The following is a 261600-nucleotide window of genomic DNA, read 5'->3' on the forward strand; positions in this document are numbered from 1 at the left end:
ATGACGTGGACTGTTCAGATCAAACTGAAGCGCCAAAGAAAAGAGAAAAAAGGAGTTTTTGTTTTTAATTAATTTGTGGGTAAATATCTTAGATATAAGATTAAAATGTGTTTATGAAGGGTTTTTGTTTTGACATAACAACTTGGTTTCCCCTCTCTCGGTTTGTCTCAGTGGTAGGAAACAGTTTGTAAATATCTTTCTATGTCTATTATTAATATTTCTTTATTAAAATGTAAATTAAATCATATCTATCTATTTCGTTTATGCGACAATTGACAAGTCTATGAGACAAAAATATATAATAATTTCATCATTTCAAAAGATAAATTCAAATAAAATTGCCAAAAAATGTCATAGTCTAATTATTGTACGACAGATTATGATTATTATATCATATATTTGTGATTTCTAGTATTAGTTTAATAAAAAAAAGTACTTTAACATGTAAGTAATAATGGTTTAATAAGTCTTAGACCATGATTATCGATGGTTGCTTAGCCAAAAAGAAGGAGACTCTTGTGATTTTTGGAATTAAAATTAAATGGTTAATAATGCTTTATGGTAAGAGACGTCTTTTAAGCAAGAGTTAATTTTGGTGTTAAGAGACGACATGTGTCATGTTCTGAATGGTTGAAGAGGAAATGGAAAAAGGAAAAAAAACAATTCACGTGCTTTCTCTCTTTTCTTCCCCTCTTTCTCTTTCACACGATTGTTTGTGTTTTGTGCCAATGAAGATGGCGATTGATGATCGATCAATTGCATGTGAGAGATGTAGTTTCGTGGACTGGTATTATAACTGGTTTCACGAAGACTATGTTGTAGAAGGAAGCTTTAGATACGTTTTCAAGGATGGATGTTGAGCCTAATTTGGCTACGTATGTTTGTGCGTTGGATCAAGTTTAGGGCAAGGATCAAGTGCTATAAAGAAGTTCATGGCATAGAACAATGATGATGAAATTATGATGTATGTATAAAATGATCACCATATATGATGAGAATGACTTATAAATTGTATATCATGTATATTTTAAAAATTTTAATTTGCAATAATTAATAAGTTTTATAAAATTACAAATTTCAATCTAATTTCATTTTTTAAATAATTTTTTTTTCTAAAAGACTCAAGTTAAAAACCTACCATTAAAAACACATAAAAACTAAAAACAAAAATATAACTTTTAACTCTAAACTTTTCAATTTTATTACTAAATTATTCTTAAGAGGTAAGTTTAAGAGCTCATCAATAATCATGCTCTTAGATCCGATGTTTAGTAAGATTAAACTAAAACTACGGTGTTTTTTTTATATGGTAAAAAAAAAAAAATTTATCTGATGTCAGATATGAGTTATCCTCGTAGAGAGATTTGAGTGGGTGTGAGAAGATTCAAGGTATCACCGAGAGACATGTTGTCGTGTCTGTTGTTGTTTCCTTCCACTTACGTAAAACAAAGCCCATTCATCATGTGAAGAACCAAACCATTGAATCCTATATTCTTCTTATTATTAACCCTACCCATATTTGTGTCTCCACTCATAAAAACATCGATCCTTGACCATAAAAGATTAACAATGTACTGCTACTACTTGTACCTTTTTCATATTGAATAAGAAGATAACAATAATAAACATTTATCTACGTTTTGCATTCTGTCCAAACTGTGGTCGATCGAGGTCTACGTATAGAAGAAAGACAATAGAGTTTGGTATACATCATTTTTTTAAAGGACAAATTAAAGTATCTTGTCTTCTAATTAAATGGCTGTTTTCTGTTTTGTACCATGGTCCAATCCGGTTGGTTGCACAAGTGTCTAGAGTTCTATGGTTCATTGCCGTTTTTATCATTTTTTTTTTACTTCGATAAGAACCATTATTACAAGTTTTGTGTAGAGGTAATAAGGCCAATTCATACACTACTTCAAATCGAAATCGAGATCCAAATTTTGTTTCTCATCATAAGATCTTGCACACATACCATCTTACTAGACTAAAATCGGCCATTACCTCTCTTATTACATATACATGAGCCAAGAGTGACATGATTTGCCCTCTCTGAAAAAGCAACAACTATGGTATGACTGGAAAGACTGGAATATCTAATAAATGTACATACATACACGTGAGAATCTTCCAAATAAATTTGAAGTGTCCTCCGATCCTCACGACCTTTATATCTCGTTGATCTTACTCATTGTCTTCACGCTATTTCCCTTTAAAACACTTTTGCTCCCCCACTAATTAGCAAATAATACTATTACTTGGAATAAGATTTTTTTCTTAATAATGCTATAATATTATCAACATATGTACAGTTTGGTCTTTTCAAGGTCAATATTTTGACCAATTCATTTTTTTTTCAAATTTTTTGCAGCATTTGGAAAATTGGACCCAATCAATAGTTTGGCTTGTTGAGTGGGAAACAACTCTCATTCAGAAGCTTCCTGCAGGTAACATTCATGTTTCTTTCATACATTTATGCATACATATGGTGTGAGAAGAGAAACCAAGAAAGAGATATGTGTATTTTCTTGGGAAATTTAGCTTCCCTACCATCATTTTGAAAAACGTTTTTCAAAATACCATTTTTGAGGAGGTCTTCTACCAAATAACATTTTCTAATTTTTTTAGACCATTATGCCCTCCTTCTCACTTATGCCAAAATCGATGGGACACATGCACATCTATTGAGATTTATGACACAAAAAAAGGAAAAGATAATACCATGAAATTATAACAAAACTTTTATTTCTTTCTTTTTACTAACCAAATAAACACCAACTTTCTTTATACTATGAAAAATAAGAGCGACGAACATCACTTTGATCGAGAAGGTGTCCACGAATAAGATTTTGTCCAACGTATATATAACTAGTTATGTCCATAGACTAACTACCCATATGTCCATATGTCCATCGTCAACAAACATTATTTCTGCATTTTATTGGTTGGTTTGGGTTTTTAAATTACTGTTTAGGGTTTATATTTGATAACTAAGCAAAAATGATCTTGGTTTGGGTTTTTAAATATGTTATTAGGGTTTAGATTTAATAACTAAACAGAAAAATAGACAACACCGTGGACAACAAGACCAATATCATGGACAACAAGGAAAATGCCATGGACAACAAGAACAATACTGTGGACAAAACCATAGACAAACGAAACATCATTTCAGCATTTAATTGGTTGGTTTGGGTTTTCAAATTACTATTTAGGGTTTAGATTTGATAACTAAACAAAGATGATTTTGGTTTGGGTTTTTAAATATGTTGTTAGGCTTTAGATTTGATGACTAAACAAGAAAGATAGACAACACCGTGGACAACAAGAACAATGCCATGAACAACAAGAACAAAACCGTGGACAAAACCATAGACAAACGAAACATCAAGAAGTTAGACAACACCGTAGACAATGAAGACAATCCTCTGTCCACGGATTTCTTACAATAAATCACTACGATTTGTTCCGAATAAATGCCCACATGAATACCTTTTAAAAATTCAAGTCCACCGTCTTCTATCCTTTGTCCATGGATTCCTTAACGTTTTAACGCAAAAAAATCTAAGAACATCTCTATCCTTCAATAACAACTTCTCTTTATCTGTCTCTTTCTCTTTGCAATGTTCGTACAAGTTTTTAATTTATTTTTTTTCCTTTCTAACTGGAGAAGTTTACATAGCTAGTTAATTAAAATGTCTGTCCACAATTAATGCACTTGTACTGTGTTTTCCAATCAACCAAAAAGTTATCAGTACCTTTTATTTGTATTTTCTTTTTTCCTCCTTTTGTCAGTTCGACAAAGAAGATACACAGGGTTAATATAGTATATTCAGGTGCCAAAAATGGTATATGGGATAAGGTTTGGAAATCGTGGTATTTCCAAAAACATAAAGTATAAATCGTGGTATAATTGAAAAAATTCCCTATTTTCTTATGATATAAAATGATGACGTCAAGAGTTACTCTGTGTTTTTCAATAGCTCATGTATAAACATATTTTCAAAAAAATATTTTTTTTTTTTAAAGAAAAGACTTACTTGTGTTCCCAAATATATAAATGCACAAAGACAAAACCTAGAGATTCACACATATACTGAGAACCACTTGACACACACACACAGATGTAAAAAGCATCTGAACATTTAATGCCTGCATCTTGCCTTGGACCGACCATATATGAAAGAAGAAGAAAAAGGAACATGATTCAAGAAACTTTCAAATTTCAGCCAATTATGTTTCTGCATTTCAATTTAAACCTGGTGGCTAAATAATATATTTTTTCCCCAGATCGTTTTACAGTTTTTTCGAACTTCGTAAGAGTTTGAATGAAAGAATTGACTAAAAAAGAAAGAAACCTATGATTAAATAATCTTCAGTCTTCATTATTCTTATTTTTTGTTAATGTTTCTTTCAGTTTAAACTTCAGAGTAGCTGGAGAAAACTATATATGCCAAACCATTAAAACTGAAAGGTTTTATTATTAGTTTTGTTAAATCAGATTAAAACTCTAAAAAATGTATAAAAACCCTCTGGAATGGAACAAAATGTTAGAGGAGTAATCTATACTATTAATTGGGGATCATTATTTGTCTTTGTAGCCAAACAAACTTGTAAAAAAAATATTACAAAATATACAATCTCAAACTTATAGCCAAACACACTAAAAGACAGCAAAAAAGATAAATAAATAAATAAAAAATAAAAAACAAAAATTATCTATATTTATGGAAATCATTTTAATTTTGTTACCATAAAAAATGGACAAAATTAAATTCAAAATTAAACATATGCAAACATATTTAATATTAGTTATATATTTTAGAGTATTTTTTGAAACTTATAATTTATATTTAAGAAAATTTTAAATGAAAAAGTATGTTTGATTATAAAATACATATCATAAAATGTGGAGAAATATACGATATAATTAATTATATCATCAAATTTTAAAAATATAATCTTAAAAAATGGTTAAAAATCTTAATTAAATCAATAATTAAAAATTTGTTGGCTAAAATCATGCAAAAATTATATATCACATAAAATCTCTTATTTTCATATAAATCTCTTATTTTCACATAAAATCTTCATATTGAAAAAAGCAATCTCAAAAATATAGCACAAAAATAAAATAATATAAATATATTGATTATATATGAGATATTTCCGGTTTTCCTTTTAAAAATCAATAATCCAATTTTTTTTTTGAAATCATTCAGAAATACAGAATTAATTCAATCACCCTAATAACTAGCACTTAACATAACCAATCGACAAGTAGAAAAATATTTAATTCGATTATTATTTTTCCTAACCATAATGCAATTTCAAATCTACAAACTATCCAAAAATAAAAAATAAAAGTTTAATTACATCGTAATAGTTTGATCGTTATAAATTCAAGATTTCATATATTTTGGTACCTCATTAACTACTAAATTAAAACTAAATAATAAGTGGATATATCAAATTTAAATAATTGTTATGTCTTATTAGCAATTTCTAAATAATAAATGGATTATATTTTTATGATTTAATTTCTACGTCTTTTAAGTAAGTTTCGAAAAGAAAAAACAATCAAGTAGTTAAGAACAAAACTATCTAACTGAAACCAAACTAAATGTCAAACAGGTATGAATCCAAACTATATATGATATACTATAGATTTTGTTTACATCATCTAGCATAAAAATGTTCAAAGTGAAAATTAAAAAATCTTAACGTATGTTAGATAATAGTTAAAATATTTAAAACAAAGAAACATAACCAATATGGATGAACTAAATATATAATAATAAGAATAAAGAAGTCAATTATTTTTGTAATTCATTACTATATTATATCGTATATAAAGATACTCACATACATTTCAAGTGAAACAAACAAAACCCTGAGAGCTAAGTCAGCAAAACTACAATAAACTCATGAATTAAAAAAAATAGAAATACCTAAATATGTAGGAAACAAAAAAGGCTAAACTTGAATCTTTAAATTGAAGAAAGTAATGGGAAATAAAGATAAAATTGAACGATCAATAACATTAAAAATTGAACAAGAATTGTGTATGCTCGGATTAGAGGTAGTGTCTTGTGAATGAAAATGGTGGGAGCACGTGACTTAGATTTATAATTAGAGTTTTATTAATGTGGAAAAATAAATATTTAAACGAAGAATACGAGTATTCCGTCTAGATCTCTTACCAAGTTTCTTATAATAAACATTAGCAAATGATTATGTTTTTAAAAGGAAATGATTGTGGGACAGAAATATATGATGGATAGAGGACGATACGGACAGGACGGGTCCGAATGGGATATGACGAGACGGGTCGGGACGGGACGGGTTTCTCATTCCAAACTATATGTAAAATAATTCAAACTAAAACCAAATACAAATCCGATTTAACATCTCTAAGCAAACAATTAGAAATATTTTGATTATTTTAAAAAATAAACACGTAATATCATTTAACATTTTCATTTTCATTATTTTAAAACTATATTAAGTAAACAGTATCTATATTTTACAACTGTATGCCTATGTATAGTTTTTCAAATAAACTTATGTAACAAACTTTTACCAAAATCGTATCTACATAAGAAATTGTAGTTTTGCAAAAATAACCCCGCACGTACGTGCGGGTCCATCACTAGTATTATAATAAATAATAAAAAGATTGGGAAAGTGGGTCTACTACTATTAAAGCCCATATATATATAAATAGTGCACACGAATAGGTCCAAAATGGGCCACAAGAGAGGGTGAAGCAAAGCAAGTTGGCCACTGGCTACAAATATAATATACTACGTGGCCCCAACAAGATCTTTCAAGACGCCCTTTACAAAGTTAGTTCATCATATCCTTGTTTTTTTCTTTCTTTCTCTTTTAGGTCAAAAAGAAAGAATAAATTAAAATGCAATAAAGCATGTGTCACTCTCGCTCTCTATTTATGTTTGAAAATGGGTCAAATAATAAAAGACTTACATAAAAGAATGAAAAATGTTGATAGGTTGGTCTCAAACCCCTTTTGAAAGCACGAGTATTCTTCTTAATAGTTAGTCAAGTCAGGCTTGTAAATGGGCTCATTTTAACAACAGAAAGTCAGAAAAAGGCTCGGCCATATGAGGCCCATATCATGAACAACGCGGCATCAAAAAGCAATCATATATTTTCTTTTTGGTCCAACTCTGAAGTCTGAAGGAACCTCGTAAAGAAGCCAAAGAAAAAGCAAATTATATTATACGCAGAATCTAATAATATTCGACGGGGGCATGCGCGTGTCACCGGCATGCCTTTGCTTCTTCTTTTTTTAAGTGGAAGCAACGCATTATAGCAATATTTGAGCGGTACGTATATACGAGAGACAACTTTTACTAACCACGCGCATGCTTGGCGAGTTTTTTCTTTGTCTAGTTTAGTGTAAAAGAACAATGTAATAACAGAGACCCACGATTCCATGAAACGTATAATTGAAACGAAATTTGAAGTGTTCATAATTGAACAAAAGAGTGCTTTGTGATAATCAATAAGAATTTGGAACGTTACATAACTAAATTGGGGGGGGGGGGGGGGGGTACGACGACTACTACAAATAAAGAGAGTTTACATAGGAACCATGAATTTTAATAAACAAATGTTATAAAGGCAAAATCTAAAAACAACAATTAAGAAGAATAGAAGACGTTTATCTCTAATATGGATGGATTGGGGTTTTGTTTCTTCTTCTCTCTTGAGTGAAAAGTAGTAAAGAAGATGATGAAACTAAACTAAAGAAGAAAGGAATGAGAAGAAACTCTCATCTCAATCAACAAACACTCAAATATTGGATTATACAGAAGAAGATCAGAAGAAGCTGGTGTAGGAGGAGGAAGAAGAAGCATCAAGAGGATGAATGAGATACGTCAGCACAAGGGCGAGCACCATTAGCAAATACGCTATCCCTTGATCTATCGATGTTCCTGTTTTGTTCATCACCAATCAAATACACACACGTGTCAAGATTTATTCAATTCAGTCTTTGGATTATTAACTAATTGATACGAAATCGAAATCCGATTCTGAAAACAAACCAATGTGAATAGACACAAAATATCGACATTCAGATCTGGGGAGAGATAAGATACCCCAAAGAGACAGAGACTGCTGAATCAGAAAAAGCCAAGGGGGAGCTTACCGTCGCTAGTGGGAGAAGGAGCAGGAGCTAAGGATTGAGCGCCGGCCAAGGGAGAGATGACGGCCAAAACGATAGCCAAGCCAGCCAAAACCACAACGGAGTTCTTCAACGCCATTTTCCGATTGACAGATTATATTAACAATCAACACAAGAGAGAGCAGAGAGAGAGAGACACGAATCTGAAGAATGAATGAAATATCAGCGAGAAGAACTCCGGCGAGCGAGAGAGACGACGAGGAACGAGAGATATGGAACTACCAACACGCTTTTATAGGACTGGTACCAGTTGGTGTGTTACCGGGTATTGCCGGTATTTCACTCCCCCATTATTTTTTTCCTTGTTGTTCAAATTATTTTACCGACACGTGTCTTTTTTTACTGGCTGAATTTTCAAAAAAATTGACCTTTCTTTCGTTTCGTCGTGGATGCTTCCTTTCATGACATATCTTCTTTTTATTCTTTTTTCTGTAGTCCGTCAACTTTGGAATTGGAATTTTTATGTTATAAACATAGAAAATGACATGCATATGTAATTTATTCGTTTACATTATCTAAGTTTTTATATTTCGTGTATCAGAATATTAAGATGGTGGTGTCTATAATCTGATCCTTATTAAGAATATTCTTTTGTGATTTGTTTAAAGCTCAAACGTATAAATTGACAAACAAATCACTAGTTTTTTACAGTATAAACTAAGTTATGTATGTGGCTTTACTATCCATATGAATTAATTAATTAAAACGCACACGTCTTTCCTAATGATTTTGATAATCAACAAGGTTAAAAAGTCTTCCTAGATTTTTGACACAACCATTACGCGTTGGGTACGGCTGATTCTTTCGCTTTTACTAAATACAGGTAGATTTCGCTTAACATGTGTGTTGAAACTATTGGTCTAAGAATAGAGGATTCATATACTCTTTTGACAATGCACAATAGATATCGACGTTCAAGTGTTGCCATATGCGTATTTGAACTTCTTTTTGGCTTTATAGATAACAAGCCAATTTTACTACATACGTAAATAATTAATTAGTGTAAATTTTGAAACTAATTAAACTCTGCTGTTTCACTCTCTCTTCGCATATTTCACTTGATTATTTATTGTGTTGGTAGTTGGTACTAGCGTCAGTATATTATAATTAAATAATAAAGTATCATAAACTATATATAAGAAGGTTTTACAATTAGTTAAACGAGTAGAGAAAAAAACATGGGAGGGGGAATAATTTAGATAAGCAGCAGTGAAGAGAGAATCATCATTCATCGGCCATGTGATGAGATTCCCCCTTTTCTCTTCTTTACTTTATACTTTCTTTTCTTCTAATTTCGAAGATATAAAACTGGACAAAATCACATAGTTTTTATTTTTTTATTTCCTTTCAGTGGAGAGTGCCCTTTACAGACTATCACTAAGCCAAATTGTGTTGTGTCCTTTCTTTTGTGAATATATATATATATATATATATATATAGAGAGAGAGAGAGAGAGAGTCACATGCATGTCGAGGTCAGTCAGAGAACAATCACAGTCACAGTGGATGTCGGATAGCTTAGGTGCCGTTTTAAACGAGCTTGTTTTGTCAAAACATTACATTATTGCTTATTAATCTACATATTAGCGTCTAATATAATCACACTAGTGTTACAAGTTTACAACATGATTTTAAACTGCCTCCGTGGGTCTGCATATTTTAAAACTGATATAAATATAAATATTCAATTTGCATAGGATTCAAGAATTTGTTTTTTCTAAAAGTTGGTCAAGTTTGATTTGCTTCAAGAACGGCGTCGTAAAAGAGTCAAAGGGAGAGAGTAGACCAATCATCATAACAACGAGTTATAACACATAAATGAGATTTAGATTAGCATATATATACAAAAGAAAACAATAATCCATTGAAACCCATTCCTTCATCTAACACAACACAAGATGCTTCTTGCCCTATCTAAGTTTCTGAATCTTTTGACCTTAGATAGCATCATCACACATGACCAACATGAGTTCATCGAATGAAAGCTTTTATTTTACACACCCATAAATAAAAGATACAATTCTAGATTCTAGATTCCTGCTCAACTTTCTTTATGTGTGCTCTCCATCTAGAAAATACCCAGAAGAAACACTCCATCATCCCATCCCATTGATTGAAAACTCAACCACGTCATAACACTATTCAAAGTTTACGTGCAAACACTTACTACTGCTCCTACCAAAACCCATTATAAAGCAAACCTACGATGACCTGAAATATCTCAGTCAACAGTAAAACACCATATCACTTACTCTTGTTTTCATTTTATTTCTAATCACAAGTTTCAGAACGCTAACTTAGGATCAACAACTCCTGAAGCATTGCCTTCACCAGTCATAAGCTGCTCAGGGTCCTGACAAAGACACAGACACAGTTATCATTTCGAATTCATCCACAAGTGTGACTATAGATAGATGGAAACGCTTATATACCTCCATTCCCCATTTGATGTAATCTGGAGACTCACAGGCCTTATATTCATCTACCAAACTCTCGATTATGTCCCTTGATTCATCAAACTCTGAAAGATCATTGTCCTGTCCATATCAACATGTAGAACTGTCAAAGTTGGGTGGGTTGCGCTAAAAACATTGGCCAAACAAAAGCAATGCTGTCAACTTACAGCAAACATGGGAAACTTTCGGTAATTGTCCAGAAAAGCTTGCTTCTTCCTCAGTTTATCATATTGACTCAAACATTTGCTGAATAGGTGCCTGATACTAGTGTGGCTTGCTAACATAAGACCACTGACCTGAAATATGAAATACATCACCAAAATAAGAGTCTTTTTTTTGTATCTTCTAAAGCAGGAACCAGTAGCCTATGACCTCAATTGTAAGGAGTATCAACTCTCATCATGATAGATATATATAGAGTGAATATAAGATTTTACCCTATGGGCAGTTTGAACATATGGGGACTTCTTGGAAAGTGCAACCTGTTGAAAGTAAGATATGAAAAAAAATGAAATCCAACTCCATGGTCAAGCCAAAAGCGATAACTATTCTGCAGAAGTAATTCGGTTGGAACCTGTATGCTTGCAGGTCCCCACTCAATGAAATTAACAAGCTTTCTTTCTCGTATCCTTTGCAAACTCTCATGCACCTAGTATCAAGTAGTGAAATAACAAAGCCGATCACTTCAAAAAGAAAAATTAAACCAATTCATCCTCAATAAGTCAACCAAAAAACAGCCACAAGTACCTGAGTGGGATCAACTTCTCCTTGAATTATATTCAATATTGATATATACTTTGCCTGGCTGGCTTCTTTGTTTCTAGCATAAGACGAAACCATGATATTTTTTGTCTGCAAGAACTATAATGTTAGAAGAACATCTGATTCAAAAGTATTCAAAAAAATATAGGAGAAAGCAAACATCTCACCTGTAGAAGTCTTCTCATAACATCGAGCACAGTAGTTTTACGAATGACATTTGCCTGCCAAGAACAATTCAGTTAAGACAGCCAGAAAATCAATAAAATGGAGTATTGCACACTTCAGCTTTAAAAATGCCAAACATAACAGGTAGAATTCAAAGTTCAACAACAACGATAGCTTCACATAACAATATTTGTGACTGATGGTCTCAGCTATTACACTCATTGAGAAATCTAACCTGGCGTTCAACAGTCAATGGTGTATATCCTGTCATGAGGAAGTGACACCTTGGTGTTGGGATCAAAGATGCAAGCAAGCCAACCAAGTCATTATTCATGTATCCTGGATAGCGCAATGTTGTTGTGCTAGCAGACATCACAGTTGAGACTAGAGAATTCGTTTGAGCAAAGGTAGGATTTGTCAAATGTAGACGCTCCACAGCTATTCTTCCCAATGCAGTGTTGTCAAGGACAACAACACAATCAGCATTTAACGTAAGCCGCTTCAGAGTCAACAATGAGTTGTACGGCTGGACAACTACGTCACTCGTTTCCATCTGATTGGGAAATACACTGTATGTCTGAACCAACTTCTTGCTATAGCGATCATTCAGAGTCTCCAATAAATAGGAGCCCATACCTTCATGTGGAAAAAAGAAGAAACATTGTCACCACAAGAAGCAGTGAAGGAACATCAGAGTGTTAACTCAGTAAGGCTGCATCCCGAATTCCGCAACATCACTTATCATTGAGAAAACTACGCATTGCAGAATAGGGACCATGGATGAAGCAAGCAAAGCTAGGATAAGGATTGCCAAAGAAAGAAAAAAAGAACCTGAGCCAGTGCCGCCAGCAATAGAGTGGCAAAGAACAAAACCCTCAAGGCTGTCACTTCCATCAGCTTCTCGATCAATCATGTCCATGATTTCCTCTTCAACACCCTTCCCCTGGTGATATCCACTGGCCCAGTTGTTTCCAGCACCACCACCATGGTCGGCAACGAAGATATTCTCGTGATTGTAAAGATTGCGGTAATCACCATTCTGGATGCCGTTGATGACTCTAGGCTCCAGATCAATGAGTAGAGCTCGTGGGATATAGTGCTGGTCATCTGCTTGGTAAAAGAACACATCTTTTCTATCACCTCCCTACACACAAAACAAAAAAAAACTTAGATTTGCAGCAAGAAAAATCCACAGCCCAAAGGCAAATCTAGTCTTATCAGTCATCTTAATAGCTTTTCTCAGCACAATACGTCATATACTATGAGGGGAATCCGAATTAAAAAGGATAAAACCAATCACAATGGTATTCAATTCTCTCAATTAATAGGATTTCGAAGCAATCAGACTTGTAAAATACCTAAAACTCTTAAATACACGATTCAAAAAAAAAAAAAAAAATTGGTTAAGAAGAAGAAGAAGAGGGACCTGAGTAGCGAAGTCCTCGAGAATACCATCTTTACTGATGCCGTGCTCGAGGCAGAGCTGTTTCCAAAACTCCATCCCGATCTGGTTCCCACATTGTCCAACCTGAAGCGTAATAATCTCCCTCGGCATCTCTCCTTCCTTAGTCTTAGTCCAGATAGTTGTTGCGGTAACTAGGGTTTCGAGAGGAAGAAGATGAAGCAATGAAAATGATTAAAATTAGCTCTCTCCCTCTCTCTCTCTCTCTCTCTGGCGCGGATACCTTTTTAAAAGTCGATCAATGGATTTTTTACAAAACAGCTAATTTTATTTATTTTGTTTTTGCGCAGCGGAGAAGATAAAATTTTACTAACTACTACAGTACTACTACCCCGACTCTGACTAAACTCGGCATAGGCTAAGCGTGTTATCACTAAAATAAACCATGCTAATTAAAGCCACACTCTCTCAGCTAGTTGCTAACGTGTGCTGCTTACTCTTATTGGGCCTATCATCATTGTTTGTATTTGTTTGGCCCATTAAATTTTCGAGAAAAGAAGAATTTTTATAAACAGGTGAGAAGGGAATTCGAATAATTATCATAGCCTTCACCTAAATTGTACTCTATTTCTTTTCCTTTGATCTTGAAATATATGCATGAATGATAGATTGAGAAAATAAACCAAATTCAGCCACCATCTTTTTTTTTTTAATTTATCAAATCTCTTTCTTTCTTTTTTTTGTCTAAACCAGTCTCACTAGAATTGTAACAAATCTAAGCTCTATCTACTAGTCTAGGGTCAATCAAAATAAATAGTATTGGATTTTCAATTGGTTCACTAAAACCTTTGTTTGTAACACCGGTTTAGTCGAATGTGTCTTTGGTGTATTTTTGTTCTTTGCTTTTTAGTTAATTTTTTATGCCACCTCTATCAGTCTCCTATGCCATTTCAAATGTTTTGACTTTGAGATACGATTTTTTGTATATGTTAATCATTTCGTAATGTAAAAAAAACAACAATATATCCATTAATCGTCAGAAACAGAAACAAATCTCGCCAGCTAGGATGTTATAAAACCATACGACCAAGAAAAACAAAAAACTAGAGGAAGAAAACAAAAAACCTTAAAACACTTAAAAATAAAAAGACACACACTCGCTGTCAGAAATCTACATCGAGAAACACACACTGCTTAGTGCTTACACACACATAATTCCTGAAAAACACCACAGAGAAAACGAAGAATACTATGGTGGCCGAGGATGATGATCGTATACTGTGGGATTGTGGAAGTCCACTCTACGATTCCTACGAGCTCGTCTCTCTTACTCACATCATCGAACGCCATTTCATGTCTCTCCCTTCTCTCGCCGGCACCGGCAAAATGTATTGTTCTCGAACGCCGTCCGATCTGGGGGAAAAGTCGAATCGCACCGCCAGCGCCGTGGTGGATCTCTGCTGCTCCTCTGATTCCACGGCTCGTAAATTAATGTGGGGTGTCTTCCGGACCAAGTGGTGGAAGAGAGCCAAAAACGCCGAAGAAGTCGTCGATGATTACAATAAGAAGAAGAAGAAGAGGATGTTTTGTCGGATCCTCTCTGGCATAAGGGTTCCTACTCCTACAACAAGATCTCCTTCTTCGAAGATGTGATTTTCCTTTCTCCTTTTTTTTTGTTTTTTATATACTTTGCTCGCTCTTCATTCACAAGATATAGTAATAATTACTTGTTCATGTCATGTGTAATATTTTGAAATTAAATCGAATAAACTGTACTGAAAACGGGATATACATTTTAATTGATTCACTGATTATAAATGCACAGTAAATTGGTGTACATCATATATTGGAAAAGTTCTGAAACGTATATTTAGAGTGAAACGTGGATCAACATGCAAATCAACCTTTACATTGGGAAACATAAAAAGATAGAAATGAATAATAGAGGAGTCGTTTTGGCAATTGCCATTATTCTTAACAGTTCAAGAAGTGTCAGAAGAAATGGGTGGAAAACACAAGTAAAACAACACAAGGACAAAACATGTGAAGCGATTGTGTATAATTGTGCATGAGTCTTCTGACATTATTCTAACATGCAAATGATTATTGTTGACTCTTAGTCAATGATTTTTATTATGTCGTCTATTAAGAAGTAGTAAGAACTTGGTAAATTTGTAATTTGTTTTTTTTTTTTTTTTTAAGGAATGAGTAAGGCCGCAGATGGGCTTCATGATCAAAATCTCTTATTGGCCCATATGTATGATGAAAATTTGAACAGAGTTTAGAAAAGGCTGTATACTGTAGTTTGTTTTCCCGTTATAATATTACTTTAGCCGTTACAACATAAAATGCTTCATCTATAAAGTGTAATCTTTTAAAGCATAAGATCTGAGCGAGCATCTTCAAAAGATTGATACTTCTTTATATCTTATCGTTACAAACTTGTGAATTCCATCTGTTCATCTAATAGTATACTTAAAACAGCGAAAAGTTATATAAATTATTACACTTCAATTTATCATCATCATAACTACAATAAGGCAGCTGAAGAAAGAAAGAAAGAAAGAAAGAAGAATTTTACCAAAAAAAAAAAAAAAAAAAATTTGGAAGACATCACAGTAATAATGAAGTTCACAAGAAAGTGTAGAGATAAATGAGAAATAGACCACCAGATGTAGGCTATTATTGCATAATCCATTACCAATTGTTGTCTCAAAAAAGCAGTAAAGTCTCTCGTTTCCAGCATCCACTTCATAGTTAATTGAGGCTCCACATTATTCAATTTGACCATAGATGGTACTGTATAATACTAATAGTCTATTATTAATAACCAAAAGAAGCAATTTTGTTGAGATCAAACAAATTAAATGGGGGATTAAGAAAATCAAAATATATATATATATATGTAAAAAGTGTTCCACCAAAACTGCATTTTTTTAAAAATCGGCTGTGGTTAGTACTCACTAGTAAGTAAGATAAGATCCAGTTTCTTCTTAAAGTAAAAAGTCATAAAACTAAAGAAAAAAGAGAGTTAGAGAAAACAGTCAAAAAAGAAACACAAGAAGAGAAAATGTGGTGAAGCTTCTGCGCTTCGATGGATGAGTGGGTGGGTCTCTCTCTCTGTACGTTTGGTATGGCATTGGGTTCCACTATATATGTTTGTTTGTTGTACACACACACACTTTGGACCACTTTTAATTTAACGTTCCTCTTCTTTGACCCTTTTTTTTTCCTTCTAACATCTCAGTTTATATTTTAAAATCTAATTGGCTGATTTTGTTTTCTTGTAAGTTATGAATGATATATACTTGTAATCTTTTTAGTCTGTCACATCTTTTAACAAAGGCCAAAACCCTGCTTTTTTTTTTTTTTTTTTACATCAGTGGTCGCTCGCTGACATAGAGAAGCTATAAAGAAAAGCTATATTATGTATTTATGTATATATGGTTGTTATAAAAAGCAAAAGGGAAAAGCAAAAGTTTTTTATTTTATTTTTGGGCCGGTCATTTATTTTTCTTTGTAATTACCATTTTGGTTGGTAACTCTTGATTGTGTTTCATAAATCCTCACTGAAAAAAAAAAGATAATACACGTCAGCATAAACACTAGTAACTACCGGCAGAGAATCAGACGGAACTAAGAGAGTGTCGCCGTTAGTAAAAAAAGAAATCGGAGTTTTGATATACGGCGTACGAATCTGACCAGTGTGTGTGTGTATGTGGTCTGTGGTTGCGTCACAGCTCACTCCTCTGATCAGTGAGAGGGAATAATGAAGGCAACCCAACCAACTACAACTACTACTTGTAGTAAACGCTCACTGTGAAAACGCCGGCGTTTCAATTAATGTAATTGGGTAAAAAAAATAAAAAATACGGCGTCGTTTCTTTTCCGAGAGATGTTTTGTTGGTTTTTTTTTTATTGTATAATTCATCTGTGCCGTGTGAAAAGGAGCGAAATTTAGCAGAAACAAAGCATAAAACACCACTCTTTTTCTCCCAACAAGACCAAAAACTTCGAACTCAACGAGAGAGAGAACGAACTATTAACCAAAACGAGATAGAGACAGAGAGAGATTCCATAGTTTTTATTTTTATTTTCTTTTTCTTTGAGAAACAGAACACCATTTTTCTCTCCTCTGTCTTTCTCTCTTCTTCCGGTTTGGTTTTCCCGAGAAATTCTAGGCAGAAAAGAAGGGATCGAGTAGCAGAAGCTAAACCTCAACAATCAAGAAGATAGCTCTGAGCTCAAAGGTTTCATTTTTTTATTTTCTCTCTTTCTTCTAAATCTGTTTCCTTTTTCTTTCTTTTTTCTCCACTGTTGTTGTAAAGTCATATTCTTCGTTCTGGGTTTCTTCTTCTTTCTGATTCCTGTATGATTTTCTAGTTATCAGACGTATTCTGGGTTCGTTTAATTGGATATTAAATGACCGAGTCGACCAAAGTAAGGCTTGTTCGTTGCCCCAAGTGTGAGAATCTCTTATCAGAGCCTGAAGATTCCCCCTTTTTCCAGTGCGGTGGCTGCTTCACCGTTCTTCGTGGTATGTATGCTCTCTCTTCTTCACACCTTTTTTTTTTTTTTGGTTGTTCTTGTTTTCATGTTTATTAAGATCGAAGCTTATTAGCTTATGCTCTGGTTTTGGTTTGATTCGAATTAAGTAGTTCTCTTATTGCTTTGGCCTAAAAGAGACTTGGTTTACATACAGCCAAAATCAAGGAGCGTGAAGCAGATTCTGTTTCAGACAAGTCCGTAGAAGATGGAGCCAAACCTGTTTCAGTTAACTCTGCTAGTTCCCCAGAGAAAGCAATTGTGGATTCTAGTGAAACTTCCTCTGACTCTGATGTTCCATCGATTTCTGCTTCTATGAGACACCAGCAAAATGTTCCAGTTGCTGTTGAAAGTGATGATCCTTGTTCTAAAGCTGAACAAGGTAACAGATCTATATTATTAGGGGATAAGGATGACCCGAATTCTCAATCGGGGAGACAAGACTCGGGTTTGGATCGGTTTAGGAAAAGAACAACCAAGAGATGTGATTCTGATAGTGTCACCAACAGATTATCTACTTCTAAGTACCCTTGTGATGAGGGCACTTCGTCTTCTACTAACTATTTTCCAGATTCACTTCATGAGTTCCAGAAACATTTGAAAGATCAGAGCAATGAAGCAATCGAGCAAGATCGAGCTGGACTTCTGAGACAGTTGGAAAAGCTCAAAGAACAGCTTGTTCAGTCTTGCAATGTGGCTGGTGACAAACCTAGAGAACATGTTCCTAGTTCTTCGGCTACCACGGGGTTGAACAAGGGGCCTCCTATGCGGTTTCATAGTTCGGGAAATCATGCTGTTGGAGGTCTTTCTTACTACCATCAACAAACCCAACCACAATTTCCTTACAACAACAACAGTAATGAAGTCCCTATGCACCATAGTCTGATGCATCCTTCTTATGGAGACCCTCACAGGTTCCCAATGCATGGAAGAGGTCCTCATCCGCTGCAACTATCTCATCCCTACTTCTCTGGACAATTTGTTGGTAATAATAACAATGGTCAGGATCTCTTTGACGCATACCCGCAGCAGAACGGGAATTTTCATCACTCATCTTGCTCTTGTTACCATTGTTTTGACAACAAATACTGGCGAGGTTCAGCACCAGCGATCCCTGATGCACCCTACAACGCCGGTTTTTATCCTCATGAGAGCGTTATGGGTTTTGCTCCACAGCATAATCCTAGAACTTACGCTTCTCGTGGTGGTTTACAGCCTCATGGCAGATGGCCTAGTAACTTCAGCGATGCTCAAATGGACGCTCTTTCACGGATACGTCCACCTAGAGTTGTTTTATCAGGCGGCTCTCGTCATATCCGCCCTTTGGCAGGTGGTGCTCCATTTATAACTTGTCAAAACTGCCTTGAGCTTCTGCAGTTGCCAAAGAAACCAGAGGCTGGCACAAAGAAACAGCAAAAAGTGAGATGCGGAGCATGTTCATGTTTGATAGATTTATCTGTTGTTGATAACAAATTTGTTCTATCGACAAACACAGCTTCAACAAGACAAGGAGAACCCCGTGGAGCTGCTGATTACGCTTCTAATGACTATGATCTTCTCGGTTATGTGTTTCATTCGCTGGATGATGAACCAAGAGATCTTCCGGGATTGATTTCAGACAAGTCTCAAGATATGCAACACGTTCATTCTCATTCCGCTAGCCTTTCCGAGGGCGAGCTAAGCTCAGACAGCCTGACAGCTAAGCCACTAGCTCAAGCTCAAGAGTCTCCTGTTCACGATAACTTTGTTGATTACTCTTCGATCAATCACGACCGGTCTGGAGCAGGCAGCCGTAGCTCTCGTTCAGAACATGACAAGGTCGCACTGAGCAAGACGACAGCAATGAGACAGAACTCAATGAAAGAGGTTTCACTTGCAAGTGAGATGGAAGTTAACTTCAACGATTACCCTCACCATAACAGTGGAGCATCGAAAGATCAGCAGCAAAGAGCCAAGAAGATCGGATTTGCGAGCATTGTGAAGAAAAGCTTCAAGGATCTGACAAAATCTATTCAGAATGATGAAGGGAACAAAAGCAATGTTTCGATAAATGGACACCTTTTAACCGAACGTCTGCTGAGAAAAGCAGAGAAGCAAGCCGGAGCCATTCAGCCAGGAAACTACTGGTAATTATTGTTCAGGCCTTTTATGATCATCTTCTTCATGACTCCTTTTGTTAATGAGTTTTGGGGACTTTTCATTCTAGGTATGATTACAGAGCTGGATTTTGGGGAGTAATGGGAGGTCCAGGCCTTGGAATATTACCGGTAATTACATTTTTTTTTTTGAATATATTGCTTCATGTCACAATATGTTTCTTAAGAAGTTATGAAAAGTAAGAATCATTTGTTTCACTTTTTGTTGCAGCCATTCATAGAAGAGCTCAATTATCCAATGCCAGAGAACTGCTCAGGTGGAACTACGGGAGTGCTTGTGAACGGAAGAGAGCTTCATCGTAAAGATTTGGACTTGCTTGCGGGTAGAGGACTTCCTCCAGACAGAGATAGATCCTACATTGTTGACATTACTGGTAGAGTCATTGATGAAGACACTGGTGAAGAGCTCGATTGCCTCGGGAAACTAGCTCCAACGTAAGCCATTTTACATCACTCTTTTGTTGCTTTGGCTCTTTCTTCACAGGAAAGAAAGATATGTGATCTGGCTGGTTTGTTGATGATGCAGGATTGAGAAATTAAAGCGTGGGTTTGGGATGAGACTTCCAAAGAGAGCAACGTGAAGGAAGACAAGACGAGAGATGTATTTAGCTGAATATATCTTTGTTTAACATCTCCTGAAAATTTAGAGAGCTTTATGTATTTATTTATTTAGAAATTGGTATCATTTTTTCCGAGTTTAATTCTTAAGACTCCTTCAATCAAAATTTGCTATATAGAACAATTGAAGATATGTCTTACTCTTTTAAATAAACTAGAAAAGGAGATTAACAGCACAATTTTTCCTCTGCTGCTTAATCATACATTCATTCATACACACATATAACTTGATAAGCCCTACTATATATATGGCCAGGGGACTATTACAGCCCGATCACTTTTTAAGCCCAAAAACTAGAAGATAAGAGACTTGTTGGGCAAAGTTTATCTCTATGTAAGTTTACATGAAGAAGAATAAGATAGTAATAAAGTATCAATTAATACCAATTAGGCAATTTTTATTTTTTGTCTTTTGCAAAATCTTTTTCTTTCCATGGTCTGTTATTTAGAAGTTCGCAAACCCCTCCCCCAAGGATTAGGTTTTTTAAAAAGAAATTTGAGGGAAAGAAACACATGTGAACAAAAGAAAACTTCCAAGAGGCAACCAGCCATGTCTCTGCTTCTCAGCCACCTCTCGAAGCTCTCTTCCCGGAAAACACCTGCACTCGTCGTAAGATTCTCTTCTCTTCTCTCCAATGGCTTGGTACGTGTTCAGTGTTCTGTAATATCTCCTTGTAATAATTGTGATTGTTACTACGCAGAGACACCTCTCAGCTCGTTCTTGCTCCACTTCCATTTTAGGAAACACCTTTCCATTTGTTATCGCCGGTGCTCAACATTGTGGATCTACTTTGAGGGACGGAGATATCGGAAATCTCAAGATATGTAAAAATATTAATCTCGATTCGTTTACTCTTACAGAAAAGAAGGTACCTATGAAGTTGGTGGAGGAAATGGGAACGGTAGGAGCATCCAATGGATGGGTTGCTACACTGAAGGAAGGAGTAGTGTGTCTCCAAGATGATCTAAACCCAATTGCGTCTGATATTGATCCAAAGCGCATTTCGTTGCCTCCTCTTGTTACTCTGCCTCATTGCCAAACGCAAGTGGTAACCAATGTGGCCATGTCATCCTCTTCTCCCGAGGATGAAGACTGTGTTGTAGCTATCAAGTTCTTGGGACCTCAGCTAAGCTTATGTAGGCCTGCTCGAAGCTCTGAGTGGACCAACATAAGAATCACAGACCCGGGTTTCTTCAGTTCACGTGTCATGTATTCCAAGAGAGATGAGATGTTCTCCATGCCAGCTTCAAGAGGCGCATACATAGGGTCATGGAATATTGGAGAAGCCCCAATGATTCAGCAGTTGCGGTATCTAGATTTTCTCGAGTTGGTGCAGTCAAAGTGGGAGTTGTTGGATTCGTGTAGCAGGAGCGAACACTTGGTGGAATCAAGACCCACCGGTGAAACTTTTCTTGTTAAATGGTACACCAAGAGAAACCTCCGTTTTGAAGGGAGAGTGCTAATAAACCGTTTCGTGGTATTCAAAATAGACGAGGAAGGAAACGCTGAGTTCACTAGTGACATTGGAGATCTCTGCATCTTCCTCTCCGAGGCTGAACCTTTCTGTGTCCGGGCTAGCGAGTGTCAAAAACCCCCAAACTCCCTCTTTTTCTTGTGTCCCGAATACCACGGAAATGTCAAACTCGACTACTACGATTGTTATCCGCATGCTGTTTATCGCACTTATCCTGTGCCTTACTATATTTAGGGCTATTGTTATCATCCTAAAAATACCTCACTATATGTTTTATTGCTTTCTTCTTGAATGTGAATCAGATTTGATCCAACTATTTTTCTAAGTGTTTATTCTTCATCTGCTTTATTTGTTTACTTCTTTCGTGCATGTAAACCTCTGTTTCTTATAGTCTCATATGTATATGTTTTGTTATCCAAGACCAAGACAAATTTCACAATTTTCCTAAGAAATTCTACCACCTCTCATCCACACACACACACAACAACAAAAAAAACTATGAAACTTAATTATACAACATAGCTTCAAATAATTAATATTCTGCACTGTGGCAGCAATCAAAAATCAAAGGCTATATTTATCATGCATCAAAACATAAAAACAGCAGCCTAAATTGTCAGAAGAACAACAAACAAGTAACAACCATAGTAAACAATAATACATAGAAACCTATCAATTCAAAAATTTCAAGGTCCAGTCACATCAAATGTAAAGAAAGAAAAAATACATAACTTAATCAACCCAATTACAAGTAAGTGAAGCAAAGGCGATATTGATTAAGAGCATATACTATAATTTTTTAAAAAAGCCAAGAAGACTCAAAATTGCAGAGATGGGCTATTCCGGAGTCGTGGAGACCCTTGAAAAATATGATGTTTGGAGAACGATCATGCAAGCTAGACTCGACACATATAGCTTCAGCCTTGGAGTGGAGAGAGATACAGAGATTTCCAATGTAACTAGTGTGCACCGCGTTTCCTTCCTCGTCTATTTTGAATACGATGAAACGCTGCGTCTCCTTTCTACGAAAGTGGCTCCTCGTGTACCACTTAACCAGAAAAGTTTCACCGGTGCGTCCACATTCCACCAAGTGTTCGCTCGTGCAATACGAATTCAAGCGCTCCCAATCTGATTGCTCCAGCTCGGGAAACTCTTTAAACCACAACTGCTTCACCTTGTGTTTGTGTAACTCATCATCTTCTCCAAGATTCCATGATCCAATGTAGGAGCCTCCGGAAGCAGGCATGGAGAACATATCATCTCTCTCGGAATAAATGACACGGGAATTGAAGAAACTCGGGTCTGTGATTCTTATGTTGGTCCACTCAGAGCTTCGAGCAGGCCTACATAAGCTGAGTTGAGGTCCCAAGAACTTGATAGCCACAACAAAGTCTTCCTCGTCCGGGAAAAAGGAGGACAAGGCTACGTTTGTTACAATTTGGGTTTGACAATGAGGTAGAGTTACAAGGGGAGGCAGTGAGATGCGTTTTCGATCTGAATCTGGCTCATTTCCCTTTGGAGTACTCTCTTGCAGACACACTACTCCTTCCTTCAATGTAGCAACAGCTCCTTGGGATGATCCTATCGTTCCTGGATCCTCCATCAGCCTGTTACGAGGATATTCAAAAAACTCGAGGTGTCCGACACCCCCATTACGCAAAGTAGATCTGGAGGTCTTTTTCGAATAGGAAGTTGAGAAAGAACGAGCCGTGAGGTATCTCTGCGTATGTAGTAACAACAGTCACAGATATTAGAAGGAGTATTAATTACAGAACACAAAGCCATTGGAGAGAGGAGAAGAGAAGCTTACGACGAGTGCAGGTGTTTTCAGGGAAGAGAGCTTCGAGAGGCGGCTGAGAAGCAGAGACATGGCTGTCGGGAGTTTTTTTCTTGGTCCACACGTGTTTTCTTTTTCAGTGACCTTTCTCTTATTTATACAAGATAATATACAATCTTCTCACATCTCCATAATTAGATAGAGAGATGGCCTTGCTCAGCAAGTCTTTCATCTTCCAGTTTTAGGGTTTAAAAAGCTATTGGGCTCTAAATAGTCCCATAGAGCCTATTAAATAGTCTCATCTTCCAGTTTTCTAGGATCGTTTCCTACCATGAGGCACCGTACGAAGAGCCAATCTGTTTTGAACATATTTCTTAATAACTTGTTTAATGTATGAATCTATATAGTATTTGTTTTAGATAATAATGGTAACTAGTTTCTCGTGATGGAAGAAATGGATTTTTAGAAAGAAACAAAAAACATAGGAAAATAACTTAAATCAAAGACCAGTCATCATAACTTAAATCGAGAATATTTTCCAAAGAAGTGAAACACGAATCATCTGCCGGCGAATTCACGACAGAAGCAGAGGATGCAGATAACAACTCGTTGGTGATTCCAGATTCTGATGTTGTTGTAGGAGACAAATTCTCCATCAGGTTTCTCCGACCAGTTATATTCTCTGTCTCGAGATTTGAAAACGAGAACGTTCTGAAAATCTCATTCTTGTTTTCCAAGTCATCGAGACTTAACATCGTTTCTTCGAATTTCATATGTTTGATTATATCAACGGATTGCTCAGCAACATGCAGCTCATGTACGTTGTTTGGTTCTTCTTTGGGCACAGAAACAACTGAGCTTTTGGTTGTTGATAGATTGACGTTACATGTGTGACTCTTTAAATACTTGACTTCGTAACACGACGGATCTGCATCTGATTTCTGTACTTGCTTCACCGCTAAACAACCTCGTGTGAATCGATGCGTACATCTATAATATCCTCTGTATTAAGAAAACAGAGTAAATTAGTTTTCAAAATTTGGCAATGTCCACACAAAAGCAAAAACAAAAAATGGAAAGTTTATATATATATATATATATATGTATATTGTATTTACCTAGGGTTTTCGGATCCGTGAATATCTTTCTGACCATATTTTCTCCAGCAATAACCATCATCAAGTTGAAGTTCCTTCTTGTCTTGTTCCAACACATATGTTAACTTTCTCGGACCATTTTTTCTCCAATGTTCTTCTGCAAATCAAGAATCAAACAAGAAAAGAGAATTTAGAAAAATGTCTTTAAAACACAAATAACTAATGATCTCTCTATAATTTTACCTTTTCTTGTAACGCTGATCCATTCTCTCGGGGCTTCTTCTCTTAAGAGTTTGCTGATCAAGACCCAACATAACTATTGCGTTTTCGTAAGAACGGAGGATTCCAGAGATCAGACTCTTGTTTGATTCTTTAGAGGAGAAAGGGTTTTTCAAATCCTTCATCAACCGATTGGCTAACTCCTTCCCATGCTCCAGATCATCTTTCATCCCAAGCTTTTCTTCCACCAACGTTGTCTCTTCCTTCATTTCCATATCAGAGAAGAGAGAAGCTTTGGAGACTTTGATTAGATATCAACTTTTGTCTCTGGCTAGTGTTTATGTGTAAATGTATATATCACATATGATGTGTGTGTGTCTCTTGATTTTATTGTGTTTGTTTATTTATTTATTTTTAAAAATGGTAAAAGCTTAGGCAAGAAGGTGAGGGGAAAAGAATATGAAGTTGGAAAGAAATTGACAAAAGTTTTATGGGTTTTTCTTTCTTTCTTTTCTTTCTTTTCTTTTTTTGGGTTCTTTCTAGTTTGACTCCTTCAAACCTATTATTATCATTATTCGTGAACGGTTATATATCTATAACTATTAATTAATTCAAAGTACTACTCGATAAAAATTACAATAAATTGTATAAGATAGGCCAAGAATATTGTAAATTCTTTTAATCCGCATTATAAGATATATAGATCCCCGTCGAATGTGTGTTTTCCATGACGTAAGGGATTCGTGATGTCATTTACATATTAAATAATTTTGATATTGATCTAGTGTTAGATCGTAAAATCTCATAACAAAGTATATAGATTGGCGTTCATATACGATGAATTGATAGTGACGTGTCCATCATATGTTATTGGCGATAATGTGACATAATTAACGTTATGATGATGTTTAAACCTATAGTCTCTAGAATCTTTTTAGTATTTTAACTTTAATATCTGACTAATGTTATACCATAAATATATAAATACCTATACATGTACATACAATACTTGTGTAGATGCAATGATTCAATTACGTTATATTTCTACAACATGTGATGGGGATAAAGTGGAGGGGAAAACGATTTGTGAAAAATATGGAAGTTTCGGGGAAGAAGGACTTATTCAAAAACAAAACTTGGTGCGCGTAGAAAATGACATGATCGATCAACTTTGCTTGATCTCTTTAGATCGGTTAATTTGTTATGCGTCGTCCTATTGGCTATTCCCACGTAATGCCAATTTCGTATTATAATTTATACCATATATATATAGTTTGATTAAGATATTATTGTTTTAGAATTGTTATGCACGATCACAAGTAGATCCATCCCGGCCCTATATTAGCTTTGAGCCGAAAGAGCACGTACATATTAATTAAATCCATCATAATGTATTAATGTGGCCTAATGTGATATTTAGACCTAAATCGTAATAACTCGGAAGATTCACCAATCATGAAATTCATAACCAGTTTTAATGTAGCTATACCTGACTCTGATAAATTTGTACATCGATCAGCTTCGTAATCGTGATTTGTAATAATATCGTCATATGATATGATATTCAAAGGTGCTCAGATCCCAGTGACATGTACGTGGAAGTAGGGAAACATCATCGTATGGTTCATTAATTAGTTTCATCTTGTTTTTTTTTTTCTTTCTAATAAACACTACAAAGTTGTCAGGCTTTTCAGTGTCGTTTAATTTTGGTGAATGAGTTCTGTCGTATCGTTTGTTAAAATGAATTTTATATATAATATGTTAGTCTGATTGTATTATTAATTAATTACGTAGAAAAAGACACTACTGGTCAGTGTACTTATCGGAATCTATATATATATGATTGTATATGCCTTGCTACATTTGCATTCGTCGTTATGGAATCTTTTCTACTCTTCGAAAAATACAATTGAAAACAGTTGGACTAATTAAGTTTATAGTTTATTAACATACATGTATATAGTTTATCGATAAGATAAGACACACAAATACAACCAAAAAAATTATCAAAAAGCAGCATTTAATTTTACTTGTTCAGAATAAGACTCACGTTAATTAACCCTAAAAACTTCAGACAGAGAGCTAAATATTATTAATACAACATGCAAACAGTGTATAAACTAGCTACTTCGCTGATTACTGGGGGTGAGAAATAGCAATTTTTTAAACAACTCGATATTTTTTTCGTTTTCTTTTGCAGTCTCTGTTCCACAAAACCTAGTAGTTTTTTTTTTTTTTGGGTAATCTGTATTTGTTTTAAGAAAGCTTTCTCTAATTTGGTTTTTAAGGAAAAATATGAAAAACTATATAGAAATCTTTTTCTTTCATTATTACCAGTAAATCATGTTTTTTTTACCACACAAAGTCAGAAACCCTGAAATTCCAAGATATCTGAGAAAGTTCAAATGAACTATAGGATTTGTTTCTAAACCTAATTAAACACAACATCACGTAAAGTCGTAAAGTCATAATAAACAATGTCCTACACTATTTTAATTAGATATCTTCGAAACACGGTTGGTGATTATTAAACAAGACTGTTTTTTTATTTGTCTTCCACATGGGGTTAAAATATAGAAATACAAACTTCACCACAGTGATATTTATATATTAACTAAACAACAAAAGCATATCCTTCGATTCATCAGTACTTTGTAAAAAAGCAGCCGTGTTTCATAAGCCAGTACCTCTCTATCACCTCCGGCGTACGCCCCGGGATCCTACCGGCTATCAACGACCACCTACTCGCCACGTGTTATATCACAATATTATTATATATGAAATTATCCTTTGAAAATGAGTAGAGACAATGGAGATCAACACACATATACTTTTGAAAATATCATAATCGTAAATCAATCGAACCTGTCACCGACAAGTTTATACATCCGTAAAATGAGATCTTCTTCTTCTTCTGACATAGTCACAGCTTTCCACTCAATGCTAGTCACCTCTGCTAACACACAGATGAAAAATTAAGCTTCGAATATAAAGCAAAGGAATTACTAAAAAATAATAAAAAATAATAAAAAATAGAGAAAACGTACGTAAACCTTCGGAACATGACACATAGCTCGTCGTCTTTCTCGTATTCCACCGGCGTTTATCCATTTCCGGCTTGTCGTTGCTCGTTGTCAAGTTGTCCGAGACTTGTATATAAAGAAGAAATATAACGAAACTGGAAACAAAATAAGTGATAACTTCCTTTGTGCGTGTTACAAAAAGGTAGAGGGAAGGTGGGAAATTTAATCCATTGGACATGGACCATTATGCCACAGTTGTCGACTCTATTTTACTAGTATGTTTTTTTTTTGTTCGTATGAAATTTTGAATATTCTTTACAACAAGGTTATAAAATATTTAAATTTATGTATAGAGACTAGAGTGAAGATTATTATTAAGTAACAACAAGATTAGTACGTCGTATCATGTAACAATTACCTTGATTCAATAGGATTATAACGAAGCTTTTATACACTACAATAAAAAAATGTGGATTATGGAAAGCCACAAAAAGTATAATTTTAAAAAATATATATATATATGTACTACAGACAAGCCACATGATTAAAATCTCATAGCTTTCTATATTATAATTATAATTTTATGGGGAAATTTATTTCCTACTATATTTTTCTAATCATGTTTTCCTTATACGAAATGTCTTGCCTTAAAAAAAACAAAAATTATTGTTCGTAATAGGACTATGTTTGTTGTCGATACATTATTTTATGATGAATCAGATGATGATAGTACCGGGTTAGGTACATTCGTCATTTTCAAATTATTTTACAATGATCATTTAAGTATAGATATGTTACTACTTACCAGCGGTATTTAGTACTATGTTAGATTATTTACTTCGACTACGTAATGTCTACAAATAAAAAGGACATATTGTCACAAATTAAATACTCAATAATCTGATTATATATACTGTATATCTTTTTTATATATGGTGGTGTCATCAATACGGAGTTTGGGGTGGGGCTACAATAAAGGTGGAGAACTGGAGATTATATGTTATTTTTTTTTTATTTTTTTTTTTAACAGCTGATTATCATTATACGTTATTTTCATTTCTTTAAAAGGGATGCTAAAAATGAAGTTATGAAAACATTTGCAAACTAGTCACTCATACAAACATTTGCAGATGCTAAAAATTAACCTGCTTTTGCGTAGAGTAGAGAACTAGAATTTAGTTTTAAAACGGCGCTTCAAACGAGTCCGGCCTTCTTTCCAAAACCTAGAATTTGTGGTTTCAAAATATAAGTTTGATTTTTAAATTATTTTTCGTAATCATCGGATCTACTAACACGTCTCACAACATTATGTTATTACGTTACGTACACGAAGGATATGTATCTGTTTCGTCCAAAACCCTAGCCGTCGTTTCAATAATTTAGTTTCTACTTTTTTCTCAAGAGCTAGCCTTCGTTGTGCCCATCCAATGATAACGTCTCTGATCCGCGGCCTCGTTATTGGTCGGCGCTTCTGCACCGCCGTGCCAAGAAGAGCGGAGGACATAATGTCAAACCCAGATTTGCGTCCTACGCAGCTATGCTTGAGAGTCTCGTACTTGATCAGATTCGTTGGAGATCTCGACACGGCGGCGAAGTACGCTCGTTTGGCTGCTTTCACCGAAATCGAATCGGAGTCGACAATAATAACATGTCAACACATCATCGGAGCCATGATGCGGGATAAAAGGTACAAGGAAGTTCACGATCTCTACTATTTCTTCTTCAGTCAGAAGCTAAAACCCAACAGCCATTGCTGCAACTACGTCATCGAATCTATTTTCCAGCAAGGTCATGTTGACGCAGCTCTCCTTTTCCACAGATGTATTGCCAATTCTGAAACGGTACACGACTACCCAAGCAACGATACTTTCAGGGTGTTGACTAAAGGGTTAGTCCACTTCGGTCGATTGGACAAAGCCCAAACCTTTCTTAGAGACAGGACATCCGATAAGATCCGCGACTACCCAGATCACGTGGCGTTCAACTATCTCATTCGCGGGTTTTTGGATCTTGGGAATTTAGACATGGCGAATCTAGTCTTGAACGAATTCAAACAGTTGTGTTATGATGCCATGTCCTATACCAAAGATATTTATCTCGATTCAATTTCAGACTTTGATAACAGAGTGGCGTTTCTGAGGGCGACATTCATGGAGTACTGGTTTAAGCAAGGTAAAAAGGTGGAAGCTATGGATTGTTACAACCGCTCTGTTCTATCAAGCATGTTAGTGCCTTGTGCCGAAACAGGTAACGCCCTTTTGGTAGTCCTGCTTAAATACGGTGAAAAAAAACTTGCTTGGGAATTGTACAATGAAATGTTGAAGAAAAGTGAACCCGACTCTGATACCATTAAGATAATGGTCGACGAGTGTTTTGATATGGGTAGATTTAAGGAGGCTGTTGACACCTACGTCGACGCTAGTGACGCATATATATATATAAAGTGTTGCCAAGGAGCAGACTCTTTCTCCTTTCCTGTATTTAGTGGCGGATACGTTATTGCAAGGTGTTGTGAAAGCGGGATCGCCGAGATGTGGGATACAGCAGAGTGTCTCTTTGTTGAAAATATCGTTAGAGATGATTTCGGATACGTTGAGGTTAGCCACCTTAAAACATTGATCGATACTTACGTGAAGGCTGGGAGAATCGACGATGCCCTAAATGTTTCCAATACGTTGTTCGATTTAGTTGTAAAGGAGGTCTTCAATCTCTTCTGAGCATTGTTCGTCGCTTTTTTTTTTTATTTACTTGTTTTAGTTAAGACTTTATAATACAGTTTTTTATTTTACTAAAATTTTTATTAAAAAAATTACTCCATTATGTAAAAAGCTTAACACTTGAGTTTACAGATTTTATTTATAGGTTTGAGTTTACAAGTCAGACCCATTATTAGAGTTTCAATGGTATGCAATGCAAAATTTGAAAACATGATTCTACGGGAAACATAATATATGATAAAGCATAAATGCAACACTTATGGCTTATGGGTCTCGATGAATAGCAAGCTTTCGGATATTTGAAATGCGCAACTTGTTCAAGGTCTTGATAGCATCATCGACTCTCCCTACTTGAACATACCCATTCATCATTGCTCTGAATGTTGGAAGGTCAGGCCCTGCCAAGAAGTCCTCTCCGTCAACGTCCGTTAACATCTCGGCGAAGAGTTTCTCTGCCTCTGACACTTTTCCATGCTCGCAGAGACACGCGATCATCGTCCTATAACATGCTTTCCGAAGCCGCTCGAGTGGCACAGTCTTTTCACTAAAATACTCGGACATTATGTTAACCGTCTCGGGATCACAGGTTTCTATCATCTCTCCAAACAATTCCCAGGCCTCTGTCTTCTTACCGTGCTCCACAAGAACTTTTAAAACCCTGTTTCCGACAATGGGTTTCAGCATTTGAGCATCTTCCAGAGTTGCGAGAATCTCCATAGCTTCCTCATCTTTGCCTTGCTTGAAACAATAGTTCATAAACGAAACGTTGAAGATGGCAAGTGCCTCGTGATAATCTCTCCGTGCAAGTTTGCTATCCAATCCTTTCCATTCCTCCAAGATTTGGCTAGCCTTTACGGAATCCCCTATATCTAAGAACCCCCGAATCAGAATGTCGTAGACCATAAAACTACTACTAGTACAGCGCATGCTCATTGATCTAACTAAACCACAAGCTTCATCGAGTCTTTTAGCATCAACCAAGCCTTTGGTGAGCATCATATATGTCTCGGTCCCTGGAACTAAACGTCCGTCGAGCAAAATGTGGCGGTAGAGCTCAAGAGCTTCGTCGACGAGACGGATGTCGCAGTTTACTTTGATAATGAAATTGCAGGAGAGCACGTTTGGGAGAATCTGAGACTCGTTGAAAAAGTAATTGAACAGAGAGAAGGCTTCGGAGTACCGTCTCCCTCTGGCGTTGCACATGGCGCTGATTACGGAATTGCAGATGAAGAGGGTGTCACTGTCGACCCGAAATTCGTCCAAGACAGCGAGGCGCGAGAGCTTCGAGGCTTTGTCGAGATTAGCCATCTCGATCATAGTCGTGACTCTGTGGCGCAGAGAAATTGGGCGGTCATCCATATCCGTGATGGAGACCGGAGCAAGCTTGAGGAGTTTGGAAGGGTCTCTTCCGAGTGGGTAAGGCTTGAACGCCTTCGCAACCGGAGCAGCCTTCGTCGAATTACGGACAATGCGGCGGAGGAGGGACATGACTTGTAAGTTAGGGTTCAATTTTGCAGGTGCGTTAAAATATCGATAATGGTAAGACATTCCTATTATATTAATCAATGTTCAAAAAATCGCTAGGCGGTAGCTAGACGCTACATAGGGGCCTAGCGCCTAAGCGGATTAGTCGGGTACTAGACGGGGAATAGGCGTTGATAAATTATTTATATATTTTAACATTTTTAAAATATATAATTATGTGACATACTCAAAAATCTTGTTTTGATGGTGAAATGCCTTCTCCCCAATCTAACTCTCGTAGGTTTATTTATAAATAATTTTGAAGGTAGAAAAAAATGAAAGAAACCTAAAAACATCTTATTCTAAATCTGGAAAAAATGACAGAAGTTGAAACTTGATTAAATATATAAGTATAGTCATAATTGATTAAAACATAAATTAAGAACAAAGGTTGGGAAGGATCATAACTGTGAGAGATGAGGGGAGTTGACTATGTCTTGGTATTAGGTATTAGTGTCGCCGCCGTTTAGAAGAAACATACAGAAGCAAGAGTGCAAGACCAAACATAATTGTGTGATTCGTGAAAATATTGTCTTTTGTGTTATAGTTTTTTTATTTAAACTTAAACATGGTCGTATTCATATATTTACCAGGGAAATAATTAAAATAAACCAAGTGTTAAACCAGAAATTAGGGCGCCTATACCGATTTTGACCGAAATAGACCGCCTGAACCAGATGTCCGATTTGTTTTTGCCGATTATGAGAAAATCGTTTCGGCTGGGTTAATATGAGCGCCTAGTCCTCCGCCTAGGCGGCGCCTATAGCGATTTTTTGAACACTGATATTAATAATATTTTATCATAAAAAATAGTTTGGACATTTTTATTGAGTTTCACCAATGGTCTTGCTACGCATTTCCAAATCGGTCCATTTATAAATAAATAAAAAGAGCTCCTAATAGTATGGTTGGGCTTCAAGTTGCAGAGGGATTGAGCGTCAGCTTCATATTCCATCGAATTTTTATTTTTAAATCAATATGATAAATATCTACATTCATTCCGACTTCCGAGTCCGAGTAAGTTAAATCTACTGTTTATGGCATACACAACCACATTCACATGGAGGAATCAGACATGATGAAGTTGTCCTAAATGAGTACTATAGAGGTTTAAGACTTGTCCCACCACACTCGACAACTGTAATATGCACGATTCTACGACTATATGATATACAAAGGAAGCCAAGGACCAACAAAGACAAAAAGCCCCAAAAAAAGTTGGCACGTCGTAATTGAGCCAATGTTGCTTTATGATCCTACAATTTGGGGAAGAAGAAAACTTAGTAGCTACTTCTAATTAACTCATATCCTGTTCTGAGTAGCCATTCTCTCACAAAACATTGGACAAAGATTTGAGATTGCATCGTATAAGAGATCCACGAAGTAACAAGTCTCGTCGTTTTTGCTTATTTTTCAAGTCCATGGTGACTGGTAAGTTAGGTAAAGTGTGTTCTTTACATATGTTGTTTGCCCATTATCTTTTTTTTTTTTTTCTTTTTCTTTTCTGTGTACATATCACATGCAATTATGAATATTTATTGATAAATCAAACCATTACTTATCAAACTCGTCTAACAAAAAAAAATAAAAATAGCATCAATATCAGAAAGCTGTCTAAGGTTTAACCTAACCTTCTTTCAAATTAATTATCTTACGATTGTTGACTGTTTTAAGTTTGAAGCTTTTATATAAAAATCTGGTCACTATCATAGAAAAGTTCCAATCTAGAGTCTTCATCTTTTATAAATAGAGTACCATTATCAATGATATCTTAAGATTATCAATGGTATAAGAGAGCCAATAATGGAAACTATTAAGTGTGACACAATTTGACTATCTTAGATAACACAATTTAATCGAGTGTGACATATCATGATGTACTTACAAAAATTTTACCGACCATTTTTGACCTATACCCAAAAAAAGGTTTAACGAGGCTACATCTCATATCAATAATGGGCCTTGTTTACAGCAATCCAAAACATAATAAGTCCAGTTAGCTAATAGCCCATGAATACAAAATGAAACGGAGGTTTTTAAACGATATAACAAGTGGCAAGTCTCCTTGGCAGAACACTAAACCCAAAATATGGAAATATTATTGTTGAAAACCGGCGGAAAGAAAAAGGCGGCTGCCCACCACCTGGGGGACGCTATGTGGAGATTACTGACTCTCTTTGCTTCATGCAACCGAACATTTGGCTCGTCCTGGTCGCTTTACTCTCTTTGCAATGACCTTGTTACCCCTTCCTTCCTCCGTGGTCAAATAGATATCTTCATCTCTCTCACGCACGTTTCCGGTCTTTGTTAATAATACCCTCACCTTTTTCGTTATTTAATCAATTATTTATTATTACACGAACAAAACGCTCGCATCTTGTCGCATGGAGAAAATTCATTTCATTTTGGTTATTTCTTTCGACACTCCAGCGAATCGATTATGTTAGTCTTTTTTGGGGTTTGACTATAACCAAAAAAAGATCTGTGAAGAAATAAATCTTCTAGCAAACTTGTGGATACAAATACGAAATTATAACGACAATTTTTATTTTTTTTCGTAACGACATTTACCAAAACTTCTCTCGCTAATCAAGCAAAAGAATGCCTAACCACTCTCCAACCACCATTATGGTTTTGCCAATCTGTATAATCAAAGACCACGATGAGGAGGACATTTACGTCTTTACATAGCTTCTCTTCCTCTCTCTCTCTCCGTCCACGTGACCTAGTTCTCTCTCTCTCTCTTCTTTCATTTTACGTATATATATTAATCGGACTTCCATCTACATCTGTACGAAAGAGAAAGAGAGAGAGAGAGACATTCATGAATCTTTTTTTTTTGTACAGAAACAAGAACAAGTTTCAGAATCTGGTCTGACTCTTTGTTAACCTTTCCCCATTTAAGTTTCATCGTATTCGTACGTATTTAAATCTTCCATTTCGTTGCCAGTGTTGGAATCTCCGCTCTCGCTTGATTATTATTATCAAAGGGATCTAGCTAGTAATGTTCGATCGACGTTTGTTATCTCGTTCAAAGAAGCTGTGATCTGATAATGATGATGATGATCCTAAAGCAGATCTCCGGCTGATCATCCTCTGTTTTTGTTTTACATTGAGCAACACCCAGAAGAAATAAGGTAACGCATCTCAGTTGTTTAATCCAATCTCTGTTTTGTTTCTTCCATGATATTATTATTCTCGTGAATATCCGTAAATTCTCCGTTTTTTAATGAACAACACATATCATATGCTTTTGTCTCTGTTTTGTTTTTTCTACTAGGATTTACCCCGTGGTACACCACGGGTCCATAATTTAATATATTTGTTTGATTTATCATTTTCGTAGTTGGTTTATATATTCTAGTTTTATACGTGTTTATATCATTTTAATTTTATATAATTTTATGAATTTGTATAATAAGTAGACTCATAGATATATGTGGTCAATCCACGATACACTTTCCACCAAAAAAAATATGTGGTACACCGCAGGACGATTTGTTGTAAATAAAATTTTATATTTTAACTTAACCCGTAAAACCCGTAAAACATTTTCAATATAGACAACTCGTAAGAAACATATAATCATGTTTATATAAACTCAAAACCGTTCAATCATATTAATAATATTTTAAATTTTTGTAGAGTTTAAATATTTTAAATATTCTATAAAACTTTAAAATTTTAATTTGGATACATGAGAAATCAAAGTTCCTGTTCCTTTGTAGTTGTGAACATATTAGTACTATTTATAATGGTTTTGAACTATTATCTAAAATTTTTTACCTTATAGACGTTGTACATATATTTTTTCCTTTATCGTTTGAGTTATATGCGTCCGCTTTCAAAAATTTAAATTGCAAAATGTGTGGAAAAAAATTTGTATTTTTATTATAAATATATTTTATGTAATAATATAAATTAAAAACAAATAAGATTACATAAATATATTGGAAAGATATTCAATTTATTAACGAGACATTTTAGGAAATCGGTTTGATGAAATAAATATTTGTTTCCAATTCTACGATTTGCTTGTGATTTAATTACAAATTTTACTTTTAAGTTTTGTTATTTATTCAATTGGCAATGGTTTGATTATGCAAATATTATAAAATTAAAGGTCATAAACCTAAATAGATTTTAGTACCAAATGTACTTCAAAAATGTATATATAGATTTTCTCTTTAAAATTTATATAATTTTGTCTCTTTTATTCGATTCTAAATCAATGGTCGTTTTAGTTCATAATAACGAGTAACCAAAATTATGACAAAAAAAAAAAACGAGTAACCAAAAAAACGAAAAAAAATCCAATAGAAGAAGAAATTAAAGAAATGCATATTTTTGAGCTGGGAAAAACTTTCTTTGCTTTTTTTCTATAGGATTAGTAGTATTTTTATTTGTAATACGATGAGCACATCTATATCGTACGTGGCGCACGTGGAAGCACTTCTGTATGACGGACCCAGTCCAACTGGTATTAAGATTCGAACCCCACAATTTAGACCAACATTATCAGCAGGATTTAAGTGGTATCTTAGTATTAATAGTATTTAAATTTTAATCAAAAAATATAATAAATATTAAGATACCTATGTTGGAGTATGTTGGAGAAGATACCATTGCTGGGTTAAGAGACGCCTACGTGGCAGACTTTGATTGATTGATATTTCTTTTTTTTTTTTTTTTTTAGAAATTCTGATTGACTAAGATGATAAATATTTAATGGGAGAAACAAATTTTACTCAGATAAAGATGAACGAGATATGTATACTCAGTTTGATATCACTGAATTTCAACAAGCGGAAACTGCCAAAAGTACACGAATAGATTTCTTGTATGATACAAATACAGTAAAACCTCTATAAATTAATATTCGATAAATTAATAATCGTATATAAATTAATAATATCTATAAATTAATAATTTAACCCTAAAATTTTTTTTCAAATCTATTTTTAATATCAAATTTTATTTTTCGAATTTATAATTTTAATTATTAGTTTTGATGTTTTTTTTTTTGTTTTCAAACTGAATATTCAGCGTAAAATATTTCTTATATTATATTTACTAAATCACTAAGAGTATACTTTATTAGTTTTTTTAATTAAAAGTTTAGTTAAGTAAATCAATATTACAATTGTTATCATAGTAAATTTTGAATTTATGTTGTCACATCTATTTCAAATTCAAAAGCTATGTTATACTCCTATATTATAAGGATTTAACTTTTCTCATTTTTCAAATATATTCATTTTTATGTCATGATTCAATTATATTTATTTAATTATACTTTTATTTGTTTATTACTCATTTCTCATAATTATTTTTAAAATACACGGGTTTTTACGGGTTGGTTCTTTTATTTATTTTATATAATTGTTGTATCTTAAATCTTAATACACACTTTTCCCAAAGAACTGAAACCAAATATATGCCTTCAAATCTCGTCAATCTGATGGCCGCTATAACTCGATTTCGAGATCGAGATAAGCATGAACAATTGAAGAACGATTTGGTCGAGCACTCTAAATTTTCTCGCAATCAAGTTTAAATTTTTACTGTAATTTATGTTATAATTTCTATCTTATAATTTATCTCTTTTGTATGTTTTCAAATTCTAAATTTGCAATAATTATAAGATTTTCTTAAATTACAAATTATAAATTTATTTAATTTATTTAAAAATAATTTTTTTCTAAGATACCCAACTTAAGATCATACCTATAAACACTTCTCAAAACTAAAAACAAAATTAAAACTCTTAAATTCTACTTTTTCAAATTTAATACTAAATTAATGTAAGATACCCTAATTAACATACTACCTATAATGTTGCTCTTATGAGAGAGACATGAAGCAAAGGTTGTTTTTAGTTGGCTCGTAGGTATATTGATTTTTGTGACGTGTCTTTTTTTTTATATTCTTTTTAATAGCTGGCTAATCACCTAATTTAAATCGCTTCATAATAACAACATCCTAATTCCAACTATATATATACCAACACTTGACCTTGGTCAATCTAATTTAAAACGTTTCTTATTACCTTTTTAGCCTATTTAATTAAACGTCTCTCATTATTATGTTCCGCTTTTATGTTAAGTGTGAAATAGTCAAATATTGTTACTACTTGCTACTTTTTGTTAAGATTCTTAAGAACGGTTAGAAAAATTATTTAAGTTTTTTTCCTTCTTCTTCTATTTGTGTTTAATAATCGGGATTATATGCGTCTTCTCTTGGTTGCTAGAGTTGGAGTTTTGTTCATAAAGAATGGCGTTCAATGCGGCTATGGCGTCTACATCTCCAGCGGCAGCGAATGACGTTTTGAAAGAGCATATCGGCCTCCGTAGATCTTTATCGGGTCAAGATCTCGTCGTGAAAGGTGGTGGAATACGGCGATCGAGTTCGGACAATCATTTGTGTTGTCGCTCCGGTAATAAGAACCGAATTCTTGCTGTGTCTGTACGTCCTTCTGGTCCAGGGATGAAAACTAGTCGATCTGTTGGAGTGTTCTCGTTTCAGATATCGAGTGCCATAATCCCGAATCCGATTAAGACGTTGCTATTTGAAACGGACACGAGTCAAGACGAGAATGAGAGTGATGAGATTGAGCTTGAGGCTGAGCCTAATATAGATGGAGTCAAGAAGGCGAATTGGGTCGAGAGGCTGCTTGAGATAAGACGACAGTGGAAGAAGGAGCAAAGATCCGAGAGTGGTGGAAATGGTGAAGTTGCAGAGGAAAGTGTCGATGTTATGTGTGGTTGTAAAGACGAAGACGCCGGTTGCGTTGCAGATTACGGATCTGAAAACGGTGATTGGGAACGTGAATCGTTCTCTAGATTGCTTGTAAAGGTTTCTTGGTCTGAGGCTAAAAAGCTTTCTCAGTTGGTGTATCTGTGTAACTTGGCTTACACGATACCAGAGATCAAGGGAGAGGATTTGAGGAGAAACTATGGGTTGAAGTTTGTGACATCTTCCTTGGAAAAGAAAGCCAAAGCAGCTATACTTAGAGAGAAACTCGAGCAGGATTCGACACGTGTCCCTGTTATTACATCTTTAGAATCAGAATCCAAGAAGCAACCTCAACGATCGTCTTCATCTTCTGCTTCTGCTTACAATATCGCTGCTTCAGCTGCGTCTTACATTCACTCATGCAAAGACTATGATTTTTCAGAACCGAACAATCTGGTTTATAAATCAGCTGCTGCGGCTCAGGCTGCAGCGTCTACAATGACCGCGGTGGTTGCTGCCGGTGAGGAGGAGAAGCTAGAAGCGGCAAGGGAATTGCAGTCGCTACAGTCATCTCCTTGTGAGTGGTTTGTTTGTGACGATCCAAACACATACACTAGGTGCTTTGTGATTCAGGTATGAATTTCAAAGACGTAACTACGAGAGCATCTCCTCTGTTTCTCTAATATCATGACCCTTCAATATGCTAATTAGTGTTGTGTCACTGCAGGGATCTGATTCTTTAGCTTCTTGGAAAGCAAACCTCTTCTTCGAGCCAACTAAGTTTGAGGTAAAGATCTTGATCTCTCTACTAGTAATGGATATATGGTGTTTGGTTTTGTTATTAATTTCAGTTTCTCGATTACTTATGTTTCATGAAAATTTGTTTATCTATGGTTTTCATCTTATTGAGTAGAGACCTTAGGATATTGATATGTCTACTGTAGGATACAGATGTATTAGTCCACAGAGGAATCTATGAGGCAGCGAAAGGAATATACGAACAGTTCTTACCCGAAATAACAGAGCATTTGTCTCTACACGGAGAGAGAGCTAAGTTTCAGTTTACAGGTCATTCTCTTGGAGGCAGTCTCTCATTAATAGTGAATCTGATGCTTATCTCTAGAGGACTTGTTAGCTCCGAAGCTATGAAACCGGTTGTCACGTTCGGTTCACCATTTGTGTTTTGTGGTGGGGAGAAGATTCTAGCGGAGCTTGGTCTTGACGAGAGTCATGTTCACTGTGTGATGATGCATAGAGATATTGTCCCACGAGCCTTCTCGTGTAATTATCCTGACCATGTTGCTCTTGTTCTCAAGCGTTTGAATGGGTCATTCCGTACACATCCTTGTCTGAACAAAAATGTACGTACGTCTTACTTGGTTGAACGTTTTAAACATCTTTCTCTATATATATATTAGAAGACGGATGCTGAAGTAGTTGGTTGTGTTTTGCTTTATGCAGAAACTGTTGTATTCCCCGATGGGGAAAGTATTTATTCTACAGCCGAGTGAGAGCGTGTCGCCGACGCACCCTTGGCTACCACCGGGAAATGCTCTCTACGTTATAGAAAAGAGCAACGAAGGTTATTCGCCTACGGCAATACGTGCGTTTCTGAACCGTCCTCACCCGCTGGAAACACTGAGCCAACGGGCAGCTTATGGTTCGGAAGGATCAGTCTTGAGGGACCACGACTCCAAAAACTACGTCAAGGCCGTGAACGGAGTTCTCCGACAGCACTCGAAGCTCATAGTTAGAAGAGCCAGGATACAGAGGAGGAGTGTTTGGCCGGTGCTTACGTCAGCAGGACGTGGATTGGACAGGAGCTTGACGACTACTGAGGAGATCATGACACGTGTCTAATGAGGGAAAAAAGTAAATAAATCTACGGTTGTATATAAAGCGGAATCTAACTTCCGATTATGCGTTTGTTTACATTTAATTGTGTTAAGCCAAAACGAGTTAATAAAAAATGTTGTAAAGACGTAAACTAATTTTTTTTTTGTCGATAGGTTAAACAAAATATATAAAACGGGAGCTATAAGTTTTCACGAAGTTGATGACTTGATGTGTTCATATAATCAAAATATAGGTTAGTGGTGAACATAGTGCTTAAATTGTTGTTTTTTTCTCCTAATCCATGGGATGATAAACTCCTATTTGTGGGCTTCTAAACATTCGATAAAGCAGGCCGATTTCTAAGGCTTATGTAAGTGATATTTATTTATCGGAAGGCCCATTATAAAAATTCTAATTTCCATTGTAGGTGTACAGTTTGTTAGAGAAAAAAAGGGGAAAAGATAAATAAGTAAATCTTCATAAATTTCGTAATTTTCATAAATCCGGACATAATGAACGATTGAACATTCGCTTTCACTAAAAACGTAAAAAAATTTGGTTTGAAGAGGCGAAAATGACACATGGACTCTCTATCTCTCATAAGTCATAAACATAAAAATTAAATAAACGAAGACGTCAGATAAAAAAGTCATGATGGTCATTTATGGAATGGTTTCGTTTCCATCCATATATATAAGAAAACTAGTGAGATAGAGCTCGTGGAATATTTGCAGACTCAAAATAGAAAACACGAACATTTTTCATTTAAATTGTTTATTATGATTTGATGATATAAACACGTACATTTTATCTATAATAAGGATAATTAAAAATTTTAAGCCAGATTACATTTACGAAAACAGCCCTGAGAGAGAGAGAGGCTGAGATTCCCCGGAATTGGCTATCCTCGTCACCAAACACTCCCACTTTTTGCTCCTCCTCGAGCAAAAAAAAATAAAAAAAAGAAAGAAGAATAAAAATAAAAATATCAACAGAAGATAAAAAAGAAGAAGAAAAAACCTAATCAATCAATCAATATATACATCTTTGGTCTATGTCTTCTTCATCATCTTCTTCCGCACGATTTCAGTCCGCCAGTGTAACCTTTGATCAATCTCGCATTTGCCTCTCGATTCCTCGATACTGCTAGATTTTCTCTCGATTCATCCTAGGGTTCCTATTGATTTCCGCCCTCCTCCCCTATCTGTTTTTAGAATCTTACTCTCTTCGTTTTGCTCCTCCTAGGGTTTTCTTCTGATTCCTCCTTCTTCTTCAATTCGATTTCCCCCTCTGCAAATTTCTCCTTTTCTTGCCCAATTTTATCGGTGCCTGGATTTTATATTCTTACCAATTTTTTTTATAATATGTTTGGGGGTTAATTTGTTAGATTAGCTAATTAGCAGATCGAAGCTTCTTCAGGTTCCCAGGCTATTAGATTTTTTTCCCCATTTCCTGTGACTTTTTGAAGCCGCGATAGATAGATAACCACGGAGGTTGCTTAATAGCAACCATTAAAAGCAAACGTTACGGTTGGTGGAAGGTCTTTGTTTCGATTTGAGGGAGAGAGGCTTCGACTGTGACGGGAGAGATTTGCATGGGTGAGCATGAATCATGGGCGGCTTCTCCGCCGTCACCCACTGTCTTATTTCCCAACGGTTTATTGCCTGGCAAAGCTGCATCTGTGACTAGGCCGCTTGATGCTGACCGATGGGCCAAGGCCGAGGATAGAACTGCCAAGCTCATTGCTTGCATCCAGCCTAATCCGCCTTCCGAAGATCGCCGCAATGCTGTTGCCAGTTATGTTAGGAGGCTTATCACCGAATGCTTCCCTCAGGTTCATGTGAGTTTGCTTTGGACTTTTTTTCTTTTTCTTTCTTGGTTGTTTGGGGATTCTTGGTTTCGTTTATCTGTTGTCTAGTTCTTATTTCCGAAGATAGAAGCTCCGGTTAATTTTCTTGTTTTTGGAAGATTAAATTTCATATTTTACCCTGAGAATATGTTTTCGTAATCCATATCTGATCCTTTACTTTAATGCAACTTTTCGTCTCCTACCAGATCTTTATGTTTGGATCTGTACCTCTGAAGACTTATTTGCCTGATGGAGATATCGACTTAACGGCTTTTAGTCCAAACCAAAATCTGAAAGATTCTTGGGCGAATTTGGTCCGCGATATGCTGGAAAAGGAAGAGAAGAATGAGAATGCTGAATTCCATGTCAAAGAAGTCCAGTATATTCAGGCTGAAGTAGGCAAATTAGAATGCTTCTTTTATCTCCCGCTTCTAATTTTGGTGTATGAACCATTTATATTAGGAGAAGTAAGGGCGAGTCTCTTGACTTACTGGATTGTCTAATTATTTTTCACTGGTAAAATGTTTCAGGTAAAGCTGATTAAGTGTCTGGTGGAGAATATTGTGGTAGATATATCATTCAATCAGATTGGAGGCCTGTGTACATTATGCTTCCTTGAGGAGGTTAGCTGTCCACCAAAGACAACATGTCACTTGCTTTCTCTTCCTTAGTGATGTAGATTTTTTTATTTCTTTACCTCTATGTTTTTTTCTATATCAGGTTGATCACTATATAAACCAGAACCATTTATTCAAGCGTAGTATTATATTGATTAAAGCCTGGTGTTACTACGAGAGCCGTATATTGGGAGCTCACCATGGGCTTATTTCAACGTATGCCCTGGAAACCTTGGTTCTTTACATATTCTATCTTTTCAACAACTCATTTGCTGGACCCCTTGAGGTAATGTCATTTTTGAGCTATCTTTATTCTGTCAAGATTGCTTCTTCAACCTTCCTGACTGGACTGCTTGCATTTGTAGGTCCTCTATCGTTTTCTTGAGTTCTTTAGTAAGTTTGACTGGCAGAATTTTTGTCTTAGCCTCTGGGGTCCTGTTCCAGTTAGCTCACTACCAGATGTAACAGGTATATACGAACTGCTGTCCATCGTAATTTTGCATTAGTTGTGTATAGTAAGTTCGTAACTGTCTCTAGTACTGATTGTCTTGCTATGCAATTTTTGGCAGCTGAGCCTCCTCGAAGGGATGTTGGAGAGTTAAGAGTTAGTGAAGCATTTTATAGAGCTTGTAGTAGAGTTTATGCAGTTAATATAGCTGCTCAAGAGACACAGGGGCAGCCTTTTGTTTCCAAACATTTCAATGTTATAGACCCTTTGCGTGAAAATAACAACCTTGGACGCAGTGTCAGTAAAGGTACTTTCTTGGCTTGAATGCTGCTGCCTATTCTTTATAAATGAGTATCATTGAATGCTAATTTGTGATTCTGCAATATGCATTCTGTGCAACTTGTGCCTTAGAAGCTTACTGGACCTTTTCTTTCCTTTATATAGTATGAAGTAGAAGATGCACGAACATGTTGGCGTTGTTGGCTTCCTTACATACTTTAATTTTGTTTTTGTTGTGTCAGGTAACTTCTTTAGGATACGAAGTGCATTTACCCTTGGTGCCAAGAAGTTGGCTAGGTTACTTGAGTGCCCAAAGGAGAATTTGATCCATGAGGTTAACCTATTTTTTATGAATACATGGGAAAGACATGGCAGTGGTCGACGTCCTGATGCTCCTGGAAATGACTTATGGCTATCAAGATTGGGAGATCCTGAGCCATATCATCAAGCTGAAAATGTTAGTAATTTCCAAAGCAACAAAAGAAACCAAAATGCCGCCCGTCTTGGTGGGATTCATGGAGCTCGAAGTATGCCCGCTCAACAGAATAACTGTGCAACGGAAGTTATATCTGGAGCAACATATCAAACGCAAAAGAGTCGAGGCAACTCTTACCAATCTGCCAAGGAAGTAAACTCCAATCAAAGTGCTTCAAATGATAAGCTTCAGCAAACTGCTAAGCCAGAAATTCTAGTGAATAATTTTCATGGTAGGCATCTTTTTGCCAGAACCCGGTCTAGCCCTGAGCTTACTGAGACGTATGGTGAAGCTCTTTTACAATCACGTCGTAGTAGAGCCCCAGAACCTGGGAAACGCCAAACTAATTCTACCAGGGTTGATAACATCAGGAAAAAGAATCTGGAGTCTGAAACTTTGTCAAGCAATGTCAGATATTCGGCCGACTCATCATCAGTTAGGCATACTCCATCTCCTCGAAGTCCTGATAGTACTGCTGACATGAGCAGTGCAGTGAACAGTTACTATGATGAACTAGGGTCAGTTTCTGTGAATGAAGACTTCTCTGTTGCAGGGGAACAGGAAGACCAAGATATTGTTAATTCGATGTCATCTGTTACTGGGCAAGGTTTTAATGGACACTTTCCTTTCCCTTTTAATATTTCAGCGGGTCACTTACCGTTTCCAATTTCACCTTCTACCTTAGCTTCAATAGGATATGGTCAGAGGAATGTGCCTGGTATGGTTCCTTCTAACCTTCCTTTCATCGAGACACCTTGGAGTACAAATGTGCAATTTCCGCAAAACTTTGTTTCTTCACCTTTTACCCATTATTTTCCCAGTGGATCTCACCCAATTTCAGAAAAGCCAAACAAAACTGGTATTGATTACATGGGATCTGCAGAAGTAAATGTCGACGAGTCTGACAATGATCTCTGGCACGAGCAAGAAAGGGGAACTCATAGTTTTGGACTTGAAAATGGTGGTTATGGAATGCATCAGGCAGATGATAAACATCTGTCATCTTCTGCAGAACGCAGTTTTGTACCCTCAAGTAGGAAAAACCGGCTGACAAGGGGAGATGATTTAGAAAATTCACACTCTCCAGTCAGAGGAAGCAGTCAGATTCAGAGTGAGGAGAGAACTGCAGGCTCTAGATCTGTGTCTGGTGCTAGTTCCGTTCGAAGCAGGACTTCATCTGAAAGCTCTTGGGATGGGTCAACTACAAGGGGGTCAAAGCCAGCTAAGGATAGACGGAACAGGAAAGTGGTGTCTGGGTCTGCATCTGTTCTGTATGGAAAAGGAAAGAGTGTTCCTGAGCATTCAATCCAGATTGATGATGATAACAGAGAATGGATTCCTGTATCTAGCAATGAAATAACAGATAGAGATGTGGGGCCTCGTCCTACTGTCCCTTCATTTCAAGTTCAGAGGCATCAAATACATGGGCATGAACTAGCTCAGGCCAGTGGATCAGAGTCCTCATTGTCTCTTGCTCCTTTTCTCCTTGGCCATGGTATGCAACAAAATGAGGTTGATAGTTCTGGATACACGTTTTATCCCACAGGGCCACCTGTCCCGATCGTTGCAATGCTTCCAATGTACAATTATCAAACTGGTGGTAATGCGACATCAGATGCTCTGGCAAGCCACCACAGTGTGGATGAAGGAGTAGAGAATCATGATCCCTGTAAAAGTTTTGACTCGTTCAGGGGACTTGACCAGTCTGATATAGTAGTTTCTTCGCACTCCACAAGAATTGGCTCTTCTGCAGAACAAACAGAGTACAAAAATGATATCCTCAATGGTGATTTTATAAGCCATTGGCAAAATTTGCAATATGGCCGCTCTTGCCAGAATTCTCAACATCCGCCTGTGTTGTACCCTGCTCCTGTTGTAGTGCCACCTGGTTATCTTCAGGGGCGTTTACCATGGGATGGTCCTGGAAGACCTCTTGGTTACACCAATGTTGTAAATCAACTCATGACCTACGGACCTCGTCTTGTACCTGTTACTCCTGTACAACCTGTTTCAACCAGGCCACCCAACATTTACCCTCGTTACGCTAATGAAACACCCAGATATCGAAGTGGGACGGGGACTTATTTTCCAAATCCTGTAAGATATTAATACCTTCCTTGAGCTTCTATTATACTTGTGTGCATTCTTTGAATTGAGGTACAACTTACATTTTGTTGTCTGATCTTGTGATGTATTGATTTCTGTCCAACAATGGTCTTTTGAATTTCACCAAACCTGAGATATTTTCTAATGCTAAAACGAAGAGCTTTTACCTTCGCCTAAATATCTTTAATGAATATTCAGCATGATCTATCAGCTTCCCCTACTCGCTTCCAGGTCTTCAACTAATTTGGTCATGTTGCAGGCTATATGGTTATGTATCTTTTCTATTCCATCTATACCTGCCGTGTTTGTTATGCTATCCTCATATTGATGCGCATTGTTGTCTCCGTTACTGTTTCTGTCTTGTCTTTTCTATTTTTTTTCTTCTGATATAAAACTCATGATGGTTTTGGTTTGCCACACTGACTTGTGCTGAATTTGTTGCAGAAGATTTCTCCGAGGGAGCAGCGGCCTACATCTGGCATGAGGCGTGGTAATTATGGGCATGACAGAAACGACCATCACAGTGAGAGAGAAGGGAATTGGGTTGCTGGTACAAAGACACGAGGTTCCGGACGTAACCACAACAGTCGTAACCAAGCTGATAATAAGCCAAATACAAGGCAAGACCGATCTGATAGGCATTGGGGGTCGTCGTATAGGCATGAATCGTCCTCATACTCTTCTCATCATTCTCAAAACGGTCCAGTTCGTTCAAACACATCACAAGATGCTTCTGGAAATATTGCTTATGGCGTGTATCGATTGCCACCGGGCATGAAGCAAAACAGTGTGATGTCTTCAGAGGGACACAACGTCATGATGGTTTATCCATATGATCAACACCATGAGTTTGGGTCTCTTGGACAAGCGGGCGAAGCGCCCCATTTACATGACGAGGATCAGCCAAGGTTTCGTAGTGGTGCTGCTTCTGCTCATATGTCTTCACCTGATGATCCTTCCTCGCCTCACTTCCCCAGGTAATTTTAGTTATAAAGAATTCCGATTGCAGACGAGTGATAGGGTTACAGCGAGGAACAACATTCTTATTTAAAGAAGTATTTTGGACCTCAGATTTTTTCCTCTTGATTTTACTGAACAGGGGAAAGTAACATTAATGCTTGGTCAAGTTTAGCTACAATAAACTCAAGAACTTAGAAGAAACTGGGCGATCACATCACTAGGGTCTTGGAAGTCAAAAGAAGGCAAAAAGTTGTGAAGCCGTGAAAGAAGATGTCTAGACAGGAGAGACTTCTGTTCAAGTCTGCTCTTGAGAGCAACAAAGAAGGGAACCAAGTCAAGAGGAATCGGTAAGCGACGCAAGCCTGGTTTGTTCTTTGTATGTACACTACCATCAAGTCATTACCGTCCATGATCATCGGTTTAATCATCAATTCAAGGAGACTGCTGCTTGTTTTAGTAGCCCAGATGGATGAAGAAACGCAGGAATTCTATCTCAGACATACGGTTAGGTAACTTTGTCTCTTTTTGTTTTTTTTCTTTTGTCTTCCTTAGAATTTCTTTTTCATAGAAAATGTAACCTTTTCGCCCACATAGAAACGATTAGAATTCAGGGCTTATCGTCAGTGTTTCAAAAAAATTCAAGAAATAATTTCTCTAGTATTTTTAGAAAAAGCAAACAGTACATTTTTTAAGCTGTACGTGTAGCTTTATTTTTAAAATTATCGATATGGCAGAAAATATAAGAAATAATTTCTTGTCTATTCTTCTCACTTAAACTTTGCTCTTCATGATCTTCCAAGTTAAGGTAGAGTAATGGCTATGAGCAGAAATAAGAAATATGTCCTATATACGAATACGACACAGTTTTTATGGAGGTTTGTTTTTTCGAGGTCGGGGACGTGGTCTAAATCAGGGTGGGTATGTTGCTTTCCTTATGTTTAGGGCCGTTACTGGGCTTTGAGTAGATATATGAAATATTTTAGTAAAAAAACAGAAAAGCCCGTTATTATCGTTTCGCCGTCACCTGCAATTTTCATATTGAAATAAATGGAGATAATGCCAAAAACAATAAGTGTATGTCGCTTTAACGTCTAATTTAATTACACTAATACGAAGTAATAAATAATTTAAATTTCCATTGTAAAATTAATACAAAATTAATAATAATAATAAAACGAACAAAATAAAGTTCATATACATGACTTATGAGTTTGTGGAAGTGGTTTGGAATGGAAATAGTAGTTGACTAAACACATTGTAAAGATTTAAAGTGTATGATATTATAAAAGAAAAAGTTGGGGAAAAGCAAGTCAACATAGCATAACTCTGCTACATACTGTATATATAAAGCTCGCAATCAGAAGATCTTGTTTGGTGCCTATTGCCTAATGACACAAGCTCTTTTTTTTTGTTTTGTTTTAATGATTTTGTTGTTTCACATAAAGAGTTCGAAGTCGGACCACTCGTTATTTAGAAAATCAAAATTTGATATCAATTAATGTACAGAGATTTCTCCATTAGTTAAAAAAGAAAAAAGAAGGTGGTCCTGAAGAAACTGCATAATGGTAATACCCAGAAAGTTCCACAGAGCAGGCCATGCCCATGCCTTGTCGTAACGCAACAATCAAAACAACTTGACGACCACTACGTCGTCTACGCTTGTATTTGGTTTATTCCGATTTAGTTTTTTTGGTTCGGTTTGGTTTTGACGATTACGGATTTTACCGCAACGTAGTATTTCTATTTCTATTTTCATTAAAAGGGAACAATAATAATATATACATATTTTAGAAAGCATTTTTTTTTTTACCTTGTCTTGTCCAGTCAAGTCTACAACTTGTAATGTATTTGATTTTTTAAAATTTACTGCAGATAATTATAAATAAAAGAAAACGATATATATTTTAGAAAGCGTTTTATTTTGTTTTTCTTTGGTTCTGTCTTCTCCAGTCTACTCTACTGTTTGGTCTTGCTCTCTCTCTCCCTCTCTCTCTTTTTTTTTTTTCTTCTTCTAAAACTCTTATCTCTGCAACTTCGATACTTCTTATAATGACGTACCGATATCTTCTCTCAGTCTCCGTCATCGGAAGATTTGTTTGACTTCAAAGAACCATCGGATCTTATTTTACACTATCTTCGCGATTTCAATTCTTTTGCTTGGTTTCATAAGAGTTGTTGTCTCTCGTTTAATCATATCTCTATAATAGCTTCTCAGTGTCTTCGGCGTTTATAAGAATTGTTGAGACTCGCTACGTGATTTGTGGCTTTAGAAGAAATCAAAAAATTCGTCGATATAACTTTGTTTTTGTTTGCAAGTGTGTGAGTTTTAGGGTTCGCTTAATCGCTACAGGCTTCGAGTTCGCGGGAAGGTGAGATTAGATTGGATCTTTTTCTTTTTGTTGGTTTGTTTATTTGATTTTTGATTTCGTATCGTGCTCATTATATATAAACACTTTTCTGCTTTTTTGATTTTATTACAATATTATATTTCTGAGTTTCTGTTCATGTGGGGAGGTCTTTTGTTCTTCTTTTGTTTTTTTTTTACTAAGTTTTTTTTTTTTATTAAATTATTGTTGTCTCTGTTCATCGTCTCCGGCAATTTTCCTGAAGCAGGTGATGATGAGTAACTCACTGAATCTGTTCTCTTAAGATTTCATTTTTGAAAATTAGAATTTGTTCTTTTAGCAGGATGCTGCTCTCTAGTTCCATAACTGGCAAAAACATAGTTTAATGAATTAGGTTTTTCAATTATACTGCAGGTTGTTCTTTGTTTGGGATACTCTAATAATTCTATGTGTTTTGATGATCACAATGTCAAGTTTTCACCTTTTTGTTTGTAGTTTAGATTTAGTGTTTTAGAAGTGGGGGGAACCTTTTTATGAAACAGTTTTTATTTTAATGAGATAGAGATTCTGTTTGTAAGAGTGTGCTTAATTGGGATCTGAAACCTTATTAAACAACTGTTTGAGAGGGACTCACTTTTCTATGCTTGTTGGATATTAATTTAACACAATTACTGTGCCAAATGCTTTCCCTTTTTTATAATTTGTATTGCGTTGGTTGTTTAGTGGACTGTTTCCCTTACTATTATCCAAGTTGTTTACTAACTGTTGTGAAGATAAACTATGGCTAAAGTGTTCTTTTTTTCTTTTCTTTGTTATTTAGGTTTATATATTTGGTTTAAATTTTTAATCAAACTGACAAAGTTGTTGAACTCTATGGACTGCATTGTTGTATATGGTGCTAAAGAGAACAATTCTTATTGAAGGATGCAGCTACTTTACATTCAGCAGTAATGAAGAACGGACAGGTACGCTTCTTCTATAATACACTCTTCTCTACTACCTTTTGTCATTTTTGTTGTGTTGCCTTAGTGCTCTTCAAAACCTGTGTAACTTCTGCTATGTTTTTTGCCATTCCTTGCTTTTGAGATGCAAGTAAGGTTACAAGTAGTAGTTCCCTAGTCTCTTATCAATTACTAAGATTGGTGGATTAGGTCAATGTTTTCATATAAGTGTTTGGAAAATGTTTAAGATTCTTTACTAGCTTTCTAGCAATAATTAAGGCGGTGTCAGTACTTGTAGATTTTGATTATGAAAAACTGAAGTATTAGAAATAACTATTATCTAATAACAGTGCGTAAAGGAGCTACAATCTTCCACTCAAGCTTCACATGAGTCTCAAGGTGAACAGAAAACCAACCAATCAATAGATGCACCTATACAAGATTCTGGTTCTGTATCTGCTTCAAGCAATGATAGTAGGAAAGTTTCAAGACAAGATATTGAACTTGTAAGAGATCCTCCTTGTCATTTTAACTAAAGAATTAGGCTTTACCTCTCTATCACTATTTATGTGCATGTATATACATGTGTGTGTGTGTGTTTCCTCTCGTCGTATATGTGAAACATACTACTAACATCTGATGATATACACTTTGGAACTAATTGATGTAGGTCCAAAATTTGATAGAAAGATGTCTTCAGTTGTACATGAACAGAGATGAGGTCGTGAAGACCCTTTTAACTCGTGCAAGGATAGACCCTGGCTTTACAACCTTGGGTAAGCTTTTGAAGGTTCTTGACTATTTCTTCACCTTCTTTCATTATTACAGTCTTAGGAGTTTTGTTTTCAGATTCTTATTAGCTTAGAAGAGCTTCATAGGATACTAGGTTGTTGAAGAGTGACACAGTTTTGCATGTTCGCTATAGTTAAATTATATATAGCAGTAGCAACATGAATCATCCGATGAAATTTGTATTTCTGACTCCCACTATCTCTTTTTCTTTTTTCTTTGTTTTGTTCTGGTGATAAACCAGTTTGGCAGAAATTGGAAGAAGAAAACGCAGAGTTTTTCAGAGCTTATTATATCAGGTTGAAACTGAAGAAGCAAATAATTTTGTTCAATCATTTGCTTGAGCACCAGTATCATCTCATGAAGTATCCTCCTGGACCTCCAAAAATTCCTCTGGCACCGATACAAAACGGAATGCATCCAATGGCACCTGGTAATAAGTCTGAAACCCTATATCACCTGAAAACTTGTTTATATTATATAAGCAATCACAAGTAGAAGTGTTTAATATTTAACTTCACTGTTATTTAACACTGTTGTTTCGCAGTGCAGTTAACATGCCAATGGGATACCCAGTACTACAACACCCTCAAATGCATGTTCCAGGCCATCCCCATCTTGATCCAATGGGAGTATCGAGCTGCCATGTTGTTAATGGAGTCCCTGCCCCTGCTAATTTCCATCCTTTGAGGATGAATACAGCTAATGAGTAAGAACTAACTCGCAGTACAAGTCAAAACTTATTTTGGGTAGAATGAGTTGATGGCATGTCCTAACCTAAATCTCCAATTTTTCTTAGTATGGTGATCGATACAAGTGCGAATGATGCAACTCCTCAAGTGATTCCACCAAACAGTGGTGGGATGCCTGAGATGGCAGCGAGTCCAGCTTCTGTGGCATCAAGTGGACACTTTCCATTTGCTGCTTCAGACATTTCGGGTATGGTAATGGACACTTCAGTGCTTGATACCGCATTCACATCTGACGTTGGTCCGGATGAAGGAGGAGCTGGGAATTCCAGAGATTCCCTCAGGTCATTTGATCAGATTCCTTGGAACTTTAGCCTCTCTGATCTCACCGCAGATTTGTCAAATCTTGGAGGTAAGTTTAAATTACATCCATTATATTTTTCAGGGTATGGAATTCTCACATTTATAAGGAGCTGATTATCAGATAAAGATATGTATGTTGCAGATTTAGGTGCCTTAGGAAACTATCCAGGCTCTCCATTTCTCCCATCTGATTCAGAGATTTTCTTGGATTCTCCTGAACAAGAGGACATAGGTAACTCTCATCTTCTTCTTCTCCTAGTTTCACCAAGTCTTGATACATTTCAGTAGAAAACCAAACTGGAACATAAATAGATATCTTACAGAATCAGATTGAACTAGATTTGGAACACTGAAAAACTCTACAAATCGAATAAAAAACCCGATCTGAACGTCAACTTTGGTTCTTCATGATATTAATGCTATGTTCTATGATCATTATCCTTCTACTTTGATTGTGATTAATATTAATAATTTTCTGCATGAACAGAGGAGTTTTTCGTGGATTCCGTGCCTGGACCCCGTTCTAATTCAGACGAAGAGAAGCCTTGAATTGAAGGTAGAGGCCATAATCATCTTCAGACTTCAGATAGACACCAAGCGTTATTAAAATAACATATATATATATATATATATATACATATATATATAGCTTTTGTTATCCCTTATATATAAATTAAACTCTTATGAATAAAATTGAGGCTGCGGTTGTAGTCTCCTTGTACCCCTTTGTCAATTTAGTTGCATGAAGAAAATAGGCATAGACTTAGCTTTTTGTATTTGTTTCAATTCTATGCTGTAGTCGTATTTTTATTATTCTAAATGGTTGAATGTTTTATTTTAACTTTAGGAATGTGTGTTTTTCCTACCATGAAAGATTTGTTAAGAGAGAACAATAGTTAAAACTTGTACGTGAATAAATAAATGGGCCCTAGGGGCCGAGATAAAAAGGCCGCGAAGCAATAAACTAGCCACAATTACAGATATCACGGAGCTAAAAAGTAAAACCTGTAGGTTAGCCAACCCATTCGGAAATAAGCGGTTTTTTTTTTTTAAGTGTTAAAAATTAAGCGTGTGAGGCTTTCCCCTAAAGTCCTATCCTTTTTCATTTTTTTTTCTCATGCATATGTTTTGTTTTGTTACCCGGCAGCTAACGATGTTCATCATGTTCCAAATTATGATCTACTATATATTTTGCGACGACTAACCACATTACTTTCTACAATTTAGTCAAAAAATCTCACTTTCAAAAGTTTAAATTAGCCTCTAATTAATGTGTCTCGTAAACATACCCTTAAAAATACAACTGCACAATCTCTTAATACGATAGACATGGTCCACATATAGATTTTGTTTCAATTTCTATAATTTTTACGACGATAAAGAACTAACTACAATAACACCAAATCATTATATATATATATGTACAATAGGTTATAAGCATCAGTGTTATTATTATTTGACATGTATCATAACATAAATGCGTAAAACTATTCACACAAGTCAGCTGATTTTAGTTCAATTTCTCACAAGTTTCTTTGGTTTTTACCAGACGGCTTATTATTAGAATCAGGACCTCGCTTGGTGTACAAGGAACCAGCCGCTGATACATCAGAAGGCAAAGAGACCGTAGCAGAGAGAGGTTGGAAATTAGTGTTTCCAACAAACCAGTAGAGAGCCCATTTGAGGTTGCAGAGAGTATACTTCAGTGCTTTGGTCCAACTCTCTTTCTTGTTGAAGCTCTGTGTTATTGAATATGCCTCCACTTTGTCATTATCGATCCTGCAAAAGGATTTCACATGAGAAACTTTCAAGGTTTTGGATTGCACGGATTAGCCAAAACAAAGTCGAGCGACAATAAATATTTTGGTTTTGAAAATAGTGGGAACTTGCTTGAATGGAAGTTTGAGGCATTTCTCTGGTGGAATATTGTTTTCTTGGTCCTTCGAGTTTGCGAAATCAGCAAAGTCTTTCAGACACATCAGATACAGTGTCATGGCTTTATCATACCGAGTACTCCAAAACAGATTTACTGGGCCAAACCTGACGAAGATCATTAAACAGGTCATACTTTTTAGTTACAAAAGCTGAAGAAACAAAGACAAAACTCACTAAAAGACTCGTGTAAAATCAACACAAGACATGTTTTAAGTTCAACTCCACGAACAAACCGGTACAAAAATATGACAGTTAAACAATGAAAAATACTTACAGCTCATAAGTTTCGTTGTTGCTGTCTACAATTCTAGGATAACTCCCCATTGGCTGTATTTTAACTCGACATCTAAAAAAGGGTTACTAGTTAAGGATAACCTTAAACAGTAAATAGTATCACACACCAAAATTAAAATAAGGAAAAGAGTTGTGAGAAAATAGTAACAAGGATACTGAAATTTTGGCCGGAAATAGTTACACATTGTGTGGAGGAGAAGACAGGCTTGGCCCCAAGCAGCATTGATCTCATCCCACTCAACCTAATAATGTTTCATATGACCTAAGTTTATACTTTATATGAGCAGGAAGAGGTTATAACTTCCAAACATGCTACTTAACTTGCAAGCTTACCTTTATGTCAGGGAGTATTCCAAGTCGAAAATTGTTAATTGTACCAAAATCTCCATCATACCGTATGGGGAAGGCATCAATCAGTACATTTGTCTTATTTAATAACTCTAAATGTGCTTGTGAAACTTCAATCTTTGCCAATATTGCATCTCTCTCTTCCTGTTAACAAAGACATATTTAAACACTAGATCTAAGAAACAAGTGTAACGCTGATCAAGCATAACCTTTCACAGATACAACAGTGACTACATAAAACCTATTCAAGTGCTATTAACAATAATACAAAAAAAATAGAGAGAAACTGTGAAGCAAACGAATGAAAGTTCTGGACTCTCCAAAACATCATATATTGAAGTGAGGAGAACCCTAAGAGCACAGCAACGCACCTGATGGGCTATTAGTTGAAATTGGAAATTATTGAACTCTTGCCAATACCTATATACCAGAAATTTTTTTTAAAAAAAAACATGTGAGAAAATAAGAGATAGCATTACAAATGTATCATTTTCCAATGAGGGAACAGTGAGAGTGCTTAACCGATCTTCGAGTTCGTTAAAGCGATTTCCCTTTGATTCTAGCTCCTTCAGTTGATAGTTCACCTCAGCATTTTGTTTCTCTGTTTCTTCTATAGCAGCAACAAGTTTTTTTTCTTCTTCCTCAATCTAAGCAGAACAGTAAACAACAAAATGCTTATCACTAAACAGTATCCGCAATTCATCTCATAGTCAAACAATATGATGAAACCTTAACGCTACCTTCTTTTTTTCCTTCAGGAAATCAGATTCACTAAGAACATCTTGTGTCTCCCCTTCTAACCGCTGAACGCATGCTTCGTATGCCTCGACGTCCCTTGTCACATCCTCGACTTCCTTTTCAAGTTTGTCAGACAATACTCTCATGCATTCTAAGCACAATGGCTGTTCAACCTAAGAACTCAAGAAAAGGGGAAGGCAAAACATATTATCAGGTCCACGTGACTTCTATGTATCCAATCCAACTAAATTTAATGCGACTATTAATGATTCCAATTTATCCAGCAGATAAACTCTTTAATAAAGAACCATAACTAGACTGTATCATACCTGTGTCTGAGTTCTGGCAATATCGAAAGCTCGTGTTAAGACATTGATGGTTGCATTGAAGCCGGAATTATTTGAATGCAATGGACCATTTTGGCCCACTTCAAGTGATAGATTATGAGAACCACCTGAATCAGAAGCTGGCTCAGACTTGTACACGACTACAAACGATTCTTCCATCGCCTTTCCAGATTGAGTTGCATCAGGCTGAGCTGACGCCCCACGGGGACGTGGAGGAATGCCCTGAGCTGGAGGCTTCTGACGAGGTAAGACAACAAAAGAGTTGTCCATCCGTGTTGAACCAAGCACACTGTTAGCTCCATGGATGGAGGAGCCCTGCATTGCTGGAAGTAACAATCACATTCATTCATTATGAGAGACTTTACTAAGAACCATTTTAACACATCATGAGAAAAAGCACATGGACAATTCATTACATATAGGTCTGTTACTGATTCTCATAGTAATAACTTCTAATAAAAACAATTGCAGGAAGAAAATAAATCACTACATACAATCTGACCAAATAGAGAAAGTTATAGTGAACAAACTTAGTTAGATAGGTAAACAAGAACCTAAGGCAATCATTGTGTATATTAAAAAAATGTTGATATCTATAAGGAACAAGAATCAGATTACCAAACATGAATTTCCTGAACTCTTGATCCCCTCTGAACGATAGCAACAGTTTTTTTTTTGTTTTTTTTTCCAAGTTGTATGTAAAAGGGAACGAGAGAGGGAAGAAGAAGGCCTAACCGGAATGAGGGGAATCATTGAAAAACTTGCCGGCGTAGGAATCGACGCCGACGATGGTAAGGGAGTGGTGACAGTTTTGGCAGACCCATTTCGGCAGATTCGGATCGACCGGGATTGTCCGAGTTTTATCCAGAACCTCCTCTTTCCTCATCACTTCACTATTTGGGGGGGTTTAAAGTTTTAACACAAGAGGAATCAATCTAGGGTTGGGTTTGGGTTTGAATTTCTCTACCAGGCGATATAAATCCGATTACTTCCGATACCAAATATGATGAATTGAAGACTTTGATGATGGATGTTGATAGACAAAACTCACAAGGAAGCTATAATATTGGTTAGAAGTTACCTTGACCCGAATCTGGGTGTGAAATACAAGTCCGTATCCTTAACTTGATAAAAACTGGACTTGAGGCCCAAATTAGTTGAAGCCCGTTAGTATTGGCCTCGAACTCTGGCTTCGTTTAGGTGACGCTGATAAACTACACTCACTCGCTAAGAAAACGCGTGTTTCGCACGTAAGTCTTGGAGATTTGACAAGAGGAGGAGAGATTGAGCCGGCAAGATCTGAAGGTGTGCGAAGAAGAAGGTCGTCGTGTTACCAAGGCAATGGAGGTCGAATCCTGGATAGCCACAGGACGAAGATTGCTTGGGAAATATCCAGAAAGGGAAGCTGACATCATCAGAGGAACTGTAGCAACGTTTTGGTTCTGAGTCATTTACGAGAGGGAAGAGCGAATTGTTTTGAGGAAGTCATAATGTGGCTAGGCACTCAGGGAATTTTAACTTTGTAACTACTTATAAAATAATAGAAAAAAGTTAGAGAACAGGAGTAAATATCTAATTTTGCAACAGAATTGTCGACTTAAAATCTTCTTACATTCATTGGTATGTGTTTCGTATAGAGAAGAAGTTCAGTAATCTTTCATCTTTTTCTTGGAACATATTGTAAAGCTGTAAGCTTATAATGAGCTAATGTTTATCTTTATTTTACTGAAGTGGTAAAGGATTTGATTACCAGATATACTTAAAGCTTTGTGCGACTTTGAGACAAAGCACTGTGAAGGAATCAGAGAAGCTGCTGGGAGATTCTGATGGAAACAATGTCACCGTCTGTTCCTGCTTTCATTGTATGGTACTTCACAAGGATTCCTGCAATTTTTAGATTTGTAAAATAATTGTAATTGTATTTCTTTCTTCCTAGATAAAGATGGTTGATTATGTAATGTGATTTGGACATATACCTTCATTTTCTTGCAGCCTTGTGTGAACAGCGACAGCATGGGGTGCGATAACTGCTTTAGGTTGGGAATCATTTGGCTCTCCGGTCCAAGACTTGAGGTTGAGAATACCTATAGAGGTTTCATGTGAAAGGTATGAGATGGAGAATGATTTGAGGATGAAGAACCATAAGAGTTTATCTAGGATTTCAGTTACCTGAGGATGAAGATTCTTTAAGGTGTTTGAGATCAAATATGGCTCCACAAGCTGCACCTGCGTCTTTCTGTAACTTATGAGATCCAATAAGATTGTATTCCCAGCTTCCATCTTTGTAGCCTTCACTAAGGAACAGTTCAAAGTGCCTAGCATCAAGTGTTTGCATTGTTCCTACACAGTAAATAGAAACACTCTTAGTTATAATTTCGTCATTGCAGAGACTAAAAGACTAGCATCAATACTAAAGTTTCAGCAACAGATTTGAGTTGATTAGTGTCTTTTACCATCACAGGTACTGAGGTCACAAACAGGGCAACGCACAAGCTGTAAATCTGGAATTAGGATAAGCCATGTTATAGTTTTTCCTGTTGTTGATAAGTTTTTGAAGATCATGAATAAATGAAATTTCTTACCTGCAATCCAAATACCGCTTTTGATCTCGTTGATAACACATGAACCACTGGAATGTAACATTTGTTCTATGGTTCCTTCCCTTGGGACTTTCAGACGACCACTCAAACTCTCAGTCAGGAGTGAGGTTCGAGAGTCAAGAACAAAGGCACCAATCCGCATCCAATCTATAATTACAGTGTCAAAACCAGATAAAAGTGAGGCTGTGATCAGCAAATGAGTACTTCAAAGTCAAAGATTTTGACTGTGATGATGTTTATATCACTTCCATAGAGAATCAACATATATCCTGGTATCTTATATTAACATGACTTTTTGACAATTAGTAGACTAAGAGAGTATGATGAACCCAATTCAGGGACTAACCAATATGCTTCTCCTTCTGACGGGACAAGTAAGAGTGACTCCCATCTGCAGTTTTCCATATTGTTTCTAAGTTTACAATTGTATAAGAATGTATAAGTTGGAAGTTGATGTGAATGTCATTCTTACCAAAAGCTGAAGCATATATCTTAATCCAGCTGGAAGAAACTGGAAACGTCTCAGGGACCTGAAGATCACGCAAGCAGACAAACCTCCAAACTGTATCCTCCATTACGATCTTGTTGAACCATTTGTTTGTTGCTCCCAGCATCACCAATGATTTACCATCCAAAAACCTTGTAATGTATGTCCATATATCTTGCTCAAACCTGTTTCAGCAAAGAAAATTATAAAATAACGCTGAAAATGGAGACTTAGATCTACGAAACCTGATTCGTAATTGGAGAGACTAGCGATTGATTTTCAAATTCTTCCTCGTTAGTATCTGGATTCAGTTTTTGATAATTGAAAGCGAAGAAATATGAAGAATAACTCAAATCCCAGTTTCCATCAACCACACAATCATGGACAGAGATCGATATACACAACTAATTCTCATACAAATCAAATTGATTCCGAGATTTCTTTTCCAGAAGGTGACGAAGATGATTGATCGAACTCCATATCCTAGATCCATCAAATACAGTAAGATTAAACACCGTACAAGCATTTCAAATTCAAATTGGAGCTCAACCCAAGCTCAGACACAAAAACTATTCAAACTCAGATCTATTTCGCTCATCAATTCGAAATTTCGAGTAGTCTAGAGAGAGGGGAAGAAAAAATACCATGAGAAGCGAGACTGGTAAGTATGAGCAGAGCACCGAGGAGATACACAGCCATGGATTCCTCTGAGGATCTTCCCGTTCTTCAGTTCATTGCTCTGAACGATTCTTCTCTTCGCTCTACCATCGTCTTCTCTCTGAAGATCGTTGCTCTGCGCCAATTTTCTCTTCCGTCCACCATTTTCGTCTCCCTCTGGAGCTTTCCTCTTCCCTCCACTCTCTCCTTCAACATCACTAGATCTCAACTTCATTCTTCGTCTCTCTCTCTCTGCTCACTGAGTATCTCACTCGTCACTAGTTTGTTAAGAATTTGTTTCAAAATTTGGTTTTAGCTCTGAACCGTGTAGCTGTGATATATACCCGCGAGGGAGACACAGCGAATTTTTGAAAAAATTTCATGTCAAAAATGACGTCTATACCCCTGTAACAAACTTTGTGGGGCCGCCTCTTTACAATTCGAAATCGGCTTGAACTTCGAATCCGGTTCAGCATCACCAGATGAAACCTAAACCAAGCCATAATTTTTCTTTTCTACCCAGTGTGATTTGCCGTTTTCATGAAAAAAATAAGATCGGCATAGTAAATTCGACATAGCTTATAGAAACTTTGGGTACCGAAACTATATAAATGCAAGATACTAAAAAGCTATAGACACTTGAACATTCTGTGGACCTTTAGGGTCGAATCAAAATTAATGTCTTCTTTCTCTATGGAGGTTTTTTCCTAGAGTTGGTTAATTCTACAAATTTACAAAATTGCCACGCCGGCTAATGTACGCAGCGAGCACACACTTTAACCGGTGTAACTAATGAATCAATCGGGAAGAAGTCAGCATGAGCTAGCCACCGAGTAAAAAAACGGTTAACTTCCCACCGTCGTTACTGTTCAAATTTGCAGCAAGTTTGAACGTTTGCAAGAATGGTTTAGACTTCAGACTTAAAAAGCTCTATCTAGTTCATGAATTTGCGGCAGTTCGGAGCTTTACAAAGGCAAGGCACTTTGATTTCTTCAGATTCATCAACCTCAAAGAGATAATCATACCTGTAGAAAAACGGGTTTTCATTGTTAAGGTAATCAATGTGTAAAAATCGGAATTCTATGAAAAGAGAAGCTTATTTTTTGTATTTACGTAAGCTCTTCGCCAGCTGAGACATTGGTCTTTGCAATGAGGACGATTCTGTTGTCTTCGCCATCACCCATACTCACTATACGGGCATAGCAATTGGGCATACACTGCACAAGACATGACCATCGTTAATATTAGATACCAGGCTTCGGTATCATGTGTCCATTCACAGAACTTACTGAATGATTGATCAAGCGTGCTATGTTTCCAGAGTCTGTGGCATCAATCACTATCTCTTCGCTTATCTTAAATAGCTGCGTTGTTAAACAATAAGTTTTAACCATTAGATGCAGCTGATAATGTTGAATGTAAGCAAGCAATCAGAACTTACGTAACAATCTTTGCCTTGAGAACGGTACTTTGCCTCTCTCAGATCTGCAACACTTCTCCTAACTTTCACCCCTAGATACTCGATAATCTACACAGGAATTTCAGTATCAGTAGTTTGTTTAAGATGCACATTCAGTTTGGCCATCGAAATCATGCGTTATACGAAGTAAACTAAATACCATTTCTCCCTCTTGAATACTTGTCCTTGCAAACAGACCCCATCCATGTATGCCAGATTTACCAAAGCAGACCCGCAAACTTTCCGTCCTCTGAAGAAGATATATTGTTTATAATGTTCTAGGATAAATAGATGGATATTAACTCTTCTTGAATCAATGATTACCTGCAAATGTTTTAGCCGGTCTCTGAATGAGAGAAAATCTGCTTCCTGTTGTAACAAGGTAAAAGGAAATTAAGATCTTACTGAGATATCCAAAAAAAGATGCCCCAAGAAAGAGTTGAAATAGTTTAGATGAATCTAGTTCTGAATGAGAAAGTTGCCTTAAAAGAATTTAGATTCTCGATTTCAACCAAAGAATGATGGCTTGGTCCCTTGAGCCTGTGGTATATCGCCTCCAGATCAATCTTCTGAAACATCAGAGCAGTAACAGAGATGAAATAGTTTCTTTGCCGAGACATACTTAAGAATGAAAGACTATCCAATGTCCAAGAATAAACAAGATCCCCAAAAGCATACCTTTGTGTTTGATCTACGATATATACGGCATCTTGCTGCAGACTGAGAATCAAATACATGACTCTGTTCAGCTTGTGTTTGGATTTCGGAACCTGGAACCTTTATCTTCTTAGTCATAACAAGTCTTGAACCTTTGGTGCGCCCATTTTGATTCTGAAGCAAATTTCTAGAGCCAAATACTCCTGAGGGTGTGTGCACAACTACAACACTATTTGGATCTGGCTTCCTACATAGTGGTAAAATGATACAGGCAATTAGTAAGTCCTCGTATCGCATAACAGATCAATTATAGAATATGTCGAAAAAACAAAAAACAAACCTGTGAAAAGAACAGTAAACTGATTTCCTGGTTCTCTGCACACCATTTTTCTCCAGGCAGTGCAACTAAATTTCAATAGACAACAGTATCAGTTACATATCCCTAAAAAGATTTTCTCACAGAACACCGTTGAAAGGGAACTAAGGTGAAATATGAAGAGTATCATCAGCACATAGAGATCAAGTAGTTTAAGGACTAACCTCCATGTTGTAACCTGCCCGTGATGCACACATTGCGTGGAAGTGAGTGGCACACTTGCAGCAATGCACGCAGGAACCATGTGTCTGCTTACAAATTGTGCAAACCTAAAAGGAAAAATATCAGATGTGTATTATTAGAAAAAATTTCATTATTGTTTCTACTTCTACCATTTCATTATACCTTAAGAAATGAATTTGCTGGAATTTTAAAAAGTCCAACAGCAGGCTCCATAGTTTCATGATTCAGAAACCCAACTTCCGGTCGGAACCAAGCACATGTTACATGAACCCAAAAACCCTCGACATCGCTTGGTTTTAAAGCACCGCCTGCATATATGGAAGAGAAATTGTGTTTAACTATCATGACGGAAACAGAGATATGAAAATGAGTTCAAATTATAACACCTTTGTACCCAAAACGACAATTCTACGACTGAGTTTACTTAACTTGACCTTGTGAAAGGACAGTCAATAATAAACCATTACTATAGCAAGATTGTGGGAAAGGGGGGGAATCATAAAGATAGCTACTTCTGCAGTAATACCTTTTACAGGACAAAGACAACACTCTCTCTCAATATCTGGTGTTTCACATGCTCTACATACCCAGGAGGTGAGGTCTTGTGATTTGCTTACCCCATAGCATTCTTGGTGCACAGCCACCTGACATCTAAAGACATATTCATAATACTTGTCAGATTTACATATTTATGACATCAAGTTAGTTATAAGACCGCTGTAGAATTCAGTATAACCAAAAATGCCAAAAATTTACCTGTTACAGATGATCATTTTATTTTCTTCCCAGTCTTCTACCCATCTGCATACAGCACACCTTTCAGTTGTCCACTTAGCACTGACTGGCTCATACTTTTCTGTGCATACAAAATAAGTAGTAAGCAAGTTTCAAACCAAATTTGAATTCCAAAAGAAGGGACCCAAGAGTTGAGCTATAATCTACCTTCCAGCAAAGAGAGCATCTTCTGCTTATCTAACATCTGGGTTTCTATAGTGTAGGTACTAAACTCTGCAATCTGTAATATATTGTTGTCAGTATTAAATCTCTTACATGCAAATTTCAGGGGTATATAAGGGCAATTTTATGAGAGATTGTAGCATAAGGGCTGTACCCATTTTTCTAGAGGTAGCATTGTGCCTTTCACTCTTACGCTATACTTCCACTTTTTTGCTCTGCAGCCCGTATGCCGTTCCCATTCACTTGGTGACTGCTTCCTTGACCCACATGAACCACACTTGCACTCAATTCTGAAAACAATAGTAATGTGTTGGTCTAATCTCTAAAACAACAAGAGAATAACAGGAGCGTAGGATTGATCATGGAATTATTGTGTTGCATAGTTATAAACATACAAGATCCTTTCTAAATGAAGAAATTGAAACAAGGCTGAGACATCTAATACGTACGCATGAAGTTTTCTGATATACGTTCCTTCCATGCCATTACAGACTACAGTAACCTCATCAGGCAGCTCAGTCTCTGTCACCTTTTCTGTAGACCTGTCCCAAAGAGGTTGTGATGAGGAAATTTCGCAGATTAAAGAATTAGCGTAGAGAAATGCAAACAATCAAAGCAGGAGAGCATGAGATGTTAACAACATACTTGAACACTGAGTTCTGTTCTTCTAATAATGCTGGTGAAATCTCATGCCGACCTTTACAACTTGGGCAATAGTAATTGTTGTGCTCCAGTTCCTTAAGATAATAACCAAATCAGTGCAACCGTTCGACAAGAGCCTTACAATACTTAGAATCAAAAGTTAAAGATGCACATAGATGTACCTTAAAACGCTTGTTTGAAATGTTGTCGCACCCAGCATGTACCCATACATCACACCCATCACAACAAACCTAATACATTAAATCAAGTCAGCTACATAGATATAATAATTTCTTACTCAGGTCCGTATTTAACCAAGCATGGTCACATATATTCTCACCCAATCTCCATCATCTGAAGGGTGCCATATTCTCTTGCAAATGCCACAATACTGATTGGATTTCCGCAACTGAAACAAAAAAATTTGGTTTATTCCTTTTATTAGCAAAAGACAAGAGAAAACCAAAGAGTAAGGACAATTAAGAACCTTAGAACAGTGTTTGCATAAAAGCTCTTCAGGTTGTGACCCTTTTGTCCTTTTTAGAGATTTTAATGGCATTACTGAGCCACAACCGTCACAGGTCGTTATGTCTGCATGACATGAACCCTACACAAATTGAATCAGCATATCGTTATAGGGGATGCACTCCAATATTTGTTGATGAGATGGATACAAGTACAACATCACAGATGTAGGTGGCGATGAACTACACAGGATGCTTAAAGTTGTACAGAAGTTGTCCTTAATTGATTTGCATTGTCTTCCTAAATCACTAAAACACCAAACCTGAAAATCTAACCCAAAAAAAATGAACACGTGTCAAGAAAACGTGCCTGAGTTTTAGAAGTAGGCCCATACTCCTGGTCGGATTCAGTCGCAGAGGAATCTGGGCAGCTAATTTCAGCAGCTCCAAAATTACCCTCGACCCCATTTTCTGCCAAAACTGCTTCCTCTAGTGCCTTCTTAAATTCACTTGGTTTGTAATTGTACAAGTTTGTCTGATCCTGAAATCTGAAGAGATGAAAGACTTAAGGAACAGAAACAAACAGGCAATTATGAAAGAATCAAGAGAGAGCGTCTCATGAACTTACTTGTCCATAAATTCCGTAAACGGATACATCATTCCTTGTCTTACCCATGCATAGTCCTGTTAATGACCATAAGTTTCAGAAAAAAAGATCGAACAAATAAATGCATCAAACGGAGGGACAGAGAGATTAAGGAGATACCCTCTGAGTTCCATTCTTGGAATACCCAAAAAACATGACACATATTGCTCCAGGGACGCAATGTTTCAAGACCGCAGTAGGCGCTTGTGATAATGGATCGATCACCACAGCCGGCCATGCTGGGAATTTTTTCCCACACTTGGCCCAGACAAGATCGCCGACCGTAAAGTCCTCTGGTTTGTACACGCCCTTACGCGTGGCGTCGGACTGGTTCAGCATTCCAGAATTAGCGTCGTCGGAGGAAGACAACGTGGAAATTTTAACATCCCACCCATCAAAATCTACTTCGCTGCTGTCTCCGTTATCCTTACGTGGAATCAGCTTCGAGCCTTTGCTGCGATTCAGTCTCGAGCTTCCACTGAAACCTTTGGCCTTCTTCCCGAGATATGCATCGTCATCATGGCTAGACTCCGTCGACTCGACCTTACGACGGCTGACTTTCCATGAACCAACAACCGAATCGCTGAACCTTGAAGGAACCGCTCGAACTCTGCCCCGCGAAGACTTGGACTGGTCTGAGACCGGCTGAGAATCTTTACTGGTCAAGGAGCTTGAGCTACTGGTAAGAAGTTCGGGTTCTGAACATGGTTGATCCACGGTTGCTCTTTGTCTCTTCTTATACACCATAATCTCACCCTTTTTGCTCCCATAATCAATTTCTGAATCAATTTTGCACCTCTTCAGATTCTGATTCTCGAATGTCAAGGTCCGTTTCAAAATCATGTCCCAACTCAACGATTCTGGGCTACTCAGCATAAAGGACCATCCAAATTCCGACTCGAAAACCCTAATTTCATCAAACAAACAGATTCGCTCCTCAAACCTCCGGGAAAGAAAAAGAAAAAAACCTCGAAACGTGTTCAATTCCTCTCGCAAATCGGCTCAATACTCGATGAACCCAATGCGAAACCGCTACTTGAACCCTAAATTCGAAATCCTCGGAATTCGTATGTTTCCCCTCTGAGGATAGAACTAAGAAATCAAACGACGGAGAAACAGACGACGGAGAAACAAAGCAAACACTCGTCGTTAAAAACCTACGAAAATTATAAGTCTGTTTTATCACTACGGAGAAGATAAAAACCCAAAAGCTCCTTGAAAAATTCGACGGCGAAGGAAAACAAAAAAAGGAGGAGAAGGATCTTGTTTGGGTTTGAGCGTCTGTTCTGGTGAAGGAGACACAGACCGTCGGTTTATATATTTTCCCTATTTATTTTACGGTTAATTTGTGAAATTAATTCGCCTAAACAACAATAAAACGAAAATTATAATTCGAGTAATGCTGACGTGGCGGTGCAATGGAACAGTGTTTGGCTCCAGGGATTGGGGACGGAGGGAAGACTACGAAATTTCAGGCCTACAAGAGCGCCAAGTCGAAATCTTCTTTTTCATTCTATCCGACGTGGCGCTTCACTAAATAACTCTTCTTTTTATTTTTTTGAACAAATTATGTGAAAAAATAAAAAGGTTTGTTGGGCCTATATTTTCGCGATATACCACATATTTGGGCCTATGTTTATTTCTTTTATCAGTTTAGGTTTCTTTTCGAAATGAAGTTTTTTCCTATCATTAATTAATTTATAAACATGTAGGCTTTGTTTATCTTATGAAAAAGTTTCTCATCTTTACGATCCTGCAAGTTAAATTTTTTAAAAGTACATGTACAGTATAGTCTTGGTTTTAGTTTCCATATCTTATAAATTTATAATTTTATAGAATGCAAATGGTTGCTAAGATAAAATGTTTACCAAATAAGTCAAAATGTTTTAGATGTTTAATTTGTTCCAACTCCATTTTAAGTAACTTGGAAACAAACATTTTTAAAAAAATTTCAATGAAAGCAAATACGTGTATTTCCATGTGGTTCTTAATGCAAACCGATCTGCTCAAAATTATACACCAGCACCAACAACAAGAACCTTCAAAACTCAACTTACATCTTAAACGAGAACAAAGTAAGATCCAAAAAGAAACAAACCTTTTACAAAGAAACAATCATATAATGGTCGCCGGAATTTATAAAAAAAAACAAAAAAAATCACTTATCGACCATAATGATATTAGTCATTAGCCAAGAACATGGAAAAAAATAAAAAGAGCCTTTATATATGTACAAGAAACAAATGAATGACGATCTTGAATCAAACACTAGTAGAACTTGGATGTGCCTCAAAAGAGGGAGGGGTGTGAGAAGATGGTGAACCAATGGAGCCACGAATTCTGAATATTTCAAGAACAATAAAAGCAAGTAATGTCACTGACAACACAAATCCATATCCAATTTTCCAGCCATCTCCTCCATTATTCGCCATTCGAATTCCAAGAAAAATGTTCACAGCTCCAAAGAAGAGAGAGATTCTCCCAATCCAATGATGATACCAATTCCAATATCTCCTCATCTTTGTCTCCTTCTGTGGCCGTGCAAAGAAAGCCAAAACCTGTAAAACATATGGTTCAGCCAAAGCTTAAAATTTAAAACCCTTATCCCGATTCTTAAACTCTAGAGAGAGTACTTCCAAGTCTTGATTCTCAAACCTGAAGAATGCTAAGGACTAGAAGACAGATCCCAATGCCTCGATGAGCAGGTATAATCGGCTGGATCCTATTGTAAAGCTGAATCCCGAGAATAACAGCAGCTAAACCGAAGATAAATCCCGTGAATTGAAATCCGATATGAAGATAGTACCAAAGAGGGTCTTTATGTCTAAGATATCTCGCGAGGATTGCCCCTACAGGAAGTAAGAAACCCCATCCCAGTATCGCCATTACTCCATGTTTTGTCATCTCCGTAGAAGTTGTCGTCTTTATGGAGGTTGCTCCACTCGCTGCATAGACCAAGAACACACGAGACACTGAGTATTAGATTGTCTAAACGACTATATATGGACTTTACTGTTATAAAAGTTTGCACTATGTATTAGACTGTCTAAACGACTATATATGGACTTAGTGTTTTACTATATTTCAGTGTTTTGCAAGTTCATGTTCATACACATACCTTTGGAGAAATCGACGATGACTGTAGTTTTATCATCATGCTTAGTCAAACGGCCTAGTTTCGAAGGATAAGCGGTGCTAAACGCTAGAATCACAGCTCTCCGAGGAACTCTAACGGCGAATTTCACCTGAAAAGCTAAGTAAATCATTGCTCCGTGAAGAGCCACCACCGGAGGCACTTTTTGTAGTTGCAATTCTCCTTGATCCGGCACAACTTGGTCTCTCTCCGTTCCTTGGAGATAGTATTGTTTGATTTTGGCGTGACCCTTTTTCGAAATCCACCCGATCATCGCGCTTGATCCAACCATTCTTCCGTCTTTCGAGAATCCTATCCCGACCCACCCGGTTGTGTATAAAGCTGATACTATGATCGTCATCACATTGTCTCTGTTTTCTGAGTACTGCAAAACAAAGACATTGGAAAACCAAAAATATTGGATCATCAAAATCATGGCTTTATTGAAAATCAGAGAATTATCAAGTGAAATGGAAGATTAGAGTCGTTGCTTAATAAAAAATTAGAGAAATTGAAAATCGAAATTGAAAAGCAGAGCAACAATTAGAAAACAATCAAACTCATGAGGTTACTGAAAAGTTGGTTATTGTTTATTGCGTACCCGTAAAACGAATGTGTTCCAAAGAGGAGTACATGGCATGTTATCGGAGATATTGCTGTACGGTGGAGGGAGAAAATCGGATAATCGGTTAGCAAAACAGAGATTCTGGGTAGAATCGTTTATGGCATTGCTGTCATCTGCAGCTAGAAAGGGCAGGTCTTTTCCGATAAGGAGACAGAGGAGATAGAACCCGAGGAAGGTTCTCATAGTTGGAATCGAAGCAGGGACGAGAAGGAGCAAGGGCGGAGCGAGGAACGATGCGGAGGGTGTTTTTGGTGTTGGTTGCTTGAAGAAGAGTGATTGAGTTTGGTGGTGAAAGTGGTTGAAGATGGCGATCAATCATAATCATCTAAATTGTTTTAAATCAGCTCCCCGATTGGATTTTGAGAAAGATACTGGAGTTGATGTTTCACTGGTTAAGTATCGGACAATTTATGTCCCCTCTGTCACTTAACCGACACGTGAACCGACAAAAATATACCAAGATGCGATGAAATAATTGCTTTTTGCCAGTTAAAACAATTGTCAATTGCTATTTGAGGTTGAGAAACTATATTTTTTAAGATATTGAGAATCTGGAGTCTCTTTTTTGTGTGTTAACTTTGCTTATTTGAGGGGAAAAAGAAGAAGACAGAGATGGGAGAGAGAGAGTGGGGTCGTAAACTGGACCAGAGTGGGAAGTGGATCAGTCTTAGTCTGAATCATAACTCATTAGGTATATTTGGTCAGGATGATGCCACGCTCATCAACATCATCTTTTCTTCTTTTTCTCTTTTTTTTTTTTTTTAGGGAGGAGATATTGGAACAAAACTTAGAAACAAAGTAACTAATTAACCTAAGTTCTTTACTTGTGATTTTTTAAAACTTTCATTATTTTGATACGAACCTTTACAGCTTCAATGAGTACCAATCACACAAACAAAGTTCATTTGTTAATTCTAAACACAAACGGGAAAAGAAAAGAAAATATTTGGTGTCATTGGAAAAGCTAAGTCAGTCTAAATATTTTGAGTTAGACTGTAACATCAAACAATATGGGGATGTAGCTCATATGGTAGAGCGCTCGCTTCGCATGCGAGAGGCACGGGGTTCGATTCCCCGCATCTCCACATTTGTTATATTGTTTTTTTTCCCCCTTCGGAACCTTTTTGTTTATCTTCTTCGAATCCAGAGACGTTCACATGACTTCTACTAGTTCTTTTTGTAATAATAATTTGATCAACATATCCCTGCCCCAACTACATCCTCTTACAAAACTTATTCAGAAACAATGTCAATTCGAACACCAAATAAAAAGACAAATGAAGAAAAATAAACAAAAAATGAAGAAGGAACGTCTACTACAGAAACAAAAAAAAAATGTGAAGTGTGAAGAAGTATATCTACTTGGACCAAGCAACTGCTTCAATATCCGTCTGAGCACTTCTATACAGTTCCAGCCTCTTTGCAATTGAAGTCCTTCGCTGCTGAACTGCAGGATCCTCATCCAACAATTTCGACAATTTGCTCATCTATATTCAACACCAAACCATTTTAACATTCTTACTCATATAGTAATATGTTATACATTTGTCAATTTGCTTAGATAGGTTTAGTAATAATGGCTAGTGCATTACCTCTTTCTGGCCAAGCTCGGTGAAGAAGAAGTCAAGAAGGCTTCGTTTTGCTTCACGGACTTGACAGTAAACAATCGATTTTGGTATGGAGTTTCTCAACCCAGCGCAGACCATGTTCACATAAGACAACACATTCGAGCCGATTCTTCGGAGATAAGCATCGTTGTATCTGTCGAATATTGAATGTGTCGGATTCCCACCTTTTTCTGAATCTTGTGGGAGTTTCCTGAAGAACTCAACCGTTAAGTAACCAGATTCCATGTCCACTAGTAACAGAGTTGCTTTCCTGCTCTCTTCTCTCATTCGATCCAATGAATCCACGGCTGCACCTGATACTTCCACTCTAAGTGTTGGATATTGTTTCAGTTCCTGTTGTGATGATGAAAAAGAATAATATATAATCATGGGTTAAAAGTGATTCTGATTTTGAACTCTGTTGAGACCTGAGAGAGATTATCTTACAGATGTTTCGCCAATGGACTTGTGGATTAGATCCTTAAGAATGGAATGAACCGCATCAACAGCTGCTTCAGCAGGGCCTCTAATGGAGACTAAGCATGATTCTATGAGACGACGATAACCTTGTTCAGGAGCTATGAGATGAGGTTGATATCCATCTGCTTCAGTGATCAGTTTCCGTACATTGTCCATGGAGAGATGCTTGTCGAATTGCAGTCTTTTGATAGCAGCTGGGAATTGATTGTCAAACACAGAATTTATCTTTTCACCACCTGAACGTCTGTGAGGTTATTAGTGGTAATCATAAAGCCAGAAAAAAGCATTAGCAACAATCCAGAAACATGCGGTGACTTACGTGCCATCGAGGTGTTCTTTAAAAGTTTGATCAAAAGCACGGCAAATTTCCATGATCATATAAAGTTTTCCCTGCATTCAAGAGAATGGGTATTAACGAAGGAGGGATTTAAAATGAGAGAAGAAACCGAAGAATGAAAGGCAAAAAAGGTCCTAAAGACATAAGATCCTTACACCAGCGTCAGCTGCTACAGGCTTTCCAAGACGGCTTAGCTCTGTCTCTAACTCCGATATTGTCTTTGTGATAAGAGACTGCAGTCCTGGGATTCTCGACTTGATAACAACTTCCAAATGCTGAAAAAGGTATAGCTATTTTTAGAGAAACTACCAAACCTTTCATGTGATAAGCTTCATATACACCAAGCTTCTCAATTATATACCTTAGAGAGCATTTTTCCTAAGTACTCTGAACCCATTCTTTCAGATAAATGTCTATATTCTGGGCTAGACTGGAAGTAATCACGTTCACGCCGACGAGCAGCAATCATATCAACACTTTTATTGATGTCAGCTTGAGACCGGTTTACAACACCAACCCAAGGATATCTTAATTTGTATCCCCTTCCTTCAAGTATCTGAAATCTCCAAACATTTAAAACACCTAGGACTCTTTAATATTACTCACCACTATTTAGTAAGATTCTCATATTTAATCTTCATTGTGTCTTTTTCATATTGCAGTCAGAGATAAATTGTTGTCTGAATATAAACTTACATCAACAGCATTAGTGCCTTGGTCCATGAGATCAATTTTAGTTAAAACTCCAAAAGTCCTGTCTCCTGATAACAGCAAGTGCAACAAAGCAAACATTAAACAAAATGAATCAATCAATTCAAAATAATATCAAGGTATAGTAGTTGCAAGGATGGTCGTCTTCGTTTACTATAGATAATTTCAATATAAGATAACCACTAGCCACTGACCACGCAACTCAATCATATATACAAAGCTCCATAGAACGTAGTTGTATCAAAATATAAAAAGGGAAGAATATGTCACCTTTTGGATCAACTTCACGAGAGATCTTAATGGCATCAGATGTAGCAAGATCCTGATTTGCAGGGGAAATAGCTAGTATGATGCAGTTGGGCTGTCAAAAAGTGAATGATCAATCTTTGTTACTCTGCTTGAACAATGCTTTAGAGGATAAGAGCATCATTCTTCTACAGTTGTATTCTGCTACTTTCTTTCAAATCAGAGTTACCTTCTCAATAAACGATCTGACCATGTTCTCGATGTCTTGAACAATGCTTTCAGGCTGACCATCTACCACATCATTGGCACCAATTTTTCATTAATGTTTGTCAACAAAGAGGACTTGGGTTGTGGGATATCACAGGAAAAACAAAGACTAGCTCACTTACCAACAGCTACCTTTGTCAGCCCAGGAAGATCGACAAGTGTCAAATTCACAACTACAAACATAAGGAAATAAAAGTGTTAAGCATGGAGACTGGAAGACAAATGGGAAAGATGGTAGAAAACATAAACTAAGATTTGAATGGATTCCTAAAGTAGGCTCTTAATGCAAATGTAGGCTCTTACCATTGGGAGAGAAGATACTGAGATGAATTGGAACTGTAGATATTACTTTGCTGCAGCGACCAGTTTCACGATCTGTCTCGTCCGAGATCTCCTGCCTCACAGCAGCTACATACCAAGATAGAAGAAATAAAGATCTCAAACTTAAGAAAACTAGATGAGACGGATCTTTTGAAACTGGTCACAAAGATAATAAGGAGCTACTCCTCCCAAAGAAATATACCAAAATCAGAGAACTTCTTCTTTGGAAGATGCATAAACTCAGCATACTCTTTGCCTTCATCAATTCGATGGAGCTGCAGGACAAGAGGTCTACGTGTAACAATCCCTACAAGGACGACATTGTTGTTCTAAGTAACTGGTATATCAGAAGATGAATCTTGAGTTAATTACCATATACTTTGTAATCTGTTGATATTGGTCTAAGCAAGCTTACCAGCTCCACGAGGTAGAAAATCTTTCCCTACAACGCTCTCTAGCACTGAAGACTTTCCAGAACTCTACAATTTCATCAAATCAATTGGATTAGTTACACACATTGCATTGATACGCAACAGCTTCTGATTAAAAGCAAAAGATCTCAAAAATTTTCACTCAATCGAAAGACTAATCACAAATTTTCCCATTGGTCTCGAAGACGATACTAACGTCATAATGAATTTGGATCAATTCAACGATGCAAGGGGAAGGTATCAGACGATAACCCCAAACGAGATCAGATTATTTCTGCGGACTAAAACCCAAAATGTACGGAAAGGCAATGCATAAGACTTAAAGGTAAGGTCACCGATTCAAAAATTAAATCAGGAAAAAGAGACCAAACCTGACCACCGACGACGGCGATTGCAGGCAATGAGTCCCAGAGAGTTGGGAGGGAGCTTCCTTCGCCGTGATCTCCCAGAGCTGTACAAGCTCGCTGTATCTTGTTCACAAGCGCAATCAAGCTCTCCATAATGAAATCAGCTCCGATTACTAAACAGGGGAATCAACTTTCCGGCGAGATTTGGTCTCCGACGGGTCCGTAAGAGGAGGAGAAGAGAACGCAAAAACGTTATAATAACCGCGAGAATTGCTTGCTATCGTCCAGGCGACCGTTGAATTTTTCTTAGAATTATATAGAGACCAAAGTTTCATTATATATCCAAAATACCCCTTGTTGAAATAGTCAAACCTTGTAGCAAGGCCTAAGGCCCAATAAATAACATTCAGCCCATAATTACAAATGATTAATCGTCTTTTGGACCTAAATACGCAAAAAGACAAAAACAAAAAAAGACCTGCACATTTTTGGGTATATACTTTTAGATGTTCCGTGTCACGATACTGGAATGGGTATTTCCGTTATATTCTTTTGTCTACCACCACACAATTTATATGTTAATTACCAAAAAAAAAAAGAAAAAAAAAAGTGTTTTAATCAACAAAACTAATCTTTTCTTTCTTGAAGAATTAAGATTATGCAGAGAGATTAGGCCCACTTGGTTTGAAGAAATCTCCAATCTTTCTTCGCCAAGTCTCCACACACTTGTGTTTTTTCAATCTCTCTGTATGTCGCAGAAGAGGAGTAGTAGCAGCAGCAACTTTATTCTCTCATGGAGTCTCTTACTACATCAAATCCTTCCTTCGCTTGTTTCTCTAAAACTGTATCTCATTACCCTTCTCGGATATCCTTTGTAAAGCTAGCTTCTATCCAAAAGTTCGAAGCTTCCAACAACAACACCTTATCCTTATTTTGCTGTAAATCTTCTTCCTCTTCGACTCCCAAACCAGATTGGGGCAATCGTCATATCAAGTTAAACCCTTTTTGTGTGTTGCGCCCAATCATTCGAACAATAAAGGGTTTGGTTTCTTCTCAGTCCAGGCTATGGATGTCTCGTTTCCGAGCTTACAGAGACGATACGGCGGCGTTTTCCGAGGACATGGCCGGAGATTTGAAGCACAACGGTGGGTTAGGGATTGCCCTTTTGAGCGTTACGGCTTCGGCTAAGATTAAGATTAGCCCTTTCGTTGCGACGCTCTCGGCGAATCCAACATTCGTTTCAGCTGTATTCGCGTGGTTCTTTGCGCAGTCGAGTAAAATGGTTATCAATTTCTTCATTGAGAGGAAATGGGATTATCGTCTACTGTATGCTTCTGGTGGGATGCCTTCGTCTCACTCGGCTCTTTGTATGGCTTTGACCACCTCTGTGGCGCTTTGCCATGGAGTAGCAGATTCCTTGTTTCCTGTTTGCTTAGGTTTTAGCTTGATTGTGATGTATGATGCAATTGGTGTTAGACGACATGCCGGTATGCAAGCTGAGGTAAGAGATAACCATATCTGCTTCTATACCTTGTTCAAGTTCTTGGTCTTATTAAATGCTTTCTCTATTCTACAAGTTTGACTACATTTCCATGTTGCTGAGTGTGTGTGTATAGCTTATTGTAATACTAAAATGTTAGAATCTGGTGATGGATTCGACTTTCATAACACTCTTGAATTTGGTTGAATGCCTCTATGTAAAAGTTGGCTTACTTGAGTTTTCTGTGTCCACGATTGAAATACATCACTAGATTTGGAATTATGGACATCATCAGTTAGATGTTGATGTTTGTTCCTGGTTCTTGTATCTTTTAGATTATTTAGACGATGGTTTTGCATTGTTGAGCACCGTACAAGTTTCTCGAAATTATGGACCTTAGGCACATGTTGATGATAGCTGTTGTAGAATGATTGATCTTGATTAAGTCTCCAGAGAATTTAAGAGTTTTGAAGAGGCCAGAGAATCTAAGTCTTGCTTGCTCTTTGTGAGGTAAGATTTAACATTGTTTTGTCTTATTTGTTGATGTCAGGTTCTCAACTTGATCATAAGGGACTTGTTCGAAGGACATCCGATCAGTCAAAGAAAGCTCAAGGAACTGCTCGGTCACACTCCTTCGCAGGTTCTTGCTGGAGCAATGGTTGGTATTGTCATTGCTTGCCTTTGTTGTCAAAGCTATCTCGTCTCAGCCTAAGATCTCTTCTATTCAAAGTTTTCTGGTTGATTTGGTTAGCCCAAAAACTCAGTATCGCTTAGCATCGATTTTGGCTAAGATTCTTGTTGTTGTAGTATCATTCGGCAATAGAGAAAACTCATTTCTTCTTCCTAATGGGTGTTTTTTTTTTGAGGTTTTGTATTCCCTGAAAATGCAAAGAGAGCTTGTTTTGCAACTTTAAAGTTAATTTATATTTGTATTTCCGAGGAAGAAGTAGAAAGAGAGATCTTAGAGTTATAAACTTTCTGTTGGTTATGATGGTGTTTTCAAGGATTGATGAAAAAAAAAATTAAGGAAAATTGCGGGACAAGGAAAGGTAGTTTTAACCTATACATAATGTTGCAGCAAATTGGAAAACTTTTTTTATTCAATATTTAACTTTATAAATGTTTTAACTTTTTGATAAGTTAATAAACAAGTTAGTACTCACGTCGATGTTATAAGAAAAAACAGAAGACAAATGCCACCATCAGGTATTTGGCAACAATCCACGTCCCAGAAGACAGCCGTCCTTGCCCTTTCAAATCGCTTCGAATAATCATCATCCGCCATGTAGACCGGAGATAAATAAGGGCTAGGCGACATCTACTTTTAACCGAAATTATCATAGTTCATAGGGCATATATATGGGAGTACATCATATTACCGTCATTGACTATGCATTAACTGTTGTCTTCTTGACTAATCTTGATAACTTTCTCACCAAGATTCCCTCGACGTGTGTACAAACATTACAGCGTTTCCGTTCTTCCATTGATATGATATCGAAAAAGAGAAACTTAAACTCTATTTAGGCATTGCTATATCAGTATGCTTTTAAGTTGGCTTGGTGCCTTTGCTACTTTTCTTGTAATCTTTCAGAGCTCGCTTAGATTGTCTTCTTCCTCGGCCAGTAGGTTTCGTCTTCAGGTTAAAGACACCTTTCATTAACGAGCTTATATCCACAGATCGATCTCCCATGATCTTATCATGGTACATCTTGCTTCCTATCTCACATATCTCTTCCTCTACTTCTTCTAATGGCTCGTCTATATTCAACTTCAATTCTCCTTTCCTAATAACCGTTACACTAAACCCATTTGCCTTGGCTTCTCGATATGCATCCTGTATATGTTAAAAGAGAACAAATTTGAATTGATAACATAATAGATCTAAATAAAGTTTCTTCCTTGCTTAAATTCATTACCTTCGGTGGGCGTGGAACAATGAAAACGTTTCCAGTCCTAAGCATATCCAAATGAGCTTGAATAATATAACAAAGGTTCCTACAGTCAGCAGCATTCTCGAAAGCAATCACGTGATGTGGTTTGGGTTCTAATTCGAGATCTGTTGCCATTTCCAATGTGTAGAATCCAATTTGTTGCTCTCCTTTGTCATCAACCGTATACAATTCAAGGCACTGAAACTCAAAAGAAAAACGATTAGATCTTTACGGATTTTGAGTTTCTGCAAAGTTTAAATGTTAAGTAAGAAAACATACGAGTACATGCGGTAGATCCAACCACCATAGATAATCTTCTTCCTTATCTTCTCCATACTCGCGGTATTTGCTCAATACAGCTTGAGGACCAAACAACTCCATCTCTCTCTTGAGTTTGTTGAGTTTCTTCTCCATGAACTTCTTGTTCCTCTCTGGCAGCTTTTCCATTATATCAGCTGCGTCTTTGATTTCGTCTTCTGTAATCCACCGGTCCAAGTCTTTTCCCATGTCTTTCATAACAGCTTTCACCGCTGGATCAGTCTCTGCATTGTACAACTCAAGGAAACCGCGTGACCATTTTTTCGTGTGCTGCCAATACTCCTTTCCTGATTTTTTACCAGGTCTAACAGATCCATCACTTCCTTCTACAGAAATCTTTGGCTGCCTTGAGGTTATTTCAGATGAAGGGGTGAGAGTGTTCTCAGAGGAAGCAGACTCTGATAATTCCTGATGTGAGCTCTGTTCTTCATATTTCACAGGAGACACAGATGCAGCTTTTCCAGAAAACAATGCTTCACGCTGTTCATGATAGTTATTGAGAAACTCGGGGTTGTTAGGGTTCTTATCAAGCAAAGGCCCTTTCCATCTCGGTATGATCTTTTCTGGTGGATCATACACACTGATCCCATCTGAATAATAAGAGGAAGGGAGATGAGATATATTTTGACAAGCTGATTAACGCATAAACTGTGAATGTTAGATATTGAGAAAACATAAGTCTCAAACAAAGTTGTACAGAAGATTACCTACTCCGTAGTCCAGATTTTCAACATTTGCGTGAATCCATTGATGCAGATGGGACAGTTTCTCATTTTCTTTCTCAACTTTCTTCTCCAAGCCTTGCAAAAACATAGCTTTATCTTCAGCATCAATCAAGTGAAATGGATCCCTACCAGCCAGCTCATTGTCTCGAACACAGAAGACAATGTCTCTTAGCTTTTCGTCCTTCATCCACTCAAGCTCATCATTATATTCACTGCGGAAAAGTTCTGCAATTTCAGCAATTGTACCAGGCTCCTGAGTTTCTCTCTCTCTTGCAGCCATATAATTATCCCTAAATCCTGCTCTCATTTTTTCAACAACAGGCTCAAATTCATGGTAGTTTTCCTCTATCCAATTTTCCTTCACTGATGGTTCTTCCTTTTCTATATGTTGAGTACCACCAGAAAAACTTTTGGCTGATTTGAAAAAACTTGTTTTGCGCTCTTCTATTTCATCTAAAGAATCTCTTTGTTTGCTCGATCCCTTAACTGTATTCGCAGGTTCTGAGAGTGTCTGGTACTCATCCTTTTGGGCTTGAGAATCAACATCCTTCCCAAACGGTTCAAAAGAAGTAGACTTATGTGCAGATTTCAAGGTTCCATTGACAGTTGCATGAAGGATTTTATTTTTGTCAACCAATTCGTGTTTTCTAGCTACACCATGCTCTTCAACGCTCTGCTTTGGGAATATTTCAGCACTGTCTTGGACTATCGTCTGAGACGGTTCCTGAGTGAGCTCTTTCTCACCACTTCTTCTTGAAAGGAACTCTTTAGCCTCTTTTACAGACCGTATGACCCGTGACTTACGATCAGTGCTATTCTTCATCATACTCAACTTACCCTTAGAAACATCAGAAGATTGGATGATTCCGTCTGTAGGAACTAGTGGTACCACATTACTCGCCTTTCCTGCGTCAGATCCTGCCATTTCATGATTCGGAAAACCAGAATCTACCATAGCCCCATTCACCATTTGAATAGCCAAACCAGAAAGTTCAGTGGTTTCACTGTCAGTCGAAGTCGTCAAGCTTTCATCTTTATCATCATCACCTTCACTGTGTGTCAAACCCACATGTGGAAGACTCTTCTGTGACTGCATGCTTATATCTTCATCATCGTCGCCCTTCTCCTTTTCATTAAGTTCTATGCCAGCTTCTATCTCCCGTGCTCGTCTAGCCATAGTTTTGATTTCATGAATCTTATTATCAAAGTCTATAGATTCACCACTCTCAACCTGAGAAGAATTCAAGACTTCCAATTTCCTCTCTGAACCCTTTACTTTCGATATGCTACTCATAAGTTCTGTCCGATCAAACTTAGGCTTCTGAAACGAAACCAATGGCTTTTCCAAACCCTTCTGTAAAACTTCTACAGCACCTTTCTCCGAAATTTCCTTTTCCTTCCAAGCTTTCATCTTTCTCCTCATCATCTCCTTCTCCAACTCTGTACACTCGACCTCATTACTCTTCCTATACACAAGCACTGTCTTCAGCAACCAGAGTCCAATATAACCACACAAAAGAGCTCTTCCAATCGCTGGCAACTTTGGAATTAAGTCGAGACGAATTATTGCATTTTGGATTGAGCTGACGAAACGAAACTTTTCATCTATAGAAGAAGAAACGAACTTGACAAGAGAACTATCCTTATGGATCACATTTTCCCCATTCTCCATTTGTTCAGCTAATTTCTTCGCATATATAACCCTAGAACTCGCTGATTCCATATCCTCGAGACCTGATCTTCTACTCAAGACCTCGTTTTCATCAACCTCTACTCTGACCACGTTTCCTACCAAATCCTGATAGACAGTGAAAATGGGATTCGAACCGATCCCCCAATACTCTGCTTCCTTCTTATACCTAGCAACCCAATCTTCAAGCTCATTCAGCAAATTCGAATTTTCAGGAACCCTATCTTTCAATCCCTCGGGGCTACTTAACTCGACCAAATCACCACTATGATCGAAATTATGGCTTTCGTTTGGAGGTTTCGTACCTGGGTCAGACGATTTCGGAGTCGAACGCCAATTCTCATCACCGATGATCTTCTTCCTCAAAGAATTACGTCGCCTCGAGGTCTCTCCAAAACGAGCCGAGACTCGGAGAATTGAAGCGCGATAGTACTGGAATTTGGAGAAGGGCAAGTGGAATCGATGCTGGTTTCTCTTGTTAGTGAGTCTCCTGTTCGAATTGGACGAGAAAGACGAGAGATTGAAGAAACCGTTATTAGGAAGAGCAGAGTTCAGAACCTCCATTGATGGGAAGGGGATAAAGCTCACTTCGAAGTGAAAACGTCAAAACCTCAAAGCTGGGTTTAACAGAACAATGATGAAAACGTCGACGTTTTCAAACAAAGCTAATGCCTCGAAGACTCTTTTACTACAGGAGGTGAAAGAAGGTTCAACATTTTACATTTTCCAGATACAGCAGAACTGTAAGTACTAAGTACTACGTATTAAAAAAAAAACGCTCCATGACATGAGAAAGAGAAAGACAGAGAGAGATACATAAGAACAACCCAAGTTTATCTTCAGATAAAACCCTAATTACATATATCACTACCAAGAACCATGGTTACAGAGACTGAGACAAGTAGGCAAGGTGTTCAAAATCAGTTTGATTTATTTTTCATATTATTCAAGACAAGTTTGGAATACAAGCTCCTCCCCCTTCACCACTTTGTTGTTGCTCTTTCCAGATCCTTCCAGTGACTCGCAGTTTCAGCTCTTTCCTATCTCCACCAGAGAAGAACAGAGCCATGTTTCTTTGTATAATTAGTCCATCATGACTGTCTCTAACTTTCCTGTGGCTGTCTCTTACGCTTCTCGGTGTTCCTTCCCATATCAGCTTCCGACCATAACCTCCCACTTCTAAACTGTAATTATAGTTCCTAGCTTCTGTCTCGTCCCCCATGAAACGCAGGAAGGCCATGTAAACTGGAGCCATTCCGAGCTGGAAAGCCTCAAAGTGAAGACAGAAGTATTGACCAAAGCAATGAAAGACCTAATTTGTAGATTAGAACCATCAAGGAAACCAAAAGAACTATGATAAGCCTATCTGTCAGTTGAAGTATAATGACTTATTATGTGTAGAGAGATATGGAAGATTCACAATCACTGATATTGCAGAGCAGAGCTTAGCCATATAATTTAGATTTTAAAAGAAATGTACATATACAATGGACCTTCTATAGGAAAGAGACTAAGTTTTGATTCAGTTTTCATATTCCATAAACCGAAACTGGACATCCCTAAGCAACACCAGTTGAAACTACTCGCAACAAAAGCAAAACTTGACTCATATGATTGCTTCTTCACATTACAGTTTATACCAGAAAAAATCAATATCATGACATAAATAATCCTTAGACTTTAAACAAAGGCTCATAACTTATCTAAGGTTATAGATAGAGCTCTGAAGCAAGAATCATATGTACTTACAGTTAACATCCAAGTGGCGTTTTCGACTTCACGAGGATTAGACTTGACATAACGATGGTTGAAAGTACAGCCAGAATGCATATCCACTTTATGATCATCCCTCAGATGAGCAACTAGGAAAGGGATATCGCCATTAACAGAACACTCGGATCCAGCATACGGACAGTTATAAGGCCTGAAGTTACATACAGTCTCATGTTTGAGCTTACTGTAATAAGGGAAGATTTCAGGACATCCAAGTGACATGTGTTTACAGGGTAGTTCAAGTGATTCGGCTACTTTTTCCAGTGCCAAACAACGGATATCACCGAGCTCTTGTCTACAAGTTGGGCAGCGGTTGTGAACTCTATTTTTACAGGTTGAACACAGAGTATGTCCATTATGACACTGCGGGGAAATCAAACAATTGTGTAAGTGTTATTCCATAATTCTCTAAAGGGACAATAAGAATCTTAAAGAGAGTATCAAAGCTATTAGAATATCAGGATTAAGGATGATAATCAATGGAGATCATTGATACATAGAAGCACAAACCATGATAATGTGAATGGACGGTTTGAAAAAGGAACATACAATTAGCGGAACTAGCGAAACTAACAATCATACCCATTAGCGAAATTTCAGATGAACGAATGTATAAAACTCAATTTCAAGTCACAGCTTCATGTAAATCCAAATAGTGTATGTTTGTGGTAATGATGTTTCTAATCAGAAACTCAAAACCCCTAAAATCAGTCAAGAAATTAAAGATCCTCACCTGATGAATAGGAGGGTACATAGAATTGGTGCAGACAGGACATTCGAGAAGCTCATGAACACTGGTGGTGGTCGGAAGAAGACCAGAAGCAGCATTCACGTTGGTGTTGTTAGTATGATGCTTGGAAACCGAAGCGTAAGAATGGCGATCTTGGTGGATCTCTTCATCATCTGTCACATCCATGGTTGATGTACAGTCCATGCTATCCAAATCCATTAGAAACTCCCCCACGAGATCTTTGATTAATCTTCGATCGAAACGAGGATCAAATCCGGGATTTTACAGAGAGGTGAATACGAACACCACCGAAACAGGTCAACCCTCGTGAAGTGTTGTTAAATTTCAAAAAAAAAAGATAGATGCTTTTCTTCATCAATTCTAGAGAGAGAGAGAGAGAGAGAGAGAGAGAGTTGCCGTCAAATGAACCGGAAACGCTGATTTAAAATCGGACGGTCACGAAGGCGGCTGTGTGGTACAGAGAATGTTATTGGAAACAAAAATTGAATTCTAAAGAGAGATTTCAGAAGAATTTTACTGGATATGCAAAATTTTAATCATTTTTTTATGATTATTAAACAAGTCCCCTCGCACTCAATGATTTCTTCGTTTTTAATTAAATGGTTTTTATAACTAATAAAGGGCCCTGGTCCAGTAAAGATGGGCCTAAACATGTATATATCGTGTACATGATTGCTTCTTTTTTTTTCTCTCTCTCTCTAGATGTTTTTACCCGGCGTCTATTACTCTATTACTCTGCTATTAGTAACCTTAATTAACCTTAATTATTTGTGTTTTTACATTACATCTATTCATTTGTCTTAAAAGAAAATATGTTTCAAAAGACGATGACGTCCCAATGAGTCAAAACTAACGTAAATCAACCACTAAATCACTTGAAAGATTTTCATGGAAAAAACCCTACTCATCTTTCTTTTTACTTTAATAAAAACTTAAAAGATATGTTTAGATAAACTTAGAAGCCTTTAAGTATGCTATGAAATTATAAGAGATATAAGTAATGCGATGTGGCTTGGGTTCAAAGTCACTTCAAAGACCAATGATAATGTAAAAGAACATTTTACTCTTCTTCATCTCAAGCAAACTCTCACAATCTAAAAAGAAAATTATTCCATAAATGATTGGCCTTCGTGAGTGATCGGCCTAATGAGTGATCATCCTTAAAGACACAACACATAAAAGGAAAAAGCGAACAACAACGATCCATCCAGCTCTCATGATCTGTCATTACTTTTTAACACAACATGTCACTGTATTATTCTTTCTCTTGTGTTTTGTCTGAGAAAAATAAGAAAAACCTCCACAGAATCTGAGACTTGATAACTTTTTCTACATAGTTTTCACAGCTAAAAGAGACAAACTACAGAATTTGGCTACTCATCCAATATTCGTTATCTTCTCACTCCTATTTGCAATTGCATCAAACAATCAAATTTTAAGGCCTTTCTGAATCAAAACTAGAAAGATTGTAGTTCTTTTGTTACCACTGGTTAGCAGATGTTTCCCGGCACTTCTCATCATTGCCCTGAGCCAACTGTTGTGGTTTAGAACCACCTTTTACCCGATTACTAAACAGTCTCTGGGATATTCTATCTTTAGCAGTTGTTTTCTTATGCCGCATCGAGGAAAAGGTTTGTTTCTTGTTTTTTCTTGCAGCAAAAACTCTATCAAACTCTTCATCGATAGCATTTGATCTGGAAGTTGAGGCTATAGCAGCATCACGCAGAACTTCTTGATTATGTTCTTTAACCTTCACCTTAACAACCTTTGCTCTTTTCCTCATCACTTCTTTGTCTTTCTCCCTTATATTCCTTAGAGCCTGTTTCGCTATTTGCCTAGCTAACTGATTAGGGTCAGAGTCTGAAGCTGTTACATCTATAGGCACATCCTGGTTGATCTCTGTAGTTGAGGAAGTTTGGTTTTCACTCTCATCTAATGGAGATTCCTGGATTATGGGGTTCCCTTCATCATCCCGGGGTACAATGGGTCCGTGAAACGGACAGATTCGCAAATCTCTTCTCTGACAAAAACCACCTTTCTTTAGAGGAGCACGGCATGGAGGTGTCTCTGTTCTCTCTTCCCTATAAACAGTAGCCTGAAGATTCAGTTCTGCTATTTTCTCTGCTGGAATTACAGCATCTTGATCCACCCTGCCCCAGTGGCTCTCGAGCTCTAAACCCCGGTAATTAGCTCGAACTTCCGCAGTTGAGTCCCAATTACTCAACTGTGATCCCCAATTCATCACGGGCGCTTCAGAAATTAGCTTATCCCTAAGAGAGTTTCCACTGCTTCCAACTTTTTTAGTGGTCGAAGCTTTGTTGGACCTAGATTCTGATGTAGACCTATTTGTGTCACTTGATGATGGTAAAGACGAATTCTCGCTCTGCTGACATATCGTCACAGGAGCCACGTTCTTGAAAACATCAGTTTTAACCTTGCCATCATCCTCCTCCCAGATATCATCTTCTTCCTCGTTAGTTTCTTCATTCTCGTGAGTACTAGTCATACTTGAAATTGTAAAACCAGCTTCTTCCCATTTCTTTTGAGCTGCCAAAATATTATTCCTGATATCGATTAAGTCTTTAAGCATGGAATCTCTCGTTCTGTTATCGCTTACGTCAACCCTGATGAGAAGAGAGATCCCTTCTTGAACCGAGATCAGATGCTTTGTCACTAGAAGCTTGCACTGTTCCCTCAATACATCAAATACAACTCTGTTTTCAATAGTTTCTTCAACCTTCTCTGATTGCTGTAATGAATCAAGACGGATTTGCCTAAGATGAGAACAGCGGATCTCCTCAAAATCTTCCTCATCTAAGATCGAAAGCGGAACACCATCATCCCCTCTCCACAGAACAATTTCCATGCACTCCTTGATCTCCTTAATCGTTACATCAATCTCATGCTTTAAGAGTCCAAAACTATCCCTCAAAGAACCAAACTTGTTACGTAAAATCTCTTTAGTCTTCATCTCCCTCTCATGTCTCTCTCGTTGCACACGTGCAGCATTTGCCTGCAAATCAGGGAACTTCAACTTGCGGGTGTTCTTAAGGTAATCAAAACCAAGCCTAAGCTCCTTGTAATGTAACCCAAAAGACAAATTCCACTTCTCCAAGAACTCAACAGCCTTAGAACGCAACATAGTGGCAACGGCCGGTGGTGTAGGGAGAGGCATATCGCTTCTAAAACCAACACTTAAACTCAAAAGCTGGTCAAGGTTCTCAATTATCAGAGTTCTAAAGAGCTTTGATCTCATGAAAAGTTCGTCGATTATAAAAAGCGTCAGATATCGAACCTGGCAAAGAAAATTATCACTGCGTTATTGACCAATAAAACGTGGATCAATCACGATTGAACAATTCCATGAAAGGATCGGAGATAACCTGAGAGTGGTTATCTCTCATGAGCTCCATTAGGGTTTGCGAAGCGATACGGACCTCCGAATCAGAATACCGAACAATAGATTTGATGGCCTTGAGTAGCCTCGGGTCAACCTCTTGAGCAGTTGATTTTGTCGCTTTCTCTATCAACCCCACAACTTTTCCTCCGCCGTCATCTCTCCCTTCCATCGTCGGCAATCAGAAGAAATTCAGATTTCTCCGAAGAAGACTAAAAATTAAAAATAAAAACCCCCAAGGAAAATTTTTGAGAGCAAAAAAAAAATAAAAAAAGAAATATCGAATTTGCGTTGGTTTAATATACTATGATAGTCAAAAAAATATATATATATATATATATATACTATGATAGTCGGTTTACTAGGTGAATCGAAATGACTTATTTGCCCTCTTTCTCTAACCTCCGTGCAATAGATTCTATGGGTGTTTTATGTAACTACCATAAAGATCGTTTATATAGTTATAAAGTCTGTCTTCCCACCAAAATCACTCAACACAGTCCAGGAAAAAAAAACAGAAAGAGAGAAGATGAAGATGCTCATGATGACGACGATGCAAGTACACTACGTTTTCTTGATTCTTTTGATCTTTTCCATCTCAATCGCTTCTTGCTCCATAGTTTCATCACTTGAAGGTAACTAATCAAACACGATTCTGCAATATTTTCCCGAGAAAAATTGAATCAAACAATGCTCAACTCATTGTGGTTTCTTCTTCGTTGTTCATCCTCTTTTTCCCTCTCGTTTTCCATCACTTTGTCGCTTATTTTCCAGGTCCACAAATCGGAATCAACTACGGACGATACAGCTCCAATCTTGAAGGTAGTAGTACTCTTTCTTTTGATTCCGTTGTGAGAAAAATTGAAACTTTTTCATTCTCGTAGAGTTTCTTGTTCGTTTTGGCAGGTCCAGTGATCGGGATCAACTATGGTCGTTACGGCTCAAACCTTCCTCCAGCAGAAGCCATACCATCACTCGTCACCTCTCTCTCCATCAAACACGTCAAAACCTTTGACTTGGATCCAAGAATCACCAAATCTTTCGCCAACACAGGGATCACTCTCTCCCTCTGCATCCCCAACGACAAGATCCCATCTCTATCCACCAATCTCTCCGAAGCTGAATCAATCATCAGAAATTCCATCTTGCCTTACCACAAGAGCACAATCATCACATCCATCTCCGTCGGAAACGAAGTCTCCTTACTCCCGCAATTCTCAACCCACCTAGTCTCAGCTATGGTCAACGTTCACAGAGCACTCAAGAGATACAGATTACACAAGAAGATCAAAGTGTCCACAACACATTCCCTCGCGATTCTCTCCAGAAGATTCCCTCCTTCGACTGCGATTTTTCACAAATCGATCGGTGAATCAGTCTTGAAACCACTCATAAGGTTTCTACAACGAACAGATTCACCTCTCATGGTCAATGTCTACCCGTACCTCGCTTATAAGCAATCGTTCCCTTCGATTCCGCTCGAGTTCGCTTTGTTTCAGCCGATGAACAGCCCCAAACGCCGGAGATACGTCGATCCGTACAGTGGAGTTGCATACACCAATCTGTTCGACATAATGTTGGATTCGGTTGACTCCGCCGTGAAATCCTTGGGGTTACCTAAAATACCGGTGGTCGTATCGGAGATTGGGTGGCCGACGAGTGGAGAACCGGGAGAAGTAGCTGCCAGTTTGGAGAACGCTAGGGTTTTTAACCAGCGGCTGATTGAGCATCTGAGAAGACGATGGAATAAGGTCACTGTGTATATCTTCGCCCTGTTCGATGAAGATCAGAAAACTGGAGCCGCCGTGGAGAAACACTGGGGATTGCTTTACGGTAACGGATCGAGGAAGTACGATGTGAATATCTCGCCGCCGATTTAAAGTTCGAACGGCGCACATGCTTGAAAAATATGATGGGCAAAGTGGTCATTTTCGTATATGGGCTTTTTCAAAAGTAATGGGTCTGTTGTTTTGTTATGGGCCTAAGGCCTTGTTAATTCACCGGGTTTATCCGTATATAATAAAAAGATAAATAAATAAATAAGTGGAGATAATTGAGGAGGGATAGGAGTCATGTTTGTCCGGATATGTCACATGCAATACGATAGATTCGTGGACTTGGGAGTCAGATCTCTCTGAAAGTATCTAACAAAAACATTTGTCTCGGAATAAATCGGAAATGCAAATTGTCATCATGTTGCGTAAAGTTGTCGTACATTTTTAATATTATTTGACAGTAGTTTAGTTTTTAGAGAAATCAAGCAGTTTCGTTAAATAAATATTTTTTTTGGGTAAAAAGTTAAATAAAGATTTCTAGAAGGCTGCATTTAAAATTTCGATAAGCAGAGCATAAAAATGAGTCATCATCATCACATATATCTCTCCACGAAAGACGCAAGTGAGTGAGTGAGTGAGTGAGTGATCGGAGATATTTGCGGAGGAAAGAGTGGGATGGGAGTGGATATATAAAAAAAACACACTGGTGGATCGTTCGGTGGTTGCATTATTCTTACCATGTGGACCTACGTGCCGCACTTTGTCTCTGTATCCTGCTCATTGAGGATGTTCCAAATCACTTAATATGATTATTATAGTTACGGATTTGTTATTTTGTCTTTTGACTTTGTCAAAATGAGAGAGTCTGCTTCTAATTACGCGTAAAACCAAGAACTGCTCTGTCCGGTATATGGATATCCACACTCTCTCACTCACATGGAGACCCAAAATACCAAGAACATACGTCCACCTTACATTAACGATACCCATGTGTCGTTTACGATACACACACTGTATACACGTTCATATCCAAAATATCGAGATGCACTGAACCGTTTGGTATATTAGTGTTTATCACATGAGAGCACACGAGAAAAGCAAAATGTGAAGAGTCATGATGGAGTTTCATTTTACAACCAATCTATGGTAACTAATATTATCGAATCCATACAAAAGTAGGTAAGCTATATCGATGTATTCATTACGAACTAGTTAAATATAGCAAAACACGGTGAGTTAGTTAAGTGGATAATTGAGGTAAACATGTAACAGGTACTCCTCATTACTTTTGTAATCAAGCATGTATTCTGTATTAGTTGTTCTGTGCTTCAATCTATTTATGACCAAGTGCTATACAGTTGAGCAAAATGTTTTATTTTGGTCAGATAATTCATTAGAGAAAGTGAACACTTTTTATGTTTATAAATTTTTTTTTTAAAAAAAGTCAAAAGAGTGTTGGCAATCATTTTCACATTTTTGCTTTATGAATTTTTTTTAAAGGAAAACAATACAAATTACTCTCTCTAACTTGAGTGTAAAATCTGTAACCAGCAGATAGGAAAAATACATCTATCTCTGGATCTTCACTAATAAAATGACCATGAGTAGGGGTAATAGTACGATGAACCGATGATGATAACAATGTTTTTGATAAATTGATTATGATTATTTTTTGGCTCCCATAAAGACTTTGGGAATAAATCAGTCAAACTTTAAAACTCAAATTCTAACAGGCGCGAGACAAAAACCCGATCCGTGACCCGACCAAATCATAAGCGACCCGGAAACCCTGTTGCTGTATGTTTCCAATGATTGACAAACTCCCCATTGTTCCGGCGAACGCAAAACAGAACCTTCCTTGAGTGTTCACCGGTATCAGATAATTGCTCGCCGGCAGCGAAACGTCTCCGCCTCCGAAATGAAACACAACCGTCGGAACCTTCACCGTCGTCATCCCCGATAGATCGAAACACGTGTCGAACAGAGAATACGACGGAGCTCGTTTCAGCCTCGTAGCTCCCAGGCGGAACGCGTCTCTAAGCGCCACGTAAGCAGACTGCGTCAGCCGAGTAACCGAGGTCCCGGAATCGATTATTACACCGCCGTTACCGGTGGCGGCGTCTAGCTTGAACTGCGACTCCGAAACGCCGCGAACGCGCGAACCTCCGACGCTGATTCCAAGAAGCTGCAAGTAGTAAAACGTGTCGAGTTTCTGGTTCGTCAGCAACGGCGTGAAAACGGAGGTTTTGGGAACGGCTTCGTCGCCGAAGACGATGGTTGACGGCGGTTTAGAAGAAGAACCAGAACTCGTCCGGTCAACCAAACAGTAAGAGAATTTTCCGTTATAACGGTTTTTCGTCTGAGACGGAAACGATAAACCGCCACGGCCCAAGCCCAACAGGCCAGCCGCACCAACGAACAAGCCTTCGTTATCGTGACCGCATCCCAAAGGCACGTGATCAACACGCGCTCCGTGAAACGTGAGCGTCTCGGTTGCGAAGTCTCCTTGGGTGAATGATCCGTCACCGTACGATACTTGGTAGAGGCAAGTCTTGCTTCGACGGGTGACACATTCCGACGAGTCGTCTAGTCTCCGGCAGAGGCGAGATCCACATGGGACGGTGGCGAACGTTTTGGATCTTTTCGGGTCAAAGATCGGGTCGGATTGGTTGTAACAAGCTTTGCAAGGAGAGCACTGGAGCCAAACGACGTCGCTTCCTGTGTCGAGCACCATGTAAACGTCAGTCGCCGGAGTTCCAACGCCTAACCGCATAAAATACTCTCCGCTTCCTTGCGAGAGACCGGAGATAACGGTGCCGCTGAATCCACCGGCTGGGCGTGGAGTTCTTCTAGTGGCATTCCGTCCTCTTGATACAGCGGCGAGGCTTGTTATGGATTCGACGCGGAGAGAGTCTCGTTGGAGACGGAGGTTGAAAAGATCCGTCGGGGAGGCGTCGGAGAAGGAGGAGAGAGCATCGACATGCGATAAATGGACAGAGAGAGAAGTCGTGGATTCGGGTAGGGAGTCACCGGTTAAGGATTCGGAATCGGGCCATGAGAGGGTTGCAGCGGAGGGGAGAGTGTTGACGACGAGAGTTTGGTATTGGGAAGAAGAAGAAGCGGAGGTGGTGAAAAAGAGAACGGAGAAGATGAGGGTATTAAGGACTTTCCGCTCCATTGGAAAAATGAAAATGAGGATTGGAACTATAGTAGTCACATGGATCTTCTTATATAGACTCTACTCTATAGTCTTTTGTCTATAATAATATGTACATACTCTAAAAAAGTATTATTAAAGGCCAAATGAAGCTCGTGTGTGAAAGCACTTTGTTTAACTTTAGCTTATGGACTGACTTTGTTTTTTCCTTTTTCTTTCCCGAGTAACAATCATCATTACAGAATTATTGACTTTATCCCACCATTTCCTACTAAACGAAGTAATGAAGTCCGTTTAGTTTTCGTAATTTGAGATGACTATGTGTGAAACTGTGCAAAATGGTTCCATGGTCTAGTGGTCAGGACATTGGACTCTGAATCCAGTAACCCGAGTTCAAGTCTCGGTGGAACCTTGTACCTTTGATGTTTTTCTTTTCATTGTACACTTTTTAAGTTTTTATTATTCTTGTTGAGAAGTTAGCCCATATTCTTGTTGAGATATAACGGCCTGAAAGGCCTAAGCAAAAAATGTCTAAAAGGCCTTAATTGGCTAGTGTCAATAAATAAGTGATGACAATATGGGCTCATTGGGTTTGTTAACTACATCTTCCTTTGGGTTGTTTTTTTTTTGGTGTGATCTTCCTTTGGGTTGTACCTTGTAAATAACTAAATATGGACTACCGGAACAATCAGTTTGGTAATTTAAATTTAGTTAGGACTTAGGAGATATGGGAAGTACGCAGAAACTATATATGAAGATCATCAATAATTTGGTTTTTTTTTTCTTTTCAAACAATTAGAAAGTTTTTCCCAACAAAATTGGGGGAAAGCTCCCTCAATTAATTGTAAGAACCTTTCAAGTAGAGCTAAATAAAAAAAGTTGGAGTGGTATTTTATGATATATATTTCTACAATATTTAAAAGTCTTGTTTGAAAAACTTAATTTATTACCACCATAACGACGAGTCGATCAAGCTAATAGAATAAGTGTACGTAGCTTGAAACAGTGTTGAAGGATAAGTAGGTGGCACGCAACACATGCTCCATAACTGGAAAATAATTATTTTGCCACGACTTGAAAAAAGAAGAAATAAGTGTAGATTTGTTGAGGAGATCATGAGAGATAGCTAATTATGAGAACAAATGGGAATGGGAGCAAGAACACGATGAGCCCCTATCTACTAATCTAGTCTCTAGTAGTTTACAAATAAACTAACTAATTACACCTAATTAATTAATCGACTCCATTTCTCATTGTCATATCTTTCAATAAGTCTCTATGGTTTCTCGAGTCCATCCATAGCCTATATATAAAACTCATCCTCCACTTGGTCCCTCCCTACCCTTCTCTCAATAATTGTCAAAATCTTTTCTCATTGGGATATTCTGAAAGTTTACATTTTGTAAAAACGTTTTGAGTAAAAAGGGACTTATCCATGGAACAAGCTAAGAGGGTTACATGCAGGGACAAATAATGGGGGAGGAAGAGAGACTGAGGCCCATCTTCGCAGTCTGAGATCAAGAGAAGATCATGTGATAGATTTCTATCTCTTTATGGTCCCCCCCTCTTCTCTTAATATGATTTATTCATCTTTTTCACATCAATCTAAAAAAAAAAACTGAATTTATCACTCTCTCTTACTCACGGATTCATCCAAAGCCACACACATAACTTTTACAGAGTGTATAAATTCATTCCAGACTCGGACAGATAACATATATATGTTCATGTCTTTTTTTTTGTCTTCTGGCTGTTCTTTACTTTCCTTTTATAAATGATAGTAATTACATACCCAAATCAATCCATTGTGGTACGTTCTGTTGATTAGCAGAATAAGAAAATGAAAACAATATATAAATAATGTATTGGGGGAAAGTCTTCGGAGCCATAACTCATACCCAACCACTTCAAACCAATTTAATAACAGAGAACAATAATGGCTGAAAATAAAACACACTAGAATCTCTCCTAAGTTGGTTCTATATTGGTCAGAGGAACAATGTTTGTATTTTATAAATAACTGTTGCATTTGGTGCCATGCAAATGCATGTATTGATCGTATAGTCTTGAACCAGAAAATTAAAACTAATGGACTTAAAATTAACATACTATATATATAGACACATCAACAACAACAAAACAAATATGGACTAAATTAAAACATGATCTATCAATTATTTTGGCACTAGATTTGTGAGATGATAGAGTTGATGAACGTCAATTGCGATTCAGTATATAGTTTTATATCATATGTAAGATATGTGATATATCATTATACTTTATTCCATTATCTGTAATAAAGTGGTGTTGATTAAAAAAATGGGCGTAAACAAATAATAAAAAGAAAGATGATTAATCAATCAACCAATGAAAATAAAATGAATCGAAATCCGCAATACTAATATACAAAATCTCTTTCATTTTGAGTTTACCGGACTTATATCATCAAAAAATGCTTGACATAAGACATGATTCCTTTAAAATTAGACAATAAGAAAATGGGAAAATTGGAAATAAGAGATCTTTTTAAAAAACTTTGTCCATATATACCTTTTTTTTTAAATGGACAATCTTGACTAAACTAGCCCTACTAACATATAAATCAAATTTTAAAGGTTTTTTAAAGTTAAAAATTATCAAATAATGTAAATAAGTCATTATAAATTATATATAATGAAAATGCTTTTCAATTTTTTTGAAAAATAATAGTTTTTCACTTAGATAATTTTTGTTCTGAAAAGTTTAGAAAACGTTTTCTTATTTCTAAAAAATTTAGAATACGTATTCTTATGTTCTGAAACATTTAGATTATTCATTCTACCATTTTGTACATGTTCTACGAATTTTAGAACAGAAAACATGTTCCAAAAGTTTCAGAATACGAAATTTTGTAATTCAGAATACAAATTCTAAAATTATTCTATGTTCTGCAAAATTCAGAATATGTATCATACGATTTACTACATGTTCTGAAAAATGTAGAATATATATCCTAAAATATTTTTGAATATGTATTCTGAAAAATATTCAGTTTTTCCAAGTATGGAAACAAAATCGGATAATTAGGAAAGTAAATTAAGTAGTTAGAATCGAATATATGATTTAGATTCTCTATAGATTTTTTCAGAATATGTATTCTGAAAATTTTAAAAGTAATAATTTTTACAAAAAACGATTTTAACCCTAAAATTATGTTTCAAAACTAAGTCACGGCTTCTTCTTTTTTCTTTTTTTCATTCTCTTAAAGTATTTCGTTTATGTCAAGATCCTTAAATTTTTGAAATTACAACCACACAAATATAATATATATAGTTCTTCACGCTCGCCAAAAATTGTTATATATCAAAATAATATATATATATATATATATATATATATATATATATATGACATATCCCACATCTATAATGAGACGGATTAACGCAGTTTGACAGATTTACTTAGATATGAACTTTGTACCAAAATTTAGTTGTGTTAGATATGGTTAATTAGTGTTGTCACGACACTTTTCTAGTTAAATAACACATAACGTTTTTAAAATATAGTAATTCACATGTTCGTAACCTGTTTGCATGACACATATGCACCACATACTGAGACGGATTAAGGCTGTTTGACACATACATACTTAGTTGTAGATGGGTAAAATCGCATGCATGATCGACTCCTCTCTACATCGTATCATCTAATTAATTAGAAATGTCACACCACCAATTTTTGAAAAAAATAAAAGAAGACTTTAGCCAAAAGAAAAGAAGTTCACCGTACATTTGCAATATTTTACGGTTAGTTTTCATTGTCTAACAATTACATTAAAACTGAAATGACCTGATTACGTACCTGGTGAATGAAGTGAAAAATATGGGAACTTTTAGGACAGAGAGAGTGGAATTAGACAAAAGATTCTGCCAAAATTAGAAGATGATATACATATCATCGAATATCGATAGGACATATAATACATAAAATAGTTTTAATTTAAACTTAATTATACTTTGAGGGTATAAATGGATTTTAATCTTTTGAAAATCTTAATTCACCAAATTTTTAGATAGAAGATATATATGGACAAAGTTTTAAAAATATGTCTTTTATTTCCAATTTTCCCTAAGAAAATCACAAATAACCGTCTACAAACAAAAATTTATTTAATATAGATAAGTATATGTTTTAATAAAAATAAATAAAGAAAAGTACGGAGTCTTTTATGTAAAAATAATACAAATTTGGTAAATATATATATCTTCTTATATATATATAAAAGAAAGATTCTCGCAGATGGGAGCTTGACCTAACGGTTTAAGTGGGAGTGAAGTAGGTCGAAAGCGACCCTTTCGGAGTGTACGGACGATGATTTTCGTGATATTACTAAAATACCCCCTTTCATAATTTGACAAATGTGCGTGACTCGACTCCACCACTTCAGTCTTCAGGTTTGGGAGAAAGGTGCCAACAACAGAGTGCGAATGATATGATTACTAGTTTACTACACACACACCAATTGACTTCTTTTTTTTTTTATATTTTTTTTCTTGTGTTGTTATGCTAATAATTAAGTCTCACTTTTTCATATTTGGAAAGTTTCTATAATTCGATTCCTAATCTTACTATATATTATGATTTATGCGTATACATGTACACTATCAGATTCGAGAGCCAATAAAACATCAATGATACTATTATATATGTTACAGTTTTATACAATTTCATGTGATCTTGAACCAATTGATAAATACGTACGCATGAAATTTCTACTTAACGTATTCCCCTTAATCTGATGCATGTAATTCAATGAGTTTTTACTTTTTATCAATAATTATCCGTATTTACACGCACTAAAAGAAATATTTTTTTTTTTACCCGTAATCATTTAGGCCAACTAAACTCTGTTTTAGTAAATCATCAAAAAGAAAATATATATATCCAAGTTACGTTTGGTAACAAGGAAGGATCTGATTTCTTACCCTAATCGAATCAACGGATTAGATGCATGCATACGGCGCATCAAGAGCTTTAATTTGTAGATTAGTGTTATTGATGATAGAGATTATCATACTTTAATTAATAATTAACCACAATTACTTATCATCAGCCAACTTATAAATTATAACGAGTCTCAAAACACACCTTACCCTTTACAGGTGGGAAGAGTCGTTTTTATGATTTTAGCGAGGCTTAGAATATATAAGCTTTTTAAAAAAACTCAAGTCTACTTCGATCGATATATATATAATAATACTCCACAGAAGATACTTGGAAGTAATCATCATATTAATAAATATACAACATGAGTGCGGAATAATAATCTATGTTTCTACAGTTGTTTATTGTCTAAACAAGACCTATGCTACGATTTATTAAAAATAATTACCTCTAATGCTCTTGTTTAGGCTCCACCCAAAAGCAAAGGCAAAGCAATGTTACATACAAATAACTAAGTTTGTGTTTCTCTTAAAACTCTTCAAATTTTCTGATATTAAGAAGTACTATAAGCATAATGGAAGACAGGGAAGAAACATGGTGTACGGTCAAATAGAGAAGTTGTACAGAACACATTTATAATAAGTTTTAGCATGTGTAAAGTTTGAAAAGTTAAATTATTGCAAGGTTGAAGATATATACATACAACGCTGGAATCAAATCTTTATTTTTTGACTAGGTTTGTCCATCTTGAGCGAGCCAGCCAGTGATTTAGTTATCAAATCAGGCTAAATACAATGGTTTGATTGGTAAGTCTTACCTCAACCATAAGTAGTGTAGGTAGAAGAGAGAACCATAACATTATAAGATATGACCATTTTGTGATATGTTTCTTATAGAAGATAGGACCATGATTGGTATATTTCCACCTCATTTATATAACAATATATAACGAATGAGTAGTACCGTTGAATGGTTGATTAGTTCAATATTTGTAAATATAAAATTTACGAATATTCCTTTATTCTTGTTTAATGAGGTGGCGACTATGACTAAACAGGTGATTAACTATATTATCAAATATATATCAATGGAATATAGCAGTGATTAATAAGAATAAACAAAACTAAAAGATTTTTCTGTAATGGATTCCACTAAACCACTAAAGCAAATAATAAACAAATATATAGTTATATATTCCCATCCATGGGTTTATATTCACTTTGAATGATGTTCGGATGTTCCTATAATCCTTATTTATATTTTTAATTTTGCTCTTTGAACCTTTTTGTGTTTAAAATACTTTCAACTTGAGAGAATATACTTAGCAGCTAATTAAAATTAATCACTGACTTTAGGAAAGATATATTCAAATTTTCACCAAAAAGACGAAAAAAAAACGAACGCAACTAAAAATGACGTTCAAACTTCAAAGTGATTCAATAAAAGCCATGCAGGCAAGATACGAGTATATTGTGGTAATCAATATACCTCATCCTCTTGCCTTTTCCAAAATTATGTTTCTTTTTACTCTTTAAAGTTTAATATTTTGTGATGAAAAGAAATTCGATTCTTTCAAATCCGCTCGTCTTGCCTTTTGCAAGGATTTGTCCGTACAATCTTTTTGCACTGTTTTAAGAAAGCCAAGTTGTTTAGATATATAGACTTGATAATTTTACTTTTTCGACCCTTGAAGATTCATCGTTTATTAACTAGTTAAAAGAAGTGAGACTCTATTATGACTGACTCCGATATAATCATTTCTTTCTGTAATACGTTCACATATTTTATTAAATCAACGATGCTCAATAGTGTTTCGTGATGCAAAAGACACTAGTATATTTACTTAGCAAGAGAAACCTACACTATATTTTTTGAGTGGTCTAATTAATATATGAACTTATGATTATATAAACTTCCAAGTGGAAATAATGATTTTGTTTTTTGAACTTACTAATACACTAAATCACTAATAAGAGAATGTAGACATAAAAAAAACAAAAAAAAAACTCAATTAATAATTCTGGATCGTATGCACTCTAGTACACCATTGGGAGAGAGCAGGTTTTACTTTTGCCTCTGTAAAAAATGAGCAAGAATGGTAGGACAAGTAAGCATTAGACACGTGTCGGTCATGAATACGACTTAACAGCGTGGCAATTTCTCTAACTCTGACGTGTCCGTATGTAGGGACCACTTTCTCCTCCATCCGACACTTCGGCATGGCTTCTCTCATTCCTTCTTCTCCACTCTCATTTCGCTGGCGCGTGTCTCATACTCTCTCTCATTCCCGCCTGTATTCATTTGTTTTTTTTTTCCGTCTTCGACTTTCGTCTTTCATTTTAACGTTTACACAAATTATCATCGATGCTCTATAAAAGCAATGCTCTATAAAAGCAAAGCAAGCAATTCGTGATAGTTTAGTTTTCATATAAAAATAGTTTTTGATTTTTATTTGCTGAGTTTGTTAAATAAAACGCGTGAAGAAAGAAAACATGAAGGAGCTTGACTGGGGCACGTGCAAAGATACAGAAGTCACACACACACACGCTTCCCAAGACGCTCGTCCCATAAACAAAGAGAGAGTCATGGTCATGGCTGTGGCTTGTGCGAGTGTGGGTTTAGCCATAGCTGTGGGTCCTCTCTACTACTTATACCATCAATGGCACCTTCTGTAAATTTCACGACTCTTCCACACACAAAAAAAAAATCTGTAACGGAGAAGAAAATAAAATCTGGCTGGGGTATAATAGATAAGCCGACACGTTTGCCTGCCACGATCCAGACATGAGGAAAAAAAATAAAAAAATTGACGATGTGGGTTTACGGCACCGTCAAGTCTTAACGGCACAACGGGAGTATATAGGCTTCGTCCTTCACGCGCTCTCGTGTTTAGGGAGGGGTTAGCTTATTTATTACAATCGGTCATTATCGGACGGCTGAGATTGGCCCTCTTCTTTTTAATGCACCGTACGTTCTTTTCTTTTTTTCTTTTTTTACATGTATAGATTTAACCACGGTTTGTATTGAATTTAGTTTAGTTTAATCGTGGTTAAATTAGTTTTTAAGATCAAAAGCGATTCCCTAAAATATTTATTATGGTAAAACGTCGTGACTGACTCTTCGTTTGCCTTTTTATAAATTAGTAAAAAAAAATATTTTGTTTTTGGTAACAAAATCGAGTTTCCTTTTTTGCGGTGACATGATTATAAAACCGAATAAGCAATTTTAGGGAAATAAAGGGAGTTTTCAACTGGAGTTACTGTGTGTGGGAAATGACAGGTCTCCAGGATCTCTGAACTACGACAAGTATCTCTTTATATATATATATATATATATATTGAGAGAGATAGAGAGACAAGGAAGGAGAGAGTGTGTGTGAATATGTGCATGATACCGTGAGACTTCTTCAAAAAAGGAAGCAGCTTTGGTTTGCTGCAGATCGGGGTTAGGTATGGAGAAGTAAGCAAAGCTGGCTATCTTATTTTGAAAAACGGCGAGAAGTTTCTTATTGCTGAGGCAAAACAACAAGGAATCTGCGAGAAGAGGAGAAGACAAAAATAGATTTAAGAGAGAGAGAGAGAGAGACAGAGATCGGTTTCGTGGCTGAAGGAGAGATTTTTATTTTCTGAATTACGTTCCTCAATCAATACGGACATAACCGTCCGTTGTGTGTCCTCTGTTATAAAGCAAATAAACTTTTGCTTTTTTTGTTTCCTTTATTTTTCTTTCATGTTTGCTCCATTGATGGGTCTTTGCTTCCTTCTCTCTCGTGTTTCTTCCATGGGGTTAATAAGACTAGTGTTTACCGCGTGAAGGGTTTTTTTTGTCTCCTATTTCATTTCCTTCGTCTTCTTCTTTTTCTTCTACTGCTCTCATCTGGTGGTTCTTCGATGGCGAGTGTCGAAGGTGATGGTGATTTCAGAACTTCTTTGTCAAGTGAGTAAAAAAGGCAGAGACTTGAGAAATTAACTTAACCAAACAGAACAAAACAGAAAGCTTCAATCTTTTTCTAACGGTGACTCTGTTTGGGGTTTTGGCTCTTTAGAATCAAAATCAGCTTCGTAAAGTTTCGATTTTTTATTTCTTTCTCGGGAAACGAGCTTAAAAGAAAAACCCACTTTCTTATCTCTTCTTCTTATTAGTAGCTTCAAAGTTTACATCTTTTTTTTTTTTTTATCTCTTTTGGTTTGCCGCGGAAATGTGAGTGTTAGGGTTTGTTTGATTTCAGGCTCATATCACGATCAACTGTACACAGAGCTATGGAAAGCTTGTGCAGGTCCGTTAGTGGAAGTTCCTCGTCCTCAAGAAAGAGTTTTCTACTTCCCTCAGGGTCACATGGAACAAGTATTTCACCCAAAATTCATCTCTTTTACTTCATCATTTTTCTTCTTTTCCTTTTGTCACATTCTCTTTCTCAATTCTGGGTTTTGCAGCTTGTGGCGTCAACTAATCAGGGAATTAAATCTGAAGAAATACCTAAATTTAATCTTCCTCCAAAGATACTTTGTCGAGTTCTTGGTGTGACATTAAAGGTAAAAATTCGATCATGATTCTTGTTTTTTCCCTTCATTATTAAATTTCTCCTGAATCTGTTATAAAACGTTTAAAGTTTCTGATGTGAAGGCGGAGCATGAAACAGATGAAGTTTACGCTCAGATCACATTACAACCAGAGGAACATGTAAGTTCTTCACTTAAATAAAAGGCACAATTTTTTTTTCATTTTTTGTTTACAATTATTGATTGAAATTGAGTCAAGTTGTTGTTTTTTTTTTGTTTGCAGCAAATTGAACCCACAAGTCTTGATCCACCTCTGGTTGAACCAGCTAAGCAAATGTTCCATTCGTTTGTTAAGATTTTAACTGCTTCAGATACAAGCACTCATGGTGGATTCTCTGTTCTTCGTAAACACGCCACTGAATGCTTGCCTGCCTTGGTAAATATATATATTCTTATAAACTCTTCTCAGTCTAAGAAACTTTGGCTTGAATTCTCACTCCAATTTACACTCTTAGGATATGACACAAGCTACTCCTACTCAAGAACTTGTGGCCAGGGATCTTCATGGCTTTGAGTGGAGGTTTAAGCATATTTTTAGAGGTATTGACACTAATCTTGGAGTTTGAGTGTTTTTTTTTTGAAACTTTGTTTGGACTAATGAGATATGAGGTTGTTTGGGATTAGGACAACCTAGGAGACATTTGCTTACAACGGGTTGGAGTACATTTGTATCCTCGAAAAGACTTGTAGCTGGAGATGCTTTTGTGTTCTTGAGGTATTCTTCAACTGAGACTTCACTGGTCTTGTATTAGGTTCATGACTTTGATGTAATGTCTTGTGCTTTTAGGGGTGAGAATGGAGATTTACGGGTTGGAGTGAGGCGATTAGCACGACATCAAAGCACAATGCCTACTTCGGTTATCTCAAGTCAGAGCATGCATTTGGGAGTTCTTGCTACTGCTTCTCATGCCGTGGGTTCAAAAACATTGTTTGTTGTGTTTTACAAGCCTAGGTATAATTCTTTCGATGATTTTGCTTTTATACATAAGTTACTTAGTACTTTTAGTTCAAAGAAAAGTCTTCTGACTTTGCAGGATAAGCCAATTCATAGTTGGTGTGAACAAGTATATGGAAGCTATAAAGCATGGATTTTCTCTTGGTACCCGATTCAGAATGAGATTTGAAGGCGAAGAGTCTCCTGAGAGAATGTAAGAATCATTTCGTCTGATTATTCTTTTCAGTGTTCTTGATTCTGAACTCTGGAGCCTCTTTCAGATTTACAGGTACGATTGTGGGAACTGGAGATCTATCTTCACAATGGCCAGCTTCCAAATGGAGGTCATTGCAGGTTCAGTCAACCATTCCACGCTCTTTCCCTGTACTGATTTTCTTATTACGTGAACTTCATTTAACGTTCTGTCTTCATCTTTCTTAGGTCCAATGGGATGAGCCAACAACATTCCAGAGACCAGACAAAGTCTCACCGTGGGAGATCGAGCCTTTCTTGCCAACATCCCCAAATTCAAGCCCTACTCAACAACCACAATCAAAATGCAAGCGGTCTAGGCCCATCGAGCCATCGGTTATAACACCAGCTCCACCTAGTTTCTTGTACAGCTTCCCTCAGAGCCAAGATTCCATCAATGCAACCATTAAAGTGTTCCAAGATCCACCACTTGAAAGAAATTCAGGTGGATACTCCTCAAACAACAACTTCAAGGCCGAGACTCCGCCTCCTCCAACGAATGGTTGCTATAGGTTGTTTGGATTTAATCTCACAAGCAATCCTCCTGCTCCAATCCTTTTAGACAAGCAACCAAACGAAACTAGTGGAGCTGCTACGTGCCAAGAATCCATCACGCCAAGCTCAACCAATGAGCAGAGGAAGCAACAAACATCGAGAAGTCGAACTAAAGTAATCATCTTGACCACTTTAAAAACTCATAATATAACAACAAAACTGTTTTTGGAAATCTGATTTCATTGATATTGGAATGAAAAGGTGCAAATGCAAGGGATTGCGGTTGGCCGTGCGGTTGATTTAACGCTATTGAAATCATACGATGAATTGATTAAGGAGCTTGAAAAGATGTTTGAGATTCAAGGACAGCTTCGTCCTCGAGACAAATGGGTTGTTGTCTTCACAGATGATGAAGGAGATATGATGCTTGCTGGAGATGATCCATGGAAGTAAGTAAACCATTACCTATTTACCTTGTTTAGCTCCCCAAATCAGTTACTGGTTTAACATGTGATTGTTAGTTAATCCCTTTGTCCCTCTTACCTTAGGAGTCACAATGTATTATTGAATGGTGTTCTGTTTGTGTGTGTAAAATTGTGCAGTGAGTTTTGCAAAATGGCGAAGAAGATATTTATATATTCGAGGGATGAAGTTAAGAAAATGACAACAAAATTGAAGCATTATTCATCGTTAGAGAATGAAGATGGTAAAGAATGATTTGATGATCATCGTTAGTAGGTGGTGAGGGTTTAGCTGTTAATTAAGGTTTAATTCGGCGACGTCATTTTAGTACGTAAGGCTCTTCTTCTAAAGACTTTCTTCAATCTGTGTATATAAAAAAGTCTTTGGTATTGGGATCTCTTTTTTTTTTTTCTCCATGTCAATTTTTTAGGTTGGCGATTTTAAGTATTTCGATTTTGGGACAGTGGTTGATGGGTTGGTTCACATCTTTACGTACTTTGTTGTGTTCCATAACCATTCAATTTTCAAAACCAAGTACATCAACTATAAGTTATGGGTTCAAAGTTTCCAACAATTTGTCCCAAAAAAACAAAAACATTAGAGATTCGCTGAAACTGAAAGCGTGGAAATCTTGGCGGTGGGCATGATATGAAAGTCTGATTATATGATAAGTAAAAAGGATTCAACGGCGTTAAATATTTTTTTTTTAAAGAAAAATGTATATAGTGGACTTATTAAATGTATAGTGGACTTATAAAATGTATAGTGTTATTAAATTTGAACTTAAAAAACGAACAGAATCAAAACTAAACATTGAACTAAATTTCTTGTTCATATGAGGAAGCTACTAAATTTCCAACCTTATCATTGCAACAGATTATTCTTTGATAAAATGTTTTTAAAAAATCACATATCACATATATGATATATTTATAATACTTTAGTTTCCTTGACAATAATAGTCTACATCTTCGTTTAATTTTGATTACAAGCTTATAGTCACATACGAAACCAATACAGAATCTCAAACCTAGGTGTTGGTGTGGTGTTGATTATGTACTTATCTAGTGTAGACTGTAGAGTATCGAGCAAATGTTTTACTTGCACCAAATAAATAAAATTTTGGAGCTAGTGTAAAAACGTTTCTACTTAATTGAGGAAACAAAATAAAACATGTAAACAAAACACTTGTACTCAATACGAGCTACAGATCAAATATTGTATTATTCCCTTAAAATAGAATCAAACAAAACTTATAATCTTTTTATACATGCATTAAAAACTTATAAACTAATATAGGTGACATAAAAGAAAATTAAATATACGGTGTTGCAGTCGTAGTTGTAGTTGTACGCGAATTAAGTCTGACTAATTTTCCTCAACAATAAGGGCACGGTTTGACTTTCAGTTCGAGCAACGGGTTGTGGTAGTCGACACAGTACTAAAATATCAAGCGTTGGATGTTCAATGACAATTGTACATATATATATTTAATCCACTGTCTTGTTATTACGAATCATAACACAAGAAATGGTTAAAACTCCAAAAAAGAACAAGAAAGATATGGGTACTAACGAAGAGGAAGAGGAAGTCGAAGAAGACAATAAGGAGGCGACGATAATCACACCGAAGCTTCAACATGTCTTAGCCGCGAAATCGAGAAGGTTACAGCACATGTCATCACCAGTAGTAAAAAACCACGTGTCACTATCACACTTGATGTCTTCCCCTGAACCTGATGACTCAATCTCTCGAGCTTCGGTTCCTTTCTCCTGGGAAGAAAAGCCTGGCAAACCTAAACACCATACTCGTCATCCTTCTTACACCAAGTGTCTTGATTTGCCTCCGAGAATGTTCCTTCCTGGTGAATTCGCCAAAATGCATCTGACAGCGAGCCATCGTCGTCGTCTCGCCGGGTGGAAACGGTGGTTCCGGTGGAAGAAAGAGAGAGATGGTGAAGGCTATGTGGCCGGAAAGGGTACATTCGTCTATCCATCGGAAGATGAAGATGATATGAAGATGTACACAAGAACAGGAGGTCTCCACTGTTTCTCTTACGTCACTACTTGCTTCTGAGTAAAATAACTTTATATATGTCTTAAAATGGTATCATGTCTTGTCCAAGAAGAAACCATAGATTCCACGTGTTGTTTTGTTTTGCAAAGAGGTTCCATTTCCATGGAACAACGAACAACAAGCTAAAAAAAAGAAGAAGATTGCTTTTCGAGGGAAATATGTATGTTTTATAAATCGTACTAGGGTCATAAAATAATAATAATACGTCGTCTTTTACTTGTACGAATACCATCGATAAATGGGCTTTTTGTGGGCCTCATATACTTGTTATTGGAATATATATACTTGCCCCAATACCATTATAGTTATCCAATAACGAATCATTTCTATGATGATGATCTGGATCCAAATCTGTATATAATATAATATTGAATATGAAGATGGGATGTTTTCGAGAAAGTGATGTGGGGGCATCGCATATATAATGGACAAATAATGCAGAATTAGTGGCTAGGATGCGATCATCATTACATCAAAATGGTCCAACAAATTATATTTTGTATGTCAAGAGTTTCGAAATCTGGAGTCTAAATTTTCCCAAGAACTCATTTTTATTTTCAACTCTCATATATTTATACACGTTTAGATGCGTTCAGTCTCTATTCCAAATCTAGTTGGCGGGAGTCAAAACAACTAACTTATGAAATTATATGTTATTAAGCCCAATGATATTTATTAATGGGCCGTATATTAGAAAAGGCCGGAGAATAAAACAACGGAAGCTTCTTCTATCTGAACATACTGGTAAAACACGTGGGCCGTTTAAGACTGTAGAAAACGGCAGACAAGGTTAATCTAGAAGAACCAAACGACACGAGAGGGAAGCATCTTATTATATAAAACTTTGTAAACCTTAAAAAAACTGTAAAGAATTAATAAAACAAAGAAATTTGAGTAAAACTTCATGACTTTTAAGTTTTAACCCAAAAAAAAGTAGTAAAGATAATTCACATGAATCAGACCAAAGTGCCGCAATTTCACGTTGAGTATAAGAACCTAGAGAGAGAGAAAAAAAAACTCTCGTCGAGAGTAAGAAGAAGAAAGAGATGATTTTTTTATTTTGCAAATTATAAGCCTTTTCGTTTGTTTCTCTCATCTTTAAATTGAAGGACATAATTGTCCAAATCTGGGGTCTACAGTATAAAAGTAAGTAGAAAACGGTCTCTAAACACATAAGGGTGTTAAAGCGAGAACAAAGACACATAAACGGTGTTAACATACAACATTCTCTTTAATGTATAGGATAACAAAATGGGAGCTTCTATTAGAAAGGATCATATGAAAAAGTTTGAAAAATATGGTTAAATATATATATTTTTAGATATTACATATACGGTTATATATATATATATACTTATATTACAATATATGCGTGCTTATATAAAAGCCCAAAAATAAACATAGTAAAATTACTACACCCTTATCTATTAATCATATAATAAAAATATACAAAAAAACACTAAATATTTATCCAATACATATTTTATACACTACAAATTTTTATTTTTTTACAAAAAAAAAATTATTCAACCGTGTGCAAGCACGGGTTCTCCTCTGGTATGGTATTTATTAATGGGCCGTATATTAGAAAAGGTAGGAGAATAAAACAACGGAAGCTTTTTCTTGCTGAACAAACTGGTAAAACACTTGGACCGTTTAAGACTGTAGAAAACGGCAGACAAGATTAATCTAGAAGAACCAAACGGCACGAGAGGAGATATGATGTTTTGTTAGGGTAGAAAAAGAGAGACAGTTGTCTTTAGATTTCAGAAAAGCCAATCACGCCCCAAAACTGGGCCCTATCTTATTCCTTTTTGTCGCTTCCTGTCGGTCCTTCCTAATTCTTCTCCAGCCCCTCGTCTTTTAAATATATACACAAATAACCACTTTACTTTCTTTTGTTAAGTTTCAGGCCTAAAATTCTATAACTGAATCGATGCTAAAATTAAATAAATTCCACAAACAATCATCTGATTACATGAATAATATGATTTTAATCTTTTCTAGTAAAGGAAGTGGCATGTTGTATACATTAACGTTTTAATAACACGTGATTTTATTTTTGTTTAGAATGATTATTAACGCTAAAGCTATATGTCGTATAACATAATAACTCGTGCAGTATTGTTTGTTTGAAAAGTTTCTTTGGGTCGTTTCTTTCTTATAATTGGCCTCGATTTTTCAGTTTATGTGCTTTTTACAAAGTTTTTGATTTTTAGGTATTATCTGATTAACGCCACATTTGTTATGTAGCTTTGCCGATTTAAGAATAAAATCATATTAACTTTATGAAGCCATGTGTAGTGTAATATATATATAAATGGTCCCTTTACGAAATTTTAAAAAGCAGATCACAATTCAAATAAAGGATGAAATTTTGGTGTACCCTTCTCTTGAACTTCGTGGAAATAACTCAATTAAATTAGAGAAAGTATTATTGCATCCGAAGAATACTCCATATTCCTGAAAAAAAAATACAGTCAACACATATATTGTACTTTATATAAAAGTTAGAAATGAAAAAGCATATGTTTTTTTATCGACCATATTAAGTCACAACTTTATCATAAATTAATCATGTGATTATAAATTTCAAGTTCGCCACCGAATTTCGTAACCTAATCTACTACATATAATAGATTAAAATTATTAGAGTAATTATGATACCTATATAATAAGGATCATGAAATTGCCAAGGTAGTAATATATACAGACTACTATATACTGTATATTGGCGGATCGTAACCCAACATATAATACTATTAATTACAAAATGGGTGGGCGGGAATAGTATACAACTCATTATTCCACTCACATTCTTTTGTATTATTTAATATGAAATAGATCAACTTTGCATAAAAATAATGTATTCATCTGTATATGTTCGTATAAAAAATATCAATTGAAAACATATATCATCTCTGAACAAAACATTATTACACTGTGGTTTAATAATGACACAATTCAGTTGGAAATTATGACAAAGATGACAAGTGATTCAAACAAATTTTAAATACCATTGCACGATGCGCATTACCGTATATACTGAAGATAAAATCTTTTTTTTTTTTAAATCACTAGTTTATTGAGCCAGCCAATAAGTTAAATAGAACAATCAGTATTATAGCCAGATATGTTATTTTTTTCTTTAAAAATGTTATAAAAAGAAAATAAGAGGGACCAGAAAAGAACGAGAGAGGGAGGCCATGAGACATTATTATCACACTAGTCAAAAACAACAAACCCTCCTTTTGCTTTTTTCATGTAAAATTATTATTATATTTTCTTTTGCAGGTTTCTTCTCTTCTTCTTCTTCTTCTTCTTCTTCTTCTTCCTCTCGGCTGCTTTCTTTGATCATCCATAAAGTGAAAGCTAACGCATAGAGAGCCATATCGTCCCAAAAAAAAGCAAAAGTCCAAAACCAACAAAAAAAAACTATCTCCTAAAACATTCTCTCTTTGCTCTTTTAGTCTTTAGTTTCTCTCTCTCTCATCTCTCTCTGCCTTTCTCTTTGTCGAAGCTCATGGATGCTACGAAGTGGACGCAGGTACGTCAAAAATATCTCTCTTAATTTGCTTTATCCGTTTGTTTCTTCTTTCTGACTATTACTTCTCCCTCTCTCTCTCTCTCTCTCTCTCTCTCTCTTTTTATCTCTCTACTCACATACATGTGTGTATATGCACGTACATATGTATGTATGAAACAAGTTTTTGCTATGATGCATCTTGTGGTTTATATGTATATATAGTCGTAGAGAGATATCTGTATGATGGGTTTTAATTTGGACTTTTTCCATATGATGAAAATTGCATGGGGTATTATCTGTTTAAGATTGTCGAAGTTCTCGAATGGAGTTACGGGGCTTTTGTTCCCCATAAGATCACCTTTTCATGTGAATAATTTTATAAATTCTGATAACTTATGGATAAAAAGGTATGATTTGTTAGTTACCTTTTGTTCTTGGTGCTCTGGTCTTAATAAATTCTTCTTAAAAAAAACTTTTCTTTCTTACCGTACCGGTTTATTTAACCTTTTATAAACCTAGTATATTTTAATGTTCATTTGAGTAGAATTATTGCTTCAGCTTAATTGATCTTACTACCAAACATAAATTTTGGCGAGATTCAAGACTCCGTTTTGCTTGCTATTGTTCTATGTTTTTTTACATGGTTAGTGATTAATTAATTAAATTAGTCTATCTTAATTTTTAGGGGTTTCAAGAAATGATAAACGTAAAACCAATGGACCAGATGATTTCTAACGTCACCAACAACAACACATCGCAGCAACAACCAACATTCATCGCCACCAACATTAGGCCAAATGCCACCGCATCCAACGGTGGTTCCGGCGGAAATAACAACAGCACCGCCACGACGATGGAAACTAGAAAGGCGAGGCCACAAGAGAAAGTAAACTGTCCAAGATGCAACTCAACTAACACAAAGTTCTGTTATTACAACAACTACAGTCTCACGCAACCAAGATACTTCTGTAAAGGTTGTCGAAGGTACTGGACAGAAGGTGGTTCTCTTCGTAACGTCCCAGTTGGAGGTAGCTCAAGAAAAAACAAGAGATCCTCAACACCATTAGCTTCAGCTTCTAATCCCAAGCTTCCAGATCTAAATCCACCGATTCTTTTCTCAAGTCAAATCCCTAATAAGTCAAAAGATCTCAACTTGCTGTCTTTCCCGGTCATGCAAGATCATCATCATGGTATGTCTCATTTTCTTCATATGCCCAAGATAGAGAACAACAATACTTCATCCTCAATCTATGCTTCATCATCTCCTGTCTCAGCTCTCGAGCTTCTAAGATCTAACGGAGTCTCTTCAAGAGGCATGAACACGTTCTTGCCTGGCCAAATGATGGATTCGAACTCAGTCCTTTACTCATCATTAGGGTTTCCAACAATGCCTGATTTCAAACAGAGTAATAATAACCTCTCATTCTCCATTGATCATCATCAAGGGATTGGACATAACAACATCAACAGTAACCAAAGAGCTCAAGATAATAATGATGACATGAACGGAGCAAGTAGGGTTTTGTTCCCTTTTCCAGACATGAAAGAGCTTTCAACCACAACCCAAGAGAAGAGTAATGGTAATAATACATACTGGAGTGGGATGTTCAGTAATACAGGAGGATCTTCGTGGTGAAAAAAAAAGGTGAAAAAGAGATCATGAACTTATATAGCTTTCTTTCTCTTTTTCACTTTTTTACCTCCTTATTTTATTATATATATTTTTTTACTTTGATGATCTTTTGTTTTTTCTCACATGGGGTACTTTAATTAAAGTTGTCAGAACTAAGTTTACAGATTGTCTTTTTATTCCTTCTTTCTGGGGTTTTTCTCTTTGTTTTGTTTTTTTAATCAGTCTTTTAAAAAAAAAAAACATAATTGAGCTTGCTGGTAATTTATATTTGTAGTAATCATATAGGGTCTACGTTCATGAGGAGTGCTAAGGGATATATGATCAGTAGGGTAGAAGAATAAGTGAATACAAGGGCTTCGTGTGTAATCAGTGAAATCTGTATTCATCATTTCTTCTATTTAATTTCGACAAGTATTTGTGTAATTTATTCCTCTTTTTATCTAATCATAATCCGATCTATATTTTGAATTTTGTAAACGTAAAATTTTATACATTTCATCCGTCGTATTTGCAGCTTAGACATTTTATGTACTTACCATCCAGTTTTATCACTTGTCATTGTGAGTAACAATTTATTTCTTATTTTAGTCACGAACCAGGCTAGAATATGTGGTATGATAAAACTAAGCAACGAGTGTGGTATAGTGCAAAATATGGAAACATCGAACAAAGATACAAGAGAAAGAAAAAAAAAGATTGATGGTAGTATTTAAATGTTGTTATTACTTATTGCTTATTGTAACAATTTTATTACATGTTTTTGTTTTTTAGTTATAGTTTAATGTTTGATGTTGATACCGAGTACCGACGGATATCAAAGTTAGATACCTAACAGATTAATTACAAATTATATGATGGTGTAATACAACAGTGTGACACAGTTCCAAATATATAGGCACACTAATTTAGTAGTGAATTATTTCAGAAACTTATCAAACACTATGTTTTTATTTCAGATTTAACATTATTTGTTAATTTAAACAGGATGACAGCACTAACTACTAAAATGAAATACAAATTAAAAAGTCATGAATTGTAAATGGCTAAATGCCATTTGCGTGAACCATATATGAGATGTTTATGTAAATTGGACTAGTTTACCAGTATTTGTTTCCAGCTTGTAACTATTACTTATTACTCATTTCTTAATTCTTACATGTAAAGTAAATGGTTGAAACTTGAAAATATAAAATTAGTTTATCAAACGTGCCAAATCTGTCAAAATAGGCAAAATAGGCAAAATAGTGAAATCCTTCGAAAGTATGTGTATTCTTTATTTTCGCGAATAATTTTATTCTTTTGTTTTTCAATTAGTCATTTTAATCATAGGTTAAACCATTAGCAACCCAAAATTTTTAATAGTAGATCGATGTCATAAAATATACTCGTACTATATACGGTGATAAAAATAAAGATGATCGGAATCATTATCCACGAATAGTCATGATTATCAAATCCCAAAGCATCGTAATTTGGGGACACTAATTAATTATCGAGCTCCTCAGCTTTTTGACTTTTGTGCCCGTGCGTAAACGTAGCAATGTTTATCTTCTTCTTTCATGATAATCACATTTTCAAGTAAATAAAACTGTTTTCGTATTTTCTAGTTATAATATAAATGTTTTCACTGTATACCGCTATATATAGACTAAGTTTAATTTATCAATATCAAAAATTCGCCGTAAGATAATGTTTGATACAAAAACGATGATTATATTGCTTTTAAAAAGGGTAGTTACTAATTAAAATAATTTGGTATTCTAATGAAAATGCATAAAATGAAAGGGATAATAAATATATAATGGTCAGTCATAAAGTTTTGAGAGTTAAGTGAAGAGATTACAACAAAGTTTTTAGAATAAGAAGAAGTTGAAGCTGTGGAATCAACATATTGCAAAAGTAATGTATTTTAGGTCCTATTTAACCTTCCCCAACTAGAAGCCGTTTGTAACATTAATTACGTTTTGAGCTGTAGAATGTGAATTATATAATATACTATTATATACTGTATGTAAGTAAATTTGGTCATATTAGTTAATCATTGTCATTTTGTACTCTATTTTGCGGTAAATCTGGTATATTAGTAATTTAAATCTCGTAGATAAAGCAAAACAAACACCCGATAAGATTCGGAGACGACGGCCCGGTTTCCTTGATTTCTCGTTATTTACCAGATTTACCACAAACGTCACATTCCCACTCGACTTTTTTGTTTCCTTTCTTTAATATATAAAAAAATGTAGTAAGAATAATAATTAAACCATACCTTCACGGTTCATTCACCTAATCCGCTTATTCATCTTTTAATTAATTGAAAAAACTGTCTTATAATTGATTCGTAGTGTATACACACAATTAACATCAGTTATTATTATTATTTTTTTTTTATTAAAACAATATGCTTTTAAATCTTAGGTAACGACATTCTATCGGCATTAAAGCCAATGTTGCAATACATTTTTTATTTACATCATTTTATAAACAAGCATAAACTATTTATGGTACTTACGTATGAACACATATTTAACATGAAACCAAAAAAATAAATATGAACACATATTTTTCTAATCTACGAATGTCAGACTGTGGTTGATGTTGTTAGTTTACGTTTGATTATAAATACAAATTGTTTTTTTTTATTAAATAAACAAGCATAAACTTCTATTTTTTTGTTGTTTATAATTACAAGCAAATTGAGCATAAACTATGGTACTACGTACGTATATATTAATGTCGGAATAGTAAAACGTAATTATGTAAAAACTGTGTATGAACAGATGATGATTAGCAGTAGTAGTAGCTGGCTTGAAATGCGGAAGTAGATGCCCACTTTATAGTGCCCGCCAACCAAACATGAATTTTTCATTGGTTTTGTGATTTGTATCTTTTATGATTATTTAATTGCTGACTAAATTTGAATAATATACACTCTTGTAAAATGTTTTACCACATTTAAATAAGCGACATAAAATCGAACGCAATATTCTCCTAGTCTATAAGAAATCTAGATTTATCAGCGCGCATGGTCGCTTTATTCACAAAATTATTAAAGAACAAAATACAACGCGACGGATCGATGGATGGAGTCAACTATATTTTTATAAATAATGCTGTTGTTATCTTCAAGCCAAAGAAATCCAAGGAATAAAAAAAGGACCTGTCTCAACCAAAAAAAAAAAACATTTAAATTAGTCGATACCAATTTACAATGAAAAAATTTATAAAGACGAGATCCCTTCTTCACCTTTATACTAAACACTTAAACTTTGTACTAATCCCTTTTTCAACTAAACACTTTTTTAATTTGTACAATACAATCGCAGCAAGTGACTCAAGGATTCCCCATAAAAATTTGGACCACTCGGCCCAGTCATCTCCCACCTGGTGTCGGACCACATTTGATTACATCCTTTTTTGACGTCGGCAAACTAGATAGGCCGAGCTAATGTTATGCTGTGTGTTATTTATTAAAGGGATTCAGAATTATAACGATGAATCAGTGCATGAACCAAGTAAGAACAACAATCAAATTTAAAGCCATAAAGTTTCAGCTATCTCCGATAATAAGTATCTCCAATTCTATTGGATTACTAGTCACATAAACCATAAGATCATAGTCATAAAACTACTTTCAAATTTATATCAAAAAACATGGCTGCAATTCAAAACACGACATAAGCAAATCTCCCTTCTCTACTGTCACAGACATTCTTGGTAGCTTCTGTATCGTCTTCATGGTCTTCCTCTTGGGACTGGAGAGCGACTGTTCAATAAGAAACATAACAGAGACGTCAATGAGAATTGAGTAAACAGTAACCAAGCCAAAGCCAATGATACTGAATTTGAGTAAACGGTAAGAAGCCAAAGCCATTTTTATTTACCTTCTGTAACGATCATAACCAGGACTCCTTTGTCTTCCATAATCAGAACCCCTACGTCCATAATCTGGACTCCTGCGTCTTTCATATGGTGCTGGACCTTTGTATCTATCATACTCTGGGCTTCGAGGACGACCATAATCTGGACTTGGACGCCTACCATAATCAGGGCTTGGACGTCTACGGTACACAGGACTAAGAGATCTTCTTGGGCTACGACCACCGTAACGATCATCTCTTTCATCGTCATCCTTCATCGCATACTCCACAGAAACAACCCTATCCAATATTTTGCTGAGGAAACCAAGGGGATTTTAGTGAGGCAAACATATTGAATGTTTGGCAGAAAAGGTAATCAGAGAAAGTGTTGTCTTTTACCTTCTATTAGTAGCTTCAAGGGCTTTTGTGGCATCTTCTTGCGTTTCAAACTGAACAAATGAGAAGTTGCGTCTGATACGCACGTTATTGACCTTACCATAAGGCTCAAAGTGCTTTTCAATGTCGTGCTCTTTTGTTCGAATGGGGTCAAAGTTAATGACAAACAGTGTCTTTGTAGGCTTATAACCTGAACCAGCCTTCCCATCACCACGAGTCCTGCTACGTTCACCCTGATAACCGGAAGAAACTTTAGAACTTTCCCTAAATTTGAGGCAAAGTGAAAGCTTCAATAAAAAAGCATATAAAGAATACCTTTGCCCATTCGACTGATAATTTGCGTTTCTCATATCCAAAAGGAAAATTGTCAAGCTTGCGAATTGCGTCTTCAGCATCACGTTCATCCTCAAAGTAAACAAAAGCATAACCTGCAACCAAAAAAAAATGCTCAAGAATCACAAAATGCAACACAAAAAGTGAAAAATCCTCCAGTCCATAAACCTGAAATGTTTTTAGAACAGTCAATACAGCAAATCTTGTAGCCCCCTAGAAAATAACTAAATAGATTTACAACACCTGCATATATGTGAAGGCTGGTGTACAAGAGATGTAGAGGCGTTCCATGATGTAGTAGAAAAATCAAGATTTGTAGCATAACAAAGGAAAAAAAAACACCAATTATCTAAAAACAATTCTGAGTGATTTGCTAGGCATGCTTCAACATTCTGAGTGCAGGAGTACAGTTAAGGAAGGCAAGGCATGGCAATGGCACGATGGATTCAATAGACTTCCATCAGAACCATCGATGATTGGTATAGACAAGACAAATTCCAAAGATTCTCTAGAATCAGCCAAGATTGGTAGGCACAACATGATAAAGGCAGGCATGAAAATGTAGAAATGTATTTGCAGGAAGAAGAAGATGGCAATTCTTGTTCCTTTGAAGAAAATTTCCTGCGACCAAATAAACACTTAATACAAGGATCCTCTCTACTGCAAAAAAAAAACCCCTAGAACACTAAACCTTTAACAAAATCGTTTAACCAGTAAGGCATTCTAAACCTGAAAATCATGTATATTAATGGAACTAGTTCATAAATATCCAGAATCCTAGGTCTAAACCTCCGGTCAAACAACCAGAAGACAAAGCCTGGAATCCTAGGTCAAATAAAAAGCTAAACCTCAGCAAAGATGACCAAACAATTAAAACTTCAAAAGATTATCTCAGTCACCGGCGAAGAAATTAGAAGACGCTTTACCAGATTTCATGTCTACTCGCTCCACCCTCCCGTACTTGTCGAACAATCGTTCCAATTCCGACTGGCGAGTTTGATACTCGAAATTCCCGACGAACACTGGCCTCATCTTTTCACCTAAATCCGCAAAGTCCTAGCGAAAACCAATTATACAAAATTAGAGACACATAGAGGATAAGAGAAAGCAGATAGACATGAGCACGTAGAATCATCGAAGAAAAATACCTTGAACGATCGGAGAAGAAACGAGAAGCAAACCCTAGACGACGACGACGACGCTCGGCGAAGAAAAAAGCTGAGTCGCAGCCTGGTTGACTTAAAAACCCCCGTCATCCCATCAGGGGCAAATTTGGCAATTGAATTATTTTTAATGGGCCGATATCCAAATTAACGGCCTTATAAATAGAATTCTACTAGGAAGCCCAATTGAATCTAAAACATGTGTAATTTCGTGTGTGTGTCAACGCAAAAGTACTTCAAGTGCGCAGTATTAGGACACGTGCAGCTTCCACAGAGTTCTCTTATCTGTTTGGTTCATTCGTCTTGCGGTCCTTGTTACTTGGCTCTTTTGCAATATCTCTCTGTCTCAAGTTCGAGAGTGAGAGAAAGAGAGAGAGAGTATGGCGACCACGCTTCATTGTCTCTCCACGATTCATCTTCTTCCTCGCTCCCATTACCCTAAAACCCTAAACTCTCTCAAGCCAATCACCAAATCACAACCATGCAAAATCCCAGACATATCCTCCAATCCCAACGCCCTCCAGCTCCTTAAATCATCATCTCTCCCTCTCGCAGTCGTCGCACTGCCTTTCTTCATCGATGCACAGGTAATCAAAAAGTCTCAGTCTTTCCCCAGTAGTAGCTGCTTCACGTTTTAACAATTCAAGATTTGTGTGTGGTTTGTTTGCGCTTTGAAAAGGATGCAGCAGCAGCTGGAGGAGAGTTTGGGATTTTGGAAGGAAGAACATTCGCGTTGATACACCCAATTGTGATGGGAGGTTTGTTCGCATACACTCTTTGGGCTGGTTACTTAGGTTGGCAATGGAGACGTGTCCGCACGATACAGAGTGAGATTAGTGATCTCAAGAAACAGCTTAAACCAACCCCTGTTTCTCCTGATGGATCCTCGGCCGTCGATTCTTCGTCCCCTCCTTCTGCCACGGAGCTTCAGATCCAACGGCTGACGGAAGAGAGGAAAGAGTTAATCAAAGGGTCTTATAGAGATAAACACTTTGACGCTGGCTCTGTTTTGTTAGGCTTTGGTGTTTTGGAAGCTGTCTTTGGTGGACTTAACACTTTTCTTCGTACCGGTAAACTCTTCCCCGGTCCTCATCTTTACGCCGGTGCAGGTACCTTGACCAAATCTCTCCTTTTTTCTTAATTTTAGGCTTTGATTGATAGTGCTGAACGAAATTGTATGATCGATCTTAGAATATGCATGAAAAGGTTGCTCAATCCGGTTTTGGTTTGGTTGGATGTGGGTTTAGATTTTGATCCGAATTTTTTTATTTTAGTTATACTGTTCCATTTCAGTAGTGTCGTTTATATTTGTGTTAGTATGTGTACAAAAGTGGTGAAAATTTGAGTTTTCGGTGGTGGTGGTGGCAGGAATAACGGTGCTATGGGCTGCGGCGGCGGCATTAGTGCCGGCAATGCAGAAAGGGAACGAGACGGCGAGGAGTCTACACATAGCCCTGAATGCAGTAAATGTTCTTCTTTTCGTTTGGCAAATCCCAACAGGTCTTGATATCGTTCTTAAGGTCTTTGAGTTCACTAAATGGCCATAATATATATTACTACTATTTTGGATCTGTTATATTATTGATTGAGTCCCTTGACTCAATTCTGCGACTTTTTTTGTTTTTTTGAGGATTGTAAATGATGACTTGTAAAAAATCATGCACTTAACGTGAATGTTAGAATATGGTTCAGCAATACTTGGTGTTTCATATTACTTGTAATGATTTTAATGTACAAGGAATCATCTAGTCGTTTGGTTAAACATGTTGAAATAATAATTTTCATTATGTGATGGACTGATGATAAGTACATTTACCGAACACAACAATCTGCGATCAGAACTTTGATCGAATTTGTGAAGTCCAAAATTCGTGTTTTGCTAATTAAGTTTGGCATCAATTGTATTCACTCCAAAAACTTCTCAAAATTAGGTTTCATATTTTCAAATCAGGAAAGCCAATGCATAAAGAAAAGAAATGTTAAGCCTCGTTGAGCTGCAATGAACAAATAAAGAGTATCTACCAATTATAAACATACAAATAAAATGCTTCAAAATGGCTACAATTGATGATACTAGTCGTGAATTGTGGTTTTGAGAGCTGCATCTGATACCTTCCTGTTCACATTGTTTATTTTTATTTTCTTGTAATTAATTATATCATAACACGACGACGCCTATAAATATAAAACGATCCTAAGCCACACCCTAATCCAAAACCATTGCTTTTAATATTTACCATTAACCAAATCAAATAGCATACGGAGTATTTTACAAAAATTCAATTAATGTCGAACCGATCAGGTCGATCAGGTCGTTCTTGGTACCGTCTCTCTAGCATCGTCCGACCCACGGCATATTCATCTCGCGACCCATCCTCTCCCCACTACGTCATCGAACCACCACTGTCTCCGGCTGTCTCACCATCACCTCCTCCCCCACCAAGATCTGCACCAAAGGAAGTCCGAGAGACTAAACCGAATCCAGTTGTATCGCCAAGGCCGTCTGTAAAATATGAAACACCTAAGTGGAGGCACGAACGGGAGACCACTAGTCAGAAAATACTTACATTTTCGGATAATACAAAGAAGGAACAACAACACGATGATGAACCGTCTCCGGCTGCTCCACCTCCACCTCCTAGATCTCCACCAAATGTTGTCAAAGAGACTAAACCGAGTCCGGTTTTATTGTCACAGACTACAAAGTATGAACCACCTAAGCAACAAGAACAACAAACCTCGTACATAGACCAAACAAGGAGCAGCCACAACAACAACACGATGATGTCCCCGGCTGCTCAACCTTCACATCCGCCGCCTCAACTGATGTGCCCACCACTACGTCCTCCGTCCCCAGAGGAAGTCCAAGAGGCTAAACAGACTCTGGTTAGTTCTTCGCCGTCCATTAGCCAAGAACCACATAAGCCTATGCAGGAACACGAGACCACTCAACAGAAAAACATAGTTACATTATCGGAGAAAACAAACATCGTACACGGACCAAACGAAACGTTATATCCCGAGTTGGATGATGATGCCATAATAGGCACACAAAGCGTCATAACCATTTCAGGTGAAAACAAAGGAGCTGTAATGGAGATCCTACAGTCACCGAGCAAGACACGTGGACCATATTTAATTAGTAACGGCCCTGAGAAAAGTGCAGAGGAAAAGTCAAAACCAAAGCGTAAGTCAAATAACCATAACAGTAAAGGTGAAAATCGTTTTGTGAACAGTAATGTTCAGATCATAAACGGCTCCGTCGTTTGCAACTCGTCGGAGACTCATCATGATCCCGGCGTTCATCTTAGCCTTTACCGGAACTCTAGCACCGGCAATGATTTTATTATCAAGGACCATGGAAATGGATACACCAGCTCATTCAACTAAAGTGTGACCATATCTACTAAAATTTAAATGATTAAAACGATTAGAGAATTGAAAATAAGCTACGATTGTGTGAAATAATACTGGGCTTTGCTATTTCTTAATGTCTATCAGTGTAATCTAAAACTTTGTACATAAATGTGAAGTGTTCAGTTGTTCACGTTGATGCTTGATGGCCTAAACTGGGTTATCAACTCTCTTGTTCGAGCCCATTTTATGTTTATACACATTAATTAGTAGCTTTTTTTTTTGTAGATACCTGAACTAAAAGGAAACAAAATTATCATACAAGATTAATTTTGGTATAGGAATATTATTATTTATGGGCATTATAGTTTTTTACGATCACTTATATTGAGAAACATACATGACATCATTACGAAGACCTCTCAGCAACCAGTAAAGATGCTTCGACCATCAAAAGTTTCTTTATAGATACTTGTCCACTTTTAAGATCTCTCAATTGTATATACGATTAGACCAAACAAAAAAATTCAAATCTAGTCATATTTTGTTCTTTCCCAATGTTTATGTGCCTGCTCCTCACTGGATCAAAAATATCACCACCCTTTAATAATTCATGTGTCACAATCTTTGTAATATATAAATATATAAAAATTCTATAACTTCCATTATAACTATTTTATGTTCGACCACACACTTTGAAAGTGTTTAAGTGTTTCAGTCAATATCTTCCCTTGTTAAACAATCATATCGCATGAGTATTAGATTTTTTTTATTTTCATTTTTCGTTTAGTAATCGACCAGTGGTAATAGTGGTTAGTTTGTTTGATCAGATAAATTATCCCTGTGACCGAAGTCAAATATGTCTATGAGCTATTCTCTTATGTCTATGATCTATGGTCTAATAGGTGTTTAGTAGATTTGGGCATGTTATAAAGGCATGCCGGCTAGTCCGATAAATTAAGTTGTCTACAATACCGTAAATTGAGTTGAATTAATTACTTTGAATTTGGTTGTTTAGTTACATACCGATATACAGATTACAGAGTGAACGCTGGCCACTTAATTTTCAACTTTTTAATTATATATATGAATAATAAAAGGAAATAATTATATATATATCGATATTTTAGGCAAATATCTACACACACGTTATATAGTTTTTGTAATGTGACGAGACGAAGACAATTCTGATTGGTCGTTAATGCATTCAAAAAAACAAATAAGGGACAAGGTATGTCAAATCTGCAACTTTTATAAAGACGATTCGGCAAAAAAAAACGAATCTTTTATATATTTTTGGCCGGGGCAAAAAATGTGAAACAACTCCTTCGATTTATTCGGCAAAATTCTTAGCAAATTATTTTGTTTTAGTAAATATTGTCGGTCGATATTTTGAAAATTTAAGGTTACATGGGAGTTGAATTTTCGTACCCGAACATATAAGAATTATCTTTCGTTATGATGAATTGGTATAACCTAATGTATATCACCTACCTATTTTTTGTTAACATAATTACATTATTCACGATTATATATGTGTCTTTTGGTATTATGATCAGACCAGATGAAAGGATGATATAATATGTTTGCTAGTAATCGGGATTGTTCGAGTTCAAGCAAAGATCGTTTCCCATAATTTCGGAGTTAATAGCTCACAATATAACAATTAAGTTTTCACAAGACAATATAATGGGAACGAGGATGCAAAAGGAAAACTCAAAAAAGGATGTAATAATTAATAACCAAGTAGTATTACCAGTATTAACTTTTCTTTGTAACAATAATGTTTTAATCATATTTACAACATATCACTCCTCACACGCGTATCAAGTTTTTTTTATTGTTTTTTGATAAATACGTATAAAGATTTTAGTTTAATACTAAAACTTTATAACAATTCTTATTTTATTTGTATGCATTACTTTGTTTGTTCTTTATTTTTATTTTGTTTTCCATCGTACTAAATTATTTTGTTTTAGTTACCAAGTGTTCTGTGAATAATCTTGATCACACGGTAGAACGGCGCCTGGGGCGTAATTTAGCAGCAAGAGGATTAGCCATCTCACACGAGAGCCTGAGTTTCTCGGACAAGTCAACGGCCTTCTCATGGGACGGTGGTAGCCATTCAAACTCGTGCAAAAGCGTCGCAGTCCAAAACGTTACGGTGGCCAAACCAAGATTCTTCCCTGGACAGATCCGACGACCCGACCCGAACGGTGCAAGCCTCAAATCCGAGCCAAGAACCGAGAACTCAACCTCGCCTCCCTTGGCTACGAACCTTTCGGGTTTAAACTCCAAGGGATTTTCCCACACGTGTGGATCGTGCGCTATAGCCCACATGTTCACCATCGCCGTGGTCCCCGCCGGAACACGACGACCGTCGATGATCGTATCTGTGATTGCTAAACGGGACCAAGAGAGTAATGGGCCTGGCGGATGAACCCTCAAGACTTCTTTCACCACAGCCGTTAGATACACTAAAGACGCCACGTCAGACTCTTCGACGGCTCTCGATCTTCCTACGATCTGATCAAGCTCGTTGTGGACCGTCGATTGAATATCTGGGTGAAGGACCATCCTAGCAAGGATCCACTCGATCAAAACAGCCACCGTGTCAGTTCCTCTGAATATCATTTCCTGTTCCATAAATTGAGAATAACATTTTAGGACCATTGTATCGTACTACTTAAAATGGCATATTTAACGCAGAGAGAGTACAATCCAAAATGATTTGTTGTGTTTTGTTTCCTCACTATTTGGTAAACAAAATATTTATATATATATATATATATATATAAATAAAGTAAAGAACAACGTGTACATACCCAGAGAACGGCGACGATATCCGGGTCGGATAACTTATCCGGACCATCAAGAGAGAGCAATACGTCAACGAAGTCATTAGGGGAGTCACGAGTTTGATCACGGTGGTCAGAGATAATCCGGTTCACGAACCGGTTTACTTTTGGTACGAGGCTAGAGCATCTAGACCGGATTCTTTGAGGATCAAGTTCTGAGAGCAACGGGAGATGATCGGTCCAGTTTAGTTTGCCGAGAAGATCATAACCTTCTTCAACCATCTCACGAAGCTCATTAACTTCATCATGCTCGTGCTCAAGCTCGTATTCTTTCCCGAAAACAGAGCACATCATGTTGTTAAGCGATGCCGTTTTGATCAAGTCACGTGCGAAACAGAGACCTTTGGCGTTGCTCTGTTTTGCGAGACACGTTGTGATCTGTTTCGCGATCACACTTCTTTGCGTTTCGGAGCGTTTAATCTGTTTCGGGCTGAAAAGATGATTGGACGCGATCTTTCTCAAGGTTCGCCAGTAAACCCCGTAAGGTGCGAAACCGATAGCTCGGTTAAACATGAGGGAATACGCTGATTCTTTAACCGGACGGTCAGCAAAAACAGGGCTGTTTAGAATCTCTTTAGCTACGTCAGGATTGCACGTGACGATCACGCGAGTTTCTCCCAAGCTAAACGCCATTAACCGTTTGGCTCCAAACTTCTCTGCGGTCGCGGCTATGCAACGGTGAGCAAGAGTGCTTGACATGAGAGACATGCTTCCGACAAAAGGTAAGCCTCTTGGTCCAGGAATCAGGGTGGTTCGTTGCCGCCGCTGGAAGAAGTATTTTCCCCATGCAGGTCCTCCGGGGTGAGACCAGAAGAAGAGAGAGAGGGCGAGACAAGCAAGACAGGCTACGAGAAGAGACAGAGCGATATTGGTTTGAGTAAGGAGGCTACATTTCGACAAGAGGGCCAAAAGTAAGCTGCTGGTGTCGAGCTTAGTGGCCATGGAAACAGAGGAAAAAGAGAGAGAGGGAGAGAAAGGAGAGTGGCTTTTTGCTGTGGGGTTGAAGATGAATTGGTGCCTTCACGTATTTATATAGAAAGAAATGTTAGAAGCCTCTTGTTTAAATTTTTTAAAAAATAATTATAAAACTAAAAATCTATTTCATTTAATATTTGAAAGGGAATGTTGTCTTTTATGATAAATAATACTACTCTTTTGTGTGTACTTCATTCTTTTTTACTCTTAATATTGTACTTTTTACTTAAATATTTGGGTAAGTTTGCGTTTGCTTTGTTACTTGAAATATATAATTTGAACTTGGTACGTTTTTTCATTTTCCATATAAGAAGAACTACTATTTATTTTATTTTGCAGATGCAAAACGAAAAAATTAAATAATAGCAGGATAATATATTGATGACAATGTATCCTAATCTTTGTTTATATTGAAGTTTACCGAAAATATTATATGATTAATTTTATTTGATTAAACACAAACCAAATTTATTTAGGATATTTTGATAAAAGCGAGACCTTTCAGCCACAAGAAAAAAAAAAGTTGATGAAATGCAATGAATTAATAGGTTATTAGATAAATACACATCAAACATAAAAGTGCAAATTTTTTTAAGTGATTAAGATTTCACACCACTTACAAAACTTATCCTTTAATAAAACAAAAGGTATGCTCCGTTTTTTTTTTTTTCCTTCTTCTATATATGAGATGGATTTTGACTGTAAAATGAATCTTCATTTAGAGAAATTATTGACAAATTAATCACTTACAAAATTTTAAAACGTAATATCGAAAGGTGTAATTGCAGTGGCAGTAATTGCACATAACAATCAACTTAACTTCTCGTGGCCGTTAAATAAAACTGATGAAACTTGATAGACCCACTCTTGTGAATTCATTGTATCTGTAAATTTGAAATCTTAGTTTTGCTTACTTGCGTACGTATTGTAAATTATATATCTCCATATTTCGTATGTTTTTCTTTTTAAAAATTCCATTTTACAGATCTAACGCCATAGATTAGTTATGGAATTAATCTCAACTGAGATTACAGTCAGAAACAACATGTACTTTTTTCTTCTTTTTTTAAAAAAAAAATTCTAAATACGTAAGTCTCGGCGCTTGGTGAATATATATAAACATTAGGTCACACCATACGACATGATCAAGTTTTAATATTTTGATACTTGATGATTATTTTATAATAACCAAAATAATATAATATGTATATGATGCACACGGTTGCAGTACTATCTATCTGTACTTTATTTACCAACAGTAAGCAAACATGTTGGATATTTAATAATATCTAAAATATAATATATATATTTAATAATATCTAAAATATAATATATAGTCCATGATCGTAACGTTTTTACATTATAAATCGTTCACTCGTAATATGAAGTGTAGTTATACTTACCACTAGATGTTGTACCGCGGGATAATTTTTTTCAGTTTGAAGTTATATTTGTTAATTTTGTTTGTTAAGTTGTATATTTTTTTTTAGTTTTGTATTTAAGTTTGTACAATTGTATTTTGATTATTTATTTTATAATTTAACCAGTGGCCCGCGAGTCATTTATTTTTTTTACATAATTCTAATTTAATCAACTTAATTAATAAATATGTATAATATTTAAAACAATAAATTGATGATGACATAACATCTTTTAGTTCAAGTTATTTGATTTCGGACTAAAATATTTTGTATGCAGACAACTCATAAATATATATCACTCTATCACATGACCCATGAACATTGAATATTTACCAAAAAAATGAACATTGAATTTTTTCTTTTACATTTTACAAAATAATACTATTTTGTAATAGTATTATATTATCTTTAGTGATTTGTTTAAAACAAAAACTCCATTTTATAATTTCATGTAAAAATAAATCACATGACCCGTGACCTGTGGTTAGAAAAATAATACTATTTTCATAATTATTTTATAAATCACGATTTAAAGATTTTTTGAAAAAATATTTCATAATAAAGTTTAGTTTTTAATTCACCTTAAATTGGATATTACATTAACTAATTCATGACTTTAAGTAAATAAATCATGGTAATTATTATTCATATCATATTCATTAGTTGTAAAGTTGTATCTACAATAATAATTTGGTTACCATTTTCTTTCTTAACAATATGCATAAATTTAAATTGATTTCAAGTTTTAAATAATTAAATTAAATAAGATTTTTTTTTTAAAAAAATAACAACATTACAGTTGATTATACTCAAAAATACACATTATTCACAAAACAAATATAGGGCAATCCAAAATATGGATAAATTATTTTCTGATTTTATGCAAGATCGTGTTTAAAATATTCCTAAATTTTCTATATACGCTTTTTTGGTCAAAATTATATTTAATTAAGTATACCATAGATGTAGGTTTTATATAGATTTTATAGACATTTTAAATTTAATTTTTAAATCGATTTTTTATAATATTAAAATGTTTTTTAAAACAAAAAAAAATGATTTAGGAAAATTTAATAAATTTAAGAGAGATATTGTAGGAATCAATTTTGTTTGGCGATTTTGTACCCATATTATTTTAGGAATATCAAAAATATTATAGAGAGATTTTAGGAGATTTTAAGTATTGGTTTTAAAATTTTATTTTAAAAAACAAATTAATACAAATGGCATTCTTTGTAAATACTGTTGAAACCCAGGAGTTATTTCATAACTTGTTCCAAAAATGTTATAATAGATTGTTGATGTTAATTATCAATTAATTAAAAATAACAAATCAAATAGAGTGAAAATGTGTAAATTAAAAGACAAATCATAACGACCGTTGCGTCGTCGTTGGCAAATAAAGCTTCTAACGGCTAGCGCCGCCATGCGCGAGCGGTGTGTAGAAATAGGGGCAGGTTTCGTTAGGGCTTGTGACACTTTACTCTCCTTTTTTTTTTGGTCACCTTGAAGAGCTCTCTTGAAAAGTATTATTGTGAATTGCTTGACTGCTCGATCATCGGTTTTTATATCATAGAAGTCAACTGACATAGGATTTTTAGAAGATACTAAGCATATAACGTTATAATATTAGTTACAGAGAATTAATTTATTTAATATATACATATATCATATATCAAGTTGAATGTAACTTAATCAACTTTTCATTGCTCTGGTTGATCAAGATTTATATGAATATAATATATCAACTGTGTTATTATATACTTAGTTCGGATTAAAGTGTTTCAGGTTTTTAAAATCAACGACATGTTGACCTTTTCCCTCATCGAAGACGTGGGTGGCAATCAATGCAAGGACTTGAACAATGGTTTGTCCACATCTAGTATTATCCTTGTTATTGTTATATGATATTATCATTTTAAACGACCAAATTGTTTTCTCTAATCATTCCAGTTCAAACTATCGATTAAAAAAACATATTATAAACATCTAAGATTCTAAATTTAGCATAGGTTTATCTAGGACTTGGATCTGCTAATTAATATATAGTACCACTATATATACTTAATTACCAATGGTTTCAATACATTGTCACAATTCCGACATCCTAATATGGTTATATATGAGACTATAATAAAATAGTAGATCAAATAAAACTGAAATGTCAGTTTTCGTCAAGTTAGTTTCTCGTATATTTGCCTAAACTGATGTCAGACCATATCCGCTAATTATGCTGAAGTTCGAATTAATAACATGGGTCTCATCGATTACAATTTTAAAACGAGTAGAAAGCGACATTTAATCAAGTGCAAAAAATGTAGACAAAGTAATACTATATTTTAGTATATTCCTATATTCAGAAAAGATTCCAAATTAAATAGTTTTGCGAATGAACATTATTAGTTATTGAAACTCATAGCTTGAACTTGTAAAACTAAAATAAAACGAATCAACTATGCTATTTACTTGTATAAAATAATTTCAGGAAATGGCGAATTAATTAATTGTGCAACAGACACCAAACGGAAACAAGATTAACAAATAAATAAATATAATTATTATTCATAAAGATTAAAGAACAATGTATTGACCTTTAGGTTAGAGCTTAAGACACAAAGTGACTTTGACTTACTTTCCCGGCAACAAATAGAGTATTTGGATTTCACAGTCGGCTAAGATATGGTGTGGGGTGGTGCAATGCACACAAATGCACATCCTAAATTTCAGCCGTTAGATTTAGATATCGCTTCCTATCTCTCAATAACTACACGAACATTCGCTTATTAAGACACGTGCATGCTAGATCCATGCAAAACGTCCCACGGCTTTGATCGTCGTGGTTCTTGGCAGTATGTACGGATGGTGGGTCAATTCAGAAATAAGCACTTGGTGTGTCTTCTTGGAGGGTGTCTATTACCAAGATACCCAAAGTCCCAACCTCTATGAAAGGAGAATTCGACGACCCCCATGACAATGTGAGGGAGGGGTATTGATGTCTAGTACTTACGAATCAGACAAGTCACATGACTCGTATGTCGTATCCCACCTGGTCCACGTAACTTGTTTCGTTGGTAACTGTTAAGTACTTGTCAATGATTCTATCAACGGTCAGCATTTCCTGATCGTAGCATGAGAGGTGCCCAGGGGCGGATCTAGAAAATTTGTTCAATGGGGGCAAAAATATAGTAAAAAAACTATCCAATACTAAATTATAAAAGACATAAAATTGTCATGTAAAAACTTTAAAACATCTTACAAAACCACTCAGACGCTCATTTAATAATTGAAACCTTTTTACCACATTTTCATTTTGACAGATTCAAATAATTAAAAACAAAAAAACATGTTATTAATTAAAAATTTAGAAAATTTTGAATTTATAGTCTTATATTTTAAAATTTATTAATTTAAAATTTTTGAATTATGTAACAAACTTCTATAAAAGCTTAACAATAGAATAAACATATAAACAATTATCACTGCAAAAACTAATATAGTTATGTATAACATAAAAACCTATATAATGTTTTCCAGGAAACATAGTTATAAGCTTGAACTGATTAAATAAAATTAACTGACTAAAACATAATGCTTATGTAATAGAAACGATTGTAAAAAAAGCAGGAAAATAAACTCACAAATTGATAGTTGTTGATTTGTTGTCACACAAAGAAACCAAAGGACTAAAAAAAAAAAATAACAAAAAATTAGTTCTAGATTAGTAAGTCTTTAATTTATATATTAATATATATTTTTTGGTACATAGATTAATGGGTTTTCCAAGAAAAATGATGAAAAATAGTTTTTTTTGGTGGGGACAGATTTTGTTTTCTAATAATATTTAATAATTTTTTAATAATTTTTTTTTTTTTTTTTTGCTGGTGGCAGCTGCCCCCACCACCTTGGCTGTGGGTCCGCCCCTGGAGGTGCCTAACCATTGATCTAATTACCAGCTACTGAAGTGTTTTTGTTCATCTATTTTTATCATCAACACTGATATTTAATATATGGGTGATTGCACTATGACTATATATTACCATCAACTTATAGTATATGGAAATTTATGGACAAAATTCAATTAGAAACGAACGTGTTCTGTCATTCTCTAAAAACGAGAGGACATTATTACAATATGTCTGAAATATATCATTTGATGAGTATGATAAGTCAATTTACTAGAGGGCACATCTCTATATATAAAATTTAATAACGTTACATGATAAATGTATGTTCGTTGCCCTATTAGAAGGGGCAAAATTCTTATAACATGTTGTTAAATGTTTCTTGTTCTGTTTAAATTCATCTTCATGTCTGGACCATTATTTAGATATTTGCAAGTGTGCCACCATTCATAGTGAGCACAAATATATTAAAGTAGATTACTATTTGGTTAATGTTGATTACAAAACTACCACTATATAATCTATGGATTTTATATGATATCTATTCTTGATAGACACACCAAAAGTATAACTCATAAATTGATTGACACACGAGATAGCATAAAAGATGCAAAAATTAAAGAAGCACAAATTATATATATTTCTATATTGGCGATGGTGGTTAAGCTATATAGTTTACAAATATGTATAATTAATAATGATCTACTTTCACAAAAGGTGCTACGAGCAATTTGCAGCGATACCTTAATCCGTTGGTGATATGATTACATAATCATATGTTTAGATATTAATTAAACTATTTAAACTATAAACCATGCCTTTCAAAGGGTAATTACCTTTTAAATTTTATAATTGATATGGTGCCTCAGTGGACCGTCGTAGCTAGGTACACAGCATCCTTGTACTTTAGAAAGTTGGCTTTGGCTATACAGACTATACTTTTGCTTAGATTAATGCCGATTGATTTACCCATTTTATGTGGGAATATTAACTAGATATGTCGAATATAATCTGTTGATTTGGTTTTAGTTTGCCGATTTTTTTTTTTAAAAATATACTATTTATAACTGAGTTTAGTGTGCATGTACTCCCTTGAGACCACCATTATCAGGAGGATTTAAGGAGGATCTTACCTAAACTAACATTTAAATTTAAATCAAAAACATTATTATTTGTAAGATACGTATGTTATATAAGAGAACTTCTGTGAGTTAAGAGACGCTGGCATATTTTTTTTTTTTTTTTTTTTTTGTAATCAGCATATTTTTATTGGCTAGATAAATATATGATAGAAAAAAAATATTATTCTATTTTTAGGCTAAAGGATTTTCTGGATTTGACCCGGTCAGGCTCAGGTCGGCTCGAAAAATTCTTTAAAAATATATATTTTTGATTTTTTAATATTTTAGTTTGATTAAAAGATTTAATTAATGAATTAGTTTCATATTTATTTATTAGCCTTACTTAATACTTTTTAATATTTTTATCTATGACATTTTCTATTGTCATAACTGAACGATGATAAAACTGAATATATATAAGTATCTTGATTTTGAAATTATCGAAGTATATTAAATTTTGACTCTATCATCTACTTTAAAGTATTTTAGTTCCATGTTTTATTGGGTTAAAGTGTAAACAATTTATTTGGTCGAACATATATGGACAAAATTTTCTCACAATCAAGTTTAAAACTATTGTACTTTATCTAATAATTTATATCTTATGTATTTTTCAAATTCCAAATTTGCAATACTTATATAATAATTATAAGATTTTCTTAAATTACAAATTATAAATATATATAGTTTTTAAAAAAATAATTTTTTTCTAAGATACTCAACTTAAGATCCTACCAGTAAACACATCTCAAAACTAAAAACAAAATTAAAACTCTTAAACTCTACTTTTTCAAATTTAATACTAAATTAATGTAAGATACCCTAATTAACATACTACCTATAATGTTGCTCTAAGTCTGTTTACTTATTAATAACCAATACACGCTCACTGCTTCGCGAAAAGAAAGAAAGAAAAAAAAAAAACCAATACACGCTCACCGTAGAAAACTACAAATCACATCACTCATGATTTTAGTTCGTAATATTTTGAAGGATTTACATTTTGACTCTAATGACAAATGAGAGATGAATGAGAAGTACTCAAGAATACTATAGCTACTTCATATGAATATTTTCATATGGTCAATACGTTAAAATTTACATAATTAATTTAATATCATTTTTTAGTTTAGGGATTTATTATTACCTCAACTCAATGACAATGAGCAATTGAGCATATAAATTTATTCGATGACCTAACCCACTTTTGCTTACTAGCTTGAATGATATAAATAGATTCGATTCTCTGTGTAATGTTAATCAATCAAAGAATTTTTAAATCGTTCCAAATCGCTTTATTTCCTTTGTGTGTCACAGTGTCAGTGTGTGTGATATAATAGGTCAAACCTCAAAAAGTTTCTGTAATAATTCGAAAATTATTTATATTACGAAGAATATATGGAAGTCTACACTTGTTCAAAGGTTTATGGATCACATTAATCCTTTATTTTGTCGCCACTATTATGATGTGAAGTTTGACTTGATGAAATAAATAATCCGTAATATGTTTAGCTAAATTTTTATTGATTAATGATGAAACATATCTAGTTAGAGATTTTTTTTAGATTTTGATTTTTTTTACCTACCTTAAGGTAAAAACTGATATAAAACTACTTGCTATATACAATAACTAATAATTCGTTTTCATAATTCTAGTTCCGTCACCTGTTCATAAATTAACAATGTGAATCTTATATTCTTATCTAAAATTGTGTTAAAATATGAACATTTACCGGTTTATAAGGAATCTCAGTTTTTTTCCTTTAATTGTTGTGGACTGTTATTTATATAGTATATAGGTCAACTTCTTGAGGCAAGTACTGGAGGAAGTTGACATTTCCATTTGCACATCGACGACATATACACAATAGCAATAGTGCCATACTGCCATAGGCACAACTTGCATACAAGTCTGTGCGACTCTCCTTGATACCCCAAGCAACTGCATGTAACATATATATATATATATATATATATATATATTAATCCAAAAGAAAAGGTACGACGGGGAAAAGCATAGTGTGTTAAACTCAAATTATTAACATATATGTCTCCAACAAAGCCACTGATTATAAGTCAATAGAGTCTTACAGACAATCGGAATCTATATATGTCACGCACTTCAAATTTCAATAGTTTAGTAGACAAGACCACCAGTGATTACATATATGTATGGACATTATAGAACAGTAGTGAATATTATTTTTTTTGATCAAACACTTATATTAAAATGAATATATATTTGTAGTTTATCAAAATATTTTTAATACCGAGTCATATATATTCGAGGGGTTTGAAGATTAATTAAAATAAACAACATGATGTCGAATCTAGGAGTTGAATCCGAAACTTTTGACAGTCTTTGTCAGTAGAAAAAAGGAAAACTAAATTTTTTAAAAAACATAAAATAACACAAAGAATCTTGAACTTTGGAGTTTTATCAAAGTAGAGAAATAACCAATCAATCCACATCCTGATTAAACAAAACAAAACATTTATGCGTGCATGTAATTATTTAGTTTTGGATCATACCCGAGTAGGTTAAAATTGTTCATTCCCCACCACCAATATCTTTTTATTTCTATTTGTACAAAATAAATATATTATCTCATTCAGTAAAGGTTTTTTTTTCTTTTCTTCTATATATTGAGAACGTAAAAGGTCTTATCAGGTCAAATTTGTAACGTTAACTAACGATTTATTTTATTTTCTTGTAAACCGTAACGTTATATATTTTTAAAAGCGGTTTTCCAATTTTATTCACACTTAAGTATCTAAGATATGTAGATGAAATAGTAGTCCAAGATTTCGAATTGATTTGGAGACAAAAAATAAGAATAGATTAGAATTGATACGTCTTTTTCTGTTTGTGTTTGCCAACTCTGTTATCTTTTATGAATTCAAGAAGAAAAAATCCAAACAAGAGCACATTAACATTTTTACAAAAAAAAAAAGAAGAGTACATTAACATTTTTACAAAAAAAAAGAAAAAGAAAAAGAAAAAAAGAAGAGTACATTAACATTCCGTTGATTGAAGTATTCAACTATACAAGGAGAAGAAACACGAATACAGAAGCGGGTAGACTCTTTCTGAATTGGGTTTAGATTTTTAACATCAGAAATGAAAAGCCCATTATAAAAAGGCCCAATATGGACCGACCCGTTTCGGAGATATAAAGTCAAAAAGACTCAAAACTCAAAGTTCCCGGTACAATATGCAGCTTTTAACCGGATTAACGATTTTATACCGGTTACCCATTAATTAACGAAGCGCGATTATCAGCGTTTTCTCTTGTCGTGGTTTCAGCGTTTTAACTCGTCTTCCTAACTGGTAAACTTGATGAGCAAGCAAGGGAAGATGTTACCTTGCCAAAATTTTCACTTGTTTCCTTTTTAATGGATGCTTCGGACCTAACTTCTCCAGAGAGAGAAACCAAACGTTCTCTTCTTTCCTCTGTTTCGATATCAAAATTTAAATCGGTGCGGTTGGAAGACTCTTGTAACTGTGACCATTACTCTGTTTCTTTCGGCTTGCTAGCAGTGTGATTATATTTTTTTGTTCCAGTTTAGATCAATATGCTCTGTAGACTGTAGTTATATCTTTTAGCTTATGTCTTTGTGCTAAGACCAACATTATAGGCAAGATCTTAGACAATTCTTAGGATTATTTGTGATTTAATTAAATCAAAAATACATCAAAATGACTAAGAAGTTATCTTATTTAAGATCTAAATAGTGTGTTAAGAAGCGTACACGTGGCATGATTCTATTGGGTAGTAGGATAAATATATATATATATTTATTTCTAATTTTATTAAAAAGTCACTATAAAATTTGAAATTTATATTTATAGAAACAAATTATCTTTATATATGTGTAAATTTAAAATACCGCATAAATACATTTTAAAAAACTTTTAAAAATTATTTAAAAACCTTATAAAAACTTTGTAAACCTTTTAAAAACCTTGTAAAACCTTATAAATGTCGTTTAGAACCTTTTAAAACCTTATAATAATTTGGATTTAGTTTTCCCGTAGTAATGATGATCTTGATGTACTTTATCAACCATATAAAAGTTTATAATTTTTCATATTTGAAAAGGGGTATTTTTAAAAATGGATAGAAAAGAAGGGTATTTTTAAAAAGCGATACACTAAAAGGAACATTCATCAAAAATTCTCTAGGATAAGTAAGAGGAAAAATCAATTTTCTTATTTTTTCTCTTCTTTCTTTCTTTCCTTAATTTTATCTTATGTATGTTTTAAATTTAAAATTTTTCAATAATTCTAAAGTTTTTTCAAATTATAAATTTTAATTTAATTTAATTTTTATATAATTTTTCTTTTCCTAAGATCCTTAACCTAATATACTAGCAATAAAGATGTCTCAAAACTAAAAACACAAATACAACTCTTAACTCTTACTTTTTCAAATTTATTATTAAACTAACTATAAGATTAAAATGTTAGATACCATTGATAATCTTGCTCTAAGAAGCTTCAGTTACTAACATACATACTTCTGACTTTTGTTATTGTCTCTCGCTCGGGTCTTCATCTTTCCTTTCGTTTCATCTCATCATCATAAGCTAACTTTTTTCTCAATAGTATCTTGAATCTCGTCTCCAGTGATCTAGTTTGTTTACTATAATTTGCAAGTCTTGGATTTACTACTTATTAGCTACAAAAGAGTATTGAACATAGTAAAATACATAGATCGAAACTAGATTTAATATACTACCAAAGAAAATTTGATTTTTTCTTTTCGCATAATCTACAAAACTATCCACACTCTTTTTTTTTCTCTTCACTTATGTTTTGTTTATTTCTTGTATGTTTTTATGACCAAAACTCCCACCAATTAGGGTAACTGCTGCTAGATTGGTCTAAGAGAGAATCAGAATTGAAACCTCCCCAGTTATCAGAAGATGTCAAGCAACTATCATCAGGTTTCTCGACAATGCTCATGAACTCATGGTCAGTCTCTTCCTCGAACCCAAAATACTCTGTTTTGATGATGTTGTTGTTGTTGTCACCATCATTACACAGAACAATCCCTTCACTATCTAACCTCACTTCTGGCTCACACTTTCCATTATGTGACTCTGTGCTGCTGCTTAGAGCCACTCCTTGTTCACCACAACACTCATGATCCCTTTTTTCTTTAGGCTTTTGCATCTCTCCATTTAGTCTCTGCAACTGCAAATAGAGGGATTAATTAGTTAATATCCAATTTTAGGTAACAAAACCCATCAGAGAGTTTTTTTGTTTTTGGTCTGTTCATACTTAATTTAGAGTAAGAGTATAGTGATTATTGTATAGGATCCCAAAAAAATAAGAATATAGTAATTATTCATATATTCTTGTGTTTATACTTTATAAAAAAAATTATCATATCAATTTTTGTTCCCATCACTATTCAATTAAAGATAAAGATGACAATAGATATGTACCTCAGAGACCAAAGCTTGCTTTTCTTTCTTCATGATATCAAATTGTGAAGCCAAATTGTTGTAACTGGCTCTGAGAATGTTAAACTCTTTCTCAAGTTGCTTAGTTTTCCAACGAGCCCTCTTGTTCTGAAACCATATAGCCACTTGTCTAGGTTGCAACCCTAGCTCTCTAGCAACCTGCACCTTCTTCCTCGGTTCCAGCCTCGTCTCAGACTCAAATATAAGCTCAAGTGACTTGATCTGTTCCTCACTGAACCTCTTCTGGTTATAGCTCTTCTTCATCTTCTTCTTATTCATGGTCACGCCGCCACTATTAATCTCGCCGAAGCAGCAATTGAACAAATCTCCTTCTTCCATGGTCTTTCTAAACCAGATCTTGCAAGGTTCTTGATGATTGCGATTAGGAGAGAAGGTTTTTGGAATTATTTGTTTCCTTTCTCTTCTGGAATCTCTGTGTTGCTGATATTGGCCTCTTTATATATACAGTATGTGGGGGAGTTACTGTGTTTGCTTGTAGTAGGGTCTCTGTGACTAATTTACAAATTTAAAATAAATAAAAAAATAACTCATTAAATAAGACCCTGCAAAAAATATTATTGTGGAACAACGCGATAAAATAAAAAATAGGTAGGTCCAAAATTTGTGGCTCGACACGAATTGTATCATGTCTCTTTCAGTTTAAGTCGTATTTCATTTCGATGTGAACTAATCATCTAATTAGTCGTGATAATATTTTGCAACCTCTTTTTTATTTTATTTTAAAGATTAACATTCTTGTTTATGGAAGTGATCAAGTGAATGAAATGGTTTTGGACTTTGTGGTAACCTCAATACCATTTAAAAACAATTTATGTATATAAATCTTATATTAGTTGTTGGTCACGCCTACGTTATGTACATTCAAACTTTAAAGTTCTCGTAAATGCATTTTGTTTTTACTTTTTCTTGAATTCTGCTCGAAAACTCATCAAATGGATTACTTTAGTTTTCCAGTAGAATCATTTCATTACCAAAGTTTTCTAACAAAACAGTTAGTTATTTTATATGATAGATGAGTTAGTTAAACTTTAAAGCAACCTTCTTATAGCCTTTTTTTTTTCTGTGCAGCAAGCTAATATATATATATATATATATATATATATATATATATATTTATTTAACTTGTACCGTTTGTAATATATAACTAACGATATATAGAAAAGGCATTTTAAAAATAGATTCTAGCAGCTTAGATGATCATCATTGTACTATGTTTTAACATGCACAACAACAAAATATCATCATATGACATGTGACTGCCAAGGCCTTGCGATACTTTTTTTAAGTCAAGATAATATTTGATAGGTAATCATTACGAAAGAGAGAGAGAGAGAGAGATGATATTAAGCAATAATTTTTATACGATTTGTGTAACGAGATTCCACGTTCACATATCAGGATGATCGACGGGTGTTAATTAGAATACATCACAAACTCATCATAAGGTTTAATCTTAAAATTTTCATTTGAGATTTAATTTTTCCTCACTCACACGCCATCATCCTTTAGAGGTTGGTTACGTGAAACACGTTTTAACGTGACTTTTCATCTGAGTATTATATACATTTTATAAAATTAAACCTAATCTTTGTTCTATCGCGTTAATCCGAAAAGAAGATTTAATCATGGTTTAATTTCGTTATTGTATTTGGTAAGTTGAGAGAGTAGTGTTTGCTCTTCTATTTAAGGTTTCAGGTTTTATATTCTTAAATAATATATATATATATATATATATATATATATATTATATGTAAACCTGACATAAGAAGAAGATAAATTTTGCACATCGCATATGGTACTATAATTTAAGCGATGCCGATGCTCTACGCGGTTACTTTCTCTACACGGAAAACAAGAAGATGATCACGAGATCTCAAAGCTTTTTATGACTTTATTTTTTCTTTATTTTTTAGATTTATTGACTTCCATGCAAATGAAAAGCAAACTCAATTTAGATTCATTGTAAAGTAAACTGACCAAATTAATATATATTCTTGGTTTCCTTTTATCATGACCGTTCTAATTTTCTTCGGGAATATATATACAGTATATATTTAGTTATCCATTTTATGTATATTTAGTTATCCATTTTATTCCAACTATTATTTATTTAACATTTTCTTGCATTTTTCCTATACTAATAGTTCGGCGATATTATATATAGGTATCTCTCAACCATGGCATTTTGACAAATCGTTGTTTAAGCAACAAATATTTATGACAAACGCAACTTAGGTGTAATTAATAAATGTTTTAATGATTAGTTTAAGGTTACGTTCACCTTGCTTCTTGGAAATCTCTTTTGACTTATTAAAGACAAATTACAACAAATGAAGTTCGGCCATTTGTGAACTCCGGCGGCCTCATCGATGATCGATCCAACGTCACTTTTAGCCATTCATTAAAACGTTTTAAAAAAAACATAAATCATAAATTAATTATTAATGTGATTTAAAATCAGAAAATTATTTCAAAAATACATTGGTTTAGAGAGAATGACTAAACTTGGATCAAGTTGTTTAAATGAGGTAAAACGAGGAATTGTTTTGGGGTATGCAATGGAATGAATTAGATATGTAGAATAATTTCACACAAGTAGCAATCAAAGTTGTCAAGATCAACCACTGATTCACTGCCATATTGCACCATTCAGAAAGCTAAGATTGATGAGTAAGGTGACGTGGTGATTAGTTTGTGGTTGTGATCTGAATATTGCGTCCGACAAATGCTATCACGTGTCGAGGTTAGATTAAATGTTAGCAGTTGTTGATAAGATGCGTAAGAGAAGATGATTCTTTACTCTCTCTCTCTCTCTCTTTTTTTCTTCTTTCTTTCTTTAATTCTCTAAAGAGAGATCTGGTTCTGTTTTCAGTTTTCGGTTTCCTAATGATCAATTGGTTATGGTTAAGCAATCAAATTCGATCGAGTTTAGATACATTCCGGTTTCAGTTCAGCTATGTCAGCCATTTCAATATTAGGGATTTGGAATATGAAAGAAAAATATAAGGAAAGTTATATTTGTATATGGTTTTTAAACATATACATTGAACCGAACATTAAAAAACGTTTTTATTACACCATATTTGTTTAATAATTTTGTTTTCAAAGGTGCCTTGTCATGACTTGTTTGTATTTTGTATATTCTTCCAATCTCTTCGTCTTGCCGCGTGTAAAGCTTATGATATATTCATAAATTCGTTTCTAGCTAGATATATATAGTGTTTGAAGTTTATAACCCTAAGTGTCAGTAGGATTCGGTCGTGACTAAACCTAAACATTGAATGAGCTCGATATTGTGAAAGAAAAGGCCGATCGATTATAAGATTACCGATACACATACACACACACACAGAGAGGTTGGTATGATATAGCTTGTTCAAGACAAGGAGGGTCCATGATAAGATGCCAATCCAATGAGGAAGAGACATTTATTTCACCACCGCCCATTACAAAAAAAAAGAGGTCGACAAATTATATGTGATGATAGTAACCTTTACAAAAAAAAATGAAAGTCATATAAAAAAAGAAAGAAGTTTTGATTAATATAGTTTAATCGTTGTTGTTATCTATAAGACTATATAGAGCATAGTTTAAGATTAAATTCTCTATCACGAGAAAAACTATAATGGGCGGACCAACAATAATCTTGCTCTACTAATTTCAACTACTTTGCAAGTGTCGGAAAAGCTTCGGATTCGTCTAGAAGGTTTAGGAAAAGGTGAAGAGATATGGTGTTCGACTCACGTGCAACGAAGGCACGATGTTGGTCTAAGGCTGGTTCTGACTTCTGAGTATATAACCGGCTCAATGTTCCTCGTGAAGGCTTCGTGTAAATTATTTCTTATAAGTCACTGTAATGAACAAAAAAAAACATTTTACTGTTGCGTTCGATGTTTGGATATATATATATTCAGCCTATATATTAGTACTTGAATTGAAAGACCCAAAGGAGGAAACTGTTAAAAGTTAAAAGCCCATTTAGCCCATGAGGACCAATTGCGAAACACCGGTGGCTTGAATCATTGGACCAAATTAATTGATACAAAAGTTTTCTTTTAGTAGCAAAGAATGGGCTTTGTTGGCGACAATTTTTATCAGGTTTAAGATTACAACAAGCGCTGCTGCTGTTACGTAGAGATAAAGCTTATATATTAGGTTGTGACATTCACGTAGATATGAAAAAGGAGAGAGAGACAAGTAAAAGATGAAAAGAGTGATGGAGATGTTTTAGAGGACATTGTAAAAAGAACAGTAGAAAAAATAAATAAAAAAGCCTATGACAAGCGTCTTATCAAAAGACCTTTGAATGTTTCTTTATAAACAATTTGACTAGTAATGAAATTTATATATATGCTGACCACAAACAAAGACATACTAAAAAAAACTGAATTAGGTGCGAATAAAAAAAAAGGGGATTGTTTATTTGATGGAATCTGAGGCCGAGAGAGAGAGAGAGCAGTGAGCAGTGAGCAGAGGAGGATGGAATTAAATGAGAGAAGAAAGGATGGCAGAGAGAATACGAACAAAGAGGGCATTTAATGCTCTCTCTGCCTTTTTTTTTTTTGGTACTCTCTTTCCCTAATTACAATGCTACCCCTACCTTATATTATTGTATCTTCTTCCACATCTTCTACTCTTCAATTTCGGGAATTGTTAGATTTTAAGTGCAGTTTGGACCAGTCTTTTAAATTATTAGAAAACGTTAATCTTTTGGAAGTGATAGTTTTCTTTAACACTAATTAATGAGACACTAATCGTGTTTGTAAGTGTTGGTGTAGGAATTAGCACCAACGACATACCGTCCTAAACCAAAAATGAATCGAATCGGACCAACGAAATCAAGGAATCCCGGTTCCACATTTAAAGAAGATTTATGTTCATTCCTAAAGTGGAAATGGGCGACTTTGTCTCGTTAGGGTTTCATAAACTCTAATTAAATATTTATGAGGATATTCTTATAAATCTAGGGAATACGAGCATTTATTGTAACCCTAAATCTCTTGTATAAATAGAGAAGATGCCTCTTTTATAGGGCATCGAATAATCAATACAAAAAAACCTAGATCTTTGATCTATTGAGCGAAAACCTAACTTTATCCTAAAGAAATTGGGACCCCCTTTTCATGTGTGAATTCCTAATTCAACAGTAAGTTGATAGATTCAATAATACTAAATAATTTTGATTAACATGCATATAATAGTAGTAAAAAATGAAAAGGGGAAAATGTAAAGGAGTGGGATAACGTGGTGGGATGGAATTGACGTTTTTCCTCATTGTTTCTCTCTTGCAAGACACAAACAACAAACAAACAAACAAACACAACTCTCGAAGACTGTCAACAAACGTCGAAATTGGAGCTCAAAATAAGAATCGTCTTCTCCATTTGTCATTCTCATGCACAGTCTACGTTTCCCCCCCCCCCCCACGCTTACTCTATCTTACTTCTTACGCATGCATTTCTTTCTTCTGCTTGTACATACATACATATATCTAGCTGTGTATAAAAAACACTCTCTAATAATCTCGATTCTCCATTGTCGTCGTCGACAACTTGAAATGTATACCAAAATCATATATTGTGGTTTAGTCACGCGTCTTTCCATCGATAGTCGGGTTGTTTGTCGCAGTAGGATATTTTTTTTGTACTATACAGGAATTTACTGATATTTTAAATTTTTTTTTTTTTTTTATTAATGTTAATAATAGTACGCATGAATTACTTTATTACTATGCATTTTAATTATAGACCATAATCAACTTTAAGTAAAAAAAAAAAAAACGAAATCTATTATAATTTGCAAATATTGTTATGCATGCTGTAATGCAATTTATTTTTATATACAACGGGAAGATTTTCATTAGGTATCTTTGGACATTAGGAAACTAACAAAACGTTGCAGCACATGTCGCGGGCACTCCTCTCGCTACAATGTCTCTGTTCTTTTCGATTAAATAATTAATTAATTAATATTGTGTATTTTTCACGAAAAGACAATAAATACGTTACGACCTTTTACGTCAAAAGAACATATGTGTATATTGTAATATTGTATACAGCAAAAAGACCTTTATATAAAAAAAATGAATATGCATCACAACGGTCTAAAGAGATGTTGGTATATAGTATTATTTTGCTATAGTCGCTCATGTTAGTCTTTGTAAAAACTAAATGTAAAGTTAAATAAATCATATAGAGTGATACTTATACTTTTATCATCTATAATATAACAGCTGGTATGCATAAATGATATATCGTGTTATTTTTTTTTTATTTTTTTTTTGTATTGTACGTATGTTTTATTACACACAAAATAATACAGGCAGATGATATTGCCATATTGGTTGACAAAACTCAAAAGGAAAGACTTTTTGATATCACAAAAAGGAATTCTTCGAAAAGTACCTTTTTCTTTAATTTGTTCCCTGTTTTAAAAATATAACTACAGTGTTATGTAATATATTTGAAGTAGATATTGCGGACACTAGTTAATTTATCTTATAGTATCAAATTAACCCACCGGTTTTAAACTCTTTTTTTTTTTTTTTGTCAAAGAAAACCGGTTTTAAACTGTTAATAATCAAATATGGAATTTTACCGATATACATTTGTGTATATGAAATGTAACTCCGTTCATTACCGCATATAATACTCAGTACTACATGTGTGAAAATTAGAAAGACAAATATATGCTAGCAGCAAGATAATCAAAATAGACACTATATAGTATATATATAATTATAAAGATTGATTTAAAATAGAGTAATACAAGTTGAATGAAACAGGAGAATTAAAAAAGGAAACGATGGCAAATGAATGGAAAAGAAAGATGAAGTAGAGAGACAAAAATAATAATAAATGAAGAATGGTTGATGATATTGGGGCAGATCAATATATAGGATATATATATATATAACTTACTCAACCACTCCTCTGACTAACTTTTTCTCTACTTTCTGATTCCCTTTTTTCCATTTTTAATCTTTGTGATTTGTGATTTGATCGTTTCTCTAGTGGCATTCACTCAAAGCCTTCTTTTCTTTGGTTTCCTTTTCACGCTCACTGATTTATCATCATCTTCCTAGTTTTCCCCCTTTGATTAATTAGGTCAAATCGTCACAAAAGCTAAGTAAAACAAGAAACGAATACATATGCATTATGAGTATGGGTCTATATATCTGATATATAAAATTCAAAGTTAAAAAAGTGAGGGAGGGGTGGTATGGACTACGTATATGATGTTGCTTAAACAAGTAAAAACACCATGGTGAAATGAGAAATCCATTGACATGTCTCAAAAAGTAAATCCGAATGTTTACGTTGAAAAATCTTGAAACTTGAAATAAAATATACACTCTTTTTTTTTTTTTTTGAAGGAAAAAAACACTATACACTGTTTGACCAAAAAACATAAATACAAAATGGTATACAAACAAGTAAATAAGACGTGGGACCTAGCCACCCAGAACCCATGTTTATTTTGTCTTGTATAGCTTTGTCTCTCTCTCTCTCTCTTTTGAGTTTTTGAGTCTCCTCTCTTCTCTTCTCTTCTTATTTACTTATCCCTCTCATCATTCTCTCTTCATCACTCACCACATTCACCTCTCTCTATCTCTCTGTCTCTTCTTCCTTGATCTCAGCCGGATCTGATGGGGGAGGGGACGAATACATGAGTGATGGAAAAAAATATATAAGAAATAACTAGAAACCCTAATTAGAAAAAGCTTTGTTTCTCTGAGGGAAGGAAAGAGGGATCTATCTTTTGCGGGGACTGTTGTCTGGCTCGAGGACTCTTACACTAATACAATCTATCTCCATTATTTTCGATGGTCGCATCTCAGATCTGATGATGATGATTGTTTAGGGTTTTAGCGTCGTCGGACCAGGCTTCATTCCCCCCAAATTAATATTGCTCCCTCGATCCCAGTCCGAACCAACCCAAGAAGCTTCCTCGTCCCCTTTTTTTGTCAGCTCTTCATCTAGCTTAGCTAGGGTTTCTTCTATTTCTCAATGTGAACAAAGTTTCGATGTTTTCTTATCAATCTTTATTTTATTTTTATAGGTCTTCGTTATCAAGATCTTCTGAGTTTTCAGGTGGGTTTTGATTTTTTTTTTTTTTTTTTTGGTTACAGATTGGTGTAATGATGAAGGAATCTGACTCATGTGAGAAGCTGAAAAAGTCTATCATCATTACTAACTTTTGTCTCGTTTTTTTCTTTTCTTTCTCTACCTATGATTTTGTAATGATTTGTTTTTGTTTTTATGATGTCAGGACGAGTTAGAGTTCAGAGAGTAGATAGATCTATTCATGGTTGTTATTTAATGATGAGTAAGGTTATATTAGTTTCAGATCTGCCTGTTACTTCTCTCAAAACTAAACCAGATCTACTAGATCTGAAGCTAGATCTGAATCTTTCTAACGATTACTTTACTAAATTTATGTTTCTTGTTTGTACACACAACTCCTAGACTAGGGTTTCGTCATTCCATTAAACCTTATTTACTCCTAAATTAAGTAATTAGAATTTATAGATTCTCACATTTTGCTTCCTTTTTTTTGTTTTTTGTTCTTTCTCTGTGTGATTGTTATTGTTCTACATATTCACACACTAACACTTTGACTTCAGCAGATGCTTCAAGCTCAAGAAACTTGGTCGGATAAATTCTCTTTTTTTTCCAAATATTGTAACTTGTAAATGTAATAATATCTTCTATCTATTAGTTGGATTACCTGATCTTTCATTTACCATTGTTCAGTCAGTATATAGTCGATCTTTTATTACATCATCCAGTATCAGGAACTCCATTTCAAACCCATTTTCGGCGATGCTAATTTTGTTAGTGTACATCAAAGATTGTAAAAATCGTGCTATACTAGTTACAACTTTTTAAAACCTGACAGTTAATCGTGGTATGATGAACCAAGAAGTACTGTCAAACTCAAGACTCAAGAGTCAATAATATTTAAGTTAAGAAATGACAAACTCAAGTTATAGTAAAAATGAACGACAAAATTTACTGTTTTTGTTGCACGTTTGATTTAAAGCAGTGTGTAAGTGAAAGTGAAACTCTCTGGTTTTCATAACCAATGTGAAAAAGTAAAAACAAAATTAACAAAGTGAATGGATGTAAAGTGTGGAACGATGAAATGTTTTCTTTTAGACATTCGCTGGAATCAGAACAGAAAGAAACAGACAATTAATTAAAATGGATGAATATTAGAAATTAACAACCACAATTTATAAGAAAAATGTGAATGGAAATCAAAGTTTAAAAAATAAAAATTTGCTTTTAAAAAATTCCAAAAGATATCTTTTCACTAGTGACTGATTACACAAATTACCATGACTTTTACATCTTGTCTTTTTTGACTTTTTTGTAGTCTTTTAACAAGTTACTATGTGGCTCGCTTTATTAACGAAGACTTTGACCTCTCTCTCTATTTTTCCTAACAACGGTTTCAGTGTCTGTCTTTCTAGCTACCTCTACGATTTGATGTCTAATCTAAATCTTTGTTCCATTTTTAATAATTACGTTTCTTCTATACGACGCATCATATTAGGCAAACTTTTAAAGTAAAGGGGAAGGCCCAGTTAGACATACCCAGTGGGCCTTATTAATTTCAGGTTGTTAATGTAATCTGATTTTCCCTCCACTATTCCACATCCCATTGGCCTTTTGAATTGAGTTCTTCATTTTTTTTTTTTGGTAATTCGAAGTCTCAACTATGCCACGAAGAACAAAGTTGCTAATCTGTTAGCATATTAATCTGCAATTTTTGTTAGGCACAAGTATTATTCCTATAAAAATTTACAAATGTGCTTCAGTAGATTAAAAAAATGTATTCTTTTTTTTTTTGTATGGATCACCAAATTTTCTAATTGATTGATACTATCATTTGTTACAAATTCAACGATAATATGAGCTACTTCCAATCTTATGTCACCATTAAACAGCTAATCGTACTTAAAACAATTAATTTTATATTAGGAAAAAAGATAAGAAAATCATTCCTTTTTTTTTTAATAAGTTTTGTATCGATCTGATGTGAAGAAGTAATATCGCCTCGCCATCACCCACTTGGAACGGTCTTATTATTTCTTTTTTTATTCTGCTTTTTGTCAACTCTTTTTCATTTCTATTTTATTCTGAAAAATAATTATTTTTATTTTATTAAAACAAACGTTAACCTTAAACATTTGTATTTGCTAAAATATTCTGTCCACGAAATTTCAATAGTCAGTTTCTTTTAGGCCAACTCTATCACTTAATTTCTTGTATATATTTAGGCAGCGCTTGAAAGCTCAATAATTTAATGCACAGGCCTATTGATATGTAATACTAGTCGGTTGTTCGCGCTACGCGCGTGAGTTTATTATGTTGTTTATTAGTAATTGATTCATATTTTATTTCTTACTTATTTTTTTCACTATACCATATTTTACTTTTTTAAAACTTAAATTGTGTTTGTATCGAAAAACTATTGAGTTTTAGCTTCATTAGTTGTTGAGAAATTAAGTGTGTATAGTATAAGTCGAAGTGTGGGCGTAAATGGAAGTGCGGTTGAGAATCATTGAGAAACGTGTGCTAATAGGGTTTTTACCAAATATAGATCTAAATGTTAATATTTTGGACATTTTTATATGTTGGCATGAAATTTGAACATGATTTGTGGGTTTCGGGCGGATTGTTGTATTTTTAATTGTTTACATTATCTCTTTATATATTGTCATAATTTATTATTTTTTGTTTTACGTTTTCTTTTTTTGGATTTGTCGTACTTTATATCTCCTAATGATCATTTATATACTATTATATATATTTTCTGATTTTTTGTTATATATATATTATTTTTGTTTTTCATATGGAACAATTTCTAAATTTAACATATTAGTATAATTTACTTTATATTTATTTTATTTTATTTAATAATGTTTTTTATTTTAATTTTCAATTTTATGAAATATAGTTAATTTTTTATTTGTTTATTAGTTTAACATATGTGTTGTATTGGAAAAAATAGTTAAATTCATATTGGAAACTTTTAAAGAAATATTATTTTTATTTTTACCTTTTTATATGTTTATAAAAAATGATAATTCATGTTTCGGTCCGACCTATCTCATTTATGTTAGAAAATTTTTTGAGACATAAATTAGATAGATTTATATTCTCAAAATTTCTTATTTTTTGTTCTATTCCCGTTAAATCTCATTATATTTAGGTTTACATTGTCTAAATATAATCATATATATATATATATATATATATTTTAAACATTCACTAAAAACTATAATCTATTATTTATATATTTTTTAGTATAATCGATAATTAGTAAGTTTTTTTAACTTTTAATCAATTATCTTTTTTAGTTTATAATATATAATTAAAAAAAAAGACCTTTCATATTCTTTGGAAAAAAATAATTAAATTCATATTGGAAACTTTTAAAGAAATATTATTTTTATTTTTACCTTTTTATATGTTTATAAAAAATGATAATTCATGTTTTGGTCCGACCTATCTCATTTATGTTAGAAACTTTTTTGAGACATAAATTAGATAGATTTATATTCTCAAAATTTCTTACTTTTTGTTCTATTCCCGTTAAATCCCATTATATTTAGGTTTACATTGTCTAAATATAATCATATATATATATTTTAAACATTCACTAAAAACTATAATCTATTATTTATATATTTGTTAGTATAATTGATAATTAGTAAGTTTTTTTTAACTTTTAATCAATTATCTTTTTTAGTTTTATAATATATAATTAAAAAAGACCTTTCATATTCTTTTTTGAAAAACTTATTTACATAGGTTTAAATATTAAAATTAAATGATAAAATGGTATAATTAATTTTTAAAATTAAATAATAAAATGAGGTGGATGATGATGTGGCTTAAGGAGAAGAGAGAAAAAGTTAACTTTATATATATAGAAACTAAGAATTAATTATAAGAAAAAATAAAATGATGTTCTCTTTGGGGAGAGACCTTTTGACCAAATAAGAAAAAAATACAGTTCGATTGAAGGATCACTCGTCTCGATTTCGTCTAAATAAGTCGATGACTAATGAGAGATATTATTAAATGAACTCCATACGTGGGCATGTCCTGAAGTTGTTTCTTCTTGTTCATTGCATCGTACCCCAACTTTGTATTTTTATATGTATTCAATACTTTGGGTTATATTTGACATGCGAGTATATATATAATATTCATATATTTGTTCCTCTATAATACTATTATATTTTATATGCCAATCAAAGTTGACATACTGTATATATTATCGGTCTATAGCAAATATTTTGATAGTCTAATGATTGAGTAAATTCCGTTCCTCAAAGGATTTCAAAATTCGATTGTGTGTTTAAAACTATTTATACAATAAACTAATTAGTTATATATATTTAGTTTGTTCTGCCTTTAATACATAACAATATTTCATCTGTGTGATAACAAGTGGTGCACCAAATTCAAGTGAATCATGTCTTTGAACTCATGAATTTGGTGACACAGCATCAATGTTGATGACTTGAAGAAACAAAAATGTGTACACCGCTCCATACATGTAGAAAGCTCAGCCATACACAGTACAGAAACAGCAAGCTGACCCAAAGTTCTTCAGAATAATTTACGTTGTATTGATAAGGAAAACATTAAGTTTGATTTTGGAAACATCGGTTATATAGAATCGTTGTTTGCTTTATGTTGTCGTATGTAAGTAAAAGTAATTATGAAACCTTCCTTCCTCACCAAGACGACTCTCTTACATGCAACACACCAATGTTGTTTGTTCCCACACACAAAAACTAAACGCAAATCCTCATTATAATGATATTTATCCACGTGTCTTGTTTATTTATAATTTTTTTTTGTATTTAATCTAGAAAAGTCCAAGTGTCTGGTTTGTCTCAACTAAAAAAAAAAACAAATGCAAATGGTGTTTCTCTGTATTTGCATTTCCTAAATACACGATGTATCATACACACTTATGTTAGTAAAATATTGTAAATCTGACCATCAATGTACATATAAAACTCCAACTGGTTTTGTATTGTAAATTCCAGAATGATCGCAGTCCTAAAATACAAGAATTTTTTTTTTAATGAAGAAAAGGAGATTCTCATTTAATTTACTTTTAAATTAAATTTGCCATCTTAAATTTTGTGCCCATATATATATAAATAAAAGTAGTATTTATTATCTAACTTATCACTACACTATACTTTTTTCAATAATTTTGTTAAATTTTATTAATTAATGAATTGAAGCTTTTTCATTTTGGTCAACTAAATGAATTGATCTACCAAAAATGAATACTGAAATTCTCTGATTAAAGATTTTGTAACCAAAATATGGAATAAGGAAGTTATATACTGTACTATGTTTTTAAAATACATAAGTATTAAAGGTTTGCTTTTAAATAAATAAAAATCCTCTTTTGACCCTTTTATTTCACTTAGCAACGCTCATAAAATCCAAAATTTGTATCTCCATAATGAGAAAAAAATGAACAACTTTATAAGGTATCTTAAATTCTCTCCACCTCCACTAGTAGAGACCCCTTGGCCTTTCTCCTCTGTTTCCTAAGCCAAATTTTCTCGGGAGAAAGATTTACATTTCATTTCCTTTTTTTTTATTTGTTTCGGTCTTGCTCCTCTTCTTCCTTCCTTCGTCGAATCTCTAAATAATGGGTTCGGGAGAAAAAAATATCAAAAGCTTCCATCAAAATCGTTCTAGTAACGTGAAAAGCAGTAGCAAACAAGGGATAAAAGATGTTCCAAAAGGGTGTTTAGCAATAAAAGTGGGATCAAAAGAAGAGGAGAGACAAAGATTTGTTGTTCCTGTTGTTTATTTCAACCATCCATTGTTCATGCAGCTCTTAAGGGAAGCAGAGGAAGAGTATGGATTCGAGCAGAAAGGTACCATCACAATCCCTTGCCACGTGGAGGTTTTTCGATATGTTCAAGACATGATCGACAGAGAGAGATCGGTTAATTACCATAGTAATCATCATCATGATCATCATAGCCACAATCATCTTGTTGGGTGTTTTAGAGCTTGATGATGATGAGCCTCATCTTGACGCAACCAAGCAAAAGGGATATAAAATAATAATTTGTCTTTTCTTTTTTTCTAGTCTTTTATTATCCTTTTTAAAAAAAAAAATTAAAGGGGTTTGATCTTGTGGAGTTGTGGAGCCAAACACGGCCTAACCCACAAGATTAGGAGTAGAAAGTTGTAAGTGGTGTGTGAAAATGTATAATTATAAATAAAATGTGAAGTTACATGAACAATGTTACTTGTTCCATCTATAAAAATTTCTAGTGCTATATAATGTTTATCCGATTGATGATGATCACGCTGATGAGATGATTGTGTAGGGAGAGTCGGAGAGATGACGAACAAAGATTTGGCAATATGCGTTTTTGATATTTTGTTATGAGACGTATAAATTTGAATTTTTTGTAGAATGGGATTAGTCAATATTAAATTAATTTGCATCTGTTAAGAAAAAACTAAATAAAGAGAGAGAATCTCAGTTAATTAACAAATGTTTCTTTTTGACACAAAAGTAACAAATAATGCCATAGAGTTATCTATCTTTCCGTTGTAACGGCCAGTTTCTACATCGCATTAAATTTTATTGACCCGAAAACAAATACTATTTGTCCATCATATGAGAGTTATGTAAGTACACAAGAAATAAAATCTCTTTATATCACAAAATGACCTATATTACTTCAAACGAATACAAAAGATAATAATTTACACAAAAACTAAGAAGTTTCTGTATTTTCCCCGAAAATGATGAAAGAACAAAGTCGGCAGAAGTGGGTACTTATCTCTTCTAATCGGAGTTTTGCTTTTATTAATCTCGTCTCGCGCGTGTGTTAATTCCAAATATTATATATTTTTAAGTATACTAGTATTACAACCATCTAACCAACCACTAGGCACGAAAACTAAAAGAAAGTCCAAGAAGGTGCTAAATATTAGTAGTGTATATTTCTTTCGTTTTCTTTATTAATTGAGATGTTGGCACTCAACAGTATAAATCTATTATTTTTGTGTATCACTTCTTGCCGGCAAAATGATTTTTTGCGTTCTCCATTTTTCAATAAGATCATGTATATATATATATATATATGCATTGTATTACATTGTTTATATCGGAAGGAAGGATTCCCCCAAAATTTCCGTAAAAAAGGAGTACGAATACCGAATCCACTCAAAGCAAAAAATGATCATCCTCGCAGTCTCACTTATCATGACATGTAACAAGTGGCCAGGATTTAATTGTCGGTCGACTGTGTCACCATTAGTGGAAGTCTTTTTACCTTTTTTTATTTTTGTTATTTATATAATCGTCTATTACTTTCTACTTTATATATAAAAAAATTGTTATTTCAATGATTAACATCCCTTTAAGAAAGAAAAAAAAAAACTTAATACGCCTTTTCTTTTCTGTTAATAACTTAGTGGTATACAACCCTATGGGCCTGTTCCAATACACTTTACGAAAGGGCCCATTTGAAATGAAGAAAAAACTCTAACGAGCTTTTACAATCCAATCCCTCTTTAGTCTTTAATACATAATCTTGATTGATTTCCTCATATATAATAAAATGTGCCGCTTATTAACCAATAGTAATGGGCTTTAGTTGAAATGGCCCAGATCCAGTAAAATTGGATATATGATTGATGACTGCCTGTTTACACTGATTATACTGTTGGAAGGTCAAAGGGAAAAATTTGATGCCCCGAAATTCAAAAGCTTCATCCTTATATTTATTGTTACGTTTGATTATTTTAACAATATCAAAATAAATCGAATCTAATTCCATAATGCTAAAGTGGAAAAGGAAAGTCAAAACGTAACAACTTTCGAGCTTTTTACTAGCATGAATGATCATCACATGATAAATAAAAATAAAACGAATATGTGATTATTAGAATCCTCCATTTTCTTCTTCAAAAGTAAGATTCCGGACTTTGAAAGAGATCATTCATCAAAAATGAAGGAATAATGTACATATGGTTAAATGCTATAATTAAATATAATGAGTGTGATTAGTTTTAGCTTTGATGGGTAGGTTAGGTTATAATAGCTACGATTTTGGCACTTGGTGCATCTTAATCCAAGTTTGTTGAGGTGATTAATTGGGTAATTAATCAATTTCTAATGATTAAAAACCAAACTATTCAACATCAAACTAAGCATTTACCAACTAAACGATCTGAATTTCCTAGCATTAGCATTCCCAAGTAAATAGAAATTTATGTCTAAATAGAGAATAAATTAAGAAAGTTTGAAACATATGAAAGAATGTTATGGAATTGGAAATAACTTTATTCCAAAACTTATTTTTTTTGTGGACGAACCATGTGATTGTTGCAAAGGAAAATGTGATTGCTCTTGGTCATCGAATGATAATTAAGTTCCAAAATGTAAACATTCTTATAATCCAATCAAATTCAAACTGCGCAGCAACCAGATTCTTCTTCTTTAAAATAAAATCATTATGATGTTTAGTGTACAACGACAGACATAGAGAACTTCTTTTTCTGTAATGATTTCACATAACTACTGTAATTATCACAACCTGACCTTTTTCTCATCGTAAATGTTTCAACTTTTAACAACTATATGGTATGATATGGTATGATGATTATTATATCTTTACACAAAGTTTTGGTATATGACACTTCCATTATTTCTGTTATCAACCGAGGTTCAACACGTGACACGATGGGTTCGACGATGACGTAGTCGTTCTCCCGAAATCTGCATCATTCCATAAATCCATGTCCGGTATATAATTATCCGGCGTTAACCCGGTATAATAACCGGACCGGTTCAGTTCATGGAACGGTGATTCCGGAGACTCACAAACAGGTGGGATCAGATACGAGTTGGGCCCATTTAGCTGCGAGGCAACGAGCCGGTCCAAAGCGGCCCAGCTAGTGACGAAGCTCGGATCCATAACTTTGCTGACGTAACAGTTGTTTTCGAGGTTGGGGAGTTTCAAAAAAGGGTCTAAACCTATCTCTTCTTTACAAGATTGCTCCATGACTTCAAGAAGTTGCTCGATAGTCTCCTCGTTGAACGGCGACGTTTTCACCGGTCTCGCGGGGCTGTTAATAGTGGTTTTGCAAAGATTCTTCTTCTTGAAAACACGACACACCACCCATCCTTCGTCCCCTCCTATGGCCTCACATGTTTCGACGGTGACATCATCGTCGTGATTCGAGGAGATTAATACACTACCATCGTCGAGTCTATATTCGTGCATGATCCAGTCGGATTTCTGACCATGAGGGGCTCGACCTTTGTAAAAGACAAGCGTCTTTCGCATCCCGATCCTGTCACCATTGGAATATATGATCTTGTCACGTCCTGTAGCTTTCCAAAACCCGACCGTGGTGGCTCGGTTGGTTCTAGTCCCCGTGGGATACTTCTTGTCCTTATGGCTAAAGAAGTACCAATCGTTTTGCGGCGTTGTTCCTATCTTACACTTCTCTACACGGAAATCGAAGCAAGAGTTATGTTAGATACTTACTTATAATTAATTCTTCTTTCAGATAGTTATATTATTTTTTTAACAATCAATCAATTAATTACTAGTTATTATGTATAAAAGAAATTGCCAAGAATCCCGTGAATGATTGCATATGTATACGACTCAACGTGAATGAAAGAATTATTTATTATATAGAAACCCTAATCATACTCTTTTATGGAGAATCAAGAAAGACTATGTATAATCTGAAATTGGAATATAGTATAATAAGACAAGAAAGAATATAAATGATTTATGAACCTTGAATATCCCAAGGCTCGAGCTTGTTGAGATCAACGTCACGAATGACATCGAGATCGATCTTGATGTTAGAGATTTTCTTGCGGAGGTAATACTGCAAGAGCTCTTCCTCGGTTGGGTGAAACCTAAAGCCAGGAGGCACTTGTGACTGTCCGTTTACTGATATGTTCATTGCTAAAGATAGGAAGAGAAGAAGAAAATATAACGAGTTTATAACTAACCAAAGTGGGTCTATATATATATATATGAGTGTATATTTCAATGTCAAAATAAAATAAAGTAAAATATATGTCTATATTGTTTACATCACCTGGCAAACACAAAAACAAAAACAATACATGCATATGATGGAATGCATGTGTTCTTTTTGCTCTCATTTTTTAATTTTCTTTCTAACAAATTTCCCTTTTGATAATGGGAGGATTGTTTGTTTTTTTCCCCGAATGTTTAATGTTTTCATAAGGTGTCATTGTAAGTTCGCATGAGCCGCCACTTACAAGTAAAACATAAATAAGAGCCTCTAAGGGTTTGTATACCGGAAATTGAACTCGTGGGAATGTACACTTGCTTGGGTAATGATCATCTATGAGCTAATCAAACCGCTAACGTAGGGTGGATGGGTTCTTACCAAGTACCTTCACTCTTCAGCCTTTGGTTTTGCCAACTTTAAACTTATACTCCATATATTTTGGCATGATTCAGTAATATACCCGTTAATAATTGTTACAAAGTGGGACCAGGGTCACGTAGCTATTGGGTGAAAAGTATGGTCCACATGTCAACTGTAATGTAGGAAGCAAGCACACATCGCTACGATGACCCCCGACCTTAAAAATCTCTATGGACAAGACATTTTATATTAGTCATTTTTTTTTTTGAACGAAGGGTTATGGCAAACAAGAAAGAAAAATGTCATGTGATGAAGACTTGATCACATATTCACATTAAAGCTCGTATTGTAGAACGATGAGTAGTATACTACGTACTAACGTACATGACAATTCCTTACGGAAATTAGAAGATGGAGATAAATTATCCAAATTAATAGATATCAATTGAACTGTTTCAAATAGCGTACGTTCATCGAATATATGTGCAGGTAGTAGTTAACGTTGCAAGAAAAGGTATAAAGGATTCGTGTATTGTGCATGTGGTTATAATCATATAAATTTAACCTTTCCGATACACAAGAAAAGCGAGTGGATTTGCCAAAAAAAAAAAGTAAAATTACTGTATATTCACATAAGTTGGGATGGCGACGTGAATCTAGATGAACAGTTGTTTACAACTGTGAGTGAGAAGTATGTACGTACGTATCCTGTAGATTTTGTGGGGGGACCAATTTTATATTCTCTTCAACATGGTTAGTAGTACTTTTGTGAAATAACGAATTATGTACTTTTGTAACTTTGTTAATATATGAATCACTCCATATATCAATACGTAAACTCTTGTAAATCTTTCACTTGAATCAGCTGTCAAGAAAGTGTCAACCAAACTGAGATTTAACCACAGTTTAAGTGATGACCTATAGCTAGATGAACATATTTATACGAGTTATCATGTCTCCTCTCGGAAGTCTAAGACCATCTCCATTGGTAAGATATAGATGAGTTTTTCTAGATTAAAACATAATAAAAATAAAAGAATTGAAGAAAAAAAGAGAGACAGTCTCTGACTTCAGAACTTCAGAACCCGTATATGAGAGACTGTAAAAACAAGTGTAACATTTTGATTGGTTTAGATGTTTAAAAGAAAAAGTAATAAATAATATGTATTATATTATTAAAATAAAACTTGTCAGAACCTCATTTATGGATATTCATCGTTGGCGTTGCTCTAAGTTAGCAAAATATTTCTTTATTTAAACTCACACATATAATAAAATGATGTCTTTAGGTCAAAATATTAATGTAATCCATGTCGGTAACTTTTGAACATATTTAGTGGTGTGAAAGTATAGATTAAAAAATTATCGCAGTTGAAGATAATTAGTCACATATAACCAAAATGACATGATTTATGTATTATGTATATAAATTGTATAAAATATGAAGAAAGTTTGCATGGGAAGCAATCTTAATTATCGTAAAAATTTATTAAACCCTTAATGGTGGGACGTCATATGACTATGTACTTGCGCTTGTCGGACGAAGATTAAAAAAGGACTTTGTAATTGGCATCGAAAGAAATGTTCTTTGTTTTTTTTTTGTATCTTAAACCTATATATAATCCAAGTTTTCTCTATAATTACGATATTTGACATTGCAAGGAAAAAAAAAATCCGTTAACAATATATAGTTTTGACAAATGTGAATATATATCACTGTCAAAGGTTTTGCAATCCAGTGTATATAATAAGAATACTTATGTTAGAAGATATGTAGCTAACCTTTGAATGATGTAACACCAAAAAAAAAAGTAGTTTTATTTTGTGAATGTGGTACGTGTGTCAATCTCCATACTGCAGACAAACTTGGTATTATATATACAGTAACAAAAAAAAAAAAGGTTTTATAAAACTAACAACTACGTCTCGCGAGACCGATCGGTCTCGATCGTTACTGAAAACTTATGAAACTTTTAGTTCTTTTTTTTTTTTTGTGTGAGTAATTAAATAATGGCAGTATAAAGTTCCAAAAAGTGTAGAAAAATATTAAAGCAGTACTAGCAAGTAGGGTAAGAGAAAATCCTAAGAAATCGTGGGGGGAAGAATAGGTGAAATGGACATACGAACTGTCATATTATGATGATTTCTGTATTATATGTATACTTACAATTTGCACGTGTTCCTTGGTTTTTTCCCCGTCAATGATAATTTCTTTCTTTAATGTTATTGATTTTTTACTTAATTCTGTGAAAAAACCAATTTGAGCATAGGCATGCGACTGATTACGAATCTATAATTAGTGATAGAAACTACATATTGAAGTTTTTCCTCGATACCCTATGTATAATAGAGTTTCACCAAAAAGGTATATCGCGCGATAAGGGAGAACCCAAAATGATGATGAATGTATATAACCAACAAAAAAAAAAAGTTATACCACTGCACTTTGGTCGATCGGATCTAGGTGCATTTTTAGTATGGATGCTATTTACAAAATGAATAATTAAGAAAATCTTCTGTGGTTAAGGAATGATCAAATATGTCGTTTGAAATGAACATTATCAAGCCAAAACTGGACTGCTGAGTCAGATCTTGAGTCTCCTTTACTGCAAGCTGATCGTTGAGAAGATGACTCTTTTGTTTTCTTTTGTAAGTGTTAGAAGTCCAGCATATGTTTGTTTACTTTGCTTTTTAAAATGTAGGTCAGTTTTGGTTCTTGTTAATTATGTTACGTACGTTGTACAAAGTTCTATGTTTTACGTGGATTTAAAAAAGCTTTAGAAATTTGTACTTTGATATTTATGAATCGTAATAGTAAAGTTGACGGACTGAAGGTGACATTTGATTTTGTTTGGTTTGGTCTTTTTCTTTTCATATATAAGTAGTTGTTACGATAGCGATCTGTTTACCATGTGACCAAGGGATTACAGTTTCTTTGAACTCTTGGAAACAATCTTCATTTATTTGTTACTATTTTTATATACTATAGTATAAACGAAGGTTATATAACATTTATGTAAAGATAAATACATCACATGAATTAGTAAATATTAGCCCTGGGCACGAAGCGAATATTCGGAAAATTTGTGATATTTGTTATTTGCTTCGCCTCGACCGAATAGTTTATTTTGATATTTGTTTCGATTCGTAAATTTACGAGTATTCGGAACTTCGAATATTCAAATATTTTTCGTAATATTTGCGAATTACTTGCTTCGCTTTGCTTCGACCCATCTAATTTTTTTTTGAAACAAAAAATATATAGTACATAAATATAAAGTGCAAAATATGAAATATTAGAGGTTTTTATTTGACATATTTTCAAAATAAGAAGGAAATATAACCACCGTCCATAGAATTCTTACATTTTATTTTTAATAATGATTTTTCTAGTAAAGTTTTATTTGCTTAAAAACACCATTTAGCAACAAAAAAAAACCAACGAGCCAAAATATAATAATTTGAATAATAGGCCTATCAGATATATACCCAAATCTATAAATACACATATTATATATATTATATGTATTATATAATACTTTATATTTATACATATATATAAATATACGAAGCGAAGCGGATATTCGATACTAAAAAAATCAATATTTGTTATTTGCTTCGGTTTTTACGAATACTAGATTTTCATATTTGCTTCGGTTCAATATCTTATAGATATTTGAATTTTTCGAATCGAATCGAAACGAATATCGAATCGAAGCGAATCTAACGAATATTTTGCCCAGTGCTAGTAAATATATCACTAACCCTCCCTTGCAAGAGAAAACAAACGACTATAATTAAGCCATAAAGAAACCAGAACCTTTGTGAATGATATGTCTAAGACAATTGTTGCAACAACAAAATTTATAAGTCTCCACGAATAAGTGTTCCATCATTGCGCTTGCGGTGATAAAATTCGAAGAGCATAATGAAGATAATTGAATGCCTTATCGATGCGGAACCAGTTGGATGGTGCATGATTTTTTAAGTGTGATATATGTTTTGTTCCTCTGTTTCCTTATTTGAAATACAATGGCCAAGTAGAAGTTAAAAGTATATTATTGCGATGGCTAAGAAGACATTAACCCAAAAAAGTTCCAAAATTCACATTTGTTAGCATCTTATAGTTTCCAATGTTTAAGGTTTTCTTTTCCGTTTAAGGTTTTTTTTTTATAGTAAACAAATTAATGTTAATACCTTCCAAGTTTGCTGGTTGTTGATGCAGCCAGGACAGCTGAAATCGAATCATTGTTAGAATTTTAATAAAATATTTGTCGTCTAATACTTGTGTTCTTCCTCACTTTGGTATCTCATGACGAACTAAACAACTAGTTAAATACTTTGCATGCACGAGACGAGAGAAAGGTACGTACCTTTTGGTTTCATAATTTAAAATAATATAATGTCATCCGTTATTTAATCTTTAACCTGAACCATGTGTGTTTGTCTTTTCAAACAGATGCAAACATGGTGATGGTGGAGATCTATAGTATACACATACTTAAAATATGTTAATTATATAACCAATTTCGGTAGCGTATTATGCATATGCATATGATATAGTCGTATTATGCTACTTGGCTAATTGCATTTATATTAAAATACCCAAAACAAATACATAAGGGTATTAATTAGCGTATTTCTTGATAAGTCTAAATGAAGTTAGCTAAGTATATACGTACTAAAATTAAAAATCGTTAATAATCTTGCGTCACCACTTTAATAACAATCATTCAGGGTGTGCATTTGGAATTTACTTTCAGATCTTTTCCCTTTCTGCAGAACACATGTGTCGACTAGGATTCGATCGCCTCATGTTAAAAACATTAATATTATGTCCGATGAACACTTTCATTGCTTAAATCGGAATGAAAGTGTTTTTTCTCTCTTCTAGAAAACCTGATTTGACGCTGTCAAGATTTCACATACTCATTTTCATCAGGAAAAAAAAAAAAAAAAAGACTTCACATACTCACATCTACATGTCCAATATCGATATGTAGATAGATGGTCAAGTCTAAGAACAACTGTTTCTTTTGTTTCCGTATTTACATAATAACGAATTCAGAATAATAGTTGTGCAGGGTGCACATAACCTTAGCCTAAACTGTTTCTTGCCATATTTGGGCCCTTTGGCCTGAGAAGAAAAAAGTTTTGGTACATTATAAGTTCAAGTGATTAGGATTAAATTTAGTCGACAACAATTCATTTATAGACAAACTCAACATAGGCCCAACAGAGAGTTTTAACTAATAAGTGGAACATGAACAATATCTCTTTTGATATCTCTTTTAACTATAAATATTTGATATCCAGATGTCTCTTTTGTTTTGCTCTTTTTAGGCTTTGAATAAGAAATAATAAATGATCGACTAATTACGATTTCATGTGAGAGATGTCGTCGATGTTTCAAATATTTATAAGTTTATAAAGTTATATAATAACTTCAAGTCTCCAACGCAAATCAACATGATTTTAAAACTCGATAGTGAAAACAGAGTAAAACATAATTAACATGTAAAAATTACATAAAACATGGGTTACACATATATATTCGAAAATTTACCTGACCTGCCCTTTGAAGCTACTACTCGTAACGCTTATCTGGTCTGAATTCGCCCTCGAGTGAAGTCCACCTCCGCCGCACTTGGCCACCGTCCTCACACTTTCAACCAACGCTTCGGTTTCCACATCCTCCGCAAGAATTTCCGCCAACTGCTCCGGACTTATCACAAGCCTCACCTTCCACACTCCACAACCACCTCCGCCGCCGCCATTCATAGCCGTCACTACCGGCGTCTTCCCAAAAGACACTCTGTACGGCGTTGACAGTTGGTCGGAAGAATACTGTTGAACGGTCGAGGCGGCGGAAGAACGAGGGAGGAGGTAGTAGATGTTACCGGGAAAGAGCTCTTCGCCGTGGAGAAGCGGCGGGGACGAGTGGCGGAGGCTTACAGAGTCGTGGATGACGTGACCGGGAAATTCGTTGGTGATAAATTCGGCAAAGATGGGAGGATGAAGCTCCATAACGCCACCATTTGGTGTCACCACTTTTATCAACGAATCATCTTTATCGTATAGTTTTCTTGAACCACCACTGCCTTTGAATACGCAGTTACCCATTTTTGTTTTTGTTTTTTTCACATGAACTATATAATAGTAAGGAACTAGTTATTGTACATGTGTATAGGTGAAGATATGTATGGAATCTAAAGATAACCCAAGACGGAGAAGGGTTTAAGACTTAATAAGGTTTTCTTTTAAGCATATGAAGTATCAAAACTTTATTACGATGTCAAACAAAAAATGAAAACTGTGGATGGTCCACCACTTTTCTTGGTTAAAAAGGAACGAAGATCCTCTGCTTGTGATATTTTTTGTTATCCTCATACAGTATTATGATTTTGGGCTTTCTACTATCATGATAATTGATAAGCAAGTTAAAAAAAAAAAAACCGATATTTATTAATTACCCTTCCTTTTAAAAAGGGTAATAATATTCACGTGAGGTCAAAAGGTAAAAAAGGCCGACAGACACCAAAATAGTCTTCACACTTTATTAAAACAATGGATGATTATAATCAAATTTGCAATCGAATTTTACTATTTCAACCTGAATAATGCAGGTGAAGCCAAATTCTTAGAGAAGAAAACCCACGAAAACTAATGCTAGAATTGTGTTTGTATATATCGAACGTTAGAGCATGTCTAATGGTAGTATGCTATCATAATTTTTTAGTAATTGTTTACTAATAAATGGTGTAATTTTTGAAAATAAGATTTTTTGAGGATAACTAAAATTATCCACCTCCAATGGTAAAACTCTTAATTGGAGTTCTTAAAAAAAATTTGAAAACTAAAATTTTATAAAACATAAAAATTATTAATTTGTAACACACATAATACAAACATAACTAAAATATAATAAAACACATAATACAAATCATATTTTAGTTGTTGCCAAAGTTTTGCTAAATATTTTTAACCAGATCAGAAAAGAGATGAAACTGTTTTGTTGCCTGAGAGAACGAGAGAGATGGAGAGTTTTTTGTTTTGGTCGGAAGAGAACTTTGGTTGGAAAAGAAAGATAATTTCAAAAATACATATTTTCAAATACCACTTTTTTAAAATATTCCATTTTCAAACTTTATCAAAAAAACCATTGAAAATGTTGAAATTTATCCAAATATGTGTGTGACCTTATAAGTATACACAAAAAATTATATATATTTCATAAATAACGTAAAATTAATTTATAAGAACCTTTTAAAAACCTTAAAAACCCTTTTAAAAACATTTTTAAAACTTGTATAAAAGATTTAAAACACTTTAAAACATTATAAAATATTTGTATCGAATCACTAGTATTTATTATAGAGAAGTATTTTATAAACCATATAAAACTTTATAATTTTTTATATTTAAATGGTTTTTGTTTTTTTTCTTAAACTCTCTTGTACCGACACGTGTCTCTAAGAAACTATCTCAAAACTTCTTAATTAAGAGTTGTCTCCTAGCTTAATATTGAATTTTGATTTATTTTTTGCCTTTTTATTTCTAAGATATTGGTTAAAAAACCTGCATTGGACATGGTCTTAACGTGTTAACCTATGGACCAAACAAAGTATAAAATATCAGATAAACAAAGTATAAAATATCAGATAAACAGAGTATATATTATCCTTTCCATTGTTGTTTTTACACTAATTGGTTATATTTAGATGTCACATAACTTGCGGATCCATATGTCCTACAACAATATAACATTTTGTCTTCTTATATTATACGGAGGATGATCAAATAAGAAAGATTATATGGCAAGACGAAAGACAAAAAAACAGTACCACCTTTCGGTGCACTTAATTACTTACCAACAATTTCTTTGGCGGGTCATTATTAATTCCAAGGGTCCTTACGGGACAATGGCCCATAATAGTATTTTACATTCATTTTAAAATGAAAAATCTATTAGTTAGAGAGTTTTGAACCCACCATAGTGGAAATATATATTTTAAAATTCCACTAGCCTACTAGATGCTGAAATTTTAAATACAAGCAAATAATTATGATTTATACTCATAGAAATCTATACGAATGAAAATTTATTCATTTATTGTGTTTTGTCGGCTTTGATTTATTCTTTTTGTCAAAATAATTAAAGCGAGAAAATGTATTGCTGTTTTTAATTTGAAATTTAACGTGGTTACGTTTTGGGTTTATATGGTTTCTTTTGAAAAGCCTTACACTATATAAAATTGAGTTTAGTATTAGATCAAATATAATTTACATGTAAAGAATTGTTCTCTCAAAACTGTTTTGCTCATTAGTTCGATTAGGATTGGCAGAGCCGCACGTTTAGCCTACTAACACCAACAAACCTACGTACATGGCCTAACCCAACACTAGCCACTTAACTAGTATGTGAAAAATACATAATGGGCCTAACAAAAAAACTTACTTCGTAAAAATTATGGTCCTGAATTGATTACGACATTGCTTTCTTTAATGAGCTTCGTTATACATACGCATACATTTAATTTATTTTAAAGGAATCAAAAAATGAAACGCAATCAGAATAAACGGGATGGTTTCATACTTTGCATTCGATATAATAATGTTATTTTCTTCTTATACTGATAAAAACGAGAAATAGGTGAGTAATAATATAATTAAGAGGTTTAAGGTGACTAAATCACGGAGATAAAGACCGTATTTGAAGATAGTTGACGCGTGAAACACACCCTGACAACATGTGTGTATTACTTAGATTCCACGTCAGCAGATACGTGAACCAGAACAACACTGTCTTTACATAATAAATGTACTTCCGTCTAATAACCTCGCATGCCCCATGCATCGCCGTAGTTCACATTCTTACTCAACTCCCTTCCCTTTTTCATAAAATTTCCGGGTTTCAAACTAACCGGATTTTACTTAAATCAAATGCTATCAATTTATATACCGAACCGTAGCTAAATTTAGTACAACATAATCGAATGTACTATATTTTCAACATTTTTTTTTTTAATCTAATGTATGTATATCAATACGATATATTCAGCTTGCATCAATTTTTTTTTATCAAAAACAAAACCAAACCACATATTTATCAAACCGTACCAAACTATATAAATTTTTTTCGGCTTTCGTTTGGACATGCTTTGACGGCAAAACCGAAATACCCAATCAGAACAATATAAACCAAATCGCACACGCCTATATATAAAATGCCCACGCCTTTACAAAAATGCCTAACAATATCTTAATCTCTTGTAGTCCTATAAATTTATAGAAACGACAAGTCATACACACATCAATTAATGCAAGCATTTGAAAAACAAGAAAGATCAAGATAATGGGGAATTTTCTTAGGAGAAGCTGCGCTGTGCACCCGGCTAATTCTGGCGTCGACGGAGGAAGAGGGAGAGAGGTAGAGGAGCCGCTACGACAACGTAGAAGCAGCACTATACGGATAAAAGTGAGGATGAGAAGAGATAAATTGGAAGAGCTTTTGAATTTGGCGCGGCGTGGTGATCAATCTAACGACAGTGGTAAGATCGGTTTCTTGATTCTTAAAGAATGTATGGAAGGTCGCTTACCGGCGAGCGTTCTTGGCTCCAGTGACGATGTTCCGTCTCAACGGTGTGGAAACTACTTAGTGTCTCGAAGATTGGGATCCATCACGGAGGAATAGTTAAATGATATATGTGCCTTCCTAAACATATATAGCATAAACGTTTAGATAGACGACATTTCAATAATGTTTTCTAGCTCATTAATTATCATGTTAAAGCATATATCTTAGAGTAATTAATATAAGAAAAAAGGAGTTTCATTATTCAAATAAAAGGAAGAAAAAATAAAAGAAACGAATGTAGTATGTTTATGTCATGAATTTGAAGATATATACATGTAAATCTCAATACTGTTTTAATTTGTCAACGAATATAAAAGTTTTTATATACACAGAATTATACTAATTATTCATTATAACCGGAAACCTTAATCATCACATATCAGACTAACGTAAATCTGATGGCGCTTTAGATATTTGAAAATCTCTAAAGGTAAACTTACAAACAAACTTCAAATCCAATCAACAATATTTCATCCGGTTCAAACAAGTCTTTGATCGACCCATCAAATCTACTGAGTCACCAGAACATAACGTGTTTAAATTTTTTATAGTTTGTGTTTGGTCACAACTGCTGATCATTCACCGTATACGCCTTCAAAATTATCGAATTCTTCTACCAAATGTAAAATAGAATTAGGATGGTTAAAATTTCTTGTATTAAGGTTTTGATGTCTTAAATTCTTTACAAGTTTGTTAAAATAATATAATTATGTATTTATCATGCTTTGCAACGATTTTTCTGCGATAATTTAGATAGGTGTGAATGTGTAATCCTGTAAAACTATTGTTTGTTGCATCACCCAATGGATACTTTTGAAATTTAGATAGGTGTGAATGTGTAAATTGTAATCCTATAAACTATTGTTGTTGCATCACCCAATGGATTAATTTCTCTTCATTTTTTAAAAGCCAACGTTAACTCTCCCGTTCCCATATATGAAAGTGTTAATATTGGAAGATTCTATTACAGGTTCTAGATAGATTATAGAATATTAAAATTTTGTTTAAGTAGATTTGATAGAAACTGAGATTTACATAATGTAAACGTTTTTTTTTTTTTTTTTTTTGCATTTTTCTAAAAACAGTCAAAAAGTCAAAGTCAAATCCCGTCTAACAAGACCAAATAATTTTTCGTAGGCAATATAGCAGCCGAAGTTCTGTATATCCATCCATCCATCCTCGGTCCACCATAATTAGCCCATTATACAACTTTCATAAATGGGCCTTTCAAGAAATCAATAAAGATGAATTGATTACTTTTATCATAGTACAGCTAAATTCAATAGTTCCGTTGAGAAAAAAAATAATAATAATAATTTGAGGACGATATGGGGGAGAGAGATTATTAAGGTTTTGTTTCCAGATTCTTTGCACTCTCTATGGTGATATCAAGATTTGGTCTACATTAGAATCTGATGTCGCTTGGATTTCGTCATTGTTACATTGGACCTTCACTTAAATAAGCTTTTTATATTGCTACTACTCATGTTTTATAGGTTTTGGCATTAATATGTTGTCATCATTGTCATTAACTTCATGGGTTTTTTATCGATTATAATTTTATTAGTCTCTCTTTTCTTCGTATGTTGTAATGTTGAAATATTGTTTTGCTCGTATCCTGATGTAGTTGTGGGATGCATGTCCCTGTGTTAGTTCTCTGTTTTCCCTACTTCTTTAAATATATACTTCATGTTTCAAACTCTAAACCTTACTCTTGATTTGAGTTTCTACTATCTTGACTTGTTGTGAGGTAACAAATCTGTACTCTGTATTTATAGAATTGCGTATAGTTCATTGATTCTAGCTCTTAACTTACTTTATTTTCTTACTGCAGATGGACTCAAGAAGAAGTAAAGTCTGTGGTGAAACAGCTTGTGGGTTTTCAGCTTCTTCAAGTGATGCCAAGGAACGAACTGCTTCAATGCGAAAGCTCTGTTTCGTTGTGGTGTTATGTCTCTTGTTCATGAGCATTGAAGTTGTTGGTGGCATTAAGGCTAATAGTTTGGCTATACTAACAGATGCAGCTCATTTGCTCACTGATGTTGGTGCTTTTGCCATCTCTATGCTCTCCTTATGGGCTTCTTCTCTGGAAGCTAATCCCCGGCAGAGTTACGGCTTCTTCAGGATTGAGATTTTGGGTGCTCTTGTCTCAATCCAGCTCATTTGGTTACTCACTGGGATTTTGGTCTATGAAGCCGTAACTAGACTCCTCCAAGAGACTAATGATAACGTTTATGGTTTCTTCATGGTTCTTGTTGCTGCTTTTGGTTTAGTTGTAAACATCATAATGATTGTTGTGCTTGGACATGATCATGGGCATGGGCATGGGCATGATCATGTTCATACTCATGGTCATGGTCATAGTCATACTCATGTGCATGGCCATAGTCATGGGGGGGGAAGCTGAGCAGTTGTTAGAGAAACCAAAGGAAGGGAGGAACATTAATGTGCAAGGGGCTTATCTTCATGTTCTTGGGGATTTAATCCAGAGCATTGGGGTGATGATTGGAGGGGGTCTAATTTGGTATGAGCCTAAATGGAAAGTAATTGACTTGATCTGCACGTTATTCTTTTCGGTTATTGTTTTAGGGACGACCATTAAGATGATCCGAGGCATACTAGAAGTTTTAATGGAGAGCACACCGAGGGAGATCGATGCGAAGCAACTCGAAAAGGGATTGATGCAAATCGAAGAAGTGGTGGGTGTTCATGAGCTGCACATTTGGGCAATTACAGTTGGAAAAGCTCTGGTTTCTTGTCCTGTCAAGATTAGACCAGAAGCTGATGATGATATGGTTCTTAACAAAGTGATCGATTACATCTGGAGAGAGTTTCATATCAGTCACGTTACCATACAAATCGAGCGTTAAAACAACAAAAAGGTTCATTTCTCAGGTTTTCTGTCATTTTCATGATCGAAGTTCAATCTTTTTTCGCTTTCTCGTGTGCTTCTCCATTACATTGTTGTGACATATGCTGATATGCTATTGTGTTTTTTGTTTATGAATAAGTTTCTTTTTGTCCTGTCTTCTAAAAAGGTAATTAAAAGGACATTACTTTATTTGAGTTTAGGGGCTTTGTGTTAAGTTACGTCAGAAGAACCATAATCTCTAGCGTTTATCTTTGATAACAGACCTACGAAAAAAAGTAGTGGGGCATCTCTGTCCTGAGAGGAAGTAACCAGAGCTCGTGTGTGACTGTTAACAAACATATCCAGTACACAATTGATAAAAACAGATCCAATTCCAAACCTTCTTTGGAATTTTTAATTTGTTGATAAGGTTTCTAAGGTCTTCGTGAAGTATGCAAAGGCCGAATGTTTTGTTTCTTTGTTCAAGTTTTGCGAGAGCGGATATGAATTTACCCGTTTGGAGTGAGATTGTAGACATATTGGGACATTTTATAGGACCAACACTGTTTAATGCCGTAGAAGCCAAGGCATTTAATAGATTAGATTTGTAGACTTTATATCTTTATTAGAGTCAACCTTGTAACCAAGATATTAGATATGAATGGGTTTTGCAATGTAAAAGACAAACTCCCACGCTTTAGAAACTCTATTAAAACGCTCTAAGCTGGTTTATATCATTGGAACATGATGGATGCATGCAGCATAGTTTCTGTATAAAGTTAAGCTTTTTGAGTCTTGAATAAAAGAAATGGTATGGGAATAGTGAAGAAAGAATGATTGAGACATCATGAGAAAGATGACACAAACCCAAAGGAAGCTCTCTTACCCATGACATGTCTCTTTTTACCTTCTTCTTCTGTGTAATTTAGAATTGTCCCCACAAAGTCTGTCTCCACTTCAAGACAAAACTGCCTCCACCAATAATCTCTTTCTCTCTCTCTTCTTTGCTCTGCTCAGCCTCACCAACTCTTACAGTACCCAAACACATCTATTTTCTTACCTCTCTGTTTTTTTACAGTTCCTCTGTTTCCACTCTACTCAATAGCTTACTAAAGACTCTGTTCTATATAAAGCTAACAGTTACAAGTCCAGAAAAGCTCAGAATCAGATGAGAGTACATGAGTTTCCTCTTCTGCCTCTTTGGTGATTTTTAGCATTTATTTCTCAGTCACTCGTCCTGTGTTAATTACATTTTCATAACAAACAAGAGCTCTCAAAATGGAGAGGTTCCAAGGACACATCAACCCCTGTGTATGTATCTTTTGCTTAATTTAGAAAGCTTTTACTCTCCTTTCTTCAATCTTCTCTCTTCCCTTGAATCATTTTTTCTATACTCAAGAGACATGGACTTGCATTTACTCATTCTTAAGTAATCCAGATACTGCATTTAATGCTTTTGTTGTTTGTTTTCTAGAAAACAATAACAATTCTCCAATCATTTTTGCTTCCCTCTCTTTTGAAAACATTCCAATATCCCTTCTACTTTCGTTTATCACTGCCCTAACCCACCAAGTCTCTAACAAACACACAGTAGAACTAAATTACACTTCTTTTTCATGCTATGCAACCTCATTCCCCTGTGTTTCTTGCAGTTTTTGGATCGGAAAGCGGATGTGAGAAGCCTAGAAGTTCCAGCATTTGCAGAGGCTCAAAGCTTTGCCATTAAAGAAGAGGAAGCAAGCTTATTACAAGATACAGTTCCTTTTCTACAGATGCTGCAGAGTGAAGACCCTTCATCGTTTTTTACTATCAAAGAGCCAAGCTTCCTAACGCTATTGTCTCTTCAAACCGTCAAAGAGACTTGGGAACTCGAACGCTATCCGGAGTTTCATTCACCCGTTCAATCGGAGACCAACCGCTTCCCGATTTCAGCATCATCCATGGGAGGAACCAATCAAGCTTTTTCAAGCCAAGAACTTCCCTTTAGCCAAGCAAACATGACACTCCCTCCTACCTCATCACCACTCACCACAAATTCAAGACGCAAGCGCAAACTCAACCACTTGCTGGCTCCAGAACTGACCCGAGAAAAGAGAAAGCGGAGGAAAACCAAGCCAAGTAAAAACATTGAAGAGATCGAGAATCAAAGAATAAATCACATTGCTGTTGAACGAAATCGACGGCGTCAAATGAACGAACATATCAGCTCCCTCCGTGCCCTTCTCCCACCAACCTACATCCAACGAGTAATAACAACAAAAAAACCAAAAAAAAGTTTCAACCTTTAATCTGCAAAACCTTATCAAAAACCCTTAATTTGTATTTGCAGGGAGACCAAGCGTCTATAGTAGGGGGAGCAATAAACTACGTGAAGGTCCTCGAGCAAATCATACAGTCTCTTGAATCGCAAAAGAGAACGCAACAACGCAGTGAGGTAGTTGGAAACGCGAAGGACCATCTCTCAGGCATTTCGTCGAACGAGTTGTGGACGACTCGCGAAGATCAAACTTGCATCCCCAAAATTGAAGCTACAGTGATACAAAACCATGTCAGCCTTAAAGTTAAATGTCTAAAGAAACAAGGGCAACTTCTCAAAGGAATCATATCACTCGAAAAGCTTAGACTCACTGTTCTTCATCTCAATATCGCACCTTTGTCCCATTCCTCTGTTTCATATTCCTTCAACCTCAAGGTAAACACTGCTCTTTCCTTTTTTTTTTACTTTAATTATCATAAACCTCAAGCCCAAATTGAAAAGAAAAAAAAAATCCAACCTTAAATAAGAAAAATTAGTTTTTTCCGATTTTGTTGGAACAGATGGAGGATGACTGCGACTTAGAATCGGCCGACGAGATTACAGCGGCAGTGCATCAGATTTTTGATATTCCGACGATTTCATTAAACACATAAAATTCCAAAACAGCTAACAAAATTTGTATCTTTTATCATTATTATAAAGAAGATACCAATTTCTTTTACTGGGAATAAAAATTCGTTTTTTTGTTCTTTCGTTTTCCGACTGACGGATTTAAATTCTGTGTTGTCCGCATATCATTTGGACTGTTCGACTCATATTTTTCAGGTTTTGGGTGTTTTGTGAGATTGGGGTCCTATTTTTATTTAATTAACAATGTTTGACCTTATTCTTCTTTATGAGATATTTCATCAATTCTGGTTTGACTTTTGTTTCTATTTTAAGGGTTGACTTCACAATCGTTGTCAGTCATAAATAGTGTGTGTCTACAAGGGTCTATCTTATATACTCTGTAGCACAACATGATGTTGAAATTGAAAAAGCAATCATTGATCAAGTTTGCTATATAGCCCAGCCTTATGAGCCTAGCGTACTTTAGTAACTTACTGAAGGGTCCACAGAATAAGCCCATACAGTCCAATTAGTGAAGGAACTGAAAGTTTGGAATTGGCACTCTTGGTAGTTGGCATCAACAAGCTTGCATTTTTGGTATTTGAAGCTATATTTTTGATATTTGGCACTATACAATGGGGGAGGCAAATACTTTTGGTCACACCATCATCAATATAGAGTAGTAACCGTTTCGAAATTTCAAGGGAAACAAGGGAGGGAACCCAAATGTTATAGATTTGACTCAAGCCAGAGAGCCAAGGGAAAGTTTCTTATGTACAATGCTGCGGTCGATTTTCGCTAAAGATGAGACCGACGATGCTGCAAGTTAGAGATGTAGTAGAGAATCCGCTTCTTGTCGTCAGGGGTTAATGAGAATGGAGGGTTTAGAGATAAGGTCACTGCTTCCTCGATTATAAAGGAGAGTAGAAGAATTGCTTTCTTGTATAATGTTGCTGCACTTTCTTTGTTACTCAAATACTCTTCAGCCTTAAAAACAAACAAAAATGGATCACCACAACAAGGATCAGTTCAGACTTTTAGGACAAATGGGTTGATAAAGGTGGAAGCTTTTCACAAAAGTTTCAGACTAAAGAACTAAAGGTTCATCTTTATACTTACCCCACCACTCTTGCCGTATGCTAGCGCCTTCTCATATATCGTTTCCATGGCATCAGGCATATGAGTGGCAGCTGCAATGAAGCGAATGATATGCCTTCAGATAATTAAAAGCATAACAGAGCATTGCTTGGTTAGGTACTAACCACTAGTTTCGTTTAGTTGAGTCGATGAATTCTCAGCTTGGTTAAACGCGGTAACAAACTCTTGAGTCACCCAAGTTTTGGCTGGTACAGGTGAGTTTAAATCTGGAATTGAAGTCTCAGGAGCTGCGATTGGATCTGGGTTCACACTATTCTCTCCAACAGATATCATCCAAGAATCGCATATCTCTAAGGCTTTTCTCCAGACAGCTAAAACGACGAGAGTGACAGCAAAAGATTCCTTTACCTGTCCTGTGTTTCCCTGTATGTAATTGTGTTATAGAAGTTCTAATCATTTAAGACGCCAGAATTTAGAAGTTCTAATTACCATCTCGCCAGCTAGTTCTGTAAGCACTTGTGCATACTGATGCAAATGTTGGAGCTTAGTTGGAGGATGGACAATTGTTAAGCGTTGAACTTCTGTTAACAGATACGATCCGCTTGCTGGTCGTGGAACAGACGCATCCGATAATGGTCTCTGTGCTTCAAGTGAACTCAATGAAACTTTTTCATTCCTGGGTAAGAAATTAGGTAACCCGGAATTATGCAATGATGTGTCGAAACAATCTGATGAACCTTCCAGCGAGGCAGAAGGACGGTTTACAAGAACATACTCTCTCTCTATGAGCTCGAGTGAGTCAACAACTGCACAAATGACAAAAGAAAAAGATTCTGAGTGATATGAACTTATAGAAAGCAATAGAGATCAGACACAACATGCGTATAACAAACCTCCAGATTGGTTTGATGAGCATTGTCCTTCAGTGTCCTTTCTAGTCTTCTCAAAAGAGATATGTGGCATTAAATTTTGAGAAATTGGGGCACTAGAAGAACTCCCATGTTTGTAGACGTTCTCTGCACTTGATTTTAAACGGTTTGTACTAATCGGTTGTGCGGAGGGCAACGATGATTTTCCCATAGAGGTAGTAGTATCAGAATGCTCAACATCCGGCACTTGTCTAACAATATTTGGTATGACAGATTAAGCAGAGAAAGTTTAAAGCTTTATTAATGAAGGTTGCGAGTAGTTTAGTCAAAATCTCCAGACATTACCTTGGCTCTCTAAGGAACATGTGAGTAAAGAACTCTCGGAATGTCAAGCGTTCAACTGCAGTCAAAAGAACAGATTTTCCAATGAAAATTTTGAGTTGTAACTTGATTAGATAAAATAAAATAAAAACAAAGAGAATCCTATAACACTACTTGGGTTTCGGCGGAGAAGACTTCTGCACAAATCAACACAATCTGGATGAATCTCCTTTACAGAATCTTCAGGAAATTTCAACTCAGTGTCTCTCACAATATTATGAAAAAGCTGTAGAGATCAGGCATCAAAGAATAGTAAAGGTCACAATAAGTTCAATAGAAGTTCACATAGGAGACAATTCAATCGATTTAGGCAAACAAACCTGGATGTGATTATTTCCATCAAACGGTGGTTTCCCAGTAACAAGTTGAAACAAAATTGCACCGGCACTCCATAAATCAGCCTGAAACATTCATGACACAAGAAAACAATGAGAAGAAACAAAAAAAAATTGAAAGGTCAAATATTTTCTAAAACTGTATACGTTTCCTCACCTTAGCATCATACTTTTGGTTTCGGATAATTTCTGGAGCCATATACAATGGAGAACCGCAAAATGTTTCAGCCATGCTCTCTGGTGTTAGAGACCTACCAAAATAAAAATAACATACCAAATGGTGGATATATCACCACACTAACACCTTTTCCATAAAAAGCAAACAATTTTTTTTTGAGATATGAGATCTAAATCTTACCTTGCAAACCCAAAATCTCCTATCTTTAGCAATGGAGTTACTTCCTTGGAAGATAAAAGTAAATTCTGCAAAAAAAAATTGAAGAACAATAATTACTCTTTTTACAAATGCAAAAAAATCGAGAGAGAGTCAAGTGAGTTTTGAAGTTACCTGAGGCTTTAAATCTCGGTGAATAAAATGCTTCTCGTGAAGTACTTGCAACCCTAAAGCTACACAACAAAAACAGAGATTCAAACATCAATGCCAAATTACACAAACATGGAAAAAAAAAAAAACACCCAAACGAAAAGCATAGAGATTGTGTTTACCCAATTGCCTCATAAAATGTTTAGCAACAGCTTCTGGAACTTTGCCATGGCGATTGATGTACCCAGCAAGATCACCTCCACTGCAATACTCCAACACAAGATATATCCTATCCCCAGTCTACAAAATTCGAATCAATTTTGAATCTCAATGAATCCCAAAATTCACTCTTACTAGAGGAAAAAAGAAAGAGAATTGAAACCTCGATAGATTCGTAGAATCGGATGATGTTGGGATGATCGATGGTGCGAAGGATCGAAATCTCTTTAAGAAGATTATCTCTAACTTTAGGGCTAAGAAGTTTCTTATCAATCTCTTTGACGGCGACTTCAAAACCAGAGGATCGATGCTTCGCTAACCACACCACAGCGAACGAACCAGACCCGATTCTCGGGCCAAGTTCGTAGTCACCCACAAGTCGTGCCGACTCCATCAGGGTTTTGACCCGTTAGACTTCCGGATCCTTACTTGGATCAACCTCCATTGTTTCTAACCAAACCTCTCTCTCTGTCTCTCAGTGGCCAAAGAAGAAAAATCGAAACTTTCCCCAACTGTTTTTGTTTAACGAAAAGGAGACGAACAAGTGAATTCAGATTTTATTTATATTACATACATACACAGTAAAGCAATCGGTCACCTTCTTTTTTTTTTTCGTTCTCTTTTGTGTTTGTGTTTGTGTATATAGAGAGAGAGAGAGAGAGAGAGAGAGATTTGGTTTTAGGCTTTTAGCTTATGAGCAAAGAGTTTCTTACTTGTAGTCCAGAAGAAACCTTCTGAAATTGACGTCTTCTATCCAAATTCCACCAGGAAAATTACGTCGCAAATATCTCCGAATATTACCCTTGTTTTCTTTTTATTTTAAATATTAACATATTTAAAAAAAAAAGAAAAAAACATATTTTAATTTTTGCCTTGTTAATCAAAATTTTAGTATTATGAAAAATCTACCAAAACTATAGCTTTACAACAAAAAAAAAAAAAAATCTATAAGTTGTGTCAACAGTATATCTCAAAATACGGTTCTTTTCTCTCTTTTTTTCTTATACTAAATTTTGTTAGTTTGATAAATTTATGTTAACTTTTTAGATTCAATGAATATCTCTTTAAAGCATTTCAAGATTTTATATTCAGAAAAAGGGGTTATACCAGTATTGTCATAGTTACAATTTAAAGTCGATATCTTTTTTACATATAAACGTTGTTTCAATGTCAAAATAAAAACATAGATGTTAATGTTACCACTAATAAGTAATAACTAAGATTTAATCATGATTTGGAGTGACGTATATGAATATTTATAGTTTTACGGATATGCTATAGAAATTATTTAAATGCATAGCTTATCGCTAATGACTATTTCAAGATGATCCTTCTTTGGTACGGTGATAGATAATCTGACAAAACCTGAACTGATGATTAAACAAATAGTTTGTCGATGCCACATCAGCCATTGACCTGGCACAATCAATGTCACTGGGACCTGCTCTAATTATCATGAAGTTAATTAATTATCACGTGAACGTGCCACGTAACTCAAACCACAAGGTAAGCCCATTAGAGCCGTAGCTTAGGCCCAACATTGTTTGAAAACCAATAGAGTAACTAGGTTCATATTAAGCCACCAAACGGAGGAGTTTAAGAAACGACCCACAATTTAAGAGTTTATGAGAGGCCACTAACGGGCTTTTGACCCATATTAGTTGAGCCGATGAAACAATCTCATATATTCCACAGAAACAATAAATAGTACTACTCCTGAGAAACAAAGATTGATAAAAATCACAGTTTCGTGTATGGTGGGAAGAAGGGAAAGCGACTAAACCTAAGAAACAGAGATAGATGAGAGATTTGTCAAGGGACAATGGAGTCTCTTTAATCTTTATCTATCGTCTTTATTTGGTTGGACCACCTTCACCTTCCTCTTCATTACAATCTTTCATATACGTATGTACCCAAATCTTTCAGACCAAAACTTATATTTATATCCGCAACAAAAAAGATTTATAATATATGGTCCAATGATTTTTGTAGTAGTTAATTGCGAGTGTCAAGGGTAGTGATGAGTTATGTTTAAATCCATGAATCTCCAAGACTCCAACTTAAAATTAATGTTGACTATAAAAATGTATGTATGTTGTATAGTTTTTATTTTAGGTCACTTCTCCACTTAATTCAGATGACGATTTTCTAACAAACTCTGTTGTATTCCGGATCAATAACGCATGGTAAACTGCCATGAATTGGTTTTAGCAAACAAAGACGTTTGCAGAGGGCTCGAAGTAATAATTTCTTGAAATAATGCGAAGTTTTGTCCCGATCCAACTCCACACTACATATTACTGTCATGTCTTATGTTATTACATGCCATGTGCATGTTATATGTGTAAGTGTAGTTAACTATGGAAGCAGTCAATAATGCATGAATGTGTTATATATAGCATAGCTAGCTAGATGCTGGGATCATGAGCTGACTTTTGCAGCTATTGCAGAGTATATCAAAAGGAGTGTCTATGTATATATATACTATATAGATATGTATGTAAGATGAGCAGTAGATGTGAATATTCTAACACGTGTTGTTCTTATATATATAATAGTAAAGAATATTCTGATATATAACAAAAAAAAAAATTCATAGAATTCAAACTAATAATTAAGACATATCCAATTTTTCATACAATTGAATATCTCCCTTTTATGCAGCTAACTTGGGCTTTGTTTCTCCTGCATCCCTCTCTCTCCCTATGCAAACCTAACCCCACACCTTCATATTCATATATTTTGCATCTATATTTTTCTAATCCCATCTGTATTTTTTCGTCTTCTTTCTTATGTTTTATTTTAAGTCCATATCAATTTATAACACCCTACCACACCAAATGTACTTTTTAAAATAAATTTATGCATGAATGGTCATCGTGTGTGTGTATGCGGACCGTTAAGGTTAATTAAGAGATGAAACCCATCGATTTAATTATGTCTTAAATTGTTTTTTTTTTGTTGTTGTTGTTATTGTTAAAATACATGCCTTAAATTGTTATAAAGTTACTATTTCCATCTAATAATAAAGTTTGCACTACTTGTTCATCTTGAAACGAATAGTTTCACACTATTAAGGATCTGGTTGAGTCTAGCTAACAGATCATTCTAACTGTATATTTCTGAGGAGTTGATTATAAGCAAAATCACATGGTCTTAAAATGTTTTTTTTTGTTGTTGTTGTTAAAGTACATGTCTTAAATTATTATATGATAAAGTTATTGTTTCCATTTAATAATAGAGTTTTCACTTGTTCATCTCGAAACCAATATAGCTAGTTTCACGAATTAAATATGTGGTTGCGTCGAGTATCAAATCATTCTAACGATATCTCCCAATTGGAATTAATAGATTAAAAACAAAAACTAATGGTCTTATATACATATATATACATATATATATTTCATTAGAGATTTTCTATTCTTTTCAATATAAGATTCCTATAAATATAAATAAATAACTATCTAGGTTAGTTGAATTGTTCTAAGAGATACAATATTCTTGAAGGGGATGAAATAATCAAATTAAACAAAATTCGAGAGAAGAAGAACCAGTATCAATGCTGAAAACGTATAAAGCCTTTGCTATCATAATAAAAGCAATTCGGAATTAGATACCAAAGGTAAAGATTTTATAATCTATTTATATACTACATGAAACTTTTACAAGAGACCCATGCTATATTTAAGTAATGTTTTAAAAGAATTAAATTAAGTTATCTATTGTAAATTTATAATAAAGAGACGACGACGAAAGGGTTGGCTAGGGATAGAGAAAGAGGGGTGAGTCCTAGACCCTGGGGAGGGCCAAATGACAGTTGGAAAATGTTGTCGCCATTATCGCACCATCCTTCAATTTTTGTTATAATTATTAATTGTTACTATTAAATAAAATGGTCCGACATTTTTTTTATATTTCACCACTATTATCTTTGATCGCGACTTATCGTATCCATATACAATCAAATATTTTTGTTATTTTTTGTGCTTTTGCTTACCTCTCCCATAATATGGTCGCGGCATATATAACATTCGATACTATATTTGATTAACACGGATGTACAGTGTCGCTCCGGTCCAAAATTATATACACAAGAAAAAATGAAAATAAAAATAAAAATGGGAAACCCTAATGTTTTTTTACTAAAAGCACACCTCAATCATCAATATTATATAGAGAGAATTATGCATCATCCCTTTCTTCGTACGACGCTTAGTTAGTTATTAGCTTAGTCCTTCGGTTTACGAAAATGTAGACCCTAACTAAGATCAATAAAAGACTACTTATAATAGAAAATTTGAAATGAGGGAGATAGACTCTAGTGGGAGAAAAAAACATATATAAATAGGGTTAGTTAGTAATGGTGTGGTGTAGGTGTGGAAGAAGGAAATAGATAAAAAAGAGCAAGTAGACATTAAAAAGAGTTAAGTGACAATACAAAGCTAATTGGGTTTACTCTATTTATTAAGTAGTGGTCCTTACCCTAAACTCTTCTTTTAATACCCCTACCTCACATATCTCCATACATCATACTTCTCTCTACCTCCATCTTCTTCTTCTTCTTCTCTATTTTTTTTCTAATTAAACCGCACGATTTCAGATATTTCTGAGTTGTACAATATATAGTTTTTGGGTCTAGTATGGCATCGAATTTGTTTACAAATAAGTGAAATAGTTCTAAAGCATAGCACTCATCACTCCGTTAGTTGTTTAATTTTCTCATGAAACGAATATATATTGAACAACAAGAGAATGAATATATATAGTTGAGTAGAAAGAAGAAGAATAAAGCTGATTCTAACTCCTAGCTAGCTAATGTGCACATTATGATATCAATATGATATCGTCTTCTCGATCCATATATAATTGATAAGCCCACATATATCTATGATGACAATGTTAGTTTTTGCATCTGAGGGTGCAATTCAAATTCAAATACTAGAATGAAAAGATTTATGGAATAATAATATATACAACTATATATATGTAGACAGGTCCCGTGGCTATAAGGGTATATGCTTTGAAAAGGGCGACGCTACGACGTCCTCTTCCTAATTTCTATAAAACTAAACATTTCATATTTTGTTTTCACCATTTTTCAGAATTTAGAAATAATTTGTTGTATTCGTCATTATTAATTTGCAGAGAAACACAAAAAGAAATCCCACTGGCCAGCCGGATAGAGTAATAATATTTTGGACCGATCGATCAATTTCTTGTGAATTAATGAATTTTAATTTTTGGGACATTATGTATGATATATCATGAAATAAAGAAAAGCAAAGGTGGGTGAGTACATATATATACCTATCATACTAGCCAAGCATATATTATAAGTTAATATATATTTGATGAAGTCTCTAATAAAATTAAGAACCATCAAACCAAGAGAAAAAGAACAGGTTATCGCCTGAAAGCTTTGTGACCACTCAATTATGTAAATGTGAGATGAGAGTTTGGACCACATTGATCAATGTTCTTTCATGAGTTTCACCTACTACTCTTCAATCCTTTTTTATTTTATATAAAAGAAAACATCTAACCTTTTTGTTCTAGTTTAAATACAGCCTTAATTTAGACTTGCTTAATTGAAATAGTTCTCCCTTAATTAAGCCGAAATTAGCCATCGAGACATGAATGATGCTTTGTCTCTTTCAGGACCACTCACACCACCATATGTACGTAAGGAACGATAAGATTTAACATGAATTTACGCGAAACTTTTAAAAACAAAGCTTATTATTACAGTTTTTTTTTCTCATTTGAAGGGGTCATGTGAATGCCACGTGTCTTATTCTAGAACAACATGTGTATTATGTAGTAATGTTTACGTGATGTCGGTCTAGATAATGAGCTGTACACAAAACTAAACATTTTGAATCGGTTTCTGTTTCATTTTGCAAAAATATTAAAACCGTTATAAACAAATGAACTATACTAAAAAAATTTCCATCCCTATAACTCTAGATACTTTGGTCGGTCCACGAGTACTACACTATAATTTCTTTATTTTATTTCACGTTATATGAAAATGAATAAAGATTAAAGCATGGTTTATGTTAACGTATAAATCCTTTTTGTAGCATTTTTATTCGTAATAATAAAATCTATAAGTGAAACTAATAGCATGAGAAATTCATTACTATAGTAACCAATTGGAGGAAAACATTAAAATGAAAATGAAAATATCAGCCCACCATTTCACAGTCGCAAATGGTGATGAATCGCTTTCATCTGGTTTTAAAAGTTCGAGGAGACGGAAGACAATTCTCCGTAATACAACTTATTAGATCTTATCTGTATTAGGCACAGCAATATACAAAAAAGAAAAAAAAAAGAAACGGAATCTAGCTAGGTCCGTAAATTGTAATCATGGTTTCCAAAAAGAGATGGGTATGAGTTTAAGTCGTCAGGTCCTAACTTTTCTCTTCGAGTAAACTTGTTACTTGTTAGGTTCAAACTTGACAGCCCCAAAGTTTTAATTGTAGCCACTGTGTCACATATGCATACATTACATATGCATTCAGTCATACAAACGTATATATATATATATTTTTTTTGTCAAATACTTACTATATACACGAGTTTTTACACTTATTTATTCGCAGTTAAATAGATGTGTGAATAATTGATTTTCAAAAGAGTGAGGGCAAACCAAATATATATATATATATATATATACATATAAAGTCAACAGTAAAGACCAAACCTGTAAAACGACATGTCATTCTTGTCCTTGTAAAAGCAGATTGAGGCAACCCATCCCCAAAAAAAATAAAAATAAAAGCCTTACCACAGACCTCAATAATTAGCATTTATGTTTTAACTGTTCATAAAAATCCAATAGTCTTCTGTTAATTGTCAACCCAAAACAACTGTATCTCATATACAATTTTTATGACACATTATTACTATATATTTCATATATTACATTTTCTTTAATCTTCTTGTGAATGATATAATATGCCATTTCGATCGTTTTCTCATTTTCAACAATATTTTTACGAGTTTCTCTCTTTATATATATATATATATATTCACTGACTATATATGTCTATAACGTTTTGGAGAATGTATATTATTATACGTAGATAATTTTTGGAGTGTAAATCAAAACATATTACGGGAAAAGAAAAGAAAAAGGCCAAATAAAAGTAAATGAAAATGTCCATATGGAGAAAAATGGAACGAGGATGGTAGAAAAAGGACAAGAAGCTCACATGAACAGAACCAGATTGTTCATGGGCCCCCCCCCCCCCCGCCCCATCTCTCTCTTCTTCTCTCGACCCATATCTCTCTCTATCAATCTTCTTATATTACATGAGCTCTCTCTCTCTCTCCCTTTTTCTTTCTCTTTCTCTTCTCCTTCCTTTCTTGTTCTTGAGAGATTTGTTCCTAACTTGCTTTATCTTTCTTGGCATCCAAGAGCTTCTCTTTGCTCCATAAACAGTAGAGAGAGAAAGCTTCAAATCAAGAAGAGAGGTCAGAGAGAATAATCGTGCTAAATCAGGTGAAGTTAGGCTTAAAAAAAAACCCACTACTTGCCATTTTTGTATAATTAGGTCAATCTCATCCACCACCATACTCAATTCTCCTCCTTTTTTCCTCAATTCTCAATCTTTTAGGGTTTTATCTCTTTCTCTCTATCTCCTTCTTTAATTTCTTGTCTACCAAAAAAGATTGAACTTATTTCGAATCGTATGGTGAGGAAGTGGAAATCTTGAAAAGATCTGAGAGATTTATTTATTCCGCAAAAAAAAACAAGAAGATCGATGAATATTCAAGAAGAAGAGAAACCTATTAATGAAGAAGCTTCTAATTCATCAATGGAGAGAGAGCACATGTTCGACAAAGTAGTAACACCAAGCGACGTAGGTAAACTAAACCGACTCGTGATCCCGAAGCAACACGCAGAGAGACACTTCCCTCTAGATAACTCCACATCAAACGACAGCAACAAAGGGTTGCTTCTAAACTTCGAGGATCGAAGCGGAAACTCATGGAGGTTTCGTTACTCTTACTGGAACAGTAGTCAAAGCTATGTCATGACTAAAGGTTGGAGCCGTTTCGTCAAAGACAAGAAGCTTGATGCTGGAGACATCGTCTCTTTCCAGAGAGACTCCGGTAATAAAGACAAGCTCTACATCGACTGGAGGAGACGGCCTAAGATTCCCGATCATCATCATCATCATCAAGCTTCTCATCATCCATTCGCCGGAGCTATCTTTCCTAGGTTTTACACTTATTCTCAGTACCCTCAGATGCCGACAAATTACGAAAGCCACAACCTCTATCATCGATTTCATCAACGAGATCTAGGAATTGGCTACTATGTGAGGTCAATGGAGAGAAGTCATCCAACGGCTGTGATTGAATCTGTACCGGTGATGATGCAAAGGAGGGCACAAGTGGCTTCGAGAGGAGAGAAGAGGTTAAGGCTGTTTGGCGTAGATATGGAGTGCGGAAGCGGCGGGGGCGGAGGAAGTGTGAATAATAGTACGGAGGAAGAGTCGTCATCTTCCGGTGGTAGTATGCCACGTGGCGGCGTTTCTATGGTTGGTGCTGGTTCTCTCCTCCAGTTGAGGTTAGTGAGCAGTGATGACGAGTCATTGGTAGCAATGGAAGCTGCAAGTCTTGAGGATCATCACTTCTTTACAAAGAAAGGAAAGTCTTCCTTGTCTTTTGATTTGGAAACATGATTATGAGACTAAACACTAGTTAAAATACAAATATATATGATCATTTATACATATATATTATATATATGACACAAATATGTCGTCTTTCAAGATTTAATGATAATTATCAAGAAATTACATGTGTTTTTAAAGATTCGAAAATTGTTATAGTTTTGATTCTGATTTGAAGCTTTAATTTCCTATAATGAGTCTCTAATTCAACTTTGGCTGGTCGGTGTTATACAGAACAGAACTTTGGATAGCTAGGGATCAGTGTAAAACTTAAAAACCCATGTCCCTCAAGTCAGAAACTAATCAGAAGATATGGGCTGTCTTATAAAAGTGAAAGTGTGTATATATGTATATAATATGTGATTGCAGCATTGTGTATATATAATGACATTAAATGTTTATCAATTTTTTTATTATTTTTTTGTCTTCTGTTATCAAACTTTTTTTTACCTTGTTTAGTTTATTTGATATGGCTGCTGTCCTGTTACTGCTGCATTTTCTGAAGCTGTTGCTTCTGCTTAATTAGTCAAGCAGATTTTGCAGCTTGCAGTGAGATGGGCAGAGACAAAACTGGATATTTTCTTCATTTTACTTTTTTTTAAAATATATACTCTCATGAGTTTTATTTTATTTTTCAAAAGAAGAGCTTTTTTCATCTAGGTAAGATTGAAAAGGTATGATCTGTTTTCACAGATACTGCTGATGCATTAACTGTTGGAGAAAGTAAATGAATTTTATTTTTAAAAAATTGTTTTCTCAGTTAACAAACTGGTTTCTTGTCTGGACCATTGAACAACTCACACACATATATATACAGGCAGGGATTGTTAATGTTAGGTCTTGTTCGGTGTGACCATATGCGTGTGATCAATTTCTATAGCTGCATTCCATTGTTAGTCTCACGAGTTTTTATTTCAAGATGAAATTAACTCAACCATATATTAATCATTATACATTGTGATGCTAGTTATAGATTTAATATGTACACCCAGGCAATTGATTTTATATGGTATATATATATGTATATAGATAGTGTGTATACATGTTCTTGTTTTTGATTATTTGTGCATATTTATAGTCATAATTCACAAACATCAATTAGCTTATATATTGTCATTATAGTCTATGTATAAGCTACTTAAAGATGAGTTAAAATTATATTTTCACAGCTGTAGATTTGTACGGTGAGCCTTAGTGCAGTAGAATGTCACAACAAAATTAAAAATTGAAGTTTACGTATACGAATCTTATATTCATACAAGCTAATAAAAACTAAAGCCTTTTAGACGGGTTGAACAAAAAAAAAAGAAGGTATTTTAACTGTACATATTTGTAATATATATATATATATATGACCATGAATGCATGCAATGCAAGGATGAGCTTGTATGGAAAGATACATACATACTTTGGTCTAATATTTCACCATATTATCAACAGAAAATTAATTTATGTATGTATATCTAATTATGCATAATACTTTGGTCTAATATTTATTTGAGTTATGTCGTATGTATATCTTATATCTAAGTGTAGCAGTGTATGTATAGGAATTGCTATTTTTGTGAGGAATCTTAACTTGCAAAAGGGATAGAAATCTATAGATTTATAGCATTTGTATTTTGTAGTTCGTTAAACTAAGCAAAAAAGCAGGAGCATGTCAGGTAAAGTCATTAGCCTATTCATACCATAGCTGTGAAAAGAAGGCCATCGAAATCAGCGAGGGCTATATATATACCTATAAATTACATAATGTAATCATATAATTGCCTATATACGTGAAGAGCGTTTGAGATATTAGACGGACCTATGAATAATGATTATGATTTGTTTTCAAAGAAAAAAAAAAGAATAATGACTATGATTTGTCATGAGACACGTACCCGCCTCCCAAAAGAAAAGTAATAATTGATTTTAAAAGGCAGCTCTTGGCGATAAATTAACTAAAATTTCCAAGAAAAAAAAGAAATTAAGCATCCTACTTTGGAGAATTAAACTTTCCTTAAACCCAATCTTTTGTATCCATGGCAAAAAAGAAAAAATCATTTGGACAAAAGAAGCGGTAAGAAATACTTTAAAGTGAACCCCTAACCTAATGTTTTTAGCCATGTTAATGACCACCAAGCCATGGTGTTGCTGACGTTGATCAAGCCATGGTCTTGTTGTATTAAACTCATGATTCTCAGTTGACGACAGAGTCCTCAATTTCTCGAATTTCAAACTTTGCCCTAGAAACCCAACAATTTCTTTTATAACTTCTTCGCCGGTCATCCCTTCCACCACCTCATCGACCATCCTCGTTGTTGTCCATTAGCACCAATCTGAGCGTCACATACAATTTTCAGTTAAGGATCTCTTTTCTAACTAAACTGACACCGATTAGTACTTTGACGGGATTGTTTGTACGGGGTTTATACCTAATGGATATATAGTTCGGCATTTTTGTGTTACATACTATTTCATACAGTGACACAATTGAGACATACCAATTATTGTTTTTAAAAAAAAAATTAAAAAGAAAATGTGAATCGGTCTATTGTGTCTATTGTTCCGAGTGTAAACTTTACTAATCAGAACCAATATTTGAATTTCAGTATCCAAGATCAAGACTTTGTTTCAAAGACGATTAGGCTCTCGTTATAACTTATACCACGTTTGAAAGGGTGTAATCGTGAGAGATTTCACTATACATAATTGGTTGTGTTTTCCCCGGTGCATTGTCATTTATCGATTAGGAATCAATCACCAATGAGAGCGAAAGCAGAACGTAAAAAAAGCCTTCTTCAATTAAACAGATGATTGGAAATACTTCGCTGGAGTTAGAGAAAGAAAGTATTCACATTTGGGTAGCTAGTATTCTAGTTCAAGGGATCATGTCTAAAAGTTGAAACCTTTATATGCTCAATCTCCATGGATAAGGTCTCAAACCACTTCTACTACCAATGGCAGATCCATCAAGTATCTGACAAAGGGTTTTACTTGAAAACAAACCAAACGAAGAAGATATCTAAAGCAAAGACTCATCATTTAAAGGAAACCAATATGAACTCTTCCTATGCTCAATCTCCATGACTAGTACCAATAGCAGATCCATCAAGTTATCTGGCAAAGGGTTTTACTTGAAAACAAACCAAACATAGATGATATATAAAGTAGTTTGTCCAAAAAAAGAAGATATATAAAGTAAAGACCAGCATGAACTCTGATAGTGTTGAAAGAATTAAGCATCTGTCTGATCAAATCTTCATATAATGTAATGCAACAGAATCGATTACATACATATTTATATAGTACGTACACAAAGCAAAACAATACTCAAGTTTACACATACAAACTCAGGACGTGTGATCTATCTCAAAGCACATGTGCTCTGTAAAGTTATGACTAAACGCTACGAACGAAATGGAAATAATCAATTCCTTCTCTACTTCCGCCATAAACTCTCAGATATCAGAACACACCAACGAGAAGAGAGAGCCCGAGCAAGAAAAGCCAGACAATATGAATCAACAACAAAGCTTGTCCTGGAACAGAAGCACTTCCAGCATTACCTGTATCACAAGCTCCTGTTTTGATTACACGAGCGCCATGACAAGCTGCGTCAGGACAACCGCACCAGTACGTGACTCCATCGGCTCCACAAACCGGATCCGCCCGGAAACAGTTAATTGGGCATCCACCCGGATCAGAATCCCCGGAGCATACGCCGCCGCCGCCGGATTGATCTGGAAGATCATCGGCGGCTTGTAACCCGATCAAGCAGAAAGCTAAGAAAAGGAAAGGAATGGTCAGTGATAGCGAAGACATCAATCGAATTGTTGATGATGATGTTGAAGAGAGGTCTTCTTAAACCCAGAAATCTATTCCTCCAGAAAAACCCTAGAGATTCGTGGTGAAGGGAGTCGAGATTTCTGATTTGCTTAATGATTGAAACCCTAATTTCATGAAATTTGGGGATTTTCTCGAGAGAGTTAGCGTAACCGTGTTGTTTGAATTGGTGGTACAGCTGGTCCACCTACCGAGTGAAGTAAATTATTGAGACTACGCGAAGTTTTTCATTTAAGCAATTAAACGTCTTGCCATTTATTTCGACGACGTCGTATTGATACATGTTAAGCAACTTCGATTTGCTTCGAAAATTCTAAACCAGATTTTACGGGTAGATAATTTTGGAAATAAGAAAACATGTTTGATTCAAGTCATATTTTCGGTTTAAACCACTATATTTTGTTTTAACTTTTAACATCAACCACTAAACTTGATTCGTTAACGTTTAACATTACAAACTTTATAACAAAGCTATATAACCCTAAAAGTGTCTCCCAATTGCTCCCTTATCACTTGTAGTTGATGAGTCTTCTCAGTTTTAAACTGAGAATGGGTTCAGAATAAAAGAACTGTTTCACTATCCTGAAATATATCTTGGCTTCACCGATCCTTTCATGTTTCAAAAGACTTCTCTCTTGGATCAGTTTCACTGTGACCCGAGTGTTTCTTCCTGATGCTTTATCTCTTGCGGCATATCGTCATGCCATCGCCGATTGGTACCTAATGCACAAAGAAAGGTGAAAAACTGAAGAGCTCGTTGTGTTGGGACTTGGGAGAGTACAGTGAGAGAATCCAGAAAGAAAAAAAACTCACCATACTAATGCTTACACGTTTATCGCCCATTAACTTTTTGTTGAAATTCCTAATGCTGATGGTCTTTGCATCATTCACCTGTTGGTTTAGGAATATGTAATTATGATCTTTCTTCTCATTCGAGAAGCTTTTAGAGCATGGTTGTGTTTATGTAAGATGCATACCATAGGATCCGTAACTCGTCCATGCCAAAGAACATTATCCATCACAATGACTCCACCAACTCTGACCTGCGTCAGCAGATATAACCGCTAAAGATAACCTATGGAAAGAGACTAGCAAGTTGTGATTCATCTTACAAGTTGAAGAAGCAATTCGAAGTAATCCTGATACATCCTCTTATCAGCATCGACAAATGCAAAATCGTAACTGCAAGCAAAAGAAGCTGAAATTTTAGGGAAGCATTTCAAATCGAGCCGAGCCACCCTCAACGCTACAATGAAAGAAGCTTACTGAATATACCTGGATTCTTCACCATTCTGAATCATGGATTTCAATGATTCAGCCGCAAGACCATGTTTCACATTAACCTGACTAGAGCAAACAAATCAAAGAATCATACAGCTGTTCGTAAATGAATCTATGTTGAGGAACCATGTTACAAGGATAGTATCAATATTTACAAGATAAGGTTCGAACAGTCGCAAACGAAAAAAGAATAAAACAGTAAATCTTTCGTGCAATTGAATGGGATATTTTTTCGGTCTCACCTTGTGAGAGACTCCGGCAAGGTCGTAGTACCTCTTAGCAACTTCAAGAGAGTTAGAATCTCTTTCACAGGCAACTAGACACCCTGATTCCGGTAGCACTAACGCCACAGCCAATGAAGAATATCCCTATCGAAAACACGGAAAACGGCTGCGAATTGCTGCTACTATTCTCATAAAGATAACAGTGCTCATAAAACTCATAGGAAGAAGATTAAACACCGTGTAAACTCCAACTTCAATACATCTTTCTGCTCCATGAATCTGTACAAGCATTGCAAGCAGTTGCGCTTGATCAGGCGACACCTACAGCCAAAACCAAACGCAGTTTACTACTAAATTAGCTTACTAGTGTCAAGAACAAAAACAATATAATCCATTTTTTTATAGAAAAAGCTAATTCAAAATTCCAAACAAATAGAGCATAAAATCAGAGATCATCCACAAGCTGAAAGCAGTAAGAGAACCTAATCCAGTGAAATTGTTACCTGCATTTGACTCCCTCGCATTTTGGAAGTCTCTTCTCTAAGTTGCCTCAAAATCTAAAAAATAATCAACCAAGTAACTCTCTACAGATATGAGGAAACGGAGGACGAAAACCAAAGCAGAGGAGGAGTTTACACAAACCTTAGGCTCGCGTACGTTGGAGATGACATAGTCGTAAAGGCGAGGAGTGAGACTAATAACCTCTTTGTTACCGTACTTCTCGTCGTCGGACATAACAAAAGGACTCGCCACTGTCGAGCAGTTCCCGATCAGCCGGCGACTGAATTTCAAACTCCTGACGGCGGAGACCGTTGGCCGGTTAAGTAAAGTATCGGCCGCTCTACATACCGAAATCGAACAGCGATTCAGAGCTAAACCGGTCGACATCTTCTGCTTCCCCCAAACTCAAAGCGTAACGGAACTCGAAATCTATCTGCGTGACTGCGTCTGCTCTAACCAACCGGGTCGGGTCATTATGATGTTGAAACGGGTTGATGGTATATCGAAGATAAAAATAATTTATTCGTTTATTAAATTAAGTCATAAAGCCCTTAATATTTGAAATATCTCTCACAGGTAGATTGTAAACTTATATTAGTTTTTATAAATAACCCTTATGTTCGGAATTAAACAAAAAAAAACACACACACACACACACATACTGTACTTCAATTTCTTCTCCAATTTGGAATTTTGATCGAATGATAAATCTTATACTACCAGAGATTATGGTATCAAAATTTATGCATATTTTTAGATCATAGACAATTTGTGGTGACTAAAACAACACGTAAAACATATGCCAGTCTCCTATTTGATCTAGCAAATAAATTGCTACTAAAACTAAAGTACAGAGTCACTTTGTTGTAAATGATATCATATCATCATTCCATCTACAAAGTGATTTTTTATGCCAAAGCTTCTTTGTACATGATATTTTCATCTGTCGTGAGAGAGTATATTATTACATGTGGTAGAGAGATCTTCCAATCGTATGACATAAATAAATCAATAATTTAACGAGTTCATAAGAGAAAGATTTAATTAATACTGATTACAGGTTTGTTAATGATCTACATGACTAGATTGACACTAAAGCTAAATATAAAACATTTGTTAATGACTTAGAAAAAAAAAAAAAAAGAGGACAAAGACAAAAAAAACTTTGTGAACCACATATTGAAGTCCACGAGAATCGCATTTGAAAATTCGACATCAATCAATTCGATGTGACTTGACAGGTTACAGTTATATAAACATGTTATATATGTCATACACTTAAGTTGTTGACATGTTCCCTTTGATATTATTAAAAGATACTATGCTTTTAGAATACAGTATATAATAAGGTTATATGGGTAAGAATACTATTACTAGCTTTAATGTCATTTGGGTAAGAATACTATTACTAGCTATTCGATTATTTCCAATATAGTTTAACCACTTAATTTTTGATAATGCTACTATTTTATATTGTTGTAAATTGTAACTCTTTCAAATATAAACAATTTGAGATAATACCAATCTGTTTAGTTCGATTTCTTGATTTTTTTTTATTATTTTTGGGTAAAGTTCTTTATGTCTTTATTGGAAACCTAAATCTTATACTTTGTCAACTGTATAGTTGTTGTTAACTTCTTTAATAAATGACCGAAGAGTTAAAAACTCATTTCCTACGACCGTGTTTAAAGCGCGTGTCTTTGTTTAATATTCTCACCAATAAAGTAATTATGAATTCGTAAAAATGGTCATCTAATTACAACATGTGATGTGGGAACCTATATTAAGAAAATTAAAGAACCAAGTGACGATTGACGAATATTGATCGTGTTTAACTCACGACGCGTAGAACGAGTCGTCGTGCAATAATTTATAAATCTTATATAAGGTGGCTGTAGATAAGAATATGTAAAACAGATTAAATTAATATGTGTGACCTGCCACTTTTTTAGACATCTATGTGATCTGCAAACTTATATATAGTCAATATTAATGGATTTAGTGTACTTGGTCAAATTATATTTGAGCATGTACATTTGAACAGCGAATGATATGGGTATGTTATGTATTCATAAAGATATATAAAACATTACTTAGTTACATTACATGTCTTGACACATTTGCATATATATTTTTGACTCCCTTGTCGATCAGTAGGGTTTGTGTAGTCCATCTTGGAAGGGATCCTTATCAGTACGTATTATTGAAGTATGTTGATGACTGTAACATGTAAGTTATAAACCGTATGAGGTTATGACCATAAATAGATAGATAGACAATGAAAAATAGTTTTGATGAAGATAAAGACATCGAAAATGTTACTCTATAGTAATTTTGTTTCCACGAGCACACTCAAGTCATGCATGGATAGATATGTTTTTTTTTGTCACGTACGACTACGATTTCTTTTGGTTGTATGTGAATATGGTAAAAATCACCCAAATGTATGGTGGATGATTGCCTTTTGTCGCATCCAAAAAGAATATTCCACCGTCTATATTTATCGTTTTCATGTTACTGAAATTTTTTATAATCTTTTTTTTTTCACCAATTTTATAATCTTTAAAAGTCACATATATATATATATATATATTTATCGACAATAAAAAGCATTATTTAAGGAAAATAGTAATAAGTAAAAAAGAAGAAAGCCAATAATTAAATTTACATTAATTGTAATCTGGTCTATGGCTATTTTGTATTTACTGTTTAAAACTGTATGACTTTAGTCATCCCTTGTGTATCGGTAAATTTTATTAATATTATATATATATATATATAATTTATTCGAATATTATAACATTTGAATGCAAAATATTGGTCAGTCGCATGACTCACATAGTCACATGAAACTAACATAATAAATGTTCAAAACTCGATTAGGGATAACAAGGATTCAGAAGTCTCAAATTGTAATTATAAAACGTTATTTGCTATTTTTAATGATAAAATAAAAATATTAAGTGTTTTACTTCAATTGAAATGTAAGTTTCATGAAAACCAACTTTACAGAAAATAAATATCTTTGCAGGATTGGAAATAATCAGACAAAGTTTGTTTTTTTTTTGTATAAAGAAAAAGACACATCTTTCACGTTTGTGTATGACGCAAGACCCACGACTCATCTACTGACCTATCGAAATTTTGTTTCCTTTCTTATTATTCGTTTTCTATTCTTATTCGGAGGCCTACTTTATTAGTACTAATTATTTTTTATTTTTTTCTTTCAAAAGTTAATTTGTTTTGGTTATAACGTAAAAGTTAACTTTATAACCAACACAAAAGTAAACATAACTATTATGTCTTATCTCTTTATGGTTGGCTTGAATTGAATTGCAGCGCTTTTAAACAAACGTGTTGAATCCGGATAATTTGAATACATAAGAATTACGATCAGTTTTTGGCAAAAAAAAAGAAAAGAATTACGATCAGTTTTTGGTTTTTTGTTTTTGTTTTTTAAACAACCATTTAAATATTTTACTACGGTTTTAATTATAGCTGATCAGTACTAAATGGTACGCTTTGTCACATACCATGAAAACTAGTATAGCTGATTCGTATCCCCGAATTATATAAATACAGTACCTTAATTCATTTTATATTAATATTAATTCTGTTTTCATTTTGATTTCTACTTCCTTATTTAAATCCCTCTAGGCTTCTAGATAGTTCTATCGTTATGTTTTTTTTTAAAAAATTTGTTTTTTTCCTAAAATTGAATTGTTAATTATATAAATCTGTTTTTTTTTTGTTTTTCTTTTAACAAAATATTTAAATTAACTATTTTATCAGATCATATGTACAGTAAAACCTCTATAAATTAATAATGTTGGGATCATGAAAATCTATTAATTTATAGAGGTATTAATTTATCGATAAATTAATAATTATTAATTTATAGAGAGATATTCCTAATTTGGAAAATATTTTCAAGACAATATTTAATAAATAATATTTAATCATGATAATTAGTATTTTATATAATCAATTACAAATAAAATAATAATTATTATGTATTAAAAGATAATGCTAACTATTTTTCATATAATAAAATATTATAAATAAAATCTAACAAAAACTAATGTGTTTATATATACATATATTTTGAAAATTTTACCTAATTATTAATTTATAATATTGATGGGACCATATATTTACAAAGGATTTTCAAAAAATTATTATCTTATTATTTTATCGAAATATGTCTAAAATTACACTGGTTCCAACTTGGGACAGGAGAAATTTATTAATTTATAGAGATTATTAATTTATCGAGTATTAATTTATAGATGTTTTACTGTATATAGATAAAATTGAGTATTAGCGTGTGAGCTCGTCTCTCTCCGCTCTAATTAGTTTGTTGGAATTATCCTCCGCGTTTATTCTTAAATTCCGATTCGTTCCATTTCTCGCTTGCTCGCAGACCTTATCCGTTTTCTTCTTCTTCTTCATCTCTCTCTCTCTCTCAAACTCTGATTCTCATCTTTTTTTTCTCGCGCGAGAAAATTGCTGTATTTTGTCAGCGAATCAACGAATATTCCAGCGTTTCTAGGTTCCGCATTGGCCGCAGGATTTTTGTCGTTTCTCCGGGAATCGAACAACAGTTTAGAGTGTGTGTAAAAGAGGAAGTCGAGAGGGTGTGTTCAGATTTCTCCGGGAATCGAATCTGCGAGTGTTTTTTTTTTTTTTTGTTGGATGAGAGATGTCGTCGATACCGAAGGAGCCAGAGCAGGTGATGAAGCTGAGAGATGGATCGGTGCTTGGGAAGAAGACGATTCTTAAGAGTGACCATTTTCCAGGATGTCAGAACAAGCGTATGACTCCTCAGATCGAAGGCGCTCCCAATTACCGTCAGGTCTCTCTCTCCATTCTCCCATTTTGAATTCATATCTGAGACATTCCAGCTGTCAATTTTGCTTTGTTTGAAGTGAGCTGAATCTGTGAATCAAATCGAAATCGAATCACATAAACGAATCCTATGTGTCCCAGCTGGGTTTTATCTACGACACTCGTTATATAGTCTTGATCTTGTGTGTTCCAGAATGCAGATTCCTCATAAACCTTGATAACTTTTTTTTTTTAAGTTGAGGCTGGTTTTGAGATACTATGGCTTTATGTGATCTCTATTTTTGTTATCTGATGTTGGTTTTCTGGTCTTTGTTACAGGCTGATTCACTACGTGTTCATGGGGTTGCAATCCCAACCGCTGTTGGCATACGAAACGTTCTTAGGCATATTGGCGCTCACAAGGACGGCAAACAAGTTAAAGTTCTTTGGATTAGTCTTAGGGAGGAACCGGTAAATCCATCTTCTCCAACTTCTGTCAATATTGTTGCTTTGATATTCTTTCTTATTTAACGATATTATTTCGTATTTAACTTTTCATCTACTGCACATTTGACAGGTAGTATACATCAATGGGCGACCGTTTGTTCTACGTGATGTGGAGAAACCTTTCACCAATCTTGAGTACACGGTACAAAAGCCTTGTCCTAATATGCTGTCAATTTTTTTCAGATACATTTTTTTCGCTCATTAATATAGCCTTTTGTGCATGTTGTTTTTTAGTTTGATGGGTTAGCTACAAGTTATCTCCACTAACTAACTAAGTAAACTAGAAACTTGTGTATCCGTGGAACCTCATTTGTGACCTTTAATCTTATGTTTCTGATCAGGGAATCAACAGGGTAAGGGTAGAGCAAATGGAAGCACGGTTAAAAGAAGATATACTCATGGAGGCGTCAAGGTAACCACTAGGTCCTTTGAATGATCTGAATTTGTTTGTATCATTGTTTTTGCTTTGGGTGTTTTTGACCATTTTTTGCCTTGCAGATATGGCAACAAGATACTTGTCACCGATGAACTGCCAGATGGTCAGATGGTGGACCAGTGGGAGCCAGTCTCAACTGATTCTTTGAAGACACTACTTGAGGTAGGACATTGGAACGAAGCATCATATGTACACCCTTGTATGGGTTTTCCATGTTCATATTATTCTTTTTGCTTATACACTTCCCTGGATCTTAGGTTTACGAGGAACTGCAAGCTGAAGGCTATCTTGTAGATTATGAACGTGTTCCTATAACGGATGAAAAGTCACCAAAAGAAACAGATTTTGATCTGTTGGTAAGTCTTATGCCATTCCTCGAAGTCAACAACCTTGAATGATCTTCTCTCTTGCCATTTGGTATTTGCTAGGAGCAGAACATTATTTTGCAATTACTATGTTTCTGTCAATTATTTTTTTGATACACATGTATCATTTCAGATTAGGAAGATATCTCAGGCTGACATTAATACGGAGATAATTTTCAATTGTCAAATGGGACGAGGTCGTACAACGACTGGAATGGTGATTGCAACCCTGGTCTATTTCAAACGAACTGGAGCATCAGGTACTTCATCATCTCCAACCGCTCAACTTGCGAAGAAGCATATGAGAAGAGAGTATAGCAAATGCTCTTTCAGTGAATTATGTTGTTATTCGCAAAATAACAAGCTGAATTGGGATACCTTATTATTGAATTGTTTACTTTTATTCCGCTTTTTGAGTATCAAATCTGCACGTGGTTTATTTTTCATAGAGAAACGAAACACTATCGACTAGCTAAATAACTATCTTTCAACCCTCTTACTCAAGCCTGTTCTTATGTATTTATCTAAGGAGCCACATATTTCTCGTAAAATATATAGCCTAGCGATAAGTAGTCCAGGCAGATTGGTGTTTAAGCCAGCTCATTATGGTATCCATTAACCTGTCATTTTGTTTTGCTATGTAATGTTGAATAAAGATCAAGGATTCCCAAGAAACAACTCTTTTGGGAGAATCTTTAAAGCTGGCGAAAATATTACTGTTAATCTGCCGAACTCCGAGGAGGCAATCCGTAGAGGGGAATATGCGGTCGTAAGAAGTTTAATAAGAGTCTTAGAGGTATTTAATCCCGTTCCGTTTGTCTTTATCTGATCATCTTCATGGTCCTACTGCTTCTAACTATTTATTGGTTTCATGATTCTAGGGTGGTGTAGAAGGTAAAAGGCAAGTCGATAAAGTCATCGACAAATGTGCATCCATGCAGGTATCTGTGTTAAGTTTTTATACCTAAATGAAGTATACAATCTAATTAATAAGCAACCATATAATTTTTATCTTATGAGGTTTCACTTAGGGTAAAAGGTCTAAAGTTTATCCATGAATTACCTTACAGAATTTACGAGAGGCAATTGCAACCTATCGCAGTAGTATTTTGCGTCAACCCGATGAAAAGAAGAGAGAGGCTGCACTCTCATTTTTTGTTGAGTACTTGGAAAGATATTACTTCCTTATATGCTTTGCTGTATATCTTCATTCAGAGGGTGCTTTCCTCCAATCTGGTTCGTTTGGCCACGTCAGTTTTGCTGATTGGATGCGAGCTAGGCCAGAGCTCTATAGCATTCTTCGCAGGTACTGACTAGCAATTTCTTTTGCTTTGTAACCTGTTATGATTCTGTTTGCTTGTAAATCTGGTTGCACCTTAGTTTTCCATAGGAACAGTTGAAGAACAACTTATTCGAGAGACTTTTCCTATATTTAAGTAGCTCCCTGCAGTATCTATTTACACTAATGTAATAGAATTTGAATGCCAAAATTAACCTGGTACTCATGTTTCAGACTGTATATAATCTTCAGATGTCTCATTTAAGTTCATTTGCCTCTTCCAGGTTGCTCAGGAGAGATCCTATGGGTGCCCTTGGATATGCAGCTATGAAACCTTCTTTGACAAAGATTGCAGAATCTACCGACGGGCGCCCTCACGAGATGAGTGTCGTAGCTGCGCTTAGAAGTGGGGCAGTTCTGGGAAGTCAAACTGTTCTAAAGAGTGATCATAGTCCTGGCTGTCAAATTTTAAGTCTACCAGAGAGGGTGGAAGGAGCTCCGAATTTCAGGGAGGTTCCAGGATTTCCTGTGTATGGTGTTGCGAATCCAACTATAGATGGTATTCGATCTGTCATTGAAAGGGTTGGGAGTTCTAGAGGTGGTCGGCCAGTTTTTTGGCACAATATGAGAGAAGAACCTGTTATCTATATCAACGGGAAACCATTTGTTCTACGTGAAGTTGAAAGACCATATAAGAACATGCTTGAATATACGGTAATAATCTGTATGTTTTAAGTATATTTTCTCAATTAGATGCATACCTTTTGAGTGATGAGCCTCAATTTCCCTTCAACTCCTATGGATTGTTTGGAAAGCTTACATAATTACGTCTATGTAGGGAATTGATCGAGATAGAGTTGAAGGAATGGAGGCTCGTCTAAAAGAGGATATTCTAAGAGAAGCGAAGCGATACGACGGTGCAATAATGGTCATTCATGAAACCAAAGATGGACAGATTTTTGACTTATGGGAAAATGTGGATGCTGATTCTGTTCAGACACCCCTTGAGGTCTACAAATGTTTAGAGGCTGATGGTTTTCCTATTAAGTACGCACGTGTACCTATAACTGATGGTAAAGCACCCAAAAGCTCAGACTTTGACACATTGACATCTAATATTACTTCTGCTTCCAAAGACACTGCTTTTGTCTTCAATTGCCAGGTTGAGTTTTCTTCTGTGTCCCAATCTTCTTGTGTATTTCGATATATTTGGTAATCCTCTTTAGCTTATCTGTTCAACTTACAGCATTTCCTTTTTCATTCGACATTCACAGATGGGGAGAGGTAGAACAACCACTGGAACTGTTATTGCCTGTCTAGTGAAGCTCCGCATAAATTATGGGAGACCTATCAAGGTTCTTTATGATGTTCTGACCCATGAAATTGTGGATGAAGATTCCTCAAGTGGTGGTGAAGAAAGTGGAAGTAATAACGCTGAAGCAAGACCTCGTAATTCAGGACGGAGAACGGAGGAGGAGGAACAAGGTCGTGCATTTGGAATGGATGACATCCTTTTGCTGTGGAAAATCACTAGGTTATTCGATAATGGAGTTGAATCCCGTGAGGCGTTAGATGCTGTGATTGATAGATGTTCTGCATTGCAAAATATTCGTGAAGCTGTTCTGCAGTACAGGAAGGTTTTCAACCAACAACATGTTGAGCCACGAGTAAGGAGTGCTGCTTTGAAACGTGGCGCTGAATACTTGGAGAGATACTTCCGTTTGATTGCCTTTGCAGCCTATTTAGGAAGCAAAGCTTTTGATGGATTCTTTGTGGAAGGAGAATCTAAGGTGACGTTCAAGAATTGGTTGCATCAGAGGCCTGAGGTGCAAGCAATGAAGTGGAGCATAAGGCTAAGACCTGGACGATTTTTCACCATTCCTGTGAGTCAAGTTTCCCATTTTGAGCATTGGGAGATTGTATAATATTCTTTATTTTGCTTGTTATAACTTTGGATATATTCACGTAGGAGGAACTGCGGGCACAACATGAATCACAACATGGGGATGCAGTCATGGAGTCAATTGTCAACGAACGGAGTGGTTCTGTCTTGGGAAAAGGTTCTATTCTTAAAATGTACTTTTTTCCTGGCCAAAGAACTTCAAGTCGTTTGCAAATTAACGGTGCACCTCATGTATACAAGGTAGGCTTCAAGGAAATGTGATTTTTGTACCCATGGTTTCCTGATTACTCGTAACCTGGAAATGATCATACTTAACCATGACATAACGTTCATTTCAGGTTGATAGATATCCTGTGTATAGCATGGCAACTCCCACAATTTCAGGCGCTAAAAAGATGCTTGCCTATTTAGGCACCAAACTAAAGGAAGAAGGTGGGGTTTCAGAAAGGATAGTAGTAACAGACTTGAGAGAAGAAGCAGTTGTTTACATCAATGGAACTCCATTTGTCTTGAGAGAATTGAGTAAACCTGTTGATACCCTTAAGCATGTTGGAATAACGGGTGCAGTGGTATGTTTCAATCAGAGCTAATAATTATGCAAATAGCAAAAACAGTTTTATTAATTTGTATCCTCAATGCAGGTGGAAAGCATAGAAACACGATTAAAAGAAGATATATTGTCTGAAGTTCGAGAGACTGGAGGCCGAATGCTATTGCATCGTGAAGAATACAGCCCGGCATCAAATCAATCTCGGGTTATTGGATATTGGGAAAATATTCAACCAGATAATGTGAAGACACCTGCAGAAGTATATGCTGCTCTAAAAGATGAAAATTTCAACATATCTTACCGGAGAATACCTTTAACCAGAGAAAAAGACGCATTAGCTTCCGATGTAGACGCAATCCAGTATTGTAAAGACGAGTAAGTATCAATTGTCTGCAGATTTTATATATATACCAAATCTGTTCCGTTTTAACTTGTGGTGATGTTTTCAACACAGTTCCGCTGGGAGTTACTTGTTTGTATCGCACACCGGTTTTGGAGGTGTTTCTTATGCAATGGCCATAACTTGTCTCCTACTTCAACCTGGTCAGAACTTCACCGCAACACCAACACTAACAACAAATTCTTCTACCTTAGAAGAAGATGATTTGCCTTCACGGGCTTGTGATGAAGAAGCATTGAGTATGGGAGATTATCGTGATATACTGAGTCTCATAAGAGTGCTTTCTCATGGTCCTCAAAGCAAATCAGACGTAGATGGAATAGTCGAACTGTATGTATCTATAGAATCAATTAATCTCTTGCGACAATTTTCTTTCACTTTTAACTACATAGCTCATGATTTTGTCCTCTTGTTTTGGGATTCTATAGGTGTGCTGGTGCAGGACATTTGAGAGAAGATATTGTATACTACAGTAAAGAACTGAACAAGCTTCCTATTACAAAAGATGAAAACCGTTCACACATCATGGACATGGGTGTTAAAGCCTTGAGGTTAGTTACTTAAAATCCAATCCAAACCAAACCAAACAAACCTTGAGTTTCCATTTCTTTCCATATCCAAACAAATAATTTGATTGTTGTTTGTATGAACAGGCGCTACTTTTACTTGATAACATTCAGATCATACCTCTATTGCACGTCGCCGGAAGAAATGAAATTCTTAGATTGGATGAAGTCACGGCCGGAACTTGGACATCTCTGTCATAACCTCAGGATAGATAAATAAAAGTGTGCTTTTGGGTTTCAGTGTCAATATATCTTATATATAAATCGGTAGGCAAAGTTATGTTGTTTGGTTTATACAGAGCTTTTTAGTGTATAAAAAAATTGTACAGCTTTCTCTCCATATCCCCGTGTTTGCTTTGTAGAGAGATCTCTCTGTTTATAGGTTTGCGCTATGGATTGCTTAAAACCCTCCAGCTGATTCAGCTAGGTTTCTCTAATGAATAATAATCTTCTTCTTTTTCCTTTTATTATAACCAATTAATAAAATAAAAATTTATAACGAAAGTGCAACTTAAAAATTTTAGACTTTCTTTGGAGCGAACTTAGTTTTGATCTTTTCGATTTCCTTGGTCCCGATCTGAAACGCCGTCGTTAAAACGTGATCCGGTATCGCCGGAGTGGCCGTGAAGAGCGTGGCGGCGATCGATTGTGTACCCGGTAATTGACTGTTGAACGCCGAGATCACCGATGCCGGTTTCGCTTTGTCGTTGTTCTTCTGGTAATGAACCAATCCTCTCGGGAATACGAAAACTTCTCCTTTCTTCACCGTCTTAGCGAATAGCTTGTTCGCCGTCGTTATGAACCCGACGTCGAGCTCGCCTTCCAATACAAAGATCACTTCGGTGGCGCGTGGGTGCGTGTGCGGCGGGTTTAAACCTCCAGGCGCATAGTCGATACGCGCGAGTGAGACTCCGAGCGTGTTAAGCCCTGCGATCTTCTCTACGTTTGCTCCCGTGACGGCGGATCCGACTGTGTTGCTAACCACGGCGGGTTTTCCGATTCCGGCGTAGAAAAAATCTGAGGCGGTGATGTTTGATTCCGGCTTACATGTGAAACCGTTCACTTTTATGCCTACATGATTGATGATTCAAAATAAATAAATGACATTTGTACATTTACATTTACTTCGTATTATGTCATTCAAAGTAAACACAAGGTATATGTTACCTGAAGTACTATCTGCAACGCATAGATCTTGAAGCGTGTCAGGATCGTACGCAAGAGCAATCACAGTAAAAGATAACAAAGCAAAGAAGAAGCCATAACATCTCGAGTCCATTATTTGATGATGTACTACTGTAGAAAGAGCTAGTGAATCAGATTTGAAGCTCTATTTTGCAACTGTTTGATATATGTTCATGTCTCGATTTGATAGGTATATATATATATATTATATATATGAATTTGTTGGTTGAAAATTATATGCATAGCTAAACTAACTTAAACGCAAAGCAAGACTGAGAGTTGGAGAGATGTGATGTCGTTTTCTTACACATTTTAATATATGATGTATATATTAATTTGACTTTTAAGTTTTGGTTATCGTTATCTATAATTCTAAGGTTAAACCGAATTGTATTCCAGATCAGATTGATATAAAAACTTCAAAAGGTTTCAGTTTCCAAAGTTAAATTACCCACTTCGGTGATGAAGCATGTTCATATATCTAATTGGGCTGGACCTGGTAGAAAGTTAAATAGGCCCGTTTGTGGTAAATTCTTGATTAAGTCCTTTTTAGATGCTTGATTAAGTCCTTTTTAGTTCATATATCTAATTGGGCTGGACCTGGTAGAAAGTTAAATAGGCCCAGATGGGGTAAATTCTTGATTAAGTCCATTTTAGTTCATATATCTTGCTGGGCTGGACCTGGTAGAAAGTTAAACAGGCCCAGATGAGGTAAATTTATGATTAAGTCCTTTTAAGTTCATATATCTTGCGGGGCTGGACCTGGTATAAAATAAAATAGGCCCAGTAGGGGGTATATTCTCGCCGGCGTAAAGTAACGTGAGGTGTCAACGATACTAGTCCATATTTTTAGGTTAAAGCAGATGTCCTTCATTCTCTGAACTCTGAAGTGTTAGCCGCCTCTCAACCTAAATATTCCCTTTTCCTCTGTCTTGTCTCTCCTCTATCTACTCTTTCCTTTTCGTGGAGGTTTTAGACTTAAAAAGATGTCTGATCTAGACTAAGTAACATGAAAACGTATGATTTTGTTTTCGGATTTTGAGAACGATCAATTGATTTGTTCTCAATGTCCTAGAATACATATTTTTTTACGTTATTTAGTCCAGTTCAGCCACATCTATCATCTTGCTTTGTGACTTGTGAGGAAAGAAAGGTAAACAAAATTCTCAATCACACACCCAATTGCAGGTTCTCTTCTCTATAAAAGCAAATTTGTATAGGCATTTACAGATTTAGCCGGTGGGATGTTCGATTTTTGACACAGTTAATAAATGTTTTGTAATCTGATTTAAACCAAAGTTTCATTTGGAGCATTGTAAGTTGATATTAAGTTCATTTTTAAATTATTAGGGTTTAGGGTTTAGCTTGGGATCTCTAAGCTCTCTCTCTTCTATGGTCCTGCCACTGGAGATTCTGTTTCGATCGTTAACTAGCAACAAGAATGGTATTTGAATATCTTATGGTCTGTTTTTGTGTATATACATTAACATTACAGAGCGTAACGAATTAATATCAAAGCCAAATGGACAAGTCGCTGGCTGTAATCAAGGCCCATAGAGAAGTCCAGTTTAGGTGGCTTGTTAACACCACCTCTTGTTCTCTATGGATTACAATGAACCTGGGTAAGTCTTGAGTTGCGAAGTTACTAAGTTGCCCACTGCTGCTTGTTTGTATATTTGTTTTAGCAAGGGGTCGCACCGAAATTAGCACAGACCACCAAAACCCTAAAAGCTCCGCGTCAAAGCTAAAACCCTCTCACCGACCAAAAATAGTCTCTTTGTTCTCTCGATCAATCCTGCCATGTCGGACATTTTTCCTGGCGAGTATGCAGGTAACATCTCCTGGGACACTAAGCTCTGATGTTTTGATTTGCGTCTTTTCTCCATAAGTGGTCTAGATCTGTATTAGAATCGTTCTCGAATAGGATCTGAGTTCCTTTTGTTGTTGTCCGTTTCGTAATATTTTTCATATTTGCAAAAAAAAAAACCTCCGCAGCAGCTGAGACTGGCATATTTTGGGACATAGAACAGTGCGAGATCCCTGATGAACTCAATGCCGGTGAGGTTGTGCAGAGGGTTAGATCAGTCATTTCGGATGCTGGTCATCATGGTACGGTCTCGATGAGTGCGTATGGTGATATGACTGGTCTTGACTTTCCTTCCGAGGGCATTAAGCTCAATCACTTTCCCGCAGGTAAAAGCTCCATCGCTTCCGTTTTTTTTTTTTTGTCTTTTAAAAAATAGTTTTTGTGTAAATGTATATTTTATAGATCAGATCTCTGTTGTTTGTTTGTTTCAGGACACACATACGCGAGACATACGAAGATGCTTGAAGACATCGTGTCCTGGTCAGCTGAACATCCTGAACCATCAACTTTGCTGCTAATCTTGGGAGACACCTCCGATGACTTCGTCCAGGTTGTTAAGCTTTTGAAATCCAGGAAGAATTACCACGTTATCCTTGTTCACCCCAGCGATGTGTTTGGAAGTGATTAGTAAGCGTAACTAGTCGGATTTACTTAGGCATGACATTACCACTTGCTGGACAAGTAACTATAACAACGTATTGCAAGTAGACAAGTTCATGTTTTTTTTTTTGTGGTGTGTTATGTATGGATTTTGTTCCAATTTATATCCATACAGAGGGTCTCTTGTTTATTCCTCTGTTGATCTCTTAAGATGTTTTTGTTCTGGTCATATTTTTGTATGATTCATGCATGATTATGACATTACTATACAATCTGCCTCATGCATAGCAGAAGAAGAAGATAATTTAGAATTGTGTCGCTAGATGCCTGGGATATTTCTACCAAGGCCCGTTTACAATAAAACAGTGCCTGTTCCTCCACATAAAATTGTCCAAAGCATATAGCTCTAGTGAACTTCGTCGACGTTATTGAACTTTTGAAATCCAGGAAAAAACTACAATTGGATAGACTAATTAAACGTAGTGCAAGTAGAGTAGTGTTTTCCTTTTGAGGCCTAAAAGAATAACAAGTCTGTAGGAAACCTTCCCGGTTACTAGTTGTCGTAACTTGTCTGATTAATTACAATAAAATTAATCAAACGATAACTAGATAATATTGCATACCATATTGATCATATCTGCAATTAGATGTTTTAATCTCCGTTATCAAAAAGTTGGTACAAATGTTAAATACCGATCGAAATCAGTAGGCAAATATTATCACTAAAAAAGGGACTGTAATAACCGAGAGAAAATATAGTTGGGCTGGGCCTGGAAAGATGTCAAATAGGCCTGGTTAGTTGTCGCAATCATATGTGCGTAAGTTAGCACGAGACGCTAAGGATACCAATCCAGATTTGCTAACTTAAAAACAAGGTTCGAGGCGGTTCTCTTATCTGCAAAACTAGAGACTGTTGTCTAAGCGAACCAACAAAAAGTCTTTTCTTCTTTAATCAAATCAATGGCTGCTTCGTCTTCAATGCAAATGGTTCACACTTCCCGCTCCGTTTCCCAGGTTCGCCACTGAAAAAAGTCTATGCTTTTAATTATTTTTTCTCCATTTACAAGCAATGGCGTCTTCTTTGGCTTTACTGTGTTTTAGTATTTTAAGCAGTATGAGCTGAAACGAAATCTCATCAGAGATCATTGCTGTTCTTGTGGTAAGTTTTGGTCTTAAATTCTCGTTGTTTTTGTTTTGTGTTGTAGATTGGGTTCGGTGTTAAGTCGCAATTAGTTTCCGCAAATCGAACATCTCAATCAGTTTGCTTTGGAGCTCGTTCCTCTGGAATTGCATTGTCTTCGAGATTGCACTATGCATCAAGTTTCCCTCTCAAGCAATTTTCCGGAGTCTGTGCCACCACCAAGCACCAGAGAACCGCTTGTGTTAAAGCCATGGCGGCTGTAAGATTTTCCGAAAAGAACCTAATTTGTTTTTGTCATAATCATTGATGTCCTGTTTCTTATGGATTTGTGTTGATTCTTGAACTTTTTTTTTGTTTTCATAGGAGGAAGAAGAAGTCATAGAACCTCAGGCTAAAGTGACAAACAAGGTCTACTTTGATGTGGAAATTGGAGGTGAAGTCGCTGGAAGAATTGTGATGGGTCTCTTTGGAGATGTTGTGCCTAAAACCGTTGAGAACTTCCGTGTCTTGTGTACTGGTGAGATCTCTGTCTCCAACTGTAATTATAATGATTTTTAAAGTTTCAAACTTTTTAGAAAAACAATTGTCTAAAGGATATATTGATTTCTTCAGGTGAGAAAAAGTACGGGTACAAGGGTTCCTCTTTCCATCGTATTATTAAGGATTTCATGATCCAAGGAGGTGATTTCACTGAGGGAAATGTAAGTTCTTTTCATGGATCCAAGACTGCTTGTTATTTGATATTGCTTTCTAATTCGTCCTTTTCAATATTGCTTCACAGGGTACTGGAGGTATTAGTATCTACGGTGCCAAGTTCGAAGATGAAAACTTCACCCGTGAGTATTATTTATCAAAGAATAATTCTGCATTTGTCTGTGCTTCTTTGAGGTATTAATGCTTTTGATTATTCGCATTTGCAGTGAAGCATACTGGACCTGGAATCTTGAGCATGGCAAACGCTGGTCCTAATACTAATGGAAGCCAGTTTTTTATTTGCACTGTCAAGGTGACTCTTCACCTCATCTATAAAGTTATCTATCTTCATATGTTTGTCTTCACATTTTGGTTCAGTTTATTCACAGAATATTTGTTCTTTGATCTCTTCATGTGCAGACCCCATGGTTAGATAACAAGCATGTTGTGTTTGGGCAAGTGATTGAAGGTATGAAGCTTGTGAGGACTCTTGAGTCTCAGGAGACACGCGCCATGGATGTTCCCAAGAAAGGTTGTAGAATCTATGCCTGCGGAGAGCTCCCGATGGAAGCTTGATTATCATTATTGACCACTGCATTGTCATTGTGATCTTTGTTCTGTTTTTTTGTTTTTGCTATTATGACTGTTGAGGAATCCAAACCATCAAAAAGCCAAAGATTTTTAAATTCTGGTCTTTTGTTTCTTTATTTTGGATAGATGTGTTAAAAGTACAATGAAGGTTCTCTTAATCAATGTGGGATTCTTATTGAACTGTTTCTCTAAGCATGGACCATGGCTGCAACCGCTGCTTGCTGAACAATTGGCTCGAGCTTCTCATCTTTATTATCTCCCCATAAATCAGGTATTGCTTCCTTTATGTTGTGAATGCTGCTAAGTGCATAGTCTGCACCTGGAACTAGCACCGAATCTCCCACGAACACGGTTTTTAGACCCGTTGCCTTAGCACTAGCGATGTTACGAATACTGTCGTCGAAGAATATCTGAAAATGAAAAAAGTTACAGACTTTTGAGTTTGCTAACCAAAAAACTGTGAAAGATCCTTGTGACTGTTCTATTACCGTTTTGCGTGGATCAACAACGTCTGCAATGCGAATTGCGGCTTCAAATGCTTCAACAGAAGGTTTGCAGAGAATTTGTTGAGTCTTTGAATCAGAAGAAGGGTTCAAAGTTTCGAAGCAAATGATTCCTTCGAAGCAATCCTCTAGACCCAATCTGGTAAGGGCTCGTGTTGCATGAGCTTTGTCTGCGTTAGTAAAGATCTGATGGGGGAAAAACAGAACAGAGGATGAGAAAAAGGGTGCAGTGTGAGGATTCCGAGTAAAAAGCTTGAGGATGGAAGAAACTTACGATTTTACGGTGAGGCATAGAGAGAAGAAGTTTACGAAGAACTGGATCAGGTTTCAGTTTCTCGTATGGAAGTCTTCCGTGGACAAATTCATGAAACTCATCGTTGTCAAACTCGTAACCAAGAACCTGTAAACAAGCCTCTGTTGTGGTTATCTCGTCTGGTTCGGTATGAAGAATAATTTTGGTGTTTAGATCAAGAACTTTGAAAAACACATACCTTGAGACCAGCCATGGTGGTTCCATATTCTTTGTAAAGATCCAAACACATCTTTGGAACTTCACTCTCTTCAATTCCAAGTTGGTTAAGCATGAACTCTGCAAATAACAAAAGAGACAGCAAAAACAAAATAAGAACTTCAGTTATATGGTCGTTAATATGATATAAGAGAGATTCGATCTTGAAACGTTAGTGATCTTTTCCTTGGATGTTCTTTCGGCAAGCTAAGTTGATTCCGATGCTCAAAGGGTATAAAGTATCGTCCAGATCTGCCACAACAACAACAACAATCAGAAATTGCATAGAGAAGAAAGGTTGAAGATGATGTGTTTATATATATGAATGTTACCAAAGAACAAGCACTCGTATTTCGTTCCAAATCCATCCATTTTTTTCTAAACGAGAGAAGTATAGACAGAGATTACTTGATGAAAGGTGTGTGAGTGAGAGAGAGAGCTCTTATGATCAAAGTGAAGGAGATAGCTATATTTATATACACAAATTCGAAAATAAAATGAAATAATGGATTTTATCTTTTGACACATAGAATATTTGGTTATCATCTTAATTATACGGTTATGGTCTTTGCCAATTACCATCATTTTTTGTTAGTTAACGATAAAGTATTTTGTAACGCTTCAAGTGTACATGTGTGTACTACCAGAAATCAATTCAAGACTGGTTTTTTTATCTAATAATGTATATCGTTTGGAAACGCATATACATACGATAATGTATTATAATGTTTTTTTTGGTTTTGTCTCTATTTTTCTGTATAATTTGGCTGGCATGTATTATATATGTATATGAAATCATTTTCAGAAAGCATGATGGTTGAAGGTGACTTGAAATTATGATATAACGATCCACCATGTTGTTTATATGCTGATGAAGGCAATAAGATGATGAGGTGTTTAGCATATACAACACTATTATTATTATTTATTTTAAACATTCATATAAATTTTCTTTGTCATTTCCCACTTTCCGTGACCTGCTATTTTCATTTTCTATAAATAGTGCAAAAAACAAAGAGTGAATAAAAAGGTAAACAGTAAAGTATGCTGAAATATCAAGTGTATAAAAAAAAAAAAGGGCAAGTATCATGCAACAAAAAAAATGTTTGATCATGAAAAACATTATTTTAATGTTTTATAACTAAAAATATGTCTTAAACTAATTTGATTATAAATTAAACCACAAATAGTTGTATCATGTATGTTACTACGTTTTGCCAAATTAAATATGTATTATAAACATCCACCATAAATACATATACGGATGAAAATGAATCAAATCTGCATATATAATAATACAAGGAACAAATGGTTAGCTGATTCAGAGAGCACTGTGTTTTATAATAGAAAAAGGGTTTAAAGACTAAACCAAGAAGTTAGGTTAGTGACATATTGACATGGATTGTGTTAATTTTCTTGTGTTTGTGTACGTAATAGTTTAACATATTGATTTTCTTAAAAGTTAAATAAAATCCAGACATATTTAATAAATAAAAGTTAGTCATATTTTTCTGTGTTATATACAAATTTTGTTCGCATATAAAGATCATATTCATGGGAATTGCCCTTAGATATATTTTGTAAATAATGACCAAAAAGTTAGGTCATTAAATTGGACAATTATAAAGAATCTAAAACCTTCAATCAATTTATAGGTTTTGTAAGCCCATAGTGTGACCCAAAATATTTGTGTCAACAAACCCATTTCTAAGGCCCATAGTATAGTACATCCAGGATGGAGACAGACACAAGTGACACGTCAGACCGACAGAAGGGCACGAAAAAATCTTAGCAAACGTGAATTTAATCTATATTACTTATTTATTTAAAATTCATTTGAGAATGTTCCAAAAGAGAAAAAATCTAGAGAGCACGCTAAAAGAGGAAGAACAAAACATTTTAATTGAATCCATAAACATGCACTTGCCAGTTGCCACCATTGTTAGATTATTAGGAATTAGCAAACAACAGTCTAAACAGTATCTTGATTTTTTTCAAAATAATCTATACTCCATATGATTTTATGCACGGATTACAAATGTCAATCTCCTGTATCAAACCTATAAATATTAAATGCTAAATCTGTAAGATTATTTTTATAAAAAAAATTTGGTACATTCAAGTCCCAAGTGAATGAATCTACTTGAAATTAAATATCTGATAATAAAAAGGAATACAGAATTTTATGCATTTAGATTCAGACATTGAATTCTTCAGTATATAATAATAGTATTATAAATTATTACAAATCGACGCACGAGAGAAAAAACAAAAAAAAACTTCTTCATCTGCTTTTCCTTTTTTTTTTTCCATCATTTTCAAATTCAAATTATTCTGTCTTCATGTACTGATTAAGACTTTAAGAGTAAACACATTACTATCGAAATCGTTCTTTTTAGCAAAAGTTTCGCGCTCGGCTCGTTTTCCCTGTATCTCCCGGAGCTCCGAGGAGATGAGGAGCGTATTGTTGATTCCGGTGGTCGTGTGCTGGCTATGCTCAGTCACGGCGGTGGTTCGGAGCGGATCTAGCGATGGATTCGGGATACCGATAGATACTGAGGCTGTGATATCTTTGATGGAGAATAAACTGATGGCTTCTTCGGTTCCCATGGTGCCTCTCACCTTGATTCAGGGAGCTGACTCCAAAGGAGCTGGTATACTCTCTCTCTCTCTCTCTCTCTCTCTTTATCTCTTTCGTTCTTCTTCTATGGGATCTGAGGATATGCTTGTTGTGGAAATGCGTCCACTATCACATTGTCCTTTTTGGTCCACAATTCAGTCTCGATTTTGGCTTTCTTAGTTGGGATTTGATTTTGTCTGTCGCTCGATTTCATAGACTGTTTGTATTTTGACTCGGTCTCTTTGCTAAATTGATGCAGTGTGCTTAGATGGGACGCTGCCTGGTTATCATCTAGATCGTGGTTTTGGATCAGGTGCTAACAGTTGGCTTATCCAACTTGAGGTATGTACATTTTACAGCTTATGTTGTCTTTAAGACTTTTGATGGTTTTGTATACAATGGAAGTTTCTGCTATTGAGGGATGACTTAATTGTTAGAAGCTAGATTTTTTTTTTTTTTTTTTTTTTTTTTTTCTTATAACTCAGTGAGTGGTTTAGGGTGGAGGATGGTGTAACAACCATAGGAGCTGTGTGTATCGCAAAACAAGTCGGCGTGGTTCCTCTAATTTCATGGAAAAAGCTTTGGCCTTCACTGGAATATTGAGCAATAAACCTGAAGAGAACCCTGGTTTGTCACCATGAGTTTTTGTGTGCATGTGGTTATGAAGCAACTGTATAAAAAAATGCACGTTATTGTATTGATTCTCTTGTCTTCTTATGGCTTGCAGACTTCTTTAATTGGAACAGGATCAAGTTGCGCTACTGCGATGGTGCTTCTTTCTCTGGGGATAGTCAGGACGAGGTTGGCCGAACTCAATAGTACCGTAGGATTGTGATGAATTCTTCCATTTGCACCCTCTTCTAATTTGTTAGAATGGCTTGTATCTAGGGGTCGCAACTTTTCTATCGAGGACAACGAATCTGGCAAGTGGCTATGCAAGAATTCCTGTCTTTAGGCATGCAGCAAGCAAATCAGGTCTTTGCATTTCATCAAATCTATCACATTTTTGGATTTTGTTGCTGTGGTTTATGTTCTGTTTATTGCCTTAACTAATCAATTGCAAGTGATTATTCACCACAGGCTCTGCTTTCTGGATGTTCAGCTGGAGGATTAGCTTCCATCTTGCACTGTGATGAATTCAGGGAACTATTACCTAATTCCACGAAAGTTAAATGCTTAAGTGACGCTGGAATGTTTCTGGACGCGTAAATCTCTTCAACTTGGCTCTTTTTGTTTACGAATAGTACTTTTTCTTTAGAAAAGTATCCAAACTTGATATTTTCTAATGAACATTGCAGAGTGGATGTCTCCGGGGGCCACTCGCTTAGGAATATGTTCCAAGGTGTAGTTACAGTGCAGGTATCTCAGATTCAAAATTCTTATGAAATGGGCATGACTAAAGTGCATACAACTTACTTCATCTTAAGCTTACTGTAACTCTTATATAAATGTCTCTGTTGATTTATAGAACCTCCAAAAGGACTTGTCCAGTACTTGTACAAACCATTTGGATCCTACTTCGGTATATCTATTTCACTCCGCTAATATCACTATTTCCATTACCAAAGTTTCTAGAAGAAAAGGCTTGAGAAAATCTTTTGACATTATCTCTTTCTCTCTTTCTCAGTGCTTCTTTCCCCAGAACTTGGTTTCAGACATCAAAACTCCAATGTTTCTTCTCAACACAGCATATGACTCTTGGCAGGTATAATCAATTCTTCCATCTAGCTCAGTGCTTCATCCTTCCACAGTAATTTGATTCTTGAGAAAACATAAGTATGATATTTTTCTGTCAGATCCAAGAGAGCTTAGCTCCTCCAACTGCTGATCCAGGCGGCATTTGGAAAGCATGCAAATCAGATCACTTGCACTGTAATTCATCACAAATCCAGTTCTTCCAAGGTAAATTTTTTAACTCACGCTTGTTGTTTATCGTCACTCTATCTACTATACTGAGTCTGCGCATGTTGATTTGTTCCCATGTCATTTTTCTTTGCTTACACCAAATAGAATTCAGGACTCAGATGGTGCTTGCTGTAAACTCATTTTCCGCATCTGAGCAGAACGGTCTTTTCATAAACTCTTGCTTCGCGCATTGTCAGTCTGAAAGACAGGACACCTGGTTTGCTCAAGATTCGCCCCAACTAAATGGAAAGGTAACATTTGCTCCTCCAAAACCATTCATGCGGTTTCTGTCTCAATGTAGCAATCACAAGTTTGTTAAACTCTGCTCGTTAATTGTCTTCTTATCAGCGAGTCGCAGAATCTGTAGGTGACTGGTACTTCGACCGAACAACAAATGTCAAAGCCATCGACTGTCCTTATCCGTGCGACACAACATGTCACAATCTGATTTTCGAGTGAGTAAATCGTTGAAACTCATTTCTCTGATTCTTTCAAACATATATACCATTATTGCTGGGAAATCCTTCCAAATATTTATCCTAACTTCGAAATATGTAACATTGGTGTATCTCAAAATGGGAATCGTTTTGTTTGTCGATTCAGATCATAATTTATATTTATGTGACCTCATTTTTCGATTGTAATAAGCTTTCTTTGGATGTTTATTTTTATCGATTCTATTTCATATATATTCTTTGTGCAGTTTAAATCAGTCAGCTCTAGAGATCTCAGCTTCTTCAAGGTTTTGTTTTCCTCTCTTTAGAGCCTATCTGGTCCCTCTAGTGTTGACAAAACTCATACTCAGATTCTTAGATTAGTAGGTACAATAGTAAAACCTCAATCTTTTCATACCTCATTATCTATAACCATTTGATTCAAATGTCGAATCTAGTTAGTGACAAAATCCATGTCATTTACATGGAATAGAATATCAAAAAGAGAAAAGTAAAAAGAACATATTCCTTTATTCATTGGACTCAAACACAAAACGTCCGAATCTCAAAAACCGATCATGAACTCTTCTTTTGAGATGTCCCCTTTTGTTGTATTTTGAAATTCCAATTGTTAATCGCTTTGCTTTAATTTTCACCTTTTTGCACCATAATGAAGCGCACGCGAGTTAACATTGCAGGCTCTGTTTTGTGCGATAAAGTGTTAGCTATAGTAAATAATTACTTCAATCCACAAAGTCGATATAGAGTATTTCGCAAAATTATTATTTCACCTGAAGGGATGACTGAAAACAACTACTGTTATCGTATTTACAAACCCACGATACGAACTAGGAAAGTCTCTCAAAACCCACTAAGCAAAAAAAAAAAGAACATGAAAAGACCTATTACTTAGATAAAAGTAGAACCTAAAACAGAGAAGATATATAATTAAGAAGCTTGATGACGTGATGCAGAAGCTAAAGCCACAGCTTGTGCCCACACCTTCAATCTCGCCTTAACCTCCTTTGGATCATCACCTAATTCAGTAGCAAACACACATAAATTATTTGAATGACAAAAGTCAAAAATTTCATAAAACAAAATGATATATTTGAATGACAAAAGTCAAAAATTTCATAAAACAAAATAATATATTTGAGTATATATTATTAATTTACCAGGACTGGAGATGCGCCAAGTGGCGATGGGTGAGTTGCCGCCACTACTAGTCTGAGTATCGAAGTTCGACCCGGTTGAGACAGAGATCCGACCCGGAACCGGAACCTCTAGTTCGAACCCGAGATCTCTACAAGCCTTCACTTCTTCCAACCCCATCCTCATCGACCTGTCTCCTCCCTTGGCTCTCGTTAACACCGTTAACCCTTCTCGTCCACCGTCGTCACACTCTCCGTTAACTCCCTTTTTTTTCTTTTCCCTACTTACCCTCCTCTGCCTCCGTATACTACACTTACCGCCATCTCTGTTACTCTCGTTCGCATTTAACTCGCCGGAAACTAAAAGTTTTCTTCTCCGACGAGATGGAGTCACCGGAAGAGAGTAGAAACCACGTGCCTCTTTGTCGGAATCAGACTCTCGAACGTTCTCTTTTCCTTCTCCATCATCGGAAACTTCTCCGTCAGCCTCTGCTCCGTCGAAATTCTCCACCGACGTGAAAACGCACGAATCCGGCTGATTTTTAGTGGCTGATGATTCGTCTTCGTCGACGTAAACAGAGTTCGTGCATACAGAGAGTCTCGACAGAGAAGAAACCATCACTAAGCTCTGGTCGAAGGCCATGAAAGAAAAGAAAGTAGCAAAAACGAAGAGACTGACGTTTGGAGTGTCCGTCCACTGCTATAATGGTGAAACTGAGTCAACTCTTGCTTTTAACTCTTTTACGATTACTTTCATTTATACCACCCAAGTCTTGCGGGTTGTGCTATTTACGTTTTTACCCCTCTTTGTTTGAGAACAGCAATTATTTATTATACTTTTAATCCCTTTTTTGGGGGTAAATATCTATCTAAACTCTCTTTTAGTTTGATTCTATCGTTGCTAAAGCAGTCCTCAAATCACTTTGTTTATTTGAAAAACGTTGGTCGAATTTTACCATTTTTCAAATAGAAACGTTACTTTTTCTTAACGCGGAGCTTGAACAACTCTGTTTTCTTTATTTCAGAAATATATAAACATACACACAGGAAAGTAGAATTGATTCTATTAAATGAAATGTTTAAACAAGGTAATCACGTAATAGTTAGTGACCCATTTTATCTTAATCTTGTCCTTAATACGAGATTTGATTATTCCTTATATTTCCAAAGTTTATTTTGATAAGTGACACGTGTACCTCCTTATTAGTACTCGTAAATGCACAATGCCGTAATCCAATACCGGAAGCTTTAACTTAGCGACCATTAATTACATCACTACTGATCGACCTTATTGTTGTTATCCGTTAACGCGGCTTTAGATAAACAAACTTACCAGCAAAATAAGGTTTATTATAAATTTGTTTAGGGGCTAACCCGTACACCATAAATTAAAAAGCTGGAGTGGAAACGGATATAGATATCAACATCAAACCAATAACTAACATGCAAAAGTCACGTGACATGCTATAACTATCCCAGACCAATATGATGATCAGTTAAGCCATTAATTACAACGTCTATATTTTTGTGTGTGTAGATAAACATGTACATATGTGATATGTCTATGGAATTGGATTGCCTCATCCCTCAGGTGTGCTGTGTGGTGTGCATGTATATAAATAAAAACATACTATCATTATCGTATTTAATATAACGAACGCATTTATAAGTCTATATAGGCATGGTCGGTCCTTCTTGTCTCGTTAATTTGTTTCTTTTACACTTTTCTTTTTCTAGTTTTCACACTTGTTCGTGTGTATCCCGATCTCATTTTTTTTTTTTTGTTTGAGCATTTGCTATCGTCACCAAAAAGGAAAAGACATACTTTATTACTTGACTTTCCCATTTTCAATTATTTTTTAAAAACGATCATGAAATAGATATGAGCGTGTGTCAAGTGTGTAATTTGTATTGGGTCATCTTATGGTCGGCCCTTTCTACGTTCAACTTATTATTCTTAAGTTGTTTTAAAAAACATTTGGTCGCTTTCTGAATTCTGATTTAATTGAATAATACTGATTTTGTAAAAGATAAAATTAACAATCTTTAGATTAGTTATTTGATGGTGGATTTGTTATTTAAACAACCGGTGCTATCGGCTTGCCGTTGGTCCTTTTTGACCAGTCTTGTTTTGAAAGTCCAAAGCCTCTATCTAACTTATGGGCCGGGCCTAATTGTAAAAAGGTGTTTGCCCATTAATACTCCCCCCGGCGTAAGGAAAACGCCACACTGTGCTAAAGCGCATAATTAAAACAGCAGAGCATGTCGATTCGAGAAATCCTCTCTGGACTTTGCTTTCTCTCCGACTACGATCTTCGTATAAAACTTACCCCAGCGGGAAATCGACTTTCGAAGTAGATTTTGCAAGTTAATTTTCATCTGAGGGAAGGAAATGGATTCGGAAGCTGTGAAGGAGTTTATACGAAGGGAAGTTCCGGATTGGGACGATGAGGTGGTGTCGACGGCCAGATTCAAGGCGTTTAGCGGGCAGAGATCCGATTGGGAACCCAAATTTCAGTTTTGGCGCGATTTGATCTTCAAGGTCTCGCGTCAGTTTGGGGTGTTCATCATTGATCCTGTCCAGGTATGCTCAATAAATAGCGCTTTTTTTTTATTCTAGATGAAATTAGTAATAAAATAACTGATTACGTGTCACTTGTTTGTTCCCAAAGGTGAAGAACGCGTGGTTTGATCGAGGAGGTATGACGCCTTTATGCATTGATCATGTATTGGTGAGTTTCTGCATTTAGTCTTCTTAAACTTTTTTTTTTTAATTTTCTTGAGATTGATTACAAGCTTTTTCGTTATTCAGTTATTGATGCATAGTGAAGGTGATGTCGTGCGGATTAGTGAACTTGATGACCCAGGCAGTGGCCGTATATTTCGTTTGTTTAGGACAGTGAGGAACCTAATGGCTCAACCGTCAGTTCAGCCGGGAGACATTCTGGAGAATAAACTTGTTATTGTTTCCCTCGTGAAGGTGCCTCTGTTCCTTCTCACTTTTAACCATCTTTTTTTTTCTGTTTTAAGTTTAAAAGGTGCGTCTGGCTGGAACTATGATATTTAGGGTCTGGGGATTTGTTTAGATACATGGATTATAATGTGTGAATATGTCTTGTAATGATTGATATTGAAAATATTAGGTCTCTTGAAAATGTGTGAGCTGACTATATAAGTCTTCAGCTATCTTTTATAGGTTGTTAGTATCCTTTGTATAGCTCGTCTGCTAATACGTGCAGAATTGTCAGTTTATTGTACAAGTCTGTGGCTCATATAAATAAGTCTTTGTAATGTCTAGGAGAAGGCGGTTGATGTGGTGAATATTTTATCTGAGGGACACTGGACTTCTACTTGTGTGGTCACACTGAAGAAGTTTCGGAATTTGTGCAACGGTTCGAGTGAGGCATCAGCTGTTTTGAGTCACTTGTCAGGATGTGGAAAAGCACATAAAATCTCTATCAATCGGGGAGAACTGATTGAGGTTGCTTATTTATCCATCTTTTCTTTGGTCTTATACTTGCTGTCTGATGGAGAAATTTGTTAGTCAGTTTGTATAGTGTCTGTGGATTTTAAATGACTACTGTTCCTTGAGATGTATTTGGTCAATAAGGCATGTTAGTATTTTGCTTGAATTTTGATGTCTTTGAAGTTTCTCGCTTAATTACACATTCCAGTGCAACAGACAACTTTGCCAAGTTTAGAAATTAGACTCAGTTCAGGTCAAGGCCTATGCACAGTTAACGAAACCAATGTACTTGTGATTTGCAGGGTGTTAAAGTGTCCATTTCACAAGCAGCTCTTCCCAGCATCTCGATTTTAGACGGTGATATTCTACACTTGCTAAGGACTACAGAAAAACTTCAAGATCAACTTCAAGTGATGGATCAACGTTGTGAAACGTAACACCTCTGATTCCTGATTTGTATCGAAATGGTTTAATTTTCTCGTACATTGATCATAGCAATGGCAAAAGTAATTTAGCTTTACTTCTTTATATAGATTGAATTTTAAGTTTTTTTTTACTTTTCCCCCTTTTGTAGGTCAAACAAATCAGCGCTGTTATCTCTAAAGTCTGGACACAAGAAAGTTGCTCTAAGGCATGCAAGGCAACTGAAGCTGGCCACTGAGAGCAGAGAAAGATGCACGTCACTTCTGAACAGAGTAGAGGAAGTATTGAATACTATAGCAGATTCCGAATCGACGAAAATGGTAAACCCATAGGAAGAATTTCTCATGTTTTGGTCTATGTAATAGTATCAATCATGGATTTAGATATATCTCTGTGTGTTTTGGCAGGTCTCAGAAGCAATCAAAACTGGAGCTAAGGTTATGAAGGACATCAAAATCAGTGCAGATGAAGTTCATGACTATTTGGAAGAACTTGAGGAAACTATTGAATCACAGAAGCAAGTTGAAAAAGCTCTTGGTGAGTGGTTTTTGGTCATTTAAACATACATACACGATTATTTCCATCAACTTTTATGATTAACTAGATTCTCTGTTAATGTGGCAGAATCAGCTCCATATCCAGATATTGATGACGAAAATATCGAAGATGAATTATTGGAATTAGAGATGGAGCTTGAAAGCGAAAATTCACAGGTCCGACCAGGGATCTCAGATGCTACAGATTCACTGACTGAGATGTTTTCAGAGCTTAATGTTGGCAATAGGAAACAAACATTGGGAGAGCAAGCTACTGAGCCAGTTCGGATAAAAGATAGCGGAAAAAATATTCTTGAAGCGGCATAGCTGAACAATACATGTTCATTCTGGTGCGATCTCTTCTCTTCCTGATGTACTGTGAGAAGAAATACACGGAGTATCAATGTATCATGTACATAGATTAAAACTGGGTAAAGTGAGTTTTAGAGTACTAGTAAGCTATATATGCCTCTTGCTGGGATTCTAAAAACAAAAGCTTCACTCCTTTGTGTAAACTCAAGAGCTTGTTTCATAAACAGAGCAGAAGGTCGAATTATGATTTTGTTTACTCTGATAGTGGTTCATATTTTATTAAATTCTCTAACATGCAGTGTTTGTCATCCAAAGAAAACTACTACTTGCGAGTCACAATTATTATTCCTAATTTCCTATAGCTCCTATCCTATATGTTACATGAACTACAAAAGCTAGCACTATTAAAAAGAGAAAGTTGAGGAGATCCTTTCATGGTATTTGTTCTGTTGTTGTAGTGCTCTTTTGGATCTGTATGGTTCACCTTGCGATGGCTCTAGTATTCTCGAGAAGAAGAAGACCATGAATCAACAGGTAACTATCACCATTCTGTTTGTTTCATCTGCTCAGGGGTTTCCAGATTTTTTACCAGAGAGAATTCCTCCATCTGTTAGTGTTCCATGATTTCTTGTGTAGGGTGTTGCACCATCTAAGGTTGACAAAAATGTGGGGTTTGGTATCTGATCAGGGAAAGTAGCATACGATGGCCAGACAGATTGTGGGGAGCATTTTTCTGTTGGAGTGAAAGGAGCAGAGTTTTGCATTGGCGCTAGTCCAGGATGGTTGAGAAACGTGAGCATATTAGCTGAATTATTAATCCCAGGCAAGCCTGCTCCTAAAATATGCCCAGGCAGAAACTGTGGTGCTCCCATTTGCATTCCCATACCCATTGCTACACCCATCTGAGAGTAATGCGTCCCCAAAGGCAACAACGTTGATGGTGTAACAAATCTGTTACCCATCGTCATCATCTGCAACCCAAGATTTATACAGGTTACAACGATTACTTAGTTTGAATTTGTTATTTGATTTTTTTTTTTTTTGTTATACCTGAACTTGAAGTTGAAGGTTCGTCATATAATTGATTGCTTCTCCCAACATCGATTTGTTGTCGTCCTATGAACAACATTAAGTATATAAGATAATGTAAGTTATTGTAGAATACCAGAAAGCTTTTGATCACTTTCGAAACAAATTCAAAAGTTGGTTTTATGACAAACCTTGCGACAGTTAGGTAGTAGATCCTGCAAAGTACGCATTTTCTTGTTGATATCGTTTCTTTGCTTCTGTTTTCCACAATACCATATACGGATGTATCAGATTCAGTATTCAATATTTTGCTTTGTGGCTCAGTGAGATTACTTACTCTTTCAGGTGAATGACAAGCTTCTGCATTTCGTTTTCTTTTGACCAAAGCTTTTCTTGTTCTTTCAGAAACACGTGGCCTCCCATCATCTGACTCTTCATCTAGACTCTGCGTTGAGACAAAAACTATCTTCAGACAGACAAGAACCTAACAGATAAACAAAACCAATAAAATATGTGAATCAATCCTCATACACTGCTTAGATACGTCGATCCTTGACTGTCTTCAGTGAAACCTGCAGAGGAAGTGTCAAAGCTCGATTCCACGGTCCTTTCAGCAACCACAGATTGCTCATCAGGAGGTAGAAACTCGATCTTCTTTCGGTTAAAATAATTCATCGTCATCCTCTTTGATGAAGAAGCTTTGAAAGTCTCAATCAAAGTTGAACCATCAACATGTTTATCGCTTTCCAACATGTTTGTATCTGGAGCAGCAACAAGATGATTTTGTAGAACAACCTGTGTGTCTCCGAAATTGTTGATACTCTTCAAGAAATCCTCGTTGTACTCAGCCTCATACAAATCCATGATTGATTTCGTACGTGGATTCAGAAGAGAAAGGTCGGATCTTTGGCCCTTGGCAAGAATCTGCCCATTCTCAAACACAAGCTCCATAAACTGTGGGTCGTTTAACCTGCAAAAAACGGTAAGCACTTGGTAAGAAGATCATCACCATCATCTAGATTCTAGTGTGAATCAAGATTAGAGAAGTTACTTTGGTTTGAAGGTCGATGATGGGTGAGTCATATTTTTTGTTGTTTGGTTGAATGATCCGAAAGGCTTCTTTTTTTTTTCTTCAGTGGAAGTAAGTGAAAGCTAATCTTTCTTTTTGTTGATCAACTTCAGAGCAGACTTGGTTTCTTATATCTTGCTTTTGTTTCTTTTTACTTTTATGTTTTCTTTCTTTCTAGTTTTATTATTTTATCTTTTTCCAACTTTTTATAATATAATTTTCTCAGGTGCAGTTTTTTTCGAGTACAGTGCCACACTGTTCGTCTTTCGTACCAGGTCGAATCTTAGCATCTTTGATTTTTTTTTCTATAGTGCTTTTTTTTTTTTTTAACAGTTCTATAGTGCTTTTATTATTATTATTATTATTTGGATTTTATATTTTGCATGGTTATATAAGGGATGATGAGATATGATTATATATTCGGTTGTGTTTCGCGTTGTATCCTTCTTTGTTTCATTAATATAATTCCAGACGACAAAAAAAAAATATATGTTCATGAATATCAGATTGCCACAGCATAGACAAATATCTTCTGTAAACATTAAAAGTTTTTGCAAAATCGATTAAAAAAAAAATTATACTTTGAGGAGAGAGAGAGAGAGAGAACGGGCCAAGAAGCCCACGTGGTAGAGGGAAGAGAGAATTCACAGTACAAAAGGGGACAATAAGGAATGGGCCGGGCCCACCACAAAATATAAAAAATGGTAAGGATGTGTTTTTGGCTGCATTATTAATTCTCTTCCAAAAAAAAGGGTAAAGCGGAACAAACTCATTACAACAAAAACATATTGGAAAAAATATAAAAATTAGAGAGAGCGTGAAGTTCACGTGAAAGCCACGTGGTTCTTAGTACCTTTGTGTTTCTTTTCTTTTTTTGTTTCTTTTGGTCCCATTTGCATTGTATTTGGACATTTGTCATCTCCAAATACAATGACTCACTCTCATGCATTTCTACTTTATTAAAAATAAAAAAAAAAGCCTACATTCATCAATGTGTGTTCTCAGATTTTGCGAGAGGTTCAAAATACATCGCAAACACATTAAACCAACGTGAACAAGTCGGCAACAGCATCAACCCAAGCCGACTATCTTCTTTCTATAGGTACAACTTATGGGTCCATCCATGTCTTACCTTTTAAAGTTATTCCCAAAAGAAAACGAGAGTTTCTTTTATATATATACTATTAACATGGGCTTCTATACTATTTCACTAGCTACTTGTATTAAACGGGAAAGTTACATATAGCATACTGTAGTAGAAAACAAAGTGATCTAACATGCACATGCACAAATTGTTTGGGCCTTGAGAGTCATATAAGGCTTTTTATTAACCTTGTCAATGTGAAAAAAAAAAAAAAAAAAGTTAAATAGAAAACCAAAACTATGTACCGTCGACAAAAGGCGAATCAAATGTGTCTATTTGGAAGACAAAAAAGACGCCATATTGTATACATAATGTCGCACACCCACACGTATCATTATCATGTTCTTTTTTTTTTAAAGATTTTGAGAAAGGTATTATTTTTATTATTACTTAAGAAACCAAATCAATCACGGGGTTAGCGCATAATCTAAAACACCCCAAATTTAAAATATAGTATCAACAGTTGTATTAAAAGGCACGCACGTATAACCTCAAATAGTAACACGCACGCACGCACACCGTATCTTGCTTTATCGAGTTTCATGCATTTTCATACTCATTTAGTCATTTATATATATATGTATTAAGAAGCTCTCAAACAAACAAATTTTGTATACTAATACTTATATGTGAAAAGAACATCACTAACACCTCTCACTAGATTGCTCTCCTAGACTACTTTTAGACTTTTTGCGACCAAATCTAAATCTTCCTCTATTTTCTAAACTTTAGGATTTGATTATTGAAAACATGTTTTAGCTCCCGCTTTAATAGGAAAATCGATTTATTGTACCCCTCCTCTTCTTTTTTTTTTTTTTTTCTAGCTAGCCAATAAGGTCATTGTAAGCTCTAGTAGGGTACGTGCTACTACACACATTCTTTTCTTTTTGTCAAAAAGATGCAATAAACATTTTCGAATCAAATATACACAACTTTTCTAGAAAGAATTACGAATGAAGATTTCATCCAATAAGTATTGCAAAAGGTTGGGTTATTTTTGCAGTTTGAGTCGGAACCTTAAAAACAAATGTTGTTTACACACTATTTTGGACCTGAAATGTTTTTGGACCACAACATTTTGATTTTTTTTTTCCTTTTAAAGATTTATATAGACCAACAAATATTAATTCTAGATTTCGTTCTGATAGATTAGTGGTACTTTTCCATAAACTATATACTTAATTATTACTTGATTTTCTTTTGTAAAAAATGTTAGACGTATTCCACAATCATATATTTATCATAATAACAGTAGCTAGCAATCTTCATTGTAAAGTAAACAAGAGCTAACAACATTTCTTTACGATAAAATGAAACACTCGTAGAGAGAAAAAAAGAATGGGAGTAGCTTCGAAGTCATTCATCACTGCATTGTATTATATTTTGTACATAGACGGTTTCCTTATTGTTAAACCGCCATATTTTATTGGTTAAACAGTTCCAAACCTAAAAGTAAATAGATAGAGTAGTTGTGAAAATCCTCTATTTTCTCATGGACTCAAATCTAATAATTGGTCTTGCATGTTGGTATGGTCAAAGAAAAAAAAATGGAATGAGTTGGCCAACAAGAGAGGAGGCTACAAAAGAGTCACGAGACATGCAATCATCCTGATTTGAAGCCAGCCCATGTTTTTTATTTTCTTACTGACAAGCAAACACATTGCAGTAAAGTCGAGTTCTCTCATAATTTATCATATACATAAAGTAGGTTCACAAAAAAAAAAAATCATATATACATAAAGCAAAAATTATTAATATTAGAGTTTTATTTTTTAATTCTTTCAAAAAGAGAGAAAACTCTCTTACAACTTAATGATTTATAAAAGGACCAGACATTATCATTAAATCTTGAAACTAGAAAACTATTTTGAGTGCCTTGAAATCTGAGAGTTATCACTGTTTTTCTTTTGAAATATTTTTCTCTGAAACATCACCTCCTTTTTCTTAAGTTTTGTAATTATAATTCTTTTTTTTTAATTAATTGACTCCTTTTTTTAATATCTATTTCAATGTTTGATATATCGACTTCTTTTTATATCTTGGTTTTTTTTTTTTTTTTTGTTGGTTTATACATTATATCACATCCATAGAAAATAGTACTGACCAAATACATGCATCATATTGGTAATCTAGAAACAAACAAAAAAACAAAAGAAGAGTAGAAGATTCATAAAACAAATTATATAAATTGAAGGGGACAAAAAAAAAATGGTGTAGAGAAAAGTCTGAAGAAGAAAGAAAAAAGAAAGTGAGGGATGGTGATGATAATGGTAGGGGTGGTGGGGAACATATCTCTTCTTTATCTTTTTACTCCCTCTTGTTTTTTTTTTCTCTCTCTCTCTCTAAAAATCATGTTTACAGTTTCTTTTGTTTTTTTTTGGTTTAAGCTCGATTCTTTTTTTCTTATTTTTATATGATGTACCTTCTTCTTAAAAATCTATTTTTTGCTTCTTCAAAACCAAACGGTGTTTACGCAATAAATGTCGGTTATTCTGATAATTAACGACAATGTTTGAATGTTGCGGGATCAAAAGATTTGTATCAACTTTTAACTAAATGTGTATACATGTTTAGTTTTAGCTATAGCTCATTGATAAATGATAACGACACTCTTGACAAGAGAGTCAAAATCGTATTTTTAAAATTTAATATATATATATATATATATGAAAACACTATATATGCCTTGAGTGTTAGTTAAGGAGAGTCATAGTAATTCGTTAAAAAAAAAAAAAAGATGTATACATTGGAAATTAGTTTTTTTTTGTTGTGTAAACTGGAAATTAGTTTATAATTGTAAAAAAAAACAACTATGGAAAAAGAATATTCCAATAGTTATAAAAGAGAAAACAAGGAGTTGTAATCATATTGATTGGTACAAGAAGTGAGATTGTAAAAGAGAAGAGAGTAGTGCAAGTATTAGAGAAGTGGAGGCGACAGAGTGAGGAAACACGTGGAAAAAGGCACGTGACGTGGGGAGTGTGAAATGTTGTCTGTCGATAATGGATGGTGTTTTAGTGTGTCACTGTCTCGTGCTTTGCAGAAAAATATGTTTTCAAAGTGCGAGAAGAATTGCGACGTAACCTCTCAGAGTCCATAGTCCATAGGCGAAGCATCTCTTCATTAGCTCCTCTCTTTAAGGTTACGCATTCATTACTCATGCTTCCTTTGCCTCCTCTCCTCACTTTCTTCCCTCTCTATTCTTTTTGTTTCTTTGCTTCGTCCTTCTTTATTACATATATATATATATATGTAACGTACTATAAACCCAAAGGACACATGCACTTTTTTCTGGTGGTGAGTGGTGACCGTAGTTTAATACTTTACATCAATCGAAGTGACTATATCTATATGTTTATTTTCCAAATCCAATGAATATATACAATTCACAACTAGAATCTTGAGGCCAAACAAAGACGACAAACAGTTGTTAAAGTCACCAACATGATGTGTTTTGGTCTCTGAATCTCTGGCGTGAAAAGATTTATTTTTGGACATAAAAATCCACAATTCCTTTGTTAAAACTAATCGTTATCTTCATTTTCATATGAAATTTGTAATCATCATTTGATGAAATCTACGGAAGCAAAATATCTGCCTCAATTGAATGATTCACTTTGATTTGTTACACATAAAAAGGTTGGTAAGTTGGTTTAATATTTGGAAAAATTAGTGGTTGGACTTGACTATAGATGCTAGGCTCTTATCTTAATTATATGATAAGATAAATTAAAAATGAAAGAAACATGCATTGAGGAGTGTATACTACTAATAGCCACGTGGATTAGAATCATGGGAAGCCCAAACTGCTGTCATGCTTGGATACGATGGAGTCCACGTAGACTACTAATTTTATATGTTTTTTTTTTTGGGGGTCATATATAATTAAACAACATCATTAGAGAGTTGATGACGTAAACGAGACGTGTTTTAGGAGTTGATAATTAGTTTAAACGATACATACATTTAATTAGACTATTTGTTAACGCCTTGATCAAAAAAACATAAGTATTCATGAAGTTGAAGTGTCTCGCGGTTGTAAAAGAAAAAAACCCTTTAATATGGAAGTGGTGTTGTTTGTCGAACCCACGAATATGCATCAATGCGCGTCACGATAATCTCATGCATTGAACTTGTATATTACTAATCCGGCCACATAATGATCAACAAACTGTATGTTTTCTTAATTGTACTTTGGCTAATATAATACATATGTTCTTATCCGGTTTATAACATACATACATATATATATATCGTCTACGTTCATATAAATAACTCCTTAAATCTAAGCATAGCATTTGATTTTTCGTTAGATATATGCCTGCCACACGATCTTATTCATTTCTTTTTAACAGATAATTCATTTTTTTTTTTGGGTCGTTAACTGAAAAAAAAAACTGATAATTAGTTTAAATCAGAAATCTAAAATCACTAGTAGTATTTAGTAGTATAAGAAATCAGAGAGTCTTTAATTTTTTTATTTTTGTTTTGGTAATAAAACGAAGAGAGAGTACGTACTAGGAGTCGAGTATTTACATTGAAAGAAGCAAAAATTAAATTAGAACACACCCAGCAAAAAAATCCGAGCACGAAGTCAAAACCAACACTTTGACCAAGTGTCTGCGTGACACGTGGAATTGTCTGCTACATGGACAACATCTTTAACAACAATGTCTCATCATTCCACCATCTCCCCCTCCATTTTTAATACTATAAATTACAATATTATATATCAGAAAGACCATTTCAATATTACTTCTTCCTTCTACAAAGCAAAGCAATACATAAAATAAAAATTTCTTCCTCTATATATATACACACACGTTCAAATCATTAGTCACCTGTTTTAGATAGAAACCAAAGAGAGAGAGAGATCGAAATAGTAAAATAACAAAAATGGGAAGAGGAAGAAGCTCATCGTCTTCATCGATAGAGAGCAGCTGCAAAAGCAACCCATTTGGTGGGTCTTCAAGCAATACTCGGAACCTGAGCACAGACCTGAGGCTCGGACTCAGCTTCGGATCATCGTCCGGCCAATATTACAACGGTGGAGAAAACCATGATCAGTATGGAGGAGTGGGCGCGGCTGACCAGGAGATGATGATCTTGGAAGAAGAAGATCAAAACGAGTGTAACAGCGTCGGAAGCTTCTACGTGAAGGTCAACATGGAAGGAGTTCCCATCGGAAGAAAGATCGATCTTTTGTCACTTAACGGATACCATGATCTTATCACAACTCTCGACTACATGTTCAACGCCTCAATCCTTTGTAAGTTTGGGTTTGCATGTAGAGACTAATATAGTTAATTAATTAGTTTTGTTACTAGAGATGGTTAATGTATATTATGTAGGTATGATGATTTAGCCGATTACTAATGTCACTAAGATATAATTTGAAAAACAAATTTAAAAATAGAATCTATGTATATACTATTTGCATGTAGACCAAAGTCATTATTTATATATCGTTATAAGAGTGAAAACTGATATGTCTATAATTTATAAATGGGAAAATTAACAGGGGCTGAAGAAGAAGAGATGTGTAGTGAGAAGAGTCATGTGCTAACGTACGCAGACAAAGAAGGTGACTGGATGATGGTTGGAGACGTTCCTTGGGAGTAAGCACTTTTTACATTTTTATTTAATTAAACCTAGCTCTAATTCAAATTATACTTACAAAAAAAAAAACATAATAATGATTACACTATGTAGAAATATCTAATTAAGGGGACTTAATTGATCATTGTAGGATGTTCTTGTCTAGCGTGAGAAGACTGAAGATCTCAAGAGCTTACCACTACTGATTTTTTTTTCTTTTCTTAAAAGCAAAGGTGGAAATCTAGGATTGACCAATACAGTGGTGGAGAAAAAGTTAGTTTTGTCTGATGTAAATCACTTGTTCGAGATTTTTGTTTCTAGTTTTATTATTACATTCTATAAAAATCGGTCGTAACTTGTAAGGAGGCAATTTTTTCAAAAAAAAAAAGGTTTCGCTTATGCATTTTCATTGAGAGTGTATATGTTTGTTTTTGGCTTATTAGTACAACAGTTTAGTCATAGATTAGCTAATATCTTATATCTTTAATTTTCTTGAATTAGAAAAGTTTCAGTTGAGTTTTCCTTTTTTCGTTCGGAGGATTCAATTTTCAGAATATCAACAAATTAAGTACGTATAACTAGTTTACCAAATACACGATCTATTTTAAATTTCCATATCCTTCTCATTGATTTTTTTACCTGAGTAAACACTGATATACAGTTAAGAGTTTCGTTAAGTTATGGAGTTTGAGTCTTTGAGAGATCGAAAAATAACTGTCAAAAAAATGTCAAAAGACTCTGTCGGAGATATTACACTTGGTTCCGCTCACCAAAGCATTAGAACAAAAAGAAACAGAAACAGAAAAAAAAGAAAACTCATAAGCCACTCTGATTATTTTTTCTCACTGCACACAAATTTACAAATTACAAGAAAACAGCAAAAAAAGAAAAAAAAAAAAAAAAAAGAGAAAGCATCATCACTTTGAAAAACGAAGCCTCTGAAGGGAAAATTGGAAGGAGAACTCAAAGAGGTTTCTATAGAATCAAGCAAACTGTATTTTCTTTTCATTTCTCTTTGATGTTCAAAACTTCACAGTAACTTACCAAGAAAGTAACCATGGTGATCTATTTAAACCACTTGATATCTCCATATTATTTTCCGATAACCCAAAACAATCAGCTTGATGTTCCGGGAATATACTCTCTTTCAAAGAATCACAAGTAATTTCCGGCGATACCCACTGTGAATAACCTCTAACATTTGAGCATTGCCATGGAGATTTCTTTGAATTCTTCTTCACTATAAGAGTGACATTAAGGAAACATATATTCTTAAACTCATCTCCTTCTATACCTTCGAGAAGACCCGCAACACCAATTCCACCACCATTAACATTCTCAAACGTGATTTTCTCGATAGTGGGGAGTGCTTTGGGATCAAACTTATCATCAGGATGTTCTCCGTACTTACCAGTGAATCTTATCGCTTTCTTTACATTATCGAGCTTCACGTTCAAGATGTGAACGTTTCTGACATACCCGCCTCTTCCTGGAGAAGTCTTGATTCTAATTCCAGTATTCGAATTGAACAAATGTAAATCTTTGATATATACATCGGATACACCTCCTGACATTTCACTTCCGATTGCGATTCCTGAGCTTGAAGTAGTTTGACCTGTTAACCGGTTGATCTTGATCTTGGAGCTCGGTCTTGCGTAGGATATTCCATACTCATCCCATCCGCTTTTTATCGACACTAAATCATCTCCGGTAACTATGTAACAATCCTCTATACACACATTAGTTGATGAGTCTGCAAATAGGAAAAAATCCAAAGGTATGAGGGAAATATCCTAAATTAACTGAAAAGTTTCTAGATTTGACAACAATAAACAGATTTGCTATGTTTTGAGAAATGCTAGTTTTGATTTGAATAAACAGATGGTATATACACTTGCAGATCAAAATTTCCAATATGCTGAGACCTTTATCTGAGACCTTGAATCTACTGAGTAAATTTTGCAAAGGAAACTCACCTGGATCAACTCCGTCTGTATTTGGAGATTCAAGAGGAGCCAAAATTGTAAGATTCTTTACAACAACATCTCTGTTCAGACAAAGACTCCATATCAGAACATTGAAGAGAAAAATGTGGTAGAAGTTAAAATTCAATCACGATAAGTTAGATGACCTGCAATAAACAGGATGAATGTTCCAAAATGGCGAATTCAGGAATGTGAGGTTAGAGATGATCAGACCAGTAGAGTTCATGAGCTCAACAAGATGAGGTCTTGTATAGTTTAGCTCTCCATTTCTAAACCAATCCCACCATATACTTCCTTGACCATCGATTGTCCCGTTCTCGCCTATAATGTCAGTATCATCAGACAACAATGAAGACTAATATCATCGGTTTAAATCGAATCATTTCATATAAATGCTATATTAGTACCTGTTATGACTACATCTGTGAGATTCTGACCATAGATAAGACTCCTATGCCTTCTACCGGGTAATTCTCTTCCACGTCCATATGATGGTAATGGATCAACCACAGGCCAATTCTCTGAGCTCTGAGAATTAATAAGTTGTATAAGTGATCACAGTTAACATTACAAAGTTTATGCTTATAAAGATTCAAAAAGGTAGAGACTTGCCGTTGACCCGAGAATCGTTGCACCTTTATCTAGCCATAAGGTGAGGTGACTGATAAGATCGAAACTCCCGGTAAGCCACTGACCAGCTGGAACAAAAAGCTTGGCACCGCCTTTATCAGAGAAAGAATTGAGGTAGAACAAAGCATTCTGAAAGGCTTTAGTGTTTAGAGTCACCCCATCTCCAACCGCTCCAAACTCTGTAATTGATACGCTATGAGGGCGGTGAAGGTTCTCTAAATTGGAATATTCACAATGCAGGCTTCCTCCAACATTACACCAAGCACCATAGAAGGCTTGTACCAGGAGCACATACAAGAGCTGCAAAACCAACAGTTCTCAAGTCTCAAGCTTTGAAGGAAACTCAGATAACACACTGGAAGAAACACAGGAGGGTGAGAGCCACATTTCATCTCTACAACTTAGTAATGAGCAAAATCAGAAAGAGAAGTGAAATCTGAAATAGTGAGAACATTGGTTTCTAGGAAAATCCTCTACGCATTGTAGAATATTGTGATCCTATGATGTTCTGAAGTCTCAAGCTTTATGAAACTCAAATAACTCAAGAACACTGGAGTTAGGTGTGAGAGCCACATTCACCTCTATAAGCTAGCAAGCATCAAACCAGGAAGAAAGATAAAAAAATTGAACATTAAGAAGAGTGAATTCTAGGATCTCAACCTTTTGACCAGATTTCAGATCTTAAAGACAAAGACAGAGATAGATAAAGAATTACCAGATTTGAGCGACAGAGAATTGGAAGTGACAAAGTTATGTCAAAAGAAAGAAGAGGAGATTGTAAAAAAGACTTACAAGGAAAGATCTCTTCATATGAATAGAGGATCTGTGATCTCCTTCAGCTCCTCCAGGAAACTTAAATTAATTATACAAAAAAAAAAACAATCTTGACAAACAATCTGAGAGATCTCTGAGCTTCTTCGAGTCCTTCACTCACTCACTTAAGTCACTCATCAATGGTAAAAATCAAAACTTTAGGAATGGAAAATTCTCTCTCATGGGAAGTGAGGTGAGATTGTAGCAAGTTGCAAAGATTGATTAGATGGGTCAGTGGTGAGAGGAAACTGGGGAACCCACACTGGACAAACAAATCATTGAAAGAGACCGTTTGTGCCCGCCAAAATTCAAGCAGTAGGTCCATCCTCTACCTTCTCCGTACCCATTGCCATGATCCTCCTCCTCCTCCTCCTTTCCCGTACGATTATGGCGAATCACCAAGAAATCTAATTAGAGACTTTAAAGCATAATTAAAGAAGAAGAAGAACAACATTCGATGATATCTAAGATGTCCGCAGATACCTTATTCGATGTTCTGTTACAAAGAGACAAAGAGGGTCACTGAGAGAGATAAGCCTGAAAGCCAAATAGAGAAAGACAGAGAGAGAGAGAAACTAGTAGTACTCTGTATAAATATGAATTGAACTCCTCTATGGAATCATTTTTTTACTTTTATTTTGAAGGAAACAACAGCGTATTTCATGTGATCCGAACTAAAAGAATATTATAAAAAAGGAGATGAGAAAATTTGACATGGAATTTTCTAACATGGAAGATTGATTGATTGTTTCTGTAGAGAAAAAAAGGTTTTTGTTTCGAAAAGTTTCTGTGAATTATTATTTTTTTACACCTTCTTCATCAGTTATAACGAGGCGAACGGTGTCGTTTTCTCGTAAAAATTAAAAGAAGAAGATGGCGGATCACGTGACACGTGGCGTGGGTTCGTAACTCCTAAGGTGTGGTGAGAGTTGACTCTGCGTATGTGTGTGTAATGTAATAATGAGGTTTGAAGAAAAAAGCATTCCCAAAGGAAGGAGACCCTCTCGAAGAACCGGAGACTTTCTTTAGGTCCGGAGTGGGGGATTACTGAAGGATACAACATCGATAATTACTATTGTACTTAATTACTCCTTTATTAATTCACCAAACATACCATCATTGACCGGATTATCAGGTATATTTACCCACCTATGCATTGTTTTTTCCTTTTCTTTTCTCATAAATTACTATTACATTAGACACATAAAGTCATTAATAAAAATATTATTGAAGTCAATGTTGGTTAAAAACAAGGTCATCAACAGAAACAGAACAGAGCTTTATGGTGAACAGAGCTCCTGCAACAAAACATACGGTGCTGAGTTAAAGCTAAACAACATTTGAGTTTCAAGAGAGATAAATATAGGGCATATAATATTAGATAAGTATCTAAGACACCGTACGTAAACCCGAGTTGTGAGTTGTGACTTACCTTCTGGAGTTGCAGCCTGATCAAAAGGAGAATCAGAGAGTCTTAGTTGTTGCTCCTATAGTCCAAATTTCACCTTTAGTTCTTGCCTTAGCATCCCTCTCAACTTTCTACAAATGTAACAAGACGTCAAGATGCTTTAAATATAGAATCCTCTTCTCTTCACAATTGTTGGTAATACCAGTTCCCATTCTTTTTCGCCGGCTAAAGGCCTCCTTCAACTTCATCATTATCTGTCTAGCGTAATCACGTGAACGATCCGATTCTCTTTATCTTCATGTGTCTTTGTTTACTTGATCTTCGTGAGCTTGACATTGTTAATACCAGATTCTCGTTCAGACAACACGTTGTTGTTGTTGTTGTCTCTGAGATGAAGTGATGAACGTTGGTGTTCGTAACAGTTAACGTCAATTCCAAGTGAAATTCTCGGTGTTTTGGGAAGAGATCGTGTGCCTCCGTCTTGTTGGTGTCTTGAGATCAATTAAGGTAGAAGTTGGAGTAGGAGATGATCTGTAATTGTCAGGAACAAGATCAAGACCCATGAGTCTAACAACCAAAGTTGGTGTCTTTATCCTCGTTGGAGAATAAGATCCAATGGTGTTACAGATGATCTTGCTTCTTGTTTGTTTTGATTTTTATACTCATCTGTAAATGTTATGAATAGGGGCATGAGTATTAGAGAAAAGGAAGAAACTTTTGAGGAACCCAAGAAGTAGAATTATAATTATAATTCTTAGTGCAATCACAGTTAAAAAAAATTCAAATAACTTTCCGTCAAAAATATCAAATAAAAGCACACTGAACTTTGAGGGAGTCTTTACAAGACCAAAGCAAATTTCATGACTTGAACCAAAACATGATGAACACTTAGTAACTCCTGCCCCAATAGGTCCATTTCTTCGCAGGCTTTCCTGAAGCAAAGCAGAGAGTGCCTGCATCGAAACCATTGAAACTTCGTTCAGATGGCCTGAGTTTATGAGAAAAATTTCTCAATATAGATTTAAATTATAGGGTCTATGTCACTGACCTTCAGGGAGTTCTGGCTGATCAAATGGAGAACAAAGAGTTTTAGCCGCTCCAGTTTCCCCTTTAGTACGTGTCTTAACTTCTCTCTCTACTTCCTGCAACGAAATTGATTTGTAAGGGCATAAAAATTGCATACTCTGACAGATGATTCCAGAAGAGTTTTGTTGTAACGTACCTCTTCATCGCACCAAGGAGCTAGGATGAGTTTCTTTTCATTAAGAGCTTTGATAAACTCATCCCAAGTCTTAATCTCTTGGACACATGCTTCCCTCTTTTGCTTTGCAACTTCATACATGTTTTGCTGGATTTTCTCAAGGAGTTCCTTAACATGTTTGACTAAACTACCTCTTGGGATATCTGCCTTAACTCCATTGTCACGTCTCACAGTTCTGACCTATAGTGATAGAAACCAGAGATAAATGAATTCCGTTTAGCTATATTACAAGTTTACATATTCAAACCAAACATCACTGTCTCCTCAGTAAACCAAACATCATTACAGGTTCTGAACTATGAGGATGCAAACCAGATACTTCACTACAATAAGTCAAAAGAACAGAGGAGATGTCCAACGGACTAACCTGATCATTTTCCAGATCTCTGGGTCCAATCTCAATTCTCAATGGAACACCCTTCATTTCCCAATTTGAATACTTCCATCCAGGAGAGTAATTGTCCCTTAAATCTTCCTCAGCACGAATCCCGGCTTCAGACAAGGCAGATACAGTAGCAGTACAAGCATCAAAAATTCCTTGGGTATTAGCATCTTTGTAGGGCACAGGGATCACAACAACTTGCACGGATGCGACTTTAGGAGGGAGTATAAGGCCTTTGTCATCTCCATGAGTCATAATCATCACTCCAATCTATACAAGGTTAGAATTAAAAAGTTAACAGTTATAGAGCGGATGAGAAAAGACTATCTAAGTAGTTCAAGTATTTACCGTTCTAGTACTGTAGGCCCATGAATTCTGCCACACCATTGCTGTCTCTCCTTTCTCATTTTCATAGTTGATCTCAAACATCTTCGCAAAGTTTTGACCCAAACAGTGAGAGGTTGCACCTTGTACACCACGACCGGTGTTGGGAATGAAAGCCTATAAAATCGAAGTTTTGATTATTCATAACAAGTAAATCCGCAAGAAAAACAGATTATGTCTCTGAAACAAAACAGAAAGATTACATACCTCTACACTTGTAGTGTACAGTCCCCCAGCAAACTTCTCGTTTTCACTCTTCATACCTTTCACAACTGGGACTGCGAGATACTCTTCATATATGCGACGGTAAAGCTCCAAAATTTGAAGGACCTAAAGAACAGTAGAATCAGTATGATGTTGAACTGCTTAATATAAGCCTTGTTTGCAGGAAAAAAAGGACAGATTGAATCACATGCAAAAGTTTAAATTCACCAACCTCTTCATCTGCTTCTTCCTTGGTGGCGAATGCAGTGTGTCCTTCCTGCCAAAGGAACTCACGACTCCTGCAATTAAATAGGTTACATAATAGGCTGTGGCAAGAAAACTTCTGTGTCGAATATATAAAAGTAGAAAGGAGTATATGATAATTACATACCGGATAAATGGGGTCGGGTTGCTGAACTCCCATCTAACAACATTGCACCATTGGTTAAGCTTCAAAGGCAAGTCACGGTGCCCCCTTATCCACTTGCTGTAATAAGGATACATCACTGTCTCGCTAGTTGGACGAATAGCAATTGGGACTTCCAAGTCAGATTTACCCGACTTTGTAACCCAAGCAACCTAAACAATCATTCAAATCTGTAAAAAGAAGGCCTTTTTGTCACAATTCACAAAGACAATCTTCTACGGTATAAGATATACACACCTCTGGGGCGAATCCCTCAATGTGGTCCTTCTCTTTCTCTAAGACACCAGGAGATACAAACAGAGGGAAATAGCAATTCTTGACCTTCATTTTCTTGATTTCGGCATCAAAGAAAGTCTAGAAATGGAGCATGGACAAATCAATGAAAACGAAATGAACAAATGTCTTTATTTTCCACTCTTGAATCCATATGATTGAGTTAAAATACAATAAAGAAAGGATGATACTCACTTGCATAATTTCCCAAATCGCCATTGACCATGGCCTAAGAATATAACATCCAGAGATATCATAGTATTCAATCATTTCGTGTTTACAAACCTGGACAGATACATAAAGAAAAGCAGAAGTCATATTTCACCTGTTTGGGACCAAAAAAAATAATGTCAAAACAACCATCATGAGCATATAAACAAACCTCAGAATACCATTCCCCAAAGTTCTCATCTTTCTTAACGCTAAGTCCGAGACCAGTTTCCTTCTTGACGTCTTTCTTCTTCTTCCCACCGGGACCAGCCGTTGCACCCTTTTCTTTGACAACCTTTTCCTTGACAACCTTTTCTTTGACAGCCTTTTCTTTTTGTTCACTTGGACCAGCCATTTCAACCTTCTTTTTCTGAATGCATTAACAAAGACGAAATACATTTATAATCAAAGTAATGAAATCAAGGTTTATCACCACCAAGTAAATGAAAATGGAATAGTAAATAGCAAGCTATTTCGAATTGAGATTTCAGTCAACGAAAATCGAGTTACTCTACTGACGGAGTAAGCAAATCTGACACAAAAACAAAAGCCGGCAAAAACTAAAACAAAGGAAGATATACGAAACACAAGAATGGATTAAAGTAAAGATAAACGAGTGTCGAGACAACAGATTCACCAGATTCCTTAAGAGATGACCAAAAATCACAATCGATTCACAGAACAATATAAAGCAAATTGAGCTAGACAGAAGAAGAACCATACCAACTTCGCCGGAAAGCTGGAGACGGCGGAGAGACGAGAGAAGCAGCAAAGATAAAAGGAGAGAAGGAATCGAGCGTTACAAGTGACTTTGACTCGCCACGTTTTTGTAGGGCTTGTTCTTGCCTAATGCTAGCTAAAAGTTTACATGGACAAAGCCCATATATTTTAGTCAACGATCTATGCATTAAGTCATTAACTATACCATAGTTATGGAGAAATAATGGGTTTATATTATAATCTATCTATGTATCTGCAACTTGAATTTTGAATAATGGTTAGGTCATGGAAAAAACCTAATTTATTAATCCTCAGGCGTCAGCTAATCTCGCATGTCATATTATATTACTCGACCTAGACATAGTAGCCTACCTTATTGGCCCACTAAGGCCCAAATTTAAAATTATAACATTTTAGTTAATGAGAAATTTCATAAACTTATCCCCTCTTTATTCTTACGGAAGTACAATTATTAAAACAACGTGAAAAGTAATCAAAAATTACATAAACATGCCATTACAATCATGTTTAAAATCCAAATTTAAAGGGAGGTTAAAATTGTGAGATTGTTAGCTTGTTGCAAAACAATATTGTGAGATTGTTACTAAACAAAATCTTTGGAATTAAAATTCGTATACTGATATTTTTATTATATTCAGCAGAATATATCATTTAAATTCCGTTAGCACTATAATCTGCACTGGGTTGGACATCTAATTACTATTGGGTTAAGATTTTGAAAACAAGATGGTTTTTTTTTTTCTTTGTTTTTCTTTTCCAGCCAAAAATAAAATGATGTAGTCATTCTATGGATAAGTTTTCGAGAGACACTCTTGTGTTTTTTTTTTTTTTTTTTTTTTGGTTTTGTTTTCATTGTATTCTCTTCCTATTTTTATTTGTTTAATCGTTAATGTTAGACTGAAAATCAAATTGATGCAGTACATGTTTCGGGCTTTTACTTCCTAGAGTAAACGATCATCACATGTCAATTATATCATTATCTAACGTTGTGTACTGTATAGTAAAAAAATGAATTGTTATTTTATTTTAAATTGGATTAAAATCACCGAATTTATTTGAAAATTTCTGAATTGTCGGGAAGCGCAAAAGTGTTACCGCACCACTAAATCGACGATGACGTACCAACAGTGAAATGATTTGACCCACAAAAAACCACAGTCTCTCTCGATTTGGGATTCGAGAGATAGAAACCCTAACTCAGATTTTTCATTCCGATGGAGGCGGACGAGCGGCGGAACGGCGATTCAACGAATCATAATCACCGCGCACCGAAGAAGCCACGCCTCGCTGGGTTGATAACCGAGTCGGATATCCAGTCCGAGTTCGCTCACCACCAGACCGGTATTGCTCGAATCAACAACGGTAGCTTCGGGTGCTGTCCTGGATCTGTTCTCGAGGCGCAGCGTGAGTGGCAGCTTCGGTATCTTCGTCAGCCTGACGACTTCTACTTCAACGGTCTCCGTCGTGGACTTCTCGCTTCTCGAACTGTGATCAGTGACCTTATCAACGCCGATCATGTTGACGAGGTTTCGCTCGTTGATAACGCCACCACTGCCGCAGCTATTGTTCTTCAGAAAGTCGGAAGGGGTTTCTCCCAAGGCAAGTACAAGAAGGAAGACACGGTAGTGATGTTTCACTGTGCGTTTCAGAGTGTGAAGAAGTCGATTCAGGCTTACGTCTCTCGTGTCGGAGGTTCTACTGTTGAGGTTAGGTTGCCTTTCCCTGTAAATTCGAATGAGGAGATTATCTCAGTGTTTAGAGAAGGATTAGAGAAAGGTAGGGCGAATGGTAGAACGATTAGGTTAGCTATCATTGACCATATAACGTCGATGCCGTGTGTTTTGATGCCGGTACGAGAATTGGTTAAAATCTGCAGAGAAGAAGGTGTGGAGCAGGTTTTTGTTGATGCTGCTCATGCCATTGGTAGTGTTAAAGTTGATGTAAAAGAAATTGGAGCTGATTATTATGTGAGTAATCTGCATAAATGGTTCTTTTGCCCACCTTCTATCGCGTTTTTCTATTGTAAGAAACGTAGTTCTGACTCTGATGTTCATCACCCTGTGGTATCTCATGAGTTTGGAAATGGTTTGCCTATAGAGAGTGCCTGGATTGGGACTAGGGATTACAGTTCGCAGCTTGTGGTTCCATCTGTGATGGATTTTGTAAACAGATTTGAGGGAGGGATCGAAGGGATAATGATTAGGAACCATGATGAGGCTGTTAGAATGGGTTTAATGCTGGCTAATTCCTGGGGAACGAATCTTGGGTCACCTCCTGATATGTGTGTTGGGATGGTTATGATCGGTCTACCTTCAAAACTCTGTGTTGAAAGTGATGAAGATGCTACTAAGTTGAGGTCATATCTGCGGGTGCATTACTCAGTTGAGGTTCCAGTGTATTTTCTCGGATTGAGGGATGGCGAGGAAGGAGTGAAAGACAAAGAGAGTGGACTAATTACTGCGTATGTTCGGATCTCTCATCAGGTTTATAACAAAACAGAGGATTATGAGAGATTGAGAGACGCAATAACAGAGCTGGTCAAGGATCAGATAACTTGTCAAAACCTTCCTTCAGTGTAGTAATCAGGTATGTTTCAAATTGACAATCTTGCTGATCTTCTCAGAGTTGTTTCTATACATAAGAGCTTCTTACTTTGTAGGTCTTATATCTAGTAAAATGGTGGACTATGTAAGCAAACAACTTTAGATCTTTTATGTGTTCTAGGTGATACTTGTTTGATTGTATATGAACCAAACCCGTTAAAGGCTTAAGGCATTGGGTTCTTCTTCTAAACAGATATGCTGGTTTGGTGGCAGATGTACATAAGAGCCTCATTTAGTCTCTTTCATAGATCAACAAATGTTTCCGGTGTGACAATAAGGTGTTGGAAGAGCCACGGGCAAAGATTCCGGATGGAAGTTTATAGAGGAGCTAGTGGAGGAGCGGTTTGCAATGGGAGAAGAAGCTAACCTTGAGAGGCTCTTTCTTTTGTTAGTGTTTTTAAACGTTTAACGGCTTTTTTTTTTTCTGGTATGCTGATTATTGCAAATAAAATAAGAGAATGTCCCTTCATCTTCCTCAAACATTCTGCTTTCAAATCTTTTTTCATAATACCAATAAATTTTCCTTAAATTCTTGTTCATAATTCTACATTTCACCTTAACACTGATTAACAATAAGCATATTCATACAATATGTGATAGGAAAAACATTATATTTTCATATTTTAGTACGATTCTCGTTAATTGCAAATTTCTGTCTGATACAGTACGTGCCTCAAAGGCTCAAAAGCTTCAGACGAAACCTGTAGGGTCAAATACGAATAAATAAAAACCCAGTGGGTATTTCTGGAGAATTTGAAACTCTTGAGATTCTAGTTAGTATAATGCCACGTGTCATCCATCGTTCGGTTTTGCGGAGAAGAAGAGTCTAATAAAATCCGGCGAGTAAAGAGATTCGGAGCAAAACGCAAAGCGTGATTGTTGTTGTTGCGTAGAGGAAGAAGAAGATGGCTGAAGATACAGCGAAACCTATTAGGTTACTAAATTTCGTCTCGGAGGAACAGGTTCTTTGCTTTCTAATCTGTGTCTCTTTCTCTATGGAAACCCTAGCTTTGTAAAATTCAATTTCTGAATTTTGTTTTTTTTCTTTTCTTTTCTTGGGGGAATGGTTTCGTGATCCAGTTAGATGAATCGAAGAAAGAAAGAGGTGAACGGGTTGAAGATGGAACATTCCAGAGAGACAGGGCTCTCTACGAGGTTTTTCTCCATCCTCCTCCATTGTTGATTCCTCCTAAACAACCCGGATGATGATTATTTGTACTCCCATGAGTAAATCATTCCTCTTCTTCTTCCTCACTTGTAATGTGTTCTTTTACATATCAATTCCAGATATTGAGAGAGAACAAAGACAAGAAGGACGCTGAGTTTAATGAACGATTCAAGCATAGTGAGTCACTATTGCTTTTTCACACCTTATCAGTATTGATTGCGTTGTTTGAAGCTGTTATCGGTTCTTATGTTAAAAAAACCTTGTAGTACGTGATATTTGGATTAGTCTTCCTTCTGAATCTACAACATTTGGTTTTATAGTTAACCCCTTCCATCTATTCGGATTTTCCAGGACCACCCAAGGCTCTGGATGAAGATGAGACTGAGTTTCTCGATAAACTGGAGATGGTGAGCAAGTTTTTTTCATGGAAAGCCAGATAATTTCTTGCCTCTTTAGTGAACTTATCTCGTTTATTGCCAATGGACTGCATATGGCTTTACCAGTGTAGATATTCATGTGTTAGTATTTAGAAGCTATTGACGATCTGTAATGGAAGGATCATGACTTGATCTCTGGGTTATAACACCCTCATTTTGCACTTTTTTTTAGTCAAAGAGGGAATATGAACGACAATTGGCAAATGAAGAAGAAGAACAGCTTCGTAGTTTTCAGGTAAGTTTCTTTTGAATCTTGATTAACAGTTAAACAAGGTTAAAATTGCTAGATTGAGATTGTATTATGGTTTAATTTTCAGGCAGCTGTGGCAGCACGATCAGCAATCATTCACGAACTCCAGGATCCAGCACCGCCACAACCATCTCCACCCACCAAGGTGAGTATCTCATGATTCAAATTGGAATTTTCAGTAAAATTGTTTTAAGTGTTCATTTGAGCATTATGAATCACAAGATAATATATATCTTTATCTCTTTTACAGGAACAAAAACCAACCGGGAAAAGAAATCCTGCAACTCGTCCATTTAAAGCCATCATAAAAGTCAAGCCACAACCTAAGAAGGCTAAGGCGACAGAGAAAGAAGAGAAAGAGATCCCGAGGATTGGAAAACCAGACAGCCAAATCGAACGGACTTCTTTAGATTCCGTAGAAGGCAATGTCACAGGTAAAACTAATCCTCTGCAAACAGGTTTAGGCTTAGTCTCATATAGTGATGAAAGTGAAGACGATGATTAACATTTTTGTATTAGTCACACGAGAATCTATAAACATTCTCAATGAATCTAAGCATTGAAACTTTTTGATGTCAAGTGCATTGTTTATGACTCACAAATGGTCTAAACGCATTAAAAAAGAATTTTATGTAGAAGCACTCAGATGAAGCTGTACTAAAGAAGCATAAACACCATCTTTTATTTTATTAAAGTCTCATGCTTTCCTTTCTCCAATATGACTCCATTCTTAACCACTGCTATTACATCGGCATTCTTGATCGTCGATAACCAATGTGCCCCCACAACGGTGGTTCGGTTAACCATAGCCCGGTCCTATGCATCCTGAACCACACACTCTGACTCAGCCAGTGTCTGAAACAGAGTAACCAAAACAAAATAAGAGGATTCAGAATTTAATTGAACCTAACTGAAACAGAATTATAAACTAACTGATCTGGCTTCAGTTCATCTATATCAAACCTTTCCAGCGCGTGCTTCTATAATAAACCATTATAATAACAAAGAAAACTTGTCTCAAAACAACGCAAACAGTCTTTAGAAAGGGGACAATCAAATACAGAAATCATGAGCTTGTGAAACGTTTTTGCTGCTTTTTACTCTGAAAACAGAATCAAAGGTTGTTTTGCCGTCATCGACAAGCCTTGCACCGGCGTAAGAAGAGAAGGGCCTTGACGTATTCCTGTTGTCATAGGCCCTTCACATTTCTTCTTATACATTACCATTATTTTCTCGGTTTCTCCTCACCACAGAATGAAGCAACCGCTCTCATGCTCCCGACTGCATCATTCGCTACCTGGCTAGCTATGCTTATAGTTTTTATTTTTGTGGTTATAAGAAATCATAAAAGTGTAAATATGTTTGTATCAGTTTGAAAATGACAAGGATTTATATATACTTTTACATATACACACAAATACATCAAAATGGTTTTTTAAAAAATTGTGATTTGGAACAAAAATATAATTAAAATAAATGAAACAAACTTTTTCTTTTTTCTCTTTTGCACGTGATACGAAAGCAATCTTATACAAACTTCATCTCAACACGTCTAGAGCGCTAAGACAAAAAAGAGCCCTGATCCCCAGAGACGACGTCGTATCGTTACCTTTACATATCACATACTGTATTATTCTTTAATTTTTGCTTTTGTTTTCTTACAAACCTAGCTGGACGGGCACGTTGGCTTCTTGGATCCAGTTAGCCGGACCAACCCAGTTAGCGACGGTGTAACCTTCAACCTCAGCCGCAGACTTAGCCACCTTAACCCACGGAGGCCTCATACTAGGGTTAGCTCCCGGTCCACGGTTATTGAACTCAATGTATTTAGCAGTCTTGTGGTTTTGTTCTCCTTGCCATTCGGTCCATCCTTCTGGCTTAATCAAATCACCAATCTCAGTTCCAATAATCACAGTCGTGGCAAATTTCTTCCAGGGTCTTCCTAGGTACGACTTGACGGTTAGCCTGTCAGCTTCGAGCTCCTTGTCCGGTATGATACGGCAGTTGTGGAGAACGATACCGATCTTGACCGCTGCACCCTTTTCATTACCGTCGGCTGTAACGTAGTTGGATTGTCCGGGGCTTCCCTTTCGGACAAGGATTAGAGAGTTTTGGATCACAGTTGCGGACTTTCCAAAGATGAAATCCACTGTACCGGATACAACAATGTTCCTGTAGAACTGACGTCCGTTGTTAACGTAGAGTGTGTCTTGGTAAGCGTCGAATCTACAGTTGAATACGACTGCACGGTCTCCGTTCACACGGAGTGCGACTGCTTGGTGTCCCAATGGACCGGCTGTGTTCTTAAACCCGATCCATTTAGCCATAAATCCCTCAGATTCGACCTCTGCATGTACATATTAAATGTTAGTAAAAGTACCTCGGCCGGTTATATATATGTAGCAATGCAACTCAATACTAATTAAATAAGGTTTTGGGGACTTACGAACGGTGCCACTGAGAGAAGTAGTGGTTCCTGGGCTAAGTTTAACACTTTTGTTAAAGGTAATGATGGTTTTTGTAGCACCATCACCGAACATGAAAATGTTGTTCTTCTTCTTAGGGATCCTGACTTGTTCAGTGTAGATACCAGCCTTGATATGGATAATGCACCTTCCAGGATTTTTATCCGGGCAAGCGTTAACCGCCTCGGTGATGGTCTTAAACTGGCCACTTCCATCCTTAGCCACTACATGAGTCGCCTTGATCTTACCTCCACCACCACCGCCTTCACCGATACCATCATCACCGGCGGCTGGAGCACCACGTCCGGCCTTAGCCATAAGCTTCCTGTCATTACCAGAAAACCATTGGGGTAGTCCCTTTTCGTCGGTGTCCTCAAGAAGGCGACGTGCAGGGGCTCCTGCTCCGGCTCCGATGGTTACATTCTTCATGTCGTCGAGTTTGACACCCATTTGGGACATGGCGGTAACAACCGAATGGAAGATATCGATAGCGTTACTAGTCAATACCTTGGAGTTAGAGATTCCTTCACCCATGATCTTCTTTAGCTCAACTTCCTCGATGTCGTCAAGACAATCAGTCTGGTAGTTGAAAACTCCTGTTAACCATTGTTTAAGCTGGTCGAGCTTAGATCCACTCTGCTGAAGATCTTCACCCATTTCTTCAACAATGGTCTCAAGATCCTCAAGAGCGTAGGTCAATACTCTCTTGCAGTAATCAAGAACGGCTTTGCTAGTCGCGTTGATGTTAGTCCCCATACCTCCTTCGGTGGAAGCTGTGAAGTTTGAGGATTTTGTGATCGCCTCTTTAGTAGCCATCAGGAAGGCTTTGACAAGCTTGCTAGGATCATCGCTTTTGACAGGCTCGAGTGTTTTGGCGCACGAGCCTTGGTCTGTGGTTGACTGACAAATTGTCTGGACCGCTTTCTGATGGGAGCTAATGGGAGCATTCGAGCCGCCATTGCTGCCGCCGCTTTTATTAACATAAGTCATAACTCCTATGGCAACACCAACCACTAGAAGGATGGATGCCACTGCGGCCACAACTTTTCCTGCCGCCATTTTTCAAGTTTTTTGCTTTTTATATTATTTTTTTTCTTCCCTTTTTTTCGTTTTGATTTTTCCTTTTTTGTATTTTTTTTTCTCTCCCTCCGGTTTTATTGAGGAGGTAACTAGGAGAGGGAGGGGATTTTGTTTTATTATTAATACAGAGCCCGGTGGTTTATTAATGGGGCTGGTAGAGATTGTTGTCAATTGTGGAGACATTCTTATAGGGTTTGTAGTTTCTAAAATTAGGGTTTGCACGGAAGGAGATGTTTAAGGTGTTGAATGGCTCAAAATTCTCTAGTCATATATTGGATATGAGATTGAACATTGGTGACCACAAGATGGTTTGATTGTGTCCTGATCAAGAGTTCGATTACTATAAATAAAATGTAGATTCAAGAAGGGAAAACAGGTTTGTGGCAGTAACTAGTTTATTTACATTCTAATCTTGTGAATTTATTTTGGACTATATATATATATACATTCCTAAGTTTAGTGATCTATCCGAAAGTAAAGTGTCCAAAAGCTTCTTAATGACAGTTTGCGAACTCATCCCTTTAAAAATTAAAATTAAACGGGGAGTACAACGAAATTGGTAGCTAGTTGCTCGCTCCCTAGACTACTAGCTAGTAAAAGATTATGGCATGCATAGTCTACGACGGTGTGTATATATCAACACATGAATGGTATATTTATTTATTTGCGTGAGATTACTTTAAACCTTCTTTAGTTCTTACAACTATTGTTTTGGGGTTTAATTGGACTTTAATTTTGGAAACGAGGGTCGATTAAAGTGATTGTACTAGCTTATTAGTTATTACAAGGGAAAACCAATATCATAATTTGAAGGCTAAATGCCATAACGATAAGTTTGTTTTTTTCCTTTTTCTGAGAATAGATAAGAGATAGCTATTGGCATTTAATTTCTTCTGGATACCTTCTACTGATTTGAAGGCTAAAATCATTCAGATACTAAATTGAAACGGATACTGACGTCATTTTTCAGAAAATTAACGATCTTTTTGTTAGTTTGTCGTCGAATGACAATATAGAAAAGAAAAAAGAATCAATTTTTTCATTAATATAATATTATCCTTTCCAATCATCACGAAATCCCATCCGGACATGTATAAAACCTAACAACATACATCACAAACGGCGCATAATCATACATGACAGAACCAACCATCTACGATTCCATTCGCGATCGCTCGCTCTAGGCATTTTATACGATACCAAAATAAATTAATGTCCAATCCCTTAATCAGTAATAATAATCAGACAACGGTGGTGGTCGGGGGGAAGTGTCCTTCTCGTTAAGCTTCTCCTTAATACCAAAAGTCTTGAAAATAGTATTCAAATTATTAAAGACATCGAAGGAATCACTTGTTAGCTTCTTCCCAACTCCAATCCCAATCTCCACTTCCTTCAACAGATTCTTGTCTACGATATCATCCAAACAAGTCGAGTGATACCCCATGATCGACATCAACTCTTTCTTGCATGTAAAGTAGTTGTAAGCCAACGTCGTTACATTTTTCCCCATAGCTTTCCAAAGATCAGCGAAATCTTCCAAGGCGTAATTCAAGTTTTTCTCGCAGCTGTTGAACACAGCGGTTGCGATGGCGCTTGATTGGTGTTTTGGTTTGCTTCCGGCGAGGAAAGTAACGCTTTGCTTCACGGCGTTTTCAGCCGCAACAGCTAATGCTCGGACCAGTTCGATGGGGTCATCGGTAGGAACGTGTTTGAGGGTTTTGCAGCAAAGGCTTGTGTCTGTTTGGATGACGGTGCATATTCCCGCGACTGCTTTGGCGTGAGGTGTGAAAAGGTAGTTGTTAGTGGGTTTGACGGATGCAGCCGTTGCGGTTGCGGTTGCGGTTGCGGCTAAGGAAAGGAAGAGAAGAAAGACTAGTTTGTTCATGATTGTTATGAACGTGAGAAAGGGATCGGAAAGGAGCGGATGGATCGGAAGGAGAAAAAGAGGTTTTGATATTAGAAATGATTCAAGTGTTTCCTATATTTATAGTTTGTCTATATTTGGCAGCTCTTAATGCATATTCTTGTAATTTTTATATATGGTAGCGAGTGAATTGCGCGTTTGTTTTTTTAGTTAAAAGTTAAAACGGTTATGGAGCATATATACATTTAAGGCAAATATGAATCAAAGTGTATATTTTCCTCAAACAACAAAATTAGTATAACAAATTTTAGGTTTCGACAATTGATACTCTATAGAAAGAAAAATGGTTCTTTTAATTAGCAAAGACGTGTACGAATTCTTATGAACTATTATCAGAATTCTGGTTAGCTACATTGGAAAATATTATGTTTTTGATTATAATTTGTTTTTTTACCGTATATTGAAACTGTGATATTTTGGATAATTTGACTAAAATACTATTTTTTTTGTCGACACCAAAATGAAATTTACCGGTCTAATCATAAATTCATAATGCACTCTTGAAAATTACTAATATTTTTGGGTCCGTGATACGCCTATGGTTGTGAGAGCTACACGTATCTGTTTTTTTTTTTTTTTAATATAAAAATAAAAATAAAAAAATGGACCGTCTCTCTGTGAGAGTGGAGGAGAGGCGAAACGTAGTAGACGCGGGAAGGCTATTTGGAAAATGGAGGTGGAGGAAGCCAAGATCTTGCTCGGCTTTCCTCGTGGTTCTCGTCCCGATCCTTGTCAGGTTTGCTTTCTCCCTGATCCATTCGATTGCTTTGGTTTCGGATGAGAGAATTTTCGTATCTCTGAATTCGATAATTAGGGTTTAGGCTCCATCTTTTGATACGGTGGGTGATCGGTCAGGTTGAGTCACACTGTCCCCTTTTGAATTTCGAATTCATAATTCAATTTGAGAGCTTGATTTGATATTTGATAGGTGAAAGCTGCTTACCGGAAGAAAGTATGGGAATCGCATCCTGACCTGTTTCCCGATGATCAGAAGATCCTTGCTGAGTCTAAGTTCAAATCGGTTGCTATTTATTTATTTATTTATTTTATATACCTTCTTTCTCTTTCTATTTTTTTTTTATGTGTGGATCAAATCTTCTCCTCAAAAGAACACATTTATAGTTGTTATTCAATTTGCTTGCAGATATCTGAAGCTTACTCTTGCCTTGAATCTGGTAGTGTTCTCTCTCTCTCATATCATATGACCTTTCCTTGGTTTACTTAGTTAAGAATCTGAAGCTATTGGCTGAACTTTATCGATTTTACATTAATTTTTTAGACATCTTTTGCTTGCCTTCAGTTTTTCTCTCTATATTAGATGTTTCTGTGAATGAAACAAGGTCCATTATGTGCAGTGCTTCTAAATTCTCGATGTTGAGTCCTTGAAGCTTCTGTTGTTGAATATATGAGACCATGACATATTACTATACTCCTACTCTGTTGTAGCAATAACAATTCTAGCTCCTTTGGGTTTTCAAGTCCCCAGCAGATCATGACATTGCTCCCTCTGTTTTTCTTAATGGAATATAGCATTTTATTCTGAACCATTCTCTCTCATTGTTACTAAACACATTCGTCTCTCTGTTTTCAGGTGATGTCAGGGGTCAAAGATATTACAGAGCAGGTAATAAGACGACTCATCACTCAGATGTCTTCTTAGTTGGTTACACACACTGATGAGACTCTCGATTTGTAACATTGATAAGGTGTGTATTCGAGGGTCGTTAAGACTGGAGTTCCAAGGGCATATGCATCTGCCAAAAGAGGTAACCCTTGGTTGATCGGCGCACCTTTCCTTTTGATCGTCTTAGGAACCATCGGACTTGGTGGAGTCAAAGCTAACAGGTCAGTTTATCGTTGCTCTGTACTGAAACTATATACTGTACTGTATAATTGAAAATACTACTGAAATTTGGAGAAGTATTAGTATTTCTTTTTTGGCATTTGCAGGGCTTATAATCTGCAAAAACAGACGTTCCCTTCTCACAATCCTTTTCTTCCTTGATTCAGAGTCTCTTTCATCACAACATTTTGAATCATTGGTTAAATATGTACTTATAATATTCCCACACATCTTCCTTTCTTTTTTTGCAAAAAATGATATGTAAAAATTATGATGTTATATATATTTCCAAATAATTCACTGAGGTTTATTTTCATACACAAGCACAATTTGTAATAATGTAGGTGTAATTGATTCACACGTTTATTAATTAAGCATAAACGACTTTCAAGTTCATGGTTCAGATTTCAGAATAAGATAAGTAACTAAAAAGAAAAGAAAGGTTGACATTACACATAATATCCTCCCAACGACAGTAGAATCTCACGAAAATAACTGTAACCTCTTCAAGACCAAAAGAAACAAAATAAACTGATGCAGAAACTTAGGTGATGAAGAGAGACTCCCAACCACATGTTTATCATCCTCCACATGAAATTGAGCAATCTTCTTGGTGATGGCAACACTTGAGCTTTTTATGAACCCAACCATGTGCTAATACATGACCAATATATCAAAATCGTAACCACGCCCAAATTTTTCCCTTGTATCCTTAAGACTAAACCGAGGAAAGTAAAAAGACAAGAGAAAAGTACTGCTACTACTAACTACTAAGGAACTGGTACTTAGACTTCAGAATCACCTCATTCTGAAGTTTTAGATATGGAAAACACTATTTTCCATGTCTTAGCGCTCTCTTACATTTGGTATTTAAAGTAGGAACCCATATATGATCTGCTTATGGCTACTACTCCAATATTTCATGGAGCAAAGATTGAATTTCAGGCAACGGTTTGGATACCTGTATCCGTTTCGGTAGCTGTCTCATTTGTAGTCTCTGCAGCAAGACTAATAGTAATTGGTTTCCATCCTGTTTGATGATGAGTTATCCATTTCTTTGTGGTTGCTGTTATGTTCAAAATCTGAAGTATATCACCTAAAGTCAGCTCTTGTAGACATTCTCTTTTCAGAACTTGTGCAGCTTCGTACCTATACATGACATCAAAAGAGGAAGAACATGATTTTACAATACTTCCATTGAATTACGAAAGATCTTAAAGGAAAACAAAATTTTATTACCTGCACTGAGTCACCGTAAAAGCTGCCCGCCCAGAAGATGAGGTTAGAAATTTTTGTATTCTATCCCAAGTTGCTTTTGGGTATTGCTTAGGGTTTCCCCCTAAAGGGTTTACACAATTCCATAGAGCTTCATTTCTACCAATGTAGAGTTTTAGTTTCCCTACATTTTTCACCATGATCATATGGTGCTCTACTGCACTGTCCAAAGCCTTCTTTACGTCAGTACCATGATGCTTTGGATCTCCGTACTGAATGCAATCCGAGATATTAGGCTCGGTAGGCATAACTTTTTCAATTTTCAAGATATTTAGAGCATGTAAGATGACGCCTATAAGGCCTTGAACATACTCAGATGGTGGAGGACACTCTTGCGTTCCCCACATACCATTGCTGGAACCAGAACCAGATCCAGTAACCACTGGAGGCTGAGAAGGCGAAACTCCAGGAGTGGAGGAATTGGTGTAGCCTATGGTTGTCGTAGACTGTGTTACTGGGGCACTACTACTTCGTGGAAGATAACCCTTATTTGGACCGTTTAAGCTGGGAGAATATGAGGCTTCCATCTTAGGTCTGAATTCTTGTCTAACTTGAGGATTGAAATTAGGACGATTTTGAATTTGATTTGGATACTGAGACATACTTAGATTGCTGATATCAGGTGCAGTCAAGAGAGGTGGAGAAGAATACCTAGGCCCGTCACTTCTTGGATGGAAACCATTACCAGTTGGAGGATGCAGACTCTCGGGGCGATAAGGGCGGAAAACATTACCATAAGGTGGCTGCATATTAGGAGCACCTGGCCTGGCAGCATTGGAATAGTAGTTCTGAGCATGATTTGGAATGCTATTTCCATTATTCCAAGAAGGATCAGGGTTAGGATAAGGTTGTCTAGGAGGAAAAGGACTAGGTCTAGGAGGATAATTGTACTGATTCTGATTCTGATTCTGAGGGTTACTCATCACATTACCAGGGAAATGGTTAACATTGCTAGAGGGTAAATTGGGAGGAGGTCTACTAGATGGCTCGCTACTGCCAAAAACCTCATGTGGAGCTTTCTTAAATTGTTTCCCTTGAGTGTTCTGCTGCTGACGGTAGTTATTGTTTGGCTTACTTTCCTGAACCTTTGGCACAGCAGGCTGCTGATTTGATGGTTTTGGAAGGTATTTTAACTTAAATTTGTTGTCACCAATTCTTCTAGGGTCAGAATTTGAATCCAGAGGTTGGCTTGATCGAATACACTCCGGAGTTGACGTCTCAGAAGCAGAGGCTTGGAGAGTCGCATTCACAACAAGCTGTGAGCTTTCGCTTGGGGTGAGAGGACATCCTCCAGCTGATAGGCCTGTCCAAAGCCACACAGTCTTTGCAGCATGAATAAGCGGAACTGATGCTTTCAGAGGCTGTGCCAGTAATATATTGTAACGTCTCATTCTCAATCCATGAAGAGCATTGGAGAAGTCTCTATCTCCTGAAATTAACATAAAATTTGCAGGGGCGGGATTGTCCAATGCCCAAAACAACATGTCCACTAGAATCTTCTTATCACTGGCATCTTTCACTCCTGAGGAAAAGTAAAATAATAGTTTAGTCAAAGACCCTAAACAAAGATTCAATACAGAGTTCAAATCCAACCAGAGGCTGTAAGGCATGTATAAAACATTCAAAACATCATCAAACTTTTAGATATAGAGATAGCAAAAATAAAGTAGAAGTAACAGAGATGTTTGATTCGGATAAAGGGTTTAAGGAATTCACCAGCAGGGACGTGGTTGAGCGCGATTCCAGTAGAATTGAGAGCATGCTGGATCGTTAAAGGAATACGATTGGTATCTCCATAAGCAGAGATTGAAACAGGACCGCAGTAGTTCATCTTACCAAGCGCCGAAGTAATATTCTGCGCAATTCCATGAGCATCAAGACCTTTTGGGACTTGACAGTTCTCTATGTCCCACCATACTGACGTCTTCGCCCTCACGTACTGAGCTTCAGCCATCTCCGCCGCCACCGAAGTCGTTCCGGAATCACCATCCCCCGCCGCGTTCGTAGACATTAAATCAGAGGAAGCGTCGAACGAGGGCTTTTTCTCTCAATTATTAAAGTATCTATTTGCTCTTCCTTATTCTCTTTTTATAATTCTCCTACGGTTGAAACGAGTGGTGATTTGACGATTTTGCCTCTCAAGTATGGGCGAGAGGAAGGGTATTTTAGGAAATGAAAAGTGAAGCGTTTCGATTGGTTGAGAGTCGTGGTTAATGCCTTGTTGGCTGGCATTGGTTGAGTGGTGTGGTGTGATACTGTGGTTTCGTTGACGTACGTTGACCTTGACTCAACGAAGAAGACTCAGCGGTTCTGTTTTCCACGACGAAACTTCTTCCCGTTTTCTGTTTTTCCAATTGTCACGACGTATACGTCCTAACTTCCCTTTAACAAAATAATAAATAAATCAAGTTTATTTAACAGTTCAATGTGTTTTCTACTATACTTTATACATATTTCTATATTTAAAAAGCTCGAGCAATTTACTACCACTTCTTTTAAATTTATAAACAGGATTGTAGTTTAGTGGTCAAATCATTAGTACCAATGTCAGAATTCTATGAACACTATGTTTGATGGTCATATGAAATTATTTCTCCAGTATAAAATAAAATAACAATTTTAAACGGTGAGTGACGGCCAAAGGGTCAAGACTAATGTGCTCCTTCTCCTGCAGGTCCGGTCCGAGCATTCAACAATGGTTGCAGAGCCTTCACGACAATACTCATGTTTGGTCTGAAATCTGCTTCGTATTGTACACACAATGCAGCAACTGCAGCTAACTGCATTATCAACAACAACAACAACAAAGACGATCAAACGCACAACACTTGAATCAAGACTGTTTTTATGTCCTAATCATTAGTTGAAGACTGGTTTCTGTTTATACCTTGGCAACAGCTTTTGGCGGGTAATCTCCTCCGAGTCTTGAATCAACGCACTGCTTAACCTTGTCTTCGCTTAGCTTTGGTGTAGCCTAAGGCCAAACAAGAGTTTTGACTGTTTAGTAAGATCCCTGAAAAGTTGATGATGCAAGATTGTTAATCTTCGAGAGAGATTAGTATTTTTACCCATGTGACTAAACTTTGCTGGCCTCGAGGCAATGTATGATCAACAGGCTTTCTACCCGTAAGAAGCTCGAGCAATACAACTCCGAAACTGTACACATCACTCTTGGCACTCAATTGCCCAGTCATTGCATATCTATATAAGCAAAGACAAGCACATGAGAGAATGACGATTGAGTAATGGAGCTGAAGAAGAAGAAGAAGAAATGAAAACCAACTTACTCCGGGGCATGGTAACCAAAAGTTCCAAGAACACGAGTTGAATGAAGGCGTGCTGCCATATCAGGAGCTTGGTTTGACAGATCAAAGTCGGCGATTTTGGCTACATCATTATCAAAGATTAGAACATTGCTGGACTTAATGTCGCGGTGGATGACATGAGGATTTGCCTTTTCATGTAAGTACTCAAGCCCTCTTGCTGCTCCAACCGCAATACTCACTCGCTGATGCCATGACAAGAGTGGACCAGGCTTTGCACCCTTTACACCTTTTCTCCCTGTGGAAATCATAGGATATTGTTATAACATCAACAAAATCACTTTCTCAAGTGAAGTAAAACACATATGCTTTCAACATTGTATGTACCATGAAGAATATCATGGAGGGATCCGTTTTGGGCAAACTCAAAGACAAGTATCCTCGAATTGCCATCAACAGAGTAACCAAGCAGCTCAACAAAGTTAGCATGCTTCAACCTCGAAACCATGGAAACCTGCAGGTTCGTTTCAAAAACATCAAATGCAAAGACGTACAATGTGACACATAGCCCATCAAAAAAACAGCCTAGAGTATCAACCAAACCTGAGCAAGGAATTCTTCATCAGGCTGTTTGTTAGAATCTAACTTCTTAATGGCTGCACGCTGACCACTCTTCAACACACCGTGATACACTCTGGCATAGGAGCCTTCACCGATGAGAGAATTTGGTCCAAAATCATTGGTTGCTTCGATCAGATCATCAGCGAGAATAGCAGCTACTTCAATAGGCTGAACCTTCACACTTGGAGCACCTTTTTGAGCAGTTTCAGAACCATTGCGCCTTCCATCATTACCTTCACTCCCATCAAGGGAAACAAAATCAACTCACAGAGGACAGATAAGCAGAAGAAAAATGAATATTTATACTGAAAAATAATACCTCCGGATTGCTTGGTCATATTGTGACCTCCATAATCAGCAGCTCCAAGCAAATCATCTTCACGGCAACAGCCAAAACAGCTCATTGTTTCCTGCAAGCATATAAAGCAAAATCCAAACTCGTGTATCATAATCATCTAGCTGAAGAGCCTACTAATAAAGCTGGGATTACAATCTACAGAAACTAAACCAAAAGATCCAAAATCTGAAATCAAAGCAAACAAACCATTCAAAATTCAAAAACAAACAAAAAAAAGGTTGGGCGGCAGGAGAACACTAATCCAAAACCAAAGATACAAAATGGTAACGGAAAAAATAATCGAGAGGACAGGATGATCAAAATCGGAATCACTAATGAATCAATTCATGAAATTAGAAATAATCGAAGCAAAAAAGCTAACCTTTTGAGATCCAAATGAGACGAAGGATGAACAGTAGAGACTATAGAGGTTTCGAAGATCTAAGAAATCGATGAAGAAGAAGAAGAATGTATAAAAACAAAAAAGGCTTGGTGGTGTGTGTGCTGCTTGCTGCTTCTGTAAAAAGGAAGATATCGAACCCTTTTTTGGTAGGACCCACTTATTTCCCTCACTGTGGTGCTCTCTCTCTGCTCTCTCTCTCTAACTTGACTTAAATGTCAACGTTTGACAGCTAGTCAACGTTCCTTCACGCCGTTGGATGATAACAAGACAAGACGGTCGGTGATTTATATTTTCTGGTCTCTATTGGGCCTCTTTTATTGGGTCACTGAACTAAGCCCGTTATGAGTTCATTCAGTAATCGGCCCAGTATAGCTCAGTTATTATTTTTTTTTTCGGCTTTTACCGTTGCAACTCTTGAAGAATAAAAAGGACATTGTTCGACAATTAAACAGAGAAGAGCGGTTGAAGTGAAAACGAACCCCGCCAAAAAAAAGAAGCATAGGGTCGTAACCTTTCAACTAGATATATAAAGAAACGAGAAACACTCTCAGCCTTCTCACCCGTACTCAAGCAGCAAACTCTTCAGAGCAACACCCATACCTCTTCCTCGGATCCGTTCATCATTTTATCAAAATCTTTAACAATGGATGCCGGGAACGATGGAGTTGACCTAATCTCTATGCTGTCGGATTTTCTCTTAGTCCTCATTGTTTCTCGCCTATCCTTTAAGGATTGCTTGAAAACAAGCGTTCTTTCCAAACGCTGGAATCACATTCATCGTGAAGGTAGAAACATTCGCTTTAATGAGCGTGAGATCACGCGCACTTATCCGGCGGAAGATGATCTTCATACGAAAAGGGCTCGGTTCGTTCAGTACATGGTAGAATGGGTGTCCCTTTATGCCGGTGGGATTATCGAAAGTTTCGAGCTCACATTTTCAAAACCTGTTGGTTTCGAAGAAGAAATGAAGACTCTCATTGATTTCGCAGCCAGTAGGAAGGTCCAGAATCTTGTTCTTGACTTCTCCGACAGGCAGTGGGTTAACAGAGAAGAAGTCGAAGCAACTGAAGCAGCCAACATGATTCAAATTCCGGAGAGCTTTTACAATCTAACCACCCTCGTGACGTTGAAGCTGCTCGCTTGCCGGTTCGAACCATCAAAGCTTGCCGGAGCGGCTTCGGTAGTGACCCTTTATTTTGGCTGGATGCAACTAACGATGTTCTCGGCTTTGTTGTTAAAAACACCTCTTCTGGAGAGCCTAAGCATTAAGCGTTGCTGGAACGTTGGTCTTGAAGCAATCACCGGGTACAACAGCCGGCTGCTCAGGTTGGTGTTCAAGAACTGTGGCTTTGCGGTACAGTCTTCTACACTTGAGTTGCCAAGTATTCTGGAGTTTAAGTATGCTGGAAGAGTCCATTTCTTTGGATTGAGTAATGTGAATAAGAGTGTGGATGAGGTCTCTTTGGATTTTGGTCGAGAGTCAGTTTACCATGAAGGCCTTGGAAATCAGCTTCGTGATCTCCTCTCCAACCTTGCATCGGCGAAGACAAAAACGATCTGTCCTTTTCTCATTCAAGTGATCCAGAGTGCGTATCCACTTCGTCTAAAAGCCGAGATGGAGACTAGGCAATTGGTGCTCAAGACGAATCTTGAACCCATTGAGTTTACAGGAATCAGTTTCATGATCAAAAGCTGTGCTTATCTTGAGACCTTAACATTTCAGCTAGTTGTGTCCATGCCTGTCCAGATGATGGTACCTCACGTCGACGCAGAAACCTTTTGGAGTTTTAGCGACGCGCATGCGTGTATGATAAATACACTTAAAAACATTGAGATTTGGAACTTTTGCGGCGGGAGACATGAAATGGAGGTTCTCAAATATCTGATTCGGCTCTGTCGTGTGTTGGACCGAGTTGATATTTATCTGCCAATGGGACTCACTGAGGATCAATCGGATCGTTTTCGTGCAGCAGCCGAAGAGGTGGGCACAACGTTCGAGAGAGGCTCGGAGGAGATGACCATCTATCTGCACTAAGGAACCTCAAGGTTGAATTATTCGGGTGTGTTACCTGATACAATGTTGTTTTCGTTTTAAAACTACCGAATAAAATGTGGTTTCTATGTCTGTAATCACACTGTTGCAATTTTATTTAAGACTTGAAAAACTGAAAATAGTTTTCATTTTTATTTTTATTTTAATACAGTCTATTGATCTGTTAATTACCCCTCTAATAAGGAACATATGAAAAAATCATATTTATCAACAAATTTAACATGATATAAATATATTCTACAAATTCATTATTCTCAAAAAGGAAAAATGTTCGTTTACAACTTTTCATAAACAACATGCTATGTTTACTGATTTGTTACCATTTTTGCATACTCCCGATTAGAATTTACGATATAAATTAAGATTATGTAACCACTTCTTTGCAAATCTTCTTTATATATTGCTAGTAGTTAAAACTTGTCTACATAAAATGTTACATTTTTTTTATATTTTTTGGTCAAATATTAGAATTTTTCTTTTTAAACCATGTTAATCCTTCTATAAGAAAGTAACATTTTAATTCACTATTTTTTTAAAAGAAAGATGAAAAACCATCTCTTGGAAGAAAAAAAAAATTCCAATTACATAAAAAACGAGAGAGAAAAATGTATCTTTTTTTTTGGTAAATGTTAAGTACGAACAATGTATCTTCTTCACACTCACCAATCTTAGCCTAATAGCATATTAGAGAATTCCTTCTTTACGAGAAAAGATTCGCACCTCCTTTACGCCAAACACCACGAACTGGTAAAACACCGGTTTGCTTTTGGTTACTACTAAAATCACCATCATTTGACTCTGATTTTACCTCATGGTTAGAGTTGTTAAGATCTAGTAACGCAGCCATTGATCCATCCCCAAGCCGCACTCTGTGAAACTTAGAAGTTTTCTTACGTTGCTGCTTACTTACGGTTGAAGAAGAATCTGTACCTACTACTTGTGACTTACCCTTGTCCGTCCTATATGTATTCTTATCTTTCGATATTCTCTCCTCTTCTACTTCCTGAGGATTCTGTGAGGATTGTAATCTCCTCACTGTATCCATAAAATTATCTGCTAAAGTTTCTTTCGGATCAACAACTTTCACAGCTTTTCCTTTATTCTTCTTTGAACTTGGTCTCTCATTAGTTTGAGAAGAGCTCTGCGCAACAGACTGACCATTCACCTTTAAACCACTCAAACTAGCATTGTGGGTATCAATGAGTTCCTTCTGCCTATTGGGGTCAGGGCACAGGCTAGCAAGATCGATGACCAAGTGAGACAATCCATAGCCATTCACATACTCCAAGTAAGTTCTTGCATCAATCAAACCTTGACGATACTGTCCTGAAACATGCTTAAAGGCCATGAATACATCTTCATCATGACCAAGTGCAGATCTTATTTTCTCAATCAATGATTTGTTGGCGGATTGAACATCTGGAGGCAGTTGGGTGTTTGGAGATCCTTGTGTTGAGGTGGATGGTGTCTTACGATTTTGCACAACAGCAGACGAAACTGGAGGAAAATCTGTAGGAGAAGGCCGAAGAGATCTTGTATCAGATAGATCAGGGGCTGAGGATGAGTGAGGAATCCTATTCGCATTCCGAACAGCCTGTGGAACTGCAGAAGCCAGAGGCCTAGGCTGAGAAGCTTTGGCATGGGACCTAGATTGGACTGAAGAACTAGATGCTTGTACAGGCGTTCGAGCTATTGCTGGCCATCCCGAAGAAGAATGGTTACCGCCAGTTGTAATAGATGCTTGTGCTACGCCACGGTTAACTGCTGGCCATCCATGAGAAGGACTAGAAATAGCAGAAGCAGTAGTAGTTCGATTTGCTTGGCGTTTTAGACGAGCAGCCATGGTGTTAGTAGGCAAACTATCCAAGTTCTGTCCATATCTAGGTTGACCAGAAAGAGGAGGGAAAGCAGATTCTCCAAGACGTGACCCACCACCACCAGAGCTTCCTACAGCTTGAAGATATCGTGAAGAAGGTTCCATATCTGTAGTTGATAGAGATTCCATTGGTTCAATAAGAGGGCCAGCATCATCTATATGTATGTTGTTGTTATTAGAGAATCCAGGTGGTGCACTTGAGGGTGGAGGAGCAGGCTCTTGCCGGGAATACTCAGCCTCAGATAAACGAAGAGCCTCATGAACTGCAAGATTATATTCATCATCACCAGGTTCACGACGAAATGATCTTGCTCTTCCACGACGATTATCTTGATCATTTCCACGTCGGTATCGGAAACTTGTTGGTATCTGGAGCGCAATGTAATGTTAAACACAGTCAAGCAAACAAGATGATAAATTAACAAAGACAATAGGCAAGAGATGTTTACATGCCTGTAAAGCAGCGCTTCGCTGAGACCGAGACATTCTACCTCCATGCTCAGTAGCATTATGCCTCTGAAAAAAAAAAACAAATATAAATCCTTAACAAAAAAACCATAGACCCAAACTGAAGAAAAGAAAATTGAGAAGTTCTCCAGAAGTGTTTACTTTCAACTCTGATTCATTTTGGAAAACTATAAACTTCTTAGCAAGGCAGGAGTCGTCTTCACAAATGAAATGGTCTCTGCGGAAGTGAATCTGTTGCAAAAACATATAGAGTGAGAACAGATGCTGCCACAATTTAACTGGGCTATATTGAAAGTAGTTGATGTTACCTCCAAGTCATCATAGTTTTTGTAATATTCATATTGTCCTGGATTCGACCTATATTAGACATTGAAGCCCATGAAGTCATTGGAATAACACTCTCAATATCAAGAACTCATTAATATAAATTGCCATTACCTTTGGCAAAAATGGCAGGTGTAATGCTCAGTAGACATGTGTGTAAACAACTCATTATCACCATAGAAGGGATTCCTACAGAATTCACACATAGGATGTCCAGTAAAGCCTGCCCTTTCGCTCTCATTACCATCAACTTCAGAGTCACCAGTGTGTATGTGTTGGTTCAGTTGTGCCCTTGTGTATAACTTTTGTTCACAAATAAATATCTGTACATGTAGAGAGAGACACACACAGAGGTAAACAAATGAGAAAAGCTTGGGAGGAGATATTAGCAAATAATCTGCACATATGAAAGTTTTGAAGCTCCCACCTTTCGCCCTTCCAGACATAAACCACACATATGCAATTTGTGCTTATGATATAAATGACCCTTCAACTGTTCAACACTCTTAATACGCTGACGATGATGTCTTGGTTGATCTTCCGCCTTGTCACAAACACTGCAGGAAAGCCTACACATTGCTTTGATCATCCTGTACTGATCCAAGTCATCAAAGAAAGCCTGAGTGTCTTCATGATACCAAAACGCTCCTACTCGACCTTCCTTTGGTGCTGAAGGGAAGGTGGAGAAGTCATTGATCGTCCTTGTATAATCACCCAATGCCTGCAAATTGATTTCATAAAATCCCTTATCAGCATTCATGGGAAGACATAGATGAACTAAGATAGAAAAAGATGAAAAAATTGCAATAACTTCTTCATTATTAAGTAATTGTCATAGAAGGGTAGTTCCAAAACCTACCAAAATTTATCTATCAGACGGAAAAAAGAGAAATTGCGAGAACATTGGTAACATAGATACAATTGAAGAGTAAACAGTGATTAAGAAGAGGAAACCGTAATCACCTTGGTGACGAAGACAATAGGAGACTCAGTCTTACAGATACAGCATCGAGGATCGCCAAGGACGAAACGGAGACGAACGACGCATGTAGAGCAAACTTCTCGGTGGCCACAAGATCCATAGGCAACCCATTCGAGATTTTCAGCGCAGACGGCACAGCTATCATCCATGTCTGTTCCTGAATTTTGGGATTGAGATTGAGAATTGATTCAAAGCGACAACAATAAAGATGACGAGCAGAGAGATCTAGGGTTCTGAAAGAGGGCAGGCTTTAAGGCAAGATGAAGAATATTAAAGGTCTCCGAATCATCAAAGGCCGGTCAAACAAATACCAAAACAAAAACAAAACAAAAACAAAAAAAAAGAAATATACAAATATTATTATAACTTGTTTCTAAAATTCCCATTAGGGGATGTAGCTCATATGGTAGAGCGCTCGCTTTGCATGCGAGAGGCACAGGGTTCGATTCCCTGCATCTCCAATATTTTATTTATTTTGTACTTTTTAGGTTTTGGTGAGCCACAAAGGCCCTAGAGACTGACTAAAACAAACTAATCAGTGAAAGCCCAAAACCCAAATAAAACAAGGATAGTAACGTAATTGAGCTCCAAAACCCTAGCGACACCTTGTCTCTTGATTCCTACAAAATCCCCATTCTGAAATTTAGCTCGAGCCGTTGCCTCAAAAGATGCAGATCTTCGTGAAAACCCTAACGGGGAAGACCATAACCCTAGAGGTGGAGTCGTCAGACACGATCGACAATGTGAAAGCGAAGATCCAAGACAAGGAAGGGATCCCACCGGACCAGCAGCGGTTGATATTCGCCGGGAAGCAGCTGGAAGACGGCCGCACTCTGGCCGACTACAACATCCAGAAGGAATCGACGCTTCATCTGGTGCTCCGTCTCCGTGGTGGTGCTAAGAAGAGGAAGAAGAAGACTTACACCAAGCCCAAGAAAATCAAGCACAAGCATAAGAAGGTGAAGCTCGCTGTTCTTCAGTTTTACAAAATCGATGGATCTGGCAAAGTTCAGCGTCTGAGGAAAGAGTGCCCTAACGCAACTTGTGGAGCTGGTACCTTCATGGCCAGTCATTTTGATCGCCATTACTGTGGTAAGTGTGGACTCACCTACGTTTACCAGAAAGAGGGAGGTGACGAATGATCTCTTCTTATGTTAGATCTCTCGCTCTCTATCATCTGTCTTATCTTTAAAAAACTTCATTTCCATTTGGGAATTTTGTAAGCGTTTTTTTTTGTTGTTTATGGATTCAATGTTGAACATCGTTTGTTCTGGTTTATGAATGATTAAAGTTCCTAGGTTCTTATGGATATCATATTATGCTCATCTCTTTAATTGGAATTAGATCATTTCGTGTTGACAACAATTCAGAATCCTAGTCAGGCTAATAATATACAACTATGGCTCCACGATTTAAATAGGTTTTTGATTTATGTATATGCTTATGGAATTTCTTGTCGCTTAATTATCTTTGTTCTAAAGATTGTCCAATGGTTAGCTCGCTCTAATTTCAAATAATATGCGTGCATACTACAAGTGCAAATTTATTCAGCGATACAAGTTTGTAACCATGTTAAGGGAGATATATATATATATTTGTTGCAATGGGGTGTATGGCGGACACTGCATATAACAATTGTTAGGTGCATGTTCTATTCTCTTATTATGTTATCAGAACACTAATCACATGTCTAAGGTCGACCATTAACACTCTCCATAGTTTATCATTATACTCACATATGTTACATATAAAATAAAGCAAAGCACTTTTGCTTCTGATCACTATAATAAACGAGATTGCCACCGATGTTATTCAACCTTTTCTCTGGTTTCAGGATTTAATACTGTGGTCGACTTGACTGACAGTAGTGTAGTTGTTTCTTATTAAATGTTAAAGTAACTACATTTGGTACTTAGATTGGGTGTAGTAGCTTTTTAATTTTCCCTATATATAGTCTCAAATGAATCTGTTGACTTTATATGTAAAGTTTTGGAATCGATAATTCATCAAATTCTTCTCTCTTTATTGGGTAAATCAAATTCTTCTTTTATCACTCACTTTTCAGTATTCACAGACAATTAACAGTATGTACACAAAAATGTAATTACATACTGTACACAAAACTAGCACACGTAATATGCAAATTTCTCTCAGCCGCTGTTTAGAACCTCTAAAGTCCCAACACAAATGCAGCGTTCGAGAGTTTGTTATTCGTCATCATCAATTATAGTCATTGGTATCATCACCAAAACCACAGCAGTTTCACTTTCAGCCATCCAACAGATTCCTCAAGCTACGGAAAGCCTCCGGTGTAAGACTAAAACACCGTCTCTTCTCCATAGACACCACCGGCTCGTCTCCTCGCTCTGTCGTCAGTAAACATACCACAACCGCAGTTAAATTATCAAATGAGTTCCTCCTCAGAGCCTCCATCACAAGCTCTCTCGCACATCTTGTTGGATCGTTGTGTCGGTTTAAGCCACGCTTAACAATGCTAACTGCTTCTTGGCTCGTCAAGACATCCCAAATCCCATCGCATCCTATCACAAGAAACTCATCATCCTCGGTCAAAGTTACCTGCTTGATTTCTGGTTCAGAAATTAGCGGACACTGAGAGCCGTGTGGAATTTTTAATTCCCAATCGCCGAGAGCCCGTGTTACAGCTAAGACCTCATTTAGATAGCCATCATTGTTGATGATACCGCCAGATTCTTCTACTCTTCTCCTCTCGTGTAAATTAATTGGTTTATGGTCTTCCGACATGTCCATCGCCTTGCCTTTCCTGCATAGAACCGCTCTGCAGTCTCCAGCATTTGCAACCATTAAGAGTCTGCAAAAAACAAGAGAACCATGAAACTGTGCTCAAACTGGATCAACCGAAATAACCAAACCAGACAACCTAATGCCCACACCTTACCCTCAAAAGCAACAACAGAGAGCATATAACAACTAGAGGACCATACATATCTTGCTGAGATCACAGGTTATATACGTAAAAGTAAACATCTAGTATAAGAGCTGAAACTGAATGAAAGAGGTACCTTCCACATATAAGAGCAGTGAGCGCAGTGGTACCAGAAGAAGAGCTGATGCTGCAATCCTCTGCCAAAGCAAGATCAGCTTGAAGAAACGCGTTTCTCAATGAACTCTGAACTTCTTCCACATAAACACTATCGACTTGCGATGTGTGTGGAAACTGCTCATCTTCAAAGAAAAACCTAATGGCATTTTCCCTAACGTATGCTGCTGCTTCTGGTCCTCCATGACCGTCAAAAACCTAAAGAGAGGAAGTCAAGTCAAAATATATATTTAAAAGAGCATTAGATTTTGAGGAAGACAAACAAACCAGGCAAAATACACATCCTTAAAGAGAGCATACGAAGAATATATTACCGCATAGAAAGCACTAGGCTTAGGCAACTCAAACAGCGACCCAACCTGAGAAGATAAATCGTCTATGCGAATGTGTTCATCTTCCATGCATCTCTTTGGGCCGATATCAGCAAAGCTTCCAGACCGGATGGTCGGAACATAATCTGAGACACTAGGATCGCAATCACCCTGCTTAAGTATAAACAATATACGTTATAGAAAAAACATAGATCAAAATCTCCGCAGTCACTAAAAGAACAAATCTTTAAACCATCAAAATAGCTCCCAGTTCGGGAATTAATGAAAAATAGAAACGAAAAGGCTTACTCAATTGAGAGTATAACAATAAATGAAACACAAGCAGTAAAGACAAGACATGTTAACAAGACACAATAACTAATTACAGAAGGATTTTCCAGCAAGATTAACAGCTTGAAAGTTACTTAATTTGCGCAAAGTTTCAGACAACAAGCATCTAATATTTTATACGACACTCGAACATACATAAACTAGAGGTCATGTAAGCTTAAGGGATACAAGGATCATGTTCGCAAGTGTCCCAAACCGTTTCAAATTACTTAAGAGTCATCTATCATTCTTTGATTATCATATAGAATCCTATATGCCTACCAAAGAAATTCAGTCAAATTCCTAATAACTGACGATTCATTTACGAACCCAGCTTTTTAAATTCTCTTTCACAAAGAACCCAAAAAGAAAAAGAAAAAAAAAAACTTTAAAACATGTCGGAAAGTTAGGGGAAAAAGACTTACGACCACAGGAGAAGTCGTTAAACCTGCGGGAACGGAGTCAGTAAAACCAAGTTTGGGAGAAGAAACTTCATCAAACAACTCAATCTCCAGAACCGCCGGTAAACTATGTTGAAACACAACCTCTGCTTCTGCTACCATCTGTCTCTTTAACTTCTCAATCAATTTCAATTTCAATAATTTAAAATCAAACCCTTTCAAATCTTCAGAAAATTTTTACTCGAAATCTCTGATTAAACTCTCTTTCTCTATTAAAATTGTCACTTGTGTTCAACGAAAAATTGACAATTTCGAAGATGGCGTGTGTGTTTTTATTCCTCTCGTGGACGAAATTTCTGAGCCGTGTGCGTGGGCCTTTTCAATATATAAAATACTCGGATTTGTGGGTGACTTGGTTAACCGGTTGATACAGTCGACACGTGGCGGTCATATGTGTCGAGTCGGTTGCTTATGTAGATTATTATCTTTCTGCAAGTGTTTTAATTAGTTTGTGGATTACACACGGCTAAGACAAAGCCCTGATCATGCCACGTGTCATTCCAACTTTGACGCGCGGTACCCTTCAACCACCCGAGGACTTCCCTGGAAATAACGGAGATATTTCGGTGATATGATTATACATAGAGGGTTACTTTTGTAAATCCAGAACTTTCTCGACCAGAATCTTTAAGACCTTTCTGTTCATGTCCACACTTGTGACCTTGGATCCCAAGTTTATAGATTTTGTAATGCCACGTCGGAGGTCTTCTTTTTCTTTTTCTATTTTTTTGTTGTTTGTTTAGTGGCATCTATCTTTACACATTTGCCTAGAGTAGAGACAGATTAACAAGTTAAGTGCTCACTATGATCCAAAAGCCATCACCTAATTCTTATTTTATATGATGTTTTTTATTTTATTTTTCTTCTCAATTTTGACTGTTTGAGACAAATATCTATTACTTTCCTTTGTGTATAATAATAATAATAATGTTTCTTTTAGACTAAATCAAGGTGGCTAAATTGTGAACCGTGATTCGTCGTAGAAAGTCTAATAAATAACCAATTTAAAATCTAGATCCAAGAAGTCTTCGTCTTTCAGCATAAAGAAATATCTAAACAATAACAATTAACAAACTAATCAGCATATGACTCAGCAAAATGTTGCTGGTGACTGGTGTTGTGTACTTGTGTTATATGGGTTGAAATAATCAATAATGTATGAGGCACACTTACGGAAATATCGTCACGTTGATGATGAATGATGATGCACGAACGCGTTTGCTGGACTTCTTAACTCAGAAGAAAGCCCATAAGGCTTTTTAACATGGAATGAAGTGTTTTAGCCCATTATAAACTCAATAAGAGAGATAATGCTAGACAGGTTTTGATCAAGTTAAGTTACTGTGGTGTATAGACAAAACGTGGGAGATGGTCAACGAGAATGTCTAATCTCCCGACCATCAA

General features: G+C 35.7%; 64 protein-coding genes, 1 long non-coding RNA gene, 4 other non-coding genes and 1 pseudogene across 86 annotated transcripts in view; 35 read left to right on the forward strand and 35 right to left on the reverse strand.

Annotated features, from left to right (window-relative positions):
• LOC17886260 (ethylene-responsive transcription factor CRF6) overlaps window positions 1-259 on the forward strand; it is a 1476-nt gene extending 1217 nt beyond the window's left edge. The window contains exon 1 of the mRNA XM_006291489.2: window positions 1-259. This exon is cut by the window's left edge and continues 1217 nt beyond it. The gene's annotated coding sequence lies outside the window, so the exon portion shown is untranslated.
• A 7318-nt stretch (window positions 260-7577) lies between these two features.
• On the reverse strand, window positions 7578-8424 carry LOC17885642 (arabinogalactan peptide 20). Its single transcript, XM_006292077.2, has 2 exons — window positions 8174-8424; window positions 7578-7958 (listed from the first exon to the last, which is right to left on the reverse strand). The coding sequence occupies exons 1-2, from the start codon at window positions 8286-8288 to the stop codon at window positions 7843-7845; spliced, it is 231 nt and encodes a 76-aa protein (XP_006292139.1). The 5' UTR covers window positions 8289-8424; the 3' UTR covers window positions 7578-7842.
• A 1603-nt stretch (window positions 8425-10027) lies between these two features.
• On the reverse strand, window positions 10028-13290 carry LOC17886494 (tubulin gamma-1 chain). Its single transcript, XM_006290977.2, has 10 exons — window positions 13018-13290; window positions 12423-12735; window positions 11827-12227; window positions 11594-11647; window positions 11412-11516; window positions 11239-11313; window positions 11102-11146; window positions 10832-10960; window positions 10641-10745; window positions 10028-10561 (listed from the first exon to the last, which is right to left on the reverse strand). Exons 1-10 carry the CDS (start codon window positions 13144-13146, stop codon window positions 10493-10495), a joined length of 1425 nt encoding a protein of 474 aa, XP_006291039.1. The 5' UTR covers window positions 13147-13290; the 3' UTR covers window positions 10028-10492.
• Window positions 13291-13988: 698 nt separating this feature from the next.
• LOC17887098 lies at window positions 13989-14800 on the forward strand. The gene has a single exon (XM_006293206.2). It carries the CDS (start codon window positions 14245-14247, stop codon window positions 14644-14646), a length of 402 nt encoding a protein of 133 aa, XP_006293268.1. The 5' UTR covers window positions 13989-14244; the 3' UTR covers window positions 14647-14800.
• Window positions 14801-16994: 2194 nt separating this feature from the next.
• LOC17885712 (protein ENHANCED DISEASE RESISTANCE 4) lies at window positions 16995-20445 on the forward strand. 2 transcript variants are annotated; one of them, XM_006290549.2, is made up of 6 exons: window positions 16995-17243; window positions 17377-17530; window positions 17696-19664; window positions 19745-19805; window positions 19906-20129; window positions 20221-20445. In XM_006290549.2, the coding sequence occupies exons 2-6, from the start codon at window positions 17416-17418 to the stop codon at window positions 20273-20275; spliced, it is 2424 nt and encodes an 807-aa protein (XP_006290611.1). In that variant the 5' UTR covers window positions 16995-17243; window positions 17377-17415; the 3' UTR covers window positions 20276-20445. The 2 variants fall into 2 exon arrangements, with proteins under 2 accessions (XP_006290611.1, XP_023638446.1); XM_023782678.1 differs by having other exon boundaries at window positions 17384-17530.
• A 417-nt stretch (window positions 20446-20862) lies between these two features.
• Window positions 20863-22021, forward strand: LOC17886117. Its single transcript, XM_006291285.1, has 2 exons — window positions 20863-20955; window positions 21014-22021. Exons 1-2 carry the CDS (start codon window positions 20863-20865, stop codon window positions 22019-22021), a joined length of 1101 nt encoding a protein of 366 aa, XP_006291347.1.
• A 565-nt stretch (window positions 22022-22586) lies between these two features.
• Window positions 22587-23657, reverse strand: LOC17885616. Its single transcript, XM_006292281.1, has 2 exons — window positions 23598-23657; window positions 22587-23507 (listed from the first exon to the last, which is right to left on the reverse strand). Exons 1-2 carry the CDS (start codon window positions 23655-23657, stop codon window positions 22587-22589), a joined length of 981 nt encoding a protein of 326 aa, XP_006292343.1.
• Window positions 23658-24053: 396 nt separating this feature from the next.
• On the reverse strand, window positions 24054-25183 carry LOC17885925 (annotated as a pseudogene).
• Window positions 25184-29318: 4135 nt separating this feature from the next.
• On the forward strand, window positions 29319-30810 carry LOC17885792 (pentatricopeptide repeat-containing protein At3g60980, mitochondrial). Of its 2 annotated transcripts, XM_023782223.1 has the most exons (2): window positions 29319-29590; window positions 29723-30810. In XM_023782223.1, exons 1-2 carry the CDS (start codon window positions 29331-29333, stop codon window positions 30618-30620), a joined length of 1158 nt encoding a protein of 385 aa, XP_023637991.1. In that variant the 5' UTR covers window positions 29319-29330; the 3' UTR covers window positions 30621-30810. The 2 variants fall into 2 exon arrangements, with proteins under 2 accessions (XP_023637991.1, XP_006291181.1); XM_006291119.2 differs by having other exon boundaries at window positions 29319-30810.
• LOC17884921 (pentatricopeptide repeat-containing protein At3g60960, mitochondrial) lies at window positions 30741-32132 on the reverse strand. Its single transcript, XM_006291171.2, has one exon. It carries the CDS (start codon window positions 32106-32108, stop codon window positions 30885-30887), a length of 1224 nt encoding a protein of 407 aa, XP_006291233.1. The 5' UTR covers window positions 32109-32132; the 3' UTR covers window positions 30741-30884.
• A 2813-nt stretch (window positions 32133-34945) lies between these two features.
• LOC17886530 lies at window positions 34946-40931 on the forward strand. 2 transcript variants are annotated; one of them, XM_006292330.2, is made up of 5 exons: window positions 34946-35281; window positions 38395-39512; window positions 39607-39666; window positions 39824-40240; window positions 40341-40931. In XM_006292330.2, the coding sequence occupies exons 2-5, from the start codon at window positions 38418-38420 to the stop codon at window positions 40737-40739; spliced, it is 1971 nt and encodes a 656-aa protein (XP_006292392.1). In that variant the 5' UTR covers window positions 34946-35281; window positions 38395-38417; the 3' UTR covers window positions 40740-40931. The 2 variants fall into 2 exon arrangements, with proteins under 2 accessions (XP_006292392.1, XP_023637988.1); XM_023782220.1 differs by lacking the exon at window positions 34946-35281 and adding an exon at window positions 38006-38034.
• A 625-nt stretch (window positions 40932-41556) lies between these two features.
• LOC17887386 lies at window positions 41557-48210 on the forward strand. Of its 2 annotated transcripts, none has more exons than XM_023782218.1 (9): window positions 41557-42555; window positions 42771-42959; window positions 43095-43187; window positions 43285-43467; window positions 43547-43649; window positions 43751-43936; window positions 44151-46480; window positions 46937-47466; window positions 47589-48210. In XM_023782218.1, exons 1-9 carry the CDS (start codon window positions 42310-42312, stop codon window positions 47596-47598), a joined length of 3870 nt encoding a protein of 1289 aa, XP_023637986.1. In that variant the 5' UTR covers window positions 41557-42309; the 3' UTR covers window positions 47599-48210. The 2 variants fall into 2 exon arrangements, with proteins under 2 accessions (XP_023637986.1, XP_006290506.1); XM_006290444.2 differs by having other exon boundaries at window positions 41559-42555; window positions 46934-47466.
• A 1160-nt stretch (window positions 48211-49370) lies between these two features.
• On the forward strand, window positions 49371-53417 carry LOC17885906. Of its 3 annotated transcripts, none has more exons than XM_023782225.1 (9): window positions 49371-49818; window positions 50615-50759; window positions 51086-51241; window positions 51406-51511; window positions 51769-51957; window positions 52077-52233; window positions 52324-52625; window positions 52704-52808; window positions 53064-53417. In XM_023782225.1, the coding sequence occupies exons 2-9, from the start codon at window positions 50745-50747 to the stop codon at window positions 53123-53125; spliced, it is 1092 nt and encodes a 363-aa protein (XP_023637993.1). In that variant the 5' UTR covers window positions 49371-49818; window positions 50615-50744; the 3' UTR covers window positions 53126-53417. The 3 variants fall into 3 exon arrangements, with proteins under 3 accessions (XP_023637993.1, XP_023637994.1, XP_023637995.1); XM_023782226.1 differs by having other exon boundaries at window positions 50699-50759; XM_023782227.1 differs by having other exon boundaries at window positions 49372-49818; window positions 52719-52808.
• Window positions 53418-53961: 544 nt separating this feature from the next.
• Window positions 53962-57217, reverse strand: LOC17886554 (beclin-1-like protein). 2 transcript variants are annotated; one of them, XM_006293065.2, is made up of 10 exons: window positions 56974-57217; window positions 56221-56561; window positions 55894-56064; window positions 55676-55800; window positions 55525-55573; window positions 55139-55297; window positions 54962-55047; window positions 54786-54857; window positions 54467-54616; window positions 53962-54355 (listed from the first exon to the last, which is right to left on the reverse strand). In XM_006293065.2, the coding sequence occupies exons 1-10, from the start codon at window positions 57122-57124 to the stop codon at window positions 54100-54102; spliced, it is 1560 nt and encodes a 519-aa protein (XP_006293127.1). In that variant the 5' UTR covers window positions 57125-57217; the 3' UTR covers window positions 53962-54099. The 2 variants fall into 2 exon arrangements, with proteins under 2 accessions (XP_006293127.1, XP_023637990.1); XM_023782222.1 differs by lacking the exon at window positions 56974-57217 and adding an exon at window positions 56857-56952.
• A 613-nt stretch (window positions 57218-57830) lies between these two features.
• On the reverse strand, window positions 57831-60248 carry LOC17886473 (probable F-box protein At3g61730). Its single transcript, XM_023782228.1, has 8 exons — window positions 59970-60248; window positions 59311-59510; window positions 59185-59229; window positions 58821-58985; window positions 58692-58739; window positions 58408-58578; window positions 58215-58322; window positions 57831-58122 (listed from the first exon to the last, which is right to left on the reverse strand). The coding sequence occupies exons 1-8, from the start codon at window positions 60215-60217 to the stop codon at window positions 58040-58042; spliced, it is 1068 nt and encodes a 355-aa protein (XP_023637996.1). The 5' UTR covers window positions 60218-60248; the 3' UTR covers window positions 57831-58039.
• Window positions 60249-60561: 313 nt separating this feature from the next.
• LOC17887554 (histone-lysine N-methyltransferase ATX3) lies at window positions 60562-66644 on the reverse strand. 2 transcript variants are annotated; one of them, XM_023782219.1, is made up of 23 exons: window positions 65487-66644; window positions 65349-65404; window positions 65091-65268; window positions 64744-64863; window positions 64597-64665; window positions 64439-64507; window positions 64260-64351; window positions 64064-64156; window positions 63769-63904; window positions 63600-63672; window positions 63414-63513; window positions 63184-63308; window positions 62820-62965; window positions 62639-62743; window positions 62439-62503; window positions 62120-62345; window positions 61924-62007; window positions 61766-61810; window positions 61602-61691; window positions 61424-61510; window positions 61272-61346; window positions 61096-61199; window positions 60562-61007 (listed from the first exon to the last, which is right to left on the reverse strand). In XM_023782219.1, the coding sequence occupies exons 1-23, from the start codon at window positions 66240-66242 to the stop codon at window positions 60917-60919; spliced, it is 2985 nt and encodes a 994-aa protein (XP_023637987.1). In that variant the 5' UTR covers window positions 66243-66644; the 3' UTR covers window positions 60562-60916. The 2 variants fall into 2 exon arrangements, with proteins under 2 accessions (XP_023637987.1, XP_006290256.2); XM_006290194.2 differs by having other exon boundaries at window positions 61924-62010.
• A 752-nt stretch (window positions 66645-67396) lies between these two features.
• Window positions 67397-69492, reverse strand: LOC17886965 (cytochrome b561 and DOMON domain-containing protein At3g61750). The gene is made up of 4 exons (XM_006291201.2): window positions 69101-69492; window positions 68485-68884; window positions 68022-68311; window positions 67397-67924 (listed from the first exon to the last, which is right to left on the reverse strand). Exons 1-4 carry the CDS (start codon window positions 69305-69307, stop codon window positions 67628-67630), a joined length of 1194 nt encoding a protein of 397 aa, XP_006291263.1. The 5' UTR covers window positions 69308-69492; the 3' UTR covers window positions 67397-67627.
• A 644-nt stretch (window positions 69493-70136) lies between these two features.
• On the forward strand, window positions 70137-70209 carry TRNAA-CGC. Its single transcript has one exon. It is a non-coding gene; the product is annotated as a tRNA-Ala (tRNA).
• An 83-nt stretch (window positions 70210-70292) lies between these two features.
• Window positions 70293-74158, reverse strand: LOC17887181 (dynamin-related protein 1B). Its single transcript, XM_023782221.1, has 14 exons — window positions 73896-74158; window positions 73509-73572; window positions 73296-73400; window positions 73076-73180; window positions 72895-72945; window positions 72735-72796; window positions 72530-72620; window positions 72245-72309; window positions 71910-72104; window positions 71704-71823; window positions 71531-71601; window positions 71179-71455; window positions 70717-71085; window positions 70293-70611 (listed from the first exon to the last, which is right to left on the reverse strand). Exons 1-14 carry the CDS (start codon window positions 74022-74024, stop codon window positions 70483-70485), a joined length of 1833 nt encoding a protein of 610 aa, XP_023637989.1. The 5' UTR covers window positions 74025-74158; the 3' UTR covers window positions 70293-70482.
• Window positions 74159-74516: 358 nt separating this feature from the next.
• LOC17885328 (uncharacterized membrane protein YuiD) lies at window positions 74517-76339 on the forward strand. The gene is made up of 2 exons (XM_006291543.2): window positions 74517-75372; window positions 75902-76339. The coding sequence occupies exons 1-2, from the start codon at window positions 74665-74667 to the stop codon at window positions 76061-76063; spliced, it is 870 nt and encodes a 289-aa protein (XP_006291605.1). The 5' UTR covers window positions 74517-74664; the 3' UTR covers window positions 76064-76339.
• Window positions 76340-76423: 84 nt separating this feature from the next.
• On the reverse strand, window positions 76424-80674 carry LOC17885294. The gene is made up of 4 exons (XM_006290461.2): window positions 78311-80674; window positions 77565-78193; window positions 77271-77483; window positions 76424-77188 (listed from the first exon to the last, which is right to left on the reverse strand). The coding sequence occupies exons 1-4, from the start codon at window positions 80580-80582 to the stop codon at window positions 76901-76903; spliced, it is 3402 nt and encodes a 1133-aa protein (XP_006290523.2). The 5' UTR covers window positions 80583-80674; the 3' UTR covers window positions 76424-76900.
• On the reverse strand, window positions 79315-79379 carry LOC111830771. The gene has a single exon (XR_002834113.1). It is a non-coding gene; the product is annotated as a small nucleolar RNA R79 (small nucleolar RNA).
• Window positions 80675-80782: 108 nt separating the features above from the next.
• Window positions 80783-83044, reverse strand: LOC17884827 (E3 ubiquitin-protein ligase SINAT3). The gene is made up of 3 exons (XM_006292914.2): window positions 82525-83044; window positions 81768-82154; window positions 80783-81330 (listed from the first exon to the last, which is right to left on the reverse strand). Exons 1-3 carry the CDS (start codon window positions 82738-82740, stop codon window positions 80965-80967), a joined length of 969 nt encoding a protein of 322 aa, XP_006292976.1. The 5' UTR covers window positions 82741-83044; the 3' UTR covers window positions 80783-80964.
• A 676-nt stretch (window positions 83045-83720) lies between these two features.
• On the reverse strand, window positions 83721-86224 carry LOC17885069 (UV-stimulated scaffold protein A homolog). Its single transcript, XM_023783003.1, has 2 exons — window positions 85926-86224; window positions 83721-85837 (listed from the first exon to the last, which is right to left on the reverse strand). Exons 1-2 carry the CDS (start codon window positions 86109-86111, stop codon window positions 84023-84025), a joined length of 2001 nt encoding a protein of 666 aa, XP_023638771.1. The 5' UTR covers window positions 86112-86224; the 3' UTR covers window positions 83721-84022.
• A 16-nt stretch (window positions 86225-86240) lies between these two features.
• Window positions 86241-87932, forward strand: LOC17884796 (glucan endo-1,3-beta-glucosidase 12). The gene is made up of 3 exons (XM_006291254.2): window positions 86241-86574; window positions 86714-86761; window positions 86846-87932. The coding sequence occupies exons 1-3, from the start codon at window positions 86469-86471 to the stop codon at window positions 87817-87819; spliced, it is 1128 nt and encodes a 375-aa protein (XP_006291316.1). The 5' UTR covers window positions 86241-86468; the 3' UTR covers window positions 87820-87932.
• A 1387-nt stretch (window positions 87933-89319) lies between these two features.
• LOC111830544 (aspartyl protease family protein 2) lies at window positions 89320-90996 on the reverse strand. Its single transcript, XM_023782920.1, has one exon. The coding sequence runs from the start codon at window positions 90890-90892 to the stop codon at window positions 89441-89443; it is 1452 nt and encodes a 483-aa protein (XP_023638688.1). The 5' UTR covers window positions 90893-90996; the 3' UTR covers window positions 89320-89440.
• A 215-nt stretch (window positions 90997-91211) lies between these two features.
• TRNAQ-CUG lies at window positions 91212-91283 on the forward strand. The gene has a single exon. It is a non-coding gene; the product is annotated as a tRNA-Gln (tRNA).
• A 7879-nt stretch (window positions 91284-99162) lies between these two features.
• LOC17885799 (auxin response factor 18) lies at window positions 99163-102993 on the forward strand. The gene is made up of 13 exons (XM_006292646.2): window positions 99163-99730; window positions 100023-100138; window positions 100228-100326; window positions 100418-100474; window positions 100577-100729; window positions 100809-100893; window positions 100978-101068; window positions 101141-101305; window positions 101388-101501; window positions 101569-101641; window positions 101729-102208; window positions 102296-102483; window positions 102637-102993. The coding sequence occupies exons 1-13, from the start codon at window positions 99685-99687 to the stop codon at window positions 102749-102751; spliced, it is 1782 nt and encodes a 593-aa protein (XP_006292708.1). The 5' UTR covers window positions 99163-99684; the 3' UTR covers window positions 102752-102993.
• Window positions 102994-104011: 1018 nt separating this feature from the next.
• On the forward strand, window positions 104012-104798 carry LOC17885179. Its single transcript, XM_006293154.2, has one exon. It carries the CDS (start codon window positions 104027-104029, stop codon window positions 104570-104572), a length of 546 nt encoding a protein of 181 aa, XP_006293216.1. The 5' UTR covers window positions 104012-104026; the 3' UTR covers window positions 104573-104798.
• A 3093-nt stretch (window positions 104799-107891) lies between these two features.
• LOC17886952 (dof zinc finger protein DOF3.7) lies at window positions 107892-110236 on the forward strand. 2 transcript variants are annotated; one of them, XM_023782314.1, is made up of 3 exons: window positions 107892-108119; window positions 108784-109288; window positions 109373-110236. In XM_023782314.1, exons 1-3 carry the CDS (start codon window positions 108096-108098, stop codon window positions 109732-109734), a joined length of 891 nt encoding a protein of 296 aa, XP_023638082.1. In that variant the 5' UTR covers window positions 107892-108095; the 3' UTR covers window positions 109735-110236. The 2 variants fall into 2 exon arrangements, with proteins under 2 accessions (XP_023638082.1, XP_023638081.1); XM_023782313.1 differs by having other exon boundaries at window positions 108784-110236.
• Window positions 110237-113235: 2999 nt separating this feature from the next.
• Window positions 113236-115561, reverse strand: LOC17886891 (serine/arginine-rich splicing factor RS31). 3 transcript variants are annotated; one of them, XM_006291653.2, is made up of 6 exons: window positions 115466-115561; window positions 115244-115373; window positions 114300-114412; window positions 113988-114217; window positions 113613-113903; window positions 113236-113494 (listed from the first exon to the last, which is right to left on the reverse strand). In XM_006291653.2, the coding sequence occupies exons 2-6, from the start codon at window positions 115347-115349 to the stop codon at window positions 113464-113466; spliced, it is 771 nt and encodes a 256-aa protein (XP_006291715.1). In that variant the 5' UTR covers window positions 115350-115373; window positions 115466-115561; the 3' UTR covers window positions 113236-113463. The 3 variants fall into 3 exon arrangements, with proteins under 3 accessions (XP_006291715.1, XP_023638626.1, XP_023638624.1); XM_023782858.1 differs by lacking the exons at window positions 115244-115373; window positions 115466-115561 and adding an exon at window positions 114561-114835; XM_023782856.1 differs by lacking the exons at window positions 115244-115373; window positions 115466-115561 and adding an exon at window positions 114561-114835 and having other exon boundaries at window positions 114300-114485.
• Window positions 115562-115790: 229 nt separating this feature from the next.
• Window positions 115791-117242, forward strand: LOC17885272. The gene is made up of 3 exons (XM_006291609.2): window positions 115791-116067; window positions 116160-116589; window positions 116849-117242. The coding sequence occupies exons 1-3, from the start codon at window positions 115861-115863 to the stop codon at window positions 117025-117027; spliced, it is 816 nt and encodes a 271-aa protein (XP_006291671.1). The 5' UTR covers window positions 115791-115860; the 3' UTR covers window positions 117028-117242.
• Window positions 117243-117766: 524 nt separating this feature from the next.
• On the forward strand, window positions 117767-118870 carry LOC17887361 (pollen-specific leucine-rich repeat extensin-like protein 1). Its single transcript, XM_006290212.2, has one exon. The coding sequence runs from the start codon at window positions 117767-117769 to the stop codon at window positions 118868-118870; it is 1104 nt and encodes a 367-aa protein (XP_006290274.1).
• Window positions 118871-120738: 1868 nt separating this feature from the next.
• On the reverse strand, window positions 120739-122685 carry LOC17884969 (cytochrome P450 78A9). The gene is made up of 2 exons (XM_006290789.2): window positions 121660-122685; window positions 120739-121471 (listed from the first exon to the last, which is right to left on the reverse strand). Exons 1-2 carry the CDS (start codon window positions 122632-122634, stop codon window positions 120842-120844), a joined length of 1605 nt encoding a protein of 534 aa, XP_006290851.2. The 5' UTR covers window positions 122635-122685; the 3' UTR covers window positions 120739-120841.
• Window positions 122686-133720: 11035 nt separating this feature from the next.
• Window positions 133721-135026, reverse strand: LOC17887230 (homeobox-leucine zipper protein ATHB-12). Its single transcript, XM_006291719.2, has 2 exons — window positions 134566-135026; window positions 133721-134311 (listed from the first exon to the last, which is right to left on the reverse strand). Exons 1-2 carry the CDS (start codon window positions 134920-134922, stop codon window positions 133952-133954), a joined length of 717 nt encoding a protein of 238 aa, XP_006291781.1. The 5' UTR covers window positions 134923-135026; the 3' UTR covers window positions 133721-133951.
• A 7159-nt stretch (window positions 135027-142185) lies between these two features.
• LOC111830551 lies at window positions 142186-143349 on the forward strand. The gene is made up of 2 exons (XR_002833967.1): window positions 142186-142697; window positions 143234-143349. It is a non-coding gene; the product is annotated as an uncharacterized LOC111830551 (long non-coding RNA).
• Window positions 143350-148101: 4752 nt separating this feature from the next.
• LOC17886651 (auxin-responsive protein SAUR32) lies at window positions 148102-148945 on the forward strand. Its single transcript, XM_006291987.2, has one exon. It carries the CDS (start codon window positions 148306-148308, stop codon window positions 148678-148680), a length of 375 nt encoding a protein of 124 aa, XP_006292049.1. The 5' UTR covers window positions 148102-148305; the 3' UTR covers window positions 148681-148945.
• Window positions 148946-151136: 2191 nt separating this feature from the next.
• Window positions 151137-152618, reverse strand: LOC17885797 (NAC domain-containing protein 66). Its single transcript, XM_006292886.2, has 2 exons — window positions 152441-152618; window positions 151137-152139 (listed from the first exon to the last, which is right to left on the reverse strand). Exons 1-2 carry the CDS (start codon window positions 152610-152612, stop codon window positions 151343-151345), a joined length of 969 nt encoding a protein of 322 aa, XP_006292948.1. The 5' UTR covers window positions 152613-152618; the 3' UTR covers window positions 151137-151342.
• A 5883-nt stretch (window positions 152619-158501) lies between these two features.
• On the reverse strand, window positions 158502-159173 carry LOC17887066. The gene has a single exon (XM_006291841.2). It carries the CDS (start codon window positions 159171-159173, stop codon window positions 158613-158615), a length of 561 nt encoding a protein of 186 aa, XP_006291903.1. The 3' UTR covers window positions 158502-158612.
• A 3158-nt stretch (window positions 159174-162331) lies between these two features.
• LOC17887122 lies at window positions 162332-162941 on the forward strand. The gene has a single exon (XM_006292514.2). It carries the CDS (start codon window positions 162406-162408, stop codon window positions 162742-162744), a length of 339 nt encoding a protein of 112 aa, XP_006292576.1. The 5' UTR covers window positions 162332-162405; the 3' UTR covers window positions 162745-162941.
• A 1392-nt stretch (window positions 162942-164333) lies between these two features.
• LOC17885236 (metal tolerance protein A1) lies at window positions 164334-165563 on the forward strand. The gene is given in 3 exon segments (XM_023783034.1): window positions 164334-164437; window positions 164522-165081; window positions 165083-165563. Coding segments are annotated over 2 exon segments (1035 nt in total). The 5' UTR covers window positions 164334-164437; the 3' UTR covers window positions 165558-165563.
• Window positions 165564-166298: 735 nt separating this feature from the next.
• On the forward strand, window positions 166299-168544 carry LOC17884949 (transcription factor bHLH67). 3 transcript variants are annotated; one of them, XM_006292339.2, is made up of 4 exons: window positions 166299-166849; window positions 167191-167784; window positions 167868-168230; window positions 168356-168544. In XM_006292339.2, exons 1-4 carry the CDS (start codon window positions 166817-166819, stop codon window positions 168446-168448), a joined length of 1083 nt encoding a protein of 360 aa, XP_006292401.1. In that variant the 5' UTR covers window positions 166299-166816; the 3' UTR covers window positions 168449-168544. The 3 variants fall into 3 exon arrangements, with proteins under 3 accessions (XP_006292401.1, XP_023638571.1, XP_023638570.1); XM_023782803.1 differs by having other exon boundaries at window positions 166299-167784; window positions 167868-168281; window positions 168332-168544; XM_023782802.1 differs by having other exon boundaries at window positions 166299-167784.
• Window positions 168545-168975: 431 nt separating this feature from the next.
• LOC17887322 (serine/threonine-protein kinase ATG1a) lies at window positions 168976-172507 on the reverse strand. Of its 3 annotated transcripts, XM_023782748.1 has the most exons (14): window positions 171954-172507; window positions 171754-171871; window positions 171596-171654; window positions 171446-171510; window positions 171245-171338; window positions 171073-171153; window positions 170864-170978; window positions 170717-170771; window positions 170396-170622; window positions 170278-170308; window positions 169992-170178; window positions 169667-169925; window positions 169524-169594; window positions 168976-169391 (listed from the first exon to the last, which is right to left on the reverse strand). In XM_023782748.1, the coding sequence occupies exons 1-14, from the start codon at window positions 172182-172184 to the stop codon at window positions 169203-169205; spliced, it is 1782 nt and encodes a 593-aa protein (XP_023638516.1). In that variant the 5' UTR covers window positions 172185-172507; the 3' UTR covers window positions 168976-169202. The 3 variants fall into 3 exon arrangements, with proteins under 3 accessions (XP_023638516.1, XP_023638514.1, XP_023638515.1); XM_023782746.1 differs by having other exon boundaries at window positions 169992-170308; window positions 171954-172446; XM_023782747.1 differs by having other exon boundaries at window positions 169992-170308; window positions 170867-170978; window positions 171954-172445.
• Window positions 172508-179139: 6632 nt separating this feature from the next.
• LOC17884933 (B3 domain-containing transcription factor NGA2) lies at window positions 179140-180622 on the forward strand. The gene has a single exon (XM_006291479.2). The coding sequence runs from the start codon at window positions 179563-179565 to the stop codon at window positions 180487-180489; it is 927 nt and encodes a 308-aa protein (XP_006291541.1). The 5' UTR covers window positions 179140-179562; the 3' UTR covers window positions 180490-180622.
• A 3064-nt stretch (window positions 180623-183686) lies between these two features.
• Window positions 183687-184485, reverse strand: LOC17885317. The gene has a single exon (XM_006292862.2). The coding sequence runs from the start codon at window positions 184285-184287 to the stop codon at window positions 183931-183933; it is 357 nt and encodes a 118-aa protein (XP_006292924.1). The 5' UTR covers window positions 184288-184485; the 3' UTR covers window positions 183687-183930.
• Window positions 184486-184826: 341 nt separating this feature from the next.
• On the reverse strand, window positions 184827-186789 carry LOC17887445 (tricin synthase 1). Its single transcript, XM_006293098.2, has 9 exons — window positions 186456-186789; window positions 186317-186370; window positions 186051-186134; window positions 185832-185957; window positions 185584-185651; window positions 185421-185490; window positions 185286-185351; window positions 185122-185199; window positions 184827-185028 (listed from the first exon to the last, which is right to left on the reverse strand). The coding sequence occupies exons 1-9, from the start codon at window positions 186699-186701 to the stop codon at window positions 184987-184989; spliced, it is 834 nt and encodes a 277-aa protein (XP_006293160.1). The 5' UTR covers window positions 186702-186789; the 3' UTR covers window positions 184827-184986.
• A 3901-nt stretch (window positions 186790-190690) lies between these two features.
• On the forward strand, window positions 190691-197610 carry LOC17886566 (paladin). The gene is made up of 19 exons (XM_006290446.2): window positions 190691-191169; window positions 191481-191612; window positions 191719-191790; window positions 191990-192060; window positions 192147-192246; window positions 192342-192440; window positions 192583-192709; window positions 193106-193245; window positions 193331-193390; window positions 193520-193755; window positions 194013-194442; window positions 194567-194890; window positions 195003-195611; window positions 195698-195871; window positions 195970-196200; window positions 196273-196556; window positions 196636-196911; window positions 197010-197132; window positions 197235-197610. Exons 1-19 carry the CDS (start codon window positions 191017-191019, stop codon window positions 197365-197367), a joined length of 3774 nt encoding a protein of 1257 aa, XP_006290508.1. The 5' UTR covers window positions 190691-191016; the 3' UTR covers window positions 197368-197610.
• On the reverse strand, window positions 197585-198507 carry LOC17885908 (germin-like protein subfamily 2 member 4). Its single transcript, XM_006290250.2, has 2 exons — window positions 198315-198507; window positions 197585-198218 (listed from the first exon to the last, which is right to left on the reverse strand). The coding sequence occupies exons 1-2, from the start codon at window positions 198424-198426 to the stop codon at window positions 197668-197670; spliced, it is 663 nt and encodes a 220-aa protein (XP_006290312.1). The 5' UTR covers window positions 198427-198507; the 3' UTR covers window positions 197585-197667.
• An 871-nt stretch (window positions 198508-199378) lies between these two features.
• LOC17885592 (meiosis regulator and mRNA stability factor 1) lies at window positions 199379-201028 on the forward strand. The gene is made up of 5 exons (XM_023782932.1): window positions 199379-199485; window positions 199683-199776; window positions 200018-200163; window positions 200328-200525; window positions 200631-201028. Exons 3-5 carry the CDS (start codon window positions 200133-200135, stop codon window positions 200825-200827), a joined length of 426 nt encoding a protein of 141 aa, XP_023638700.1. The 5' UTR covers window positions 199379-199485; window positions 199683-199776; window positions 200018-200132; the 3' UTR covers window positions 200828-201028.
• Window positions 201029-201684: 656 nt separating this feature from the next.
• Window positions 201685-203338, forward strand: LOC17884804 (peptidyl-prolyl cis-trans isomerase CYP20-3, chloroplastic). The gene is made up of 7 exons (XM_006290215.2): window positions 201685-201813; window positions 202005-202199; window positions 202304-202457; window positions 202553-202641; window positions 202722-202776; window positions 202861-202946; window positions 203054-203338. Exons 1-7 carry the CDS (start codon window positions 201760-201762, stop codon window positions 203207-203209), a joined length of 789 nt encoding a protein of 262 aa, XP_006290277.1. The 5' UTR covers window positions 201685-201759; the 3' UTR covers window positions 203210-203338.
• LOC17884900 (uncharacterized protein C24B11.05) lies at window positions 203312-204676 on the reverse strand. The gene is made up of 6 exons (XM_023782572.1): window positions 204568-204676; window positions 204422-204487; window positions 204219-204316; window positions 204002-204127; window positions 203713-203913; window positions 203312-203634 (listed from the first exon to the last, which is right to left on the reverse strand). The coding sequence occupies exons 1-6, from the start codon at window positions 204605-204607 to the stop codon at window positions 203413-203415; spliced, it is 753 nt and encodes a 250-aa protein (XP_023638340.1). The 5' UTR covers window positions 204608-204676; the 3' UTR covers window positions 203312-203412.
• Window positions 204677-206544: 1868 nt separating this feature from the next.
• On the forward strand, window positions 206545-209449 carry LOC17886417 (pectin acetylesterase 6). Its single transcript, XM_006291142.2, has 12 exons — window positions 206545-206889; window positions 207115-207197; window positions 207353-207482; window positions 207583-207656; window positions 207744-207830; window positions 207936-208060; window positions 208154-208214; window positions 208324-208377; window positions 208483-208560; window positions 208652-208757; window positions 208866-209011; window positions 209109-209449. The coding sequence occupies exons 1-12, from the start codon at window positions 206688-206690 to the stop codon at window positions 209217-209219; spliced, it is 1257 nt and encodes a 418-aa protein (XP_006291204.1). The 5' UTR covers window positions 206545-206687; the 3' UTR covers window positions 209220-209449.
• Window positions 209450-209950: 501 nt separating this feature from the next.
• On the reverse strand, window positions 209951-211061 carry LOC17885557. Its single transcript, XM_006291727.2, has 2 exons — window positions 210373-211061; window positions 209951-210231 (listed from the first exon to the last, which is right to left on the reverse strand). The coding sequence occupies exons 1-2, from the start codon at window positions 210989-210991 to the stop codon at window positions 210143-210145; spliced, it is 708 nt and encodes a 235-aa protein (XP_006291789.1). The 5' UTR covers window positions 210992-211061; the 3' UTR covers window positions 209951-210142.
• A 1370-nt stretch (window positions 211062-212431) lies between these two features.
• LOC17886031 (charged multivesicular body protein 7) lies at window positions 212432-215347 on the forward strand. The gene is made up of 8 exons (XM_006291132.2): window positions 212432-212932; window positions 213021-213080; window positions 213161-213328; window positions 213647-213829; window positions 214117-214247; window positions 214389-214557; window positions 214645-214774; window positions 214862-215347. The coding sequence occupies exons 1-8, from the start codon at window positions 212741-212743 to the stop codon at window positions 215098-215100; spliced, it is 1272 nt and encodes a 423-aa protein (XP_006291194.1). The 5' UTR covers window positions 212432-212740; the 3' UTR covers window positions 215101-215347.
• Window positions 215320-217452, reverse strand: LOC17885547 (transcription factor PIF6). Its single transcript, XM_023783229.1, is given in 7 exon segments — window positions 215320-215724; window positions 215727-216056; window positions 216136-216201; window positions 216306-216371; window positions 216452-216559; window positions 216646-217084; window positions 217166-217452. Coding segments are annotated over 7 exon segments (1095 nt in total). The 5' UTR covers window positions 217198-217452; the 3' UTR covers window positions 215320-215670.
• Window positions 217453-223172: 5720 nt separating this feature from the next.
• On the forward strand, window positions 223173-224328 carry LOC17885924 (auxin-responsive protein IAA30). The gene is made up of 3 exons (XM_006290221.2): window positions 223173-223596; window positions 223849-223945; window positions 224077-224328. Exons 1-3 carry the CDS (start codon window positions 223224-223226, stop codon window positions 224129-224131), a joined length of 525 nt encoding a protein of 174 aa, XP_006290283.1. The 5' UTR covers window positions 223173-223223; the 3' UTR covers window positions 224132-224328.
• Window positions 224329-224626: 298 nt separating this feature from the next.
• Window positions 224627-227980, reverse strand: LOC17884906 (probable polygalacturonase). Of its 2 annotated transcripts, none has more exons than XM_006290993.2 (7): window positions 227837-227980; window positions 227333-227722; window positions 226523-226840; window positions 226318-226438; window positions 226057-226231; window positions 225902-225972; window positions 224627-225678 (listed from the first exon to the last, which is right to left on the reverse strand). In XM_006290993.2, exons 2-7 carry the CDS (start codon window positions 227348-227350, stop codon window positions 224966-224968), a joined length of 1416 nt encoding a protein of 471 aa, XP_006291055.1. In that variant the 5' UTR covers window positions 227351-227722; window positions 227837-227980; the 3' UTR covers window positions 224627-224965. The 2 variants fall into 2 exon arrangements, with proteins under 2 accessions (XP_006291055.1, XP_023638758.1); XM_023782990.1 differs by having other exon boundaries at window positions 227333-227725.
• A 1496-nt stretch (window positions 227981-229476) lies between these two features.
• LOC17887298 (proline--tRNA ligase, cytoplasmic) lies at window positions 229477-232740 on the reverse strand. The gene is made up of 12 exons (XM_006290833.2): window positions 232626-232740; window positions 232075-232272; window positions 231888-231977; window positions 231657-231773; window positions 231384-231571; window positions 231225-231291; window positions 230996-231118; window positions 230753-230905; window positions 230390-230674; window positions 229984-230202; window positions 229810-229903; window positions 229477-229714 (listed from the first exon to the last, which is right to left on the reverse strand). The coding sequence occupies exons 2-12, from the start codon at window positions 232255-232257 to the stop codon at window positions 229650-229652; spliced, it is 1584 nt and encodes a 527-aa protein (XP_006290895.1). The 5' UTR covers window positions 232258-232272; window positions 232626-232740; the 3' UTR covers window positions 229477-229649.
• Window positions 232741-233774: 1034 nt separating this feature from the next.
• On the forward strand, window positions 233775-235788 carry LOC17885855 (L-cysteine desulfhydrase). Of its 2 annotated transcripts, none has more exons than XM_023783261.1 (2): window positions 233775-235229; window positions 235440-235788. In XM_023783261.1, the coding sequence occupies exon 1, from the start codon at window positions 233858-233860 to the stop codon at window positions 235220-235222; it is 1365 nt and encodes a 454-aa protein (XP_023639029.1). In that variant the 5' UTR covers window positions 233775-233857; the 3' UTR covers window positions 235223-235229; window positions 235440-235788. The 2 variants fall into 2 exon arrangements, with proteins under 2 accessions (XP_023639029.1, XP_006291115.1); XM_006291053.2 differs by having other exon boundaries at window positions 233776-235229; window positions 235460-235788.
• A 294-nt stretch (window positions 235789-236082) lies between these two features.
• On the forward strand, window positions 236083-237795 carry LOC17885980. Its single transcript, XM_006291775.2, has 7 exons — window positions 236083-236208; window positions 236327-236401; window positions 236534-236591; window positions 236766-236821; window positions 237024-237086; window positions 237169-237246; window positions 237352-237795. Exons 1-7 carry the CDS (start codon window positions 236152-236154, stop codon window positions 237604-237606), a joined length of 642 nt encoding a protein of 213 aa, XP_006291837.1. The 5' UTR covers window positions 236083-236151; the 3' UTR covers window positions 237607-237795.
• A 644-nt stretch (window positions 237796-238439) lies between these two features.
• LOC17885370 (probable pectinesterase/pectinesterase inhibitor VGDH2) lies at window positions 238440-240789 on the reverse strand. Its single transcript, XM_006293054.2, has 2 exons — window positions 239548-240789; window positions 238440-239448 (listed from the first exon to the last, which is right to left on the reverse strand). The coding sequence occupies exons 1-2, from the start codon at window positions 240623-240625 to the stop codon at window positions 238760-238762; spliced, it is 1767 nt and encodes a 588-aa protein (XP_006293116.1). The 5' UTR covers window positions 240626-240789; the 3' UTR covers window positions 238440-238759.
• An 872-nt stretch (window positions 240790-241661) lies between these two features.
• LOC17885675 (pectinesterase 5) lies at window positions 241662-242579 on the reverse strand. The gene has a single exon (XM_006292399.2). It carries the CDS (start codon window positions 242529-242531, stop codon window positions 241875-241877), a length of 657 nt encoding a protein of 218 aa, XP_006292461.1. The 5' UTR covers window positions 242532-242579; the 3' UTR covers window positions 241662-241874.
• Window positions 242580-243174: 595 nt separating this feature from the next.
• LOC111830439 (dnaJ homolog subfamily B member 2) lies at window positions 243175-244725 on the forward strand. The gene is made up of 6 exons (XM_023782281.1): window positions 243175-243306; window positions 243499-243591; window positions 243715-243745; window positions 244162-244194; window positions 244277-244415; window positions 244521-244725. Exons 1-6 carry the CDS (start codon window positions 243241-243243, stop codon window positions 244573-244575), a joined length of 417 nt encoding a protein of 138 aa, XP_023638049.1. The 5' UTR covers window positions 243175-243240; the 3' UTR covers window positions 244576-244725.
• Window positions 244726-244812: 87 nt separating this feature from the next.
• Window positions 244813-247744, reverse strand: LOC17885104. The gene is made up of 3 exons (XM_006290616.2): window positions 247405-247744; window positions 245653-247210; window positions 244813-245562 (listed from the first exon to the last, which is right to left on the reverse strand). The coding sequence occupies exons 1-3, from the start codon at window positions 247697-247699 to the stop codon at window positions 245355-245357; spliced, it is 2061 nt and encodes a 686-aa protein (XP_006290678.1). The 5' UTR covers window positions 247700-247744; the 3' UTR covers window positions 244813-245354.
• Window positions 247745-248156: 412 nt separating this feature from the next.
• Window positions 248157-250426, reverse strand: LOC17884731 (probable receptor-like protein kinase At2g47060). The gene is made up of 8 exons (XM_006291144.2): window positions 250292-250426; window positions 249892-249982; window positions 249555-249805; window positions 249339-249465; window positions 248976-249249; window positions 248757-248889; window positions 248576-248662; window positions 248157-248468 (listed from the first exon to the last, which is right to left on the reverse strand). Exons 2-8 carry the CDS (start codon window positions 249974-249976, stop codon window positions 248340-248342), a joined length of 1086 nt encoding a protein of 361 aa, XP_006291206.2. The 5' UTR covers window positions 249977-249982; window positions 250292-250426; the 3' UTR covers window positions 248157-248339.
• Window positions 250427-250955: 529 nt separating this feature from the next.
• Window positions 250956-252347, forward strand: LOC17886069 (F-box protein At3g62230). Its single transcript, XM_006293186.1, has one exon. The coding sequence runs from the start codon at window positions 250956-250958 to the stop codon at window positions 252345-252347; it is 1392 nt and encodes a 463-aa protein (XP_006293248.1).
• Window positions 252348-252858: 511 nt separating this feature from the next.
• Window positions 252859-256274, reverse strand: LOC17885245 (E3 ubiquitin-protein ligase ZNF598). Its single transcript, XM_006290200.2, has 7 exons — window positions 255997-256274; window positions 255461-255754; window positions 255148-255356; window positions 255018-255066; window positions 254851-254940; window positions 254695-254757; window positions 252859-254610 (listed from the first exon to the last, which is right to left on the reverse strand). The coding sequence occupies exons 1-7, from the start codon at window positions 256162-256164 to the stop codon at window positions 253066-253068; spliced, it is 2418 nt and encodes an 805-aa protein (XP_006290262.1). The 5' UTR covers window positions 256165-256274; the 3' UTR covers window positions 252859-253065.
• A 129-nt stretch (window positions 256275-256403) lies between these two features.
• TRNAA-UGC lies at window positions 256404-256476 on the forward strand. Its single transcript has one exon. It is a non-coding gene; the product is annotated as a tRNA-Ala (tRNA).
• Window positions 256477-256654: 178 nt separating this feature from the next.
• LOC17886970 (ubiquitin-40S ribosomal protein S27a-2) lies at window positions 256655-257327 on the forward strand. The gene has a single exon (XM_006293029.2). The coding sequence runs from the start codon at window positions 256684-256686 to the stop codon at window positions 257155-257157; it is 474 nt and encodes a 157-aa protein (XP_006293091.1). The 5' UTR covers window positions 256655-256683; the 3' UTR covers window positions 257158-257327.
• A 690-nt stretch (window positions 257328-258017) lies between these two features.
• LOC17884723 (probable protein phosphatase 2C 49) lies at window positions 258018-260494 on the reverse strand. Its single transcript, XM_006291279.2, has 4 exons — window positions 260161-260494; window positions 259409-259576; window positions 259057-259292; window positions 258018-258845 (listed from the first exon to the last, which is right to left on the reverse strand). Exons 1-4 carry the CDS (start codon window positions 260296-260298, stop codon window positions 258284-258286), a joined length of 1104 nt encoding a protein of 367 aa, XP_006291341.1. The 5' UTR covers window positions 260299-260494; the 3' UTR covers window positions 258018-258283.
• Window positions 260495-261600: the final 1106 nt, after the last annotated feature.

This window comes from Capsella rubella, unplaced genomic scaffold (genome assembly GCF_000375325.1).
Source record: "Capsella rubella cultivar Monte Gargano unplaced genomic scaffold, Caprub1_0 scaffold_5, whole genome shotgun sequence".
NCBI classification, from domain to species: domain Eukaryota; kingdom Viridiplantae; phylum Streptophyta; class Magnoliopsida; order Brassicales; family Brassicaceae; genus Capsella; species Capsella rubella.

What these genes read in the sequence shown, in the direction of transcription:
- LOC17885642 (XM_006292077.2), bottom strand. Translation starts at nt 8,288, where the DNA reads ATGGCGTTGAAGAACTCCGTTGTGGTTTTGGCTGGCTTGGCTATCGTT. An exon ending in TCCTTCTCCCACTAGCGACG is followed by an intron (nt 7,959 to 8,173) that starts GTAAGCTCCCCC and finishes TGAACAAAACAG; the next exon opens with GAACATCGATAGATCAAGGG.
- LOC17886494 (XM_006290977.2), bottom strand. Translation starts at nt 13,146, where the DNA reads ATGCCGAGGGAGATTATTACGCTTCAGGTTGGACAATGTGGGAACCAG. An exon ending in TGCTGGCGGCACTGGCTCAG is followed by an intron (nt 12,228 to 12,422) that starts GTTCTTTTTTTC and finishes TTCCACATGAAG; the next exon opens with GTATGGGCTCCTATTTATTG. An exon ending in GAGAAGTTGATCCCACTCAG is followed by an intron (nt 11,314 to 11,411) that starts GTACTTGTGGCT and finishes ACTTGATACTAG; the next exon opens with GTGCATGAGAGTTTGCAAAG.
- LOC17887098 (XM_006293206.2), top strand. Translation starts at nt 14,245, where the DNA reads ATGGTGGCCGAGGATGATGATCGTATACTGTGGGATTGTGGAAGTCCA.
- LOC17885712 (XM_006290549.2), top strand. Translation starts at nt 17,416, where the DNA reads ATGACCGAGTCGACCAAAGTAAGGCTTGTTCGTTGCCCCAAGTGTGAG. An exon ending in ATTCAGCCAGGAAACTACTG is followed by an intron (nt 19,665 to 19,744) that starts GTAATTATTGTT and finishes TTTTCATTCTAG; the next exon opens with GTATGATTACAGAGCTGGAT. An exon ending in CTCGGGAAACTAGCTCCAAC is followed by an intron (nt 20,130 to 20,220) that starts GTAAGCCATTTT and finishes TTGATGATGCAG; the next exon opens with GATTGAGAAATTAAAGCGTG.
- LOC17886117 (XM_006291285.1), top strand. Translation starts at nt 20,863, where the DNA reads ATGTCTCTGCTTCTCAGCCACCTCTCGAAGCTCTCTTCCCGGAAAACA. An exon ending in CTCTTCTCTCCAATGGCTTG is followed by an intron (nt 20,956 to 21,013) that starts GTACGTGTTCAG and finishes GTTACTACGCAG; the next exon opens with AGACACCTCTCAGCTCGTTC.
- LOC17885616 (XM_006292281.1), bottom strand. Translation starts at nt 23,657, where the DNA reads ATGTCTCTGCTTCTCAGCCGCCTCTCGAAGCTCTCTTCCCTGAAAACA. An exon ending in TGAAAACACCTGCACTCGTC is followed by an intron (nt 23,508 to 23,597) that starts GTAAGCTTCTCT and finishes CTACATACGCAG; the next exon opens with AGATACCTCACGGCTCGTTC.
- LOC17885792 (XM_006291119.2), top strand. Translation starts at nt 29,331, where the DNA reads ATGATAACGTCTCTGATCCGCGGCCTCGTTATTGGTCGGCGCTTCTGC.
- LOC17884921 (XM_006291171.2), bottom strand. Translation starts at nt 32,108, where the DNA reads ATGTCCCTCCTCCGCCGCATTGTCCGTAATTCGACGAAGGCTGCTCCG.
- LOC17886530 (XM_006292330.2), top strand. Translation starts at nt 38,418, where the DNA reads ATGGCGTTCAATGCGGCTATGGCGTCTACATCTCCAGCGGCAGCGAAT. An exon ending in TCGAGCCAACTAAGTTTGAG is followed by an intron (nt 39,667 to 39,823) that starts GTAAAGATCTTG and finishes TGTCTACTGTAG; the next exon opens with GATACAGATGTATTAGTCCA. An exon ending in ATCCTTGTCTGAACAAAAAT is followed by an intron (nt 40,241 to 40,340) that starts GTACGTACGTCT and finishes TGCTTTATGCAG; the next exon opens with AAACTGTTGTATTCCCCGAT.
- LOC17887386 (XM_006290444.2), top strand. Translation starts at nt 42,310, where the DNA reads ATGGGTGAGCATGAATCATGGGCGGCTTCTCCGCCGTCACCCACTGTC. An exon ending in AATGCTTCCCTCAGGTTCAT is followed by an intron (nt 42,556 to 42,770) that starts GTGAGTTTGCTT and finishes GTCTCCTACCAG; the next exon opens with ATCTTTATGTTTGGATCTGT. An exon ending in CTCACTACCAGATGTAACAG is followed by an intron (nt 43,650 to 43,750) that starts GTATATACGAAC and finishes AATTTTTGGCAG; the next exon opens with CTGAGCCTCCTCGAAGGGAT.
- LOC17885906 (XM_023782225.1), top strand. An exon ending in CAAGACAAGATATTGAACTT is followed by an intron (nt 51,242 to 51,405) that starts GTAAGAGATCCT and finishes TAATTGATGTAG; the next exon opens with GTCCAAAATTTGATAGAAAG. An exon ending in AGGATGAATACAGCTAATGA is followed by an intron (nt 52,234 to 52,323) that starts GTAAGAACTAAC and finishes AATTTTTCTTAG; the next exon opens with TATGGTGATCGATACAAGTG.
- LOC17886554 (XM_006293065.2), bottom strand. Translation starts at nt 57,124, where the DNA reads ATGAGGAAAGAGGAGGTTCTGGATAAAACTCGGACAATCCCGGTCGAT. An exon ending in TCCTGAAGGAAAAAAAGAAG is followed by an intron (nt 55,801 to 55,893) that starts GTAGCGTTAAGG and finishes TGTTCTGCTTAG; the next exon opens with ATTGAGGAAGAAGAAAAAAA. An exon ending in AACAACGAAACTTATGAGCT is followed by an intron (nt 54,617 to 54,785) that starts GTAAGTATTTTT and finishes GATCTTCGTCAG; the next exon opens with GTTTGGCCCAGTAAATCTGT.
- LOC17886473 (XM_023782228.1), bottom strand. Translation starts at nt 60,217, where the DNA reads ATGAAGTTGAGATCTAGTGATGTTGAAGGAGAGAGTGGAGGGAAGAGG. An exon ending in AAGCGGTATTTGGATTGCAG is followed by an intron (nt 58,740 to 58,820) that starts GTAAGAAATTTC and finishes TCCTAATTCCAG; the next exon opens with ATTTACAGCTTGTGCGTTGC. An exon ending in AAGGCTGCAAGAAAATGAAG is followed by an intron (nt 58,123 to 58,214) that starts GTATATGTCCAA and finishes TAAAAATTGCAG; the next exon opens with GAATCCTTGTGAAGTACCAT.
- LOC17887554 (XM_006290194.2), bottom strand. Translation starts at nt 66,242, where the DNA reads ATGCTGAGTAGCCCAGAATCGTTGAGTTGGGACATGATTTTGAAACGG. An exon ending in CTTCAGATGATGGAGATTGG is followed by an intron (nt 64,508 to 64,596) that starts GTGAGAATATAT and finishes TTAATGTATTAG; the next exon opens with GTTTGTTGTGATGGGTGTGA. An exon ending in CACGCTTGATCAATCATTCA is followed by an intron (nt 61,200 to 61,271) that starts GTAAGTTCTGTG and finishes TGTCTTGTGCAG; the next exon opens with TGTATGCCCAATTGCTATGC.
- LOC17886965 (XM_006291201.2), bottom strand. Translation starts at nt 69,307, where the DNA reads ATGAGAACCTTCCTCGGGTTCTATCTCCTCTGTCTCCTTATCGGAAAA. An exon ending in GGAACACATTCGTTTTACGG is followed by an intron (nt 68,885 to 69,100) that starts GTACGCAATAAA and finishes TTTGTTTTGCAG; the next exon opens with TACTCAGAAAACAGAGACAA. An exon ending in CATCGTCGATTTCTCCAAAG is followed by an intron (nt 68,312 to 68,484) that starts GTATGTGTATGA and finishes TGGTCTATGCAG; the next exon opens with CGAGTGGAGCAACCTCCATA.
- LOC17887181 (XM_023782221.1), bottom strand. Translation starts at nt 74,024, where the DNA reads ATGGAGAGCTTGATTGCGCTTGTGAACAAGATACAGCGAGCTTGTACA. An exon ending in TCAGATCGTTTATTGAGAAG is followed by an intron (nt 72,621 to 72,734) that starts GTAACTCTGATT and finishes ACTTTTTGACAG; the next exon opens with CCCAACTGCATCATACTAGC. An exon ending in CTGTAGCAGCTGACGCTGGT is followed by an intron (nt 71,602 to 71,703) that starts GTAAGGATCTTA and finishes TCTTGAATGCAG; the next exon opens with GGAAAACTTTATATGATCAT.
- LOC17885328 (XM_006291543.2), top strand. Translation starts at nt 74,665, where the DNA reads ATGGAGTCTCTTACTACATCAAATCCTTCCTTCGCTTGTTTCTCTAAA. An exon ending in ATGCCGGTATGCAAGCTGAG is followed by an intron (nt 75,373 to 75,901) that starts GTAAGAGATAAC and finishes TGTTGATGTCAG; the next exon opens with GTTCTCAACTTGATCATAAG.
- LOC17885294 (XM_006290461.2), bottom strand. Translation starts at nt 80,582, where the DNA reads ATGGAGGTTCTGAACTCTGCTCTTCCTAATAACGGTTTCTTCAATCTC. An exon ending in AAATCTGGACTACGGAGTAG is followed by an intron (nt 78,194 to 78,310) that starts GTAATCTTCTGT and finishes CTTATTATTCAG; the next exon opens with ATGGGATCAGTGTGTATGAT. An exon ending in TGGATCTACCGCATGTACTC is followed by an intron (nt 77,484 to 77,564) that starts GTATGTTTTCTT and finishes TTTGAGTTTCAG; the next exon opens with TGCCTTGAATTGTATACGGT.
- LOC17884827 (XM_006292914.2), bottom strand. Translation starts at nt 82,740, where the DNA reads ATGGATTTGGATAGCATGGACTGTACATCAACCATGGATGTGACAGAT. An exon ending in TGTACCCTCCTATTCATCAG is followed by an intron (nt 82,155 to 82,524) that starts GTGAGGATCTTT and finishes ATTTCCCCGCAG; the next exon opens with TGTCATAATGGACATACTCT. An exon ending in ACGCCACTTGGATGTTAACT is followed by an intron (nt 81,331 to 81,767) that starts GTAAGTACATAT and finishes TCTACAAATTAG; the next exon opens with GTCTTTCATTGCTTTGGTCA.
- LOC17885069 (XM_023783003.1), bottom strand. Translation starts at nt 86,111, where the DNA reads ATGGAAGGGAGAGATGACGGCGGAGGAAAAGTTGTGGGGTTGATAGAG. An exon ending in TGAGAGATAACCACTCTCAG is followed by an intron (nt 85,838 to 85,925) that starts GTTATCTCCGAT and finishes TTTCTTTGCCAG; the next exon opens with GTTCGATATCTGACGCTTTT.
- LOC17884796 (XM_006291254.2), top strand. Translation starts at nt 86,469, where the DNA reads ATGAAGATGCTCATGATGACGACGATGCAAGTACACTACGTTTTCTTG. An exon ending in CATAGTTTCATCACTTGAAG is followed by an intron (nt 86,575 to 86,713) that starts GTAACTAATCAA and finishes CTTATTTTCCAG; the next exon opens with GTCCACAAATCGGAATCAAC. An exon ending in ATACAGCTCCAATCTTGAAG is followed by an intron (nt 86,762 to 86,845) that starts GTAGTAGTACTC and finishes TCGTTTTGGCAG; the next exon opens with GTCCAGTGATCGGGATCAAC.
- LOC111830544 (XM_023782920.1), bottom strand. Translation starts at nt 90,892, where the DNA reads ATGGAGCGGAAAGTCCTTAATACCCTCATCTTCTCCGTTCTCTTTTTC.
- LOC17885799 (XM_006292646.2), top strand. Translation starts at nt 99,685, where the DNA reads ATGGCGAGTGTCGAAGGTGATGGTGATTTCAGAACTTCTTTGTCAA. An exon ending in CATTACAACCAGAGGAACAT is followed by an intron (nt 100,475 to 100,576) that starts GTAAGTTCTTCA and finishes TTTTGTTTGCAG; the next exon opens with CAAATTGAACCCACAAGTCT. An exon ending in GATGCTTTTGTGTTCTTGAG is followed by an intron (nt 101,069 to 101,140) that starts GTATTCTTCAAC and finishes TTGTGCTTTTAG; the next exon opens with GGGTGAGAATGGAGATTTAC.
- LOC17885179 (XM_006293154.2), top strand. Translation starts at nt 104,027, where the DNA reads ATGGTTAAAACTCCAAAAAAGAACAAGAAAGATATGGGTACTAACGAA.
- LOC17886952 (XM_023782313.1), top strand. Translation starts at nt 108,096, where the DNA reads ATGGATGCTACGAAGTGGACGCAG. An exon ending in ATGCTACGAAGTGGACGCAG is followed by an intron (nt 108,120 to 108,783) that starts GTACGTCAAAAA and finishes CTTAATTTTTAG; the next exon opens with GGGTTTCAAGAAATGATAAA.
- LOC17886891 (XM_023782856.1), bottom strand. Translation starts at nt 114,608, where the DNA reads ATGGAACGCCTCTACATCTCTTGTACACCAGCCTTCACATATATGCAG. An exon ending in CAGCCTTCACATATATGCAG is followed by an intron (nt 114,486 to 114,560) that starts GTGTTGTAAATC and finishes AAAACATTTCAG; the next exon opens with GTTTATGGACTGGAGGATTT. An exon ending in GGTTATGATCGTTACAGAAG is followed by an intron (nt 113,495 to 113,612) that starts GTAAATAAAAAT and finishes CTTATTGAACAG; the next exon opens with TCGCTCTCCAGTCCCAAGAG.
- LOC17885272 (XM_006291609.2), top strand. Translation starts at nt 115,861, where the DNA reads ATGGCGACCACGCTTCATTGTCTCTCCACGATTCATCTTCTTCCTCGC. An exon ending in CTTTCTTCATCGATGCACAG is followed by an intron (nt 116,068 to 116,159) that starts GTAATCAAAAAG and finishes CGCTTTGAAAAG; the next exon opens with GATGCAGCAGCAGCTGGAGG. An exon ending in TCATCTTTACGCCGGTGCAG is followed by an intron (nt 116,590 to 116,848) that starts GTACCTTGACCA and finishes TGGTGGTGGCAG; the next exon opens with GAATAACGGTGCTATGGGCT.
- LOC17887361 (XM_006290212.2), top strand. Translation starts at nt 117,767, where the DNA reads ATGTCGAACCGATCAGGTCGATCAGGTCGTTCTTGGTACCGTCTCTCT.
- LOC17884969 (XM_006290789.2), bottom strand. Translation starts at nt 122,634, where the DNA reads ATGGCCACTAAGCTCGACACCAGCAGCTTACTTTTGGCCCTCTTGTCG. An exon ending in ATATCGTCGCCGTTCTCTGG is followed by an intron (nt 121,472 to 121,659) that starts GTATGTACACGT and finishes TTTATGGAACAG; the next exon opens with GAAATGATATTCAGAGGAAC.
- LOC17887230 (XM_006291719.2), bottom strand. Translation starts at nt 134,922, where the DNA reads ATGGAAGAAGGAGATTTGTTCAATTGCTGCTTCGGCGAGATTAATAGT. An exon ending in AGCAAGCTTTGGTCTCTGAG is followed by an intron (nt 134,312 to 134,565) that starts GTACATATCTAT and finishes CTCTATTTGCAG; the next exon opens with TTGCAGAGACTAAATGGAGA.
- LOC17886651 (XM_006291987.2), top strand. Translation starts at nt 148,306, where the DNA reads ATGGGTTCGGGAGAAAAAAATATCAAAAGCTTCCATCAAAATCGTTCT.
- LOC17885797 (XM_006292886.2), bottom strand. Translation starts at nt 152,612, where the DNA reads ATGAACATATCAGTAAACGGACAGTCACAAGTGCCTCCTGGCTTTAGG. An exon ending in CGAGCCTTGGGATATTCAAG is followed by an intron (nt 152,140 to 152,440) that starts GTTCATAAATCA and finishes ATTTCCGTGTAG; the next exon opens with AGAAGTGTAAGATAGGAACA.
- LOC17887066 (XM_006291841.2), bottom strand. Translation starts at nt 159,173, where the DNA reads ATGGGTAACTGCGTATTCAAAGGCAGTGGTGGTTCAAGAAAACTATAC.
- LOC17887122 (XM_006292514.2), top strand. Translation starts at nt 162,406, where the DNA reads ATGGGGAATTTTCTTAGGAGAAGCTGCGCTGTGCACCCGGCTAATTCT.
- LOC17884949 (XM_023782803.1), top strand. Translation starts at nt 167,155, where the DNA reads ATGCTATGCAACCTCATTCCCCTGTGTTTCTTGCAGTTTTTGGATCGG. An exon ending in CACCAACCTACATCCAACGA is followed by an intron (nt 167,785 to 167,867) that starts GTAATAACAACA and finishes TTGTATTTGCAG; the next exon opens with GGAGACCAAGCGTCTATAGT. An exon ending in TTAATTATCATAAACCTCAA is followed by an intron (nt 168,282 to 168,331) that starts GCCCAAATTGAA and finishes AAGAAAAATTAG; the next exon opens with TTTTTTCCGATTTTGTTGGA.
- LOC17887322 (XM_023782746.1), bottom strand. Translation starts at nt 172,184, where the DNA reads ATGGAGTCGGCACGACTTGTGGGTGACTACGAACTTGGCCCGAGAATC. An exon ending in ACCGAGATTTAAAGCCTCAG is followed by an intron (nt 171,511 to 171,595) that starts GTAACTTCAAAA and finishes TTTTTTTTGCAG; the next exon opens with AATTTACTTTTATCTTCCAA. An exon ending in CTCATCAAACCAATCTGGAG is followed by an intron (nt 170,309 to 170,395) that starts GTTTGTTATACG and finishes TCATTTGTGCAG; the next exon opens with TTGTTGACTCACTCGAGCTC.
- LOC17884933 (XM_006291479.2), top strand. Translation starts at nt 179,563, where the DNA reads ATGAATATTCAAGAAGAAGAGAAACCTATTAATGAAGAAGCTTCTAAT.
- LOC17885317 (XM_006292862.2), bottom strand. Translation starts at nt 184,287, where the DNA reads ATGTCTTCGCTATCACTGACCATTCCTTTCCTTTTCTTAGCTTTCTGC.
- LOC17887445 (XM_006293098.2), bottom strand. Translation starts at nt 186,701, where the DNA reads ATGTCGACCGGTTTAGCTCTGAATCGCTGTTCGATTTCGGTATGTAGA. An exon ending in CCAACGTACGCGAGCCTAAG is followed by an intron (nt 186,371 to 186,455) that starts GTTTGTGTAAAC and finishes ATTATTTTTTAG; the next exon opens with ATTTTGAGGCAACTTAGAGA. An exon ending in TGCGAGGGAGTCAAATGCAG is followed by an intron (nt 186,135 to 186,316) that starts GTAACAATTTCA and finishes TTTTGGCTGTAG; the next exon opens with GTGTCGCCTGATCAAGCGCA.
- LOC17886566 (XM_006290446.2), top strand. Translation starts at nt 191,017, where the DNA reads ATGTCGTCGATACCGAAGGAGCCAGAGCAGGTGATGAAGCTGAGAGAT. An exon ending in GACGATTTTTCACCATTCCT is followed by an intron (nt 195,612 to 195,697) that starts GTGAGTCAAGTT and finishes ATATTCACGTAG; the next exon opens with GAGGAACTGCGGGCACAACA. An exon ending in TTGGAATAACGGGTGCAGTG is followed by an intron (nt 196,201 to 196,272) that starts GTATGTTTCAAT and finishes TCCTCAATGCAG; the next exon opens with GTGGAAAGCATAGAAACACG.
- LOC17885908 (XM_006290250.2), bottom strand. Translation starts at nt 198,426, where the DNA reads ATGGACTCGAGATGTTATGGCTTCTTCTTTGCTTTGTTATCTTTTACT. An exon ending in CGTTGCAGATAGTACTTCAG is followed by an intron (nt 198,219 to 198,314) that starts GTAACATATACC and finishes TCAATCATGTAG; the next exon opens with GCATAAAAGTGAACGGTTTC.
- LOC17885592 (XM_023782932.1), top strand. Translation starts at nt 200,133, where the DNA reads ATGTCGGACATTTTTCCTGGCGAGTATGCAG. An exon ending in TTTTCCTGGCGAGTATGCAG is followed by an intron (nt 200,164 to 200,327) that starts GTAACATCTCCT and finishes AAACCTCCGCAG; the next exon opens with CAGCTGAGACTGGCATATTT. An exon ending in GCTCAATCACTTTCCCGCAG is followed by an intron (nt 200,526 to 200,630) that starts GTAAAAGCTCCA and finishes TGTTTGTTTCAG; the next exon opens with GACACACATACGCGAGACAT.
- LOC17884804 (XM_006290215.2), top strand. Translation starts at nt 201,760, where the DNA reads ATGGCTGCTTCGTCTTCAATGCAAATGGTTCACACTTCCCGCTCCGTT. An exon ending in GTGATTTCACTGAGGGAAAT is followed by an intron (nt 202,642 to 202,721) that starts GTAAGTTCTTTT and finishes ATTGCTTCACAG; the next exon opens with GGTACTGGAGGTATTAGTAT. An exon ending in TTTTTATTTGCACTGTCAAG is followed by an intron (nt 202,947 to 203,053) that starts GTGACTCTTCAC and finishes CTTCATGTGCAG; the next exon opens with ACCCCATGGTTAGATAACAA.
- LOC17884900 (XM_023782572.1), bottom strand. Translation starts at nt 204,607, where the DNA reads ATGGATGGATTTGGAACGAAATACGAGTGCTTGTTCTTTG. An exon ending in CTATGCCTCACCGTAAAATC is followed by an intron (nt 203,914 to 204,001) that starts GTAAGTTTCTTC and finishes TTCCCCCATCAG; the next exon opens with ATCTTTACTAACGCAGACAA. An exon ending in TTGTTGATCCACGCAAAACG is followed by an intron (nt 203,635 to 203,712) that starts GTAATAGAACAG and finishes TTTCATTTTCAG; the next exon opens with ATATTCTTCGACGACAGTAT.
- LOC17886417 (XM_006291142.2), top strand. Translation starts at nt 206,688, where the DNA reads ATGAGGAGCGTATTGTTGATTCCGGTGGTCGTGTGCTGGCTATGCTCA. An exon ending in AGCTGACTCCAAAGGAGCTG is followed by an intron (nt 206,890 to 207,114) that starts GTATACTCTCTC and finishes AAATTGATGCAG; the next exon opens with TGTGCTTAGATGGGACGCTG. An exon ending in GTTGGCTTATCCAACTTGAG is followed by an intron (nt 207,198 to 207,352) that starts GTATGTACATTT and finishes TGAGTGGTTTAG; the next exon opens with GGTGGAGGATGGTGTAACAA.
- LOC17885557 (XM_006291727.2), bottom strand. Translation starts at nt 210,991, where the DNA reads ATGGCCTTCGACCAGAGCTTAGTGATGGTTTCTTCTCTGTCGAGACTC. An exon ending in TTGGCGCATCTCCAGTCCTG is followed by an intron (nt 210,232 to 210,372) that starts GTAAATTAATAA and finishes CTACTGAATTAG; the next exon opens with GTGATGATCCAAAGGAGGTT.
- LOC17886031 (XM_006291132.2), top strand. Translation starts at nt 212,741, where the DNA reads ATGGATTCGGAAGCTGTGAAGGAGTTTATACGAAGGGAAGTTCCGGAT. An exon ending in ATCGGGGAGAACTGATTGAG is followed by an intron (nt 213,830 to 214,116) that starts GTTGCTTATTTA and finishes TGTGATTTGCAG; the next exon opens with GGTGTTAAAGTGTCCATTTC. An exon ending in ATGGATCAACGTTGTGAAAC is followed by an intron (nt 214,248 to 214,388) that starts GTAACACCTCTG and finishes CCCCTTTTGTAG; the next exon opens with GTCAAACAAATCAGCGCTGT.
- LOC17885924 (XM_006290221.2), top strand. Translation starts at nt 223,224, where the DNA reads ATGGGAAGAGGAAGAAGCTCATCGTCTTCATCGATAGAGAGCAGCTGC. An exon ending in GTTCAACGCCTCAATCCTTT is followed by an intron (nt 223,597 to 223,848) that starts GTAAGTTTGGGT and finishes GAAAATTAACAG; the next exon opens with GGGCTGAAGAAGAAGAGATG. An exon ending in GTTGGAGACGTTCCTTGGGA is followed by an intron (nt 223,946 to 224,076) that starts GTAAGCACTTTT and finishes TGATCATTGTAG; the next exon opens with GATGTTCTTGTCTAGCGTGA.
- LOC17884906 (XM_006290993.2), bottom strand. An exon ending in CAACGATTCTCGGGTCAACG is followed by an intron (nt 226,439 to 226,522) that starts GCAAGTCTCTAC and finishes ATTAATTCTCAG; the next exon opens with AGCTCAGAGAATTGGCCTGT. An exon ending in ATTCATCCTGTTTATTGCAG is followed by an intron (nt 225,973 to 226,056) that starts GTCATCTAACTT and finishes TTGTCTGAACAG; the next exon opens with AGATGTTGTTGTAAAGAATC.
- LOC17887298 (XM_006290833.2), bottom strand. Translation starts at nt 232,257, where the DNA reads ATGGCTGGTCCAAGTGAACAAAAAGAAAAGGCTGTCAAAGAAAAGGTT. An exon ending in GAGATCTGGAAAATGATCAG is followed by an intron (nt 230,203 to 230,389) that starts GTTAGTCCGTTG and finishes CTATCACTATAG; the next exon opens with GTCAGAACTGTGAGACGTGA. An exon ending in TCAGCCAGAACTCCCTGAAG is followed by an intron (nt 229,715 to 229,809) that starts GTCAGTGACATA and finishes GTTTCGATGCAG; the next exon opens with GCACTCTCTGCTTTGCTTCA.
- LOC17885855 (XM_023783261.1), top strand. Translation starts at nt 233,858, where the DNA reads ATGGAGGCGGACGAGCGGCGGAACGGCGATTCAACGAATCATAATCAC.
- LOC17885980 (XM_006291775.2), top strand. Translation starts at nt 236,152, where the DNA reads ATGGCTGAAGATACAGCGAAACCTATTAGGTTACTAAATTTCGTCTCG. An exon ending in TTCTCGATAAACTGGAGATG is followed by an intron (nt 236,822 to 237,023) that starts GTGAGCAAGTTT and finishes ACTTTTTTTTAG; the next exon opens with TCAAAGAGGGAATATGAACG. An exon ending in AACAGCTTCGTAGTTTTCAG is followed by an intron (nt 237,087 to 237,168) that starts GTAAGTTTCTTT and finishes TTTAATTTTCAG; the next exon opens with GCAGCTGTGGCAGCACGATC.
- LOC17885370 (XM_006293054.2), bottom strand. Translation starts at nt 240,625, where the DNA reads ATGGCGGCAGGAAAAGTTGTGGCCGCAGTGGCATCCATCCTTCTAGTG. An exon ending in TTCTCTCAGTGGCACCGTTC is followed by an intron (nt 239,449 to 239,547) that starts GTAAGTCCCCAA and finishes ATGTACATGCAG; the next exon opens with AGGTCGAATCTGAGGGATTT.
- LOC17885675 (XM_006292399.2), bottom strand. Translation starts at nt 242,531, where the DNA reads ATGAACAAACTAGTCTTTCTTCTCTTCCTTTCCTTAGCCGCAACCGCA.
- LOC111830439 (XM_023782281.1), top strand. Translation starts at nt 243,241, where the DNA reads ATGGAGGTGGAGGAAGCCAAGATCTTGCTCGGCTTTCCTCGTGGTTCT. An exon ending in CTGAGTCTAAGTTCAAATCG is followed by an intron (nt 243,592 to 243,714) that starts GTTGCTATTTAT and finishes ATTTGCTTGCAG; the next exon opens with ATATCTGAAGCTTACTCTTG. An exon ending in TCAAAGATATTACAGAGCAG is followed by an intron (nt 244,195 to 244,276) that starts GTAATAAGACGA and finishes AACATTGATAAG; the next exon opens with GTGTGTATTCGAGGGTCGTT.
- LOC17885104 (XM_006290616.2), bottom strand. Translation starts at nt 247,699, where the DNA reads ATGTCTACGAACGCGGCGGGGGATGGTGATTCCGGAACGACTTCGGTG. An exon ending in GCTCAACCACGTCCCTGCTG is followed by an intron (nt 247,211 to 247,404) that starts GTGAATTCCTTA and finishes ACTTTTCCTCAG; the next exon opens with GAGTGAAAGATGCCAGTGAT. An exon ending in TTTACGGTGACTCAGTGCAG is followed by an intron (nt 245,563 to 245,652) that starts GTAATAAAATTT and finishes TGTCATGTATAG; the next exon opens with GTACGAAGCTGCACAAGTTC.
- LOC17884731 (XM_006291144.2), bottom strand. Translation starts at nt 249,976, where the DNA reads ATGAGCTGTTTTGGCTGTTGCCGTGAAGATGATTTGCTTGGAGCTGCT. An exon ending in TTTGGTTACCATGCCCCGGA is followed by an intron (nt 248,890 to 248,975) that starts GTAAGTTGGTTT and finishes TTGCTTATATAG; the next exon opens with ATATGCAATGACTGGGCAAT. An exon ending in CGCCAAAAGCTGTTGCCAAG is followed by an intron (nt 248,469 to 248,575) that starts GTATAAACAGAA and finishes TTGATAATGCAG; the next exon opens with TTAGCTGCAGTTGCTGCATT.
- LOC17886069 (XM_006293186.1), top strand. Translation starts at nt 250,956, where the DNA reads ATGGATGCCGGGAACGATGGAGTTGACCTAATCTCTATGCTGTCGGAT.
- LOC17885245 (XM_006290200.2), bottom strand. Translation starts at nt 256,164, where the DNA reads ATGGATGATAGCTGTGCCGTCTGCGCTGAAAATCTCGAATGGGTTGCC. An exon ending in AAAATGAATCAGAGTTGAAA is followed by an intron (nt 254,758 to 254,850) that starts GTAAACACTTCT and finishes TTTTTTTTTCAG; the next exon opens with AGGCATAATGCTACTGAGCA. An exon ending in AGCGAAGCGCTGCTTTACAG is followed by an intron (nt 254,611 to 254,694) that starts GCATGTAAACAT and finishes ATTGCGCTCCAG; the next exon opens with ATACCAACAAGTTTCCGATA.
- LOC17886970 (XM_006293029.2), top strand. Translation starts at nt 256,684, where the DNA reads ATGCAGATCTTCGTGAAAACCCTAACGGGGAAGACCATAACCCTAGAG.
- LOC17884723 (XM_006291279.2), bottom strand. Translation starts at nt 260,298, where the DNA reads ATGGTAGCAGAAGCAGAGGTTGTGTTTCAACATAGTTTACCGGCGGTT. An exon ending in TAACGACTTCTCCTGTGGTC is followed by an intron (nt 259,577 to 260,160) that starts GTAAGTCTTTTT and finishes ATACTTAAGCAG; the next exon opens with GGTGATTGCGATCCTAGTGT. An exon ending in ACTGCTCTTATATGTGGAAG is followed by an intron (nt 258,846 to 259,056) that starts GTACCTCTTTCA and finishes TGTTTTTTGCAG; the next exon opens with ACTCTTAATGGTTGCAAATG.